Source organism: Engystomops pustulosus, chromosome 6, assembly GCF_040894005.1.
Source record: "Engystomops pustulosus chromosome 6, aEngPut4.maternal, whole genome shotgun sequence".
Lineage (NCBI taxonomy): Eukaryota > Metazoa > Chordata > Amphibia > Anura > Leptodactylidae > Engystomops > Engystomops pustulosus.
In genome coordinates this window covers 158,867,983-159,156,340 of record NC_092416.1, presented here as the reverse complement: position 1 = coordinate 159,156,340, position 288,358 = coordinate 158,867,983, and the positions used below count along the sequence as shown (strand labels likewise).

Here is a 288,358-nt window from a genome sequence, read left to right as displayed (position 1 = left end):
CATTATAAGGCTTGTACACGCTCCTTCTCTATATAATCTACAAAGAATCATTATCAATAAATTACTGCAAAGCAAGTTACTGCGTCCTGTGATGAATCAAACTAGTATTACAGTAGCACTTACCTGAGACAAGTCCAAATATATTTGGCAGCAGAAGTCCCATCACCTCCTCCCCCAGTCCCAGCATCACGGGACCTTCCCAGTTCTCTCTGCTGGACTGCACTGGGAGCCTTAGGTAACAGATGACGTCCATCAGATAGTTACATCTTTCTTCTTCATGTAATACCACACATGACGTGTGGATATGGGATGGACCCTCACTTTATTTTAAAACAGTTTAGACAAGAGAAAAACACGGTGTATGGAAAAAATACACAACCACATAACTTAATGGGTGAAATGGCCACAGCTTTATTTGAATCACAGGAATAAAACAATCAGAGGAGGAGTCAGGTGACACGCTAGGGGTGGGATTCACCAATACCCCAATCTACAGCTGCCTGACATACAGCACCCGGCCAGACAGCAATAAAGGGGGGCGGCATGCTCTGGCTGCCATTCTAGCAGAGCCGGTACACTTTAAGGGCACCAATGACCCTAGTGAAGATCATCCATTGTGTGCTTCACCACCGTGCCCGCCCCTGGCTGCTTTTACCATTACCAGAGCCTTGAGGCTGGCCACTTCCAAAGCTCAGCCTGTTCACCACCAGGAGGTTTTATATCCTCTATAAGTTAAATTAGTCCACCAATAACTTGCCTGCACCTCGCACCTGACTCCTCCACTGCCACCAAGAGGCTATTTGACACCTTAAATGGACTCGACTGCCACCAAACAACAAAAATCCCATCAATGGGAATGCAGTGGGTTAACGAATAAAGTGTTGAGAAAATTACCAATACAATCCACATGCACAAAGTGGTAAAAACATTGTGAAACTCCAAACTTCTACAGATATACCAAACCGTGTACAACAATATAGTGAAGCAGGATACCGGACAACTACTATGGAATAACTGCCCTTGGAGCTGTATATAGGAGGCGTAGATTTATCTCCCGACCGTGTGGGAATATCTCTTACTGTATCTCCAGTAACTTTTTTTTTTTTTTTGCTTCTGGATGCCGGCCTATATATTCCATTGCAAAACATGCATTGCCCTTATCCTAAAACACAAAATATTGTATCTAGTATCTAGAGAACCACTAGTCATACTTCAATATATGTATTATGCACCAATCCTATTGACAGGACAGACATGAAGAGGATAGGTAAATCTCAAGCCGTATAGCAAACCAATTGAAAATGTATTTTGTAGTTGGCCTAGCACTAGCTCCATCTTGCTCCAATACAGAATGCAGCGGAATAGTGGGCAAGTACTTGACAACAGAACAGCAAAGGCTTGTCCGTTTTTGACAACCAACTTAACCCGGTATAATACTAAAGAAATGTAACTTTGCTCAAAAAACACACTCAGCGTGTAGAGAAACCACACCTGCCATATCCACAAGCCGCAACCTCCTGGCAAGTGGTGATATACAATGCACGCACAGCGTACAAAACCAACAATCTAGTGATCCACCAGCCGCTATCCTCTTAGCTAGTGGCGTAACTAGGTGTGGATAACCTAACCAGAACCATCTTCTCAGGGACCGCCCCTTAGAGAAGTGTATATATGTCTCCACATATAATCCACTAGCCGCCAACCTCCAAGCTAGTGGTGTAACCAGGTGTGGAAAACTTGTCTCACATGAACCATAATTACGCACACAGCGCGAGAGAACCACATCCCCAGCTCCACATAGCCACCAACCTCCTAGCTAAGTGGCGAAAAAAGATGTGGCCCTAGACCAGTGGTGGCGAACCTATGGCACGGGTGCCAGAGGCGGCACTCTGAGCCCTTTCTGTGGGCACCCGGGCCATCGCCCCAACACACCAGACTTAATCTTAAGAAGAATCTTAAAGTGATACTTACTTCGTTACTTGGGACTGTAGGAAGAGGGAGAATAAGTAGACTGGGCCAAATTATCTTTGGAGGACCTCCTGCCCCACAATTCTCTGTGTGCAGAGGGACACTTGAAAGAAGCTAGAATAATGCACATTTTCCATCTTTCTACTGTGTCGCTGTCCTTAGGCAGCCAATATGATTGAAAGTTGTTGAAAAACAGGGATCAATAAGTTACTGCTTTAATTTTTTGTGGCACCTCGCAAAAAATAAGGGGGGGTTTGGGTTACAGTTTGGGCACTCGGCCGCTAAAAGGTTCGCCATCACTGCCCTAGACCAACCATTGGAGACAGTAAAATCAACCACCCATAAGACATTATATAAACGTACCAAGGACCTGGATATATAGGATCCATTTATCTTACAGTCTCATTAGCCCCAAATCACATAGAGAAGGGGCTGGGGACTGTAGGGGATTTCCGGTGATGGTACAGAAGGCGGCTAAAAAGGCGATTGGCCCCCTCTTTAGGTGGTCCCAAAAAGGGTCTGGATTGGGCGGGCTGATTGAGGCCTGCCCCGTGGTTTTAAAAGCATTGGGGGCACGTGGAGGGGCATCTTTCCTTCTGCCCTCAGGACCGAGCGGTGTGAAGTCGCCCACCCACCCTTGCCCTCAGGTTAATTTTCGTGTACAGGTGGTTTTCCGGTTTCTGGCTGTTCTTTCTGTCTTCCTTTCAGATGTCACAGCATTGGCAGATTTTGACATGCCCGAAGGCGAGATGAAGGTGCCCACATGACGTCTGACGCCATTCGGGTGAAAGGTTTTTGCTCAAGAAGAAGCGAAGGGCCCAGATGGGCATGATTTTTGTTCCAACTATTTGGCATTTTTTCTATTGGTTATTTAATTAATTAATTGTTTCTCTAAAAATAAATGTTGTGCCCCCCCCCCCCCACATACCCACAACAAGAAACACGGTGTGGTGCCCATTGATGGCTGGTTTAATTTTGGAGGATCAAGAGCCTGAATATTTTGGGCTAAGTTTACAAATCCCTACAGTCTTAGGTGCAGCAGTAACACTGACCATGTGTCAGGCTAATTCTCCAAGACAAAAAGGGGAGAGAAGGCCACAGCATCCAATATGATGAGAAAAGGTTAAACCTTTATTCACACAGGCATAGAAAAAAGTGCAACGTTTCGATTCACAATTAATCTATGTCAAGATGCTTGGCAAAGATTCATTGTGAATCGAAACGTTGCACTTCTCTCCCCTTTTTGTCTTGGACTATGGATCCTGCACACTAGGACCCTGGGCTGCGAGCATCAAACAAACAGCTTTTGCTAAATAGATTGGTTGCTGTCTTTTTTCTTTTTTTGGCTAATTCTCCAGCCATTTCATGGGGATAAATGTAATATAATACTACAATGCAAATTCACCATTATAGTCTGAGGCGGCATGTAACCCCCTTAGTATTGTACCATGTACCACTCATGTAATCTAGAGTATATATATTTATGAGTGCACATAAAGTATACATGGACAGTCCATAATATAGAAGCCACAACTAAAGGCTAGCTAAATATATATAAAGTACTGCCTGGTCCATAACTACAATGAAGCCGTGAGATGGAAGCCATGTACACTGCACCAGGCACATAAGCTTCTGAATGCAGCATTTGGTGGTTATAAAGCAATGACCTGGGATGGCCTACTGTAGCATCCGTATGTACATCAGTGACATGGAGGTTTTATTCAGATAGCTAAGCTTCCTATATCCAGCCACTACAATTACTCAGGTCAATGCTGGGCCATATAGACCAGGAGTGTGGGGGACCTGCACCTATCATGGTCAGTAAATCACAGTAAGGTGTAGGCCACCAAGACTATAGAGAACCGAGATTATAAGAGACTAGTAATAGTGCAGCCTCCATCTTTGATCCTGTACATGTGCTCTCTCTGGGCAGCTCCTCTCTCCCTAGTGTATAATACATGTAACCTCCCCATAACAAGCAGAGTAATGGTGGACATCTGCCATCAGTCTCTATCCATAAGGACAGGACTCCTGAAGAAGCTCCAGTATGGAGCTTGTGATTGCTTTGCCATATCTGTACCACGAGGATTGGTACTAAAATAGCCATGTGTACCTGTGTCATGAAGGTACAAATGTAACATTAAACCGTATACAAGAGGTCATTACCCTCATGTAAATTAGTGATATATGCATACCTCCCAACATCTGTGAAAGGGAAAGAGGGACAAAATGGCGGCACGCATAGCAGCGATCCCCCTAAGCCACACCCCCAATCACTCTCTGGCCACGCCCCAAATTTTAGCCATATTATAATAATAAAAATCATCTCAATTAAAAAATAAAAAAAAATTTCCTCATTGGGATTTGAACCTAGAACCTGCAGTGTCCATGAACAATAATAACACAGCACCCCAACCCACTGAGCTATTAGCTCTGTGATTGTCAAGGATTAGAATTTTGGTAACTAACTCCCGGGCTGCATATTGCAGCAAACCCCCACCGCTAATAACCGCGGTCGTTGCTTGCACCGATCGCGGCTATTAACCGGTCCGTTGCCGCCGCTATCTTTATTCTGATCGCCGCGCCCCCGAACGTCATCGGGGGGCGGCGATCGGTTGCCATGGTAGCCTCGGGTCTTCGTTTGACCAGAAGCTATCTAGCTTCTGCAGATTCGTTACAATGAGCCAGTGGCTCATTGTAATGAATGAGCTGCAAAAATGCCATATATTGCAATACAGAAGTATTGCAATATATAATAGGAACGATCTGACCATCTAGGGTTAATGTACCCTAGATGGTCTAAAAAATAGTGGAAAAAAAAGTTTAAAAAAAGAAAAAAAATTAATAAAATATTAAAAATTCAAATCACCCCCCTTTTCGCTAGAACTGATATAAAACATAATAAACAGTAAAAATCACAGACATATTAGGTATCAAAATATAAAAACGGTTACGGCCGGCGGTGACCTCCGAGGCGGGAAATGGCGCCCAAATGCGACTTTTACACCTTTTTACATCACATAAAAAATGGAATAAAAAATGATCAATATGTCGCACAGACCTCAAAATGGTAGCAATGAAAACGTCGGCTCATTTCGCCAAAAATGAAACCTCATAAAGCTCCGTGCGCTAAAGTATGAAAAAGTTATTAGCTTCAGAAAATGGCAATTTTTTTTTTCTTTTTTGTACACATTTGTTAAATTTTTTTAAATGTATTAAAACACAATAAAACCTGTATAAATTTGATATCACCGCGATCGCACCGAACCAAAGAATAAAGTTGAGGTGTTATTTTGAGTGCACAGTCAAAGTCGTAAAAACTGAGCCCACAAGAACGTGACGCACGTGTGCGTTTTTTTTTCAATTTTTCTACATTTGGAATTTTTTTTCAGCTTCGCAGTACATGGCATGTTAAAATAAATAACATTACGGGAAAGTAAACTTTGTTACGCACAAAATAAGCCCTCACACAGGTCTGTACACGTAAAAATGAAAAAGTTATGGATTTTTGAAGGTGGAGAGCGAGAAATGAGCGAAAAAACCCTGCGTCCTTAAGGGGTTAATGCCTTGGTATATAGGGAGGGATCTTCTCAGAGATTATTGTAATTATTGCAACTATTATTATTATTATTATGGAGATTATTATTATTGAGATGATTATTATTATTTTTTCTATTATTAATAATCGTCTCCATAATAATAAAAATAATAAAATTTATAATAATAATAAAATTTATAATAATAATAGTCTCAATAATGACAATAATAATCTCTGAGAAGATCCCTCTCTATATATCAGTGCATTAGTCTGTGTCACAGTGTAAATGGCAGATAACACTTCTTAGTTACCAGAAATCCTCACCTCTGTATCACTGGGCTTATAGCTCAGTTCAGAGGGTGCAGAGGGTCCCAGGTTCGAATCTCAGCCTGGGCAAAACTTTATTTAATTTAATTAAAGAGCATGTGTCTGGGGAAGCCCTGGAGACCATATATGGACAGATGCTGATCAGACCTGATGACGTGGTCCCTGCTCTCTCTGCCAAGCCGACACTTCTCTGAAAAGGATTCCCTGCCCGATGTCTGCTCTGGGGAACCCTAGGAGATGCAGTGACCATATATGGACAGATGCTGATCTGACTTGATGACGTGGTCCCTGCTCTCTCTGCTAAGCCGACACTTCTCTGAAAAGGATTCCCTGCCCGATGTCTGATCTGGGGAACCCTTGGAGATGCAGTGACCATATATGGACAGATGGTTACCTGACCTGATGACGTGGTCCCTACTCTCCAGCTAAGCCGACACTTCTCTGAAAAGGATTCCCTGCCCGATGTCTGCTCTGGGAACCCTAGGAGATGCAGTGACCATATATGGACAGATGGTGATCTGAAGCTGATGACGTGGTCCCTGCTCTCCGCTAAGCCCGACACTTCTCTGAAAAGGATTCCCTGCCCGATGTCTGATCTGGGGAACCCTTGGAGATGCAGTGACCATATATGGACAGATGGTTACCTGACCTGATGACGTGGTCCCTAGTCTCCAGCTAAGCCGACACTTCTCTGAAAAGGATTCCCTGCCCGATGTCTGCTCTGGGGAACCCTAGGAGATGCAGTGACCATATATGGACAGATGCTGATCTGAAGCTGATGACGTGGTCCCTGCTCTCTGCTAAGCCCGACACTTCTCTGAAAAGGATTCCCTGCCCGATGTCTGTAGAAGCCATTCTGTACTGTGAGTTCAGGCTTTCAAAGTATTTACTATGCGGAGACAGCGGGACCTGGGGGGAAAATCCGTGACAATCTCATAGCTGCCCGTGACGCAGAGGGCAGAGGTAGGAAAAACGGGAAAGTCCCGTCAAAATCGGGACGGTTGGGAGCTATGTATATGCAGTGAGTGAGGTAAGTACACCCTCATCACTCAACCTCATATAAATCAGTGATATGTACAGTGTGTGAGGTAAGTACACCCTCATATAAATTTGTGATATGTACAGTGTGCGAGGTAAGTACACCCTCATATAAATCAGTGATATGTACAGTATGTGAGGTAACTACACCCTCATATATATCAGTGATATGTACAGTGTGTGAGGTAAGTACACCCTCATATAAATCAGTAATATGTATTGTGTGTGAGGTAAGTACACCCCTTATATAAATAAATGATATGTACAGTGTGTGAGGTACGTACACCCTCACATAAATAAATGATATGTACATTGTGTGAGGTAAGTACACCCTCATATAAATTAGTGATATGTACAGTGTGTGAAGTACGTACACCCTCATATAAATAAATGATATGTACATTGTGTGAGGTAAGTACACCCTCATATAAATTAGTGATATGTACAGTGTGTGAAGTACGTACACCCTCATATAAATAAATGATATGTACATTGTGTGAGGTAAGTACACCCTCATATAAATTAGTGATATGTACAGTGTGTGAGGTAAGTACACCCTCATATCGATCAGTGATATGTACAGTGTGTGAGGTAGGTACACCCCCATATAAATCAGTGATATGTACAGTGTTTATGTACCTACCCCTCATATATATTAGTGTAATATGCAGTATGTAAAGCAATAAGATGACATATCAGCCATGTATGTAGTATGTGAGGTGACCTGGAGCAGATATATGGGTAATTATCTCTCCATTATACAGCGCTGTATACACTGAGGTCACCTGCTCCCATATACATAAGTGTCTGTCTGTACTAATCATGGAGCATCACATGTGAGGAGCAGGACCATGAGGACACATGGACTCCCATCCTGCCACAGCTGCCATGTGTAAGATAGCTGGGAGCAGATACATGAGGAAACCTGAACTATCATGTCCACAGTACACTGGTAAATAAATAAAGCTGCCATGTAGGACACATGGCTGAGGAGACATGGTCACTTCTTACCTCCATGTGCACATGACATGAGGTAATGCTGCTCCCCTGTAACATTAACCAGTCATATCCACAGTGTGTGAGGTATAATCTTATAGATATCACAGCCAGAGCGGCCATGTGTAACATATAGTATATATACTAAACTATAGTATATACAGCCATAGCTGCAAGGTATAAGATAGCTGGGAGCAGACTCCTGGCTGAGGAGGACTGCCCAAATAAATTTAAACCATAAACCACCGGGAGCACGGGCCCCTTTAACCTTAAACCAATATTCGCCGATAAAAAACACACCGAGACTTGTATTAAAGTTTGAACATAAGTGGGTTGACGTAAGGGTTGGCCACAGCTTTATATATCATTGTAATAAACATTTCTTATTTTTTTATATTAATTTTTTTGTATTTTTTAAAACATAAATTAACTGGTAAACAAATTTAAATAACAAACAAAGTGCAACAAAAACCCCTCCCACCTGTATGCCTGCCAGCCAATGGGCATGTAGGCCAAATAACCCAAATAACCGCCAAGAAGGAGGTCGCGTACCACCTACACGACCCTTCAACCCCCAGCCAACCAAAACAAAGCCCTCTCAATTCCATCTTGCAACCCGGACAAAACTATATACAGGCCGATGTCCGTAAGATGGACCCCGTCGGCCAACAGCAAACAGCTGTTATCCCCCTCCAATTGCCTGTGGCGAAGAACAACGCCACCTCTGGCTCGAACAAACCTTGACACCCGGGTGTTCAGCAACCTCCGCCCTCTCTCTATAGCCGCCACATCCCGGGCACCTTCCCACACAGCCCTCGGAATAATTTCCGACCACACCAGCACTAGCTGGCCGAAATAGGAAGCAAACCGCTCCAGGTCGGATTGGATGAGGGCGATAAGCTCATCTAAACGGACGTGGCAGAGATCGTTGCCCCTGAGGTGAATTACCAACACTGTCGGGACCGGAGGACGACGGCTGATCTCCACGACCTCTGGGAGAGCTTGCAACCAGCGCAGGCCGCGGAGACCACGCCAGAAGACGTCGACGTCGTAGAAACCCAACGCTCTTCCACCCGGGCAAACCTGGGCCCGATGCTCAGCCCAATACACGTAAGAATGGCCGATCAGCCACACCGCCGGACGAGGATCTGGAAAAGAAAAAACGTTAACAAAAAAGCAAATCAGGACGAACATATCCTGCAAAACAGTTGGAACTCCATCTCCCAATGCGCTGCACATCCCCATCGGACAAACCCAACTCACTAGCCGTGGTCGCCGCCCCAATACGAAAGGAATGGGTCCCATATTCAGCCGAGGGAAGCCCGACCACCTCAAGGGCCTTCTTAAAAACTGAAGCAAATTGAAACCGAGTCAAAGGAGAAGAATCCCTGTGAACCAGGAACTGCTCACCCCCAACTCGGCTATCTAAATACGCAGATACAGCGGACACAGGCCTCGCCTGCAAAGGGACGCAACGATACCCAACAACCCCGCCCCCATATATCAGTTTTAGAGCGACGAAGCCTAAAGCGCAAACCATTATGCGACAAAACCACATCCGCCATAAGCAAACCACCAGGACGTGTAGCACTCGGCGCCACCAACTCTGACACACGCAAAGCACCAAAAAACGCAAGAATAAACGCTGCCCGAAACAACAAAACTTCAAACTCATCCGAGCACACCGAGGGAAGGGAGGCTAACAAGCGAAGCAAAATAAAAAAAAAGGAACCGGGCGACGAGAATCGCACCGCTTGGAACCTTTCTTCCAACCTTTCAAAACCTGCCGAACAAAGAAACATTTAGTCACGTCCTGCCACCCAAACAATTTAAAAAAGAAAGCTAAACCCGTAAGACGACGCTGCGCCACCAACCCCGAAGCCCCTTGCAAGCGCAAGCTATCCAAATACTGCAGCGTCACAGTCAATATCTGGCCAGGATCACCACCAAACACCCGTTCCCCCGCAAACCCACACCAATCCCGCCATGCTTTACCATACGCCGTCCACGTAGAAGGGGCCACCGACGACCTTACGAGCGGGACCAGCTGGCCTCCATCACGGTCCAAAGGGAACCCGGACAAGGAGTCCCCTGCAAGTCCGCCTACGGACACAGATCCCGAAAAAGCTGCCAACGAAAACGAGATAAAGCATCAGCCGCTGTATTCTAACCCCGGGGACATGGCGGGCCCTAAAAGAAATATTGTGCTGAAGGCAGCGGAGCTCCAATCTATGCAACAGCACCAAAACTGGCAGGGAGGAAGAAGAAAGATTGTTAATTGCATGCACAACACTCAAATTATCAGTCCAGAACACGATAGATTTAGCAGACATGGAAGCCCCCCACAATTCGACTGCCACTGTGATAGGGAAGAGTTCGAGAAGGGTGAGATTTCCGCACCAACCTCGATCGCGCCAGGAAGGAGGCCACGAGTCTGCACACCAGGCCGAACCAAAAATAGCACCGAAACCCAGCCCCCCCCGAGGCGTCCGTAAACAACTGAAGATCCGAGCTGGACTCCGGAGTTGACCGCCAGCAAGTGTGCCCAATGTAGTCTGCAAGGAAAAACTCCCACACCCGCATATCATCTTTAATCTGTCTGGTAATGCGGACCCTGTGATGGGGGGAACTGGCCCCTACCGTCGCCAGCGACAACCTCCTCGAAAAAACTCAACCCATAGGCATAATACGACAGGCGAAAACTAACAGGCCTAACAATGATTGCACCTGACGCAGCAGCAATTTTTTGGCACCCAGGCACGCCGAAATAGCATTGCGCAATTTCTGCAATTTATCCTCGGGGAGGCGGAACTCCATAGCCACCGAATCGATTTCTAAACCCAAAAAGGACAAAACCGTACAGGGGCCCACCGTCTTTTCAGCCGAGAGGGGGACCCCAAAGCGCTGCGCCAAAAACTTAAAGTCGCAATGGGAGGAGCCAGCCGAACCAACAAATAAGAAATCGTCCAGGTAATGGGTAACCAATGAGGAGGACGTCTCATGATGAAGAACCCATTCCAAAAAGGTGCTAAAAACCTCAAAATAATAACAGGATATAGAGCACCCCACCGGAAGGCACATGTCGTAATAAAAGGCATCATCCAATTGGCAACCCAATAAGTGGAAGCAATCGGCATGCACTGGCAGCAAGCGAAATGCGGATTCAATATGACTCAATATGACTTGGCCATAAGGGCACCGGAGCCGGCATTGCGAACCAAATCAATAGCCCTGTCAAAGGACACGTAAGATACCGATATCAAATCCTTGGAGATTCCGTCATTAACCGAAGACCCTGCGGGATAAGACAAATGGTGGATCAATCTAAATTTACCAGCCTCCTTCTTGGGAACCACTCCCAAAGGGGAAACTCGCAAATTAGAAAAAGGGAGGACGTGAAAGGGGCCCGCCATGCGGCCCAACTCCACTTCCTTCCTAACTTTGTCCCTAGCCACATCCGGAAATTCCCGAACAGACTTCAAGTTCCTGGAAAATGACAGAAAATCCCGAGGCGCGAACGGGATGAAAAAAACCAAAAGAAAAACCTGTCCTAAGAAGGACGGCTTCCGCCTTCCTGGGATACAGTTCTAGCCACGGCAACATCTCTAGCACGCGCACCGGAATCCTCTGCGCGACTACCACCTTGAGATCGCGAGGGGACTGCCGCCGGACGGGAACAGGAATTTACATGCGCCGTAGAAGCAGCAGTGGCCCTCATTAAACATCCAGCATGTCCCGGACCTGCGAGCCGCCCCCGCCCAGAGGGAAGCCCCAGGAGTGGATGAAGAGGAGGAGGAGGAGGCGGCGGCCCCAAGAAAGGGCCTCGGCGTTGTCATGAGCCTAAGCCAAACATCGGTTGCCTTAGTGTCCCAACCAACATCAGGACGCTGGGCCAACCTCCTCCTGAACTCCTCATCATACTTCCACCATGCGGACCCCCTATGGGTGCGGAAAGCACTAAAAATCGTGTCTAAATACACAAACAACTGCGGAGACCTATCAGGGAACTTCTGTGACAGCACACAACCCAGCACGGCGAAAGCCTGTACCCAATTGTTAAAGGCCACCCTGGGTTTCCTCTCCACCACCCGTTCAAAACGACGCTCCTTGTCCACAGTCCCCGAATCCGTGTACACCAGGGACCAAATATCAATATAATCATTCCGCAAAATCTTATCCCTGGTATCCTCGGACAGGCGAGTGCCGAGAAGAGAGACCCCACAGAAATAGGTATCCCTAAAAACCGGAATAGAGGGAGTAAACGTCGAAGTGGAGGCCTCGGCTACCGCCTTCAATGTTGGAAGCGGCAACACCCCAGCCAAAGCCGAGGGCGCCGCCCCCAAGAGAGACAACGAACAGAAGCCAACAGGGCAGAATCCTCACCGTCCCACCCCAAGCCTGCAAGCAGGCGGACTCACCAGGCGGAGCAACAGACGTAGGCGGAGCCACCTGAACTGCCGGAAATGGATTTGTCAACGGAGCAGGAGCACTAGGAGGCGCAGGAACCGCAGCCACCTGGGAAGAAGCTGGAGAGCCACGATGCGAACGCCGACTCCTCTGACTGCGATGTGCTAAGCGATCCCTGCGGCAGCGAGGCTCCACCGAAGCCATCGAAGAAGCCAAAGCGCCAGAGGACCTGGAATAGATGGAAGAGAAAGAACCCCGCCTGTCCCTTGGGCGATGCCGCTTGCGCCTGACGGACGGGGACCGCGAGGCAGTGTGCCGCCTGGAGGCGCCTGAACTGCCGGTACGCCTAGAGCTGCCGCCGGAGAGGACTGAGGAGGCCCGGGACACATTATCTGGGACCAAGTAGCCGGGGCCAAAGTCCCCGGACAGCATGGGTCCCATCAAGGGGGCGGGAACCACCAACTGCCCCAAGGACAGCGGCTCTAGCTCCGCCCCCAGCGTGGCCTCATCGTGCCTGCTATATTCGTCGTCGGAGGACAATGGCAGGAGTAAGTCATGTTCAGCGGTGCCGCAGGCACCGTCACTAGCCATTTGGGCAGGGGGCCAAATGCAGCAGCAGCCTGACCCCTGCCCAGTGGCACTGTGTGGGGGGGAGGGGCCAGGAGCGCCGGGGCGGGAGGCTGGGGACCAGAAGCAGCTGCAGCCATATTCCCGCCCGGCGCCGACACAAGCAACGGTGCGGGAACGGAGGACGGAGCAGGGGGCTGGTGGTGCTGAGGAGCCACAGCCGAACCCCTGCTCCGAGCGACCACACAGGGAGCCCGATCACCGTGGGGCAGAGCGCGCCGATGGCGGTGGAGGAGGGGGACGACTCGCGCCGGCGCGCGCTACAGATGAGGGGATCACCGCCGACCCGCGAGACGCAGAGGACCGCGACTGGGATGACCGACGCCGTCCCTCAGTATCAACTGACGGCGTCGGCAGCATAGTGGGGAATGAATCTCGGCCCGCTACCTGGACCACAGCCACCACGGACGGGGCCGTGGTGGCAGCCCTACCATCATGGGGGACAGGAGGCGCAGAGCGGTGGCGCGTGGCTGCTGCTTCCGAGGGGGACAACCGGCTAGGGGGGCGCGATAGCCTACCCAAATGGCGCTGCGCTGGAGGAGCAGGCGGAGGCATCGCTGGGGATCCAGGGGAGGCCTCATCCAGGAGGGCCTGAAGCCATGCAGACCCTTAGGCCCGAATTCTCTGCCGGACAGCATCATCAGACATGGTGCCAGGAGAAAACGCAATCCAGAAAGAGGGTGAGTGACGTCTGCAGCCCCTATTTAAGCTATGCTCACTTCCTGTACCACCCACGACACAAGCCCACCCCTAGTCACGTAGCCCCCACCTCCCTGGCATACTCAGGGAGACAGAAAGGAAAGGAAAAACCACCTCAGTTAAAGAGGGCCTATTCCTGTACTTAGAACCCCGCTAACTAAGACCCCTTTGTGCAGTCATTAGCCCAACGGCTATACGCCTCCGGGCTTGCAAAGATGGCGGCTTCTTACATACCTACAGCCATGTGCACATGACATCAGGTAATGCTGCTCCCCTGTAACATTTACCAGTCATATCCACAGTGTGTGGTGTTATAAGCTCACATATATCACAGATAGAGCCGCCATGTGTGAGGTAGCTGGGAGCAGGTACATGAGGAGACATGGAGACCACATCTCCTGTGGTAATGATTAATTCCTGAGGTAAAATCCTCTCATATATGATGTGTAAGCTGAGTCTGCACTAGTACATGCCGTGTGAGGTGTATGAGGTGACAGCAGGGTGATATAACATGGAAACCCCAGTGTTATACCTTCTGAGTCTGTCAGACATGTTTCTTTCTGTTCTTCTAGGGAGAGAAAGAGAGAAATAGGACAGGGAGTGACATCTACTCCTGAGCCGCTCCCCTCTTACATCACTTTACTATACCCCACCCACTCTGTTCTTACATCACTACACTATACCCCACCCACTCTGTTCTTACATCACTACACTATACCCCACCCACTCTGTTCTTACATCACTACACTATACCCCACCCACTCTGTTCTTACATCACTACACTATACCCCACCCACTCTGTTCTTACATCACTACACTATACCCCACCCACTCTGTTCTTACATCACTACACTATACACCACCCACTCTGTTCTTACATCACTACACTATACACCACCCACTCTGTTCTTACATCACTACACTATACACCACCCACTCTGTTCTTACATCACTACACTATACACCTACTCTGTTCTTACATCACTACACTATACACCACTTACTCTGTACTTACATCCCTACACTATACACCACCTACTCTGTTCTTACATCACTACACTATACACCACCTACTCTGTTCTTACATCACTACACTATACACCACCTACTCTGTTCTTACATCACTACACTATACACCACCTACTCTGTTCTTACATCACTACACTATCCCACCTACTCTGTTCTTACATCACTACACTATCCCATCTACTCTGTTCTTACATCACTACACTATACATCACCTACTCTGTTCTTACATCACTACACTATACACCACCTACTCTGTTCTTACATCACTACACACCACCTACTCTGTTCTTACATCACTACACACCACCTACTCTGTTCTTACATTACTACACTATACACCACCTACTCTGTTCTTACATCACTACACTATCCCACCTACTCTGTTCTTACATCACTACACTATCCCACCTACTCTGTTCTTACATCACTACACTATCCCACCTACTCTGTTCTTACATCACTACACTATCCCACCTACTCTGTTCTTACATCACTACACTATCCCACCTACTCTGTTCTTACATCACTACACACCACCTACTCTGTTCTTACATCACTACACACCACCTACTCTGTTCTTACATTACTACACTATACACCACCTACTCTGTTCTTACATCACTACACTATCCCACCTACTCTGTTCTTACATCACTACACTATCCCACCTACTCTGTTCTTACATCACTACACTATCCCACCTACTCTGTTCTTACATCACTACACTATCCCACCCACTCTGTTCTTACATCACTACACTATCCCACCTACTCTGTTCTTACATCACTACACCATCCCACCCACTCTGTTCTTACATCACTACACTATACACCTACTCTGTTCTTACATCACTACACTATCCCATCTACTCTGTTCTTACATCACTACACTATACATCACCTACTCTGTTCTTACATCACTACACTATACATCACCTACTCTGTTCTTACATCACTACACTATACACCACCTACTCTGTTCTTACATCACTACACTATACACCACCTACTCTGTTCTTACATCACTACACACCACCTACTCTGTTCTTACATCACTACACTATCCCACCTACTCTGTTCTTACATCACTACACTATCCCACCCACTCTGTTCTTACATCACTACACTATCCCACCTACTCTGTTCTTACATCACTACACTATCCAACCTACTCTGTTCTTACATCACTACACTATCTCATCTACTCTGTTCTTACATCACTACACTATCCCACCTACTCTGTTCTTACATCACTACACTATCTCATCTACTCTGTTCTTACATCACTACACTATACATCACCTACTCTGTTCTTACATCACTACACTATACATCACCTACTCTGTTCTTACATCACTACACTATCCCACCTACTCTGTTCTTACATCACTACACTATCCCACCCACTCTGTTCTTACATCACTACACTATCCCACCTACTCTGTTCTTACATCACTACACTATCTCATCTACTCTGTTCTTACATCACTACACTATACATCACCTACTCTGTTCTTACATCACTACACTATACATCACCTACTCTGTTCTTACATCACTACACTATACACCACCTACTCTGTTCTTACATCACTACACTATACATCACCTACTCTGTTCTTACATCACTACACTATCCCACCTACTCTGTTCTTACATCACTACACTATACACCACCTACTCTGTTCTTACATCACTACACTATCCCACCCACTCTGTTCTTATATCACTACACCATCCCACCCACTCTGTTCTTATATCACTACACCATCCCACCCACTCTGTTCTTACATCACTACACTATACACCACCTACTCTGTTCTCTTACATCACTACACTATACACCACCTACTCTGTTCTCTTACATCACTACACTATACACCACCTACTCTGTTCTTACATCACTACACTATACCCCACCCACTCTGTTCTTATATCACTACACCATCCCACCTACTCTGTTCTTATATCACTACACCATCCCACCCACTCTGTTCTTACATCACTACACTATACACCTACTCTGTTCTTACATCACTACACTATCCCACCTAGTCTGTTCTTACATTATTACACTATCCCACCTACTCTGTTCTTTTAACAAGGACCATCATCTTACATCAATACTATCACCTAAATTCAGTCGTTATAGGTCCCCCCTATACAAAGGTCTGGCAGGCTATATACTACAGGGGGCAGGCTGGCTATATACTACAGGGGTCTGGCAGGCTATATGCTACAGGGGGCTGGCAGGCTATATGCTACAGGGGGCTGGCAGGCTATATGCTACAGGGGGCTGGCAGGCTATATGCTACAGGGGGCTGGCAGGCTATATGCTACAGGGGGCTGGCAGGGTATATGCTACAGGGGGCTGGCAGGGTATATGCTACAGGGGGCTGGCAGGCTATATGCTACAGGGGGCTGGCAGGCTATATAATCATTTTGGAACAATTAATACTATTTTTTGGAAGTGGTGGATTTTTTTTTTTAATATAAAAATCTAATATTGGATATAATAAGTTTTGTTTTATAAAAACAGCTAGAACAACTGAATGCTGTTCACAAAATGTTTATATGAAAAGTAAAATGTTAAAATTACAAAATGAAACATTTATTTTATTTCTAAACAAAGCTTCTGGGAACTTTCACAATTATTAAAGGGAACCTGTCACCAGGAGAGCCATTTTTAGCACTCCCGCCGTCCCCACAGAGCATAGTACTTACACTGCCAAAGTGTTTTTGTATAAAAAATAGGTTTTACAGAAAAAAAGATATGTTATATTGTACCTTGCTGTGTGACTAGGCATTAGGCACCTGGGAGTGGCTGGAAAGGAGCAGTCCCCCCCCCACCCTTGGGAAACAGCTCCTTCATGTGTTCAAATATATGAAAACGCCCATCACTTGGCTTAGCGACGCCCCCTGCTCCTCTACAGCCAATCCCGAGTGAGGGGAGTTATTCATATATTTGAAAAGGACACATGGAGGAGCAGTTTCCCAAGCTTGGGGGGGAAACTGCTCCTTTCCAGCCACTCCCAGGGGACGAGTGCCTAGTCACACAGCACATTGTATTGAAAGGTACAATATAACATATCTTTCTTTCTGTAAAACCTATTTTTTACACAAAAACACTTTGGCAGTGTATGTACTATGCTCTGTGGGGACTGGGGGAGTTCTAAAAATGGCTCTCCTGGTGACAGGTTCCCTTTAAATTAATCAGAAATCTATAAGGCTGACTGTGCACCTTGCGTACTCCATGTGGATTGTACACACAGATCCATTGCGCAATAGAGTAGCATTGGGGTGAATGTCATATAAAGTCATGTAGACAATGGGGCACATTTACTAAGAATGTGGGAAACTGCACTACAAGTGCTCTGCCCGTGTATAACGCTGGGTGCGCCAGATTCATTAAGATCATGCGCCAGAAATCATGAATCTGGTGCGTTCCTGTACTGGCCCGACAGATTTTGCCAACTTTTTTGTGGTGCACCTTTAACTTCTGTCTGGCTTTGCATGATAAATTTGGCGCACAGACGGAATGAGCCTTGGAGCAATCCCTAATTTGTGTCACATGCGCCAAAAATGTGTCTCAGACACTTCTTAAATACCTGTGCGGGCAGTTTGCACTGAAAAGAACGTGCACAGTTTGACAGAAAACTAGTGCAAGGTTCTTAGTAAATGTGCCCCAATGCGTTTTTCTCCTTTGAGGAAATCGTTGTTCTGTGCAGAAAACAAAATAATGATCATGTTACTTTTCTTGTGTTTCCTCGCATTTTTTACATTGAAGTCAATGAGAGAGTGAAAATCTGCATAAAAACTGCATCAATGTGCATGCGGAAAATCTGCACGAAACACACATATATTGCATTTGCCGATAGCCTAAAACAGGCATTTTTTACCTTATATTTTGAACCAAAAAAAAAGTAAGTTAATTTATCACGTGTCTGATGGCTAAAATTTATGTGCCGCGCCATTTCTGCACTAGCACCATTTGGCCACTTTTTTATGACAAAGTGTCAATAATAAATCTCTCCCATAAACTCTGCTTTATACAGTTCTCAACCAAAAAATTTTTTGAAATGCTTGGACTTCCACTGAGGCCACTGGAACAACCGCAATATCCGGACATATCTGGTCTTTTACTTACCAGCTTCTTTGTGAAGATCAAGGGTTTATATACAGGAACTGGCTGCTGGGTAGTAGTACTATGTGCCACGTGGGGAGGGGTGCCCAGCAATGATGCCGCAGTGTTACTTTGAAAAACGGAATGGTCTGTGCCCATACATCATGCACCGTAATTTCCATTTAGGTCTGCTCAAAAGAAACGGGCCACATTTATTACACAGTTTGTGCCAGAATTCTGGCATAGACAGCATATAGATACATGTACTAACTGGCTGCACATGTATTTATGAAGTGCTTGCGCTAGTATCTTGTCCGCAGCTGCACTATGCACACCGCGACACAATCCAGTGCACAGAATGGGGCGTTCCGGTGCCTATTTGGTGTGTAAAACTTGCCGGATAAAGGTCAACAAGTACTATCGTGCATAGTGCGGCAGATGAAGACTCCCAACATAAATGTGCCGGCTGGTGCAAATACACAACGGAACCCCCTCTTCTGTGTGCAGTATTGTGTTTGCGGTGTGCCTAGTGCAGCTGCGACACGATACTGGCGCAAACACTTCATAAATACATGTGCAACCAGGGGCGTTACTGGCAGATTTCTGCTTGGACCCCCTTCACCATAAAAAAAAATACAGTATATATACACAAATTTATAAAGACACGTTTGTACAATCACACACATGTATGCACTCATTTACACACATTTGTATTATACACACACATAAAGTTTTAAACTCATACACTCATTTTATATATACTCGTATACACTTACGTTATACGCATTTATGCACTCATATATACATTTAAACGCCAATACATAGAGTATAAATATACGCATACAGAATATACACACATACAGTATTTACACATTTACATGGTGGCTTGGTGTAGAGGCACGGGATAGTGACGTCACTGCTCCGCGCCTCTTACACCAAGCCGCGGAGCTACATGGAGGGCCGGAGACCTAACAGCTGGTAGGTGTCAGCCTCCTCGACGCTACACAGGTCACGCAATGATGTCAGTTGCGTGACCTGTGTAGCTGAGTGTATACACAGACGCAGAAGCAGCAGGTTGGTAGCTGCCTTACATAATCTTGGAGGAGCACATCAACGTATTCCGACAGGTTGGAGGTGAGCGAGTTGATACCTGAAATGATTGGGCGGCCGGGTGGATGGATAGGATCCTTATGGATTTTTGGGAGATAGTAGAAAAGTGCTGTTCTTGGATTTCTGGGTAAGATGTACTGGTGTTCTTTTTTTTATTTAGGATGCAAGATCTTTGGGCATCCTTCAGCAGATTTGTAAGTTATTCCAAATGTTCCTGTTTGGGATCCATGTCCAGGGGTTCGTAGTAGTTGGTATCGGAGAGAATTTTTAGTGATTCTGAGATGTAATCTTCAGTGTTTAGGATCACTGTTCCACCACCCTTGTCGGCTGGTTTGATGGTGATTTGTGGATTGGCCATAAGTTCTTTCAAGACTTTTCTTTCTTTTGGATTTCAATTCGGTATATGTTTGTTTGGTCTCTTAAGGGTTCTGAGGTCGGAAGACACTAATGCGTAGAAGGTGTCTACGAATGGGCCCCGACTCTGGGTTGGATTAAATGTGGACTTAGGTTTTAATTGGGTATGGATGAAATTCTCAGTTTCTTCTATGTCGGAATCGGCGTCTTTTTTAATGGGTCGTTTTCTGTTTGACCCTGTTTGATATGGAGCAAATATCGAGAATATTGCTTTTGGGCTTTCGAAACGGGGGATAAGTGGGTCCGTTGTATGGGGTAATGGGGGTTCCTTGGGTGTGGAGAGATGTACTAAAAAAGAGGGGATCATACTGGTACTGAAGTCACCATCGATATTCTGGTTTGTAAATTCTAGAGATTGGATGGTAGCTTCAAGCTGGTTCTCTTGGGAGTTGATTAATTCAAGTGACGTAGTTGAGTGAATTGCAGGGTGGGTATTTTTTGTTGGCATTGCATCGGGTTGCAGGTTTGGAGGTATATTAGAGTGTTCTTGTGAAGTATCAAGATGAACCGTCAGGTTAGTGAGTGAGAAAGAGGAAGAGGAATTGTCATTAGTTGATATCCGCCCTTGTGGCTGAGTTGGAGGAGTGGCTGGGTGATTTTTTTGGGTCTTAGTTTGGGACTTAGTTTTGTTAGATGTCTGTCCTTTGTTTAGTCTAGGGGAGGATTTTTTGGGGGAAATCGTCTTTTTATATTTGTGATTGTGAAACACTTTGCCCTTGATGTTGGGTGAAGGATGGCTTCTCCTGGGATGATTGGTTTGTAGGGAAAGGAGGGATGGGATGGCTGGAGTGGGGGGGGGGGGGTTCTGGTTTTTCTTTGTCCTGTTGGGGCTTGTACTCATCTGTATCTGGATGCCAAATTCTGTGTGATTTGTTGGTGTATTCAACCCTATTTCTCTGTAATTTTTGGACTTTTTTGGATATCAAATTGAGTTCAATATTTCTCAATCTTTGAGAAATAGAATGGTTGAGCTTATGATAATCTGAATGGTTAGAGTAGGTGTCCAGTTCTTGACGTGTAGTGTCTATTGTGTTTGTGATGGAGTCTATAATCTGGTCCTTTTTTGCACAATCATCCATGAATGATTCCCAAAAGGATAGTTTGGGAAGGATGATTGGAAAGGCATGAGGAGGCCTCTCGGGGCTATGTTCTCAGATAGATAGATATTAAGGAAAGATATATCTGTCATATGTTGTATTTCAGATTTGAGTAAATCTTCTAGGTAAAGAAAGAGTTGTGTCATAGTTCTAGTTTCAGTAGGGACTTTTCTAGGTTCTGTAGTGTTGGTTTTGACAGTTGTAGGTTGGGAGAGTTTCCTGATGAGGGATTCTCTCCTTGACCATCTGTCATTGTAATATTCCATAGTGCTGCAAAGGTGTCTACTACTAACCTGTCTTACATCAGGAACTCCTTCCTGCACACCGTTATCTGCAGCAGCTCACATTTAATAAGTCACCAGGGGCACAATTCCGCTTCTATATCCAACCCTCTTACTCAACCCTCCACTCCCATGGTGCGCGGTGTTCCCTTATAACAAATAGTACTATGTGAGCCGGCATCGGCACACAGTATGGTGTCAGCAAGCGTCTGACGTCACGCTCCCTGCGACGGATGGCGCAGGAACAAGGATAAGATACCGGATCACCGGTATAGAAGAGGACCTGTCGGGGAGGGGCTGCCTGGGTGCATTTCCCACCCTCGGCTTATACTCGAGTCAATAGGGTTCCCAGTTTTTTGTGTTAAAATTAGGGGTCTCGGCTATACTTCGGTCGGCTTATACTTGAGTATATACTGTAGTTTAATATTACATAACTTTAGTGGTACATTTCCTTTAATAGATGGTGTGTGTGTGATCATCTAACTTCTTGCCTCAGATGGCAGGAAAGCTAGGCTGACTACTGGCAGATCTAGTCTTTACAGTAACTGGTTCCTAGGGGAATAAAAGGGGTGGACTTTACAAATGAAATACTCTGCCTATATAACATTTGTGTATTAGCCTCTCTTCTAGCCATAGATTGCTATAACCTAAAGAGAATTTTAGAAATGTTAAAAAATTTATGAAAAAGGTGACCTTAAATCCCTTAAAGAGGACTTGTGACCCATAGATTCTGCATTAGGAGCTGCTTACTAAAGGAAGCAGTTCCTAGTGCTACAGCAAACGCAGCAGTGTTACAATGATAGCGTTATCGGAAACCTTGCAAGCCCGGAGGCGTATAGCCGTTGGGCTAATGACTGCACAAAGGGGTCTTAGTTAGCGGGGTTCTATGTACAGGAATAGGCCCTTCTTTAACTAAGGTGGTTTTTCCCTTTCCTTTCTGTCTCCCTGCGTATTCCAGGGAGGTGGGGGATACGTGACTAGGGGCGGGCTTGTGTCGTGGGTGGTACAGGAAGTGAGCATAGCTTAAATAGGGGCTGCAGACGTCACTCACCCTCTTTCTGGATTGCGTTTCCCACCCGCCCTCCCTTGTTTAGGGTATTTACGGCTTTGCTTTTGTCACAGCTGGCGGTTAGTTGGGTTATTTGGCCTACATGCCCATTGGCTGGCAGGCATACAGGTGGGAGGGGTTTGGTTGCTCTTTGTTTGTTTAAATTTGTTACCTGTTAAGTTATGTTTTAAATAATACAAAAAATAATATAAAAAAATAAAAAAAATATACAAGATGTTTATTATAATAATAATATATAAAGCTGTGGCCGACCCTCATGTCAACCCACATATGTTTAACGTTAATACAAGTCTCTGTGTGTTTATTTATCGGCGAATATTGGTTTAAGGTTAAAGGGGCCTGAGCTCCCGGTGGTTTATGGTTTTAATTTTATTTGGGCAGTCTCCGATAACGCTATCTAACACAGCTGCGCTGTACATTACAAACGCTGGACCGTTATTAAAGCGGTCCGGTGTATTCATGCGGTATTGTGGGCGGGATTAGGGGCAGTGACTAACGAGCTATGGAGCGAGCAAGATTTGAGAAGTTTCTGATAACGCTATCATTGTAACACTGCTGCATTTGGTTTAGTCCTAGGAGCTTACTTTAGTAAACAGCATCTAGTGCCGAATTTATGGGTGACAGGTCCTCTTTGAGACACATTCATCTGCATAGGTTTCCCTTTATTCATGTTTTTTCAGAGATTTCACAGACACTACATTGTCTATATAAAGTATTCAATATATTCAGGCAGCTCCTGGGAGGAGCTATAAAGTAATAGCTAAAAGATCACCTACTATAGGTAATGCTGTGTCACCGTGCCTCTTTGTAAGTTAGGAGGGTGGAAAACGCACACCACAAAGGTTTTATCGGGTGCAGTCAAACCCCTGCAAGTCATGCAGGTATATCAGACCCACTAAGAGGTTTTTGGAGTCTGAAAACAATCATACTTTTGGTATCAGAAGCTACCTGAATTGCAATAGAGATTATGTAATATATATTATTAAGCGTACTCAGTGGGGCACATTTACTAATGGTCCGTCGGATGCATTTCCGTCGGGTTTCCCGAATATTTCCAGCCCTGAATTGCACTGGGTTTTTGGTGCACACGATCAGATTTTGGCACATCGGCGGCGGCTTTCATGCGACACAAATCGGGGGCATCGGACAACCCGACTGATTCGGACAAACCACGGAATTTAAAATTCAAATTGTAATGAATCGCGGCAGCTCCGAATCCTTGTCGGGCATTCTGGATTGGTGGACGCAACGGGATGGGTAAGTAAATGTGCCCAAGTGTTCCAAAAAGTACAGTACGTGGGATCAGAAACATAGCAACAAGATAAAAATAAGAGTTTGTCAGGGGCAGCACATCTATTTATTGATCAGCAAATCCACCCACATGCAAAAGGCGGTGATAGGTCCCAAGTTTTGCATGATCGCAAGGCTTATTGGATCTTTAGACTCAAAACCAGGTTTCCAATTGGTATGAATTTTAGACCGTAGGGAGTGCAATCCCAACCGGGGCCGTTTCTAGCAAACTATAGTATGTATAGCACCCATAACTTATTACTGACTACAGCCTCCAAATACATACTCCCCAATTATATAAAAATCTAGCTCCTATAAACTGATCCATTCATTTTCTTATATGCACCCACACAACCCCCTTAGACGATTGGCGTCTAATTTTAATTTTTTTTTTATAATATATGGGTTCCCTTATACCAGAGGTGCTCATCCAAATGATGACTTGCTCCTCCAAATGATGACAATACACCGATACAATCAGGACAGCGACATGGGGTGCATCATTTGGAGTATCTATCTCAAGGACATGTGAACTATTTACCACGCATCAAATGTACACCTCTCTTGGACTCAGTTGGATCTATTAGCAATGCCATATAGCAATAATGGTAACTTGTGTGTCATTTTGTAAATGCTTAGATTCAAATGCGACACAAATCGTGCCCTCTTTTTGCCTACCCTCACTATGGAATCCCTGGAGGTCCAGGTGCTGGAAAGAGAGCAGCAGCAGCAGCAGCAGCACGCTCAGTACCCGGTCCCTCCACCTACAGCAGAGGAGCAGCTGGCTGCAGTGTGACAGGCCAGATCATAGGAGCAGCACTGAAGCAGGCAATGGATTCCTGCACTGCATGGAGCAGCATGGGACAGTCCCCCCCCCCTCCCTCTCCCCCCCTCCCTGTCCCTCCCCCCCCCTCCCTGTCCCTCCCCCCCCCTCCCTGTCCCTCCCCCCCCCTCCCTGTCCCTCCCCCCCCCCGTTTCCCCCCCCCCTCCCTGTCCCTCCCCCCCCCCCGTTTCCCCCCCCCTCCCTGTCCCTCTCCCCCCCCCTCCCTGTCCCTCTCCCCCCCTCCCTGTTTCTCCCCCCCTCCCTGTCCCTCTCCCCCCTCCCTGTCCCCCCCTCCCTGTCTCCCCCCCCTCCCTGTCCTCTCTCCCCCCCCCTCCCTGTCCCCCCCCCCTCCCTGTCCCTCTCCCCCCCCTCCCTGTCCCTCTCCCCCCCCCCTCCCTGTCCCTCTCCCCCCCCCTCCCTGTCCCTCTCCCCCCCCCTCCCTGTCCCTCTCCCCCCCCTTCCTGTCCCCCCCTCCCTGTCCCTCTCCCCCCCCTTCCTGTCCCCCCCCCCTCCCTGTCCCTGTCCCCCCCCTCCCTGTCCCTCTCCCCCCCCTCCCCTGTCCCTCTCCCCCCCCCTCCCCTCTCCCTCTCCCCCCCCCTCCCTCTCCCTCTCCCCCCCTCCCTCTCCCCCCCCTCCCTGTCCCCCTCCCCCCCTCCCTGTCCCTCTCCTCCCCTCCATGTCTCTCCCCCCCTCCATGTCCCTCTCCCCCCCTCCCTGTCCCTCTCCCCCCCTCCCTGTCCCTCTCCCCCCCTCCCTGTCCCTCTCCACCCCCTCCCTGTCCCTCTCCACCCCCTCCCTGTCCCTCTCCCCCCCTCCCTGTCCCTACCCCCCTCCCTGTCCCTCCACCCCCTCCCTGTCCCCCCCTGTCCCTCTCCCCCCCTGTCCCTCTGGCCCAGGTGCTGATAAGAGAGCAGCAGCAGCAGCAGGCTCCGTACACGGTCCCTCCATCCTACCCAGTGCTCCTCACCTGATCAGCAGCCGGCGCAGCGCAGAGGAAGAAGAACAGAGCAGAACAGCGTGGGACAGGACCCGACGCTTCACAGGGTAAGCGGCACAGCGATGCCCCACATGTCCCCCCCCCCTTATGTCCCCAGCAATGCATGAACTTACCCTCTAATGATCCCCAACAGGCCTCGGGCCTATAGCAGGCCTCTGGCCTCCAGCAGTCCTCGGGCCTTGATTAGGCCCCAGACCCCTCTAGCACTCACTCCATGCACAGCATTTGGCAGATGGCAAGACATGTTTCCTAACACTGTGAATGACATGGCCAATGCCCTGTATCGTTCCCAGTTCCAGATATTCTAGAGATCCACGTGCTTATGGAATCTGGTCGGGAATGCCCTAGTTATGGAATCTGGTCGGGAATGCCCATTGTTTTTGCATTTGTCATCCCCATTTAAAGCGTTTTTTTTTCCATAGCCTGTTTCGGTCTCTCCGCACGGATATTATCCCTTTCCAATCCTCGGTAAAGTCCATATCAGATACTTCAGACCCGATGTTTTGGGAAGGTCACCTGTCGGTATGTCCTGCCAACCGTTTTTAACCCAGCCCAGTGTTCCAGGTCCAGTGTCCCATGTCGGTTATGGCGCGCAGCTTCTCCCAGCGGGTAATAATTTCTTCATACATGAGTCAGGCGTCCCTCTTATGCATTTCCAGTTCAATTAAGACCCCTACCTTATTAGGTTCTAATCCACAGGAATTGTAACCCAATCCTTCCGCATCGGTGCAGCGACCACCGCCCACTCTTGCGGTATAAAATCTCCTGTTCAAATGGAAGTCAGATTGTTTAATCTTCCATTAGGCCAGACCTTAACCCCTTAATTTAATTTAGCTTCCCCTCCTTTCCCATAGTTTTACTTTCTAATTTTCCAGGTTTTAAGCATGTTTGGTTAGTTGGGTTTTTTCTTGTTACACTGGGCGTTGCGGTAAAGGTCTGTTCGGCCATACGGACTGAACTTATAACTGTCAATACGCACGGGTGCACTGGCGCGGTATACACATAATAAGATGGTACCAGGTCCTAGCAGAAATAGTGCAGATCAGTCAAATCGGGCAAGAACACTCGTTTGTGATAATTTTGCTGGGGGTAACAACCTCAGTCGGCCAAATAAGGGGGATCTACTCCAAGAAGGAAGTTCTCTCGTTTTACCACATCTGAGGTCAATGTCACATGGTCTGCAGTTTTGGTGAGGAGTCAGAGATCAAAAGGCAATCAGAAGAGCACGTAACATTCTTTATATAAGAATCTCTACACATGGGGCTTCTATGGCAGAGAAAGGCACAACTTTTATCCATTAATGGTGGTTGGAGTTAATATGGACACGATTGGCACAGACATGATTTTGATCGGTTTTCTGGAATGTGGCTGAGGAAGGCATCGTCTTGGGCTGTGTGGGGGGTTGCAGCCGGTGTTAATTTTAAGGGGCTGCTCCGTAGCAGATTTTCACATGCCCGAAGGCGAGATGAAGGTGCCCACATGACGTCTGACGCCATTCGGGTGAAAGGAATTGCTCAAGAAGAAGCGAAGGGCCCGGATGGGCATGAATTTTGTTCCAACTATTTTGCATTTTTTCTATTGGTTATTTAATTAATTTTTTCTCTAAAAATAAATGCTGTGCCCCCCCCCACATACCCACAATAAGAAACACAGTGTGGTGTCCATTGATGGCTGGTTTAATTTTGGAGGATTTAAAATTTCCGGGTCAAGAGCCTGAATATTTTGGGCTAAGTTTACAAGTCCCTACAGTCTCATTAGCCCCAAATCGCATAGAGAAGGGACTGGGGACTGTAGGGGATTTCTGGTGATGGTACAGAAGGCGGCTTAAAAGGCGATTGGCCTCTTCTTTAGGCGGTCCCAAAAAGGGGCTGGATTGGGCGGGCTTATTGGGGCCCGCCCTGTGGTTTAGAAGCATTGGGGGCACGTGACGGGGCCTCTTTCCTTCTGCCCTCAGGACCGAGCGGTGTGAAGTCACCCACCCACCCTTGCCCTTAGGTTAATTTTCGTTTACAGGTGGTTTTCCGGTTTCTGGCTGTTCTCTGTCTTCCTTTCAGATGTCACAGCATTGGCGGATTTTCACATGCCCGAAGGCCAGGGGTGTACCAAGCCTGTCTGCTGCCTGAGGCGAGCCATAGAGAGATGTCCCCCCCCCCCCCCCAATTTATGTAATACATAAGGGAGTGTCAGGACCAGATCCATCATATTGGTTTGGTGTGAAAATAAATCAATGCAAAATACATACAGAGTACCACCATGTAGTATAAAATGCATACAGCATAACACCATGCAGTGCAAGATAGATACAGTGTACAGCCATGTAATATAAAATTCATAGAGTACCCTCATGTAGTAGAAAACATATACAGCCAGGACCCTCATTGAATGTAGTCCAGACAGGGAACAGCAATATACCCCCCAAGCCAGCAATGACTGTATACAGCCGGGCCGGCTTTCACTACTCCAATGAAAGCCGGCCCGGATCAACTGCATTAAGCAGCTATGCTGCATTAACAAACCTAAAGGTTCCTGACTAAACATTAACCGGCTCACTTCACTGAGGCCAGGCACCTCGGTGACACATATCTGCCATTAATAATGGCCCCTTGTACCTTCTCACAATATATACAGCTATTACATGTCATACCTCTATATACACACACATTACCCCTATATATATACAGCTATTACATGTCATACATCTATATACACACAAATACTACACCTATATATATATATACAGCTATTACATGTCATACATCTATATACACACACACACATACACACTACACCTATATATATATATATATATATATAGCTATTACATGTCATACATCTATATACACACACATACACACTACACCTATATATATATATATATACACTCACCGGCCACTTTATTAGGTACACCTGTCCAACTGCTCGTTAACACTTAATTTCTAATCAGCCAATCACATGGCGGCAACTCAGTGCATTTAGGCATGTAGATATGGTCAAGACAATCACCTGCAATTCAAACCTAGCATCAGTATGGGGAAGAAAGGTGATTTGATGCCTTTGAACGTGGCATGGTTGTTGGTGCCAGAAGGGCTGGTCTGAGTATTTCAGAAACTGCTGATCTACTGGGATTTTCACGCACAACCATCTCTAGGGTTTACAGAGAATGGTCCGAAAAAGAAAAAACATCCAGTGAGCGGCAGTTCTGTGGGTGGAAATGCCTTGTTGATGCCAGAGGTCAGAGGAGAATGTGCAGACTGGTTTGAGCTGATAGAAAGGCAACAGTGACTCAAATCGCCACCCGTTACAACCAAGGTAGGCAGAAGAGCATCTCTGAACGCACAGTACGTCGAACTTTGAGGCAGATGGGCTACAGCAGCAGAAGACCACACCGGGTGCCACTCCTTTCAGCTAAGAACAGGAAACTGAGGCTACAATTTGCACAAGCTCATCGAAATTGGACAGTAGAAGATTGGAAAAACGTTGCCTGGTCTGATGAGTCTCGATTTCTGCTGCGACATTCGGATGGTAGGGTGAGAATTTGGCATCAACAATATGAAAGCATGGATCCATCCTGCTTTGTATCAACGGTTCAGGCTGGTGCTGGTGGTGTCATGGTGTGGGGAATATTTTCTTGGCACTCTTTGGGCCCCTTGGTACCAATTGAGCATCGTTGCAACGCCACAGCCTACCTGAGTATTGTTGCTGACCATGTCCATCCCTTTATAACCACAATGTACCCAACATCTGATGGCTACTTTCAGCAGGATAATGCGCCATGTCATAAAGCTGGAATTATCTCAGACTGGTTTCTTGAACATGACAATGAGTTCACTGGACACAAATGGCCTCCACAGTCACCAGATCTCAATCCAATAGAGCATCTTTGGGATGTGGTGGAACGGGAGATTCGCATCATGGATGTGCAGCCGACAAATCTGCGGCAACTGTGTGATGCCATCATGTCAATAAGGACCAAAATCTCCAGCACCTTGTTGAATCTATGCCACAAAGAAATGAGGCAGTTCTGAAGACAAAGGGGGGTCCAACCCGTTACTAGCATGGTGTACCTAATAAAGTGGCCCAGGCTGTAGGACAGCCCTCCGGTTCCCCATACCAAGCACCGTGACACTAGCGTGCCTAGGCCGCAACCGCCAGCCACTCAGGTACTGCGGGCCCCGGCTGACTCCAGGCCCCGAGAGAAGGCTAGGCCCCGGTGGGGGATGTGGCACATCTATATACAACACATACACACTACACCTATATATATATATATATATATATATATATATATAGCTATTACATGTTATACCTCTATATACACACACATGACATTTTTTACACACATATTCACATGACAAAACACATATAAACAGGGAACACACACACACACATATATACACATGACAAGACACACACACATATATATACACACAGGGAAGACGCACACATATACACATGTCACTTACCTGGTATACAGCAGGAGGTCCAGGTCAGGCAGGGGATACATCATGGCAGTGGATGGAGCCGTCTCCTCTGTGCTGCAGGCCCGGGCTGGTGGGCGGGGCTTCTGTCAGCTCTGCCCGGGCTGCACCTCCAGGGAGACCAGCCACATGTTTGAATGTGGCGCTCCCGCTCCTCCTCCCCCTCCAGGCTGCCTCTGCACTAGTGACACAGGAAGCGCTAGCAAGGGCTTCCTGTGTCACAGCAGCGCCGCACAGGACGTCCTGCGCGGTGCTGTCAGCAATAGTACTCGCATCTGAATGATGCAAATACTATTGTTAGTAGTAGTGGAGCAGCATAGCAGCCTGCAAAATGCCGCCCCTCCACCAGCAGGAGGCGTGCCGCCCTGAGGCGAAAGTCTCAACTCGCCTCATGGCTGGTGCACCCCTGCCGAAGGCGAGATGAAGGGGCCCACATGACGTCTGACGCCATTCGGGTGAAAGGTTTTTGCTCAAGAAGAAGCGAAGGGCCCGGATGGGCATGAATTTTGTTCCAACTATTTAGCATTTTTTCTATTGGTTATTTAATTAATTAATTGTTTCTCTAAAAATAAATGCTGTGGCCCCCCCCACATACCCACAATAAGAAACATGGTGCGGTGTCCATTGATGGCTGGTTTAATTTTGGAGGATTTAAAATTTCCGGGTCAAGAGCCTGAATATTTTGGGCTAAGTTTACAAGTCCCTACAGTCCTCTCACTGTCCACGGTCTCACCACCATTTATCCTGTGGTACAGGCGGCTGAGGACAGAGTATCTCATGTACTCCACATTACTCTGTCTCCTGGCAGTACCCAGAATAAACTGCTTGATGCAGTGGCCTAACAACAGCCGTAGCGCTTGCTATGGGGCCCGGGCGCAGGGGGGCCCGTGATGGACGGGGAAATTATACTTTATTAAGTTGCTTCCTGTCTCTGACAGGAAGCCAAAACGGTGATTTAATGAGCGGTAGAATTATACTGTATTAATGACGTGCCTCCGGGCCCATCTGACTACCGCCCCTGACTGCAGGCCTCATATGAGGTAGGGGGAGAGGTAGTGGGATGGATCGCGGTTATTAGCGGTGGGGGTTTTCTGCAAAATGCAAAAACCCCCACCTTTGTATGAAGAGGACTCAGTCCGTGAGCCCTCTTCATACACTCCTTATACCTCTGCGCCGTAGCTCTAAGGGGTTAAAGTTAAGGGGTTAAAGTCACTACACATCATAAACACTTTAGATGTAAAGCAATATGGCATGATACTCTGAAACAACTCCCTTCTATCCTTCCTAGTCTGAGGAGCATATACATTCACAACTCTATAATGTACAGTGTCCAAGGTTAAGTCCAGCATTAGGCAGCGGCCGGGGCAGATCTCCAGGACTCGCTACACCTGAATGTCCATGTCAGTGAAGGGAACTCCGACTCCATCACTCCTTTCTAGACCAAAGGACCAGAAGGATGGCCCATGTCTCCAGTCTCTCTTGGCTGCATACACCTGGGCATTACTCGTTAAGTAAGGCTATTTCTGGATCCAGGAATGAGAAACACTAAAAACATTAATGTTGTAAATGAATTAAGTTTTGGGGCCGGACAAACAATGGTGCAATACCTATTACCTTTACCCACCAATCAGTATCCATCATGTCCTGTGCATAGTTTTTAACATTCCTCTTCTCTTTTTCTTTTTTTGTTTGTACCTGACCTACACTTTTCTCAGCACAAGAGAAGGGCATCCTTATCAATTGATAATGTAACTGAATTGATATGTTGTTTTTTATTGGAACATCTGAATAAAATTTAAATTTTAGCACTCTACAGCCATCTAGTGGTGTTATTCAGTAGGTGCGGTCCAGTGGACAAAATATGGTATAAGTTTTCTGTATTAATGGACATATTCATGTCTGAGTAGAGGACGGTTGTTTGGTGGAATTACTCTTTAGGTAAGTCTCCTGTAAGAAGATGTCAGACCTCTCCTCAGCCAGACGCTGGTAGATGGCCTGCCGCCAGCTACTGGTCCTTACACTGTTCACATTAACCTGTTAGCGCTCAGCGTCCGATATATCGGACGCTGAGCAAAGTGCCTTAACGCTCAGTGCCTTAACGCTACTTCATTTTCGGACGTCACCCTGTCACGAGACAGGGTGACACGTCGGTGGGAGGTGTTGGCATCGCTTGCCGACACCCCACCGATGACATCACAGGACCAATTTGATTGGTCCTGTGACGTCGATCGCCGCCATTGGCCAATCGATTCAGATTGGCCAATGACAGCGATCTCTGACGCTGGGGGGCTGATCTACTCAGCACAACCCTCTCTAACAGCGCCATTTTGGTGTTGGAGTTGTTAGAGAGAGTTGTGCTAGAGAGCTGTCCCTGTACTGTACACTAAAACACAAAATTACCCCCCCCCCCTTGTACGTTTTCCCTATCCCCCACAACCGCACTTTTCAGTGCGATCCGTTAGGAGTTGGAGGAGTAGCGAGTAGGAGTAGCGAGTAGGAGTAGCGTGGAGGAGCAGGCGTTGTGTGGAGGAGCAGGCGTTGTGTGGAGGAGCAGGCGTTGTGTGGAGGAGCAGGCGTTGTGTGGAGGAGCAGGCGTTGTGTGGAGGAGCAGGCGTTGTGTGGAGGAGCAGGCGTTGTGTGGAGGAGCAGGCGTTGTGTGGAGGAGCAGGCGTTGTGTGGAGGAGCAGGCGTTGTGTGGAGGAGCAGGCGTTGTGTGGAGGAGCAGGCGTTGTGTGGAGGAGCAGGCGTTGTGTGGAGGAGCGGGCGTTGTGTGGAGGAGCGGGCGTTGTGTGGAGGAGAGGGCGTTGTGTGGAGGAGAAGGCGTTGTGAGGAGGAGAAGGCGTTGTGAGGAGGAGAAGGCGTTGTGTGGTGGAGCAGGCGTTGTGTGGTGGAGCAGAAGGCGTTGTGTGGTGGAGCAGGCGTTGTATGGTGGAGAAGGCGTTGTGTGGAGGAGAAGGCGTTGTGAGGAGGAGAAGGCGTTGTGAGGAGGAGAAGGCGTTGTGAGGTGGAGCAGAAGGCGTTGTGTGGTGGAGCAGAAGGCGTTGTGTGGTGGAGCAGAAGGCGTTGTGTGGTGGAGCAGAAGGCGTTGTGTGGTGGAGCAGAAGGCGTTGTGTGGTGGAGCAGAAGGCGTTGTGTGGTGGAGCAGAAGGCGTTGTGTGGTGGAGCAGAAGGCGTTGTGTGGTGGAGCAGAAGGCGTTGTGTGGTGGAGCAGAAGGCGTTGTGTGGAGGAGAAGGCGTTGTGAGGAGGAGAAGGCGTTGTGAGGAGGAGAAGGCGTTGTGTGGTGGAGAAGGCGTTGTGAGGAGGGGAAGGCGTTGTGTGGAGGAGAAGGCGTTGTGAGGAGGAGAAGGCGTTGTGAGGAGGAGAAGGCGTTGTGTGGTGTAGTGTAGTAGGTGTAGTGTAGTGTAGGTTCTATACTATCTCCCCCATCATGTCACAAAAATCATATACTGATTTGGAGGTCTATAGTTTTATGGCCTCCGATACGAAGTCAGCTAGTGGGGACGAGTGTCCGTTTTATCTATCTACCTCGTCCTCAGAAAGCGACTTTGAGGAACCCCCGAGAAGGCGCTTACGCAGTAGTGCCAGAGTGCCCGGGACTTCTGCTGGAGTGCCCGGGACTTCTGCTGGAGTGCCCGGGACTTCTGCTGGAGTGCCCGGGACTTCTGCTGGAGTGCCCGGGACTTCTGCTGGAGTGCCCGGGACTTCTGCTGGAGTGCCCGGGACTTCTGCTGGAGTGCCCGGGACTTCTGCTGGAGTGCCCGGGACTTCTGCTGGAGTGCCCGGGACTTCTGCTGGAGTGCCCGGGACTTCTGCTGGAGTGCCCGGGACTTCTGCTGGAGTGCCCGGGACTTCTGACCCCACATGGGTGACCCCCAGTAATTATGCCCCTCAGGTCCCTGATTTTACGGCCAGTCCTGGGATACGCAGAGACACGGCAGGGCTCGGGCCAGTGGACTTTTTTAAGTTCTTTTTTAGTGAGGACCTAGTTGGTCTGATGGTGTCCCAGACTAATCTCTACGCTGCACAATACATTGCCCAAAACCCCACTTCTTTTTATTCACAACCCCACAGGTGGACCCCTGTTAGTGCAGCAGAGATAGAGAAGTTTTGGGGCATAGCGCTTTTTATGGGACTAGTAAAGAAGCCATCTATCAGAGATTATTGGAGCACAGACATTCTGTACCACACCCCGATGTTCCGCATGGCAATGAGTAGGATGCGCTTTGAAGCCATCCATAGGTTTCTGCATTTTGCCGACAATGCACAGTGCCCACCCAGAGATGACCCCAGTTATGATAGGTTGTATAAGATCTGGCCCATATTAGATTATCTAAATGCCCAATTTATGGAAGTGTATACTCCAGAGAGGAATTTATCGATAGACGAGTCCCTGGTACATTTCAAAGGGAGACTTCAGTTCCGCCAGTACCTGCCCAATAAGAGGGCACGGTATGGCGTGAAGATGTATAAGCTGTGTGAGAGTGCATCAGGGTATTCTTATAAGTTCAGGATATATGAAGGCAAGGATTCCAAAATAGTGCCCCCTGAATGCCCCCCCTTCCTGGGAATTGCTGGGAAAGTAGTTAGGGATTTAGTGCACCCACTACTGGACCAGGGCTACCACCTCTACCTGGATAATTTTTATACCAGTGTTACCCTGTTCAAGTGCCTCGCTTCCAGACAAACTGCAGCATGTGGCACTGTTAGAAGGAATACGAGAGGTCTCCCTAAGTCGCTGCTAGGGGAAAAGCTCAGAAGGCATGAGAGCCGAGCACTAAGCAGCGACTCAGTATTGTGTGTTAGGTACAAGGACAAGAGGGATGTCCTTGTACTAACAACAATACATGGGCACACCACCACCTCTGCCCCTGTACGAGGTACCAGTGCAGAAGCCCCCAAGCCAGACTGTATTCTGGATTACAATAAGTACATGGGAGGGGTGGATTTGTCGGACCAGGTACTACAGCCATATAACGCCATGCGGAAATCGAGGGTGTGGTACAAAAAGCTGGCCGTGCACATCATGCAGATGGCATTGTATAATGCTTTCGTGCTACATCGATGTGCCGGCCAGAGGGGAACTTTCCTGGAATTTCAAGAGGTGGTAGTGAAGAAGTTGATTTTTAGAGACCAGGAAGGGGGGAGTGCTAGCACGTCTGGAAGCGAGGCCACATCACGGATTGTACCAGGGCAGCACTTTCCAGGAGAAGTTCCCCAAACAGCCAGCAAGGGAAGGACACAGAAGAGATGCAGGGTGTGCTCAAAAAGGGGCATAAAAAAACAAACCATCTACCAGTGTGACACATGCCCCGAGAAACCAGGGTTATGCATGAAAGATTGTTTCCGCATATACCACACATCCCTGGATATGTAATTTTACCCTGATGCACACAGCTCACACAGCTTATACATCATGCCGCATGCCGCACCTTCCCTGCTGAGCTCTACCGTGTGCCCAGCCTGTAGATTATTGCCACATATGGGGTATTGCCGTACCCGGGAGAACCCACATCATGATTTTTGGGGTGTTTGTCTCCCGTGGCAGGAGCTGGGCACAAGATGACATAATGGATAATTTGTACTATGCTCTATCCATTATGCATCATCCTTGGGGTCCACCTGTGGGGTTAAAATGCTTACTACACTCCTAGATTTATTCATGGAGGGGTGTAGTTTGTAAATAGGGTCAGCTTTTAGGGGTTTCTACTGTACTGATCCCTAAGGGCATCTACAATTGTTTTATGATGTAAAAAAAAAATGAAATGTCTGTGCTCCAAATACCAGTCTCTTCCGAGCCCTGCCGTGTCTCCATCTTGTAGCCTATTGCCACACATGGAATATTGCCATACCCGTAATAACCCGCAGAATGATTTTTGGGGTGTTTATCCACAGTGGCATGAGTTGGGCTGGTTTCATTTGTCACTACAATGGCACATTTGAGAAAACAATGCTATTTCTACACTGACCCATTCAGTGTATTACATTTGGGCCAGCACCTTAGGGGTTAAAAATGCTCATACAACCCTAGAACAATACTTTGAGGGGTGCCCTTTCCTAAAATGGGGTCACTACTCGGGGGCTTCTAATGCACTGGTACCTCAGGGGCACCCCAACACCAGTCTAGTGAATAGGGTGCTCCAAAAGCTAAATTTTGCTTGTCCCTTCTCAACCCTGCCATTTCCCTAGCCTGTAGACTATTGCCACACATGTGGTATTGCCATACCCATAACCCACAGAATGATTTTTGGGGTGTTTATACACAGTGGCATGAGTTGGGCTGATGTCATTTGTCACTACAATGACACATTTGAAAAAAACAATGCAATTTTTACACTGACCCATTCACTTTGTATTACATTTGGGCCAGCATCTTAGGGGTTAAAATGCTCATACAACCCTAGAACAATACTTTGAGGGGTACCCTTTCCTAAAATGGGGTCACTACTCGGGGGCTTCTAATGCACTGATACCTCAGGGGCACCCCAACACCAGTCTAGTGAAAAGGGTGCTCCAAAAGCTAAATATTGCTTGTCCCTTCTCAGCCCTGCTGTGTGCCCAGCCTGTCAATTATTGGCACATGTGTTATATTGCCGTACTCAGGACAACCCGCAGAATGATTTTTGGGGTGTTTGTCTAAATTGCAATGGGTTGGGCACAGTATATTAGGCACTAAAATGACATTTTTGCAAGAAAAACGCAATTTTTACTATGCACCATTTACTTTGCATTCAATTTTGACCTGCATGTCGGGGGTTAAAATTCTCACCACAACCCCAGATGAATTCTTTGAGGGGTCTAGTTTCCAAAATGGTATGATTTATCGGGGGTTTCTATTACACTGGAACCTCACGGGCCCTGCAAACATGACATGGCACTCCAAATCCAAACGTGTGAAAACGGAGCTGAAAAATCAAAATGTCACTCCTTCCCTTCTCAGGCCTGCCGTGTGCCCAGCCTGTCAATTATTGGCACAAGTGTGATATTGCTGTACTCAGGACAACCCGCAGAATGATTTTTGGGGTGTTTGTCTAAATTGCCATGGGTTGGGCACAGTATATTAGGCACTAAAATGACATTTTTGCAAGAAAAACGCAATTTTTACTATGCACCATTTACTTTGCATTCAATTTTGACCTGCATGTTGGGGGTTAAAATTCTCACCACAACCCCAGATGAATTCTTTGAGGGGTCTAGTTTCCAAAATGGTATGATTTATCGGGGGTTTCTATTACACTGGCACCTCACGGGCCTAGGGGTCTAGTCTCCGAAATGGTGACATCTTTGTGGGTTTTTTACTGTACTGTTTCTTCAGGGGCTCTTCAAGTACACTGTGGCACCACAAAATATTTGAAGCCAAACTGGCCTTCCAAAAACCCAATAGAACTAACTCTGTTCTGGACATCGCTGTGCGACGAAACAGCAATTGACATCCACATATCTGGTATTGTCGTACTCGGAAGAAGCAGGGCAAAAATTTTGGGATGTATATTTGCCACAACTTCCTTCTGAATGTGTCCATTTTAGGGCTAAATGAGAAAAATCGTAATCAAAAATTTAAATTTTGAATCCATTTTCGTATGCTTCCAGAAAAATATTTAAAGTCCAGAAAAATATTTAAAGGGTTAATAGACTTCTCAAATGCTGATTTGAATAGGTTGAGATGTTAGGTTCATAAAATGGTGTTACTTGTGGGGGTATATAGTACAAAAGTCTCTATAGAGCACTTCCAAACTGAATTGGTCACCAAACATTTAGCATTTTTCAAATTTCAAAAAAATCTGAGAATTTGCTACTAAAACTTGAAACCTTCTCACATCCGTAAAAAAAATGGAAAAGTAAAACAAATAATGGATATAAAAAGAAGACCAATGGCAAAAGGTTTCTACCCAAAAAAAATTGTGGTGTGACTTTTTGTCTAAAAAGTAGAACATTTTAAATTTTGAAAATTGTAATTTTTTTCAAATTTTTCCTAAATTTTTGAATTTTTACCCCCCAAAAAAGGAACGGATCACCGAAATGATACTACTAACATAAACTACAATGTCTCACGAGAAAATAATATCAAAATCACAGGGATATCTTAAAGCGTTAAAAAGTTATTACCACAGGAAGAGACACTGGTCAAATTTCTAAAAAAAGGACCGAGCCTTAACCTACAAATAGGCTGCGTCCTTAAGGGGTTAATAGAGCTGATCCTCAGCCGCATCACTCACGTCACTTAGGTGTTTTTTTTAGCTTTTTCTTCCTCCCACTGCTGTGACCATTAGTTCCCCATCTTTTGGTGGAAATTAGGGGATCAGGCTCATCTTCCTGAAGTTCCTCATCGGAGATGAATGGAGGGGTTTGATCAATCGCTGTGGTCTGCTTTTCCTCTCCCAGTGCACTATAACGCCCGGATGTTATGGCCAGCACTGGGGCCTCTTCTGGTTTATCCAGCGTGGTGACTTTCCTAGAGGGATGGGCAATGGCATTCTTCCTCTTCACAGACTGGAAGCCTTCCTCATCCACACTGGTTCCTGCCCCAGGATCAGCGGTCTTAGTAGAGGTGCTGGGCAAGTGCTTGGATACCTCGCGGACAGAGGACTTCGATGTTTTAGTTGTGGTAGCAGCAGACGTTCCAGTGATTGCCGGTACCTGTGGTGCAGCCTCTACAGATGAGACATCAGTCTCTATTGCAAGCTTTCTGGGCATTTTGGTCTTAGCACTGGATGTAATCTCTGTGATTGCTGATACTTGTATTGCCGCCTCCACCAATGGTACTTTACTCTTTACAGCAGGAGTTTTGGACACTTTCCGATTGGCACAATTAATCTCTTCAGTGGCTGGTGAGACTTGTGGTGCAGTAATTATAGATGATACATCAGTCTCTTGGCTGGGACCTGCACTGGTGTCACTGGTTCTTGGTTCAGCCTTTGCCGCCTCACTGGTCTCTGAAGACTCATTTTTGTGTTGAGCCTGTGAACACTGAGGGCGCTATCACACGTTGCGTTTGCAAACGCAGACGCAGACCAAACCGCGCCCACCGGGGCGGTCCGCGGTCCAATCGCATCGGCGTTTCTCTATGTTTCTATGGAAATCACCGATGCGATCGGACCGCGGACCGCCAAAGTGGGCGTGGTTTGGTCTGCGTCTGCAAACGCAACGTGGGACAGCGCCCTCACGGAACGTGTGCCCAGACTGGGAGCACAGGTTACAGACAACCTCTCCGGTACATTCCTCCTTCACATGTCCCAGTTGTCCACATAAGGAGCACGTCATACGGGAACAGTTTATAACGAGGTGTCTGCCCCCACATCTATGGCTGCCCAAAGTAGAAGCATATCCCTCTCTCTGACCCCAGATAGAAAGAATCAGGCAGATGTCTAGTAACACCATTGTGGCGCAGCAGGGTGATCCTCACAGTGTAGCCTCCATTCCAGAGATCCTCCTCATCATAGATCTTGACTGGGTTACTCCTCACCATGCACTGTCTAGAGCCAGAGCTCTAGAACCACCAGAGCCACCATCTCAGACTGGAATAAGATGGTGGCCGTTATCACCTCTGGTTTGGACAGTGGGATCACCTGCAGATGTTCCCAGATCTCTTTATTTTTGGTGTCATTATAGACGCCCCAGAACAAGTCCAGATTGTACTGAAGTTTGAAGCTGATATCAAATATCCTTCTGGAGGGAACATGGATCAGGGCATGGATCCTCTGTTAGCCGGCCTGGTGACATTGGAGAAGAGTCTCCTCTGCTGGGGCTGCTCAGCTGATGGTTCAGTGCTGGGCCTCTCCTCAAATGATTGCTCTGCAGAGACACCTGATGCAGGTCATGGCTGCTGTGCAGCCTGCTCCCCACTCGTTGACGCTGTGTACAGCTGAGGGTTCTGTACAGTGTCCACTCCTGACTGCTGTGCATCCTGCTCTCCACTCACTGCAGCTGTGCACAGCTGAGGGTTTGGTACAGTGTCCACTCCCGACTGCTGTGCCACCTGTTCTCCACTTACTGGAGCTGTGCACAGCTGACGGTTTGGTACAGTGTTCGCTGCAGTCTGTAAAGATGGCTGCTGTGATAATGGTGTTTCACTCACAGCACTGAGCGAGATCTCACTAACAAAGTCTGTACTAGGGGAACTCTGAGGGCGCGTTCACACGTTGCGTTTTGACCTGCGTTTTCATTGCATTTGAAACGCATATACAACAGCTGAGGAGGGGTGATTTGCCTAATTACATCACTGTTAACATTTATGTTTTCAAAACGCATCATAAACGCGATGTTAACACATGCGTTAACGCATGCGGTAACATTGCGTTTACAAACGTAAACGGTAATGTAATTAGGCAAATCACCTCTCATCAGCTGTTGTATATGCGTTTCAAGCGCAATGAAAACGCGACCAAAACGCAACGTGTGAACGCGCCCTCACGGTCACACATAGGAGAGCAATTCCCCTCATCCATAGTGCACACAGAGTCTGCTGGAGTTAACCCTGCATTACCAGGATCACATGCAATGTCCATCTTTAGCGACTTCACCCTACATGATACACATAGAGGGTTTCCCTGCTCCACAATGTTGTACACAGTCTTACAATTTCTTAATATCATCTCTTAATCTGCTTATTTGCATCTCCATCTTAAATACAACCTTCTTAGAAACACTTGAGCTCAATCCAGAAACAACACAAACTTTACTTGACTCACCAGCCACCATTACATCTCCTCCAAGATCTCCATGCTGCAGGCCGCACTCCAGGCTCTGGGCTTTCCCAGGATCCTTTGCTCAGCTGCCCTCTCCTCCTCCTGGGTCAGAGGCCTCCACCCTGCAGGGAGCTCGCACAGACACGTCTATCCTCTCCTATGGACAAGGATGTGTCAGGGCGCGTTCACACGTTGCGTTTTGGTCGCGTTTTCATTGCGTTCGAAACGCATATACAACAGCTGATGATAGGTGATTTGCCTAATTACATTACCGTTTACGTTTGTAAACGCAATGTTACTGCATGCGTTAACAAAATGCATGTGTTAACGCATGCGTTAACATTGTGTTTACGATGCGTTTTGTAAACTGAAATGTTAACAGTGATGTAATTAGGCAAATCCCTCTCCTCAGCTGTTGTATATGCGTTTCAAACGCAATGAAAACGCAGGTCAAAACGCAACGTGTGAACGCGCCCTGAGGATGTAGAAGCTGGAAAAATCATATATAGCGGATATCTATTATCTGCAGGGGATTTAGGGTTAAAATACTTGAATTGAAATTGGCGGTGCGACCCCCAATCATCAAGGGGTGGGCAACTAGCCCAAGGGCCCTCCCAGGGCATATAAAATTAGTGAGGACACGTAGGGGGGCCTCTTACCTTCTGCCCTTAAGGACCGAAGGTGTGAAGTCTGAGTCCCCCCCTACGTGTGCAGTCTCTTACCTGCCATGGAGAACACATACCTCCCAACATTTGTGAAAAGGAAAGAGGGACAAAATGGCGGCACGCCATTAAAAAAAAAAAAAATTATCCTCATTGGGATTTGAACCTAGAACCTGCAGTGTCCATGTACAATAACACAGCGCCTCAACCCACTGAGCTATAACCTCTGTGGTTAACAAGGTGGAGAATTTTGGTAACTAAGAACTATGACTATATACTGCCCTGGTATATAGGGAGGGATCTTCTCAGATTATTGTAATTATTGAGACTATTATTATTATTATGGAGATTATTATTATTATTATTATTTTTACCATTATTAATAATCATCTCCATAATAATAAAAATAATAACATTTATAATAATAATAGTCATAGTATAGCTCAGTTAGTTAAGCTCCTGTCTATGGTGCAGAGGGTCCCAGGTTCGAATCTCAGCCTGGCCAAAACTTTATTTAATTATATAAATAGCTTGTGTCTGGGGAAGCCCTGGAGACCATATATGGACAGATACTGATCTGACCTGATGACGTGGTCCGATGTCTGCTCTGGGGAAGCCCTGGAGACCATATATGGACAGATGCTGATCTGACCTGATGACGTGGTCCCTGCTCTCTCCGCTAAGCCGACACTTCTCTGAAAAGGATTCCCTCCTGATGTCTGCTCTGGGGAACCCTAGGAGATGCAGTGACCATATATGGACAGATGCTGATCTGAAGCTGATGACGTGGTCCCTGCTCTCTCACCTAAGCCTGACACTTCTCTGAAAAGGATTCCCTCCCGATGTCTGTGGAAGCCATTCTGTACTGTGAGTTCTGGCTTTCAAAGTATTTACTATGCGGACACAGCGCCGGGACACAGCGGGACCTGGGGGAGAATCCGTGACAATCTCATAGCTGCCCGTGACGCGGGGCAGAGGTACGAAAAATGGGAAAGTCCCGTCAAAATCGGGACGGTTGGGAGCTATGGAGAACATCCTGGAAGCCCAAGTCTTGGAGAGGGTGAAGAAGGATGGAAGTGCCTGGCTGGATGCCCTCCTGCTCCGCAGCGCTGCTGCTGCAGACCGGGCACAGCCGCTCCTTCCAGCCACTGCCTCGGCCTCCGGAGCTTCGGGCCTCGGCCTTCAGCAGGTCGCAATGAAGGAGAAACACCGAGCCGCCCACACCGGTATGTCGGGCACCCATCAGGCCGCCTCCCCTCCCCGGCGCCAGGCCGCATCCCCTCCCCTGGTAGTATTATAGTAGTTATAATTAGGGGTTTATAATTAAGCAGCTCCTTGGGTTATTTCTTTGCCCATGGAGCCCTGCTCCCCATCATTTGTATTGATGTGGTGCTGGCCTTCCAATGAATCTCTCTGCAGTGACTGGGACGTTTTTTAAAATGAGCACAAAATAATCACAAGATGAGTGAAATAATCGTAAGCACATATTCCAGGAGCGGAGTGACTATTTTTTTGTGTGTTTTTTTTAGGAAATCGCAAGTCATAAATCTGGACTTACATAGCGTTGCACTAGCAGTGGTTCTACAGTAAGTCACTATTTCTGGTGAAAATGACCATCACGATTTTATGGCAATTAATAATCACATAAAACCCCAGTGCGATTTTTTTTTTTTTGCACCTTTTTTTTTACACCAAAAGGTCGAGAAAATCCTATGATAGACAAAACTATAAAGAAGGGAATTATAGCCAACTCTGTGAAGAGAAGAAAGATTTAGAAAATCCACAAATCCATATGTGGACTACTAGATGATAGAAATACTTCCAAAGGTTCTTCAACTAAGTAAAGTGTCTGAATAACTTTTTTTTTTTTCTAATTCCCCTATTAAACAAATTACGAAACACTTCTAAAATTCTGTATTCACTTTTCATTATGAAGTTCTATGATGCTTTACGTACATTTTACAAGGGTTTTTAATCTGTGCTTTTGCCAATAATTTTTGTTTTTTAATGTGTATTGAAACATCTCCAAATTTTTTTTTTACATTTAAGTATTGGAATTCAGCCAAGGGGAGGACTGGCAGAGAGGTGATTGTCCCCTCCGAAACTGTCCATTTGTTCTAATAGCTTGAACAGAGTAAACATTTTGAAGTGAGTCCTTCAGATTTATTATTTGCCCTTGCAAACTTGACTGGTGTATTTTAATCTAACACGGACAATGATTTATAAAATAGCAAATAAACTATTCCCCGAGAACTTTCCATCATCGTCCCAGATACAAGTAATTTGGATAGAAAAACGAATGTACTCCACTGGATGATGGATATATAAAGGGGAGACTCCGGTCATCAAGCTACTAATTCCATTGTCCGAAAAATAGATTCCAGGCATATATACATCTATTTCATTTTTACGGTAGAATATTTTGTAGAATTATTATTATCATTGCAATATAGTCTTCCAAAATATAATATTTACTTAAAGGAGTTTTATCTCTAGATATTTTTTGATATTGGGACTTCAGGAATTTCTACTTAACCCCTTAAGGACGCAGGGTTTTTCCGCTCATTTCTCGTTCTCCAACTTCAAAAATCCATGACTTTTTCATTTTTCCGTGTACAGACCTGTGTGAGGGCTTATTTTGTGCGTAACTAATTTTACTTTCCTGTAATGTTATTTATTTTAACATCTCGTGTACTGCGAAGCTGAAAAAAAATTCCAAATGTGGGCTCAGTTTTTACGACTTTCACTCTTTGCTCCAAAAAACATGCCTACCTTATTCTTTGGTTCGGTGCGATCGCGGTGATACCTAATTTATACAGGTTTTATTGTGTTTTAATACATTTTCAAAAAATAAAAGAATGTGTACAAAAAAGAAAAAAAATTTTTTGTCATCTTCTGAAGCTAATAACTTTTTCATACTTTGGCGCACGGAGCTGTGTGAGGGGTCATTTTTTGAGAAATGAGCTGACGTTTTCATTGCTACCATTTTGAGGTCTGTGCAACATATTGATCATTTTTTATTCCATGTTTTATGTGATGTAAAAAGGTGTAAAAGTCGCATTTCCGACATTTGGGCGCCATTTCCCGTCTCGGAGGTCACTGCTGGCCGTAACCGTTTTTATATTTTGATAGATCGGGCATTTTGGAACGCGGCGATACCTAATGTGTCTGTGATTTTTACTGTTTATTATGTTTTATATCAGTTCTAGGGAAAGGGGGGTGATTTGAATTTTTAATATTTTATTAATTTTTTTAATTTTTTAAAATTTTTTTAAAATTTTTTTTTTTCACTATTTTTTAGACCATCTAGGGTACATTAACCCTAGATGGTCAGATCGCTGCTACCATATACTGCAATACTTCTGTATTGCAATATATGGCATTTTTGCAGCACATTCATTACAATGAGCCACTGGCTCATTGTAAAGAATCTGCAGAAGCCAGATAGCTTCGGGTCAAACGAAGACCCGAGGCTACCATAAGCACCGACCGCGGTTATTAGTGGTGGGGGTTTTCTGCAATATGCAAAAAACCCCACCTTTGTATGAAGAGGACTCAGCCCGTGAGCCCTCTTCATACACTCCTTGTACCTCTGCGCCGTAGAGCTACGGCGCAGAGCGTTAAGGGGTTAAGGATAGTGCAACATCGCGGCCAGCGTCGTCCTGAGGATTGTGCCGTTGTGTTTCACTCTGACATTGCTAATGTTGTAACTGCTGGCTAACTTGATTGTTTTTGCATCACACTCATCTGTCTCTTGAAAACTCTGATCTGGTTCTCATGGGGGGTCATTTACTAAGGGCCCGAATTGCATTTTTACGTTGGGTTACCCGAATTTTTCCATTTTGCGCCGATTTTCCATGAATTGTCCCGGGATTGTGGCGCACACGATTGGATTGTGGCGCATTGGCGACGGCATGCACGCAACGGAAATCGGGCGCCGTGGCCATTGGAAAACCGCCGGATTCGGAGAAACCGCCGTATTTAAGAAAAAAAAAGTGTCCCTTGACGCGCGCTTACCTGCACCGAGCAACGGATCGTGAACTCCGACGGACTTCAGCGCAGCAGTGACACCTGGTGGTCATCGGGGGAACTACTTTAGTGAATCGCCGGAAGACCCGAATCCCCCACAGAGAACGCGCCGCTGGATCGCGACACGACCGGGTAAGTAAATCTACCCCTTTCAGTTGACGAACTTTGATTGACACAATTCCTCTCCAATCACGTTTGCTGTCAAGTTCCGCACCCTAGCCTCCGAGCTCTCCTGAAATGATGCGGCCTTGTCAGCAACCTTCAACTAAGAACTGTCTACCCTGGTGAAAGATGCGCTGGCTGCCCGTGATCTGCCGACTACTCTGAGTGGTCTCATCACCCTGGTCACCCGGATAGGCGTGCAGTTTACAGAATGTGATGGAGAATTGTGTCACGAGCACCCTCAAGTCCGGCTTCCACGTCAGCCACGCTTTGGTTTTCAAAGAACCGCCCCAGCCTCCAGCCGCGCAGTCTGAACAGGAGCCAATGCAAGTCGACAGAGTTTGTCTCACTGTCGAGGAATGTTCCAGACGTCTTAGGGAGAGACTTTGCCTCTACTGCACTAGCTCCAAACACTCTATTGGGGCTTGTCTTGTCCACTCTCCCACGTCCAGCAAACCCCAACACCGTGAACTTCTGGGAGATACTTCTCTAGGTGTGAATGCTGTGTCTCCACGTCTGTCGGTTCCTGTGCTCCTCGATGTCGGTGCTCGCTCTTCTGTACAAGTCTCAGCATTCCTGGACTGTGGTTCTGTGGGGAATTTTGTGGATGCCGCTCTGGTCTCTTGGCATCCCATTCCGTGCCCGCTGCCACTGTCCCGCTTACTGGCCCGGACTCACCTCTCCACGCTGCTGGCTGTACTCCAATTAGGCCACGTGCTCACACTCCCTACCATTCCTATGACCTGCTGTGCCTTCCAGGGTTCCTGTCTTGCTGTGCCTTCCTGGGTTCCTGTCCAGCGTTCCTGTGCAAGTCCGACAGAAGACTGCTGCAAGGGCTTTAGTAATTCTAGGCTTATGTGCGATCTGCTTAGCTCCTCCTGCTCTATAACATGCAGCCTTATTGGAGACTATGTACAGTAATGGAAGCTCCTCTTGCTCTATAACATGCTGCCTGTTGATACGACACTGGCCCACATTTATAAATATAACAGAATCTTGGCGTAGATTGCATATAAATACGTGTGCAAAGTGCTTGCACATGTATGTATGAAGTGTCTGCTCTAGTATTGTGCTGTGACTGCACAGAAAGGGGTGTTCTGGTGCACATACGCAGAAGTCCAACAGAAATGTGGTGTCCACCCTTTAAACTGAGTTCACCAGAAGAAAACTGATGCCCTAAGTTCAGCATTTTGCTGCAGCCTTTCATGAATCTGGCACACTCTGCACATTACTGAGGTGTCCTCACATGTTGCGTTCTTGATGCGCGTTAAACGGACTAAAAACGCACAAGTTTTTGCATGTTTATGTACAGTAAGGCTAAAACATCCAATAATTGACCCTGACACTATAGGGGACGGCATGCAGAGGCAGCGGCAGCAGCGGCAGGCTAGAGAGTGGCATGGCGACATACCCTAAATGGACTCAGGCTTCCAACCAATGGGTGGCAGAGAGGAACCAAAGGAGGTGAGCAAGAAGCGCTCAAATAATATCGGTACATGATAAAAGTTTGCCAGTATATTTTGTGGATTACACAGCAGGGTGGCGACAAAGTTAACAAGTTTGATGTGGAAGCCATGAAAACAACCCAAAATTCTGCCTGACACAGCTCGTTTGATAAGGGGACCATGTATGGAGGCAGTGAACTAGTAGTAGATTAAAGGTGCTGCAGTTAAAACTATGTTAGTTGGATCTTGGCATGGAGCTGGCGCTCCGCTGCCAGGCGAGCTTTCGCCAATCCAAGCCCCTGTCTCTAGGCTACTCCCCAAACAGCACTTCTAAGAACCTTTTGTATAAGATCAAGTGTAGTAGCGTTCTTATAAGTTTGGGATATGGCGGGTGAGGGGAATGTAAACAGATGCGCAAGAAGCGCTGAAATAATATCCGTAAATGAAAAAAGTTTGCCAGTATATTTTGTGGCTTACACAGCACGGTGGCGACAAAGTTAACAAGTTTGATGTGGAATGCCCTGTAATAGCTCTTGGGCGGTGTGCCTTTTATCACCTAGGCTCAGCAGTTTGAGCACCGCCTGCTGTCGCTTAGCGACGGCATTGCTGCTGTGCCTAGAGCTACCGACTGATGGCGCCATGCCCACGGATGGTAATTCGGAGGAGGAGGAGGTGGAGGAGGGGTGGGAGGAGGAGGAGGCATAGTAGGCCTGAAACACCTGGACCGAGGTAGGCCCCGCAATCCTCTGCGTCGGCAGTATATGACCAGCCCCAGGGTCAGACTCGGTCCCAGCCTGCACCAAGTTAAGTGTAGTAGCGTTCTTATAAGTTGGGAATATGGCGGGTGAGGGGAATGTAAACAGATGCGCAAGAAGCGCTGAAATAATATCCGTAAATGGTAAAAGTTTGCCAGTATATTTTGAGGATTACACAGCAGGGTGGCGACAAAGTTAACATGGAAGCCATGAAAACAATCCAAAATTCTGCCTGACACAGCTCGTTTGATAAGGGGACCATGTATGGAGGCAGTGAACTAGTAGTAGATTAAAGGTGCTGCAGTTAAAACTATGTTAGTTGGATCTTGGCATGGAGCTGGCGCTCCGCTGCCAGGCGAGCTTTCGCCAATCCAAGCCCCTGTCTCTAGGCTACTCCCCAAACAGCACTTCTAAGAACCTTTTGTATAAGATCAAGTGTAGTAGCGTTCTTATAAGTTTAGGATATGGCGGGTGAGGGGAATGTAAACAGATGCGCAAGAAGCGCTGAAATAATATCCGTAAATGGTAAAAGTTTGCCAGTGTATTTTGTGGATAACATAGCAGGGTGGCGACAAAGTTAACAACTTTGATGTGGAATCCATGAAAACAACCCAAATTTCGGCCTGACACACCTCGTTTGATAAAGGGACGATGTATGGAGGCAGCTATATGGACGACTTTTGGAGGTAGCAATGGAGACAACGCGTGGAGGCTGCTATGGAGACAATTCAATTTGGATAGTGCCTGTATGTGGCAGTCCAAAAAAGTTTTCAAACCAGAGGAGCAGGTAGGTGGCCCTCCATAAAAATGGAATAGATTGAGTGCCTGTATGTGGCAGTCCAAAAAAGTTTTCAAACCAGAGGAGGAGGTAGGTGGCCCTCCATAAAAATGGAATAGATTGAGTGCCTGTATGTGGCACTCCCAAAAATTGTTTAAAACAGAGGACCGGGTCGGTGGGCCTCCATAAAAATTAAATGCATAAAGTACTATAGCTAGAGCCAGTGGGCCCTGTCAAAAAATAGCCAGTTTCCTCTGCTTTACTGTACAAAGAGGAGGAGAAGGAGGAAAATGAGGAGGAGGAGGAGTGGATAAATTATTCAGGTTGAGCTTCCTTCACCTGGTGGAGATTGGAAATTAGGAGAAATCCAGGCTTTATTCATCTTGATAAGCGTCAGCCTGTCAGCGCTGTCAGTCGACAGGCGTGTACGCTTATCGGTGATGATGCCACCAGCTGCACTGAAAACCCGCTCGGACAAGACGCTAGCGGCAGGGCAGGCAAGAACCTCCAAGGCGTACAGCGCCAGTTCGTGCCACATGTCCAGCTTTGAAACCCAGTAGTTGTAGGGAGCTGTGATCATTTAGGACGATGGTATGGTCAGCTACGTACTCCCTCACCATCTTTCTGTAAAGATCAGCGCTACTCTGCCGAGACTGGGGACAGGTGACAGTGTCTTGCTGGGGTGACATAAAGCTGGCAAAAGCCTTGTAAAGCGTACCCTTGCCAGTGCTGGACAAGCTGCCTGCTCGCCTACTCTCCCTCGCTACTTGTCCCGCAGAACTACGCACTCTGCCGCTAGCGCTGTCAGAAGGGAAATACTGTTTCAGCTTGTGCACCAGGGCCTGCTGGTATTCATGCATTCTCACACTCCTTTCCTCTCCAGGGATGAGAGTGGAAAGATTTTGCTTGTACCGTGGGTCCAGGAGAGTGAACACCCAGTAATCGGTGCTGGAATAAATTCTTTGAACGCGAGGGTCACGGGATAGGCAGCCTAGCATGAAATCTGCCATATGCGCCAGAGTACCAACGCGTAAGAATTCACTCCCCTCACTGGCCTGACTGTCCATTTCCTCCTCCTCCAACTCCTCCAACTCCTCTTCTTCTGCCCATACACGCTCAACAGTGAAGGACTCAACAATGGTCCCCTCTTGTGTCTCGCCAACATTCTCCTCCTCTTCCTCCTCATCCTCCTCTACCTCCTCCGATATGCGCTGAGAAACAGACCTAAGGGTGCTTTGGCTATCAACAAGGGAATCTTCTTCCCCCGTCTCTTGTGAGGAGCGCAAAGCTTCCGACTTCATGCTGACCAGAGAGTTTTTCAACAGGCCAAGCAGCGGGATGGTGAGGCTGATGATGGCGGCATCGCCACTGACCATCTGTGTTGACTCCTCAAAGTTACTCAGCACCTGACAGATATCAGACATCCACGTCCACTCCTCATTGTAGACTTGAGGAAGCTGACTGACCTGACTACCAGTTCTGGTGGAAGTTGACATCTGGCAGTCTACAATCGCTCGGCGCTGCTGGTAAACTCTGGATAACATGGTCAGTGTTGAATTCCACCTCGTGGGCACGTCGCACAACAGTCGGTGAGCGGGCAGTTGGAGGCGGCGCTGCGCTGCCCTGAGAGTGGCAGCATCTGTGCTGGACTTCCTGAAATGCGCACAGATGCGGCGCACCTTCGTGAGCAAATCAGACAGATTGGGGTATGTCTTGAGGAAACGCTGAACTATCAGATTTAACACATGGGCCAGGCATGGCACATGTGTCAGTCTGCCGAGTTGCAGAGCCGCCACCAGGTTACGGCCGTTGTCACACACAACCATGCCTGGCTTCAGGTTCAGCGGTGCCAGCCACAGATCAGTCTGCGCCGTGATGCCCTGTAATAGTTCTTGGGCGGTGTGCCTTTTATCGCCTAGGCTCAGCAGTTTCAGCACCGCCTGCTGTCGCTTAGCGACGGCACTGCTGCTGTGCCTAGAGCTACCAACTGATGGCGCCATGCCCACGGATGGTCGTTCGGAGGAGGAGGTGGAGGAGGGGTGGGAGGAGGAGGCATAGTAGGCCTGAAACACCTGGACCGAGGTAGGCCCCGCAATCCTCGGCGTCGGCAGTATATGACCAGCCGCAGGGTCAGACTCGGTCCCAGCCTCCACCAAGTTAACCCAATGTGCCGTCAGCGATATATAGTGGCCCTGCCCGGCAGCACTCGTCCACGTGTCCGTGGTCAGGTGGACCTTGTCAGAAACGGCGTTGGTCAGGGCACGGATTATGTTGTCTGACACGTGCTGGTGCAGGGCTGGGACGGCACATCGGGAAAAGTAGTGGCGGCTGGGGACCGAATACCGAGGGGCGGCCGCCGCCATGAGGCTGCGAAAGGCCTCGGTCTCTACTAGCCTATAGGGCAGCATCTCCAGGCTTAGCAATCTGGAGATGTGCACATTAAGGGCTTGGGCGTGCGGGTGGGTTGCACTATATTTGCGTTTCCGCTCCAGCGTCTGGGGTATGGAGAGCTGAACGCTGGTGGATGCTGTGGAGGATCGTGGAGGCGACGATGGGGTTTTTGTGGCAGGGTCCTGGGCAGGGGGCTGACTATCAGCTGACACAGGGGAAGGAGCAGTGGTGTGCACGGCTGGAGGTGAACGCGCTTGTTGCCACTGAGTGGGGTGTTTAGCATTCATATGCCTGCGCATACTGGTGGTAGTTAAGCTAGTAGTGGTGGAACCCCTGCTGATCCTGGTTTGGCAAATGTGGCACACCACAGTCCGTCGGTCATCCGGTGTTTCCTTAAAGAACCTCCAGACTTCTGAAAATCTAGCACTCGCCGCAGGAGCCCTCGCCACGGGAGCTTCACTAGTTGACACATTTGGCGCTGATGCACCAGCTCTGGCCCTGCCTCTCCGTCTGGCCCCACCACTGCCTCTTCCAACCTGTTCTGGTCGAGGACTCTCCTCCGTCTCAGAAGCACTGTGTTCACCCGGCCTCTCAACCCAGCTTGGGTCTGTCACCTCATCATCCTCCGATCCCTCAGTCTTCTCCCCCCTCGGACTTCCTGCCCTGACAACAACTTCCCCACTGTCTGACAACCGTGTCTCCTCATCGTCGGACACCTCTTTACACACTTCCAGTACGTCAACAAGGTCATCATCACCCACAGACTGCGACTGGTGGAAAACCTGGGCATCGGAAAATTGCTCATCAGCAACCGGACAAGTGGTTTGTGACTGTGGGAAGGGTCCAGAAAACAGTTCCTCAGAGTATGCCGGTTCAAATGGCAAATTTTGCTGGGAGGGGGCAGACTGGGGGGGAGGAGGCTGAGGTGCAGGAGCTGGAGGAGTGCCGATTTCGGTGACATGAGTTGACTGCGTGGAAGACTGACTGGTGGACAAATTGCTCGAAGCATTGTCGGCAATCCACGACATCACCTGTTCGCACTGTTCTGGCCTCAACAGTGCTCTACCACGAGTCCCAGTAACTTCAGACATGAACCTAGGGAGTGTAGCTCTGCGGCGTTCCCCTGCTCCCTCATAAGCAGGTGGTGTCTCACCCCGCCCAGGACCACGGCCTCTGACCCCTGCAGTAGTTGGACGCCCACGTCCCCGCCCTCGTCCTCTACCCCTAGCCCTCGGGTTAAACATTTTGAAAATGAGAGTTATAACTTTAATTTTTTTTTTAACTTTTTTTTGTGTTTTTTTTTTGTGTGTGTTTTTTAGTTTTTAAAACCAAACGATGCTATCCTATTGCTATGGCTATTTTCTAGCCAAGTATGAAAGCACACTACTATGCCAGATGAGATGACGCTGAGTTATGAAAAAAATAAACGTAAAATACAAAAGGAAATGGCAGACTGTGCCTAATTGAAATACAACCCCGGGCCCTAATAAATTTTCCCACTTCGGTCTTTGCGATGGATATGTGCGTCACTAAGCGCAAAACACAGTGGTCGCAAGTCTCACTCCAAATTGCTCACAATTTGCTAGTAGATGCACTGCAACAACTACAGCCACCAGCAGATCAACCAGAAATCAAATATATATAACGCTACTGTAGGCGTAAGTAAGACGTTTGGATTCTCCTATGGCTATTTTCTAGCCAAGTATGAAAGCACACTACTATGCCAGATGAGATGACACTGAGTTATTAAAAAAATAAACGTAAAATAAAAAGAAACTGGCAGACTGTGCCTAATTGAAATCAAACCCCTAATAAATTGTCCCACTTTGGTGTTTGAGGTGGATATGTGTGTCACTATAAAAGCTAAACACAACGGTAGCAAGTCTCCCTGCTAATTCCTCACAATATGGTACTAGCTGCACTACTAGTGCCAGCAAGCCCAGCCACAAGCAAATAAAAAAAAAAAGTATAACGTTATTGTAGCCCTAAGAAGGGCTGTTGGGTTCTTGTAGAATCACTCCTGCCTAACACTATTCTAATAGAACACCCTAACGCTTTCCCTGACCAGCAGCAGCTCTCTCCCTAGCGGCATCCAGACAGAGAATGATCCGAGCAGCGCGGGCAGCGGCTAGTCTATCCCAGGGTCACCTGATCTGGCCAGCCAACCACTGCTATCTACGTGTAAGGGTACCACGTCATGCTGGGTGGAGTGCAGAGTCTCCTGGCTTGTGATTGGCTCTGTTTCTGGCCGCCAAAAAGCAAAACGGCGGGAGCTGCCATTTTCTCGAGCGGGCGAAATACTCGTCCGAGCAAAGAGCAGTTACGAGTACGCTAATGCTCGATCGAGCATCAAGCTCGGACGAGTATGTTCGCTCATCTCTAGTAAGGTTGTATTACAATGATCTGTAGCAATCAACTTTTGTCAGTAGGTGGCAGCAAAGTACAGAACATAGTATTATGCAATGCTGAGGGTGCACCCCAACCAGGGACTGATCCAGAGAAGACGTGTTCTTAAAGGATTTGTACTTATCATCACTTCAAATAATTGCAGGAACTAGGGGGATAGTATTGTTGGTTGTAATACTCTGTACAATATTTCGCTGTAATTCCTTTCTGTTATACATTGTTGCACATTTCCTTAGGTCTCACTTCTTTTTGTTACTCGGTAAACATTATTCTGGGCATTTTAAAGTGCTGTTTATCTGTGCGGCATCGTGTACCCGCTAAACATGTGCAATAAAATAGGAAAAAATGGCTTCATAAAAGGTATCAACGAAATATCAACTGCATTTATTAGATATCATAAACAACTTTACACTTCCCAAAAAGTTGACCTTAAGGGAAACTAATTTTGAACAAGATAATGCTGCCCAAATTTACCAAGGAGCAGATAACCAAACTTAACTCTCCCATAACAGATCTGGAAATAGAGCAAGTTATTCAGAAAAAGGGCCAATGGAAAAGCAGCAGGTGAAGAAGGTTTCACCACTGGTTTCTTTATAGAACAAAGAAGCCTTTAAAAAGATTAATTAATCAACCGGCAATATTCTCCCAAAAGGAAAATTTTCCCTTTTAAAAATCTTTCATAAACAGCCACTATTACCTTCCTCTTACAGACCACTAGCTATGATAAAGCAGGACCTAAAATACCTAACAAAAATTTTGGACGACCGAATGGCAGAGATTGCACCTGACTTAATCTCCCAGAACAAGACAGGCTGCATTAAGGGGAGAAGTTGAGCTACTAATATACGTAGGCTACTGATAGAGATTGTGCCAATGCCAACCTGAGTACAGGCGGTCCCCTACTTATGAACACCCGACTTACAGACGACCCCTATTTACAAACGGACCTCTGAATGTTGGTAATTTCCTGTACTTTAGCTTTAGGCTACAATAATCAGCTATAACAGTTATCAAAGGTCCGTAATTAAGCTTTATTGTTAATCCTGGTTCTGATGACAATCCAACATTTTTAAAATCCAATAGTCACAGAGACCAAAAAAAAATTGTCTGGATCTACAGTTATAAAATATACAGTTCCAACTTACATACAAATTAAACTTAAAGGAAACCTACCACTTGTAGTGGCAGGTTTCCGATGGAAATACCGGGCACCAGCTCAGGGTGAGCTGGTGCCGGAGCTTATTTTAGTTAGTGTTTTAAACCGCGGTATCGCGGTTTAAAACGCTTTTTAAACTTTATAGCCGGCGCATGGAGGTACGCACTCGGCGCTTACCGTGCGCGCGGCTCTCATTCACTTCCTATGTAGCCGCGCGCACGGTAAGCGCCGAGCGCGTACCTGCCTGCGCCGGCTATAAAGTTTAAAAAGTGTTTTAAACCGCGATACCGCGGTTTAAAACACTAACTAAAATAAGCTCCGGCACCAGCTCACCCTGAGCTGGTGCCCGGTATTGCCATCGGAAACCTGCCACTACAAGTGGTAGGTTTCCTTTAAGAACAAACCTACAGAACCTATCTTGTACGTAACCTGGGGACTGCCTGTACTGCAAAAGACTGTGGAATTGATTCAATTGATGCCGAGAAGGTGTTTGACAATCTCGAGTGGGACTGGCTCTTTCTGGTACTATCCCAGATGGGTTTTGGGGCCACTTTATTGAAATTTTGTAAGGTTTATACCTTGGTGCCAAAATGCTAGTCACATTATCGGGTGAGCTGGCAGAGCCATTCAACCTAGAAAAAGGTATTAAGGTGGGGCCAATGGAACACCGAATCTATAGTTTTGTTGATGATATCTTTGTAGTCCGAAAAAAAAAACCCTCTGAAGACTCTATGGGATTCTATAGGAATTGTTAGATTCATTTGGTTCCTTTTTCCGGATATAAAATCAATAAGGAAAAAAGTAATATGCTAATGTTGAACACTAATTATGAAATAAGCGAGGATGTGAGAAATAAGGCACAATTAGCAGAGTCATCTAATTTATATCTTGGCATTAACATAGCTCGATCGCAATCGGTCATCTACGGTTTAATCTTCTCTTTCTCATTCCTAAAGTAAAAAAGATGTGCAGATCTCCCACTCTCTCTCTGGCTGGGAGATGCTGTCTGCTAAAATCGAATATGCTCCCTAAAGTATTAAATCCAATGCAAAATTTAACCATTAAATTGACCATAAATGACTTAAAAGGCTTAAAATATAGCATAAACAAGTTTTTATGAAGGGGAAAACAACCAGAATTTCATTAAGAAAAATGCAAACCTACAAGTGAAGGAGGCCTTGATGTGTCCAATCTTAAAATGCATTACCTGGCTTGTAGCTGTAGATATGTTAAGGAGAAAAGGGAAAAAGAACATTTTTACCATAAAAGGTGAAGCAGAGATCTACAAGTTATACACTGTTAGAAGTCTGCTCCATAATATTAAAACAAAGAGAGGAAAGGACAGTGGCGTAACAACAGCCGTAGCGCTTGCTACGGGGCCCGAGCGGCACAGGGGCCCAGGATGAACAGCCAAGACAAAACTTATAAATGCGTACTGGGGCGATGGGACCACCCTTGGACAGTAATACGGCCCCTGTGCCGTCCCACTGTCCGCCCACCTCATCTGTGGGCTGACCGACTTGGCCTCTTCATTTGTGGCCACTCAGTCCACCCACTTCTTTTTGCGCGACCGCCCCGACGGCTCCAGCAGGGGCCGCATGGCATGGCCACTGCTTCTAGGGCTGGCCCAGCCTGTTCTATCCACAGCCGCCCGCTGACCTAGTTCATCCGCGCTCGCCTGCCCCAGTCTGTGTGCGGCCGCCCGGCCAGCCTACTCCTTACTCGGCCTAGTGTCTTCACGGCCCCCGGCTGGTCCACTTCTTCTGCGGCTGCAGGGCCTAGTCCATTCACAGCTGCTTGACCGGCCGGCTTTCCGCGGTCGCACAGCTGGCCTACTTCTGCAGCTTCCCGAAGACACAGCCTCCCACTGCATAGCAGCCTGTCTACAGGAAATGTAAGTCCCTATACATATATGTATAGATTACTGTATGTGCTGTATGTATGTGCTGTATGTATGTGTATGTGCTATATGTATATGCTGTATGTATGTGTGTATATGCTATATGTATATGCTGTATGTATGTGTGTATGTGCTATATGTATATGCTGTATGTATGTGTGTATGTGCTATATGTATATGCTGTATGTATGTGCTGTATGTAAGTGTGTATGTGCTATATGTATGTGTGTATGTGCTATATGTATGTGCTGTATGTATGTGTGTATGTGCTGTATGTATGTATGTGCTGTATGTATGTGTATGTGCTATATGTATATGCTGTATGTATGTGTGTATGTGCTATATGTATATGCTGTATGTATGTGTGTATATGCTGTATGTATGTGTGTATATGCTATATGTATATGCTGTATGTATGTGTGTATGTGCTATATGTATATGCTGTATGTATGTGTGTATGTGCTATATATATATGCTGTATGTATGTGCTGTGTGTATGTGTGTATGTGCTATATGTATGTGCTATATGTATGTGCTGTGTGTATGTGTGTATGTGCTGTATGTATAAATGTGTGTATGTGCTATATGTATGTGCTGTATGTATGTGTGTATGTGCTGTGTGTATGTGCTGTATGTATGTGTACCGTATGTATTTGTGTATATATTGCATCTATACGCAGTATGTGTGTATGTGTATACTGTGTGTATGTTTATATACTGTATGTATACAGTATATACAGTTTGAGTTTGTGTATACTGTATATATCAGTGTATAAATGTATAAAGGAGTACATCAACATGTGCATATGAGTGTATACGTACGTATGTGTGTATGAGTATATAAAAGTGAGTGTAGAATGTTATGTGTGTGGTGTATTTAAGTGTATAAACGTATGTGTATGCATGAATATTTTTTTAGAGGGAGGGGGGCCCCATGCAGAAATCTGCTATGGGGCCCTGCCTCTCCTAGTTACGCCACTGGGAAAGGACCTAAAAAAAATCAAATACTACTAAATGATACCATCAACCATCAAAGATTCTCAAGATAGATGGTACCATAGCAAAATGTCAGGGTCCTGGGTCTGTGGACCCTTTGGACCACCACGGGAGATGGTACTAACCGAAACCTAAGAACAGCGTTTAGGTGCCACCAGGTCTTTACCAGGTGCAACTAGCCCGCGGTGGCAGCCAAATTAGAAATGCAGGACACAGTCCGAGCCCGGGGTGACAGCGGGAGAACAGGGCAGGAAGGAACACTGGAACTCACAGCAGGAACACGGGAGCAGGAACACGGAACACAAGAGCAGGAACTGGAACACAGGAGCAGGAACAGACTGAAACACGGGAACAGGATCACAGGAACACAGGAACTGGAACAAATGAACACTGGAACCCAGAGGGGCTTTCACTTCACAGGAATGGCTTGAAGATCCGGGGGGAATGATGGGAGCCGCCAGGTTATATAGCAGACACGCAAGTTGTAAGTTTTGCAAAGAAAATGTTGTGAAACGATATTAAGTAGGGCAAAAGTAGGGCTGCAGAGTGAAGCAACTAAATTGTGTAACTAAATTACACAAAAAGAAAGGAATAGCAGTGAAATCATTGTGCAATTCCAATGTCACAGGTGTGCATTTTGCAATTTGACATTAGTATACAGTTTTCCTTTATCATAGCTACTAAATAGGCTTGTATTACAAAATATGGTGAACACTGTTTGCACATCCATACCTTAGATTAAAAGGTAAAATGTGCCAGTGGCCAGAAATTGCCAGTTACCGTACCTGTATATTCTGAGAATGCATTTTCATTGTGTGTAAAAGGCACAACAAATACATGAGACAAAACGCATCCCAAAACACATCAGTATTAATCATGTATTTTGAGGTGCGCTTTTCCCCATGTATTTGCAAGGTGTTTAAAAATGCAATGCAATCACATAGGGGCTCATATACAAAGGGTCGCGATGCACTTTTGTTAGACTGTGCAACTTTTTCGGTGCTAAAATGTCTTGCACAAGTATTTAACCGGTTAAGGACCGGGCCCTTTCCTGTTTTTTCATGTCCATTTTTCACTCCCCACCTTCAAAAATCTATAACTTTTTTATTTTTACACGTAAAGAGCTGTGTGATGGCTTGTTTTCTGCGTAACAAATTGCACTTCATAATGATGGTATTAAATATTCTATGCCATGTACTCGGAAGCAGGAAAAAAATTCCAAATGCAATGAAAATGGTGAAAAAACGCATTTGCGCCATTTTCTTGTGGGCTTGGATATTACGTCTTTCACTGAGCGCCCCAAATGACATGTCAACTTTATTATTTGGGTCGGTACGATTAAGGGGATACCAAATTTGTATAGGTTTTATAATGTCTTCATACATTTACAAAAATTAAAACCTCCTCTACAAAAATAATTTTTTTGATTTTGCCAAATTCTGGCGCTAATAACTTTTTTATACTTTGGTGTACGGAGCTGTGGGTGGTGTCATTTTTTGCGAAATTTGATAATATTTTCAATGATATCATTTTTAGGACTGTGCAACCTTTTGATCACTTTTTATAGATTTTTTTAGATTTTTCAAAATGGCAAAAAAGTGCCATTTTCGACTTTGGGCACTATTTTCCGTTACGGGGTTAAACACATTGAAAAACCGTTATCATATTTTGATAGATCGGCCATTTTCGGACGCGTTGATACCTGATGTGTTTATGATTTTTACTGTTTATTTATATTTGTGTCAGTTCTAGGGAAAGGGGGGTGATTTGAAATTTTAGGTTTTTTTATTATAATTTTTTTTTTTTTCACTTTTTTTTATTTTTATTTATACTATTTTTCAGACTCCCTAGGGTACTTTAACCCTAGGTTGTCTGATCGATCCTATCATATACTGCCATACTACAGTATGGCAGTATATGGGGATTTTCTTCCTCATTCATTACAATGTGCTATCAGCACATTGTAATGAAGGGGTTAAAACGAAATAGCCTCGGGTCTTTGGACGGCGGGCGGTCGCGAACCGGTTAATAAGTGTGTGCGCTGGGATTGAGGCACACACGACACTTTTTGTGGCACAGCTGTGCTGGCTTCCATGCATCACAAATTAGGGGGCCAGGTGATCCAACAGCTACGGACTGAGCGCGATATTTAACTTTTAAATTGTGTCGCACGCCCCTTCATATTGTGTTGACCCTCTCATCACCTTCTATTGTGGCCTCTCATCTCCTCCTCATATCATGGTCTCTCTCATCTTCCCTCATATTGTTGCCTCTCATTGCCCCCTCATAGTATGCCACTCTGATCTCCACCACATATTGTGACCCCTCTCATCTCCTCCTCATATTGGGTCCCCCTCTCATCTCCTCCCCATATTGGTGCCATCTCTTATCCTCCTATATTGTGGCCTGATCCGATATCTCCCCCTCATATTGTGACCCCATTCATATCCTCCTCATATTGGGTCCCCCTCTCATCTCCTCCCCATATTGGTGCCATCTCTTATCCTCCTATATTGAGGCCTGATCCGATATCTCCCCCTCATATTGTGACCCCATTCATATCCTCCTCATTTTGTGGCCCCTCTAATCTTCTAATCATATTGTGGCCTGTCTAGTCTCACCAATATATTGTGGCCCTTCTAATCTCATCCACATATTGTAGCCCCTCTAATCTCATCCTCATATTGTGGCCCCTGTAATCTCCCCCTCATATTTTGGCTTCTCTGATATCCTCCTCATATTATGGGCCATCTCATTTCCCCCTCATATAATACCCTTTCATCTCCCCTTAATATTGTCGCATCTCATCTTCTAATATTGTAGCCCATTATCTCCCTCTCATATTGTGGCCCCTCTCATTTCCTCCTCGTATTGTGGAACATCTTATCTACCCCTCATATTGTGTACCCTCTCAACTACCCCTCATAGTGTGGCCTCTCATCTTCTCCTCATACTGTAGCTTCCCACATACCTTCTCCAAATTATGGCCCCTCTAATCTCCCCCTCTTATTATGGCCTTTCATCTCCCCCTCATATTGTGGGCCTTCCCATCTCCCCCTTATGTTGTGGCTTCTCTCATATCCCCCTCATATTGTGGCCACTTATCTTCCCCTCAGGCTTTGGCCCCTCTCATCTCCTCCCCATATTGTGGACCCTCTCACCTACCCCTCATGTTGTGGCCTCTCATCTCCTTCTCATATTGTGGCCCCTCTCATCCTCATCTCCCCCTCATATAGTGGCCTCTCTCATCTCCACCTCATATTTTGGCTTCTCTCATATCCTCCTCATATTATGGCCCATCTCATCTCCCCCTCATATTGTGGCCCCTCTTATCTCCACAACATATGTGGCCCATCTCATCTCCTCCTCGTATTGTGGAACATCTACCCCTCATATTGTGTACCTTCTCACCTACCACTCATATTGTGGCCTCTCATCTCCTCGTCTCTCTCATCTTCCCTCATATTGTTGCCTCTCACTGACACCTCATAGTATGCCACACTAATCTCCTCCGCATATTGTGACCACTCTCATATACTCCTCATATTGTTCTCCCTCTTATCTTCCCTCATATTATGACCTCTCATCTTCAACTCATAGGGGCAGATTTATCAAGCTGTCTGAAAGTCAGAATATTTCTAGTTGCCCATGGCAACCAATCACAGCTCCTCTTTAAAATATTCATGAGCACTGCTAAAAAGAAAGCTGAGCTGTGAATCTGCCCCATAGTGTGCCCCTCTAATGTACTCCTCAAATTGTAACCCCTCTCATCTTCTCCACATATTGTTGCCCCTCTCATCTACACCTCAAATTGTGGCCCCTCTTATCTCATGTTGTGGCCCCTCATCTTATCCTCATATTGTTGTTCCTCTTAGCTTACCTCATATTGTAGCCTCTTATCTCCTTATCATATTGTGACCCTTCTCATCTCATACTGTGGTCCCTTTTATTTCCTCCCCATATTGGTGCCCCTCTCAACTCCTCTTCATATTGTGGTCCAATATCTCCCCTTCATATTGTGACCTCACACATCTCCTCTTCATATTGTGGCCCCTCTAATCTTCTCCTCGTTGTTAGGATCAGTGGATCCTCTGGACCACCGCGGGAGATGTAACTAGCCAACACCCGGAACCGGAGCCTAGCGGCACCTGGTTTTCACCAGAGCCCGCCGCAAAGCGGGTTGGACTTGCTGCGGCAGGATACCACTAGGTCGTTCCCAGGTGTGACTAGCCCACGGTGGCAGCCGAGGTCGAGGTACCTTAACGGATGACAAACTCGTAGTCGGGTCCAGGCACAGGGTCAGGGCAGGCGGCAGAGATGCAACGTCAGGTTCAAGTCCGGGGTCAGCAACAGGAGGTCCAGGCAGGAGGGAACGGGAACACAGGCACACAGCAACAGGGAGGAACACAGGTAACACGGCAACACAGGACTCAGGAACGGGAACACACAGGAATACACTGGAACGCAGGAATACAGGAATACGCAGGAACACAGCAATACTCGCTAGGAAGCTTTCTCTAATCTAAGGCTAAGAGGCACAAAGATCCGGCAGGGAATGATGGGAAACAAAGGGTTATATACAAAACAGGAAATGACCAATACTAATCACCAGTGCGCTGGCCCTTTAAATCTTGAGGCAGTGCCGCGCGCGCGCCCTAGGGAGCGGGGCCGCGCGCGAGACCCAGTCCGGACGGGAGCGGGAGCCAGGAGAGGTGAGTGCACCGGAGCAGCACAGGGGCAGCGGAGGGAGGCACGGGTGCACCCGCGATCCGCGATATGGATCGCGGGGGTGCCCGCAACGGAGGCACGGGTGCACCCGCGATCCGTGGTATGGATCGCGGGGGTGCCCGTGACAGTAGCCCCCCCCCCTTCGGCCTCCCCCTCTTCTTCTTGGTCCCAAGAAACCTCTGGAGGAGAGTCCGATCAAAAATATTCTCTTCAGGCTCCCAGGATCTCTCCTCAGGCCCGAACCCCTTCCAATCTACAAGGAAGAACCGCTTACCCCTTACGAACTTCATGTCCAGAACCTCCTTGACTTCATATACATCTGGAGAATCAGCCTCAGGAGCCGGAGGAGGGGATTGCTGGGTGAAGCGGTTCAAGACGACTGGCTTCAGGAGGGATACATGAAAGGAGTTCGGGATGCGCATAGATGGAGGAAGGCGGAGCTTATATGCCACTTGATTAATGCGCTTGATTACCTCAAAGGGGCCAAGGAACCGGGGCCCAAGTTTATACCTGGGTATCTTAAGCCGGACGTATCTGGAGGATAGCCATACTTTGTCACCAGGAGAGAAGACAGGAGGAGCTCAACGTCTTTTATCAGCCTGGGTCTTGGTACGGTCTGAAGCTCGTAGAAGGGACTGGCGGGTCTGGTCCCAAACAGCCTTGAGATCCTGCACCAGATCCTCCACTGCAGGGACAACAGAGGGAGTAGACAGCGGGAGAGGTGGGCGAGGAATACGTCCATAGACCACGAAGAACGGAGCCGAACCAGTAGATCCCGAGTCCAGAGAATTGTAAGAGAACTCAGCCCAAGGTAGAAGGTCAGTCCAATTGTCTTGACGGGCTGAGACGAAGTGGCGCAAGTAGCAGCCCAAAGTCTGGTTCACCCTCTCTACTTGACCATTCGACTGAGGGTGGTAAGCAGAAGAAAAGTCAAGGATGACCTGCAGTTGGTTACATAAAGAACGCCAGAATTTAGAGACAAACTGGACTCCTCGATCAGACACAATGTGAAGCGGAAGGCCATGCAGACGGAAGATATGTTTGAAGAACAAACTGGCAAGCTGTGGAGAAGACGGAAGACCTGGAAGGGGAACAAAATGGGACATTTTGGAAAACCGGTCCGTCACCACCCAGATGACAGTATTGCCCGAGGAGACAGGCAAATCAGTAACAAAGTCCATTGCCACGTGAGACCACGGGCGACTGGGTATCGGCAACGGGAGTAACAGTCCAGCCGGTTTGAGACGAGAGGCTTTATTGCGGGCACAGGAGGAGCAGGATCCCACAAACTCCCGAACATCTTTGACCAGGTCTGGCCACCAGTAATAGCGGGAGATGAGGGCCAAGGAGCGCTGCACCCCAGGGTGCCCAGCCAGACGAGAAGAATGTCCCCAAGACAGAATCCTCTTCCTGAGAGCAGGTCTAACATACATCTTGCCAGGAGGCAGCTGCCGAAGGTCCACCGGAGCTGCAACAACAAGCTGAACAGGAGAAATGATGTGCCGAGGAACTGGTTCATCTCCAACAACATCTGACGAACGGGACAGAGCATCAGCCTTGACATTCTTGTCTGCCGGACGAAAATGAATCAGCAAGTCAAAGCGGGAGAAGAACAAAGACCACCGGGCTTGCCTGGGATTCAGGCGCTGGGCTGTCTGGAGGTACAGAAGATTCTTGTGGTCAGTGTACACACAAACAGGATGGAGAGCTCCCTCCAGAAGATATCGCCATTCTTCAAGAGCAAGTTTAATGGCTAATAGTTCTCTGTCTCCAATGGAATAATTTCTCTCAGCTGGAGAAAAAGTCTTGGAAAAGAAACTGCAAGTCAAAGTTCGGCCCTTGGGCCCTTTCTGAGTGAGCACCGCTCCAGCTCCTATGGAGGATGCGTCCACCTCCAGAAGAAAGGGTTTGTCCGTATCTGGCCTAGAGAGTACGGGAGCCGAGGAGAAAGCAGACTTTAACTTGGAGAAGGCCATTTCAGCAGCTGGAGACCAGGCACGTGGATTGGCACCCTTCTTGGTGAGCGCCACGATGGGGGACACCAGAGTGGAGAAATGGGGAATAAACTGACGATAATAGTTCGCAAACCCCAGGAACCTCTGTATGGCTCGGAGACCCTCTGGACGTGGCCACTGAAGAACTGCAGACAGCTTCGCGGGGTCCATCTGGAGGCCTCTGTTGGAAATTATGTAACCAAGGAAGGGAAGGCAGTGCTGGTGAAACAGGCATTTTTCTAACTTGGCATAGAGGTGATTGGCACGAAGTCGACCTAGAACTTGTCGTACATGTGCCTGGTGGGACTCAAGGTCTGGAGAGTACACCAAGATGTCATCGAGGTAGACCACGACACAAGTATAAAGAAGGTCCCGAAAAATGTCGTTCACAAACTCCTGAAAAACAGCAGGGGCATTACACAGTCCAAAGGGCATCAATAGGTACTCAAAGTGCCCGTCACGGGTTTTAAACGCTGTCTTCCACTCATCACCTTTGCGGATCCGGATGAGATTGTAAGCACCACGGAGGTCCAGCTTGGAGAACACCTTGGAACCACGTAGGCGATCAAAGAGTTCTGTAATCAACGGCAGGGGGTAACGGTTTTTTACCGTGATCTTATTCAGCCCACGATAGTCTATACAGGGACGTAGGGAGCCGTCCTTCTTGGTAACGAAGAAAAAACCTGCACCAGCCGGAGAGGAGGACTTGCGTATAAAACCCCTCTGCAGATTCTCCTTGATGTAGTCGGACATGGCTAGAGACTCAGGTACAGAAAGAGGGTAGACACGACCTCTGGGAGGAGTGGCGCCAGGAAGAAGATCCACAGGGCAATCATAGGGACGATGTGGTGGTAGAATCTCCGCCTGCTTCTTGGAGAAAACGTCCGAAAAGTCCCGATAACAAGCTGGCAGACCCTCCAGAGACTTGGGAGCCAGAGTCGAGGTCCTCACAGGTAGCGGACGGGGAATCTGCATACAACGTGAAGCACAGTTCGGACCCCAACGGAGGATATGCCCGGAGGACCAGTCCAGTACAGGGGCATGAAGCTGCAACCAGGGGAGACCCAGCAGTAGAGCAGATGTGCTCTGGGGCAGCACAAAAAATGAAAGTCTCTCTTGATGTAGGGCACCAACTTGCAGAAGCAGGGGCTCCGTGCGAAACCAGATGGGTACGGAGAGAATCTGACCATTGACCGAGGCAATAGACAATGGCTTCTTGAGACGAACCACCCGGAAGTGATGCCGAGAGACCAAGGCTGCATCCACGAAGTTCGCTGTAGAGCCCGAGTCCAGGAAGGCAGTAACCTGGATCTGGGTACCGGTGCCAACGCTGAGGAGCACGCGAAGAGTCAGACGTGGAGAAGCTGTATTTACACCTAGGGACGCTTCTCCCAAGAAGCCTAGGTGCTGGCGTTTCCCGGACGTTGAGGACGGACAGGACAGGAACCGATGAAATGCTCAGGGCTGGCACAGTACAGACAGAGGTTCTCCTGTCGGCGTCTTGAACGCTCTCGTAGAGTGAGCCGGGTTCGGTCAACCTGCATGGGTTCCTCAGCAGAAGATTCAGGCGGGCCCTGGAGCGGCCTTTGGAAGACTGGCGCCAGGCGAGGAATGCGTCTAACACGGCCTTGGGGATACTCGGAGCGTAGTTCCTCAGCTCACTCCTTAAACCGAACATCAATTCGAGTGGCCAAGGTGATGAGGTCACTCAGAGTAGATGGAAGATCCCGAGCTGCCAGTGCGTCCTTGACCTGCGCAGAGAGCCCTTTCTTAAATGTAGCGATGAGGGCTGCATCGTTCCACGCAAGTTCAGAAGCCAGGGTGCAGAATTGAACTGCGTACTCTCCCACCGATGAGTTGCCCTGACGCAAGTTCAACAATGCAGACTCCGCAGAGGAGGCTCGTGCTGGTTCCTCGAAGACTGACCGGAACTCTGACAGAAACGCAGTGAGGTTAGACACAACCGGGTCATCTCTGTCCCAAAGCGGAGTAGCCCAGGCCAGGGCTTTCCCGGAAAGAAGGCTGAGGACAAATGCCACCTTGGACCGCTCTGTGGCAAATTGCGACGGCATCAGTTCTATGTGCAAGGAGCACTGGGTTATGAAGCCCCTGCACATCTTTGGATCTCCATCATACTTGCCGGGCAAAGAGAGGCGTAGCCTGGGTTCAGCAGCAGGAAGATAAGCCGGGGCAGCAGGGGTCACAGCGGCCGCTTCAGGAGACTGTTGCTGATGTTGGGTAGCAAGTAGTTGTTGGAGCATGGCGGTGACTTGCTCTAGCTGATTCCGCTGTGCTGCAATCTGCCGGGACTGGTGGATCACGATGGTGGCGAGATCAGGCTGACTGGGAGAAGGAGCCTCGGCGGGATCCATGGCCAGATCTTACTGTTAGGATCAGTGGATCCTCTGGACCACCGCGGGAGATGTAACTAGCCAACACCCGGAACCGGAGCCTAGCGGCACCTGGTTTTCACCAGAGCCCGCCGCAAAGCGGGTTGGACTTGCTGCGGCAGGATACCACTAGGTCGTTCCCAGGTGTGACTAGCCCACGGTGGCAGCCGAGGTCGAGGTACCTTAACGGATGACAAACTCGTAGTCGGGTCCAGGCACAGGGTCAGGGCAGGCGGCAGAGATGCAACGTCAGGTTCAAGTCCGTGGTCAGCAACAGGAGGTCCAGGCAGGAGGGAACGGGAACACAGGCACACAGCAACAGGGAGGAACACAGGTAACACGGCAACACAGGACTCAGGAACGGGAACACACAGGAATACACTGGAACGCAGGAATACAGGAATACGCAGGAACACAGCAATACTCGCTAGGAAGCTTTCTCTAAGGCTTTTAGGCACAGGGAATGATGGGAAACAAAGGGTTATATACAAAACAGGAAATGACCAATACTAATCACCTGTGCGCTGGCCCTTTAAATCTTGAGGCAGTGCCGCGCGCGCGCCCTAGGGAGCGGGGCCGCGCGCGAGACCCAGTCCGGACGGGAGCGGGAGCCAGGAGAGGTGAGTGCACCGGAGCAGCACTGGGGCAGCGGAGGGAGGCACGGGTGGATCACGGGGGTGCCCGCAACGGAGGCACGGGTGCACCCGCGATCCGTGGTATGGATCGTGGGGGTGCCCGTGACACTCGTATTGTGACTCGTATAATCCCCTTCTCATATTGTGGCCCCTCTCATTTCCCCCTTATACTGTGGACCCTCTCATCTCATCCACATATTGGGGGTCATTTACTAAGGGCCCGATTCGCGTTTTCCCGACGTGTTACCCGAATATTTCCGATTTGCGCCGATTGTACCTGAATTGCCCCGGGATTTTGGCGCACGCGATCGGATTGTGGCGCATCGGCGCCGGCATGCGCGCGACGGAAATCGGGGGGCGTGGCCAAACCAAAACCCGACGTATTCGGAAAAACCGCCGCATTTAAGAACCGAAAATGTGTCGCTCGGGAACCGCTTACCTTCACTCAGACGGCCTCGGTGAATTCCGGCGCGTTAAAATGCTTTTCAGCGCAGCAGCGCCACCTGGTGGACGGCGGAGGAACTACCTTATTAAATCCCGGCTCGACCCGAATCCAGTGCAGAGAACCCGCCGCTGGATCGCGACTGGACCGGGTAAGTAAATGTGCCCCATTGTGTCTTAAGTGTGACTTAGGTTTAAGGGAAGGAGTACTTTTTGGATCCAGCAACAAATAGATAAGTGCATCTACATTTTTATTACCTGATATTCATTGCGTGATTTTTATTGCAACCAAGTAGATCTGAAGGTATTTTACTTGCATAATCTGTACATTGTGTGGGGGGTATAGGGAGGCATTCACCTTGCTTATCTAGACAGTATAGTCACAGGTGCTGCCTAATTAATAGTGGGGTGTGGCTATCTAATTAGCAGCCTTTATATACTTCTGTGGTCAGTTTGTTTGGTGGTTTGCAGCCAGATCTTGTTGCAGTGAGCTCTGCAGATTTTTGTGGCACATTACCTTTAAAAAAAGCATCAGAAAAGCGAGTGTGTGAGCTTGGTGGTGAGTGTGCATTGATCCTTAGTGTGTGCAGTGTCTTAAGTGTGACTTAGGTTTAAGGGACTTAAGTTTGAGGGGCCTTAGCAGGTAACTGCTGTGTTTTGTGTTACTTAGACTGTAAATTCTTCTTTCTGTGCATATTTCTATTGTAATCCCCATTAGAATTATGGACTCCATAAGTGGCATTGCTACACAGTGTACATCCTGTGCCATGTATGCTTTCCTTGAACAGCCGTTCAAGGGGGAATACTGCTGTGTGGGATGTGTGAAAATTGCTCATCTGGAAGCCCAGATTCTGGATCTAAATGAGCAAGTTTCAAGGCTGCGGGCAATTGATAATATGGAACGAAGTTTGCTGCTCCTGGAGCACAAACTCTCTGGTGAAGATGGGTGTGGGGAGGGAAGTATGGAGGTGCAGAGTGAGGGGGCAGCTAGTTGGGTAACATGTAGAGGGAAGAGTTGTAGGGAGTCTAGTCCTGATCTGGTACACCCCAATAAGTTTGCCAGGCTGGCGGATGAGGGGGATATCAGCTCTGGGGTAGCAATGCTGCAGAAAGACGTGGCCGCTAGCAACCAGGGGAATGTCTGCTGCGGTAAGAAGGGTAATGGGAGCACAGGCAAGGTCAGACAGGTGCTGGTAGTGGGAGATTCGATTATTAGGGGAACACACAGGGCAAGGACCTCAAAGGTTATTTTCTCCGAAATACTGCCTGTACCACGTGCCACACCAGAAAGGCAGCGGGAGATCAGGGAGGTAAATAAGTGGCTCAAAAGTTGGTGTAGGAAGGAGGGTTTTGGGTTCATGGAGAACTGGACTGACTTTTCTGTCGGCTACAGGCTCTACAGTAGGGATGGGCTGCACCTTAATGGGGAGGAGGCCGCTGTTTTAGGGGAAAAAATGGCTAGAAGGTTGGAGGAGTGTTTAAACCAGAGACCTGGGGGGAGGGCAACTACACTTGTTCAGGGCAAATAGACCGTGTACATAGAGAGCTGGGAAGAGTCATAGTCCATTGGGGAGGAAGGGGGGATGGAATGAGATTGGGGAATAAGGACAAAAGGAATACGGACAGGGAAAACCATATAAAGTGTATGTACACAAATGCCAGAAGCCTCACAAACAAAATGGAGGAACTGGAGCTCTTGATGTTGAAGCGGAAATATGATATAGTGGGTATCAGCGAGACATGGCTGGACAGTAGCTATGACTGGGCTGTTACTATAGATGGTTATAGTCTTTTTAGAAAGGATCGTATAAATAAAAAAGGTGGAGGGGTTTGTTTATATGTGAATTCTTGCCTCAAGCCCGTCCTGCGAGATGACATCAGTAACGCAAATGGAAATGTGGAGTCCCTATGGGTGGAGATAAGAGGAGGGAAAAAGAATAATAAAATATTACTAGGGGTTTGTTATAAGGCTCCAAATATAATGGAGGCAGCAGAGGAAATGCTGATAAGTGAAATGGATGCGGCTTCAAAGAATGGTGAAGTACTTATCATGGGAGACTTCAATTACCCAGATATTGACTGGGGGGCAGAAACCTGCAGGTCCTTCAAAGGTAGCAGGTTCTTGTCAACAACAAAAGACAATTACCTGTCGCAACTAGTCCTGGAGCCAACAAGAGGGGGGGCACTGCTGGACCTTATCCTTACCAACAGACCTGATAGGGTATCAAAACTACAGGTTGGGGGGAACCTGGGGAATAGTGATCATAATATCATTGATTTTGTATTACGCTTTACTAAGAGCGTTAGTGAAGGGGCAACCAACACTCTAAACTTCAGGAGGGCAAATTTTCAGCAACTAAGGGAAGACCTTAAAGGCATAGACTGGGATAATGTTCTCAAAGACAAAAGCCCCCCCCCAAAAATGGGACTTTTTCTCATATATTCTGAAAAAGTCCTGTGAGAAACACATACCTTATGGGAAAAAGCATAAAAGGAACAAAAAAAACCTTATGTGGCTAACTAATCTTGTAAGGAAAGCAATAAGCAAGAAAGATAAAGCGTTTAAGGTGCTAAAACGTGAAGGTAGCGATGAGGCATTACAGGATTATAGAGAGAAAAATAAATCCTGTAAAAAGCAGATAAAGGCCGCAAAAATAGAGACTGAGAGAAATATTGCCAGGGAGAGCAAAAATAATCCCAAATTATTTTTCAAGTATATAAATGATAAGAAACTAAAAACAGAGAGTGTGCGTCCCCTTAGAAATACCATGGGGGTCATGGTGGAAGGAGATGAGGAAAGGGCCAATCTACTGAATGTCGCCTTCTCAACTGTCTTTACCCAGGAAAATCCCCTGGTGGAAGACACAATGAGGAATAATGTTAATTCTTTTTATAATGTCAACAGTTTAACCCAGGAAGAGGTACGGCGCCGCCTCGCAACCACTAAGATAGATAAATCACCTGGGCCAGATGGCATACACCCCCGGGTTCTGCATGAATTATGTACGGTGATAGACAAACTGTTATTTTTAATATTTAAAGATTCACTGAGGACTGGTTATGTTCCACAGGAATGGCGCATAGCAAATGTGGTACCAATATACAAAAAAGGATCAAATAGCGATCCTGGAAACTACAGACCCGTGAGTCTAACTGCTGTGGTGGGGAAAATATTTGAGGGGTTTATTAGAGATGCTATCCTGGAGTATCTCACTGTGCACAACCTTATAACCCAGCGTCAGCATGGGTTTATGAGAGATCGGTCCTGTCAGACTAATCTGATTGGTTTCTACGAGGAGGTAAGTTCCAGACTGGATCTGGGGGACGCTGTAGATGTTGTATATCTGGACTTTTCAAAGGCATTTGACACCGTGCCACATAAAAGTTTGGTATATAAAATGAGACTGCTGGGAAGCGGAGGAAATCTGTGTATTTGGGTAAGTAATTGGCTTAGTGATAGAAAACAGAGGGTGGTCATTAATTGCACATTCTCAGATTGGGTTGATGTTACCAGTGGAGTGCCACAGGGGTCAGTATTGGGGCCACTTCTTTTTAATATTTTTTATTAATGACCTTGTAGTGGGTTTACACAGTCAAGTTTCAATATTTGCAGATGATACTAAGCTGTGTAAAGTAATAAATACTGAGGTCGATAGTTTAGCATTACAGAGGGATTTGTGGAAGCTTGAGGAGTGGGCAGAGAAATGGTTGATGAGGTTTAATGTAGATAAATGTAAAGTTATGCACTTGGGCCATGGAAACAAAAAGTATAATTATGTTCTAAACGGTCAATTACTTAGTAAAATTGAAGCTGAAAAGGACTTGGGGGTATTGGTGGATGGTAAACTTAATTTTAGTGACCAGAGCCAGGCAGCTGCTGCTAAAGTAAATAAAATAATGGGATGTATCAAGAGAGGAATAGATTCTCATGATAAAGACATAGTTTTGCCCTTATACAAATCCCTGGTCAGACCACACATGGAATATTGTGTACAGTTTTGGGCACCAGTGTATAAAAAGGATATAGTAGAGCTGGAACGGGTGCAGAGGATAGCAACCAGGATTATTAGGGGAATGGGGGAACTAGAATACACTGACAGATTAAAAAAATTGGGATTATTCAGTTTAGAAAAAAGACGACTTCATTACAATGTACAAATACCTGAACGGACAGTACAAGGATCTCTCCAAAGATCTTTTTATACCTCGGCCTGTGACCAGGACAAGGGGGCATCCTCTACGCCTAGAGGAGAGGCGATTTTACCGTCACCATAGACAAAGGTTCTTTACTGTAAGAGCAGTGAGACTGTGGAACTCTCTGCCGCAGGAGGTTGTTATGGCGGACTCTATGTACATGTTCAAGAGAGGCCTGGATGACTTTCTGGAGAGAAAAAATATCACGGGTTATGGGGATAAAACATTTATTTAATTCTTAAAGGATGGACTTGCGTCTCCTTCCAGCCTTATATACTATGATACTATGATACTCTCCTCTCATCCTCACTGTTAGGGTTGTGTAACACAGAAGACAGGGGATAGTGTGCCCTGAGCTTGCCCCAACCTCTGTCCCTTCCTATAGCCCCCCCCCACGCTAAACCGTGGGGCGACTACTTGAAGACTCGAAATACACTGGATAAGTGAGGGAAGGGAAACACAAACAGACTGACAAACATAAAACACAAAAGAATGGTAAACTAGCCGGGGTCACAACGAGAGGGTACGTCAAGAACAAAGTCAGAAGGCAAAATGTCAAAAACTAGCCGAGGTCACAACAATTCAGATACAGATACTGAGCAAGACAACCTAATGCAGCAAGCGAGTGATGAAGGGATTTCAAACACTGGCACAGGTGACTAGTGAGGCTGCAATTTATTCAGCCAGAACTCCACCTCCAGAACCTGATAGGAGCTGGACAGCTTCTGGGAATTAACCCCTCATGGTGCAGAAACCAGGCAGCATGCAGAGGTACCACAAGTCCCAGCAGTTTCGAACACAACTCCTAGACAGCGCGAGATCTTAGCAGCCGCTGCCCGGGACAAGAGGTGGAGTCTGCATGGATACGTGCCGGGGTCGGAGAACGCTGCTGGCACGACCAGAAGAACCAGAAGTCCCAGCATTCTCCCTAGCAAACCTGACACTCACATTGTGTCCCCTCTAATTTATTATCTTATATTGTGGCCCTTCTAATCTCCCCATTCCATTGTGCAGACTCTCATCTCATCCACATATTGTGACCTCTCTCATCTCATCCTCCTATTGTGGCCCCTCTCATCTCCCCGTCTTATAGTGGACTCTCTAATCTCCTCCTCATAATGTGGCTTTCCTCATACCTTCTCCAAATGATGGCCCCTCTAATCTCCCCCTTGAATTATCGCCCCTCATATTGTGGCCCTTCTCATCTCCCCCTTATGTTGTGGCTTCTCTCATATCCCCCTCATAATGTGGCCGCTTATCTTCCCCTCATGCTGTGGCCCCCCTCATCTGCTCCTCATATTGTGGCCCCTCTCATCTCCTCCCCATATTGTGTACCCTCTCACCTAACCCTCATATTGTGGCCTCTCATCTCCTCCTTATATTATGGTCTCTCTCATCTCCTCTCATATTGTGGCCTCACATCTTTCCATCATAGTGCACCTCTCTCATATCCTCCTCAGATTGTTGCCCCTCTCATCTCCTTCTCTTATTGTGGCACCACTCATCTAATCCTCATCTCCCCCTCATATAGTGGCCTCTCTAATCTTTTCCTCATATTGTGGCTTCCCTCATATCCTCTCCAAATTATGGCCCCTTTAATCTCCCTCTCATATTATCGCCTTTCATCTCCCCCTCATATTGTGGCATCTCATCTCCCTCTCATATTGTGGCTTCTCTCTTATCCCCCTCATATTGTAGCCCCTTATCTTCCCCTCATGCTGTGGCCCAATTCATCTGCTCCTCATATTGTGGCCCCTCTCATTTTCTCCCCATATTGTGTACCCTCTTATCTACCCCTCATATTCTGTACCCTCTTACCTAACCAATATGTTGTGTCCTCTGATATTCTCATATTATGTGATTAGTGTTTCTGTGTCCTCTATTTTTTTCTTTTGGTGTTGTGTGCACTACCTCTGCATTCAATGTGACTAAGGGTTAAAGATATGTTCATCTAAGGCATATTCTTACCTGGGCATTCACATTTATTTTCATTCATCTGTCATATATATATTTCTGCAATTGCATGTTGTTAAAATATGTGCCTACTAGAAGATAATTCCCTAAATATGAAGGCATGTTAGAAATGAGATTTCTGTACTTGGATATGACCACCACTGTGCTATTCAAGCAGTGGCCAGACATGCACTAATGAGCCCTGCCTGACGTGGATTCAAGGTTCACAAGCACAGGATGGCCATGGGAAATGCAGTAACTACTGACCATTTCATTTGCAAAAACTATTTGTTTCTTGGCCCAATTCCCCCAGAAGTGGTGGTCATGTCTAAGGACAGCTGTCGTTCCTTTCTAAGGGACATTATCTTCATATATGTACATTTTTATTTAATAACATCCAATTGAAGAAATATATGTATATGGAAGATGAAATGAAATAAAATGTGAATGCCCACATGAGAATACCCTTTTAATGACAAAAATCTCCCTATTGAAAGTGGCCTCATTTACTGGCTTTTGTTACATACAGGCAGATGAATAGAGTCAAAGTAAATAGAGGAAGTAGGGTCAATCCAGGACCAATTATAAAGTCATGAATATCCTGAAGCGCATTGTCATCTGGATTAAACATAAACCTGGATGAGCTCCACAGAGAAACAATGAATCTGTTCTACTGGCAAGAACTTTGAAGAAAAGAACAATTGCATTTACAGTACTGAAGAAGAAAATTCTTCTAAAGAGGTTGAAACAAGACTATGAAAACGTCGGCAAAAAATGACCCCTCACACAGCTCCGTGCACCAAAGTATGAAAAAGTTATTAGCGTCAGAAGATGGCAAAACATTTTTTTTCTTTTTTGTACACATTCGTTTAATTTTTGAAAATGTATTAAAACACAATAAAACCTATATAAATTTGGTATCACCGCGATCGCACCGAACCAAAGAATAAAGCTGAGGTGTTATTTGGAGCGCACAGTTAAAGTCGAAAAAACTGAGAAAGAGTTAAGGAAGAGGAAGGAGGAGATGACGTGCTGACGCAATGTAGGCACGCACCACGAGGCTGGCTGAGGTGGAGGAGGATGATGGTTGAGACGGGGAGAAGCCGAGAGTGACGTCAGTGAGGACAGGCCCCCGGGGTAGCGAGTGGCCGGCATCGTGTATAGCTGGCATCACGCAGTAGAGACCACGCAGCAGAATCCAGGCAGCTCACAGCCGACAGCCGAGCAGCTGACAGCGGTACGCTGAAGAAAACGCTGCTCTGAACGCCGCACAGCTGGGACTGCCGTGGGGCTACGAACCCGGCGAGGTGACCGGGGTGGAGTTCGTGAGAAGACCCACACTCCAGCACGCAGCAGGGGGAGTTTGGACGAGACTGGAGCGGCACAGACCAAAACAGTGAACCGGTTTGCAGACCGGGTAACATGTAGGAGAACTACACTTGTTTTTGGGCAGCACACAGTGTCCTTCGGGAAGAGAGAACGGAGGATTTATTATTTAATCAAGTCTGACCCGGAGAGGTGTGAGTTCGGTGAGGTCTGGAAGCTGGTAAGAGCTGTGATCAGCTAACCTCGTTACTAAAATCAGCATAACAACAAACACTAACTGTCTGTAGATCGGTGAGGTCTGGAAGCTGGTAAGAGCTGTGATCAACTAATATCGTTACTAAAACCAGCATAATAACAAATACTAACGGCCTGTAGATCGGTGAGGTCTGGAAGCTGGTAACAGTTGTGATCAGCTAAAATCGTTACTAAAACCAGCACAATAACAAATACTGGCTGTTTGTAGATCGGTGAGGTCTGGAAGCTGGTAACAGTTGTGATCAGCTAAAATCGTTACTAAAACCAGCACAATAACAAATACTGACTGTTTGTAGATCGGTGAGGTCTGGAAGCTGGTAACAGTTGTGATCAGCTAAAATCGTTACTAAAACCAGCACAATAACAAATACTGACTGTTTGTAGATCGGTGAGGTCTGGAAGCTGGTAAGAGCTGTGATCAACCAATATTGTTAACAAAATCAGTACAATAACAAATACTAACTGTCTGTAGATCGGTGAGGTCTGGAAGCTGGTAAGAGCTGTGATCAACCAATATTGTTACTAAAACCAGCACAATAACAAATACTAACTGTCTGTAGATCTTTGAGGTCTGGAAGTTGGTAAGAGCTGTGATCAACCAATATTGTCACTAAAACCAGCACAATAACAAATACTAACTGTCTGTAGATCGGTGAGGTCTGGAAGCTGGTACAGTTGTGATCAACCAATATTGTCACTAAAACCAGCACAATAACAAATACTAACTGTCTGTAGATCGGTGAGGTCTGGAAGCTGGTAATCAACTAATATTGTCACTAAAATCAGCACAACAACAAATACTAGCTGTTTGTAGATCGAGGAGGTCTGGAAGCCGGTAAGAGCTGTGATTAGCTATTATTAATATTAAAATCAGCATAATAACAAATTCCAACTGTCTGACTATGTTAGCTGAATCAAACGTATAATATTAACCATCCACTAACTGCCATCACCTTATATGTTTGCAACACTCACATGACAATAGGAAGAGGATTGTGATATCTGACGCTAGGACTGGAACTGTAATAGTCAATAAAGTCTTAGTTGTGCGGTGGGGTAATAGCGTATAACCGACATAGTGATTTGTGGATACATATTAAAACAAGAAGGTGTTAAATTGTATACCTAGGGAAGGGAGGTGGTTTTTTTTCCTTTTATGGGTGATGGGTCCAAGACGTAAGCCTGAGAAGCCGAAAATAGGCTCCCCATTTTTTTCACCAAGGACTAATAAACAACAATCGGAAATGGATCCGAGTAAAAAAATAAAAGATACTAATGATCACTCACGAAGAGAGTCTATGGATGAGTCCAAAGACCAGCTTAGCGACGAAAGCGCGACTCTAAATGCCTCAGCTACAGTACAGACCACACCTTCTCACACCGAATGGATGACGGAAGAGGCCATGGAAAAAATTTTAAATAGACACCATTTAAAAATTCAATCCGAATTTAGATCCCTATCTCATGAAATAAGACAAGAGATTTCTGTACTAGGTGATCGAACAGTCCACCTGGAAGGTGCGGTAACTGAAATCTCGGAGACGTGCAACGCGTTAATCGATGTAGTAGCAACATGTAGAGAGACCATACAACAACAAGAAAAAAAAATCATGGAGCTAGAAGACCGTTCAAGACGGAACAACATAAGAATTCGAGGTATTCAAGAATCAGTGACAGACGCAGATCTGCTGAATTTTATATGGGACTTTATGTCCTCACTACTTCCGGAAACCGCTGACTCAGATCTAAAAATTGATAGAGCGCACAGATTGCGGAAGCCAACAAACGCACCATCAGGAGCCCCAAGAGATGTAATTGTGAGGATCCACTACTTTCATATTAAAGAAGAAATTATGAAGACAAGCAGGCAAAGTGACAAACGTATGGAGAGATTTAAGGAGTTAATAGTCTTCAATGACATTTCATCAGCAACATTAAATAAAAGAAGAGAATTTGGAAGATCTACTACTATCCTGCGAGGAAAAAACATACGTTATAGCTGGGGCTTCCCCCTTTCACTTATTTTTACCAAAGAAGACCAGAAGTACATCTGTAACTCTGCAAGGAAAGCTGAAGACCTCATGATAAGATGGGGATGGATGCAGGAACAGGACCGGTCTCACAGAAACGATTCTGATATCCCAGAAAAAATTAAAGTGGACTGGAAATCGGTCCCAAAGCCAACGGGTTGATTCACCGTAAACTTTGTAATTGACAATGTTTAATCGCAAGGTTTATTTTGTGACAAAAGACAATAGATTTAAATATGTCCATAATGGTTGTTGATACCAAACCATATTGTTGAGTTCAAGTTGGTATGTATTATACTCTGGGAACATAACTATGGGCGCACCCGGGGGGTAGTATGAAAGTAGATAGGTTGGGGACTCAATGAAAAGGAAAAAAAAAAAAAAAAAAAAAAAATCACTCAAAAGGCTGTATAGTTGTAAATAAACTCATCCAAGCCCTTCCACCGAAAACAGCCTGGCGAACATTGGCTGGCGCTCGATGAAAACCCGAAGAATCTTTCTTTGGATTCTCATCTCCTCTTTTAACTCCACTTCCATCGGCCGAGATAGTTCTAGGCCAAAACAGTATGACAAAAATTTTAGCTATACGGTGCAGTCGACATCTTCTGAGAAAAGTGAACATAAGACCTCCCTAAACAGTCTGACTTTACTGATACACCGCCCCCTAAAACTGTATAAAGATACCCTTCCCTTTATAACTACCTCAACACAGAGTTGTTTCAGGCACCGTTGGTTTGGTATAGAAGTATGCTTGGGTGCTTACCTCTTTAGCTTTAGGACGGATAAAAAACTCCCTGTAAAATGGTTTATGTGGATGTATTCAGCTTAAATGTGCGGGGTCTAAACTCAGCTTCACCTGAGATATTCCTTCTTAACGTAATGCAGAAAAATGTATATTTGGCTGGTGACGTTAAGGGTATCCTTTTCAGGCTATGTTCTATAGCTAGGTTAGAGATCCATAATAACTGGAAAACAAATCGCCCACCAGAAATAGAAAGAGTAATTTTGGGGATGCTCAACCTAAGAAACTATGAATTATTTATGTATGAGGGGGGAATTATAAGTAAAAAACGTTTTTTTACTGGATGGGACTTATGGGTACGCATATAAAGAGCTAGAGTCAGAAGGAAATTGGTTATATAACGAAAACAGGATCCAGAAATTAAAATTAGGGAGGTAAAGGGGGAAAGAAAGAAAACAGGTATTATATTATATAATTAAAGGAAACCTATAATATTGACATTGTATAAATAATAATTGTATAGCTAATTTTTGTATAGATTGATTGTTGATTCATACAAAAAGTTGCAAATTGTTGTTTTATTTTTTTTTGCAAAATAAAGAACGTGACGCATGTGCAGTTTTTTTTTCAATTTTTCCACATTTGGAATTTTTTTTCAGCTTCGCAGTACCTGGCATGTTAAAATAAATAACATCACGGGAAAGTAAAATTTGTTTCACACAAAATAAGCCCTCACAAAGGTCTGTACACGTAAAAATGAAAAAGTTATGGATTTTTGAAGTTGGAGAGCGAGAAATGAGCGGAAAAACCCTGCGTCCTTAAGAGGTTGTACATGCAGCTCCCCATCTTGACAGAAAAAAACATAAATGTAGATGTTTTTGCTAATTTATTAGCACTCTGGAAGAGGTTTTCATCCAGGATATCCCTGTACTTGGGTATATACTCGAGTATAAGCCAAAGCCCCTTATTTTACGACAAAATACTGGGAAAACTTATTGACTCGAGTAAAGACCTAGGGTGGGAAATGAATTGTTCCCACCCTCTCAAGTAATGAAATTCCCCATGCAGCCTCCCCTAGTATTAAAATGCTCTGCTGTAGCCCCCCCCATTAATGAATTGCCTTGCAGCAGACCCCCCTAAGTAATGAAATGCCCTATAGCAGCCCCACCAAGCAATGAAATGCCCAGCAGCAACCCCCCCCCCCCAGGTAATATCTTTGATTTTTCATTTGGAAATACCAGATCTTGAAATGTTGTATTTATCATACCAGAAATACCTTGAACAGGACATGCAATTGTTTTACTATTATTATTTTTATGACCATTTAAACTTCTTGAGCAAATTTGTTTGTGTGCACATAGAAGAATTTTCTTACGTATATTAATAGCCCAGACAAAGTAACATGTCTCATTGCCTCAATGAACTGGAGTATCATTTCTATAAAACCATTTTATCTATTATATAAACCCATGTGTCTTACCAATAAAACTAGTTTTATCTCTCCCTCATACTTGCATTATTGTTGAAGTTCAATCATTTTATAAAGGAGTTAGAAGGCTTACTAATAAAAACTAAATTTTCCATATATTCAATAAACTTTCAATAATCTATTTTTTATCTACCATTCAGTAGTGGACACTGCCCCAACACAACCTGATATTTCAGCTAGTCCCCACTTTTTGTGAATTAACTTGGCTTCTTAAGGATCATTCTTTCTTCTGCCACTGACATAATCTACCAATGCTGGCTGGCTCTTCTTACTTTCAAGTAAGTGTAACACTAATCTATCCTTCCCTTAATAGCACTTATGATTCATAGTATTATAGTAAAATAGGTTATAAAAAGATATTAATCCATCAAGTCCAACTTACACATTATATTGGGGCTTATTCACTAAGGGTCCCTCAGATTTATGTCGCATGATAAAGCACTTACATGCACCGGGAAGAAGGTGAACTCTGGCGGACTTGAGCGGGGAAGCAGGACATCAGGTCCACAATCTTAGTGAATCGCGGCAGCTGTGCATTGGAGTCAGGGAGCGCAACTCGGGGATCGCGCAGGGACTGGTAAGGAAATCTGCCCATTGCGTTGGGAAGAAGGCAAAAACCTTACAAAGCTGATGCCAATTGGCTAACAGCAAATTCCTTCACAACCCCTAATATGGTGGTCAGAATAACTCCCTGGATCAACAGAAATTACTAACAAAAAGTTGTATTCCCATATGATATTATTGCTCAGAAAGGCATCCAGGTCTCTCTTGAACATTTTCAAATTATCAGCCATCTTGTGACAGAGAGCTCCATAGTCTCACTGCTCTTACAGTAAAGAACCTTTGTGTATGGGGGATGGTGGAACCATCTCTTCTCTAGGTGTAGAGGATGCCCCCTGTCTATGGTGATGGTAGAACTGCCTCTCCTCTAGGTGTAGAGGATGCCCCCTGTCTATGGTGATGGTAGAGCCACCTCTCCTCTAGGTGTAGAGGATGCCCCCTGTCTATGGTGATGGTAGAACTGCCTCTCCTCTAGGTGTAGAGGATGCCCCCTGTCTATGGTGATGGTAGAACCTCCTCTTCTCTAGGTGTAGAGGATGCCCCCTGTCTATGGTGATGGTAGAACCGCCTCCTCTCTAGGTGTAGAGGATGCCCCCTGTCTATGGTGATGGTAGAACCTCCTCTCCTCTAGGTGTAGAGGATGCCCCCTGTCTATAGTGATGGTAGAACCTCCTCTCCTCTAGGTGTAGAGGATGCCCCTGTCTATGGTGATGGTAGAACCTCCTCTCCTCTAGGTGTAGAGGATGCCCCTGTCTATGGTGATGGTAGAACTGCCTCTCCTCTAGGTGTAGAGGATGTCCCCTGTCTATGGTGATGGTAGAACCTCCTCTCCTCTAGGTGTAGAGGATGCCCCCTGTCTATGGTGATGGTAGAACCGCCTCCTCTCTAGGTGTAGAGGATGTCCCCTGTCTATGGTGATGGTAGAACTGCCTCTCCTCTAGGTGTAGAGGTTTCCCCCCGTCTATGGTGATGGTAGAACCTCCTCTCCTCTAGGTGTAGAGGATGCCCCCTGTCTATGGTGATGGTAGAACCTCCTCTCCTCTAGGTGTAGAGGATGTCCCCTGTCTATGGTGATGGTAGAACTGCCTCTCCTCTAGGTGTAGAGGTTTCCCCCCGTCTATGGTGATGGTAGAACCTCCTCTCCTCTAGGTGTAGAGGATGCCCCTGTCTATGGTGATGGTAGAACCGCCTCCTCTCTAGGTGTAGAGGTTTCCCCCCGTCTATGGTGATGATAAAATCTTTGGAGATATCCTTGTACTGCCCATTCAGGTATTTGTACATTGTAATGAGGTTTCCCCACAGTCATTTTTATTCTGAACTGAATAATCCCAAATTTTGTAATCCCTTGTATTCTAGTTTCCCCTCTATTCCTCTATTAATCTTTGTTGCTCTCCTCTGCACCTGTTCCAGTTCTATTATACCCTTTTATATACTAGTTCTCAAAACTGCACACAATACTCCATGTGTGGTCTAACCAGTGATTTGTATAAAGGTATAACTATGTATTTATCATGAGGGTCAATGCCTCTCTTGATACATCCCATCATTTCATTTGTTTGAGTAGCAGCCGCCTGGCTCTGGTCACTAAAATTGAGTTTACCATCCACCACTGATTGAACTCCAATTTAATCCAAGCAATACTGCCGTGGTTACCTCAGCTACTACTATTCCTAAGTAGTCATATCTACATATCACGTCCCAAACTCTATACTTCTATTGACAGATAATTCTTACAGTATTTTTATTATTAACAATAGGAATGATTGATTGGTTTCAGTGCCCACCGTTCAGCAGCTCCACCTAAACCGGACATGGTGCTACAGGGCAACCAAAAAGGCAGGTTTACGCCCCCTACAGGGATTGTTCTAGCCTTTTTGCTGCCTAAGGAGAAAATTCAAATGGCGCCCCCACCCCAACGCAGTATACACATGCCTATTTAGATGGTTATTTCCACACTCTTTGTATGTAGACAATCACTCACACACATGCCCATATGTATCAATTGTTTACCTCCTGAGATCAGTATTTTCTCCCTCTCCGGGAGGTGGAGGATACAGCTCACTCCAAGACCCAAGGAGCAGCACAGCCACCATCACCCTGCTCCCCCTTCTTCTCTGACCTGTAGTAATATCCTGCATTTACATGGAGGGGGAGGAGGGCTCTGAACAGAGTATGAACAGGGGCAGAATAAGTGGCAGATATTTATCCTCACTTTTTCTCTAGTGGCCTGCTCTATAGAGTATAAATAAGCCCCTGCCTGGCTCCTGCTATCACATAGGGCTAGATACCGCTAAAAGCTCTTCTCTTTCACTCTGGACAGGAGAAGGCTTCATGACCTCCTATTGCCAGTTAACCCCTTAAGGACTAAGCCTATTTTGACCTTATGGACAGATTTTTCTAATCTGACATGTGTCAATTTAAATTGTAATAGCATTGGAACACTTTAATATACCTAGTTGAGATAGTTTGAGATAGTTTTTTTTGTGACACGTGTTATTTGAAACATTTGAGTGATATATTTTGAATTTATTTATGAAAAAACTGAAAAATAGCAAAAAGTTGTAAAAATTTGCTCTTTTATAAACTTTTGAACTCTTAAAAAATAGTTATAACACAAAAATGACTTAATGAATAACATTCACCTTATGTCTGCTTTGTGTTGGCAACAATTTTTAAAATTCTTTTGTATCGATAGGATGGTAGAAGGCTTAGTAGTTTAGTAGATATTTTTAAGAAAATTTCCAAATTCATTTTAATAAGGGCAATTTCATTTCTCAAGTGATTTTAATGGACCTAAACAACAGAAAACACAGAAATTACACAATTTAAGAAACGACACCCCTTAAATTAATCAAAATGTCTTAAAAGAGCTTTATTCACCCTTCAGGTTTTCTTCAAAGTTAAATCAAAATGTAAAGGAGATCACAGATGGGAAAGGTGTGCAGCTGGGCAGTGAAGGGGTTAATAGTGTGTGGTGTGCAGGTGATTTATGGTGTGGAGGGTCACTGAAGGCATCTGATCTTCTTCCTCTGTGAAGGAAAATGAGGAGATAGGATGCTGATAAGGTGAGCTCAGCCAGGGAATGCCTGCTTTCTTCTGGGATTTGTCTGTCTGTACTAAGGGTGCAGTCACACGTTGCAGTTAAAACTGCATTGCAATTAGTTTGGGGGTGGTTTTAGCTGGTATTACTTATTTTAACAAGTGAAAGACATCAAATCAACAGGTGAATGACATTTGGGGAACAGCTTTCTCCTTCAAAATTAAATTCACCCATTGAGTTCATGTCTTTCATCTGTGAAATTGCACCTAAAACCGCCTCAAAACTAATTGCGATGAAGTTTAACTGCAACATGTGAACGCACCCTCAATAACCAGTCCCAGCAATCTCTTGGAGGGGGGAGGGGTTGGACTTCAACTCCTCCCCTGACACGGAGCTTAGAGCCTTGGCTCTCAGAAACTACAGGATCTATCCTGTTACCCTGCGTTTTGTCAGAGTGACAGACAGAAGTCATGACATTCCACAACGTCATGGTGGCTTTATGCACTGCTGCCCATAATGTTGGGTAACGTCATAGTGCCTTGAGGGGTTAATTGGCTGATAGCTAAAAAGATCCTAACTAGAGATTAGCGAACATACTCGTCCGAGCTTGATGCTCGTTCGAGCATTAGCGTACTCGAAACTGCTCGTTGCTCGGACGAATACTTCGCCCGCTCGAGAAAATGGCATCTCCCGCCGTTTATTTTTGGCGGCCAGAAACAGAGCCAATCACAAGCCAGGAGACTCTGCACTCCACCCAGCATGACGTGGTACCCTTACACGTCGATAGCAGTGGTTGGCTGGCCAGATCAGGTGACCCTGGAATAGACTAGCCCCTGCCCGCGCTGCTCTGATCATTCTCTGTCTGGATGCCGCTAGGGAGAGAGCTGCTGCTGCTCAGGGAAAGCGTTAGGGTGTTCTATTAGAATAGTGTTAGGCAGGAGTGATTCTACAAGAATCTTGTAGATTCTTAGCCCTTCTTAGGGCTACAATAGCGTTATATTTTACTTTTTTTTATTTGCTTGTGGCTGGGCTTGCTGGCATTAGTAGTGCAGCTAGTACCATATTGTGAGAAATTTGCTGGGAGACTTGCGACCGTTGTGTTTAGCTCTTAGTGACACACATATCCACCTCCAACACCGAAGTGGGACAATTTATTAGGGGTTTGAGTAGAATTAGGCAGAGTCTGCTGATTTATTTTTTTTTACGTTTATTTCTTTTTATAACTCAAAGTCATCAGGCACAGCACAAAATCCAGTTGTGTGCTGTCAGTGTAGGTTAGAAACTAGCCATAGCAATAGGATAGCATCGTTTTGTTTAAAAAAAATAAAAAATAAAAAAATAAACACAAAAAAAAAAAAAAAAAAAAGTTTACACTTTAATTTGGAAAATGTTTAAACCCGAGGGCTAGGGGTAGAGGACGAGGGCGTGGACGTGGGCGTCCAACTACTGCAGGGGTCAGAGGCCGTGGTCCTGGGCGGGGTGAGACACCACCTGCTGATGAGGGAGCAGGGGAACGCCGCAGAGCTACACTCCCTAGGTTCATCATGTCTCAAGTTACTGGGACTCGTGGTAGAGCACTGTTGAGGCCAGAACAGTGCGAAGAGGTGATGTCGTGGATTGCGGACAATGCTTCTAGCCATTTGTCCACCAGTCAGTCATCCACGCAGTCCACCCATGTCATCGAAATCAGCACTCCTCCAGCTCCTCCACCTCAGCCTCCTTCCCCCCAGTCTGCCCCCTTCCAGCAAAATTTGGCATTTGAACCGGCATACTCTGAGGAACTGTTTTCTGGACCCTTCCCACAGTCACAAACCACTTGTCCGGTTGCTGCTGAGCTATTTTCTGATGTCCAGGTTTTCCACCAGTCGCAGTCTGTGGGTGATGATGACATTATTTGCGTAGTGGAAGAAGTGTGTAAAGAGGTGTCGGACGATGAGGAGACACAGTTGTCAGACAGTGGTGAAGTTGTTGTCAGGGCAGGAAGTCCGAGGGGGGAGCAGACTGAGGGATCGGAGGATGATGAGGTGACAGACCCAAGCTGGGTTGATAGGCCGGGTGAACACAGTGCTTCTGAGACAGAGGCGAGTCGTATAACAGAACAGGTTGGAAGAGGCAGTGGTGGGGCCAGATGGAGCGGAAGGGCCAGAGCTGGTGCATCAGCGCCAAATGTTTCCCGTAGTAAAGCTCCCGTGGCGAGGGCTAGATTTTCAGAAGTCTGGAGGTTCTTTAAAGAAACACCGGATGACCGACGGACTGTGGTGTGCAACCTGTGCCAAACCAGGATCAGCAGGGGTTCCACAACTACTACCTTAACTACCACCAGTTTGCGCAGGCATATGAATGCTAAACACCCCACTCAATGGCACCAAGCCCGTTCACCTCCAGCCGGGCACACCACTGCTCCTTCCCCTGTGTCATCTGCTAGTCAGCCCCTGCTCAGGACCCCGACCCAAACACCTCCCGTGCGAAAACCCCATCTTCGCCTCCACGATCCTCCACAGCATCCACCAGCGTTCAGCTCTCCATACCCCAGACGCTGGAGCGCAAAAGGAAGTATAGTGCAACCCACCCACACGCCCAAGCCCTCAACGTCCACATCTCCAAACTGCTTAGCCTGGAGATGCTGCCCTATAGGCTGGTAGAGACCGAGGCCTTTCGAAACCTCATGGCGGCGGCCGCCCCTCGTTATTCGGTCCCCAGCCGCCACTACTTTTCCCAATGTGCCGTCCCAGCCCTGCACAAGCACGTGTCAGAGAACATCATCCGTGCCCTGACCAACGCCGTTTCTGACAAGGTCCCAGGTTCTGGAGGCTGGGACCGAGTCTGACCCTGTGGCTGGTCATATACTGCCGACGCCGAGGATTGCGGGGCCTACCTCGGTCCAGGTCTCAAAAGCCTACTATGCCTCCTCCTCCTCCCACCCCTCCTCCACCTCCTCCTCCGAATTACCATCTGTGGGCAAGGCACCATCAGTCGGTAACTCTAGGCACAGCAGCAGTGCCGTCGCTAAGCGACAGCAGGCGGTGCTCAAACTGCTGAGCCTAGGCGATAAAAGGCACACCGCCCAAGAGCTATTACAGGGCATCACGGCGCAGACTGATCTGTGGCTGGCACCGCTGAACCTGAAGCCAGGCATGGTTGTATGTGACAACGGCCGTAACCTGGTGGCGGCTCTGCAACTCGGCAGACTGACACATGTGCCATGCCTGGCCCATGTGTTAAATCTGATAGTTCAGCGTTTCATCAAGACATACCCCAATCTGTCTGATTTGCTCACGAAGGTGCGCCGCATCTGTGCGCATTTCAGGAAGTCCAGCACAGATGCTGCCACTCTCAGGGCAGCGCAGCGCCGCCTCCAACTGCCCGCTCACCGACTGTTGTGCGACGTGCCCACGAGGTGGAATTCAACATTAACCATGCTATCCAGAGTTTACCAGCAGCGCAGAGCGATTGTAGGCTGCCAGATGTCAACTTCCACCAGAACTGGTAGTCAGGTCAGTAAGCTTCCTCAAGTCTACAATGAGGAGTGGACGTGGATGTCTGATATCTGTCAGGTGCTGAGTAACTTTGAGGAGTCAACACAGATGGTCAGTGGCGATGCCGCTATCATCAGCCTCACCATCCTGCTGCTTGGCCTGTTGAAAAACTCTCTGGTCAGCATGAAGTCGGAAGCTTTGCGCTCGTCACAAGAGACGGGGGAAGAAGATTCCCTTGTTGATAGCCAAAGCACCCTTAGGTCTGTTTCTCAGCGCATATCGGAGGAGGTGGAGGAGGATGAGGAGGAAGAGGAGGGGAATGTTGGCGAGACAGAAGAGAGGACCATTGTTCAGTCCTTCACTGTTCAGCGTGTATGGGCAGAAGTAGAGGAGTTGGAGAAGTTGGGGGAGGAGGAAATGGGCAGTCAGGCCAGTGAGGGGAGCGAATTCTTGCGCGTTGGGACTCTGGCGCATATGGCAAATTTCATGCTAGGCTGCCTATCCCGTGACCCTCGCGTTCAAAGAATTTATTCCAGCACCGATTACTGGGTATTCACTCTCCTGGACCCACGGTACAAGCAAAATCTTTCCACTCTCATCCCTGGAGAGGAAAGGAGTGTGAGAATGCATGAATACCAGCAGGCCCTGGTGCACAAGCTGAAACAGTATTTCCCTTCTGACAGCGCTAGCGGCAGAGGACGTACTTCTGCGGGACAAGTAGCGAGGGAGAGTAGGCGAGCAGGCAGCTTGTCCAGCACTGGCAGGGGTACGCTTTACAAGGCCTTTCCCAGTTTTATTTAACCCAGCAAGACACTGTCACTTTTCCCCAGTCTCGGCAGAGTAGGGCTGATCTTTACACAAAGATGGTGAGGGAGGACGTAGCTGATCATACCATCGTCCTAAATGATCACACAGCTTCCTACCACCTACCCGGTCCTCTGTTTTAAGCAATTTTTGGGAGTGCCACATACAGGCACTCAATCTATTTAATTTTTCTGGAGGACCACCTACCTGCTCCTCTGGTTTGAAAATTTTTTTGGACTGCCACATACAGGCACTCAATTTATTTAATTTTTCTGGAGGACCACCTACCTGCTCCTCTGGTTTGAAAACTTTTTTGGACTGCCACATCTGTATGTGGCACTATCCAAATTAAATTGTCTCCATAGCAGCCTCCACATGTCGTCTTTTTAGCTGCCTCCACACGTTGTCTCCATTGCTACCTCCACACGTCATCGCCATAGCTGCCTCCAAAAGTCGTCCATATAGCTGCCTCCATACATGGTCCCCTTATCAAACGAGCTGTGTCAGGCAGAATTTTGGGTTGTTTTCATGGCTTCCACATCAAACTTGTTAACTTTGTCGCCACCCTGCTGTGTAATCCACAAAATATACTGGCAAACTTTTATCATTTACCGATATTATTTCAGCGCTTCTTGCGCATCTGTTTACATTCCCCTCACCCGCTATAACCCAAACTTATAAGAACACTACTACACTTGATCTTATACAAAAGGTTCTTAGAAGTGCTGTTTGGGGAGTAGCCTAGAGACAGGGGCTTGGATTGGTGAAAGCTCGCCTGGCAGCGGAGCGCCAGCTCCATCCCAAGATCCAACTAACATAGTTTTAACTGCAGCACCTTTAATCTACTACTAGTTCACTGCCTCCATACATGGTCCCCTTATTAAACGAGCTGTGTCAGGCAGAATTTTGGGTTGTTTTCATGGCTTCTACATCAAACTTGTTAACTTTGTCGCCACCCTGCTGTGTAATCCACAAAATATACTGGCAAACTTTTATAATTTACCGATATTATTTCAGCGCTTCTTGCGCATCTGTTTACATTCTCCTCACCCGCTATAACCCAAACTTATAAGAACGCTACTACACTTTATCTTATACAAAAGGTTCTTAGAAGTGCTGTTTGGGGAGTAGCCGAGAGACAGGGGCTTGGATAGGCGAAAGCTCGCCTGGCAGCGGAGCGCCAGCTCCATCCCAAGATCCAACTAACATAGTTTTAACTGCAGCACCTTTAATCTACTACTAGTTCACTGCCTCCATACATCGCCCCCTTATCAAACGAGCTGTGTCAGGCAGAATTTTCAGGTGTTTCACCAGATACATAGTGGAACTCGGCACATCTGTCGCCGCCATGCTGAAGACCTGAAGTTGCAATCATAGCAGCGCAATATGGATGCCCCATACTGTCGCTCTTAATTATGGAACCATTTCCGTAAAAACAATGAAAAATAGAACCACTATGCTATTCCATTATTCCTAGGTGAAATATTCAAACGACCCGGCCTGCTTTGAAAATTATAATTTTTTCAAAGTAAGCGCTTCTGGCCCCCAGGCCTATTTTGGGTGGGGAGGAGCCGAGAGACAGGGGCTTGGACAGGCGAAAGCTCGCCTGGCAGTGGACCGCCAGCTCCATCCCAAGATTAGGCAGCCTCAGAGGCATCCATGCATGCTGCCCCTGCTGTTTCTTGTCCATTTTGCCTCCACGATCCTCCACAGCGTCCACCAATGTCTCATTTCAACTCTCTATACCCCAGACGCTGGAGCACGAGAGGATATGCAGCACATCATCCCCTTATCAAACGAGCTGTGTCAGGCAGAATTTTCAGGTGTTTCACCATATGCATAGTGGAACACGGCCCATCTGTCGCCGCCATGCTGGGGACCTGAAGTTGCAATCATAGCAGCGCTATATGAATGTCCCATACTGTCGCTCTTAATCATGGAAGTCGTCTCCAGGGCTGCCTCCACATGTCGTCCCCTTATCAAAAGAGCTGTGTCAGGCTCATTTTTCGGGTGTTTCACCAGATACGTTATGGAACTTGGTCACTATGTCGCCACCATGCTGTGTTATCGACTAAATATACCGTCAACTTTTTGTTCACATAGGAAATCATTTCAGCGCTTCTTGCTGCTGAGTCCATTTAGGGTATGTCCCCATGCCACTCTCTAGCCTGCCACTGCTGCCGCTGCCTCTGCATGCCGTCCCCTATAGTGTCAGGGTCAATTATTGGATGTTTTAGATGCTATCTAGCCTCATTCGGTCACTCTGTCATGGCCATGCTGTTGCCCATAATTTTGGCATAATGGTGCGATTAAGCAGCCTCAGAGGCATCCATGCATGCTGCCCCTGCTGTTTCCTGTCCATTTCCTTGGTGTTTCCATCCTTTTCTGAGGTTCCCAGATGTTTGGCCAAGCTTCCCTGTGCCTTGGTCCCCTTGAAAAATGCTCGAGTCTCCCATTGACTTCAATGGGTCTCGTTATTCGAGACGAGCACTCGAGCATCGGGAAAAGTTCGTCTCAAATAACGAGTACCCGAGCATTTTAGTGCTCGCTCATCTCTAATCCTAACTAAATAGTATATGACCTGTGCAGTGGGAGCAGAGAGCAGCCAGCAGGAACTTCTGCTGGGTGATAGATCAGGTCACGGGTTGCCTCCTAAATTATCCAGACTGCCATTCTGCCCCCTCTGATATCCGCCGCCTGAAACAAGATTTTCATCCTGCCTCTGAACAGATGTGTCCCTGGCCCCCTAACAACTAGGCATGGCTGTGATTGGAAACGTTCAAATGTCTGAACTGCTGCTTTTTTTCCATACAGCCACCTATTAAAATGTGAATTAAAAGTGATTCATAGTTCGTATACTTCTCAAAATGGTATCAATGAAAATGTCAACTCCCACAAACAGCAGAGTATAAAAGCTCCGGTTAACAGAAAGTGGAAATACATAGACGTTATTGCACAGAATATTAAATACTGATTCTAGGAGCTATTTGTTTCACAAAAAGCAGCGGTGTAATTGGAAAGTTAATGAAGTTGAGGCTTTTGAAAGGTGGGAAGCAAAAACATTAAATCAGAAAAAGGTAAAGGATAAATTGTTACAAAAGGTAGATACAATAATACTACAGACAAGACTACTTCCATGAAGTCTATTTAAAAAAAGGATTATATACACAGACATTTAATAAGAAGTAATTGTCGTAATACCATATAATGAATGTGTACAGTCATAAAAATATACTTCACTAGATTTTCTACTCCACAAACATTGTCTTCCTTAGCAAACACAAATTAACATCTTCGCGCCCCAGAACGAACTATATTGTCCTCGCACTGCGAAGAGTGTGTGGAGAGAGCTCAGGAGCTTAGCTCTATCCATACACAGTAAGTGACAGCTGTATAATACAGCTGACGCTCACCTGTTACTGCCGCGGTCGGTGCTGGCACCAATTGCGGCAGTTAACCTTTTAAGTGCCACGGTCGAACCCAACCACATCATCTAACTTACCATTACATGGGCGCCGCCATTTTGGATGGCTGATTGCCGCCCTCATCGGAGGGCGGTGATCGGTTGCCATGAGACTCGTAGGCTTGCCATGTGTAATTGTTTCTAATAGCCAGCAGATGGCAGGCCATTAGAAATCATCAGTAATATTGCTATATTCTGCAAAACAGTAGTATTGCAGTATATAGTATTAGCAATCAGATCCTGCAGTGTTAAATTACCCTGGAGGATCTGAAATATTGGTAAAAATTTAAAAAAAATAAAAAAAATGTAAATATGTAAAAATATTACAAAAAGCAAAAGTTTAAATCACCCCCTTTCCCTAGATCACATATAAAAGTAAATAGACAGTAAGAATCATAAACACATTAGGTATTGCCATGTCCCAAAATTTCCGATCTATCAAAATATAATAATGATTTTTCTCGGCTTTTAACCCTGTAACGGAAAATAGCTCCCCAAAGTCTAAAGTACCACGTGATCAAAAGGCCATACAGTCTTCAAAATGGTAGCATTAAAAATGTGATCAAAAGTCACAAAAAGTGAAGTTGTCAGGAGCGGATCGCCGAGGCAGCGACTATCAGCAGGAGGCGGGTCCAGCTTCAGGTGGCCCTGATCGTCGAGAGCGGGAATGGTCATGCCGATGCACGCTACGCCTGCAGGAGCGGCTGCGCGGTCAGGTGAGGTTACCACCGGTACATCCACGGATTCAGTGGGAGGGGTGGGGCAGCTGACACTGGAAAGGGTTAATAGTTTGTTGATAAGTCTGCAGCAGTTTTTGGGTGCGGGGCAGGTAGGGGGAGTGGGTTACCAGTTACAGTGTGGCAGCAAGGGGACAGGCAGGTGGATCAGGGCATAGGTGTGGATTAGTCTGGGTGCAGGGAGGCAGGTTGAGTGGGGGGTCAGGAGTTACGGCAGCAGCATTGGCGCCGCCAGCAGCACCGGCGGTGCCAGAGCAGGTGCCAGCACCGGCGGTTGTGGGGAAGCTGGTGCATGATGTCCGTATGGCAGATGGGGCCAAAGGGAGAGGTTTATGTGTGCAATGGGGGGCCACTGGTGGAGGTGAAGGAACGCATTTGAAAAGGGGAACACGTGGTGGAGATCTTCTCGCTTCTTCCATTGGAGAAGTTTAACCTAGAGCGTCTAAAGCCTGAGGAGAGTAAGAAGGAGGAGGAGGAACAAGGGCGGTATCGTTTGATACCGCAGACTTTCTCAAACTGGCAACAGGCTTTTTCGATTCTGGTGGCAGTGATTGGGGGAAAAGTGCATGAAAATTGTAAGGCTTATTCTGTTACCAAGATTGCATAGGGGAGGCGCACCGGGTCTATGGGGGTAATGCGTGGCGACGATATGACGAACAGTTTCGTCAGCGCAAGCAGTGCCCCCTGAATTAAAATAGGAGCACAAGGACATCAATCTGTGGATGCAGTTGATTTCTGCACCACGGTTGTGGCAGTCTTTTCGGGAATCCCCAGGGGGGGTTTAGCCCACCACCCGCCAGAAGTACCCCATCTGGAAGAGGATGTTGCTGGCAATTTAATGAGGGGATATGTCAGTTTGGGGCAGACTGTCAGTACTGTCACAATTGCTCAGGGTGCGGAGGAGCACATAGTCTCTCCTGTTTTAAGAAGGGGCGTAACAAACCTGGGGAGGTTGAGCAGAAGAGGGGAGACACCAGTGAAACTACTAAGGATGCTTCCGTATCTAGGGGAGTACCCAAACAAGGAAGCACTCGCGTGTTTCCGGTAGGGGTTTAATGTCGGTTTCCCTATTCCGTGTGAGTTGAAGGGGGGAGTGCGGGAGCCAAGGAATTTAGTTTCTGCTCTGGCTCATCCAGAGGTGGTGGGGGAGAAGTTGGGGAAAGAGGTTGCATTGGGGCGGATGGCGGGCCCCTTTGAAGTTTCTCCTATTCCAGGGTTGAGGGTTTCACCTTTAGGGGTGGTTCCGAAGAAGGAGCCGAACAAATTTCGGCTCATTCATCACCTATCATAACTGGCTGGGTTGTCAGAGAATGATGGGATAGCGGGAGAGTTATGTTCAGTTTTGTACATTTCATTTGATGCTGCGTTGCAATGGGTCAGGGGGTATAGAAAGGGGGGCGTTAATGGCAAAAACGGATGTGGAGGCGGCTTTTCGGCTACTTCCTGTTCATCCGGACAGTTTTAGGTTTTTAGGTTGCAAGAGGGAGGGGCAATATTTTGTAGATTTCTGTCTCCCCATGGGATGCTCTATTTCCCCAGTGCATGTTCCGGGTGTGCACAATGTGATAGCGATACCATTTCTCGTTTTCAGTGGAAGTGGTTTCGGGAGGCGGCTCCAGAAGCAGACGTGGAAGGGAAGTTGTGCCCGGAGCATCTATGGGAGCTGGTTTGACAGCTGGGTGGGCTCTTATACAGAGGTCGCTGTGCGCAGCAACTTGGGAGGCATACCTGGCGGTGTGGAGCGAATCGGAGTCTTGGGTTCAGTCCCTGGGTGAGATGAAGGTGGCCGGAGATTGAGAGTCTTGTCTGCTAATGTGGGTGGGGATGGCATTTAATGACGGTAGGTCAGCAGCGACGGTTGCGTGCCGCTTGTCAGCGGTTGTTTTTTGGTTCAAGTTTCGGGGATTTTACTAAATAGTTCACGGTAAGACAGGCATTGCGGGGCTTTAGAAGGCTTCGGGTGGTAAGAGATGCATGAAAACCGGTGTCCTTCCCGTTATTGCTGGAAATGGTGAATGTGTTGGGTTCACTTTGTTGGTCAGCCCGTTGTACTCAAATTAGATTCATACCTACGGGAATCCATGCATTTGATCGAACAACTGCACTCGGTACCAGTGGACCAAGAAACATACATAGTGGTCATGGATGTTGAATCGCTGTATACAAATACAGTCCACGATCTGGGAATACAGGCGGTTTCATACTATCTCGAGAAGCAATCAACCTCAGAACATAAGCAAGACTCTTTCATCTTGGAGCTCTTACATTTTGTATTACATCATAACTATTTTGTCTTCAACAAGGTATTTTACAGACAAGTCTCAGGAACCGCAATGGGTGCGCGTTGTGCCCCCTCCTACGCGAACCTATTCTTAGGTTGGTGGGAGGAGACACACGTGCACCCATTGGCCGCATTCCAAACCAGGATCATCAAATGGTTTAGATACATTGATGATATTGTATTCTTATGGCAGGGGTCCAAGGAAGACTGCACACAATTCATAGAGGAACTCAAGACTAACAACATCAACGTCAAGTTGGTTCCCAACATTTCAAACACCATTGCAGAATTTCTGGACCTAAAACTTATAAAAGATCAGAATAGGATCATTACATCTTTATTCCGTAAAGAGACCAAAAACATCTTACACTTTGAAAGCTTTCATCCCCAGCATCTGAAGAAAGGCATTCCATACAGCCAATTTTTAAGGCTCAAAAGGAACTGTATAGAGATGAGCGAACATACTCGTCCGAGCTTGATGCTCGATCGAGCATTAGTGTACTCGTAACTGCTCGTTGCTCGGACGAGTATTTCGCCCGCTCGAGAAAATGGCAGCTCCCGCCGTTTTGCTTTTTGGCGGCCAGAAACAGAGCCAATCACAAGCCAGGAGACTCTGCACTCCACCCAGCATGACGTGGTACCCTTACACGTAGATAGCAGTGGTTGGCTGGCCAGATCAGGTGACCCTGGGATAGACTAGCCGCTGCCCGCGCTGCTCGGATCATTCTCTGTCTGGATGCCGCTAGGGAGAGAGCTGCTGCTGGTCAGGGAAAGCGTTAGGGTGTTCTATTAGCTTACTGTTAGGCAGGAGTGATTCTAAAAGAACCCAACAGCCCTTCTTAGGGCTACAATAACGTTATAATTTTTTTTTTTTTTATTTCCAGCTAGTACCATATTGTGAGGAATTAGCAGGGGGACTTGCTACCGTTGTGTTTAGCTCTTAGTGACACACATATCCACCTCAAACACCAAAGTGGGAAAATTTATTAGGGGTTTGAGTAGAATTAGGCACAGTCTGCCAGTTTCTTTTTATTTTACGTTTATTGTTTTAATAACTCAGTGTCATCTCATCTTGCATAGTAGTGTGCTGTAATACTTGGCTAGAAAATAGCCATAGGAGAATACAAACGGCTTAATTACGCCTACAGTAGCGTTATATATATTTGATTTCTGGTTGATCTGCTGGTGGCTGTAGTTGTTGCAGTGCATCTACTAGTAAATTGTGAGCAATTTGGAGTCAGACTTGCGACCACTGTGTTTTAGTGACGCACATATCCATCGCAAAGACCGAAGTGGGAAAATTTATTAGGGCCCGGGGTTGTATTTCAATTAGGCACAGTCTGCCATTTCCTTTTTTATTTTACGTTTATTTTTTTCATAACTCAGCGTCATCTCATCTGGCATAGTAGTGTGCTGTAATACTTGGCTAGAAAATAGCCATAGGAGAATACAAACGGCTTAATTACGCCTACAGTAGCGTTATATATATTTGATTTCTGGTTGATCTGCTGGTGGCTGTAGTTGTTGCAGTGCATCTACTAGTAAATTGTGAGCAATTTGGAGTCAGACTTGCGACCACTGTGTTTTAGTGACGCACATATCCATCGCAAAGACCGAAGTGGGAAAATTTATTAGGGCCCGGGGTTGTATTTCAATTAGGCACAGTCTGCCATTTCCTTTTTTATTTTACGTTTATTTTTTTCATAACTCAGCGTCATCTCATCTGGCATAGTAGTGTGCTGTAATACTTGGCTAGAAAATAGCCATAGGAGAATACAAACGGCTTAATTACGCCTACAGTAGCGTTATATATATTTGATTTCTGGTTGATCTGCTGGTGGCTGTAGTTGTTGCAGTGCATCTACTAGTAAATTGTGAGCAATTTGGAGTCAGACTTGCGACCACTGTGTTTTAGTGACGCACATATCCATCGCAAAGACCGAAGTGGGAAAATTTATTAGGGCCCGGGGTTGTATTTCAATTAGGCACAGTCTGCCATTTCCTTTTTTATTTTACGTTTATTTTTTTCATAACTCAGCGTCATCTCATCTGGCATAGTAGTGTGCTGTAATACTTGGCTAGAAAATAGCCATAGGAGAATACAAACGGCTTAATTACGCCTACAGTAGCGTTATATATATTTGATTTCTGGTTGATCTGCTGGTGGCTGTAGTTGTTGCAGTGCATCTACTAGTAAATTGTGAGCAATTTGGAGTCAGACTTGCGACCACTGTGTTTTAGTGACGCACATATCCATCGCAAAGACCGAAGTGGGAAAATTTATTAGGGCCCGGGGTTGTATTTCAATTAGGCACAGTCTGCCATTTCCTTTTTTATTTTACGTTTATTTTTTTCATAACTCAGCGTCATCTCATCTGGCATAGTAGTGTGCTGTAATACTTGGCTAGAAAATAGCCATAGGAGAATACAAACGGCTTAATTACGCCTACAGTAGCGTTATATATATTTGATTTCTGGTTGATCTGCTGGTGGCTGTAGTTGTTGCAGTGCATCTACTAGCAAATTGTGAGCAATTTGGAGTCAGACTTGCGACCACTGTGTTTTGCGCTTAGTGACGCACATATCCATCGCAAAGACCGAAGTGGGAAAATTTATTAGGGGCCGGGGTTGTATTTCAATTAGGCACAGTCTGCCATTTCTTTTTTTATTTTACGTTTATTTTTTTCATAACTCAGCGTCATCTCATCTGGCATAGCAGTGTGCTTTCATACTTGGCTATAAAATAGCCATAGCAATAGGATAGCATCGTTTGGTTTTAAAAACTAAAAAACACAAAAAAAAGTTAAAAAAAAAATTCAAGTTATAACTCTCATTTTCAAAATGTTTAACCCGAGGGCTAGGGGTAGAGGACGAGGGCGGGGATGTGGGCGTCCAACTACTGCAGGGGTCAGAGGCCGTGGTCCTGGGCGGGGTGAGACACCACCTGCTTATGAGGGAGCAGGGGAACGCCGCAGAGCTACACTCCCTATGTTCATGTCTGAAGTTACTGGGACTCGTGGTAGAGCACTGTTGAGGCCAGAACAGTGCGAACAGGTGATGTCGTGGATTGCCGACAATGCTTCGAGCAATTTGTCCACCAGTCAGTCTTCCACGCAGTCCACCCATGTCACCGAAATCGGCACTCCTCCAGCTCCTGCACCTCAGCCTCCTCCCCCCCAGTCTGCCCCCTCCCAGCAAAATTTGCCATTTGAACCGGCATACTCTGAGGAACTGTTTTCTGGACCATTCCCACAGTCACAAACCACTTGTCCGGTTGCTGATGAGCAATTTTCCGATGCCCAGGTTTTCCACCAGTCGCAGTCTGTGGGTGATGATGACCTTGTTGACGTACTGGAAGAAGTGTGTAAAGAGGTGTCCAACGATGAGGAGACACGGTTGTCAGACAGTGGGGAAGTTGTTGTCAGGGCAGGAAGTCCGAGGGGGGAGCAGACTGAGGGATCGGAGGATGATGAGGTGACAGACCCAAGCTGGGTTGAGAGGCCGGGTGAACACAGTGCTTCTGAGACGGAGGAGAGTCCTCGACCAGAACAGGTTGGAAGAGGCAGTGGTGGGACTAGACGGAGAGGCAGGGCCAGAGCTGGTGCATCAGCGCCAAATGTGTCAACTAGTGAAGCTCCCGTGACGAGGGCTCCTGCGGCGAGGGCTAGATTTTCAGAAGTCTGGAGGTTCTTTAAGGAAACACCGGATGACCGACGGACTGTGGTGTGCCACATTTGCCAAACCAGAATCAGCAGGGGTTCCACCACTACTAGCTTAACTACCACCAGTATGCGCAGGCATATGAATGCTAAACACCCCACTCAGTGGCAACAAGCGCGTTCACCTCCGGCCGTGCACACCACTGCTCCTTCCCCTGTGTCAGCTGATAGTCAGCCCCCTGCCCAGGACCCTGCCACAAAAACCCCATCGTCGCCTCCACGATCCTCCACAGCATCCACCAGCGTTCAGCTCTCCATACCACAGACGCTGGAGCGGAAACGCAAATATAGTGCAACCCACCCGCACGCCCAAGCCCTTAATGTGCACATCTCCAGATTCCTAAGCCTGGAGATGCTGCCCTATAGGCTAGTAGAGACTGAGGCCTTTCGCAGCCTCATGGCGGCGGCCGCCCCTCGGTATTCGGTCCCCAGCCGCCACTACTTTTCCCGATGTGCCGTCCCAGCCCTGCACCAGCACGTGTCAGACAACATAATCCGTGCCCTGACCAACGCCGTTTCTGACAAGGTCCACCTGACCACGGACAGTTCAGCTGATAGTTCAGCGTTTCCTCAAGACATACCCCAAACTGTCTGATTTGCTCACGAAGGTGCGCCGCATCTGTGCGCATTTCAGGAAGTCCAGCACAGATGCTGCCACTCTCAGGGCAGCGCAGCGCCGCCTCCAACTGCCCGCTCACCGACTGTTGTGCGACGTGCCCACGAGGTGGAATTCAACACTGACCATGTTATCCAGAGTTTACCAGCAGCGCCGAGCGATTGTAGACTGCCAGATGTCAACTTGCACCAGAACTGGTAGTCAGGTCAGTCAGCTTCCTCAAGTCTACAATGAGGAGTGGACGTGGATGTCTGATATCTGTCAGGTGCTGAGTAACTTTGAGGAGTCAACACAGATGGTCAGTGGCGATGCTGCCATCATCAGCCTCACCATCCCGCTGCTTGGCCTGTTGAAAAACTCTCTGGTCAGCATGAAGTCGGAAGCTTTGCGCTCCTCACAAGAGACGGGGGAAGAAGATTCCCTTGTTGATAGCCAAAGTACCCTTAGGTCTGTTTCTCAGCGCATATCGGAGGAGGTGGAGGTGGAGGAGGATGAGGAGGAAGAGGAGGAGAATGTTGGCGAGACACAAGAGGGGACCATTGTTGAGTCCTTCACTGTTGAGCGTGTATGGGCAGAAGAAGAGGAATTGGAGGAGTTGGAGGAGGAGGAAATGGACAGTCAGGCCAGTGAGGGGAGCGAATTCTTACGCGTTGGTACTCTGGCGCATATGGCAGATTTCATGCTAGGCTGCCTATCCCGTGACCCTCGCGTTCAAAGAATTTATTCCAGCACCGATTACTGGGTGTTCACTCTCCTGGACCCACGGTACAAGCAAAATCTTTCCACTCTCATCCCTGGAGAGGAAAGGAGTGTGAGAATGCATGAATACCAGCAGGCCCTGGTGCACAAGCTGAAACAGTATTTCCCTTCTGACAGCGCTAGCGGCAGAGTGCGTAGTTCTGCGGGACAAGTAGCGAGGGAGAGTAGGCGAGCAGGCAGCTTGTCCAGCACTGGCAAGGGTACGCTTTACAAGGCTTTTGCCAGCTTTATGTCACCCCAGCAAGACACTGTCACCTGTCCCCAGTCTCGGCAGAGTAGGGCTGATCTTTACAGAAAGATGGTGAGGGAGTACGTAGCTGACCATACCATCGTCCTAAATGATCACACAGCTCCCTACAACTATTGGGTTTCAAAGCTGGACATGTGGCACGAACTGGCGCTGTACGCCTTGGAGGTTCTTGCCTGCCCTGCCGCTAGCGTCTTGTCCGAGCGGGTTTTCAGTGCAGCTGGTGGCATCATCACCGATAAGCGTACACGCCTGTCGACTGACAGCGCTGACAGGCTGACGCTTATCAAGATGAATAAAGCATGGATTTCTCCTAATTTCCAATCTCCAGCAGGTGAAGGAAGCTCAACCTGAATAATTTATCCACTCCTCCTCCTCCTCCTCATTTTCCTCCTTCTCCTGCTCTTTGTACAGTAAAGCAGAGGAAACTGGCTATTTTTTGACAGGGCCCACTGGCTCTACCTATAGTACTTTATGCATTTAATTTTTCTGGAGGGCCACCGACCCGGTCCTCTGTTTTAAACAATTTTTGGGAGTGCCACATACAGGCACTCAATCTATTCAATTTTTCTGGAGCTCCACCTACCTGCTCCTCTGGTTTGAAAAATTTTTTGGACTGCCACATACAGGCACTCAATCTATTCCATTTTTCTGGAGGGCCACCTACCTGCTCCTCTGGTTTGAAAACTTTTTTGGACTGCCACATACAGGCACTCAATCTATTCCATTTTTCTGGAGGGCCACCTACCTGCTCCTCTGGTTTAAAAACTTTTTTGGACTGCCACATACAGGCACTCAATCTATTCCATTTTTCTGGAGGGCCACCTACCTGCTCCTCTGGTTTGAAAACCTTTTTGGACTGCCACATACAGGCACTCAATCTATTCCATTTTTCTGGAGGGCCACCTACCTGCTCCTCTGGTTTAAAAACTTTTTTGGACTGCCACATACAGGCACTCAATCTATTCCATTTTTCTGGAGGGCCACCTACCTGCTCCTCTGGTTTAAAAACTTTTTTGGACTGCCACATACAGGCACTCAATCTATTCCATTTTTCTGGAGGGCCACCTACCTGCTCCTCTGGTTTAAAAACTTTTTTGGACTGCCACATACAGGCACTCAATCTATTCCATTTTTCTGGAGGGCCACCTACCTGCTCCTCTGGTTTAAAAACTTTTTTGGACTGCCACATACAGGCACTCAATCTATTCCATTTTTCTGGAGGGCCACCTACCTGTTCCTCTGGTTTGAAAACTTTTTTGGACTGCCACATACAGGCACTATCCAAATTGAATTGTCTCCATAGCAGCCTCCACACGTTGTCTCCATTGCTACCTCCAAAAGTCGTCCATATAGCTGCCTCCATACATCGTCCCTTTATCAAACGAGGTTTGTCAGGCCGAAATTTGGGTTGTTTTCATGGATTCCACATCAAAGTTGTTAACTTTGTCGCCACCCTGCTGTGTTATCCACAAAATACACTGGCAAACTTTTACCATTTACGGATATTATTTCAGCGCTTCTTGCGCATCTGTTTACATTCCCCTCACCCGCCATATCCCAAACTCATAAGAACGCTACTACACTTGATCTTATACAAAAGGTTCTTAGAAGTGCTGTTTGGGGAGTAGCCTAGAGACACGGGCTTGGATTGGCGAAAGCTCGCCTGGCAGCGGAGCGGCAGCTCCATGCCAAGAACCAACTAACATAGTTTTAACTGCAGCACCTTTAATCTACTACTAGTTCACTGCCTCCATACATGCCCGCCTTATCAAACGTGCTGTGTCAGGCAGAATTTTGGGTTGTTTTCATGGCTTCCACAACAAACTTGTTAACTTTGTCGCCACCCTGCTGTGTAATCCACAAAATATACTGGCAAACTTTTACCATTTACGGATATTATTTCAGCGCTTCTTGCGCATCTGTTTACATCCCCCTCACCCGCCATATCCCAAACTTATAAGAACGCTACTACACTTAACTTGGTGCAGGCTGGGACCGAGTCTGACCCTGGGGCTGGTCATATACTGCCGACGCAGAGGATTGCGGGGCCTACCTCGGTCCAGGTCTCAAAGGCCTACTATACCTCCAAATCCTCCCACCCCTCCTCCACCTCCTCCTCCTCCGAATTACCATCCGTGGGCATGGCGCCATCAGTCGGTAGCTCTAGGCACAGCAGCAGTGCCGTCGCTAAGCGACAGCAGGCGGTGCTCAAACTGCTGAGCCTAGGTGATAAAAGGCACACCGCCCAAGAGCTATTGCAGGGCATTCCACATCAAACTTGTTAACTTTGTCGCCACCCTGCTGTGTAAGCCACAAAATATACTGGAAAACTTTCTTCATTTACGGATATTATTTCAGCGCTTCTTGCGCAGATGTTTACATTCCCCTCACCCGCCATATCCCAAACTTATAAGAACGCTACTACACTTGATCTTATCCGAAAGGTTCTTAGAAGTGCTGTTTGGGGAGTAGCCTAGAGAAAAGGGCTTGGATTGGCGAAAGCTCGCCTGGCAGCGGAGCGCCAGCTCCATGCCAAGAAACAACTAACATAGTTTTAACTGCAGCACCTTTAATCTACTACTAGTTCACTGCCTCCATACATCGTCCCCTTATCAAACGAGCTGTGTCAGGCAGAATTTTGGATTGTTTTCATGGCTTCCATGTTAACTTTGTCGCCACCCTGCTGTGTAATCCACAAAATATACTGGCAAACTTTTATCATGTACCGATATTATTTGAGCGCTTCTTGCTCACCTCCTTTGGTTCCTCTCTGCTACCCATTGGTTTGAAGCATGAGTCCATTTAGGGTATGTCGCCATGCCACTCTCTAGCCTTCCGCTGCTGCCGCTGCCTCTGCATGCCGTCCCCTATAGTGTCAGGGTCAATTATTGGATGTTTTAGATGCTATCTAGCTTCATTCTGTCACTCTGTCATGGCCATGCTGTTGCCCATAATTTTGGCATAATGGTGCATTTAAGCAGCCTCAGAGGCATCCATGCATGCTGCCCCTGCTGTTTCCTGTCCATTTCCGTGGTGTTTCCATCCTTTTCTGAGGTTCCCAGGTGTTTGGCCAAGCTTCCCTGTGCAGAGCCTTGGTCCCCTTGAAAAATGCTCGAGTCTCCCATTGACTTCAATGGGGCTCGTTACTCGAAACGAGCACTCGAGCATCGGGAAAAGTTCGTCTCGAATAACGAGTACCCGAGCATTTTAGTGCTCGCTCATCTCTAGAACTGTACCAACTTCAAACAACATGCCAGACAACTAACTGAGAGACTCAGAGCAAGGGGCTACCCCAAGAGAATCATATCCAGAGCCTATATGCGAGCCAAGGTCATAGAAAGAGAGGAACTTCTTACCCCAAAGGCAACCAACAACCAGGTCAGATTAATCACAACCTACAACAATCAGTGGCAGGACCTCTATCGTATCCTAGGTAACAACTGGAATATACTCCACAGCGAACCTAAACTACAGGAGTTTATCAGCACAAAGCCTGCACTTACAGCGAGAAGAGCAAAAAATCTCAAATATTGTCTTACGAGAAGCCACTTTGTTCAGCCTGCTATCAGCACAATAGGGGGTCACCCGATTAAGGGTACTTTTGCATGTGGAGAATGCAACATATGCCAATACATGGCAAACACAGAAACATTTGTTAATTCAAGTACTGGCAAACAATATAAAGCAAAATTGTAAAACAAAAAATGTTATCTATGCCATTAAATGGTCATACCCCAAAATTTATGTAGGGCAGACATCCCAACCCCTGAAGAAGCGGATACAGCAGCATTTCTCCACCATCAATATGGCAAAAAGAAACTTTAAACAGGACAAGAACTTGACGTCGGTGGCCATGCCCGTTCTAGAACATCACAACAGCCTCTACAAAAATGTCAAGATCTATGGCATGGAAAAAATTGGGATGAACATTAGAGGTGGGAATGTCACACCCACCTTGTTACAAAAAGAATCTAGGTGGATCTATGATTTGAAAACATTGACACCTCAAGGACTCAATGAAGAATGGCTCTTTACGGGATACTATAAGCAGGTATAGTGTAAATATTTAGATGCAGGTAGTATGCATAACCTATGTTGCCTGACATATGACTAACTTCTTTAGAAAAAATCACAACACAGTGATATATGATACCATAAATTAATATAGACAGATATCCACGGAATCTGACTTTTTTTTATGAATCTGATATTTCATGCAATGTACTTCAAGTTGACATATACATCACAATTGGTTGAAATATGCACAGTTTTTCACGTTTTGTTGATTTTTTTAGATTGTATAATTCATCCTTACTGCATCACCACTTACCTCAGGCTGCTGAATTGTTGGAGTGGACCTCAGTCCTATGAGATCACCACCAAACTGATATTCACCCATTGCACAGATGAAGCACAGGGCACTTCAAGATATCGACACTCAAGTATAATGCTATATCTGCACTTCACATGAATACCTCTAAGGGGGATACAAAAGAAAAATGAGAGAAAAAGAAAAAAAGAAAAAAAAAAGGAAAAGAGAAAAATGAACATTCACTAATATGGACTTGTTTAGATTAAGCTGCACTTTTCCTTTAATTTAATTACCGTTAATTTGTGATCACTATGTTTCAGCATGGTGTTAGATCTTTTTTCCCTCATATGCAATATTCTAACAATATAAGTAATATTATAATAATTTTTTTTTAAAAGTTCATATTGTCTCATGATCCATCTATATACTTACCACCATACCACTATAGCTTCCATTAGTCCATTCATAGTTTGCATAGGTTTAACATCATATTGCTCTCCACTGCATGGCAGATTAGATCACTACCTGCTCGACTCACTAAACAGAGTGGGGCGTGCACAGCTAGAGTATATACTGGTCCGCACACAAATAGGAGACTATATATACTGAGAAGAAAAGACATGTGCTACACTGGACCAAAATTCATTTTTTAATACAATCCAATCTTTATTCCAAAATATCAAAAATACACAACAATTTGATAAAACCAATTAAAAATGTCAGAAAGAACACAGGGTGGAGTGGGCCAATGGCTCTACTCCATCCACCCCTGAGGAAGTCGCTTCACAGCGACGATACGCGTGGGGAGCCTCCCACCCCTACCACCTGTTCAGTGTATGGTGCGCATGGTGGCTTAGGTTTGTGTATGGGTATACCTGTGTGCTTGGCCAGGCCCAGTTGTACCCGGTTTATTTATACATTGGATTATATTGCACATGTCTAAATACTTTGTATGTTTTGTTGGCAGGTGATTCCATGTCAATTGTATTTTCAGCTATGTACTAGTGGGATGTTTACATCTTTTGTACTTGTTCATTCTAGCCACTGATACGCATTGAATTGTATACCGTGACATCTACTTGACTTCTTGTATTTTGCCCATACACTCGTGGATAGGGGTGGTGGATGGAGTAGAGCCATTGGCCCACTCCACCCTGTGTTCTTTCTGACATTTTTAATTGGTTTTATCAAATTGTTGTGTATTTTTGATATTTTGGAATAAAGATTGGATTGTATTAAAAATTGAATTTTGGTCCAGTGTAGCACACGTTTTTTCTTCTCAGTATATATTACCTGCTCGACTATTACAACTTGATTCGAGCACCATATGTGCTACAACTAAATTTTCTTAATGCTTTGTGCACTCTTGTACATCTTACGTCACGATTAGAGATGAGCGAGCACTAAAATGCTCGAGTACTCGTTATTCAAGACAAACTTTTCCAGATGCTCGAGTGCTCGTCTCGAATAACGAGACCCATTGAAGTCAATGGGAGACTCGAGCATTTTTCAAGGGGACCAAGGCTCTGCACAGGGAAGCTTGGCCAAACACCTGGGAACCTCAGAAAAGGATGGAAACACCACGGAAATGGACAGGAAACAGCAGGGGCAGCATGCATGGATGCCTCTGAGGCTGCTTAATCGTACCATTATGCCAAAATTATGGGCAACAGCATGGCCATGACAGAGTGACCGAATGAGGCTAGATAGCATCTAAAACATACAATAATAGACCCTGACACTATAGGGGACGGCATGCAGCGGCAGCAGTGGCAGGCTAGAGAATGTCATGGCGACATACCCTAAATGGACTCAGGCTTCACCAAAGGAGGTGAGCAAGAAGCGCTGAAATGATTTCCTATATATACAAAAGGTTGACGGTATATTTAGTCGATAACACAGCATGGTGGCGACATAGTGACCAAGTTCCATAACGTATCTGGTGAAACACCCGAAAAATGAGCCTGACACAGCTCTTTTGATGAGGGGACAACATGTGGAGGCAGCCATGGAGACGACTTCCATGATTAAGAGCGACAGTATGGGGCATCCATATTGCGGTGCTATGATTGCAACTTCAGGTCTCCAGCATGGCGCCGACAGATGGGCCGAGTTCCACTATGTATCTGGTGAAACACCTGAAAATTCTGCCCGACACATCTCGTTTGATAAGGGGATGATGTGCTGCATATCCTCTCGTGCTCCAGCGTCTGGGGTATAGAGAGTTGAAATGAGACAATGGTGGACGCTGTGGAGGATCGTGGAGGCAAAATGGACAGGAAACAGCAGGCGCAGCATGCATGGATGCCTCTGAGGCTGCCTAATCTTGGGATGGAGCTGGCGGTCCACTGCCAGGCGAGCTTTCGCCTGTCAAAGCCCCTGTCTCTCGGCTCCACCACACCCAAAATGGGCCTGGGGGCCAGAAGCGTTTACTTTGAAAAAATTATAATTTTCAAAGCAGGGTCGTTTGAATATTTCACCTAGGAATAATGGAATAGCATAGTGGTTCTATTTTTAATTGTTTTTACGGAAATGGTTCCATGATTAAGAGCGACAGTATGGGGCATCCATATTGCGCTGCTATGATTGCAACTTCAGGTCTTCAGCATGGCGGCGACAGATGGGCCGAGTTCCACTATGTATCTGGTGAAACACCTGAAAATTCTGCCTGACACAGCTCGTTTGATAAGGGGGCGATGTATGGAGGCAGTGAACTAGTAGTAGATTAAAGGTGCTGCAGTTAAAACTATGTTAGTTGGATCTTGGGATGGAGCTGGCGCTCCGCTGCCAGGCGAGCTTTCGCCTATCCAAGCCCCTGTCTCTCGGCTACTCCCCAAACAGCACTTCTAAGAAACTTTTGTATAAGATAAAGTGTAGTAGCGTTCTTATAAGTTTGGGTTATGGCGGGTGAGGGGAATGTAAACAGATGCGCAAGAAGCGCTGAATTAATATTGGTAAATGATAAAAGTTTGCCAGTATATTTTGTGGATTACACAGCAGGGTGGCGACAAAGTTAACAAGTTTGATGTGGAAGCCATGAAAACAACCCAAAATTCTGCCTGACACAGTTCGTTTGATAAGGAGACCATGTATGGAGGCAGCTATATGGACGACTTTTGGAGGCAGCTATGGTGATGACGTGTGGAGGTAGCAATGGAGACAACGTGTGGAGGCAGCTAAAAAGACGACATGTGGAGGCTGCTATGGAGACAATTTAATTTGGAGAGTGCCACATACAGATGTGGCAGTCCAAAAAAGTTTTCAAACCAGAGGAGCAGGTAGGTGGTCCTCCAGAAAAATTAAATAAATTGAGTGCCTGTATGTGGCAGTCCAAAAAAGTTTTCAAACCAGAGGAGCAGGTAGGTGGTCCTCCAGAAAAATTAAATAGATTGAGTGCCTGTATGTGGCACTCCCAAAAATTGCTTAAAACAGAGGACCGGGTAGGTGGTAGGAAGCTGTGTGATCATTTAGGACAATGGTATGATCAGCTACGTCCTCCCTCACCATCTTTGTGTAAAGATCAGCCCTACTCTGCCGAGACTGGGGAAAAGTGACAGTGTCTTGCTGGGGTGACATAAAACTGGGAAAGGCCTTGTAAAGCGTACCCCTGCCAGTGCTGGACAAGCTGCCTGCTCGCCTACTCTCCCTCGCTACTTGTCCCGCAGAAGTACGTCCTCTGCCGCTAGCACTGTCAGAAGGGAAATACTGTTTCAGCTTGTGCACCAGGGCCTGCTGGTATTCATGCATTCTCACACTCCTTTCCTCTCCAGGGATGAGAGTGGAAAGATTTTGCTTGTACCGTGGGTCCAGGAGAGTGAATACCCAGTAATCGGTGCTGGAATAAATTCTTTGAACGCGATGGTCACGGGATAGGCAGCCTAGCATGAAATTTGCCATATGCGCCAGAGTCCCAATGCGCAAGAATTCACTCCCCTCACTGGCCTGACTGCCCATTTCCTCCTCCTCCAACTCCTCTTCTTCTGCCCATACACGCTGAACAGTGAAGGACTGAACAATGGTCCTCTCTTCTGTCTCGCCAACATTCCCCTCCTCTTCCTCCTCATCCTCCTCCACCTCCTTCGATATGCGCTGAGAAACAGACCGAAGGGTGCTTTGGCTATCAACAAGGGAATCTTCTTCCCCCGTCTCTTGTGACGAGCACAAAGCTTCCGACTTCATGCTGACCAGAGAGTTTTTCAACAGGCCAAGCAGCGGGATGGTGAGGCTGATGATGGCGGCATCGCCACTGACCATCTGTGTTGACTCCTCAAAGTTACTCAGCACCTGACAGATATCAGACATCCACGTCCACTCCTCATTGTAGACTTGAGGAAGCTGACTGACCTGACTACCAGTTCTGGTGGAAGTTGACATCTGCCAGTCTACAATCGCTCTGCGCTGCTGGTAAACTCTGGATAACATGGTTAATGTTGAATTCCACCTCGTGAGCACGTCGCACAACAGTCGGTGAGCGGGCAGTTGGAGGCGGCGCTGCGCTGCCCTGAGAGTGGCAGCATCTGTGCTGGACTTCCTGAAATGCGCACAGATGCGGCGCACCTTCGTGAGCAAATCAGACAGATTGGGGTATGTCTTGAGGAAACGCTGAACTATGAGATTTAACACATGGTCCAGGCATGGCACATGTGTCAGTCTGCCAAGTTGCAGAGCCGCCACCAGGTTACGGCCGTTGTCACACACAACCATGCCTGGCTTCAGGTTCAGCGGTGCCAGCCACAGATCAGTCTGCGCCGTGTTGCCCTGTAATAGCTCTTGGGCGGTGTGCCTTTTATCGCCTAGACTCAGCAGTTTGAGCACCGCCTGCTTTCGCTTAGCGATGGCACTGCTGCTGTGCCTAGAGCTACCGACTGATGGCGCCATGCCCACGGATGGTAATTCGGAGGAGGAGGTGAAGGAGGGGAGGGAGGAGGAGGAGGCATATTAGGCCTTTGAGACCTGGACCGAGGTAGGCCCCGCAATCCTTGGCGTCGGCAGTACATGACCAGCCCCAGGGTCAGACTCGGTCCCAGCCTCCACCAAGTTAACCCAATGTGCCGTCAGCGATACATAGTGGCCCTGCCCGGCAGCACTCGTCCACGTGTCCGTGGTCAGGTGGACCTTGTCAGAAACAGCGTTGGTCAGGGCACGGATGATGTTATCTGACACGTGCTTGTGCAGGGCTGGGACGGCACATCGGGAAAAGTAGTGGTGGCTGGGGACCGAATACCGAGGGGCGGCCGCCGCCATGAGGTTTCGAAAGGCCTCGGTCTCTACCAGCCTATAGGGCAGCATCTCCAGGCTAAGCAGTTTGGAGATGTGGACGTTGAGGGCTTGGGCGTGTGGGTGGGTTGCACTATATTTCCGTTTCCGCTCCAGCGTCTGGGGTATGGAGAGCTGAACGCTGGTGGATGCTGTGGAGGATCGTGGAGGCGAAGATGGGGTTTTCGCACGGGAGGTGTTTGGGCTGGGGTCCTGGGCAGGGGGCTGACTAGCAGATGACACAGGGGAAGGAGCAGTGGTGTGCCCGGCCGGAGGTGAACGGGCTTGGTGCCATTGAGTGGGGTGTTTAGCATTCATATGCCTGCGCATACTGGTGGTAGTTAAGCTAGTAGTGGTGGAACCCCTGCTGATCCTGGTTTGGCACAGGTTGCACACCACAGTCCGTCGGTCATCCGGTGTTTCTTTAAAGAACCTCCAGACTTCTGAAAGTCAATAATGTCATCATCACCCATAGACTGCGACCGTTGGAAAACCTGGGCATCGGAAAATAGCTCAGCAGCAACCGGAGTGGTTTGTGACTGTGGGAAGGCTCCAGAAAACAGTTCCTCAGAGTATGCCGGTTCAAATACCAAATTTTGCTGGGAGAGGGCAGACTGGGGGGAAGGAGGCTATGGTGGAGGAGCTGGAGGAGTGCTGATTTCGGTGACATGGGTGGACTGCGTGGAAGACTGACTGGTGGACAAATGGCTAGAAGCATTGTCCGCAATCCACGACATCACCTCTTCGCACTGTTCTGGCCTCAACAGTGCTCTACCACGAGTCCCAGTAAATTGAGACATGATGAAACTAGGGAGTGTAGCTCTGCGGCGTTCCCCTGCTCCCTCATCAGCAGGTGGTGTCTCACCCCGCCCAGGACCACGGCCTCTGACTCCTGCAGTAGTTGGACGCCCACGTCCACGCCCTCGTCCTCTACCCCTAGCCCTCGGGTTAAACATTTTCCAAATTAAAGTGTAAACTTTTAATTTTTTTTTTGTGTTTATTTATTTTATTTTTTTTAAACAAAACGATGCTATCCTATTGCTATGGCTAGTTTCTAACCTACACTGACAGCACACAACTGGATTTTGTGCTGTGCCTGATGACTTTGAGTTATAAAAAGAAATAAACGTAAAAAAAAATAAATCAGAAGACTGTGCCTAATTCAAATCAAACCCCTAATAAATTGTCCCACTTCGGTGTTTGAGCTAAGAGCTAAACACAACGGTCGCAAGTCTCCCAGCAAATTTCTCACAATATGGTACTAGCTGCACTACTAATGCCAGCAAGCCCAGCCACAAGCAAACAAAAAAAAGTAAAATATAACGCTATTGTAGGCCTAAGTAAGCCATTGGGGTTCTCCTATGGCTATTTTCTAGCCTACACTGAAAGCACACTGCTATGCCAGATTACTTTGAGTTATAAAAAAAAATAAACGTAAAAAAAAATAAATCAGCAGGCTGTGCCTAATTCAAATCAAACCCCTAATAAATTGTCCCACTTCGGTGTTTGAGGTGGATATGTGTGTCACTAAGAGCTAAACACAACGGTCGCAAGTCTCCCTGCAAATTCCTCACAATATGGTACTAGCTGCACTACTAATGGCAGCAAGCCCAGCCACAGGCAAACCAAAAAAAAGTAAAATAAAACGTTATTGTAGCCCTAAGAAGGGCTGGTGGGTTCTTGTAGAATCACTCCTGCCTAACACTATTCTAATAGAACACCCTAACGCTTTCCCTGACCAGCAGCAGCTCTCTCCCTAGCGGCATCCAGACAGAGAATAATCCGAGCAGCGCTGGCAGGGGCTAGTCTATTCCAGGGTCACCTGATCAGGCCAGCCAACCACTGCTGGGTACGGGTACCACGTCATGCTGGGTGGAGTGCAGAGCCTCCTGGCTTGTGATTGGCTCTGTTTCTGGCCGCCAAAAATCACAACGGTGGGATATGCCATTTTCTCGAGCGGGCGAAGTATTCGTCCGAGCAACGAGCAGTTTCGAGTACGCTAATGCTGGAACGAGCATCAAGCTCGGATGAGTATGTTCGCTCATCTCTAGTCACGATGTTTCCCCCTGCATATATCATTTCCTTACATTGATCACCACCTAGATTACTTTGAGCAGTACAGTTGCCATGGACACGCGTCATGTCGAGGAATCTGTGATGGGGCGGTCTGGAGACGCAAGACAGATACAAGCAGGAGGTGGAGGATTGTGTCTGTCTCGCGAGACTTGGCCCGGCGCATGCGCAGACCTCCGGAGACGCTCGACACTTACAATGGCGAGTGTTTCCACGCACACAGGTGAGACCCATTTACATTACATTGAATATTGTATATAATATACACAAGGCAGCGGAACGCGTGGGGCGTTTGGGTGCCAGGCTCCTACCCCTTACAACATTGGTGATATCTTTTCTTATTATTCTTGTGGACACTTGTCCTTTATCAATTGTTGCTGGATCTGTACTGCAGGCATTACATACTTTGGTTTCTAATTTGTACTCATTTGCACTGTACAGGCACTTTAGTAATCAGATTTCAGACACTTATTTAGGGGTAAACAGCTGTTAGCATGAAACATGACCTCTCTGAGGAATGCTTCCAGCACCTATGCCACTAAGAATTGAGGCAGCTCTGAATGCAAAAGGGGGTCCAACCCGTTACTAGCATGGTGTGCCTAATAAAGTGGCCGGTGAGTGTACTTAAGGGAGTTGTGGCTATAATAGTCTCCCACACACTATATCATCTGTTGGTCAGCTTTCCTAGCAGTGGTCAGCTTTCCTGATGGTGTCGAATGTGGTGAAGGTGGGGGGTATTTTGGAATGTTGCATACGGCATTCCAAAACGGATCAGTTGGGACAGGGTAAATTGTTATGTTTGGCCGCTTGCTCGGAGATGTCGGTGTGTTCTGTACAATGTTTTAAGGAATTTATGGCAGTTCGATCAGGGGAAGGGGGTCCGCTGCTGGTCCACAGCGATGGTGACTATCTGTCATGGTTCCAGTTTGTGCAGGTTTTTTCGGAAGGTGATGGGGAAAGTGGGTTTGGTGGCCAGTGAATACTCATCCCATTCTTTTCGGATTGGAGCAGCTACGGAGGCAGTGCGTTTGGGGGCTGAGGGATCATATATATTCGCCCGCACTTGTTGGACAGAGTCGAGTCGGCTCATGGGTGGTGGCCAGGTGGTATGAAGCAATACAAGTTGAGTGGTATGGGGAGGATTTATAATTGGACACGTTAACTTGTTATCTGTTTCTTTGGTTTAGGTGCCCCTTCGTGCCTGATTTGGATCGTCGGCCACTCCTATGTGTACTTGGGAGCCCAGCGAGCGGATGTACGACCAGCCGGCCACCAGCTAGGTTTTTCCAGGTTTGAGGCGCATAGGTGTTCGCGGGATGGTATGGTCAAAATTGTTTCCCGATACTCACTACCACGCGGGAATGGATAGACCTCCGGATGTGGTAGTCATTCACGCGAGAGGAAATGACATGGGATTGAGAGCTTAATGGTCATTGATGCGAGATATCAAGTTGGGTATTTTGCGGCTGTTGGTTTCCTTTCCCGGTTTCTTGGTGGTCTGGTCTCCGATATTGGCGAGGGCAAAGTGGCGGCAGGCTCGGTCGGTGAGGAATTTAAATAGAGCAAGGGTTAAGGTTAACAAAACGATAGGCCGGTTTATAGTATGAAACGGGGGCATTGTGATATGGCACACGGAGTTGGAAGGAGGGCAAGGGTTGTATTTACGAGAGGATGAGGTACACCTGACCGATGTGGGCCTGGATTTATGGTTACTGGGTATACAGAAAGGAGCGGAGAAGGCATTGAGGGTGTGGCGGGACAGCCGTGTGTGAGGTCATCCCACACGGTGTCATGGCTGATATAGGAGGGGCTCTTGGGGGCAAAAAGGAGGTGTTGATATGGGGGAACTTGCACCATGGGGTTTGTGCAATCCCCCGAATAGTTAGATTAACAGAGAGATGGGAATTCCTGGGAACAATGATCTCAGGAGGTGGGGAAGTCTACATGTTGGGTCCTGGTCAGGCGCATATACAGCTGGGGGCAAGTGAGCTGGTAGTAGAGATATGGCTTAATATTAATAATTAGAGTAAATTGTGTTTTTTTTTTTTTTACCTCTATTGTAATTGCACAAAATCTTGTCAACAATTTAGTACACATTTGTTAAGAGGTTCTATGGGTTTCTTAACCCCTTAAGGACCAGGCCCTTTTTCGTTTTTGCGTCTTTATTTTTCACTCCCCACCTTCAAAAATCTATAACTTTTTTATTTTTCCATTTAAAGAGCTGTGTACAGGTTTTCTGTGTAACAAATTACACTTCATAGTGACGGTATTTAATAATCTATGCCGTATACTGGAAAGCATGAAAAAAATTCTGAATGCAGTGCAAATGATGAAAAAACGCATTTGCGACATTTCTTGTGGGCTTGGATTTTACGGCTTACACTGTGCGCCCCATATGACATGTCTACTTTATTACAGGCGGTCCCCTACTTAAGGACACCCCATAGTTACAGATGGACCCCTCTGCCCACTGTGACCTTTGGTGAAGCTCTCTGGATGCTTTACCATAGTCCCAGACTGTAATAATCAGCTGTAAAGTGTCATTAATGAAGCTTTATTGATCATTCTTGGTCCATTTACAGCAAAAATTTTGAAACTCCAATTGTCACTGTGGCAAAAGAGAAAAATTTGTCTAGAACTTGTCTATAAACTATACAGTTTCGACTTGCATACAAATTCAACTTAAGAACAAACCTCCGGACCCTATCTTGTATGTAACCCGGGGACTACCTGTAATTGGGTCGGTACAATCACTGAGATAACAAATTTGTATAGGTTTTATAATGTTTTCATGTACAAAAATTAAAACCTCCTGTACAAAAAAAATTCTTCATTTTGTCGTCTTCTGGTGCTAATAACTTTTTCATACTTCGGTGTATGGAGCTGTGGGGGGTGTCATTTTTTGCGACTTTTGATTAGGTTTTTAATGCTTCCATAGTTAGGACTGTGCAACCTTTTGATCACTTTTTATTGAACTTTGTATATTGTTCAAAATGGCAAAAAAGGTCCATTTGCAAATTTGGGTGCTATTTTCCATTACAAAGTTAAAGGGGTATTCTCGTCTGGGCACTCACATTCAGTTTGATTAATTTGCCGTATGTAAACATTTCTTCAATTAGATGTTATTAAAAAAAAATGTTCCTGTGTGAAGATAATTTCCCATAAATGTAGAAATAGCTTCCTCGGATATGACTACCTCTGCTGGAGGGATTGCACAAATAAACAAAAAGTTTTTGTATATGAAATGTCCGGGAGTTACTGTATGTCCCAGCCGGCGTGTGGTAATGATCGCTTAATCCAGGAGGTCAGGCAGGACTCAATGTCGCATGTCTGGCCACTGCTGCCAAAATGTCAGGTGGTCGTATCCGAGGAAGCCATCTCGTTTCTGAGGGTCAACATGGCTACATTTATGAGAAATTCACACAGGAAATTTTTTTTAATAACATCCAATTGAAGAAATGTTTATACAGGGAAGATTAATGAAACTGAATGTGAATGTCCAGACGAGAATACCCCTTTAAATGCAGTGAAAAACAGTTATTATATTTTGATAGATCGGGCATTTTCGGAGGCGGAAATACCTAGTGGGGCAGATTTACTTACCCAGTCCTGCCACGATCCCGCGGCGCGTTGTCCGGCGAGGATTCGGGTCCGGTGCAATTCATGAAGAACCCACCGAGGTCCACTGGAGTTCACCTTCTTCTTCCTGGTGCATGTGAGTGCTTAATCTTGCGACACAATCGCGTTTTTAAATTCCGCGGTTTGTCGGGTTGTACGCCGGTCCGCCAGTGCGATGCACCAAAATCTGGTTGCATGCGCCAAAATCGGTGAAAAAACGAATATCGCTGGGAAACCCAGCGAGAGTGCGTCCAACGGACCATTAGTAAATAAGCCCCAATGTGTTTATGATTTTTACTGTTTATTTATATGACTTCTAGGGAAAGGGGGGGGGGGGATTTGAATCTTTAGGTTTTTTAATATAATTTTTTTTTTTACTATTTTTCAGACTCCCTATGGTACTTTAACCCTAGGTTGTCTGATTGATCATACCATATATTGCCATACTACATTATGGCAGTATATGGGGATTTTGCACATCATCTATTACAATGTGCACACTGTAATAGCCTAAAACTTGATAAACTCATGTCACGTCATGGCAACGGATCACCACTCCATGATGACGTCATGGGGAGCGATGATCGGAGCCAAGATGGCAGCACCCACGCGAATACGCGATCAAAGGGTTAACACCCGCGGTCGGTGCTAGCAATGGGTTTTTGCTTTATTGTAAAGCAAACACCCGGTGAGTGTGAAGAGGGCTCAGCCCTACATCCCCCTAAGCAACAAGACGTACAGGTTCACTTCATGCATAGGTATGCTCTATGGAGACTTGGAATTGTATGAATGCCAGCTGTTAAGATCATGAAAATAAATGTGAGAATAAGACACTTTGTCATCTGATTATTTTGGTTCCAAGTTAAATAAGTCTGAATTTTTTTCCCACTGCTTATATAACTCGTGTGTCTAGAGATGGGCCGGCCCTGGAAAAGGTGAGGCAATTATATAGCAAAGGCAAATATTTCTTCTACAAAGCAAACACCATAACGGTGCATCACAGTTCTGACTTACCTCTTGATGGTGCATCCAAAACTATTATTGACACACAAGCTCTCTGCAGAGAAACGAATGAAGCTCTGGCTGTTACTAACAATTGTTAGGTGCATGCCGGATCTACCACTTGTACTTATGTAACAAATCTTCATTATTCTTTTTACTCTTTTGCCTTATTTTTAGTGTTTTTGACACTAATGTGAGTTACTATTCGGCATCTATAAAGAATGACACATCTGAATGTGTAAATTAAAGGAAATCTGCCAGTTAGAACGTAAAAACAGATGAACATACTTTTACCTACTCTCCTCTTCATCACAATCCCAACGCTGGTCTTCTCTATTCTTGACACCCCAGGATCACCTAAAAAAGAAATTCATAATTAGCAGCACGGAGCGTTGTGACAAGATGTCTGGTGCTCTGGGCTTCTAACTATGCGCGCCCCCGCAGCATGGGAGAGAGAGGTAGAGGGAGATGGTGAGGGCATGATTATAATTTTCTTTTTTAGCAGATCCTGTGTCAGGATTATGCTCTTATGCTCTGCTCCCAGTGATGATGTAACAGACTGTCCTGCTCTCTTCATAGTTTCATAGTTTATACGGTTGAAAAAAGACACTTGTCCATCAAGTTCAACCAAGGAAGGGTAGGGATTGGATGAGGAAGGGATTTAGGGGAAACAATCCTATATAGCATAACAATCAATGTTATTTAGGTGTAAAAAGGCATCTAGACCCTTCTTGAAGCTCTCTGCTGTCCCTACTGTGACCAGCTCCTGAGGCAGGCTATTCCACAGATTGACAGTTCTCATAGTAAAAAAGCCCTGTCGCCTCCGGTGATTAAACCTTGGTTTCTCTAAACGGAGACAGTGCCCCCTCGTCTTTTGATTTGATTTAATCTGGAACAATTTACCACCATATTTTTTGTATGGACCATTCATATATTTATATAAATTAATCATGTCCCTTGTAGTCGTCTCTTTTCCAGACTAAATAAATCTAGTTGTTTTAATCTTTCCTCATAACTAAGACTCTCCATACCCCTTATCAGTTTTGTGGCTCTACGTTGAACCCTTTCCAGCTCCAGGGCATCCTTTTTATGGACCGGTGCCCAGAACTGGACAGCATATTCCAGGTGTGGCCGAACCAGTGCCTTGTATAGTGGTAATATTACATCCCTATCACGAGAGTCCATACCACTTTTGATACATGACATGATCCTACTAGCTTTAGAGGCAAATACAAGTCGTGATTTAAAACTTAGCTTTTACTGAAATGGTAAAAAATAAACAAACAGTAATGTGGCTTCAAGAAGAGTTGTGTGAACGCATGGTACCCATCTGAAAAAGAGAGACAATACAGGTGTGAACCTGGTGGCCCCTTTTGTGAAGTTCAAAAATCTGTATAAATCAGAAAGTGAAAGGGGAGCTCACCTTAGTGGGCTACACATCTTGTAAAGTCGATGATCAAAATCTACACTCTGAACTCCGGATGCTCGTCCGTTGTGATGCCAATCAAGTCTCAGTGAGATGGTTACGGGCACCTTATGTCCATATAGAGTGCAGAAGTAAAGAAAAGAATGAGGGTGACGTGACTGTTGGCGTTAGAGGCAAGGGTCAGAATGGCTTCCACTCTCCCTGTTATTGCCCTATGTCCAAGGTCTAGAACACCCTGATTGACCTAACCTCGGGGTTGTGGCCCTAGATGGCCTCAGCCCCGACTGGAACCTTACCCTAGGTAACTGGCCCTATTGTCGGACCTAGTCTAAAGGTGTGATCCCAGTCAAAGTGCAAGTTTAGTGCAACAGTTGTAATAGATAGTTTTGTAGATATAGTGCGGAGTATGTCAACGGGCTTATGCGCAACCAAATCCCGACAGGGCCTGTTTCACCTTTTTGGGCTCATCAGGGGATAGTTAGGTTCGCCTTTTAGAAAACCCTTGCACTAATGAATGGTGCAGGGATTATGAAGATTTCCTTTGGTAGGTAAAGGAGTTGGTCTTCGGGAGAGATGGTTAGGTAATGTGGTGTTGCGGGGGTGCAGATAAACTAAGCCCCGTTCGCAGCTGGCAACCAGTGCACTGGTTGCCAGCTGCGAACGGGGCTTAGTTTATCTGCACCCCCGCAACACCACATTACCTAACCATCTCTCCCGAAGACCAACTCCTTTACCTACCAAAGGAAATCTTCATAATCCCTGCACCATTCATTAGTGCAAGGGTTTTCTAAAAGGCGAACCTAACTATCCCCTGATGAGCCCAAAAAGGTGAAACAGGCCCTGTCGGGATTTGGTTGCGCATAAGCCCGTTGACATACTCCGCACTATATCTACAAAACTATCTATTACAACTGTTGCACTAAACTTGCACTTTGACTGGGATCACACCTTTAGACTAGGTCCGACAATAGGGCCAGTTACCTAGGGTAAGGTTCCAGTCGGGGCTGAGGCCATCTAGGGCCACAACCCCGAGGTTAGGTCAATCAGGGTGTTCTAGACCTTGGACATAGGGCAATAACAGGGAGAGTGGAAGCCATTCTGACCCTTGCCTCTAACGCCAACAGTCACGTCACCCTCATTCTTTTCTTTACTTCTGCACTCTATATGGACATAAGGTGCCCGTAACCATCTCACTGAGACTTGATTGGCATCACAACGGACGAGCATCCGGAGTTCAGAGTGTAGATTTTGATCATCGACTTTACAAGATGTGTAGCCCACTAAGGTGAGCTCCCCTTTCACTTTCTGATTTATACAGATTTTTGAACTTCACAAAAGGGGCCACCAGGTTCACACCTGTATTGTCTCTCTTTTTCAGATGGGTACCATGCGTTCACACAACTCTTCTTGAAGCCACATTACTGTTTGTTTATTTTTTACCATTTCAGTAAAAGCTAAGTTTTAAATCACGACTTGTATTTTCCTTATATAGTTTAGAGTGGTTTAGGCTTCCCATACCTTGTACCATTGATGCCATCTTTGTAGATTAGCTTTAGAGGCAGCTGATTGACATTGCATGCTGTTATTGAATTTATGATCTACTAGTACCCCCAGGTCCTTCTCAACAAGTGACTCCCCCAGATTTACTCCCCCAAGGACATATTTTGCCTTTGGATTATTGGCCCCCAGGTGCATAACATTACATTTATCCACATTAAACCTCATTTGCCAAGTGGATGACCAAACATTCAGTTTGTCCAAGTCACCCTGCAGCCTATGAACATCCTCCATAGACTGTATTACACTACACAGTTTGGTGTCATCTGCAAAAATAGACACAGTGCTATTAATTCCTACCTCTATATCATTAATAAATATATTAAATAGTAGAGGGCCAAACACAGAACCCTGAGGTACACCACTCATAACTGGTGACCATTCCGAGTAGGAATCATTGACCACAACTCTCTGGATACGATCCTTCAGCCAGTTTTCAATCCAATTGCAAATGATTTCTGCCAAACCAACAGCCCTAATTTTACCCATCAGGCGTCTATGAGGGACAGTGTCAAATGCCTTTGCAAAGTCCAAGAACACAATATCCACAGCTGCTCCTCCATCCAGACACCTGCTCACCTCTTCATAAAAGCAGATAAGGTTAGTTTGACAACTTCTATTCTTAGTAAACCCATGCTGGCTATCACTTATTATACTATTTGATGTCACATACTCCAGTATATAGTCTTTTACTAACCCTTCCAACACTTTCCCCACAATGGAAGTTAAGCTTACAGGCCTGTAATTGCCTGGCGAAGTTCTAGAGCCCTTTTTATATATTGGCACCACATTTGCCTTGCGCCAGTCACTTGGCACCACACCAGACATTACGGAATCCCTGAAGATTTTAGACAGTGGTACAGCAATAACAGAACTGAGTTCTTTAAGAACTCTGGGGTGTAACCCATCTGGTCCAGGAGCTTTGTACACATCGATTTTATTTAGCTTAGATTGGATAATGCCTACATTCAGCCAGTCTACTATATTACAGGGTGCATGACTCGCACTGGCACCACCCAAGTCAGAAGTTCTCTCTTCTATTGTATAAACGGAGCTAAAAAACCTATTAAGTATCTCCGCCTTCTCCTGGTCTCCAGTCACCGATGCCCCATTTTCAGAATAAAGGGGTCCAACCTGTTGTGACCCATTTTTTTTTTGCATTGATATACCTTACCATAGTAATGTTGTGTAACTGCCATCACTGCACATTGGGGCTCATTTACTAAGGGTCCGTCGACTGCACTATCGCCGGATATTCAGATGATTTCCTATTTGCGCCACATTTAGCAGAGAATTTTTAGCACGTGATCCGATTTTGGCGCATCGCCACCGGCTTTCATGTGACACAAATCGGGGGGGAGGGCGTGATAGGCAGTGGGACGATCCGACTGATTCAGACTGAGCGGAGGATTTAACATTTTAACTGTGTCGCAAGACATGCACCAAGAAGAAGAAGGTGAACTCTGCCGGACGTGAGCAGGGAAGCGACACATGCAGGATATCGGGCGCACAATGTAAGTGTAAGGGTAAGTAAATGTGCCCCATTATGTCACTGCAGGACATACTAGGGTTGTAACAGATCCTGGGCACGGGGCCCATTGCATATATATAGCACTTTCGGTAATGCCCACTCCTGTACATAACCCTCTCACATTTGGTTGTGCCAATAACAACTTTACAGAAAACAAGAAGAAATCCCTACTTGCTACATCCAGTGACTGCAAGTGACGTGTCCTCTATATTCTCCATTAGGCTCTGCATCCCCATGTCTCCTCTTCAGCCAGGTTTCCTTCCTGTGGAGCTCACCAAACAGACATCTTCTGTTCATTATGGTCCCGACATCTTGGTTCTCTAAGGCTGTATTGTTCACATGTTGCAGTTAAAACTGCATAATATTTAGTTTTAAAGGGCACCTACCACCACAAATCTACCTATAAAGGTAGATCGGGTGGTAGGTGGAACAATGGGACGTGAGGATAGCCCTTTTAAGGGCTAATCCTCACGTCCCCACACATTTTTGTTAACCGCATCTGAGTAGCCGCATCTGAGGTTACACGAGGCGGCTACTCCACGCCCGGTAGCCTCTTTTCCCCTCCTACTCACCCATCTTCGGCGCGCAGCTCCGCGTAGCTGCGCACCCTCGCCGGCAGTCCTGCCGTCTGCGCATGCGCAGAAGAGCAGGCCCGCGCCTGCGCGGTCACTGCTCCGAAACAGGCATGGGCCTGCTCTTCTGCGCCGAAGATGGGTGAGTGGGAGGGGAAAAGAGGCTACCGGGGCGTTTAGTAGCCGCCTCGTGTAACCTCAGATGCGGCTACTCCACGCCCCAGTAGCCGCATAAGTAAATTTGCATAAATGTCTAATAAAAGTTAACAAAAAAGTGTGGGGACGTGAGGATTAGCCCTTAAAAGGGCTATCCTCACGTCCCATTGTTCCACCTACCACCTGATCTACCTTTATAGGTAGATTTGTGGTGGTAGGTTCCCTTTAAGGTGGTGCAGTTTATTTTTTTAATAGGTGAACGACATGACTTGAACAGATGTATCCAATTTATTCAACAGGTGTCCCCTTTAAAATCAAATTCAATTACTGAGTTCATGTCTTTCAGCTCTTACATTAACAAAACTGTGCCTAAAACAACATCACAACTTATTACAATGCAGATAAGGGTGCAGTCACACGAGGCAGTTAAAACTGTATCGCTTTGACAATACAATGTGCTCATTACAGATCACATGCTTTTCACTAGAAACGCATATGAGATCAAACGGAGCCTAGTGCTACATGGGAACACGCCCAGTAATGTGCCCACACAGCCCCCCAATAATGTGCCAAAACAGCCCCCCAGTAATGTGCTCACACAGTCCTCAGTAATGTGCTTACACAGCCCCCAGTGATGTCCTCACACAGCCCCCACAATAGTGTCTCCTGTACAGCACACCAGTAATGTCCTCACACAGCTCTCCAATAATGTGCCCACACAGCCCCCTAGTAATGTCCCACACACAGCCCCCTAGAAATGCACATCCCCACACTAATGTCCTTCACACAGCCCCTCAGTAATGTCCCCACATATCCCCCCCAGTAATGTCCCCCACACATCCCCCAGTAATACCCCCCAAACAACCCCCCATTAATGTTCCCAAGTATCCCCCCAGTAATGTACTCCACACAGATCCCCAGTAATGCCCCTGACACAGCCCCTCAGTAATGTCCCTCACATAGCCCCCTAGTAATGTCCCCACGCATCCCCCAGTAATGTCCCCCACACAACTCCCAGTAATGTCCTCACATAGCCTCCCTTTAATCTCTACACACAGCTCCCTAATTTGTGCCCCCCCGAGTATTGTCCCACACACAGCTCCCCAGTAACATCCCCCACACAGCCCCCAGTAATTTCCCTCACACAGCCCCCAGTAATTTCCCTCACACAGCCCCCAGTAATTTCCCTCACACAGCCCCCCAGTAATGTCCCTCACCCCCCCCCAGTAATGTCCCCCACACTGCCTCCCAGTAATGTCCCCACACATACCCCCAGTAATGTGCCCATCCAGCCCCCAGTAATGTGCTCACACAGCACCCCAGTAAAGTCCTCACACAGCTCACCAATAATTTGCTCACACATCCCCTCAGTAATGTCCCCCACACATCTCCCAGTAATGCCTCCAAACAAACCCTCAGTAATGTTCTCCACAGAGCTTCCCAGTAATGTCCCTCACACAGACACCCAGTAATGTCCTTCACATAGCTCTCCAGCAATGTCCCTCACACAACCCCCAGTAATGTCCCCCACACAACACCCCAGTAATGTCCTCATACAGCCCCCCGTAATGTTTTCACACAGCTCCCTAATGTTGTGCCCACACATCCCCCCAGTATTGTTCCACACACAACCCCCAGTAATTTCCCTCACAGAGGCCCCCAGTAATGTCAGTCACACAGCCCCTCCAGTAGTGTCCACACACATCCTCCAGTAATGTCCCCCACACTGCCCTCCAGTAACGCCCCCCACACATCCCCCCAGTATTGACCCTTAGCTCACCAATAATGTGCCCACACAGCCCCCTAGTAATGTCCCACACACAGCCCCCTATAAATGCACAGACCCCCAGTAATGTCCTTCACACAGCCCCTGAATAATGTCCCCACATATCCCCCCAGTAATGTCCCCCACACATCCCCCAGTAATGCCCCCCAAACAACCCCCCATTAATGTTCCCATGCATCCCCCCCAGTAATGTCCTCCACACAGCTCCCCAGTAATGTCCCTGACACAGCCCCTCAGTAATGTCCCTCACATAGCCCCCTGGTAATGTCCACACGCATCCCCCAGTAATGTCCCCAACACGGCTCTCCAGTAATATCCCTGACACAACTACCAGTAATGTCCTCACACAGCCTCCCTTTAATCTCTTCACACAGCTCCCTAAGTTGTGCCCACCCCCCAGTATTGTCCCACACACAGCTCCCCAGTAACATCCCCCACACAGCCCCCCAGTAATATCCACACACATTCCCCAGTAATGTCCCCCACACTGCCTCCCAGTGATGTCCCCCACACATCCCCCCAGTAGTGTCCCTCACACGGCCCTCCAGTAATGTCCCAAACACATACCCCCAGTAATGTAGTAATGTCCCCACACAGCCCCCCAGTAAAGTGCCCACACAGCCCCCCAGTAAAGTGCCCACACAGCCCCCCAGTAAAGTGCCCACACAGCCCCCCAGTAATGTGTCCATCCAGCCCCCAGTTACATGCTCACACAGCACCCCAGTAAAGTGCTCACACAGCTCACCAATAATTTGCCCACACAGCCCCCCAGTAATGTCCCCCACACATCCCCCAGTAATGCCCCCCAAACAACCCCCCAGTAATGCCCCCAATCATCTCCCCAGTAATGTCCTCCACACAGCTTCCCAGTAATGTCCCTCACACAGACACTGAGTAATGTCCCTCACACAGCTCTCCAGCAATGTCCCTCACACAACCCCCAGTAATGTCCTCACACATCCCCCCCAGTATTGTTCCACACACAACCCCCAGTATTTTCCCTCACACAGCTCTCCAGCAATGTCCCTCACACAACCCCCAGTAACGCCCCCCACACATCCCGCCCAGTAGTGTCCCTCACACGCCCTCCAGTAATGTCCGTCACACAGCCCCCCAGTAAGGTTTCCCAAAGAGCCCCCGAGTAATGTCCCCCACAGCCTCTGGCCAGTAATGTCCCTCACACAGCTCCAGAATGATGTCCCTCACAGCTTCTCCCCAGTAATGTCCCCCACAAAGCCCCCCAGTAATGTACCCCACAGCCTCTCCCAGTAATGTCTCTCATATTGCCCCCAAGTAATGTCCCCTACACATCCCCCTAGTAATGTCACCCACAGCCTCTTTTCAGTAATGTCCCCCACAAATTCCCCTTGCTTTGTCCTCCACAGCCGCTCTCCAGTAATGTGCCCCACAAATCCCTCGGTAATGTCACTCACAGAGCCCCCAGTAATATCCCTCACACATCACCACCAGTAATGTCCTTCACACATCACCCCCAGTAATGCCCTTCACACATCTCCCCAATAATGTTCCCCACACATCCCCCCAATAATGTTCCTCACACATCCCCAAATATTGTCCCTCACACATTCCCCGAGTGATGTGCCCCACACAGTTACCCCCCATGTTCACCCCCATCCCTTAGCTACTATTATGTCTCCCCCTCAACTCACTGGTGCAGATTTCTGCACAGCAGGTCATGTGATGGCATCATAACATGGCATCATAACAGGTCCTGCAGCCTCCCAGAGGCTACAGGACCTGCAGGGGAAAGCAGTAATGCACACTTTTTCATCACGATCTATGTCTTGAGGACACAAGATTGTGATGAGAGTGGTTAGGAATGCCCAGGAAAAATATCCTGCTGACACGAGTGCCAGATTTTTTGACCTAGCGATGTCCCTGTCTCACTCAGATGACGTCTTACCACAACCCTGGCCATACTGGATGCACTGTATGAAACCTACTACAGCCAAACATAGTGATGATCACATGACCTGCCCAGGCAGGTGCAGGACATGTGATGTGAATATTTGACTAGCAGCCATCTTCTGTCCTGTGTCTCCTCCACAGGGACAAAATCAATAGACAGATTAAAGGTCTAGTAGCATTTTAATTCTCCATCATAGTGTATGTCCACAACATTTTTCTGCTAAGCGGTACAAAATTATTCCTTGAATACCCCTTTTTGTTCATGTTTAAGTCCCGCTAGGCACCCGAATTTCCACACAATAGATGATATTACAGCTTATACCCTCCCCCTCCCTGTACAATGACCTCTATATAGATAACACTGACCCATCATTACATCACTACTGACAATAGATGATGTCACAGCTTATCCCCCCTCCCTGTACAATGACCTCTATATAGATACCACTGACCCATCATTACATCACTACTGACAATAGATGATGTCACAGCTTATCACCTCCCCCTCCCTGTACAATGTCCTCTATATAGATAACACTGACCCATCATTACATCACTACTGACAATAGAGGATGTCACAGCTTATCTCCTCCCCCTCCCTGTACAATGACCACTATATAGATAACACTGACCCATCATTACATCACTACTGACAATAGATGATGTCACAGCTTATCTCCTCCCCCTCCCTGTACAATGACCTCTATATAGATAACACTGACCCATCATTACATCACTACTGACAATAGATGATGTCACAGCTTATCTCCTCCCCCCTCCCTGCACTATGACCTCTATATAGATAACACTGACCCATCATTACATCACTACTGACAATAGATGATGTCACAGCTTATCTCCTCCCCTTCCCTGTACAATGACCACTATATAGATAACACTGACTCATCATTACATCACTACTGACAATACACGATGTCACAGCTTATCTCCTCCTCCCTGTACAATGACCTCTATATAGATAACACTGACCCATCATTACATCACTACTGACAATAGATGATGTCACAGCTTATCCCCTCCCCCTCCCTGTACAATGACCTCTATATAGATAACACTGACCCATCATTACATCATTACTGACAATATTTGATGTCACAGCTTATCTCCTCCTCCTCCCTGTACAATGACCACAGTATAGCCTTCTAGGAAGTACTTTTGCAAAGATTTTAGCATATGTGTTGATAAGTGAAATGGGTCTATAGGACCCCATATCAGGCAGATCTTTCATCTTTTGGGGGATAAGAATTATACTTGCTTCTGCCATTGAATCAGACACTTTCCCCTTCTTATAGATTTCCTCCCGCATACTAAACACCATATGCAAAAGCTCTTCCCTGTTCTCTAATACAGCTCTTTCCTGTTCTCTGTGTCTCTAATACATGTATCATGGATACAAGTATTATACAAGGGTAATTGGTGCTTCCAACATCTCTACCTGACTGTTAGATAAACGTGGAAAATAAAAATCCTTTAACCTATTAAGGACACAGCTCATTTTCTCCCTTAGGACATCCTTTTTCTAATCATCCTGTGTCACGTTATGCAGTTATAATTTTGGAACAGTTTATCTTAGGCTATATTCACAACAACATATAGGGGGCGTATATACGTCCCCCATACACAGCAATGGCCTCACAGCGGCGTACGGGAGCAGTACCGTTCTGTAGCCCTTAGAAAGATAGGACATGTTACTTTATAGAGAGGGGCGGGGGTGAGCGGCGCTCTCCCCTCCTCCTACGTACTATGGTACGGCAAGCATACATCATGTGAATGTACAGGGTTTATTTTTAGACTGTTTTTAATTATATGTTGCACTACACATTAATACCATAGTTTAGTTGAAATATATTGCACTTATTTGTAAAAAAAAAAATGGAAATTTGTTGACATTTTTTTAAAGTCCTGTTTTTCTGAGTTCTAAATGTTATACTCGCCCTGCAGTTGGTTGCTTCTCAACATTAACCATATGTCTGCTCCTTGCTGACATAATTATTAATGTTAATTTATTTTATTAGGATGTTAGGAGGTTTACAATTCAAACAGTGATCTTCCAAATTTTTAAGTAAACTTCAGATTCCGTATTATAGGGGATAATTCATCTTCATAAGGGTTTTAAAAGTTCTATTTATCAGAAACTCCCATAAATCTCCCCATTTTTAAAACTGCAATCCTCAAACTATTCAGTAAAAAGCCTGCAGCCCCTGCCCCGACTACATAGCCATTGAGCCTCTGTATATAGCCTGCAGCCCTAATCCCCACTATATATACATTCAGCCCAAGTATATAGCCTGCAGCCAATGCCCCCAATATATAAGCCATTCAACCCCAGTATATAGTGTGCAGCTCTTGCTTCCACTCTATAGACATTCAGCCGTAATATATAGCCTGCAGCCCTTTTCCCCAATATATAAGTCATTCAGCCCCAGTATATTGCCTGCAGCCCTTGCCCCCTCTATTTAGACATTCAGCCCCAGTATATAGCTTGAAACCCTTGCCCCCACTATATAGACATTCAGCCCCAATATATAGGCTTCCAGCTCGCTGCCCGAGCCTATAAGAAAAAAGCAAACACTGTACTCCGACGACCCAACCACCCCCTGCAGGTCTTCTTCTTTCTCCGGCAATTCTCTGGTTCTGTGTTCCTCCGTGCGGCCGTCAAAGAGACCATGACGTCAGCAGCGGCTCCAGCCTGCATAAAACTAGTAGCAAAAAGCATAAAAGTTGCACATATTACTCATACACCAAGCGACTGGAATGGATCACAGTCCTCACCAGGTTAGTGCTTCTATCTGCAAGTGGTGTCAAGTGTCATTTGACTATAAAAAGCTGCGAAAATACAACAAATAGATACAATAGATATAACAAATTTATTCCCTGTAACAAATGCTGAGGTTACAAAGTCATTTGCAGACAGCAGGAGCTATGATGTGTTTGTGAATATTAAACATCCTGGAGATAATTCCATCCAAGTCAAATAAATCAGTTCCTACTTCAATGGAAAATAAAATTAATCTGTATATACATTGGGCGCTGCAGAAGGAGCTGAAGCATTTATGTCAAAAAGGTAAATATTCTGTGTACACAGCAAATTTCGTCATGCAACTTCTCAGAAATGGAAACTTATTTATCCTCATTTAAACTGAACCTCAACTTTTGACAAGCTTTGCAGCCATCAGTTTGTCACTGTGTGGGCAGAGAAATATCACAGTTTTGGGCATTATGTGACTTGTAACCATCAATTTCTAAAGGATTTCCGCCTGTATCTGTAGTTTCTGGTCCTCTCTGAGGTGGATGGTTGAGAGCCAGCTGCATTCTCCTTCCCCTAGAGCTGCCGTGTATTCTTTGGGGCACATTTACTTACCCGGTCCAGTCGCGATCCCGCGGCCCGTTGTCCGACGCTGATTCGGGTCCGGCCGGGATTCACTAGGGTCGTGCGCCCGATATCCACCAGGTGTCGCTGCTGTGCCGAGGTCCGCCGGAGTTCACCTTCCTCGTCCCGGTGCATGTAAGTGAGCGTCTTAGGACACAAACTCTTTTTTAAATTCCACGTTTTTTCGAATCCGTCTGGTTGTCCGACGGCTGCGCCAACCCAGTTTCTATTGCGTGCAAGCTGGCGCCGATGCGCCAAAATCCGATCGCATGAACGCTATGCTCACCCATCTCCGTCAGCTCCATAGAGATTAATGGAACAAAACAGTCATGAGTGGCCGTCTGCAGCAGGGGTGAACCTAGCCTCTCTGCTGCCTGAGGCGAACTATAAAAAAACGCCCCCTCCTGCGGCCAGCCAAATAGCTAGTTACTATGATTAGTGCAAACAATCAATTGGAACCCCCACGGATCACAAGAAGGAGGGTCCTTGTATTGCAAATTGAAAGAGCAGCTGTTCGCACATGCTCCCTGCTACTTTTCTCATCTCAATGGCACTGTTGTAAATATCCGAGTGCCGTACCCAGCCCTCTCCATCAGTGCCATAGACAATGAACAGAGCGTCAGAGGGCATGTCCTTTCTGGTGTTCCGTTCATTTGTTGTACTACAACCACCGTTCTCGTGGTCCTTGACCCCCACTGATCAACAAGTTATTCCCATATTGTGTGGGGAATCCATTAAAGGGGTTTTCCCACGAAGAAAAGTTAGGGCCTAACTTGCTGATCAGTGGAGTTTTAGAGCTGAGACCCCCACAGATCACGAAAACGAGGGGTCCAACGGGGTCCCATAGACCTCCGTCGGACCACTTGTTGCTCCGTCAGATTAATGGAGAAGCCGAATGGGCATGACGATTCTGCTCCATTAATCTCTATGGAGCTGACGGAGATCGCCGAGCAATGCGCTCACCGATCTCCGCCAGCTCCATAGAGATTAATGGAGCAGAACGGTCATGCGCAGCCGTCTTCTCCATTATCAATGTAGGAACCGACGGAGGTCTATGGGACCCCATTGGATCCCTCATTTTCGGGATCTGTTACTCACACAAGCTCTATGTATACATTACAGACACAAGCACTACATACATGTTACGTACACAAGCTCTATGTATACATTACAGACACAAGCTCTACTTATTACAGCTCTACATACAAACAATATTGTACACTTACCTCTCCTGCAGATAGTTAGAGGTGGTCAGGCAGCCAGTAAGGGACATTGTCTCTCCCACACTAGCATAAGAGTGCAGGCTGCAGCAGTAGGGGGGAGCACAGGACAGAGAAGACACTCAGAGCACTTCCTGCTCTTCTCTCTTTTCTGTCCCCTGACTCCCTCCTCCCCTCACCTCTGTTCCGTCTCCTCCAGCAGATAGTGTCATGCAGCAAAAGCTTCCTCTGTGAGAGGAGCTGCTTCCTCTGCACCTGAGGTGGTAGGGGACCCCTAGGAGCCACTGTCAGCGCTTCCCTGGTACACAGAGGCACGGGAATTGTGGGCGGGGCCTCATCAATGAGTGAAGGAAGCGGAGTACCCTGATTGTACTGAGCTGTGCAGCAGCTTTTACTCCACCTGCAGCGCTGCACAGCACAGTTGACAGTTGACAATCTGTGGCTCCACACTAATGTTGCTCTCTATTGAGCCTGCTACCTCCTACTGACTAATGCCTAGCCAGGACATCCCATGGTCATGATTATTTTATCATGACACGTCCTGGCTCAGACTGGCTGCTCTTTGCCGACATCAGTGACCTGCATGATGCCGCCCTCATTGACCACCAGAGGGCGCCGCCTGAGACGAAAGTCTCAACTCGCCTCATGGGTGGTGCGCCCCTGGTCTGCAGCATTACTCTGACGGAGCGGCGAGCGGACTGACGGAGGTTCTTGGAACCCCATCAGACCCCTTGTTTTCATGATCTGTGGGGGTCTCCTCATTGAGACCCCCCCTCCCCCCGCTGATCAGCAAGCTTTGCCCTATCCTGTGGATAGGGCCTAACTTTTGTCCAAGGGAAAACCCCTTTAAGTGCTGCGATTTTAAAATAGAAAATGCTTCAACGGTAAGGGGTTATCCAAATCAATTTCATTTTATAAACAGGCACATTTTACATAACATATCTCTACAAACCTCCTTAAAGGGTTTGCAACTTTATAACATGTTTTTTGCAATGTGTAAGCGTTGGGGGCGGCATATTGGGAAGTTTAGCAATAAACATCTAGAATAAGTTATACATCACATCTTTTTTCTAGAAATGTAAAGTAAAGCCCCTGGTTCAGAAATGTCTTTTACCTCATCAGCTGCCATTCCTGTCCAAAAAATGGCCACAAGTGGAGGGTCATGTACTTGGTCATGTACTTGGGACAAGTATTTAGAAGGGGATTGTGTTGCGCAAGCTGGCTTTTTCATGCAACAGATCGGGGGGGGGGGGGCGGCCATCAGACGATCCGACTGATTGGGACTGAGCGCGGGATTTAAGTTTCGATTTGTGTCGCAAGAACAAGCACTTACATGCATCAGGAAGAAGAAGGTGAACTCCGGCGGACCTGATCGGGGAAGCGACACATGCAGGATATCGGGCGCACAATCTTCTTGAATTGGGGCAGATGTGCATTCCGGTCAGACACTCCGGAGCGGGGAATGCGCATGGTCGGGTAAGTAAATGTGCCCCATTATGTTAGTATTCATGAATATAAACTTAAGGACCTCAAAGGTAGATTGTTCATGGGCATTTAGGACCATACGACCCTCCATCTGCGGCCATTTTATGGGCAGGAATGCCTGGCAGAGGGACTTTACTTTTCATCTAAAAAAGCGGCACAGTACTATTAATAGATGTATATCGCTAAATTACCTAATATCCTGCCCCCCACATCTACAAAAATTACAAAAAGCAAGAGGCCAACCATTCTAATTCCTGGCACTGCAGTAATATTCTAATACTTATCACAACCTTAAAAAAACAGGTCACATAACTATTTGATAAAATGCCATCCTGCAAGGCAAAACATAAACCCAAAAAGAAAAAGAATGGATGCATAAGTTGTCATAGATGTATATAGATATCGATGTTAAAAACAATTAAAAAGCACAAATCTGTGCACATGAAAAAGGTTCCCCCTTCCCTTTTTCATAAACAAATAGTGAAGAAATATAACCCATATGCACATGTATACATAGATACATGTAAACCTTTCTTTAAATATTAAGGTATATCTGAACAGTAGTAAATAAGTAAGCAGGGGTAAAGCCGATCCTAAAATACATGTTGCCAACATAGTTGCCAAGTTGGGGCACATTTACTAAGGGTCCGCACACCACATTTTTGTCAGGTTTTTTGGCGCACACGATCGAATTTTGGCCCAATCGCACCACTTTTCATGCGACACAAATCGGGGGACGTGGCCGTCGGACAACCGGACTGATTCAGACTAAGCACGGGATTTAAAATTCAAATTGTGTCATAAGACAATGCACTCACATACACCGGGAAGAAGAAGGTGAACTCCGGCGGACCTCAGCGGGGAAGCGACACATGCAGGATATCAGATGCACAATCTTAGTGAATCGCGCCGGACTTCAACCTTGTCAGACAACTCACCTCGGGGATCGCGATAGGACCCGGTAAGTAAATGTGCCCCAATATCACTAATACTGCATAATAAACAAGATTCAAGTGAGATGCATAATACCTACAAAAGTCACAGCTGGTTAACACGACAAGGGAATAGAGATGAAGGGGACCGCAAATTCCCCACGCGTATCGCCTGTCCTGGCACAAGTGATGTATATACCGCTGACTAACCCCTGGATTGGGTGCAAAACAAGCAAAACAAGCATGGTGTGCGTGTCACCGGTCAACATGCAGATATGTCCAGAATGCTAGGCGTGCGTTCCAAGCAGTCGGAAACATGAAAGTATGCGCATGCGCGCAGAGGTTACAATCTATAGATCAGTTATATCAGGGAACGCCGGAGTACTGCTTAGGTATTTGTGACGACGGCAAAGTTTTATGTGCATGGTGTTCCCAATCCAGCGATAGCACTAATGAGCAGCCTCAACAAGACACTTAAAACAAATCCCTACGAGCCCCCCCCCACCCCAACATGTTTCCCTGGAACACTGTCGTCATCAGGGGGATCCCCTGGTGTTTCACGAAACATGTCATGGGGGGCTTGTAGGGATTGTGTTTTAAGTGTCTTGTTGAGGCGTCTCATTAGTGCTATCGCTGCAGAGATACACTAGTAGAATTCAGTAGAGGAGAGATCTGTCTCAAGTATACATTAACTTTTTGTCTTCATACCAATAAGGGTTAAGTTTTAGGCCTGACCAATAAGACTCTTAGGACAGTTTGGAATCAAGGTGTAAAGTTGCCTTGGCAGTCCTATAAGGGTTTATTATGCTTGGTGTTAATGGTAGATTTCCTTTCCAACATCATAATCTGCGCACCGCCATCGGCACACAATGGGGGTCATTTACTAAGGGCCCGTCGGTTTTCACGAATTTTTCAGTTTTGCGCCAAATTGCCCCGGGACTTTGGCGCACACGATCGGATTGTGGCGCCGACTTCCACGCAAAAATAGCACTCACATACACCGAGACAGAGAAGGTGAAGGACTTCAGCGCAGCAGCGACACCTAGTGGACATGGGGCGCACGACCTTAGTGAATCCTGGCAGAACCCGAATCAGCGTCGGAGAACACGCCGCTGGATTGCGACTGGACCGGGTAAGTAAATCTGCCCCAATATGATGTCAGCAAGTGGCTGACATCATGGAATATGCAACGGCAGAGTGTGGGGACTGGAAGATGGAGCCTGAGCTGAAGACAGAAGATGACCTGCGGGGGGAGTCGGAAAGGTGAATACATAGTTTTTTGGGTTTTATTAGGCTGGCCAGGGGGCTGCTGGCTATATACTGGGGAGTAGGCACTGGCTATATACAAGGGGGCTGCTGGCTATATACTGGAGAAAATAGGCTGCTGTCTATATACTGGGGGCAGGGGCCTACTGGCTATATACTAGGGGGCAGAAGCTGGTTATATTCTAGGAAACAGGGGCTGGCTATATACTGGGGGGCTGCTGGATATATACACGGGGGCATGTGCTTGCTGGCTATATACTGGGGAGGCTGTGACCAATGCATTTCCCCCCTAGGCTAATACTAGAGTCAATAGTTTTTCCCAGTTTTATGTGTTAAAATGAGGTGCCTCGGCTTTTATTTGGATCTGCTTATACTCACATACATACGGTAATAAGATAAAAATGATAATAACCACCCCCTCTGTCTTTAAATCCCTAACCATTTTATACAACTTTGCTTGCGGTCAATGTGTGTGTGATTTTTTTTACCTGGTTTATTATTTGCCTCTTTCTGGACATGGCCCCTTTTAATCTAACCGGAACAATGAGGTATATAATATAAACAAAATGTTCCAAAGTAACTGGCTCCAAGGAACTTTCCACCATTGCCTTCGGCTATGTAACTTGGGCGCCGTACAAAAAAGGATGTACTCGTTAAAAAATCTAGGCACTTCCTTGAGCGAGACCAGATACAAAGTGGAGACCCTGCACATCCAAGCCATTAGCTGCATTGCACCAATCCAGGTAATACCATTTATCACATATTGGTCTCAGCTTCTTCATATTTATGGCAGAATGCTTACCAATAATTGTTATTATTATCACTATATAGTCTGCTGGAATATAATCTTTCTTTATTTACATTTTTTTAATTACTATTATTGTTCTTACTTTGTACATTTAGGCTGATTTCACATCTTCTTTTAGGATTTTGACAGAATCTACAACCATTGCTCCTCAGTTAGAGCAGATCTGTACAGTGCTGTAGAATATGATGGTTGTATATAAATGAATCTGTATTATTATTATTATTATTATTTACAGAGCCATAGGTGGTAGTGAAAAACTTTTCTTGTGATGTGATGTTGGTGGAGTTATTAGATTTTTACTAGTTTACTAGATTGCCTCAAAAAGTGGAAACCCGCACAGCAAATGTATACTTAGAGTATGCCTCAAGAGGCCATCACACTCTGATTGGCAATATGTAACCAGAAAAAAGAGACAAAGGGGAGTGTGTATAGGCCAAAAATATCTATATACAAATCTTTATTTATGTCACAAATGATAAACACTACAAAACATGCATATATATTGTTAAAAACACCTAAAACGTACAAATGTACATGCAGTTTGACTAGATTAGTATTTTATAGATGGTCTAAATCAAGATGTGCAGCACAGAGAAAGAAACTCAAACTACCTCCCCTTTAAGAACACAACTTAACACTGCCTCATATATACACAAAAACTACTATAATACCTTCTCCGATAAACTAGAATATACAGTAACTACTATAATACTGTCCCCTATGTACAAGAATATAATTACTATAATACTGTCCCCTATGTACAAGAATATAGCTACTATAATACTGTCCCCTATGTACAAGAATATAATTACTATAATACTGTCCCCTATGTACAAGAATATAGCTACTATGATACTGCCCCCTATGTACAAGAATATAGCTACTATAATACTGCCCCCTATGTATAAGAATATAACTACTATAATACTGTCCCCTATGTACAATAATATAACTACTATAATACAGCCCCCTATGTACAAGAATATAACTACTATAATACTGCCCCCTATGTACAAGAATATAACTACTATAATACTGCCCCCTATGTACAAGAATATAATTACTATAATACTACCCCCTATGTATAAGAATATAACTACTATAATACTGCCCTCTATGTACAAGAATATAACTACTATAATACTGCCCCCTATGTACAAGAATATAACTACTATAATACTGCCCCCTATGTACAAGAATATAACTACTATAATACTGCCCCCTATGTACAAGAATATAACTACTATAATACTACTACCCCCTATGTATAAGAATATAACTACTATAATACTGCCCCCTATGTATAAGAATATAACTACTATAATACTGCCCCCTATGTACAAGAATATAACTACTATAATACTGCCCTCTATGTACAAGAATATAACTACTATAATACTGCCCCCTATGTACAAGAATATAGCTACTATAATACTGCCCTCTATGTACAAGAATATAACTACTATAATACTGCCCCCTATGTACAAGAATATAGCTACTATAATACTGCCCTCTATGTACAAGAATATAACTACTATAATACTACCCCCTATGTATAAGAATATAAGTACTATAATACTGCCCTCTATGTACAAGAATATAACTACTATAATACTGCCCCCTATGTACAAGAATATAACTACTATAATACTGCCCCCTATGTACAAGAATATAACTACTATAATACTGCCCCCTATGTACAAGAATATAACTACTATAATACTACTACCCCCTATGTATAAGAATATAACTACTATAATACTGCCCCCTATGTATAAGAATATAACTACTATAATACTGCCCCCTATGTACAAGAATATAACTACTATAATACTGCCCCCTATGTACAAGAATATAGCTACTATAATACTGCCCCCTATGTATAAGAATATAACTACTATAATACTGACCCTATGTACAAGAATATAACTACTATAATACTGCCCTCTATGTACAAGAATATAACTACTATAATACTGCCCCCTATGTACAAGAATATAACTACTATAATACTGCTCCTATGTACAAGAATAAAACTACTATGATAATGCCCCTTATGTACAAGAATATAACTACTATAATACTGCCCCCCATGTACAAGAATATAACTAACTTAATACTGCTCCCTATGTACAAGAATATAACTACTATAATACTGCTCCCTATGTACAATAATATAACTAATTTAATACTGCTCCCTATGTACAAGAATATAACTACTATAATACTTCCCCCTATGTACAAGAATATACCTACTATAATACTGCCCTTATGTACAAGAATATAACTACTATAATACTGCCCCCTATGTACAGGAATATAACTACTATAACACTGCTCCCTATGTACAAGAATATAACTAATTTAATACTGCCCACTATGTTCAAGAATATAACTACTATAATAATGTCCCCTATGTACAAGGATATAACTACTATAATACTGCCCCCTATGTACAAAAATATAACTACTATAATACTGCCAAATATGAACAAAAATATAACTACTATAATACTGCCCCCTATGTACAGGAATATAGCTACTATAATACTGCCCCCTATGTACAAGAATATAACTACTATAATACTGCCCCCTATGTACAAGAATATAACTACTATAATACTGCCCCCTATGTACAAAAATATAACCTCTATAATACTGCCCCTATTTGCAAAAATATAACTACTATAAAACTGCCCCCTATGTACGGGAATATAACTACTATAAAACTGCCCCCTATGTACAAGAATATAACTACCATAATACTGCATTTTATGTATAAGAATATAACTACTATAATACTGCCCCCTATGTACAAGAATATAACTACTATAATACTGCCCCCTATGTACAAGAATATAACTACTATAATACTGCCCCCTATGTACAAGAATATAACTACTATAATACTGCCCCCTATGTACAAGAATATAACTACTATAATACTGCTCCCTATGTACAAGAATAGAATTACTATAATACTGCCCCCTATGTACAATAATATAACTAATTTAACCCCTTAAGGACGCAGCCATTTTGCAGGTTAAGGCTCAGCCCGATTTTTTGGATTCTGACCTGCGTCGCTTTATATGGTTATAACTTTTGAACACTGTTACTTATCAAAACGATTCTGAGATTGTTTTTTCCCCACATGTTGTACTTCATTTTAGTGGTAAATTTTGGCTGATAAGTTTTGCGTTTATTTGCAAAAAAAAAGAAAATATGATAAATTTTTTGAAAAATTTGCCATTTTCGAAATTCAAAATCATTGCGTTTCCAGGCAGATAGATTTACCACCTAAATAAGTTGCTGAATAACATTCCCCATTTGTCTACTTTACATTTTCATAATTTTTGATATGTCTGGATAATTTATTTTGATGTCACGCGGCTTACAAAAAGAATATCGCTTTTCCGGATTTTCAGAATTGACTATTTTGGGGATAAATACAGTTTGGAATGAAATTTTACATATTTAGCATCAAAACCCCCCTATATAATCAACCCAATTTCAAATCTGCACCCCTCAAGCTATCAGAAACCGCTTTTACGAAGATTGTTAACCCCTTGAGATCTTCATAGTAATTGAATCAAAATGGAGGTGAAATTTAGAATGGTCAAATTGTTCCCTTATACGTTCATTTAGCACTAAAATTTACACATTTCCAAAATATAAAAAGAGAAAACCCACCATACAATTTGTTCTGCAATTTCTCCTGAGTACAAAGACCCCCCACATGTGGCCGTTACTTGTTTTATGGGCGCACAGCGAGACGCAGAAGGGAAGGAGCGCCCTGCAGCTGCCAGGATTTTAGTTTCCTCATTGGCCCCTTTTGAAGGCTATAAAATTTTCGCTTTTGCGCTATTAGGGCCATGTGATGCCATTTTTTTTGCGGGATGAGATGCTTTTTCCATTGTTACCATTTTGGGGTTGGTATCACCTATTGTTGAAAATTTAGGAACTTTTTTTGAGGGCAGGAGTAGAAAAGCATCAATTCTGTACTGGATTTTTTACTCTTTTTTTTTTTGGTGTTCACCGTATAGACTAATAATCATGTTATCTTTATTCTATGGGTCGATACAATTACGGGGATACCAGACTTGAATATATTTTCTTACGTTTTACTAAATTTGTCAAACAAAACCCTAATGTGGGGAAAAATCTATCATTTATGTATTGCCGTCTTCCAAGTGACATAACATTGTTACTTTTTTGGCTACGGAGCTGGTTGATGGCTTGTTTTTTGCGGGACATGTTGTACTTTGCACCAGTATCATGTCGGAGTACACATGGTTTTTTGATCGCATTTTATAGCATTTTTTGTGGGATTGAATAGCTAAAAATCATAATTTTTGGAAGGTTTATAGCAGTTTTTTTTTACGGCGTTTATCGTGGGGGTTCAATAATGATTTACTTTTATTCTACGGGTTGTTACGGACGCGGTGATACTATATATGTGGGGTTTGTGTTATGATTTAGACTTTTTTTTTAGTTATATGTCTCTTTATATGTTTTGGGGGTTTTGGGCATTTTTAGTGATTTATTACTTTATTTTTTTATTGAATAACATTTTTTTTTTTACTTTTTCACTTTTATACCATGGGACATGAAGAAGCAATCTTCTGATTGCTTCTTCATGATAATATTCTGCAATACTCATGTATTGCAGGGTATTATCAGTGTCAGCCTATACACTTGCATAGGCTGGCACTGTGCCAGTAAGATGACGTCACAGACGCCATCTTACTGGCAATTCTTGCAGGTAACTCTGGGGTCCAGATCGGACCCCAGAGTTACTATAGCAACGATCGGCGCACCCCGAAAACGGTTCGGGGGGGCCGATCGTGGGGGAAAGACCCCCCAGATACATGTTAGATGCCGCGGTCGCGCTGACCGCGGCATTTAACGGGTTAAGCACCCGCGATCGGAGACAACTCCGATCGCGGGTGTTACACTGGGGTGCCGGCTATCAGTCACAGCCGGCACCCCGTCTTTCCCGATGCCGGTTCGGCTCAGATCTTGAGCCAAACCGGCATCAGCTCAGCGTACGATATATCGGACGCTGAGCGCTAAGTCACTGAGCTCAGCGTCCGATATATCGGACGCTGAGCGGGAAGAGGTTAATACTGCTCTCTATGTACAATAATATAACTACTATAATACTGCCCCAATGTACAGGAATATAACTGCTATTACTACTACTATTATGCCATATAACACCGCCAACAAGTCCCCTGTATATTGCCAGCCAGTCCTTCCAGTATACAGCCAACCAGTCCCATCAGTATACAGCCAGCCTACCCCCTTGATATAGCCAGTTCCCCATGGGTATAGCCACCCCTTCCCCATATAACCAACCAGCCCCCCAGTATATAGCCAGCCAGCCTCCCCAGTATATAGCCAGCCAGTTCCCCCCAGTATACAGCCAGCCTGACCGCTGTATATAGCCATCCCCCATATACATAGCTATCGAGCCCCCCCCACTATATAGGCAGCCTCCCAGTAGATAACCAGCCAAGCCCTAGTACATAGCCAGCCCCCCAGTATACAGCCAGCCAGTCCCCTCAGTATACAGCCAGCATGCCCCCTGAATACAGCTAGCCCCCCTGGATATAGCCAGCCCCCCCTGGATATAGCCAGTCAGCTCCCATAGTATATAGCCAGCTATTCCCTTTATGTAGCCACCCAGTATAAAGCCATCCCCCCTGTATATAGCCAGCCCCTGTTTACAGCCAGCCCCGCAGTATATAGCCAGCCAGTACCTCCCCAGTATAAAATTAGCCTGCCCCCCCAATATATAGCCAGCCATACACCCCACATATAGTCAGCCCCCAGTATATAGACAGCCAGTCCCCCCAGTATATAGGTAGCCCCCCATTATATAGACAGCCAGTCCCCCCATTATATAGACAGCCCTTCCCCCCAGTATAAAGCCAGCCAGTCCCCCCGGTATATATCTAGCCCCCCCCCATATAGCCAGCCAGTTCCCTGGTATACAGCAAGATAGTCCCCCCAGTATACAGCCTGCCTGCCCCCTGTATATAGCCAGCCCCCTGTATACAGCTAGCTAGTCCCCTGAATATAGCCAGTCAGCCCCTGTAATAGCCAGCCAGTCTTCCCAGTTTATAGCAAGCCATTCCCGGAATAAATAACCAGCCTGCCCCCTTGACATAACCAATCCCCTCATATAGCCAGCCCCCCAGTATATAGCCCACCAGTCCCTCCACTATACAGCCAGTCTCCCAGTATACAGCCATCCCCCCTATATATAGCCAGCCCCTGTATATAGCCAGCTAGCCCCTCGCTAGTATATTTCCAGCCTGCCCCCAATATATAGCCAGCCTGCCCCCCAGTATATAGTCAGTCCCCCCATATAAGCAGCCAGTCCCCTAGAATATAGCCACCCACCATATATATTCAGCCCCTGTATATAGCCATCCCCCAGTATATAGCCAGCCTGCCTCCCCAGTATATAGCCAACCAGTCTCCCCAGTATTTAGCCAGCCAGTCCCCCTGGATATAGTCAGCTTCCCCACATAACCATCCCCCAGTATACAGCCAGTCTGCAAGTATACAGCCAGCCTGCCCCCAGTATATAGCCAGCTCCCCTGGATATAACCAGCCACCCCAGTATACAGCTAGCCTGCCCCTTGTATATAGACAGCCAGCCCCCCTCCCCAGTATATAGGCAGCCAGTCCTGCCCTGCCCAGCACATAAAAATAATAAACCGTGTACTCACCATGTACTCACCTCCGACACTCCCCCTCCTTTATATCCCCAGCCCCCCCCCCCCATATAGCCATCCAGCCCCCCAGTATATAGCTAGTAGTTGGGTCACGCGATAAGCAGTCTGACCACTATTAATGCATGACACCAGACCCGCAACTTGGAATTTTGGGGCCCCTGATTGGAATATTTTTGTGAGCCCCCCAACTGGCATCCATTCCCACATTGATACATGATATTGTATACACACTTTTTTTTAACAAAGCATTTTTAAACCGTGACAAGCTAGACAGGACCCATGTGCCCACCCAGTATATAGATAGCCCTAGCACATGCCCACTCAGTATATAGATAGCCCCTGCATGTGTCCTCTCAGTATATAGATAGCCATAGTACATGCCCACTCAGTGTATAGATAGCCCCTGCACTTTCCCACTCAGTGTATAGATAGCCCCTGCACTTTCCCACTCAGTGTATAGATAGCCCCTGCACTTGTCCACTCAGTGTATAGATAGCCCCTGCACTTGCCCACTCAGTGTATAGATAGCCCCTGCACTTGCCCACTCAGTGTATAGATAGCCCCTGCACTTGCCCACTCAGTGTATAGACAGCCCCACCGGTTCACATATAGCTCCTTTCCAGTTCACAGCAGATGTCCAAGTTTAATGAAATGTCCTGCCTGATGCCCCCTTTAATGAAATGTCCTGCCAAGCAGTGGCGTACCGACCGCGGTACTGGCAGTCGGGCAGGAGCCTCCGTCCGTCTGGACAGGAAGCACCTGCTCGTCACTGTATAGTGCTCGATGCGGCCGCTTGAGCTCTATAACCGGAGCAATGTGGCCGAAAGACAACCCCGCCGCACATCGATCCATGAACTGGGCTGCGCGGCCACGTGATGACGTCAGGCCGCGCACCCTTTCCTGTCCAGACGTGTGCGGAAGACAGAAGATGCGGGACCCGCTGCCTGAGGGGAGTACAGGGTTTTTTTTTTTAAATCTGAGGTAAAAGGGGCTTATTGTATAAATGTATATGATATGCTAATTAATTGTGGGGGGGCCAGAATATGAAATAATTCATTGTGGGGGTACAGAATATGTAATAATTCATTGTGAGGGGACAGAATATGAAATAATTCATTATGGGGGGACAGAATATGTAATAATTCATTGTGAGGGGACAGAATATGAAATAATTCATTGTGGGGGGAGAGAATATTAAATAATTAATTGTGGGGGGCAGAATATGTAATAATCACTGAAATGCCGCTTAGCAGAAAGGGTTTTGAGAGTTTTTTTAGGTATAATTTGGGGGGGGCCCCATTAGGAATTTTGTCCTGGGGCCCAGTGGAGTCTAGTTACGCCACTGCTGCCAAGGTTTTTTTTCCTCATTTAAGGCCAGGGAATTTGGGGGCTAGTAGGTACTATGACCCCCTTGGGCCCTCCTTTTGATTTAAAAGGGGGGGGGGCCTTGAACACATTCCCACTAGACCCCCTATGATAGCGGCCCTGCATGACACTACAATCTCTGTAAAGTAACAGTCAGCAGATTACTCACAGGGCTCCCGGGATCATAACAGTCCAAGACAAGGACCAGGCTACTGCTGCAAGAAAATAGTATTTTAGAAATTTGCAAATAAGTGTTAGATAGTACCTACCTGTAGGTAGTACCTGTAGCTGCATAGTGGTGAGCCCCAAGAACAGTTATATTAATGGGGGGCCTTAGGCATGTTAGCCGTATACTATCCAGCTCCACCCCCAGTGTTGCCTTGCATGTCCAACCAGTTTGCTTGAAAATACTATTTTTCAATAAAGCAGATACTGGCCGAAATGTGCCAGTATCATCCTTAAAATGACTCTGTTTCTTTATATGTTTTCTATAAAACAAACAAGAATTAGTTAAAATGGAATAAAAATGTTCTTATTGACAAAGACTTTGCATTTCTTTATTAAAGGGGTTGTCCATGTACAGCACACACTTACTGCTCTCATTCGGCCATTAGACAGGCCGCTACCACCAGTTACTGTTTGTATCCAAAGTCCGGTGGAGACTCAGCATCAGCATTGCATAAATCCGCTACAGCAGCAGTTGAAGGCCGTAGCAGGTGTGTGCAATGTCGACGTTTCATCAACCCCGACCTAGAGGCCATCAGTCACGAGCAGTGCCGCAGCTAAAGGGGAGCACCAGAAAGTCTGAGTATTCGCCTAGAGCCATATGTCCAGCGTTTATTGAATTCGGACAGCCCCTTTAAAGGAAACCTACCACTTGTAGTGGCAGGTTTCCGATGGCAATATCGGGCACCAGCTCAGGGTGAGCTGGTGCCGGAGCTTATTTTAGTTAGTGTTTTAAACCGCGGTATCGCGGTTTAAAACACTTTTTAAACGTTGTAGCCGGCGCAGGCAGGTACGCGCTCGGCGCTTACCGTGCACGCGGCTCTCATTCACTTCCTATGTAGCCGCGTGCACGGTAAGCGCCGAGCGCGTACCTGCCTGCACCGGCTACAACGTTTAAAAAGTGTTTTAAACCGCGATACCGCGGTTTAAAACACTAACTAAAATAAGCTCCGGCACCAGCTCACCCTGAGCTGGTGCCCGATATTGCCATCGGAAACCTGCCACTACAAGTGGTAGGTTTCCTTTAAATATAAATGTTTCACATCATTGTGTATATTCCTACATCGTTTTGTTTTGGCAATTTTTTATTTATTTATTTTTTTACTTTTTCCAGTGCCGCTGACCCCTACTGAAACGAAATGAAATTCCTGTGGGCCTTCCTGTTGTTGGCATTTACTATAGACTCAGTCTATTCATATGCAAGCAGATCTCCAGCAGACTACAGACAAGGTAAGCCAAAGAGTGATGAATGGTTTGTCAGGGTTATAACTACAATCACAGAGGTGTCCTGGAAATAACCTCCATGACCTACCCACAGTATAACATTATATCTGATCCATGGAGGACTAACAACCATCCCATCCATTGTTTTAATCTTGCATTCACAGAGAGGCTTAATAATAATAATTCCTTAACATATATACTGCACACAGATTACGCAGCGCTGCACAGAACTTGCCAAATGGGTCCCTAATGGGGTTCACAATCTATCATTAACCTACCAGTATGTTAAGGAGTGTGGGAGGACACCGGAGGACCCAGAGGAAACGGAGAGAACATACAAACTCTTTGCAGATGTTGACCCTGCTCCCTGGGACTTGAATCCAGGTCCCTAGTGCTGCAAGGCTGTAATGGATAGACCATCCATTATAAATCATTGAAACCTCTTTAACCTTTGGACAGACACACTTTTTGAGACTTTAAATAATAACCTAAAAGGGTTTGTCCAATTTGAACAAATTTGTTTATGATCACTTTGCCCAGACTAAGGAAGTAAGCAATGAACAGCAAACAGAGATCTAGTATACATTGCATATAGAAAATGTATGGAAAATCACATTATGTAAACAATAATATTTATATGTTGGAACTAGACAAACCCCTTTCCGGCTTGTCATGAGAACTATATGAATCAAATGTAAACTTAGCCTGCATGTAACAGTATTAAACTTCAATGTAAACTATACCTGAATGTATAAATGGATCCTTACAGACACTGTGATTCTGAGATCAGACCCCCCTATTAATTTCCAGAATAAGTGGAGCATCAGTTCTTAGACTCTATTTCAGCCACTCATGAACAATCTCTAAGTGATACAGTGGGTTTGGGTTATCTAGTCTAAAGGCAATCTACCGACAGGATGAAGGATTGTAAACCAAGCACACTGACATACTGGTGCGTGCCCCCTCTTGCAGGATTCACTTTTCTTTAAGCTGCCCTTGTTTTTAGAATAAAAGGCTTTAAAATAATAAGGGGCTCCAGGTTCCATTAAAATCTCTGGAGCCTGGAGCCTCTCAGGCTCATTTGCATAATTTTCAAATGCTTTTTTGTAAAAATGAAGAAATAAGAATCTAAAAAAGATTGGATCCAGCAAGAGGGGGAGCACACCAGTATGTCAGTGTGCTTGGTTTACAATCCTTCCTCCTAGTGGTAGAATTCCTCTAAGTTTAAGAACTTGTGCTAAGTTAAGAATCCCTTGTGCACAATATAAAACATTGATCATTGGGTCCAACTGCTAGAAATTCGTGTTTTCTTAAAGGGTCTGGGGCCACATTGGTTCCTTAGAACTGTATATATGCTATCTTGTATGCTTTATGTAATCTGAGAAGAACCAATACAATTAACTTTACATTTCCTTTGCAGTTATTGGACGGGCATTTCAAGCTGCATCTGCTGGGCTGAAGGGAGTAAAGTTTCCACCAATGCCCAGTAGTGGTATCCTAACATCAGGTTTAGGTTCAGCAACTTCTCTCACAAAGTAAGTTATTTACTAATTAGAACATAAAATAATGCAGACAACATCTTACGTTTTGATGACAACTATAAAAAAGACTTTTCAAAGATGATGATATACAGATGAGTGGTATTAGGTCAGATCGGTGGGGGGCCATCACCCATCAGCTGTCGGAGAAGACCCCTGTGATGAGACCTTGTGTAGCGGATGTGGCTGGTATTGTACTGTGTTTCCATTCATGTTATGTCACAGTCGAGGGAAGAGAACACAGTGGATTAGATGCTATGGCCCCTAAAAATAGCTGATCAGTGGGGTTCAAGGGTTGTTGACCTCCACCAAACAACATGTTGCTTTACTATAGCCTGCTGCGAAAAAAAAAAATGTTACACACACTGGGGCACATTTAATGAGGGTCCACAGACCGCATTTTCGTCGGGTTTCCTGACTTTTTCCATTTTGCACCGCATTTAACTGGGATTTTTGGCGTACCCGAATGGATTTTGGCGCAATCACGCCGACTTTAATGCGACATAAATCGAGGGGCGTGGCCGTTGGACAACCTGACTGATTAGGACTAAGCGCGGGATTTAACATTCAAAACTGTGAGGCAACCAAGCACTTACATGCACCGGGAAGTAGAAGGTGAACTCTGGCGGACCTGAGCAGGGAAGCGACACATGTAGGAAATTAGACTCCGAATCCTCGTCAGACAACGCACCTCAAGGATTGCGACGGGACGGGTAAGTAAAAGTGCCCCATTGTTTTTGGATAGTTCCAATCACAGTCGGATTATCATTGGCTGTGTGTTGCAGTTTGGAACGGATAATTTGGATCATTGTTTGGAATATTGGTCTTATGGTATAGTGATAAAAGGACACAGATGACGGCACCAACCTTGTAGTGTAACAATTTTCCAGCGTTCCTTCGGTCACTCATAGCTCCACGATCTTACCAACTTATTAACCCGCTCATTCCCGGGGTGCACACAGAATGCCAAGGCACAATAATCGTGTAGAGAGTAGGAAAGCGGAGTAAAAGCGGAAAACTTTATCGGCTAGGCGACGGGCCGTTTCGCGGACTAGGCGCTTTCTCAAGCCTCGGACAAGCCTTGTCCGAGGCTTGAGAAAGTGCCTAGTGCACGAAACGGCCTGTCGCCTAGCCGTGGCGTGCACTTTGCTTTCCTACTCTCTACACGATTATTGGTCTTATGGTAGTTTTAATTGGCAACAGTGCAGTGGTGTTATTATTTGGTAATGGTACTGTGGTATTATGATTTGGTAATATTATAGTGGTCTCATTATGAAATAATAGTATGATGGGATTATTTTATAGTTGTCATGGACCAAAATTGGAATTGGTTCAGTAACCAATAGGTAGGAATTTATGAAACAATCCTAAACTAAAGAAACCAATGTTTCTTATAACTCTAGAGCTTAGGCTGATATTTGAAACAGTCAAACTATGTGGTATCTTTTTACATTTATTGTTGCAGTTGGGGGCACTGCAGTTGGGACTCTTAATCTGACCCTTGTTCCAGCCAATAGAGTGGAAGGAAAGGAAGTAAACTCCATCCCATAATAGTTCATCAATATTAAGCCCATAACACCAAGGGCAGTTTTCGCTGTGTGGACAGCGCCCAATTTTTCTAATATGACATCTCTCTACAGGGCAATAACTTTAAAATGCTTTAATAGACCCAGGTGATTTAGGGACAGTTTTGTGACCCTTCATACTTCATTTTATTTGGAACATTTTGGTGATAAGATTTTCATTTGTTCATTGAGGAAAGTTCATTGAGGAAAACATACCATTTTCAAAATTCTTAATAATTTACTTTTTTGAGCAGATCCTACTCCCCAAATGTCTTAACCCCTCAAAGACGTGGCTCTTTTTTTGTTTTTTGGGTTTCCATTTTTGCTCCCCACCTTCAAAAATCAATAAATTCTTTATTTTTCCATGTACAGAGCTCCATGTGGGCGTGTTTTCTGTGAAACAAATTGTACTTTCCAGTGATCGTATCTAATATTCCATGCTGTGCACTGGGAAGCGGGAAAAAAATCCAAATGTGGTGAAATTGGCAAAAAAACACATTTGCGCCACTTTCTTGTAAGCTCTGCATTTATGCCTTTCAATTTCCATTCCAATTGACACCTCCACTTTATTCCTTGGGTTGGTACAATCACTGGGATACTGCATTTAAATAGAGTTTAATATGTTTTATCAGATCTTAAAAAAAATGAAAACCTTTAGTATCAAAAAAATGTTTTAATCTTCTGGCGCTAATAACTTTTGCATACTACAGCTTACAGATATGTGTATGGTCTCATTTCTTGCAGAATAATATGACGTTTTCATTGCTACTATTTTAGGGACTGTATAACCTTTTGATCACTTTTTATTACATTTTTTATGAGTTGCGAAATGGCAAAAAAGTGGCGATTCATTCATTTGGGCCCTATTTTCCTTTAAAATATTCAAAACCATGAATAACCGTTTTTATATTTTGACAGAATGGGCATTTTGGGATGCGGTTATGCCTAACATGTTCTAGGGAAGAAGGGGGGTTCTTTTTTCTATTTTTTTCTTACAGGGGCAGATTTATCAAGCTATCTGAAAGTCAGAATATTCTCATGGCAACCAATCACAGCTCCCCTTTAAAATATTCACGAGCACTGGTAAAATGAAAGCTGAGCTGTAATTGGTTGACATGGGCAACTAGGAATATTCTGACTTTCAGACAGGTTGATAAATCTGCCCCCCTATTTTTTAAACCCCTTAGGGTACTTTAACCCTTGGGTGCCTAATCGCTTCTACCACATACTGCAATATTACAGCAGACGCTTACAGATCAGGCTAAATGACAGGCCTGGGATCTATTTTAGACTTCTGCCTCTTATAGTACCTGATCATAAATGACGAAAAATAAAGTCTTGTTATGGCATCTATAATGTGAAAGGAGCCTAAATATGTAAATAGTAGTAAGTGTTTGGCCAAGGAAACCCTATCCCTCGTTGTAATTATGATAATTAAGGTCTTATTTCCTAATTTAATGTTTTTTTTTTTTCACTTTTACAGTGTTGCTCTTTCTGACTCAAAACTTCTTGACCTCAATGTGGTAGTTACAGGACGTGGTTTATCTATAACAACTAAAGTAATCCTTGATGTGAGCAGCAACGAGTAAGTTAAAATTTTAAAGCATTTATTATAAAGGTTTTTTTTCTTTCTTAACTGAAAATGTTCAGCAAGAGAATTGCAGCAGGAAACACCTGTATATTGTACAATATAATATACAATTAGTAATACAGAACGCTGACTTTTCAGGACCATTCTCTGGTAATGGCACATAATACACATACAGGGGGAGGTATCACTGTAGTTACACTGCAGGAAGGGAAATCCTAACTAGCGGGCGTATAGCAAGGCACTTTGGACAATAAAAAACAGATCAATAACAGATAAAAAGATACAAACAGAATATATTAATATAATATATAATAAACAGACTATGCAGCTCATTGTTGGGTGGGAGTCACAGCTTTTATAGTGAATTAATTACTTTTTTAGCAAGGCACCTAAAATTAAATGTTCAGTCGGACCCCCAGCTGACAAGTCGGCCATCCGGGCTGGGCATCCCTCATTACATTCTACCTTCCGCTAGCTATATACAATATACAACACAACAAAACGGGAGGGTGGGTAAGACAGATTTAAGACAGTGGTGAGAAAGAGGAAAAGGTGGGGGAGAGACCAGCGTTATATATCCCTGGGATCATGTGGAAGCGGGAATTATGGGCCAATCAAAGCTATATCTCCCATTCAGTGCCTCAGCAAAAAATCTCATACAAAACAAGCCACCCCACCCTTCCTGAAAAAATTGTGAGGCATCTTGGAGACAGAAAGGTGACATGGAGGGTACCCACAATCGGGTACCCTCCATGTCACCTTTCTGTCTCCAGGATGCCTCACAAATTTTTCATACGCTGATTTGTACTTAATTTGGGACTGTCTTGCATATTTTGCCAACCAAATCCACTTTTGACTTCAGGCAACTAATTCCAGAAAAAAAAAATCATCTGTAAATCTCCTTCGGTCCCCCCATAGTGACTTTTGTGGGACTTTTAAACTAAAAAGTTGCACATCCACTGCACACATGACGACTGCGTGTACCACATTTATCAAGTCATCCAAGCCATTTTACTCGTATATTGTTTGCATTATTTCCATAGGCCATTTCACTTCTAAAATAAAGTTGATCCACAATTTATCTTCCAACAAAAAGCCATATTTTCATGTAATTATTTTGGAAAAATGAGCAGACTGCATATGATTTCATACAGCTTCAAAAATTATATTTATCTATATATGTTTATATTTAGTGACTCCCCTAAAGGTGGCTGCATGAAGTCCTTTACCTGGCAGAAATTGTTGCTCCCCTGACACACAGGGATAAATAGTAAGGGTGTGGTCATTCGTACAATGCAGTGCTAGCAAAAGGGGGCAGACTTCGGCCCGCTGGCATATGCTTTTCCATGGAAATGCATGTGATTGGACCAATGCAAGACACTGTGTTCTGGTAACCGATCTCTGGTGTTTCCATTTGTAAATGCAGAGCTAGCGGTACATGTGACCACACCCTGAGAGTCCACCTACTCACAGTGCTTTACAGTGAGACTCCTGATTATCCTGACCACACATATTGATTTACAGAGAGAGTCCTAATTACTCAGCCCACACACAGTGATTGACAGTGAGAGTCCTGATTACTCTACCCACACACAGTGATTGACAGTAATACTCCTGATTACCCCGCCCACACATAGTGATTTACAGGGAGAGTTCTAATTACCCCGCCCACACACAGTGAATGACAGTGAGAGTCCTGATTACTCTGCCCACACACAGTGATTGACAGTCCTGATTAATCCAAAGTAACGGAAAAAGGCGGCACTTCATTAAAACGACCTTATCCTTTTTTTCTTCATTTTGAAACATCAAGGAATTAGGCAGAAGTTAAGCCTAAGCGTTTCAAGCACTATGTGCTCTTAATCATGGCATAAACTCTGAGTAACAAAGTAAAATATTTAAAACATCAGCTAATCCCTATGTGGGGGGTATGTACTGCTGAAATGGTGATTCGCTTAAGGGTAAAACACCCTACATAGCACGTCACCAAGAACAGCAGACAACTTCCCATATCAGGTAATTCTTACATATGTAGTAACATTATTTACATATAAATTTGCCCTCATCCAGAAATGTATAAACAATCCTTTTAAATATATTAACAATGTATAAATACAAACAAATATCAAGGAAAATAGCTATCGGACTTCTAGTACTACGTAATCTTAGCCTGAACAGCATTCTAATCCTACATCAGACATGTCATATATTTCCTGCATGGCCACAGAAAAATTTCTATTATTAAAAATATTAAACTAAATGCAGGTTAAAATGCAGGTTCATATTGTTCTCATTCAGGTAGGACACATTGCCTGGTACAGACGATATACCACCCGACCAAACGATCGTTATATCGTCAATGTACCAGGCAATGTCTCCTACCTGAATGTATGTTTCATTTTCATCTGGCTTGCTAGAGACCTGATTACCCCACACCCACACAGTGATAGCCCTGATTATTCTGTTCACACAAAGTGTATGACAGTGAGAGCCCTGATTACTATACCCACACACAGTGATTGACAGTGAGAGTCCTGATTACTTCACACACACACAGTGATTGACAATGAGAATCCTGATTACTCCTTCCACACACAGTGATTGACAGTGAGAGTCCTGATTACTCCTTCCACACACAGTGATTGACAGTGAGAGTCCTGATTACTCAGCCCACACACAGTGATTGACAGTGAGAGTCCTGATTACTTCACCCACACACAGTGATTGACAATGAGAGTCCTGATTACTCCTTCCACACACAGTGATTGACAGTGAGAGTCCTGATTACTCCACCCACACACAGTGATTGACAGTGAGAGTCCTGATTACTCCACCCACACACAGTGATTGACAGTGAGAGTCCTGATTACTCCACCCACACACAGTGATTGACAATGAGAGTCCTGATTACTCCTTCCACACACAATGATTGACAGTGAGAGTCCTGATTACTCCTCCCACACACACAGTGATTATCATTGAGAGTCCTTAATACCCCGCCCATACAGTGATTGACAGTGAGAGTCCTGATTACTCCACCCACATAAGGCAGCTCTCTTTGTATCTTGTGTGTACAGAGAAGCCTGTAAATCCTATGATATGAAAGGGATATAAAATGTTTCATTTATACATTGTGGGTTGTGAAACCATTTAAGTTATACAATGTCTTAGTAACAACATGCAAGACAATATTTAAATCCTTAATTTTTTTGTTTTTGCCAGTCTAAGGTTTGCCAATGCAGCTCCATCCATTAATGCTGACATTAACTTTGACATGCAACTTGATATGGACGAGAATTATGGCTGCCTTTCATACACCATCGACAAAGATTCAGTAGACATGTCATTCACAATAGATGAGTAAGTATACAGAGAAATGGGTCTAGTAGTTGCAGACGTTTCAGACTTAACCCGAACCCAAAATACAAAATGCCAATTAATGTTTTATTGATAATCACTGTATCTTATGGCTGAACATTTGCTGCTGCTGCTGCTGCTGTACGATGACCATTCTGATACAAGGCCCGGCATTACCTGAGGTGTTCAAAAACGCAATCCAAATGCAACGTAAGGTCTAAAGCACGTGAACATGTGCTCATCCGGACCAGAAACTGGGAGAGCACAGGGCTGGGGGTAGGAGGGTTGAGCGCTCCTCATCCCTCCCCTCTCCATAGAAAGCCGAGCTTAAAGAGCTAGACACCAGGCCACATTTATTAAACTAGCTGTGCCAATTGTTTGCCATACAGTGCGCATAAATACATGTGCAAATTGCTTACTCAAGTATTAATCATGTGTTTGCCCCACTCCCAAATTCACATGTGTTAAGATCTAAGCGTTTGCAACACATTCTTTGCCTTGTTAATTTTCCAAAAACAAGGGATCCTAGTTCCCAAACCATATCCTGTAATCATTGTAGTAATGGATAACACATTTCTAAAATGACTTTTACTTGTGGAGAGTCATTACCAGTAATAATTTTCATTTCTGATTCTTTGTACAGTGAGTCAGGTGACATAGACACAGACATACTCGGTGTGCTTTTGAGATGGATTACAGGGACACTAAAGCCTCTTGTAAGTGTGACTTCTTCTTTAAAATAAATTACGGTAATAAAATGATGAAGGTCAGGAGAAGAATCACAACCCCCAGGCAGTGCGATGTATTATGGCCAAAAGAGGTTTTACCGAAACCAATAGGAGAAAATAAATAAATAAAAAAAAACATGATACTGGGGAGAAAGGGTGGACACTTCTATTAAATGGTGGAGGACATGGAAACTACAACAATGGGGCACATTTACTAAGGGCCGTGTGCCAGTTTTCTGTTGGACTTTGTACATTCTTTTTAGTGTAAACTGCTTGCACAGGTATTTTACAGCGCCACATTTGTGTTGAATGTGACCCTTTTGTGGTGCGGCTGCACTAGACATAAATGAGGGGGTGTTCCGGTGCTCAGTTGGAACATGCGACAGATCATGCAAAATCTGAAGTGTATCACACGCCCCATGTTAAAGGTGCACCAAAAAAAAGTGGTGCACTCTGTCGGAGCAGCGCAGGGGACACCAGATTCACAAAGAACGGGAGCCAGGTTCACATTCAGGTGAATCTGGCGCCTGTTCTTCATGAATCTGGTGCCTCCTGAATTGCTCTGCACACTACACAGGCAAACTGCATAAAGTGCAGTTTGCACTATTCTTAGTAAATGTGCCCCTATGTGTGTCATTCCCTTTTAAATACCTGGTACCATGTTGAAACAACGGCTATCACATGGCCAAAGTGCATGTCATGCATCATAAGCGCTTTTTTTTATTATATTATACATTTTTCTGTTTAACCCCTTATCTCCGCACCTGTTTTCCACGTTACTGTCTTTATTTCCGCGTTATTATCTTTTGAAGAATTTTGGCAAAATTATGTGTGAAAGCCTTTTCTTACTGAAAAGATCAGCAGATTTTGCTTGTACACACTAGGAGTTTTTTATTGCGATTAATATAACTTTTTGTGTGATGAAGATAAAATATCAATTTTGGGATGAATACCATTTATGGTTTTGTAGCCTAGGTTGGTACGGGTGCGGAGGTACCAAATGAGCATGTTTTTTATTCGTTTTTATTGGAGTTTTTCACAAAACAGTATGTAAAAACAACATATGCATTACATATTACATGTTTAACCACAATCGTGAGCTGGATTTAGCTTAACATATACACCTTTAGTTTGCATGGAGGTATGGTTACACCTAGTCTCGTTTCCAAATGTTGAAAACGGTATAAATAATTATTATCAAACAAACAATATAATAGTATACAAACTAACGGGTCTCACGTGCATCTTTTTAAGCATTGGGTTTTTGCTCCATGGCACCTACAAGGGACAGGGCAATATGAACCGCTGTGCCTTTGTATCAATGTTTCATTGTATGCTTAGGGGGGGACTAGACCAAGGAGTTGACGGAGTGGTTGGGACTTGAGCCATCCATGTGCCAAAATCTTTTCCAAGCCATATATTTTATTAACCTCCCCTACAAACTCTGTCAACAAGGGAGGACTCAGATCCTTCCAGTGTCTAGTTCTTAAGTTCCTATCCATCATCAAGAACTTAAATATGAGGGTCCTGTTTACTGGTGATAGATGGGATAGCTCAAGTGTAGCAGGGCTTGTGCCAGGTTTCTGCGGAGAGAATGAATGAGTACCCAATTATACCATAGACCTGGGTCCAGAAGGACTGAATAGATGGGTAGTCCCACAGTATGTAAAAAAGTGTGCCCCGCTTCTCGCATCCTCTCCAGCATTGAAGGGATGCCCCAGGGTAAGCCTTTTTGTATACAATCTGTGGAGTAGGGTTGTTTTGAGAGCATTCTCCATGTGGGCACTGCACTTCAGGGATTTGTGTGTCAATAATATAGCATTACACCATTCTGCATCTGAAAAGACCCTTCCTAGTGTTTGCTTTTATCCTGATGGAGGTAATTTCGCAAAATCCCAGGCACCAGTCAGAAGACAGTAGAAAGGACCTAGACCAGTGATGGTGAACCTTTTAGCGACTGAGTGCCCAAACTGCAACCTCCACCCCCCTCATTTATCGCGAGGTGCCAACCAAAAATTAAAGCAGTAACTTATTGCGCCCTGTTCTTCAACAACGTTCAATCATATTGACCCCCAGGGACACCGACACAGTAGAAAGAAGGAGGGAAAATTTGCATAATTGTAGCTTCTTTCCAGTGTCATTCTGTATAGAGAGAATCATGGGGCCAGCAGAAGGTCCTCCAAAGATAATTCATCCCTGTCTACACATTCTCCCTCTTCCTACAGTCCCAAGTAGCCAAGTTAGTATCATTTAAATATATGACTGGAAGCAGCATCTTTTAAGTTGCTTGGAACTGCAGGAAGATTCTTTGAGTCCTGTCTGGTGTGCTGGGGTGATGGCCCGGGTGCCCAAAGAGCGGGCTCAGAGTGCCACCTCTGGCACCTGTGCCATAGGTTCGCCACCACTGACCTAGACCTTTCTTCATAGCTGTTAAAAGTGGAGGAGTCTAGTGTCAAATCTACATTTACTCGTTGTGATAAGATGCTTCACTCTAAAATATAAAAAGATGTCACGCTTTTCAAATGAGAGTATATTCAGATTTTTATACAACTGTGCAAAGTTAACTATCCCCTATTTCATACCTATCAATCCTCGAATATGAATTAGTAACAGGCGACTAAAACGAATTTGCAACTATGATGTGCCCTCAACACTTCATATAGATCATTTTTTAGAATTATGTGAACAATACATATATGAGGAAAAGAGGCATTTCTGATCCTAAATGTGTTGCATTACTACAATCGGCATAGCTGTCGCTATCTGTAACCTTGCAGGGGCCACATTGTCTAGCTGTGAGCAAGGGCCTATGAGGCATGTAAGACTAAATAGAGAAAGATAACAAAACTGTTTAGGGTACCTTGACATAAACACTAAGAGTAGCATTAGTTCAGTCTACTCTAGTTGTAGGGGGATAATGGAAGTTCTGTTCATCGGACAGGCTGATCCAGGATCAGCGGGTACCTATTGTAGAGTAGGAAGTACAGTGGGCGAGCCCATGCATGGAAACCTGTGTGCAGCAGAATCAAGTGTCTCTGCTCTTCCTTGTTGGAAGTGTGCACCATTCGTCTTCCACTCAAGGTTGGCGGTCTTGAGAAGAGATAGGGGGTCCTGGCATTGGTATCCCCCAGGCGCTAAGGGGTTTACGGGCATTGTCCGCGCAGTTGATGACATTGACTTTTCCATTCTGGATGACTAAAAGTCTAGTAGTGAAACCCCAAATTGGGATTCGGTGATCACTCAATATAGCAGTGATAGCTGCTACTTGCCTTTGAGCTTGCAGGGTAGGAGCCATCAAATCTATGTATAGAGTTACCTCTCGGAATGGAGGTGCGCCAACCTCATCACTTTTTCCTTGGTCTTGAAAAAGTGAATCCTGGCGAGGACATCTCACGGGACAGTCTCATCCAAGTATTTGGGTCTATGCAGTCTATTTGCCCTGTCTATTTAGAACTCTTGCATAGTACAGCAACAGGACACGCACCAGGTCTGGTAGATATTTCGACAGGTCGTTTGGAGAGACCAGCTCTGAACTTGATGATGTTTTGGCACCATCTGTCCTCTAGGTCCGCCATTTTGGATTGCATATGGTGAACCTCTGCTACCAGCTCATAGTGGGCATCGCAAAATCACCCACCTTAGTTTATACTTGATGTATTCTGTCCCCTATTCGAGAGAGAAAATGGGCGCAGTAAAGTAGTCTTGTCACTTTGAAATGAGAAACGTAGAGCCCCTAGCATTTGCTTCATCGCTGCCTCGGTCAAGATTTTATCTGAGGCAGGCATGTCCTGTTCTTCCTAGTTGCCACTGCCCTGGCCCCTCTGCCCGTGAGGGGTTCTTGTTCTGTGCTCAGGCGTGGGCGCTGTTTCACAGGGCTGTGTGAAGGGGAACAGTCACCCGTTTCCTCCCCATTCTGTGACCCTGTACGGTGTGACGTGTCATAAGGCCCGGGCAATAAAGTCGGGGACCCACGGGACTCACCCCAGTATCTCAGGCTGTCAGCTTTGCCGGGCGGCAAAGTCAGACCTAAGGAGGATCGCCTCAGATGGCACGCTGTGTCTCCGGCCCTTTGTGCTGTGAGTGTGGCACGCCGAGAGGAAGGGAGCTTCTCCTTGTGAAGGCTGTCACCATCTTGGATTTGCTCCGGGACTGGGGTAAGGTAGAAGTTCATCAGTTTATGCAGTCAGATATTGTTTTTTCGCCTCTTTGTCATCCTCAGGTGTGTGGGGTGCTAGTTTTTGCAGAAAAGGAGTGATGGCTTGCTGTTATTTGTTGTTGAATAGAGGGCTTAGCACGGGAGCTCTCTCCTAACACGTCCATGCATCTCGGCTGTCTGGCCACGCCCTCAAATGAGCTTGATTTAACTTTTTGTGTGGTGTTGGGTTTTTATTTTACATTTTTCTAGACTTTTTTTTTTTATTTAACCTTATTTTTTACTTTACATTTTACTTTGTCCCACAAGGGGACACTGTCATGATATCACTTGATCTCATATATACTGCACTGAACTACTTATGTCGTGCAGCATCTTTTTCGAATGCAGTGTCTAAGGGATGAAGCACCCAGGATTCGAGCACCTCCAATCCCTGGAGTTATCGCCAGGACTGGGTTGTGATGACACAGCCCAGCCCTGGCACCAGTCGAACCCGATGTCCTGAAATCTTTGTTTTAACGGCTATCATTATTGTAATTTCTGATGCGCCACCTTTCTACTACACCGCACCAGAAATGCCAATAATGATAGCCGAAAAAACGCAATAAGGTGGTCATAAAGGGGTTAAGCAAGACCAGAAAGAAGGTGCAGTGTAAGGGTGAAGTCACAGGCTGCGCTAGCACTGCAGGGGAAGCGCCGGGGGCCTTGCCTCAGCCTGATCTCATTAGGGTTTCCAGTGAAACACATGCAATTGTTTACTGATCGCATGCGTTTCACTGCAAATGCGTGCATGCCCCCATTGTGTTAGCGCATTGTGAGACTTTACCCTGAGGGCGCATTCACACGTTGCGTTTTGGTTGCGTTTTCATTGCGTTTGAAACGCATATACAACAGCTGATGTGAGGTAATTTGCCTAATTACATTACCGTTTACGTTTGTAAACACAATGTTAACGCATGTGCGTTAACGCGTTGTTAACGCATGAGTTAACATCGCGTTTGCGATGCGTTTTGTATACGGAAATGTTAACAGTGATGTAATTAGGCAAATCCCCCATCCTCAGCTGTTGTATATGTGTTTCAAACGCGATGAAAACGCAGGTCAAAACGCAACGTGTGAACGCGCCCTGAGGGCTCTTTCACACTGGCATTGTTTTTCACATCCGTAGTTCAGTGTTTTTCACAGGTGCCTTACGGAACCATTATTTTCAATCGGTGTTTTCACATTGTCTTTTTTCTTCCAAGGATCCATTTTGCATTGAAACTAAATTTGAAAGCTGTCCATTGATTTTCACTGATGCGGATTTCTCTGAGGGCAAAAGAAGTCTATGGGGGTCATTTATCTCTGAATTTTCTTTTTTTTTCTTTTTATTTTGTGACTTTTTTGTCCAAATTAAATTCATTTAAGCCTAAAATTTTCAACTTTTTTACTCACCTAGCAAAGTTAGCGGCGCACAAATTTTTCAGTGTTGTGCCCGACGTATCTTTAAAATCCAGATGTGAATGTAATTCACATCTGGATTTTGGCAACAATTGGCAACAATTTTGGCAACAATTGTGGCTGAAAAGTCACAAATAAACTCTAGTCCTAACCATGCGTAGGAAAAACTTGCAGAAGAAGTTGCAGAAGAGTGTGAGGGTGCGTTCATAAGTTCGCTTTTTCATATGCAGCTTTTGAAGCCAAAATCAGGTGTGGATCATAATGATTGAGAACATATCATTGGAAGAAGCTGCACCTTTTCTCTTTTCATTCCACTCCTGGTTTGGACATCAAAACCTGTATGCGCTGCGTCACGTTTTTTGATGCATTTTTGAGGCATTCCAAAGGCTTCAGCCTTGATCACATACTTAGGTTACTTTTCATTGCATTTCCTAAAATGCAGTGTAACCCCAGTATTTGATTAAGGCTGACGCCTTTGGAATGCGACAAAAACACAAAAAAAAGCAATGCATCATGCGAATGCGCCTTGAGGGTGATGCCACACATGCCGTTTTTGGTCCATTTTTAAGCATGCGTTTTCATTCCGTTTAAAAACGCGTACGGTTTTAAGACACATTTGTTATATACTGTTTAAGATAAAGGTTAAGATAAACAGGTTCAAAGCAGCCAAACGCATGATAAATGGTATAAATTCACGCGTTTTAAAAATGCTTGCGTCTCCTTGTGAATGCTGTCGCCATCTTGGATTTGCTCCGGTACTGGGGTAAGGTAGAAGTTCATCAGTTTATGCAGTCAGATATTGTTTTTTCGCCTCTTTGTCTTCCTCAGGTGTGTGGGGTGCTAGTTTTTGCAGAAAAGGAGTGATGGATTGCTGTTATTTGTTGTTGAATAGAGGGCTTAGCACGGGAGCTCTCTCTTAACACATCCATGCATCTCGGCTGTCTGGCCACGCCCTCAAATGAGCTTGATTTAACTTTTTGTGTGGTGTTGGGTTTTTATTTTACATTTTTCTAGACTTTTTTTTTTTATTTAACCTTATTTTTTACTTTACATTTTACTTTGTCCCACAAGGGGACACTGTCATGAGATCACTTGATCTCATATATACTGCACTGAACTACTTATGTCGTGCAGCACATTATATGCTTCTGGCCTAATAGACAACCATCACAGGCAGCCCTGGGTTTGCAGGCTGGGAGTATGCTCCTCCTGCAGCCGCTAAGACACCATGATTCTTTTTCGAATGCAGTGTCTAAGGGATGAAGCACCCAGGATTCGAGCACCTCCAATCCCTGGAGTTATCGCCAGGACTGGGTTGTGATGACACAGCCCAGCCCTGGCACCAGTCGAACCCGATGTCCTGAAATCTTTGTTTTAACGGCTATCATTATTGTCATTTCTGATGCGCCACCTTTCTACTACACCGCACCAGAAATGCCAATAATGATAGCCGTAAAAACGCAATAAGGTGGTCATAAAGGGGTTAAGCAAGACCAGAAAGAAGGTGCAGTATAAGGGTGAAGTCACAGGCTGCGCTAGCACTGCAGGGGAAGCGCCGGGGGCCTTACCTCAGCCTGATCTCATTAGGGTTTCCAGTGAAACACATGCAATTGTTTACCGATCGCATGCATTTCACTGCAAATGCCTGCATGCCCCCATTGTGTTAGCGCATTGTGAGACTTTACCCTGAGGGCTCTTTCACACTGGCATTGTTTTTCACATCCGTGGTTCAGTGTTTTTCACAGGTGTCTTACCAGGGGCGTAACTAGGAGAGGCTGGGCCCCATAGCAGATTTCTACATGGGGCCCCCCTTTCCCCCTAAAAATATTTACATATTCAGGCTGCATTCACATAAACGTGTGCGCGCCCGGCTATAGCATGGCAGGCACATCTCAGCCCTCCCCTCTCCATAGAGAATAGAGCCACATGGTCGTTCTTACAGCCATAGATACGCTCTCTCTCTTTTGCGGCCACGGCTCGAAACAGTGAGTACTCGTTGTGCTCACCGTACCGAGCCCAGTCGCTATAGACGCCTATGGGGGAAGTATATCCGGCAGCAAATTTGCAGTCAGATATACGTCCCTCACACGTTCTTGTGAATGTACTCTTATACAGACATGTTTATACAATTAGACATTTCTACACTCATATATATATACATTTATATACTTACACAAATTTCTACACTCATATACTCGTACCTATATACATACAAGTATACACTTATACACACACATTTATGCACTCTGTATATACTTTATGAGTTATATACAGTGTAACACACATACTGTATATAAAAATCACACATACTGCATACACATTATATACTGTATACTATATATATATATTTTAAACACACATACAGTATACACTGACCATATATACACATTCATGCAGTATAAAAACGCCATATACACACATGCGACATATACATACAGAATATACACACATACAGCGTATACAGACGCATACGGGAAATACACACACACACACACATTCAGTATATAGAGCATATACATACATACCATATACACAGCATATGCAAAAACACACATACATCATATATGTGCATATATTTAAATGTGCACATATATATGCTTATATAAATATGTGTGTGTAGAAATACAGTAGATGCATATATACACATATACACAGTATTTACTCAAGGGAAATACAAACAGCACACACAATATATAATCACGAATATAGGCAGCACTCCAAGACGTCCAGCATTAGGTGAAAAAAATGTTCTTTATTCCATGTTTGAAAAAGGCTCCTAGCGAGCCGAAATGTCGCTGTACTTTGTTGAACTTTTTAAACATGGAATAAAGAAGAACATTTTTTTTCACCTAACACTGGACGTCTTGCTGCCTATATTGGTGATTATACACAGTGGGGCACATTTACTTACCCGGTCCAGTCGCGATCCAGCGGCGGGTACTCTGACGCTGATTCGGGTTCTGCCGGGATTCACTAAGGTCCGTGCGCCGATATTCACCAGGTGTCGCTGCTGCGCCGAGGTCCGCTGGAGTTCACCTGCTTTTTTCTGGTGTATGTGAGTGCTTGATCTTGCGACACAAATGGCTTTTTAAATTCTGCGATTTTTCTGAATCCTTCGGGTTGTCCGGTGGCCACGCCCCCGATTTCTGTCGCGCGAAAGTCGGCGCGATTGCGCCAAAAATCGATCGCGTGCGCCACAATTCCGTGAAATACAGCGCAAAGCGGAAATATTCAGGAAAAACCCGACGGATTCGCGGCTGCGGACTCTTAGTAAATGTGCCCCAGTATATACACATATACACAGTATATGCATATATCCAATAATACACAGTATATACAAATATACACATATACACAGTATATGCATGTATCCAATAATACACAATATATACACAGATATACATATATACACAGTATATACATAAATACAATAATACACAATATATGCATATATAAAATAATACACAGTATATGCATATATCCAATAATACACAATATATGCATATATCCAATAATACACAATATATGCATATATACAATACACAATATATACACATATACACAGTATATACAATAATACACAATATATGCATATATACAATAATACACAATATATACACATATACACAGTATATACATATATACAATAATACACAATATATGCATATATACAATAATACACAATATATACACATATACACACATATACACAGTATATACATATATACACATATACACAGTATATACATATATACACAGTGCATACATACATACATACATACATATGCATACATACAATAATACACTACATATACACAGATATACATATATACACAGATATACATATATACACTCACAGATAAATACATATGTATATACTTACCTTTTCAGATGTTTTGGGCCTGTATGGGGGGGGGTTTGGTCGTCGGAGTCAGGCGGGAGCCAGTTCTGTCTTTGCTTGTTTGGTCGGGCCCGGGGGTGGGGGGGCGGTTGCGTGAGTGAAAGTTGGGAGTCGGGCGACAGCTTGTTCGGTCCCCGGGGGGGGGGGGGGGGGTTGGGGTTCGGTGGATGGGTGGTACGGTGCTTGTTCGCCCTGGGGGGGGGGGGGGGGGCGATCGGTGGAGTCAGGCGGGAGCCAGTTCTGCCGCGCAGGGGGTCTTTGCTTGTTCGGTCGGGCCGGGGGGAGGGGGGGGCGGTTGCGTGAGTGAAGGTTGGGAGTCGGACGGCAGCTTGTTCTGTCCCCGGGGGGGGGGGGGGGTTGGGGTTCGGTGGATGGGTGGTACGGTGCTTGTTCGCCCTGGGGGGGGGGGCGGGCGATCAGTGGAGTCAGGCGGGAGCCAGTTCTGCCGCGCAGGGGGTCTTTGCTTGTTCGGTCGGGCCGTGGGGTGGGGGGGCGGTTGCGTGAGTGAAGGTTGGGAGTCAGGCGGCAGCTTGTTTGGCCGCGCGGGGGATTGTGCGCGCGTGGGATTGTTCGGCTGCCGGGGCGGGTGTTTGCTTACTCGGACGGTTGCTTGTGTTGCCCTGGGGGGGGGGGGGCGCGTTGTACACTGGGATGTAGAGTGCGGAGGAGGGGCATCTGTCCACAATGACAGCGGCCGGCTCCAGCATGCAGGGGGATGGCCGGGAGGTCACTTGTGCCGGGAGGCGGGCGGTCACCTGTGCCGGGGGGCGGGCGGTCACCTGTGCCGGGGGGCGGGCGGCCGGCTCACAGAGGGAGGGGGCGGGCGGCTCACGGAGGGGGCGGGCAGTTCACGGAGGGGGCAGATTTAGGAGTGGACACAGAGGTAGGGGCCCGGGGGCACAATCCGGCAGACACCAACACTGCAGGGACACACGGAGTCCGTGCATCTCCGGGCCCTTAACCTCACGGGCCCCGTAGCAACCGCTACGGCGGTTGTTACGCCACTGTGCCTTACGGAACCATTATTTTCAATAGGTGTTTTCACATTGGCTTTTTTCTTCCAAGGATCCATTTTGCATTAAAAAAAAATTTGAAAGCTGTCCATTGATTTTCACTGATGCGGATTTCTCTGAAGGCAAAAGAAGTCTATGGGGGTCATTTATCTCAGAATTTTCTTTTTTTTTCTTTTTATTTTGTGACTTTTTTTGTCCAAATTAAATTCATTTAAGCCTAAATATTCAACTTTTTTACTCACCTAGCAAAGTTAGCGGCGCACAAATTTTTCAGTGTTGTGCCCGACGTATCTTTAAAATCCAGATGTGAATGTAAGAAAAAGTCATATTTTGGCACCAATTGTGGTTGAAAAGTCACAAATAAACTCTAGTCCTAACCATGCGTAGGAAAAACTTGCAGAAGAAGTTGCAGAAGAGTTTGAGGGTGCGTTCATACGTTCGCTTTTTTCATATGCAGCTTTTGAAGCCAAAATCAGGTGTGGATCATAATGATTGAGAACATATCATTGGAAGAATTTTCTCTTTTCATTCCACTCCTGGTTTGGACATCAAAACCTGTATCTGAAAAAGCGAACGTGTAAACGTACCCTCAGGGCGCTTTAACACGATGCGCTGCGTCACGTTTTTTGATGCATTTTTGAGGCATTCCAAAGGCTTCAGCCTTGATCACATACTTAGGTTACTTTTCATTGCATTTCCTAAAATGCAGTGTAACCCCAGTATTTGATTAAGGCTGACGCCTTTGGAATGCGACAAAAACACAAAAAAAAGCAATGCATCATGCGAATGCGCCTTGAGGGTGATGCCACACATGCCGTTTTTGGTCCATTTTTAAGCATGCGTTTTCATTCCGTTTAAAAACGCGTACAGTTTTAAGACAAATTTGTTATATATAGAGATGAGCGAACATGCTCGTCCGAGCTTGATGCTCGGTCGAGCATTAGGGTACTCGAAACTGCTCGTTACTCGGACGAATACTTCGCCCGCTCGAGAAAATGGCAGCTCCCGCCGTTTTGCTTTTTGGCGGCCAGAAACAGAGCCAATCACAAGCCAGGAGACTCTGCACTCCACCCAGCATGACGTGGTACCCTTACACGTCGATAGCAGTGGTTGGCTGGCCAGATCAGGTGACCCTGGGATAGACTAGCCGCTGGCCGCGCTGCTCGGATCATTCTGTCTCTGGATGCCGCTAGGGAGAGAGCTGCTGCTGCTCAGGGAAAGCGTTAGGGTGTTCTATTAGCTTACTGTTAGGCAGGAGTGATTCTCAAAGAACCCAACAGCCCTTCTTAGGGCTACAATAACGTTCTACTTTTTTTATTTTAATTTGCATATTTTACCATTTTGTGAGGAATTAGCAGGGGGACTTGCTACCGTTGTGTTTAGCTCTTAGTGGCACACATATCCATAGCAAAGACCGAAGTGGGAAAATTCAGTAGGGGTTGGATTTCTATTAGGCAATAACTCAGTGTCATCTCATCTGGCATAGTACTGTGCTTCCTTTGATACTTGGCTAGAAAATAGCCATAGGAGAATACAAACAGCTTCTTGAAGCCTACAGTAGCGTTCTATATATTTGATTTCTGGTTGATCTGCTGGTGGCTGTAGTTTCTGCAGTGCATGTACTTGCCAATTCTGAGCAATTTGTAGTGAGACTTGCGACCGCTGTGTTCTGCGCTTAGTGGCGCACATATCCATAGCAAAGGCTGAAGTGGCAAAATTCAGTAGGGGTTGGATTTCTATTAGGCAATAACTCAGTGTCATCTCATCTGGCATAGTACTGTGCTTCCTTTGATACTTGGCTAGAAAATAGCCATAGGAGAATACAAACAGCTTCTTGAAGCCTACAGTAGCGTTCTATATATTTGATTTCTGGTTGATCTGCTGGTGGCTGTAGTTTCTGCAGTGCATGTACTTGCCAATTCTGAGCAATTTGTAGTGAGACTTGCGACCGCTGTGTTCTGCGCTTAGTGGCGCACATATCCATAGCAAAGGCTGAAGTGGCAAAATTCAGTAGGGGTTGGATTTCTATTAGGCAATAACTCAGTGTCATCTCATCCGGCATAGTACTGTGCTTCCTTTGATACTTGGCTAGAAAATAGCCATAGGAGAATACAAACAGCTTCTTGAAGCCTACAGTAGCGTTCTATATATTTGATTTCTGGTTGATCTGCTGGTGGCTGTAGTTTCTGCAGTGCATGTACTTGCCAATTCTGAGCAATTTGTAGTGGGACTTGCGACCGCTGTGTTCTGCGCTTAGTGGCGCACATATCCATAGCAAAGGCCGAAGTGGCAAAATTCAGTAGGGGTTGGATTTCTATTAGGCAATAACTCAGTGTCATCTCATCCGGCATAGTACTGTGCTTCCTTTGATACTTGGCTAGAAAATAGCCATAGCAATAGGATAGCATTGTTTGGTTTTAAAAACTCAAAAAAAAACAAAAAACACAAAAAAAAAAAAAAACACAAAAAAAAAAAAAAAAAGTAAAAAAAAAAATAAAGTTATAACTCTCATTTTAAAAATGTTTAACCCGAGGGCTAGGGGTAGAGGACGAGGGCGGGGACGTGGGCGTCCAACTACTGCAGGGGTCAGAGGCCGTGGTCCTGGGCGGGGTGAGACACCACCTGCTGATGAGGGAGCAGGGGAACGCCGCAGAGCTACACTCCCTAGGTTCATGTCTGAAGTTACTGGGACTCGTGGTAGAGCACTGTTGAGGCCAGAACAGTGCGAACAGGTGATGTCGTGGATTGCTGACAATGCTTCGAGCAATTTGTCCACCACCAGTCAGTCTTCCACGCAGTCCACCCATGTCACCGAAATCGCCACTCCTCCAGCTCCTGCACCTCAGCCTCCTCCCCCCCAGTCTGCCCCCTCCCAGGAAAATTTGGCATTTGAACCGGCATACTCTGAGGAACTGTTTTCTGGACCCTTCCCACAGTCACAAACCACTTGTCCGGTTGCTGCTGAGCAATTTTCCGATGCCCAGGTTTTCCACCAGTCACAGTCTGTGGGTGATGATGACCTTCTTGACGTAGTGGAAGTGTGTAAAGAGGTGTCCGACGATGAGGAGACACGGTTGTCAGACAGTGGGGAAGTTGTTGTCAGGGCAGGAAGTCCGAGGGGGGAGCAGACTGAGGGATCGGAGGATGATGAGGTGACAGACCCAAGCTGGGTTGAGAGGCCGGGTGAACACAGTGCTTCTGAGACGGAGGAGAGTCCTCGACCTGAACAGGTTGGAAGAGGCAGTGGTGGGGCCAGACGGAGAGGCAGGGCCAGAGCTGGTGCATCAGCGCCACTGTCAACTAGTGAAGCTCCCGTGGTGAGGGCTCTTGCGGCGAGGGCTAGATCTTCAGAAGTGTGGAGGTTCTTTAAGGAAACACCGGATGACCGACGGACTGTGGTGTGCAACATTTGCCAAACCAGGCTCAGCAGGGGTTCCACCACTACTAGCTTAACTACCACCAGTATGCGCAGGCATATGAATGCTAAGCACCCCACTCAGTGGCAACAAGCCCGTTCACCTCCGGCCGTGCACACCACTGCTCCTTCCCCTGTGTCAGCTGCTAGTCAGCCCCCTGCCCAGGACCCTGGCACAAAAACCCCATCGTCGCCTCCACGATCCTCCACAGCATCCACCAGCGTTCAGCTCTCCATACCCCAGACGCTGGAGCGGAAACGCAAATATAGTGCAACCCACCCGCACGCCCAAGCCCTTAATGTGCACATCTCCAGATTGCTTAGCCTGGAGATGCTGCCCTATAGGCTAGTAGAGACCGAGGCCTTTCGCAACCTCATGGCGGCGGCCGCCCCTCGGTATTCGGTCCCCAGCCGCCACTACTTTTCCCGATGTGCCGTCCCAGCCCTGCACCAGCACGTGTCAGACAACATCATCCGTGCCCTGACCAACGCCGTTTCTGACAAGGTCCACCTGACCACGGACACGTGGACGAGTGCTGCCGGGCAGGGCCACTATATATCGCTGACGGCACATTGGGTTAACTTGGTGGAGGCTGGGACCGAGTCTGACCCTGGGGCTGCTCATATACTGCCGACGCCGAGGATTGCGGGGCCTACCTCGGTCCAGGTGTTTCAGGCCTACTATGCCTCCTCCTCCTCCCACCCCTCCTCCACCTCCTCCTCCGAACTACCATCCGTGGGCACGGCGCCATCAGTCGGTAGCTCTAGGCACAGCAGCAGTGCCGTCGCTAAGCGACAGCAGGCGGTGCTCAAACTGCTGAGCCTAGGCGACAAAAGGCACACCGCCCAAGAGCTATTACAGGGCATCACGGCGCAGACTGATCTGTGGCTGGCACCGCTGAACCTCAAGCCGGGAATGGTTGTGTGTGACAACGGCCGTAACCTGGTGGCGGCTCTGCAACTCGGCAGACTGACACATGTGCCATGCCTGGCCCATGTGTTAAATCTGATAGTGCAGCGTTTCCTCAAGACATACCCCAATCTGTCTGATTTGCTCACGAAGGTGCGCCGCATCTGTGCGCATTTCAGGAAGTCCAGCCCAGATGCTGCCACTCTCAGGGCAGCGCAGCGCCGCCTCCAACTGCCCGCTCACCGACTGTTGTGCGACGTGCCCACGAGGTGGAATTCAACACTGACCATGTTATCCAGAGTTTACCAGCAGCGCAGAGCGATTGTAGACTGCCAGATGTCAACTTCCACCAGAACTGGTAGTCAGGTCAGTCAGCTTCCTCAAGTCTACAATGAGGAGTGGACGTGGATGTCTGATATCTGTCAGGTGCTGAGTAACTTTGAGGAGTCAACACAGATGGTCAGTGGCGATGCCGCCATCATCAGCCTCACCATCCCGCTGCTTGGCCTGTTGAAAAACTCTCTGGTCAGCATGAAGTCGGAAGCTTTGCGCTCGTCACAAGAGACGGGGGAAGAATATTCCCTTGTTGATAGCCAAAGCACCCTGAGGTCTGTTTCTCAGCGCATATCGGAGGAGGTGGAGGTGGAGGAGGATGAGGAGGAAGAGGAGGAGAATGTTGGCGAGACACAAGAGGGGACCATTGTTGAGTCCTTCACTGTTCAGCGTGTATGGGCAGAAGAAGAGGAGTTGGAGGAGTTGGAGGAGGAGGAAATGGACAGTCAGGCCAGTGAGGGGAGTGAATTCTTACGCGTTGGTACTCTGGCGCATATGGCAGATTTCATGCTAGGCTGCCTATCCCGTGACCCTCGCGTTCAAAGAATTTATTCCAGCACCGATTACTGGGTGTTCACTCTCCTGGACCCACGGTACAAGCAAAATCTTCCCACTCTCATCCCTGGAGAGGAAAGGAGTGTGAGAATGCATGAATACCAGCAGGCCCTGGTGCACAAGCTGAAACAGTATTTCCCTTCTGACAGCGCTAGCGGCAGAGTGCGTAGTTCTGCGGGACAAGTAGCGAGGGAGAGTAGGCGAGCAGGCAGCTTGTCCAGCACTGGCAAGGGTACGCTTTACAAGGCTTTTGCCAGCTTTATGTCACCCCAGCAAGACACTGTCACCTGTCCCCAGTCTCGGCAGAGTAGGGCTGATCTTTACCGAAAGATGGTGAGGGAGTACGTAGCTGACCATACCATCGTCCTAAATGATCACACAGCTCCCTACAACTACTGGGTTTCAAAGCTGGACATGTGGCACGAACTGGCGCTGTACGCCTTGGAGGTTCTTGCCTGCCCTGCCGCTAGCGTCTTGTCCGAGCGGGTTTTCAGTGCAGCTGGTGGCATCATCACCGATAAGCGTACACGCCTGTCGACTGACAGCGCTGACAGGCTGACGCTTATTAAAATGAATAAAGGCTGGATTTCTCAGAATTTCCAATCTCCACCAGGTGAAGGAAGCTCAACCTGAATAATTGATCCACTCCTCCTCCTCCTCCTCATTTTCCTCCTTCTCCTCCTCTTTGTACAGTAAAGCAGAGGAAAATGGCTATTTTTTGACAGGGCCCACTGGCTCTTGCTATAGTACTTCATGCATTTAATTTTTCTGGAGGGCCACCTACCCGGTCCTCTGTTTGAAACAATTTTTGTGAGTGCCACATACAGGCACTCAATCTATTCCATTTTTCTGGAGGGCCACCTACCCGGTCCTCTGTTTTAAAAAATTTTTGGGACTGCCACATACAGGCACTCAATCTATTCCATTTTACTGCAGGGCCACCTACCTGCTCCTCTGGTTTGAACAATTTTTGGGACTGCCACATACAGGCACTCAATCTATTCCATTTTACTGCAGGGCCACCTACCTGCTCCTCTGGTTTGAACAATTTTTGGGACTGCCACATACAGGCACTCAATCTATTCCATTTTACTGCAGGGCCACCTACCTGCTCCTCTGGTTTGAAACATTTTTGGGACTGCCACATACAGGCACTCAATCTATTCCATTTTACTGCAGGGCCACCTACCTGCTCCTCTGGTTTGAACAATTTTTGGGACTGCCACATACAGGCACTCAATCTATTCCATTTTACTGGAGGGCCACCTACCTGCTCCTCTGGTTTGAAACATTTTTGGGACTGCCACATACAGGCACTCAATCTATTCCATTTTACTGCAGGGCCACCTACCTGCTCCTCTGGTTTGAACAATTTTTGGGACTGCCACATACAGGCACTCAATCTATTCCATTTTACTGCAGGGCCACCTACCTGCTCCTCTGGTTTGAACAATTTTTGGGACTGCCACATACAGGCACTCAATCTATTCCATTTTACTGCAGGGCCACCTACCTGCTCCTCTGGTTTGAACAATTTTTGGGACTGCCACATACAGGCACTCAATCTATTCCATTTTACTGCAGGGCCACCTACCTGCTCCTCTGGTTTGAACAATTTTTGGGACTGCCACATACAGGCACTCAATCTATTCCATTTTACTGGAGGGCCACCTACCTGCTCCTCTGGTTTGAAACATTTTTGGGACTGCCACATACAGGCACTCAATCTATCCCATTTTACTGGAGGGCCACCTACCTGCTCCTCTGGTTTGAAAAATGTTTTGGACTGCCACATACAGGCACTATCCAAATTAAATTGTCTCCATAGCAGCCTCCACACGTTGTCTCCATTGCTACCTCCAAAAGTCGTCCATATAGCTGCCTCCATACATCGTCCCTTTATCAAACGAGGTGTGTCAGGCAGAAATTTGGGTTGTTTTCATGGATTCCACATCAAAGTTGTTAACTTTGTCACCACCCTGCTGTGTAATCCCCAAAATATACTGGCAAACTTTTACCATTTAGGGATATTATTTCAGCGCTTCTTGCGCATCTGTTTACATTCCCCTCACCCGCCATATCCTAAACTTATAAGAACGCTACTACACTTGATCTTATACAAAAGGTTCTTAGAAGTGCTGTTTGGGGAGTAGCCTAGAGACAGGGGCTTGGATTGGCGAAAGCTCGCCTGGCAGCGGAACGCCAGCTCCATGCGCATCATGCGCTTCTTGCGCATCTGTTTACATTCCCCTCACCCGCCATATCCCAAACTTATAAGAACGCTACTACACTTAACTTGGTGCAGGCTGGGACCGAGTCTGACCCTGGGGCTGGTCATATACTGCCGACGCAGAGAATTGCGGGGCCTACCTCGGTCCAGGTCTCAAAGGCCTACTATACCTCCTCCCACCCCTCCTCCACCTCCTCCTCCTCCGAATTACCATCCGTGGGCATGGCGCCATCAGTCGGTAGCTCTAGGCACAGCAGCAGTGCCGTCGCTAAGCGACAGCAGGCGGTGCTGAAACTGCTGAGCCTAGGCGATAAAAGGCACACCGCCCAAGAGCTATTACAGGGCATTCCACATCAAAGTTGTTAACTTTGTCGCCACCCTGCTGTGTAATCCCCAAAATATACTTGCAAACTTTTACCATTTAGGGATATTATTTCAGCGCTTCTTGCGCATCTGTTTACATTCCCCTCACCCGGCATATCCTAAACTTATAAGAACGCTACTACACTTGATCTTATACAAAAGGTTCTTAGAAGTGCTGTTTGGGGAGTAGCCTAGAGACAGGGGCTTGGATTGGCGAAAGCTCGCCTGGCAGCGGAGCGCCAGCTCCATGCCAAGATCCAACTAACATAGTTTTAACTGCAGCACCTTTAATCTACTACTAGTTCACTGCCTCCATACATGGTCCCCTTATCAAACGAGCTGTGTCAGGCAGAATTTTGGGTTGTTTTCATGGCTTCCATGTTAACTTTGTCGCCACCCTGCTGTGTAATCCACAAAATATACTGGCAAACTTTTATCATGTACCGATATTATTTGAGCGCTTCTTGCTCACCTCCTTTGGTTCCTCTCTGCCACCCATTGGTTTGAAGCCTGAGTCCATTTAGGGTATGTCGCCATGCCACTCTCTAGCCTGCTGCCGCTGCCTCTGCATGCCGTCCCCTATAGTGTCAGGGTCAATTATTGGATGTTTTAGATGCTATCTAGCTTCATTCTGTCACTCTGTCATGGCCATGCTGTTGCCCATAATTTTGGCATAATGGTGCGATTATGCAGCCTCAGAGGCATCCATGCATGCTGCCCCTGCTGTTTCCTGTCCATTTCCGTGGTGTTTCCATCCTTTTCTGAGGTTCCCAGGTGTTTGGCCAAGCTTCCCTGTGCAGAGCCTTGGTCCCCTTGAAAAATGCTCGAGTCTCCCATTGACTTCAATGGGGTTCGTTATTCGAGACGAGCACTCGAGCATCGGGAAAAGTTCGTCTCGAATAACGAGTACCCGAGCATTTTAGTGTTCGCTCATCTCTAGTTATATACTGTTTAAGATAAAGGTTAAGATAAACAGGTTCAAAGCAGCCAAACGCATGATAAATGGTATAAATTCACGCGTTTTAAAAATGCTTGCGTTTTTACAGGGACCAAAAACGCCACGTATGACATCACCCTGAGGGCGCTTTCACACAATGCGTTGCGTTTTTTAATGCGTTTTTGACCCATTCAAAAACCTTCAGCCTTTATCACATGCTGAGGTTACATTGCGTTTTATCAGATGCAGTGGAAAGTAACCTCAGCATGTGATCAAGGCTGAAGCCTTTGGAATGCTTCATAAAGGCATAAAAAAATGTGACGCAGCGCATCATGTGAATGCGCCAGTTTCTCAAGTACCGTTTTTGACACGTTTTTAAATGCATCCAAAATGCAAGAGTTTAAGATATAAATGAAAGTTTCCAGAGGTCATCAGAGGTCAACCAGCCCCCCCACACTGCGCAAATCGAACAAAACTGGTGCCGAACAATTCTCCTACGTTTGTGCTGCTCAAACTTTTGTTTGTGCTGCTTTTGTTTTGAATATATGAACCAAAAAGTAAAGGTCAAAAGTTCAACCAGCCCACCCACATTAACCGAATCAAACAAAACTGGTGTCAAACGTTAGTGCTAAGCAAAGGCTTGCCAGCACCGATCGCGGGTGTTTGCACGTTGATCGCCGCTAGGCTTGCTTAGGATCGTCCCTCCCCTTGACGTCAATGGGGAGTGCTGATCCATTGCCATGCCAGTCTCGGGTCTCACGAAGGCCTGAAGCTGTCTCATTTTAACCCATTCATTACAATGTGCTAATTGCACATTGTAATGAATGAGGAGGAAATCCCCATATACTGCCATACTGCAGTATGTGATCAGGGGATACCACTCCCTGCTACACTTGGGTTTCTAAACACAATTCAAACACAGTGGGGATCATTTACTAAGGGCCCGATTCGCGTTTTTACAGCGGGTTACCCAAATTTTTCCGTTTTGCACCGATTTTCCCTGTATTGCCCCGGGATTTTGGCGGACGCGATCGGATTGTGTCGCATCGGCGCCGGCATGCATGCGACGGAAATCGGGGGGGGGGGGCATGGCCGTACGAAAACACGATGGATTCAGAAAAACCGCCGCATTTAAAAAAAAAGTGTCGCTGGACACTCGCTTACCTTCACTCGGCCCGGCTTGGTGTACTTCAGTGCATTCAGCACAGCAGCAACACCTGGTGGACGTCGGAGGAACTACCTTAGTGAATCACAGCCGGACCCGAATCCACCGCAGAGAACGCGCCGCTGGATGGTGAATGGACCGGGTAAGTAAATCTGCCCCAATGTGTGAACTTGGTCTGAATACAAAGTTTTATGCTCAGTTTTATGAACTTGGTCTAAAGGCCTCTACTTGAATCCTCTAAACAGTTTACTAAATTCCATAATTAAAACTGACAGAAAAACATAATTAACTTTTTGTCCTTACACCTCTAAAGCCACATTCAATGTTCTGTTAGTTCCTAGATACTAATGTTATAAATAGTAAACATTTTACCAATTTTTTTATTATGCATTTAAACCATTTATCTCTCCACTTCAGATTGGAAGTGTTTTGGATACAGTGCCCATTATACTAAATGAGGAAAACAGAGCCATATCTAATAGTAAGTAATATTTTTTTAACCTATAGGGACTGATGTATTACCTGTTTTTTTTTTTTTTTTGCGACTCTTCATATTGTCACAGTGTTTTTTCTCCAGTTTTGCCGTCAAAACCATGTTTTCCTCATTAATCCCATCAATCCAGATGTTTTGCTGCGCCTACTAATGATTCATCATTATCAACCTTTTCATTTAGGCTCAATTTTGACACAAAACTGGGAAGCAAGACCCTGAGCTCTTGTGCAGAGCAGTGTATTCCCAGTATATTACAGCAGCAGAGCTCATCCAGTGTTTATACTACATGTGGCCTCTGTTTATAATTCATGAGCTTTTATTTACAAATAATCTTCAAAAGCAGCAGCTTAGAGTAGAATAGAAAAGAAGTGTGTGGGGCAGAGACAGTACAGAGAAGTGTCCTTTTGTTTCAAGGTAGAAAAGCAGGGACAGGGGGAGAGACAATACAGAGAAGTGTCCCGTGTAGCAGGATAGAAAAGCAGGGAGAGGAGGAGAGACAGTACAGAGAAGTGTCCCGTGTAGCAGGATAGAAAAGCAGGGAGAGGAGGAGAGACAGTACAGAGAAGTGTAATAATATAATAATAATAATAATTCTTATATAGCGCACACAGATTACGCAGCGCTGCACATATCATGTCAAATTAGTCCCTGTCCCCATGGGGCTCACAATCTAAGCAGCCTAACAGTATGTTTTGGAGTGTGGGAGGAAACCGGAGTACCCGGAGGAAACCCACACAAACACGGAGAGAACATACAAACTCTTTTTGCAGATGTTGACCTGGATGGGATTCGAACCCAGGACCCCAGTGCTGCAAGGCAGAAGTGCTACTCACTCAGCCACTGTGCCGCCCAAGTGTAGCAATGTCTGAGGAGGAATACTGGCCAGAATTACAGGAGGGCAACATAATATCAGTGCCATTTTCATGTTGGGGTGTGCCTAAAGTACAGTGCAGTTGCAAAATCATGATGAGACTCGTGATTAATAAGAGAATTGAACTCAACTCAGTGCACAAACTAAACTAGAGCGCCTCAATTCTCAACTATGATACACCTGGACCACAGCTTCTTTCTAAAGTCCATCCTGAATATTTTGAATATATCAGTTCCTTATCATAGTGAAAGTTAGTTGCCAAGTGTCTAGAAACATTCTAAAAGAATTGAAAAATGTGGCGCAATGCAGGAATTAGAAGTTTAGTGCAAGTAGATTGATAAATCTCCCCCTCATGTGCAGACAGCATGCTGTAGAGCAGGAGGAGAGGAGCAGATTGTATATAGTGTCATATTGAAAGGCAGCATATTATAGAGCAGGAGGAGCTTCCCATATTGTACTGGGTGCAAAATCTGGTGGAGGCCCCAATGAATTTAGCATACATTCGTGTCCTTCTGCTCACCATTTACTATCCAACCAATAATATATATCCATACAGCCGCCAACCCCCAAGTAATACATCTTTATACACCAACCCCCAAGTAATACATCTACATACAGCTGTCAACTCTCCAGTAATACACCTACCCCCTGCCCAGTGCAATCATGCCCCCAACCAGTACAATCACCCCTGCTGAGTAACATCACCCCCCCCACGAGTAACTCCCACCCGCCTTGTAACATCACCCTCCCCCTGACCAGTAACCTCACCTTCCCTGCCCAGCAGTAACATCCCTCTTTCACCGGCCCGACAGCAGCAACATCACCCCCAACCCCGCCAGTAACATCACCCCGCTGCACAGGAGTATATATATATACAGTACTTATAAAAGTAATAACATTGTACCCCCCCACTTCAGCATTCCCCCGACAAGCGGCAGCCTCTTCCCCTTCTCCCCCAGTGCTGGAGTAGCGCAAGGGACATTGGCATCCTGACACATGCGGTGCAGTGACGTTACACACTGCGCTGCATGCAGTAGGACTCTTACGTACTGCACGCTACTGTGGGCTACGGCAGAGCAGGGAATGTACTGTTCCCTCATCTGCCTCAGACAAAAGCATCCAGGATAGCCGGATTGCACACTTAAAGGCAAAGTGTTTGGGCCCACCCTTTTATCCAGCCCTGAGCATGTTATAGAGCAGTGATGGGCAACCTTTTGAGCTTGGTGTGTCAAAATTCGCCAAAAAACGGAGCATAACTCGGGTGGTGTGTCACCTTGACAAAAAAACATAATTTTGTGATATTTATAGTTTAAATAAGAAATATGTATACTATTTAACTTCTAGGGTACTTTAACCGTAGGTTGTCTGATTGATCCTACCATGTACTGCCATACTACATTATGGCAGTATATGGGGATTTTCCCAATCATCTATTACTATGTGCAAATCGCACATTGTAATAGATCGGTTACAATCAGACAGGTGTGGAAATGCTTAGTAACCTGTGAACTTTCTGTCATGAAAGTTCACAGGTTATAGCGAGGGCGCAGGCGCCGCTGTCTGCATCTCCCTCATGCCCTCTTGGCATGGAGAAGGTGTGAGGAGCAAAATAATCGCAATGTCTGGGCTTGTACATCACAAAACTGACACACAAGCCCTGATGACTATCTTCTATCATACAGTGCACTGACCTTACTTACTATATGATGAGAGTGGTTGTCCTCCCTTGCCCCTGCTGTGGAGATGGTCAGTGTAGAGGTGGCAGCAGCGATATGACCTCTGACTGTGATGCCATCTTCCCCCCACCACAACTATCAGGAGCTGCAGAGGAGCCTCCTGGGTGTATGGCCAGGACACCTCTCCTGCTGTGCCCCATGCAGATACCTGTGCTGACTGGAGACACTAGGCACAGCTCACACATGGGGAGGGGCCGGCCCGGGGGAGGAGGAGGGGGGAGTGCCGGAAGCTCAGTGCAATCTCTCAGCCTCCCGGCTACTGCACCTGGTCATGTAGGATGAAACTTAACTCTCAGGCAGCCGTGTGTCAGTGAAAATGACTACGCGTGTCAGCACTGACACGCGTGTCATAGGTTAGCCATCACTGTTATAGAGCAAGAGGAGTTAGATATATATTATCATAAAGTTTTGTAGATGGAGATGCAATGTAACTTGTAACTTACTCATCTTTTCTCAATGAATTAGACTCAGATAGGTGGTCCTACTCCAGGACTGACATCCTTCACTGTATTCCATTGCAGAAAGAGATGGCAACCAAATGTAGAGCCGCCCACTGGACTCTTAAAGAGCAACAATAAAAATAGAATAGAGATAAATACATGACAAGTTATACTGAATCCTTTCCCACTCAAGTGATATGTCAGTACCTGTCCAGCAAACCACGCAACCACAACCAGACTTGGCGCTAGCTGTCAGACTAGGTAAGTGGTGGCGAACTCACCCTGCGATGTCCCTGCGGGCTAAGGCCCTGCCTAAAGCAGATAAACCGCCCTGATAAGGGCAAACCCACTATCAGGAACCTAACTGACAGTCCCTGAGTGACCCTACAACATGACAGGAAAACTTACTTTGTCTGGCAGCTGCTGGATGCTGGAGCGGACAGGTAACCGGGATACAGGGATAGACCAGTGTTCACACTGGCGCACAGAAACCAACACAGGACTGGGACAGGGGCAAAACAACAGTTATAGACAGGTCTTCAGGCAGATAAACAGGTCAGATCCAGATACAGGCGGGATATACAGGTCAGGTCAAGATCAAACGGGTTATATACAGGCCAGGATCAAACGGATTATATACAAGTCAGGTCAAGATCAAGGTCAAGCGGGTAATATACAGACGAGGTACAGATACAGGCAGACAAACAGAGACATGTAAAACTGAACTAGAAACACAGGGAAGACAAGACTCAAAGTAACCAGCAAGGTAAGATGGGAATGGGCAGGTAAATAAGGCCTATCCCGGACACGCCTCCAGCAGCACACTGGGGGAAATGTCCATCAGGCTAGTAACCCTTGCTGGGCAGGACAGAAATGCAAGGAGCAGGGGGTGGCTCAGTTAATCCAAACACAAGAATTAAGCCACAGTTCACACACAAATAAACGCCGCCATGTATTCCGTCAACTGCGGATAGAGCGACGTTCAGGCATGGACGTTACATGATATCAATATTCTCAGCCACAGGCAAACACAGGTATCAAGAATCCCCATCTCGTAGAAATGCTCCTAATTCCCCAAATACACAGAAAATTTGTATAAATGCCCTGATAAATCTCCCCCATGATACAAGGGACGACACAAGCCCCACAGCGGTCCCCTGGTCCACCTGCAGGGTATGCTCATCGCTGTTCTCAGCTCCTCCTGCTCTGTAACCTGCCAATCACAGGTGAGAGTTTAGAAATGAAGATGGAACGGTCATGTGAATAAGGACCTAGGAGAGCTAGCATTTTTTTTCATTGGACTATATTCACACCTTTGTTTTCTGTCCTGTCCTTTTTGGTGTCATCTATGCCTCTCCATTCTCTTTCTAATGACATCTGTCACCCAGTAAACAGGGGTTCGGCCCCCAAATGTCTGTCCCATATGTTGTAAAATCCTGCACTTCATGAACACAACAAAATAATCGTATTTTACCTTTTATTGTTATTTTGCAGCTGTTTTTATGCTTGGTGATACAGTGTGTTATTATAAAGTGTCTGGAATCCAGTATAGCAATGGCAACCACTATGGCACGTTCTGTGTAAGTCCATTTCCATTTCCATATTATTAAGCTAAAGGATAACCGTCATTCTGAGCAAAGAAAACAATTCTGCTCCAGGTGTCCCTGGGAATCATTCCTCAAAGTATTTTGCCCCTCAGACCCCATTTAGTAATTTTTTGGCCCATAGCACCCATGGTTTCCAGTTCTAAAAAGAACTACAATCAGCAAGATGGAGGGGCGGGACCTGCTTCATCACAAGAGCCTGCTGCTGACCAATGAGAACACAGCCTGTGCATCTTAGACACACCCACCCAGGCGAGTGTGGAGCTTGTAGCTGAGAGGTGGAATAATATACATAAGTGAAAATGTGAAGGTTTTAGAAGTATTATGCCCGATCTATCAATATATCAAAACGGTTACTGCCAGCGGTCACCCCATAACAGAAAATGTCGCCCAAATCTCGCCGAAACGCTACTTTTACACTATTTTACATGTAATAATGTAATAAATAAAATGTAATAAAAAGTGATCAAAAGCTCCTCAAAATGGTATCAATGAAAACATCGGCTCATCTCGAAAAAAAATGACACCTCCCACAGCTCCACACACCATAGTATGAAAAGGTTATAAGCGTCATAACATGGCGACATTTATTTTTTGAGTGCAATTTTGAAATTTTAATTTTTTTGGCTTTATGAATGTGTTTTTCAAAATATTTACACATTCTCAGGATAAAAATCAAAATGCTCCAAAAAGTTTGATACCCAATTTCTCCTGAGTATAACAACCCCCCATATGTGGTGGTAACCTGCTGTACAGGCACACGCCATGGCACTGAAGGGAAGCTGCGCCATTCAGAGCAGATTATACATCGTCCCTTTTTAACCGCTATACAATCTTTATTTGTTTTGGCAATTTGGACATATAAGGGCTTATTTTCTGCGACATGAGATGCACTTTACAAATACTTCATTTTAGTGGCTCTTTATCTTATTGATGAGATATAATTAACTCTTGAATTTATGGAGAAAAAGAAAATAATCAATCCTGATTTCCTTTTTTTTTCATTTTTTTTAAGGGGCGTTCACCGTACCATAAAAATAACATGTTTTCTTTTTTGTATAGATCACTATGATTACGGTGATACTTTATTTATATATATATTTACAATTTTATTGATGGAAAAACTAAAATAGAGAAAATCTCATTTGTTTTTCGTATCACCTTCTTTTTGGAGACAACTTAAATGTTTTTTATTTTTTACATGTTGAGTTGTTCTTTCAGTGGTACCATTTTGGTTTGTTTATTTTTTTTTCATTTTTTTGGAACAATTTTGTGAAGGGATTTTATGAAAAATTTGAATTTTTGGCAAGTTTTTCTTTTTTTTTAATGGCTTTCACTAAGTGGGTCCAAAAATTTTAGCGATTTATCATACAGATTGTTACAGACGCAGCAATACCAAATATGTCTGTTCTTTTTTTGTGAGTTTTGTGTTTTTTGTTAGATGTGTTCTCTTTTAGATGTGTATTGCCAGCAATTTTTATTGTCTGTTGATTTTTTTTGTGCTGCTCTCGATTCTTTACTATAATTATATATATATTATACAGTATTTTGTCTGTATTTGTGAGTTATCCTCTTCCTTCTGGGCCTCATTTGTGTCATGTGACCAATAATCGGCCTACAGACTTGGCATCTTGCTTGTGGATAGAAAGTTTGTTTCTCTATTAAATTCAATAGGAACGAGGCTTTGAAAGGAACAAACAGAGAAACATGGGGGGGATTTATCATGACTGTGTGCATTGGGGGCCAGTCATGATTTACCCTTTTCAGTGCCTCGGATCTCTGTCCTCCGGATTAAGCTTACATCCGGTCCAGCCTGGCATAGAATTGCGCAGTAACCCAGAGCATGCTATAGTAAATACGCTGACCTGTCCCTTGCCCCAACCCATTACCCTCAGGTCCGGTGTTAGGGGGTGGCAAACTGCTTGACAAAGATGCATGGTGAATCAAAACGTTGTTGCTTTTTTCATGCCCGTGTGAATATAGGCGTACAGCCTTCTATAAACTGCATCGGATGCTGTGGCCTTTCCTTATTTTTTGGGGTGGCAAACTGGGCATTTGCCAGGGCCCACTGTCCTATAGGGGCCCCCTGCATCTGGACTTCTGGGGCAGAGGATGTATTGCTTATTAATTAACCCTTGATTGAATGCCCGAGTGAAGATGCTTATCATATCTCCTGTGTATATATCAATCTCTCTAGTAATTTATCTCCTATAACTTTTTTGTTCCCTATCTGTCTATCTAACCATTTATCTATCTAGCTCATGGGTCAGGAACCTTTCTGGCTAAGAGAGCCATGAACGACACATATTTTAAAATGTTATTCTGTAAGAGCCCTATAATATGCACATGCCTCCCAGTAGATAGGTAACCCCAGCACATACCCCCAGTAGATCGATAGCCACAGCACATGCCGCCAAGTAGATCGGTAGCCACAGTACATGTCCCCAAGTAGATCAGTAGCCACAGCACCCCCCCCAGTATATAGGTAGCCACAGCACATGCTTCCCAGAACATAAAAAAATTGAATATTCACCTACCTGCGCTGCCTGCAGCCAGCTCCTCATCACTCCCACGCTCTTCTCTTTGACCCAGGTTTAGACAATGTTGCCTTGGCCGCAAAAAGGACACAGGCTAAGACACACACAGCAGCCATCACTATTTATCAAACATCTGTCTGAGAGCCAGATGCAGCCAATAAAAGAGCCACATCTGGCTCCCGAGCCATAGGTTCCCTACCCCTGATTTAGCTTTTTGTCTATTTATCTATATATATAGATAAATATCCACCTATCCATCTCCTATATAGTATCTATACCCTATCTATCTTCTATCTCTCTTGTACTGTATCAATCCCTCTCTCATATCTATCTTGTATCATCTATCCAGTATTACAGATACTCACCTACTTCTGCGTGTAACTACAATGTGTTATTATTGTGCAGGGGTAAAGGAGCCTCTTACCGACTCTGACTGTTCATAAAATAATTTTATTTTGGGGCCTCAGTTTGAATTTTTGCCCAGGGCCCCACTTTGTCTAAAAGCAGCCCTGATCACGCTCAATTGCGGTGAGGGGTGTAGAGGCAAAAACTGGTGCTCCAGACATGTTAAATGCCCTTCAATGACTTCTTGTTTGCATTTACAAATTTTGGCGCCGCCTGCACTGCTCCGGCAGAGGGCTTTTGATGGATTTTGGTGTGTGTTTTTGGCGCTCAAATCCTGCTATTTTCACTGATGATGTTAGATTGTGGCGCAAGGGGTTACTGAAGTGGCGCTGGACCAACATACGCTAGTTTTCCATTTGAGAGTTAATGATAAATGCCCCCTGCGTCGCTGGGTGATGGACTGGTTGTTGGTCACAGGACACAGCTAAGGAGCAGACGGCAGTGCGTGTCTCACATATAAAGCCGGCCTATAGATATTTACCTGTATTATATCAGGCAGGTCAGAGAATAACAGTTTTTGTACAGTCCATAGGGTGAGTGGAGTTACCCAAATAAGTGACTTCCCCATGACCAGCTTTAGAAGAATAACAGGCTGTTTGCTTCTTCCCTTCACTGATCTCCTGAGATAAATGTATAAAGTTTGGTTTCTGAACAATAAAGGTTTTATATTTCTGTTCTAGTTAATATGCGATGGAGGGGAAATCTGCCCATCAGGACCTATTACACCCATCAGACCCGAACCACATGAAGGCTACGTTATGGTATTCTCACCTGAACTGGTTTCAGCTGCTGCAGAACTTTCACTAATAGATTTGTCTGTCCAGGTAATATAATATGGATTATACAGAACAATATTGTGCAGGAAATCTTCATGTATATAAGAACAGTAATATCTGTGCGCTGCCTGTGCTGCTCTGTATTATCCTCACATCCCCTCATGTATTGCTTATTTCAGAAGAGGTGGGGCTGTGGGGATGTTGGAATTACTACATTATATTATTGAATCCACTGTTTTTGCCGGCTGATTCACATCCTCGCCATCATTCTTACCACGATTGGTATAACATGAGCATAGCTCCCACCCGTCCCGGTTTGGCCGGGACAGTCCCGTTTTTCTTACCTCTGCCCCACGTCACGGGCAGCAGTAAGATTGTTATGGATTTTCTCTCGAGGTCCCGCACTTGCTGGGATTGTCCAAGCAAAAGGGAATCCTTTTGAGAGAAGTGTCGGGTTAGCGGAGAGCATGGACCACGTCATCAGGTTCAGATCTCTATCCATATATGGTCACTACATCTCCTAGGGTTCCCCAGAGCAGACATCGGGCAGGGAATCCTTTTGGGCAGAGCAGGGACCACATCAGATCACCATCTGTCCATATATGGTGTCTACCTAGGGCTTCCCCAGACACAAGGTTCAATTAAATAAATTTTTGCCCAGCCTGGGATTCAAACCCCAGACTCTCTGCCATAGAGACACAGGGGGTCATTTACTAAGGGCCCGATTCGCGTTTTCCCGACGTGTTACCTGAATATTTCCGATTTGCTCCGATTTTCCCTGTATTGCCCCGGGATTTTGGCGCACGCGATCGGATTGTGGCGCATTGGCGCTGGCATGCACGCGACGGAAATCGGGGGGCGTGGCCGAGCAAAAACCCGACGGATTCGGAAAAACCGCCGCATTTAAAGCACTAAAAGTGTCGCTTGGGATGCGCTTACCTTCACTTGGTCCGGCTCGGTGTAATCCAGTGCGTTCAGATGCTTTTCAGCGCAGCAGCGCCACCTGGTGGACGGCGGAGGAACTACCTTGATGAATCCCGGCCGGACCCGAATCCACCTCAGAGAACGCGCCGCTGGATCGCGAACGGACTGGGTAAGTAAATCTGCCCAGTCTGCACAGTCTTTATCCACTGAGCTATGAGCCCAGTGATTATCCAGCTGAGGATTTTTGGTAACTAAGACATGTTATCTGCCACTGTTACACTGTGTATTATAGAGAGGGATCTTCTCAGAGATTATTATTGTAATTATTGAGACAATTATTATTATTATAAATTTAATTATTTTTATTATTATGGAGACGATTATTAATAATAGTAAAAAAAATAATAATTGTCTCAATAATTACAATAATCTCTGAGAAGATCCCTCTGTGCATTAAATCTGTCACAGTGTAACAGTAGCAGTTACCAGCTCTTAGTTACCAAAAATCCTCAGCTATTTAATCACTGAGATCATAGCTCAGTGGGTTGAGGCTCTGCAGGTTTTAGGTTAAAATCCCAAACAGGTTAAAAAGTTTTTTATTACTGAGAAGATGATTTTTATTATTATAATATGGTAAAAATTTGGGATTGTGGCCAGGGAGTGATTGGGAGTAGGAAGAGGAGATTCTGTGGATCCAGCACTCGTAGTGATTGGGGGTGGCTTAGGCGGATTGCCGCTACGCGTGCCGCCATTTTGAACCTCTTTCCCTTCCACAAATGTTGGGAGGTATGCATGAGTGTAACTATAGACTCCGGGGGCCAAAAGCTAAGCTCAGCTCCCTGAGGCAAATTTTCCTAATAGCAGAACCTTTCACAAGCTTACACAACCCTTCAGTGCAGCACTAGCAGCCTGGTTCATGGTCAGTCTTAATAAGTTAGGGGCATAGGCTCAAAGATGTCTTACCCTGTTGTACTGAGGCCTAAGGGCTTCACTGTGAAGTAGGGACCCAGTCCCAACCTCTATAGTGATGCCGATGGGTAATCTCATCTTTCAGATCACATCAGATTTCTGGTTCTCTGATCTACAGAACAAGAGAAACAGTCACTTTAAGACATAATAGGAAATGTGAACAATGAAATTCATTCCTGTCTGATTCAACTGTCCCTATATTTAGTTCTGTAGCCCATAGATCTAAATATGAGATTCTTATCTTTTATATGACATCAAAAGCATGTTTCTACCTTTAATATAACCAAAGATAGAGGCGTCTGAAGTGACACTCCCCATGCAGCCTCATCTCGGGCAAAGTAGCCAAAGGGTGATATCACATAAAAGAGGGGACTCTAGAAGGACTTTCATACCCTACTTGATAGGTCACAGTTTCATGGGGTAAAGTCTGCTGATAGTCTCCCTATAATAGCATAAAAGTATAAGGGAAGGGGATCAGATGTATTGGCTAAAGGGAGACGTGACAGGAACATAATCGCTGGGGGCACCTCTCTAAGGCCAAAGATTACAGAAAAGTGACCACCAGGAAGACTTTGTGGCACCTCTAGAAGTGTTTGTCATGTGAAAGTATAAAGAGGTAAAATGTGGCCCATAGGAACTTTCACAAACCTTTTTAGAACATGTATACAAAGTCCTCAATGCAAAGTCCTCTTTAGGACGTCTCCGTATCTGCGACCTCCAGTCCTTACCATGATACGGGGTCTCACCAATACAAATATGAACAATTTGTACTAAACCAATAACTGCTGAAAATATAGTGAAACCAGGATATGAAAAAGTGCTATAACATGTAACAGGTGCAGATGATATGTATCAGAATAATTACTGGCAACTGATTTATCACAATCTCATGAATCCGCGATACCATTATTGGTGTTTACCACTCTGATAACATAACATTTCTTTGGTTTACAGATTGGTTTAGACGTTGCTCAGTTGGACGGAGTTGGTTTAACTGATTCAGTAAGTAACTTTCATGTTGTTTGCAATACACTGCATAACTTGTGTCATATAAACATACCATATGTGTCAGTCATTGAAGAGAACCTGTCAGCACAAACTAAACTAATGAACCCTAATATACCGCTACCAGCATGTTTTCAAGCGGCTTAACACCTTCCACTTTCTTTCATTGTCCAGTGTGGTGACAGCATCCAGAAAATCAACTTTGAAGTGAGATGTAGTAAACTGATTGTATAAAGTCAAAGAGGTGGAGAGTTTAGCACTGAAGTCAAGCTCTCCCCACCTCAGAACCTCTCTGCTGCATTTGATGCCCTTAGGTACAGGATTACTACTATCTAGCTCTCCTGTCAGCCAGAGCAGAGAGGAATTTCTGAAATGAGGAGAGCTTGACTTCAGTATTGAGCTCTCTACCTCTGTGACTCTTTAATACTAATTTGCATCTCACTTTAAAGTAGATTTTCTGAATGATACCACAACACTGAGCCATGCAAGAAACATGATCAGGAAGGTGTTAATCTTCAGTGGTTTATTAAAGGAAACCTGTCACCACATTTTTACAAATACAGTTGTTGATAGATTCTTATAGAGCCCAATTAACTGACACCATTTTTTTAGCTAAAAATTGTTCTTTACATCCCCATAAATGAACTTTATGTTATATTCCCTGGAATCAGAGTGGGCCAGACCTTTCCATCTACTCCTCCCCATGTCCCATGCCTCTTCTCAGCATGCCATGTGACCAGAGTGACAACATTCCCTTTAGCCTCCTTACCTTAGCAAAATAAACACCATGCATACATCTGATCACATGAAATCACAGCAACCTCCATGGACTTGTATTCCTCCTCCATGGATTTTTTTTTTAACTCCTCCCCATCCTCCATGTAGGCTGCTATGATTTCATGTGATCAGATACATACATGGGTTCAGAGGTATCAGGAACTTTGATGATGTCATCCTGGTCACATTGGACATCAAGTGTCCAATGCTGTAATAGAGCTCTCCTTACAGTAGAATATCATAGCCAGTGTGAATGACTCACGTCAATTGTGAGCCTAGAATTGTTTTCCTTTTCTCTCACTAACAATGAGGTTTTTCTTGTATCCCCAATACACTGGTCATTCATAAAGGAATATCATTTTATATGTTTGTCAAATAAAAACTAAAAGTGCTAAAACTTTTACATTTCCTTTTTCTGTACAGCATCCTGATAATGCTGACTTCAGTGTTCAGATGAAAGTCTCTGACGTCACTAATCTTGTACTAAAAGATGAAGCTGGGTCTATGGACGTCTTGTTGGGTATTGATCTGTTCAAGTCGGATAAAGTCATCGCCAGTGGTAGATCTGTAAGTACAAAGAACATCAAGTTAAAAGCTATGGCTTTGGGGATACAAGAACACTATGACCACTTATGATAAATTGGGGTATCAAAAACCAAAAATGTAAATATCACAAATAATAATATAAACTGGCAGTGCAATAGATGGAGGTAACAAATATATTTAATATCAGTCTAAGGCTACATTCACACGATGTAGTACGGCGGGTATACATCGACACCGGGGAGTGAAGCAGGGGATGAGCACTGCTCACCCCCGCCCCTCTCCATCGATTAATATGGCACCCGGTGACGTATTCCATAGAAAGATAGGACATGTCCTATCTTTCTACTAGCTACAGTACAGTACCGCTCCCATACGGCGGTGTTAGGCCATAGAAGTGTATGGGGGACATATATAAGGCCGACATATATACGGCGTATACAAGACCCCCATACGTTCGTGTGAATGTAGTCTAATACATATAGTCTAAAAATAGACATAAAATGCATAGACACAATGGGGCACATTTACTTATCCGGTCTGGAGGATTTCCCAACGACAATGCACTGTGCCGCGATTCAATAAGATCGTGCACCAAATTTCCTGAATGTGTCGCTTCCCCGCTCAGGTCCGCCGGAGTTCACCATCTTCCTCCGGGTGTAAGTAATTTTAAAGTTAAATCCTGCGGTGTGTCCGAATCAGGCGGCCCTCCGATTTCTGACGCATGAAAGACAGTGTCGCTGCGCCAAAATCCTGAACCTGAAAACGTCGGAATAGCCACTAAAGTGCAATCCCCGGGACCCTTACTAAATAATCCCCAATGCATTAGTACATGCATTTTATGTATATTCTAGGCTATATGTATTAGACTAATATTAAATATATTTGTTACCTCCATCTATTTTGTGTCTATGCATTTAATGTATATTTTTATACTACAGGCAGTCCCCGGGTTACGTACAAGATAGGTTCTGTAGGTTTGTTCTGAAGTAGAATAAGTATGTAAGTCAGAAGTGAATATTTTATAATTGTAACCCCAGCCAAAACCCCGTTTGTAACTAGGGGTCGTCTGTAAGTCGGGTGTTCTTAAGTAGGGAACTGCCTGTATAAGACTGATATTAAATATATTTGTGACCTCCATCTATTGCACTGCCAGTTTATATTTTTATTTGTTAGATAGATTCTTTAGTCTTATAAATATAACTGTGTGCACGTAGGTCACGGTGTAAGTATTAGGATACACCAGGCCACATGCCAAACACGTGGCTGGCAGCAGCTTAACCACAATCAAACATTCCATGTGATCTCTAACTGTACATGAGCAATCACCCTGCCAGGACTTTATGATAGTATTCATATATATAAGATCATGGTTCTGGCAGGGCGTTTGTTCGTGGACAGATAGAGATCACATGACCCTCCATCTGCGGCCATTTTATGGACAGGAATCTCTGGCTAATGAGGTAAAACACAGGAGGCTTCACTTTACATATCAAGAAAGCGAAACAGAACTATTAATACATGTATTTTAGTAAATGAAATTGGTTATATCCTGCCCTTCCACACTTACTTACACATTATAAAAACATGAGATAAAGTCGCCAACCCCTTTAAGTTGCACAACTCTCGGGATGACGCTTCTGTGATACTTATTGTTAGAAGTGCCAAATATCAGAAGCTCCTGTTGTATCAGCACTTCAGTGGTCATTACACAGAAGGTCAAAGTTTAATGTTTTATAGGATTTTTCCACATTTTAATTTAAAAAAATGTGAAATGGAGTCAATGCTCCAAATTTTTTTTTTCCCCTGCAGGATGTGAATATGGCCTTAAGCACTGGTTTCCGAGCAGGGTTTATGTTACTAAAGTACAAGTTCAAGTAAGTTTCTACAATTTATAGCTGCTACGTGAAACTAGACATATAAGTTTAAAGGAAATGTCCTACTTATTTAGTGGTAGATTCTACTTTAACACTGTTGGGCAGATCCCAGCAGCATGATTATAATCATATGTGCAACACCCCTGCCAACGTGTAGGTAAGGGGGTAGTTGCAAATAGGGCCCTCTACCTGTCAGAATCCATATAGTTAGTATGATCAACTCACCCAAGGGATAATGCAGGGAGATCTCAGGTAATCTGCAGCTGTAGCCTCAGCCTGGACAGGCAATAGTTAGATGGTGTGTAAGATGTTATCCCAGTATGCGGCTGTACTGTAAACTGGAGTGTGATTGGAGAGCTGCTACCACCTGACTAGGGGGAGTATAAAACCCCTGATTCCAGTCTTGGTGGTCTGAGCACAAGCTCTAGGCCCCATGGTCTTTCTACAGATCAGCAGTCCAATCTAAGCTAATTCCAGGACCACAGTCTAGAGACTAACCAGAGCTGCAGCTTCCAGAGTTTGGACACAGCTCTATCCAAATTCTTCTAGTCTGCATCTACTACCAGGCTGGTGCACTCTTCCTGAGGACTCTCTCCATGAACATTCCAGTAGCAGAATCTGCCGTGAGTTGATTTACACAACGTTGCCTCTGTCTGATCCCTGGATACGGCTGTTACCACCACGGCTCCCCATCCATTACCCTGGGACCTATATTACAGACACTCAGGGGTTGCCCCAGGGAGAACCAGTACTTCAGCCTCTACCTCCATATTTCTTGCACACACCACCTGCTGGAGACCTGCCAGGCTGTAGGACAACCCTCCAGTCTCAACACCAAGCACCATGACATCAGTGCGCCCAAGCCGCAACTGCCAGCCACTCCGGTAATCTGGGCCCTGGCTGCCTCCAAGTCTCAAGATTTATACAAATGTGCAAGGGCTCCAGGGTGTCACCATACCTCCCAACCATCCCAGATCCAGTGGGAAAGTCCTGTTTTTTTAGCACTGTCCCGCCCACAGCGCTGACCACTGCCATAGCCACTTACAGTAAAATACAAAGAGCCAGCAGCTCCCTGCATCATCCCTGTGACTGTAGCAGAACCGGCATAAGAGCATCAAACATGAATATTCCCCAAGACATACAGACAATCATGAAAGAGCCCATAGTCATGTAATTTATGCCTCTTAGCACATGTAAAACAGAACCTAGGACTAATCAAACAGTTCTGATGTTATATATTCCAACACTCATACACAATGCTACACAAATACTCCTCAGAGATGGCAGCAAAAAGTACCCAACAGCTTTCCTGTAATATATTAATATGGTCTTAAAAGAGGTCTTCCAGCATTTATACATAGTAGCTGGACTTAGTACAATGTGGTGCAGTCTGTACAATTGCTCCATACACCCGTCCCTCGATTGTGTAAAAGCAGTAGCATGCATCTGGTTACATAATAAAGATGGACAGCACCAGGATAGCAAAACAAAATACAAAGTATCAAAGTACCAATGGGTACATGCAGCCTAAAAATCCTGGTCCCATGGATCCTGAATATATAATTCCAGACGAAAAAAGTAGCAGCACTCCAAGAATTTGGTGAACAAAATGTTTTTTTATTCACCCGACACAGAACAACATTTCAACATCTTTGACTTTTTCGTGCTTGAAAAAACATTGTGGAAACATTGCTGTGTGCCGGGTCACTTTTTTCACCAAATACTTGGAGTTCTGCTATTTTTTCTTTTTACTATGTTTACTCAGAGAAGATTGATTGCAGAAATTAAAGTAAACAGCAGATGTCTCCCGAGCTCCAATACTTTTTTTTCTAATAACCATTTTATTAATATTGTAAACATACAGATACACATATACACAAAATTATGAAAAATGTTGGCATATATGTTGAATCTTTCCAGAGTGAAAGTGTTGTTGGTTCAAGTTCGTATTCTTTTGCTGTTGTTAGTTAAATTCGCCTTGTAGAAATCTGGGTATCCAGTATAGATTACCAAACCGACTTGACTAATCCAAGCGAAAAAAGAAAATCATCAAAGACAGTTCAAACAATGACCTAAGAGTATCTTGGATATAGCTGATGCCATCCTTGGTAGTTAGGGCTCTTGATCCATTTTTCCCAAGCTGGAGTATATTTATGGTGTTTGTTCTCTTGAATAGAGATGTGTCTCTCGTATACACAATTTGGGGCCATATTTATCAGGACCTCTGCGCACCGCCAGTGGCGCAGAGGCCCTGAAATAATCGCAAATGCTAGCTTATTGCTAGCTTTTGCGATTATTTTCCCCAATCCGCCACCTTCACGCCAGTGGGGCGTGAAGGGGGGGGGGCGCGGCCGGCCGAGCGGGGGGCGCGGCCGGACGGGAGTGGGCCGGCGCGGGGCGTTACTGTCCCCACGCCTGCGCACTTGCTGCTGCCGGCGACTTTTCATACGTGAAAAGTCGCCGGCTCCGTTTTTTTTTTCTACGCCAGGCCCTGTCTGGCGTAGGATAAACGCTGCGCTGCTGGCAGCCCGATACATCAAGAGGCAGATGCCTTGTGCGCCAGCGTATGATAAATATCCCCCTTTGTGTTCACCTTCCTAATTACTTCATTTATACTGGGACAGTAGATTTCTTTGTGGCCATTAACACGTGTGTGATGATTGTTCTGTTGGATACAGGAAATTTTTCTATTCCTATTAAAAGTAATGCTGTAGCTGGTGAAGATTGAATGGAATGATTGAGTGTGTTTGAAATAATATGGAATGTTTCTTTCCATAATGGTCTGATTTTTGGGCATGACCATAGTATATGCAATAGTGTTCCTCTTTCTCCACAATTCCTCCAACATAATGGTGATGTTGAGGGATATATTTTACTCAGACGGGAGGGGGTAAAGTACCATCTCATACGTGTTTAAGTTAAAGCCTCCTGGTGGGAGGTATTTCTAGTTAGTGTGTTTGCTGCTTGGATAGCCTTGGTCCACCGATCTTCTGAAAAAGTTGAGTTAAGGTCTAATTCCCATTTACTCATGTAGGGAAGTTTAGAGAAGGTATTTTTGTTATAGTCAAATCAAGTGGTATCATAGTGGTTGACAATGTATGATTAGTACTACGACATGAGATGCAGATGGGAAAAAAAGCGACATTTCCATTATTCTGGGTAGAGTTGAGGCAGTTGCTGCACAGAATATACAGGAGATGGACAGGAGATTTTGACATTAGACCCAGTTTCTGTAGTGGTAAATCCAGGATAAATACTGCTATGTGAACTGAGCCTGAAACACAGGAGATAGATGTGTGTTACTAATCCAGATGCACATCTTCTTTTTCATTATAGCTTTGAGATTCAAATAAAAATAACGTTTGTGGATAAGGATTATGACAAAACATCTGTAAGTATATATACCACCCCTGGTTTATTATTTAAAGTAAACCTACCACCACGGATCTACCTATTAAGGTATATCCGGTGGTAGGTGCATCTAACATTTGCAAGAGTAGTGTCACAGGTGCCCCCGCGATCCATGTCATGGATCGCAGGCACACCCGTGCCCCTCTCCACGGCACTATCCCCACTGCCCATTCTTCATGCCCAGGCTTACCTTTCCACGAGCCTGCTTCCCGACGGCCTAGGCCTCGCGTGCGTCCCCGTTCCTTAGGACGCACACGCACCTTTTTTAGTTTTTTCACTTCCATTTTTCACTCACCACCTTCAAAAATCTATAACTTTATTATTTTTCCACATAAAGAGCTGTGTGACGGCTGCATAACATTTTCTGCATAACAAATTGCACATTGTGATGGTATTTAATATTCCATGCCGTGTACTGGGAAACAGGAAAAAAATTCCATATGCAGTGAAAATGGTGAAAAAACACATTTGCGACGTATTCTTTACAGCTTTCACTGTACGCACCAAATGACAAGTCTACTTTATTTTTGGGTCGCTAGGATTACATGGATACCAAATTTATATAGGTTTTATAATGGTTTCGTACATTGAAAAAAATTTAAACCTCCTGTACAAAAATTTTTGGGGGGGTTTTTGCCATCTTCCGGCGCCAATAACTTTTTCTTATTTTGTTTACGGAGCTGTGGTTGGTGTAATTTTTTGCGACTTTTGATGGCGTTTTCATTGCTATAAATTTTAGAACCTTTTGATCACTTTTTATAAATTTTTTTAAAATCTTTTTCAAAATGGCAAAAAATGCCATTTTCGACTTTGGACGCTATTTTCCGTTACGGGCTTAAACGCAGTGAAAAACCGTTATTATATTTTGATAGATCGGGCATTTTTGGATGCGGCTATACCTTATGTGTTTATGATTTTTACTGTTTATTAATATTTATATCAGTTCTAGGGAAAGGGGGGTGATTTGAATTTTTAGTTTTTTTTATTATAATTTTTTTTTTTACTTTTTTTTATTTTTACTATTTTTCAGACTCCCTAGGGTACTTTAACCCTAGGTTGTCTGATCGATCCTACCATATACTACCATAATGCAATATGGCAGTATATGGGGATTTTACTTCTCATTCATTACAATGTGCTGATAGCACATTGTAATGAATGGGTTAAAACGAGACAGCTTCAGGCCTTCGTGAGAAACGAAGCTGTCATGGCAACGGATCGCCGCTCCCTGTGACGTCATCGGGGAGCGATGATCCGCGTCAAGATAGCGACGTTTAAAGAAATAATCAGGCCAAAGGTAAGATGATTAAGGGTAAAGTTGCGACTGTGCAATGAAACATATAATGAGAAGGACCGGAGGTACCTTCCGGCGTTAAAATATACATATATCTGCAGCACACTAACCCGAAAGCATGGTGAAGGGCAGACACAGGGCAAGCAAAGTGAGGCCATATAGTACACCCCGACGCGCTTTTCGCACTGTTGCTTCGTCAGGAGTTATCCTTTACTCCACTGTATCTTTTATTGGGGTAATATGCAAATTTTCTAAAGAGGCTACTGGGGCGTGGAGTAGCCGGAGGCTACACGGCACGGCTACTCCACGCCCCAGTATCCTCTTTGATCCTCCTACTCAGATATCTTCAGCACGCAGCTACGAGCACTCGGCCACAAAGGCGGAGTTCTGCACAATCTAGACTCCAAAGCCGGCGCTACTGGTACCACTCCATGGAGTGGAGTAAAGGATTAGCCCTTGCAAACGTTAGATACACCTACCATCGGATCTACCATAATACCTTAATAGGTAGATCTGTGGTGGTAGGTTTCCTTTAAGGAAATATTTAATTGTTAATGTATATATATATATACACAAAAGTGTGCATGTTAAACGAGGAAATTTTTTCTGTGATTACCATAATTATTTTCTGCCAGGAAGCCAATGGCTTTCTGCAAGTCACTGCCTAACATTTTTGTAATTTATAGGCTGGAACTTTCTTGAAAAAAATGATGAATTCCCATGCTAACGTCTTGGTGGATAAAATGAACTGTAAGTATGAAGGGGAGGTGGTGAGAATGGCGCGAGCCGCATCTGCTCTATGGTCCGAATGATGTGGAATAAGGGGCCACATGTCAGTGGCTGCTGCTTATATGTCCCCAGTGATCGCCCTCACAGGGTCAGAAATATTCACCCGATTCTGTTACCAATTGTGTCAGAGCCCCAGCACCTTACAATGAAATCTGCGGAGCTGTCATTGTTCATTGTGACGGGTTAAATATAATTTCCTGCAAAGGGATTGGATTGATACTTTTCTCTCCTTACAGACTAATGTTTATAGGGATAAAATAATCTCATATATTGGATTTCTGAAGATTCTTGTTTCCCTGAAAGCTCCATGTCAGAGGAATGTGGCTCCGGGATAATACACTGATCATTTTATATGTCTTGTTAAAATAACATGAATCCTTCATATCTAACTAATCATATATTTTATGGTGTTTTCTGTAGGCAAAATGGAAAGATGCTTCCCAGTGTTGCCAGTTTTTGGACCAGGTTACCCAGCAATGCCACTACCAGCATCCCCTCCAACACAGGGATCATACCACCCACAAACTCCAGCACCAGGACAATGTCATTTCAGACATGTAAGTCCTCCTGTAGTTTCTTACAAAGAACAGCCCTGCGTCACCACTATACAGTGTACTGACAATATACAATAACAGGCGAGAAAGCTTCTAGTGATAGCGTCCTGCATATATGTGTATATATGTATATACTTTACTGCCTTCCCTTGTAACTATATGTCAGGGATCCTCCTGCTTTATACTTACAAAGGAGGGAAACATCTAAGTGGTGTAAATGTAGATGGACTCAATATCAACATTCAATCACAGGAATCAATAGAGAAGCTTCACCTTCTCACTGCACATCAGATGGAGACATGTAACGTGATAATAGCTGCTGTTACTATATGTACATACAGTTGTCTTATCATTTTATGTTGTTTTATTACAGGGTTCCTGCGAATGTTCAGTTCCTTAATAATAAGGATTCTGACTCAACTTCCAGGAGGATGAAACAAGGAATAATCCGGCTCATGTTCCCAATGTCATTTCTATAATTATATAATCTATATAATCTACAAAGAATCATTATCAATAAATTACTGCAAAGCAAGTTACTGCGTCCTGTGGTGAATCAAACTAGTATTACAGTAGCACTTACCTGAGACAAGTCCAAATATATTTGGTAGCAGAAGTCCCATCACCTCCTCCCCCAGTCCCAGCATCACGGGACCTACCCAGTTCTCTCTGCTGGACTGCACTGGGAATCTTTGGTAACAGATGACGTCCATCAGATAGTTACATCTTTCTTCTTCATGTAATACCACACATATTAATGTTAAGGAGAAGATTGAGAAGTATAAATTTGATGTAACCGAAAAATAAATCAACAGAAACACATTCATGTCTAAACTGCTGGCAACAACATTGAGAAGACCCCTAAGTGACAGTGACACAATTGTGCCCAATGTGTCGCTATCTGGTGTGGCCACCATCATTTTCCAGCTCTGCCTTTCCTCTCTTGGGCCTGGACTTCTCTAGAGGTTCACACATTACAGCCACTGATATCCTCTTTTACTTCTCCTTGACGACATCACGGAGCTGCTGGATATTTGAGACCTTTCACTCCTCCATCTTCCTTTTTCAGATGCCCCCAAGATACTCAACGCTCAGAGCGCACTTCTTGGGTTGCTTTCATAAAAGGTTAAATTGCACCCCACACATGGGGCAGACAGTAGCCCCCACATGTGCCCCATCCATATATAGGTATCATCAACACATGCTCCATCAGTATATAGTAGCCCCACACATGCCCCAGCAGTATATGGTTATCACCACACATGCCCTAGCAGTATATGGTTATCACCACACATGCCCCCGCAGTATATGGTTATCACCACACATGCCCCAGCAGTATATGGTTATCACCACACATGCCCCAGCAGTATATGGTTATCAACACACATGCCCCAGCAGTATATGGTTATCACCACACATGCCCCAGCAGTATATGGTTATCACCACACATGCCCCAGCAGTATATAGGTATCATCTTACATACCCCAGCAGTATATGGTTATCACCACACATGCCCCAGCAGTATATGGTTATCACCACACATGCCCCAGCAGTATATGGTTATCACCACACATGCCCCAGCAGTATATGGTTATCACCACACATACCCCAGCAGTATATGGTTATCACCACACATACCCCAGCAGTATATAGGTATCACCACACATACCCCAGCAGTATATAGGTATCATCACACATGCCCCAGCAGTATATGGTTATCACCACACATGCCCCAGCAGTATATGGTTATCACCACACATGCCCCAGCAGTATATGGTTATCACCACACATGCCCCAGCAGTATATGGTTATCACTAGGGATGAGCGAACATACTCGTCCGAGCTTGATGCTCGTTCGAGCATTAGCGTACTCGAAACTGCTCGTTGCTCGGACGAATACTTCGCCCGCTCGAGAAAATGGCATCTCCCGCCGTTTTGCTTTTTGGCGGCCAGAAACAGAGCCAATCACAAGCCAGGAGACTCTGCACTCCACCCAGCATGACGTGGTACCCTTACACGTCGATAGCAGTGGTTGGCTGGCCAGATCAGGTGACCCTGGGATAGACTAGCTGCTGCCCGCGCTGCTCGGATCATTCTGTGTCTGGATGCCGCTAGGGAGAGAGCTGCTGCTGGTCAGGGAAAGCGTTAGGGTGTTCTATTAGAATAGTGTTAGGCAGGAGTGATTCTACAAGAACCCAACAGCCCTTCTTAGGGCTACAATAACGTTATACATTTTTTTTTTTATTTGCAGCTAGTACCATATTGTGAGGAATTTGCAGGGGGACTTGCTACCGTTGTGTTTAGCTCTTAGTGACACACATATCCACCTCAAACACCAAAGTGGGACAATTTATTAGGGGTTTGATTTCAATTAGGCACAGTCTGCCAGTTTCTTTTTATTTTACGTTTATTTTTTCATAACTCAGCGTCATCTCATCTGGCATAGCAGTGTGCTTTCATACTTGGCTAGAAAATAGCCATAGGAGAATCCAAACGGCTTACTTACGCCTACAGTAGCGTTATATATATTTGATTTCTGTTTGATCTGCTGGTGGCTGTCCTTGCTGCAGTGCATCTACTACCATATTGTGAGGAATTTGCAGTGAGACTTGCGACTGTTGTGTTTAGCGCTTAGTGACGCACATATCCATCGCAAAGACCGAAGTGGGACAATTTATTAGGGGTTGGATTTCAATTAGGCACAGTCTGCCATTTACTTTTTATTTTACGTTTATTTTTTCATAACTCAGTGTCATCTCATCTGGCATAGCAGTGTGCTTTCATACTTGGCTAGAAAATAGCCATAGCAATAGGATAGCATCGTTTGGTTTTAAAAACTAAAAAACACAAAAAAAAAAAAAAAAAGTTAAAAAAAAAATTCAAGTTATAACTTTCATTTTCAAAATGTTTAACCCGAGGGCTAGGGGTAGAGGACGAGGGCGGGGACGTGGGCGTCCAACTACTGCAGGGGTCAGAGGCCGTGGTCCTGGGCGGGGTGAGACACCACCTGCTGATGAGGGAGCAGGGGAACGCCGCAGAGCTACACTCCCTAGGTTCATGTCTGAAGTTACTGGGACTCGTGGTAGAGCACTGTTGAGGCCAGAACAGTGCGAACAGGTGATGTCGTGGATTGCCGACAATGCTTCGAGCAATTTGTCCACCAGTCAGTCTTCCACGCAGTCCACCCATGTCACCGAAATCGGCACTCCTCCAGCTCCTGCACCTCAGCCTCCTCCCCCCCCAGTCTGCCCCCTCCCAGGAAAATTTGGCATTTGAACCGGCATACTCTGAGGAACTGTTTTCTGGACCCTTCCCACAGTCACAAACCACTTGTCCGGTTGCTGCTGAGCAATTTTCCGATGCCCAGGTTTTCCACCAGTCGCAGTCTGTGGGTGATGATGACATTATTCACGTAGTGGAAGAAGTGTGTAAAGAGGTGTCCGACGATGAGGAGACACGGTTGTCAGACAGTGGGGAAGTTGTTGTCAGGGCAGGAAGTCCGAGGGGGGAGCAGACTGAGGGATCGGAGGATGATGAGGTGACAGACCCAAGCTGGGTTGAGAGGCCGGGTGAACACAGTGCTTCTGAGACGGAGGAGAGTCCTCGACCAGAACAGGTTGGAAGAGGCAGTGGTGGGGCCAGACGGAGAGGCAGGGCCAGAGCTGGTGCATCAGCGCCAAATGTGTCACGTAGTGAAGTTCCTGTGGCGAGGGCTCCCGCGGCGAGGGCTAGATTTTCAGAAGTCTGGAGGTTCTTTAAGGAAACACTGGATGACCGACGGACTGTGGTGTGCAACCTTTGCCAAACCAGGATCAGCAGGGGTTCCACCACTACTAGCTTAACTACCACCAGTATGCGCAGGCATATGAATGCTAAACACCCCACTCAGTGGCACCAAGCCCATTCACCTCCGGCCGTGCACACCACTGCTCCTTCCCCTGTGTCAGCTGATAGTCAGCCCCCTGCCCAGGACCCTGGCACAAAAACCCCATCGTCGCCTCCACGATCCTCCACAGCATCCACCAGCGTTCAGCTCTCCATACCCCAGACGCTGAAGCGGAAAAGGAAATATAGTGCACGCACGCCCAAGCCCTTAATGTCCACATCTCCAGATTGCTTAGCCTGGAGATGCTGCCCTATAGGCTAGTAGAGACCGAGGCCTTTCGCAACCTCATGACGGCGACCGCCCCTCGGTATTCGGTCCCCAGCCGCCACTACTTTTCCCGATGTGCCGTCCCAGCCCTGCACAAGCACGTGTCAGACAACATCATCCATGCCCTGACCAACGCCGTTTCTGACAAGGTCCACCTGACCACGGACACGTGGACGAGTGCTGCCGGGCAGGGCCACTATATATCGCTGAGGCACATTGGGTTAACTTGGTGGAGGCTGGGACCGAGTCTGACCCCACGGCTGGTCATATACTGCCGACGCCGAAGATTGCGGGGCCTACCTCGGTCCAGGTCTTTCAGGCCTACTATGCCTCCTCCTCCTCCCACCCCTCCTCCACCTCCTCCTCCGAACTACCATCCGTGGGCATGGCGCCATCAGTCGCTAGCTCTAGGCACAGCAGCAGTGCCGTCGCTAAGCGACAGCAGGCGTTGCTCAAACTGCTGAGCCTAGGCGATAAAAGGCACACCGCCCAAGAACTATTACAGGGCATCACGGCGCAGACTGATCTGTGGCTGGCACCGCTGAACCTGAAGCCAGGCATGGTTGTGTGTGACAACAGCCGTAACCTGGTGGCGGCTCTGCAACTCGGCAGACTGACACATGTGCCATGCCTGGCCCATGTGTTAAATCTCATAGTTCAGCGTTTCCTCAAGACATACCCCAATCTGTCTGATTTGCTCACGAAGGTGCGCCACATCTGTGCGCATTTCAGGAAGTCCAGCACAGATGCTGCCACTCTCAGGGCAGCGCAGCGCCGCCTCCAACTGCCCGCTCACCGACTGTTGTGCGACGTGCCCACGAGGTGGAATTCAACATTAACCATGTTATCCAGAGTTTACCAGCAGCGCAGAGCGATTGTAGACTGCCAGATGTCAACTTCCACCAGAACTGGTAGTCAGGTCAGTCAGCTTCCTCAAGTCTACAATGAGGAGTGGACGTGGATGTCTGATATCTGTCAGGTGCTGAGTAACTTCGAGGAGTCAACACAGATGGTCAGTGGCGATGCCGCCATCATCAGCCTCACCATCCCACTGCTTGGCCTGTTGAAAAACTCTCTGATCAGCATGAAGTCGGAAGCTTTGCGCTCGTCACAAGAGACGGGGGAAGAAGATTCCCTTGTTGATAGCCAAAGCACCCTCAGGTCTGTTTCTCAGCGCATATCGGAGGAGGTGGAGGAGGATGAGGAGGAGAATGTTGGCGAGACACAAGAGGGGACCATTGTTCAGTCCTTCACTGTTCAGCGTGTATGGGCAGAAGAAGAGGAGTTGGAGGAGTTGGAGGAGGAGGAAATGGGCAGTCAGGCCAGTGAGGGGAGTGAATTCATGCGCGTTGGGACTCTGGCGCGTATGGCAGATTTCATGCTAGGCTGCCTATCCCGTGACCCTCGCGTTCAAAGAATTTATTCAAGCACCGATTACTGGGTATTCACTCTCCTGTACCCACGGTACAAGCAAAATCTTTCCACTCTCATCCCTGGAGAGGAAAGGAGTGTGAGAATGCATGAATACCAGCAGGCCCTGGTGCACAAGCTGAAACAGTATTTCCCTTCTGACAGCGCTAGCGGCAGAGGGCGTACTTCTGTGGGACAAGTAGCGAAGGAGAGTAGGCGAGCAGGCAGCTTGTCCAGCACTGGCAGGGGTACGCTTTACAAGGCTTTTGCCAGCTTTATGTCACCCCAGCAAGACACTGTCACCTGTCCCCAGTCTCGGCAGAGTAGGGCTGATCTTTACAGAAAGATGGTGAGGGAGTACGTAGCTGACCATACCATCGTCTTAAATGATCACACAGCTCCCTACAACTACTGGGTTTCAAAGCTGGACATGTGGCACGAACTGGCGCTGTACGCCTTGGAGGTTCTTGCCTGCCCTGCCGCTAGCGTGTTGTCCGAGCGGGTTTTCAGTGCAGCTGGTGGCATCATCACCGATAAGCGTACACGCCTGTCGACTGACAGCGCTGACAGGCTGACGCTTATCAAGATGAATAAAGCCTGGATTTCTCCGCATTTCCATTCTCCACCAGGTGAAAGAAGCTGAACCTGAATAATGTATGCACTCCTCCTCCTCATTGTCCTCCTTCTCCTCCTCTTTGTACACTAAAGCAGAGGAAACTGGCTATTTTTTTGCCAGGGCCAACTGGCTCTGGCTATAGTACTCTATGTATTTAATTTTTCTGGAGGGCCAACTACCCGGTCCTCTGTTTTAAACAATTTTTGGGAGTGCCACACACAGGCACTCAATCTATGTAATTTTTCTGGAGGACCAGATACCTGCTCCTCTGGTTTGAAAACTTTTTTGGACTGCCACATACAGGCACTCAATTTATTTAATCTTTTTGGGGGACCAGCTACCTGCTCCTCTGGTTTGAAAACTTTTTTGGACTGCCACATACAGGCACTCAATCTATGTAATTTTTCTGGAGGACCAGCTACCTGCTCCTCTGGTTTGAAAACTTTTTTGGACTGCCACATACAGGCACTATCCAAATTAAATTGTCTCCATAGCAGCCTCCACACGTCGTCTTTTTAGCTGCCTTCACACGTTGTCTCCATTGCTACCTCCACACGTCATCGCCATAGCTGCCTCCAAAAGTAGTCCATATAGCTGCCTCCATACATGGTCCCCTTATCAAACGAGCTGTGTCAGGCAGAATTTTGGGTTGTTTTCATGGCTTCCATGTTAACTTTGTCGCCACCCTGCTGTGTAATCCACAAAATATACTGGCAAACTTTTATCATTTACCAATATTATTTCAGCGCTTCTTGCGCATCTGTTTACATTCCTCTCACCCGCCAGAACCCAAACTTATAAGAACGCTACTATACTTGATCTTATACAAAAGGTTCTTAGAAGTGCTGTTTGGGGAGTAGCCTAGGGACAGGGGCTTGGATTGGCGAAAGCTCGCCTGGCAGCGGAGCGCCAGCTCCATCCCAAGATCCTACTAACATAGTTTTAACTGCAGCACCTTTAATCTACTACCAGTTCACTGCCTCCATACATGGTCCCCTTATCAAACGAGCTGTCAGGCAGAATTTTGGGTTGTTTTCTTGGCTTCCTCATCAAACTTGTTAACTTTGTCGCCACCCTGCTGTGTAATCCACAAAATATACTGGCAAACTTTTATCATTTACCGATATTATTTGAGCGCTTCTTGCTCACCTCCTTTGGTTCCTCTCTGCCACCCATTGGTTTTAAGCCTGAGTCCATTTGGGGTATGTTGCCAAGACACTCTCTAGCCTGCCGCTGCTGCCGCTGCCTCTGCATAGTCCCCTATAGTGTCAGGGTCAATTATTGGATGTTTTAGATGCTATCTTGCCTCATTCGGTCACTCTGTCATTGCCATGCTGTTGCCCATAGTTTTGGCATAATGGTGCCATTAAGCAGCCTCAGAGGCATCTATGCATGCTGCCCCTGCTGTTTCCTGTCCATTTCCGTGGTGTTTCCATCCTTTTCTGAGGTTCCCAGGTGTTTGGCCAAGCTTCCCTGTGCAGATCCTTGGTCCCCTTGAAAAATGCTCGAGTCTCCCATTGACTTCAATGGGGCTCGTTATTCGAGACGAGCACTCGAGCATCGGGAAAAGTTCGTCTCGAATAACGAGTACCCGAGCATTTTAGTGCTCGCTCATCTCTATTCACTATATTTGTGATTTGTGCTGTGTGCTATTTGTTTTTGTATATAAGCTGTAGAGACATCCAGGCCCAAGAAAAGAAAGGCAGATCTGGAATATGATGGTGGCCACACCAAATAGTGACACGTTGGGCACAATTTTGCTACTGTCACTTGGAAGGGGTCTCAATGTTGTTGCCAGCAGTTTAGACATGAATGGGTTTCTGTTGAGTTAGTTTTTGGTTACATCAAATTTATACTGTTCTAACTACTATACTGTACTAACTGCTTTTTTTCACATTGTCATATCGTCATTGTTACCCATAAAAATAGGAGTATTGTGAGATATTGGGGCACATTTACTTACCCAGTCCATGCGCGTTCCAGCGGCGGCTTCTCCGACGAGCGCTCGGGTCTTCCGGCGATTGATGAAGGTCCTGCGCCCGATGTCCACCAGGTGTCGCTGCTTCGCCAAAGTCCGCCGAGGTGCCCCGGAGTTCATAGTCTTCATCGTGGTGCATGTGAGTATGGCCCGTGTAACCAATTTTTTTTTTTTTAATGCGGCGGTTTTTCCGAATCCGTCGGGTTTTCGTTCGGCCACGCCCCCCCCCCGATTTCCGTCACGTGCATGCCAGCGCCGATGCGCCACAAATTGATTGCCGGGGCAATTCAGGGAAAATCGGTGCAAATCGGAAATCTTCGGGTAACACGTCGGGAAAACGCGAATTGGGCCCTTAGTAAATGACCCCCAGTGTCTCCTTTCTCAATCTTCTCCTTAACATTAATATGTGTGGTATTACATGAAGAAGAAAGATGTAAATATCTGATGGTCGTCACTGTCCCAGTGCAGTCCAGCAGAGAGAACTGGGAAGGTCCCGTGATGCTGGGACTGGGGGAGGAGGTGATGGGACTTCTGCTGCCAAATATATTTGGACTTGTCTCAGGTAAGTGCTACTGTAATACTAGTTTGATTCACCACAGGACGCAGTAACTTGCTTTGCAGTAATTTATTGATAATGATTCTTTGCAGATTATATAGAGAAGGAGCGTGTACAAGCCTTATAATGATTAGTTACTGAGAAATGTCTGTGCGCGCGAGAAAGAGAAAGGAGCATTAGGAGGATTATAGAAATGACACTTGGAACATGAGCCGGATTATTCCTTGTTTCATCCTCCTGGAAGTTGAGTTAGTAGTAGAAGATTGGAAGAGGAGGGACAAAACATCTGCAGTAATTCTATAATAAAAAACATAAAATGATAAGACAACTGTATGTGCATATAGTAACAGCAGCTATTATCACGTTACATGTCTCCATCTGATGTGCAGTGAGAAGGTGAAGCTTCTCTATTGATTCCTGTGATTGAATGTTGATATTGAGTCCATCTACATTTACACCACTTAGATGTTTCCTTCCTTTGTAAGTATAAAGCAGGAGGATCCCTGACATATAGTTACAAGGGAAGGCAGTAAAGTATATACATATATACACATATATGCAGGACGCTATCACTAGAAGCTTTCTCGCCTGTTATTGTATATTGTCAGTACACTGTATAGTGGTGACGCAGGGCTGTTCTTTTAAAGAAATTACAGAAGGACTTACATGTCCAAAATGACATTGTCCTGGTGATAGCACAGATGATGGTGAGTGGTATGATCCCTGTGTTGGAGGGTATGCGGGTGGTAGTGGCATTGCTGGGTAACGTGGTCCAAAAACTGGCAACACTGGGAAGCATCTTTCCATTTTGCCTACAGAAAACACCAAAAAATATATGATTAGTTAAATATGAAGGATTCATGTTAGTTTAATAAGACATATAAAATGATCAGTGTATTATCCCGGAGCCACATTCCTCTGACATGGAGCTTATTCAGGGAAACAAGAATCTTCAGAAATCCAATATATGAGATGATTTTATCCCTATAAACATTAGTCTGTAAGGAGAGAAAGGTATCAATCCAATCCGTGTGCAGGAAATCATATTTAACTTGTACTTGTTTTTGTTTTTTTGTTTTTTAAACTCAAACCCGTCACAATGAACAATGACAGCTCCGCAGATTTCATTGTAAGGCGCTGGGGCTCTGACACAATTGGTAACAGAATCGTGTGAATATTTCTGACCCTGTGAGGGCGATCACTGGGGTCATATAAGCAGCACCCACTGATATGTGGCCCCTTATTCCACATCATTCGGACCATAGAGCAGATGCGGCTCGCGCCATTCTCACCACCTCCCCTTCATACTTACAGTTCATTTTATCCACCAAGACGTTAACATGGGAATTCAACATTTTTTTCAAAAAAGTTCCAGCCTATAAATTAAAAAAGTGTTAGTAATAAAACTAATGGCTTCCTACTACTCACTTCACTAACTATGATTCCCTTCATCAGTTGAATATTTCCTTAAAAGGGTTTTCCCAAAAAGACAAGTTTCTTATATGTACTCAGGATAACAAAATAACACCTTCTCTAGTTATTAACAATAAAACAGCATTTCAGATATAATTCCAACCTGTCTATCAGTCCTGTTGTACACAATTTTAGTTGCCCCTAGACACGACCCTGTAAGTTCTAACTTAGGGTCGGGGAAGCCATCTTGCTCTCCTGTCTGACGGCCATGGAGCTACTCCTTACCTCTAGCCTCCCACCCCTTATATTCCACAAGAAGCTCAAAGAAATTCACTTCCTGCCTGCAAACACATCACAGCAGATTGTGAGGAGAGGAGAGCTGCAAGCTACAAGCAGATAAGTGCTTTCTTCTGGGGTAAGGGAGAGAGATCTCATATCACAGATCTGATGGTGTGAGAGCAGATATGTAGCAGTGCTGACAGAGTGTCATTGTGTCTAATATGTATCTCATTGACCTCAATATCGCTGATCTGTCTCTTCTCTCACTTTCTATTTGTCAGATTCTAGTTCAATGTTCAGAAGCTAAATGAAAGTGTATATAAACCTGTGCCCTGATCACCTAACCACGTTTTCAGCTCACAGAACTAGAGGAATCATGAAGTGTCTGCTTATAGAGTCCCCACCCACACCCTGGAATCTTACACTGACCACCACTGAGAGATAGAAGCTAAAACAGCAAAAAATATATAGTAACTTTGTAAAGTAAGGGGTTAATCTTTATTGTGTAAACATCACTATGGGATTGAGATGTGAGAATTTCTGTCATGGGAAAACCCCTTTAAATAATAAACCGGGGGTGGTCTGCATACTTACAGAAGGTCCACTATTCCCATCGTCACCCCTGATAGTTACTTCTGTGTCAACATTAACGTCAGCAATAACGCTATAATGAAAAAGAACATGTGCATCTGGATTAGTAATACACATACACATGCACAGAGCATATCGGCATATTAAACATAAATTGTGAACCACTATAATTTATCAGTGCAGCCAGCCTGTTTCTAGCACTTGTTTTGACCATACAAACCAGCAGACAATGTAAAGTAGCAGACAATACCATTGTGTGTGTTGTAAGTAGCAGCAGGACAGTGAAAATTGGATTTATATTCCAGTATTGTAGCTGGACTTGGTGTGTGGGAGAGTTTATTTTTATTTTTATTTCTGCATTCAAACACAGTAAAAAAAAAAAAAAATAGCAGCACTCTAAGAATTTGGTGACGAAAGTGTTCTTTTATTCACCCAACACACAGCAATATATAACACTGGTGCTTTCTATCTTTCTCTGTTGTGTAAAAGCAGTAGAATGCTTCTGGTCAGAAAATAGGACAGGTGTATGGAGAATTTGTACCGAGTGCACCACATTGCACAAAATCCAGCTGCAATCCTTGAATATAAATTTTGTAATCTTGCTGCAGGTCGAAATTTGTATGGTCAACACTACTGGCAGACCTCCATTACGACCATACTAATATATTACAGGAAAACCTTTTGCTGCCATCTCTGATGAGTATATGTGTGCCATTGTGTATGAGTGTTGGAATATACAGCATCAGAACAGTTTTTTTAGTCCCGGGTTCTGTTTTACATTTGCTAAGAGGCATAAAATACATGACTAGGGGCTCTTTCATGATTGATTGTATGTCTAGGGGAATATTCATGTTTGATGCTCTTATGCCGGTTCTGCTACAGTCACAGGGATGATGCAGGGAGCTGCTGGCTCTTTGTATTTTACTGTAAGTGGCTCTGGCAGCGGTCAGCGCTGTGGGCGGGACAGTGCTAAAAAAACAGGACTTTCCCACTCAATCTGGGATGGTTGGGAGGTATGGTGACACCCCTCGAGCCCTTGTGCTTAAATTACATAAACAAAGATTTTTTTTAAGAAAAATATCAGATCACAGCACTTGCTAAACATATGATTTTAATCACACTGCTGGGATGTACCCAAATCTACCACTACAAAAGTAGGACATTTCCTTTAAACTTACATTAATAGTTTCACGTAGCAGCTATAAATTGTAGAAACTTACCTTGAACTGAAGTCTAGTGACATAAACCCTCCTTGGAAACCAGCTCTTAAGCCCATATTCACATCCTGCAGGGGTAAAAAAAAAAGATTTTGGAGCATTATCTCCATTTCACATTTTTGATTACTGAAGTGTTTTTTCCCCTATAAAACATTAAACTTTGACCTTCTGTGTAATGACCACTGAAGTTCTGATACAACAGGAGCTTCTAATATTTGGCACTTCTAACAATAAGTATCGTGGAAGTGTCATCCCGAGAGTTGTACAAATTAAAGGGGTTGGTCACTTTGCCTCATGTTTTTGTAATGTCTGTGTGGGTGGGTACCAATATACATCTATTACAAGTTCTACACAACTTTATTGATATCTAACATGAAGCTTCCTGTCTTTTACCTCAGACACCCTTGACCATAAAATGGCAGCAGATGGAGGGTCATGTGATCTCTAACTATCCATGAAAAATCGCCCTGCCAGGACCTTATGATAGTATTCATGAATACAAGTTCAAGTTCCTGGCAGGGCGATTGTTCATGGTCAGTTAAAGATCACATGACCCTCCATCTGCGGCCATTTTATGGACAGGGATGTTTGGCTGATGAGGTTAAAGACCGGAGGCTTCACTTTACATATCAAGAAAGCGGAGCAGAACTATTACTAGATGTATATTGGTAAATTACTGAATATCCTTCCGCTTCGTACTCACACACACATTACAAAAATAATAGATATTGAGGCAGATTTACTTACCCGCGGTGTGTTGAGGATTCGGAGCTGCCGCGATTCATTAAGATTGTGTGCCAAATTCCTGCATCCATTGCTTCTGCGCCGTGGTCCGCCGGAGTTCACCTTCTTCTTCCCGGTGCTTGTAAGTGAGTGTCTTGAAACACAATTCTAAATGTTAAATCCTGCGCGTTGTCCGAATCCGTCGGGTTTGATCTACAGCCCGACCCCGATTTCTGTCGTGTGCAAGCCGGCGCCGATGCGGCAAAATCCTGTGGCAATTTGGCGCAAAACGGAAATCCCCGGGAAACCCGACGAAAATGCATCCGACTAACCCTTGGTAAATGAGCCCCAATGTGTCCAACCCCTCTATGTTGCTGTCAGTGACATATGCTCTGGCCTATCCTAATACTTATGTGCATTAGATTCTTTAGTCCATGTTAAAATATATTTATTTGTTGACTTCATTTTATACTTACAGAACTACCTCTGGCTATGACTGTATCTGACGCATGAAGTTCAATTGCCACTGAGAGGTCGAGAGAACCAGCTCCTTCTTCTAGGACCAAATTGTTGATGGCAGAGACTCGTATTCGAAAATTAAAGTTAGCATTAGGATACTGTAAAAAAAAAGAAACAATGGGAATTAAAGTGTTTTGTTCTCACTTTTACTTTTTATTTAAAGGACATATAAAATAATATTTCTTAATGAAGGACCAGTGTATGGGGGATACATGGAAAAACCTCTTTATTGTAGTATTATAGTGCGCTAAAAATTGTAAGATGCTCAGAAGTCCTGTTATGCAGATTTTTTTCCTGTAGAATTATTTTTTCAGGGTAAGAAAACTTTATAAAGCTTCTGAATGGGGCACAGAACAATTATAGCTCCATAGTACAGACTACAGGGAGCAGTATGTAAGTGCACACAGTGAGATATGCTGCAGATATTCTGCCATTGGAATGAGGTGACGATGGGGAAAAGACTGCAGGGTATACAGCAACAGCAAAATGGCTGAGACTTAAAGGGAACCTGTCAGCAGAAATTTGCTTAAAGAGAACCTGTCATGCAAATTAAACCACCCAAAATAAAGGCTAAATTAAAAACTATCTCTAATTGGTTCCTTTCCATGGCTGCAATGTTACAAAAATTACTTTGTAAACATATATGCAAATCATCTAATGTGAGTCATTCATACTAATCGGGTCATGCATATTAAAATTTACCTTACTTGGGCATTGCCCAGCCTCCTTATTCCTGATAGAAAGGCTATGATATTCTACTGTATGGAGAGCTCTGTTACATTGTTGGGTACTTAAAGTAATGTTAGATGGCTAAAGGACCGGGATGTTGTCACTCTGGTCACATGACATGCTGAGAAGAGGCATGGGACATGGGGAGGAGTAGATGGAAGGGTCCTTCCCACTCTAATGCCAGGGAACACGACATAAAGTTAATTTATGGGGATGTGAGGAACAATTTGTACCTAGAAAAAAGGGTGTCAATTAATAGGGCTCTATAGGAACCTGTCACTGGCTATATTTTTTTAAATGTGGTGACAGATTCCCTTTAACCCCTTAACGCTTTGCGCCGTAGCTCTATGGCACAGAGGTATAAGGGATGTATGAAGAGGGCTCACGGGCTGAGTCCTCTTCATACAAAGGTGGGGGTTTTTGCATTTTGCAGAAAACCCCCACCGCTAATAACTGCTGTCAGTGCTTGCACTGATCACGGCTATTAACCCTGTCATTGCCGCCGGCAAAGTCGTCGTCGGCGTTTAAAAGACGGCGGCGCGCGGGTGCCGACATCTTTTTTACGATCGCCGCGCCCCCGAACGTCATCGGGGGTCGGCGATCGGTTGCCATGGTAGCCTCGGGTCTTCTTTTGACACGAGGCTACATGGCTTCTGGAGATTCGTTACAATGAGCCAGTGGCTCATTGTAATGAATGTGCTGCAAAAATGCCATATATTGCAATACAGATGTATTGCAGTATATGGTAGGAGCGATCTGACCATCTAGGGTTAATATACCCTAGATCAGTGATGGCGAACCTTTTACAGACAGAGTGCCCAAGCTACGACTAAAATCCACTTATTTACCGTGAAGTGCCAACATGGCATTTTAAGGAATAACTTATTGTTACCTGTTCTTCCTCAATTTTCAATCGTATCAACCCCCTGAGGCCACCAATACAGTTGAAAGAAGGGCAAATGCAGACTCTCATTGTAGCTTCTCTCTGGGATCTCTCTGTAGAAGGAGAATGGTGGGTCCAGCAGGAGGACCTCCAAAGACATTGCAGTTCTGTCAACAGCCTCTCACTTTTCCCACAGTTACAAACAGTGAATGAAATGTCGCTTTAAAACAGTGGGGCAGATTTATCAAGCTGTCTGAAAGTCAGAATATTTCTAGTTGCCCATGGCAACCAATCACAGCTCCCCTTTAAAATATTCATGAGCACTGGTAAGATGAAAGCTGAGCTGTGATTGGTTGCCATGGGCAACTGGAAATATTCTGACTTTCAGACACTTGATAAATCTGCCCCAGTATCTCTTAAACTGCCTGGGATTGCAGGATTTGGTTCTACATGGTGAACTCTGCCCTGAAGTGATAGTCTGAGTGCCCACAGAAATGGATCTGAGTGCCACCTCTGGCACCCGTGCCATAGGTTCGCCACCACTGCCCTAGATGGTCTAAGAAATAGTGAAAATAAAAAGAAAAAAAAAAGTTTAAAAAATAAAAAATGAATAAAATATTAAAAATTCAAATCACCCCCCTTTCCCTAGAACGGATATAAAACATAATAAACAGTAAAAATCACAAACATATTAGGTATCGCCGCGTCCCAAAATGCCCGATCTATCAAAATATAAAAACCGTTACGGCCGGCGGTGACCTCCGAGGCAGGAAATAGCGCCCAAATGTCCAAAATGCGCCTTTTACACCTTTTTACATCACATAAAAAATGAAATAAAAAATTATCAAAATGTCGCACAGACCTCAAAATGGTAGCAATGAAAACGTCGCCTAATTTCGCAAAAAATGACCCCTCACACATCTCCGTGCACCAAAGTATGAAAAAGTTATTAGCGTCAAAGTAGCAAAAATTTTTTTTTCTTTTTTGCACACATTCGTTTAATTTTTGAAAATGCATTAAAACACAATAAAACCTATATAAATTTGGTATCACCGCGATCGCACCGAACCAAAGAATAAAGCTGAGGTGTTATTTTGAGTGCACAGTCAAAGTCGAAAAAACTGAGCCCACAAGAACGTGACGTTTTTTTCCATTTTTCCACATTTGGAATTTTTTTTCAGCTTCGCAGTACACGGCATGTTAAAATAAATAACATTACGGGGAAGTAAAATTTGCTACACACAAAATAAGCCCTCACACAGGTCTGTACACGTAAAAATGAAAAAGTTATGGATTTTTGAAGTTGGAGAGCGAGAAATGAGCGGATAAACCCTGCGTCCTTAAGGGGTTAATAAACCCCTAGAAGCATGTTGTCAAGCAGATTAACACTTTCCTGATCAGGTTTCAGTGTGGTAGGATTATCCAGAAAATCAACATTGAAGATGTATGTTAGTAGTTAAAAGTCAGACGGAGAGCTCAATGCTGAAGTCAAGCTCTCCTCACTTCAGAAATTCCTCTCTGCTCTGGCTGACAGGAGAGCTAGATAGTAGTGACCCTGTACCTAAGGGCATCAAATACAGCAGAGAGGTTCTGAGGTAGGGAGAGCTTGACTTCAGTGCTAAACTCTCCACCTCCTTGACTTTATACAATCAGTTCACTTCATCTCACTTCAAAGTTGATTTTCTGGATGATGTCACCACACTGGACAAAAAAGGAAATCGGAAGGTGTTAAAGGGGTTTCCCACAAATCAAAGTTAGGCCCTATCCACAGTGATCTCTCGGCGATCTCCGTCAGCTCCGTAGAGATGGATGGAGCAGAAAGGTCATGCGCAGCCGTCTGCTACATTACTCTCCTGGAGCGACAAGGGGTCCGACTGAGGTACCTAGCACCACTTTGGACCCCTCATTTTCATGATATGTGGGTGTATCATCACTGAGACCCCCACTGTTTAGAAATTTAGGCCCTTTCCTGTGGACAGGGCCTAACTCTCAGGAAAACCCCTTTACGCTGCTTGAAAACATGCCGGTAGAGGTTAATTAATGTTCATTAGTTTAGTTTCTGCTGACAGGTTCTCTTCAATGACTGACACATATGGTATGTTTATAACAACATGAAAGTCACTTACTGAGCCAGGTGATACAGCTCCGTCCAACTGAGCAGCGTCTAAACCAATCTGTAAACCAAAGAAATGTTATGTTTTTAGAGTTGTAAACACCAATAATGGTATATTTTCAGCAGTTATTGGTTTAGTACAATTTGTTCATATTTGTATTGGTGAGACCACGTATAATGGTAAGGACTGGAGGTCGCAGATACGGAGACGTCCTAAAGAGGACTTTATATCGGAGGACTTTGTGTACATGTACTAAAAAGGTTTGTGAAAGTTCCTATGGGTCTGATTTCTCACCCCTGGGAGATTACTGCACATTTTACCTCTTTATACTTTTACATGACAAACATGAACAAGTCAAAGCTTCTAGAGGTGCCACAAAGTCTTCCTGGTGGTCACTTTTCTGTAATCTTTGGCCTTAGAGAGGTGCCCCCAGCGATTATGTTCCTGTCACGTCTCCCTTTAGCCAATACATCCGATTCCCTTCCCTTATACTTTTATGCTATTATAGGGAGACTATCAGCAGACTTTACCCCATGAAACTGTGACCTATCAAGTAGGGTATGAAAGTCCTTCTAGAATTCCCTCTTTTATGTGATATCACCCTTTTGCCTACTTTGCCCCAGATGCGGCTGCAGGGGGAGTGTCACTTCAGACGCCTCTATCTTTGGTTATATTAAAGGTAGAAACATGCTTTTTAATCTCATATTCAGATCTGTGGGCTACAGAATTGAAGATAGTGACAGTTGAATAAGGCGGGAATGAATTTCATTGCTCGCATCTCCTATTATGTCTTTAAGTGACTGTTTCTCTCGTTCTGTACATCAAAGAACCAGAAATGTGATGTGATCTGAAAGATCAGATTACCCATCGGCATCACTATAGAGGTCACAGTTGGGACTGGGTCCCTACTTCACAGTTAAGCCCACAGACATGTCCCCTCTCTAAAGATCATTATTCTCAAAAGTCAGAAATAGCAGTAGGCAGATATATAGTCGTGTAATTGATGAATTACTGATATTCTATAGTTACACTCATGGTTATACCAATCGTGGTAAGAATGATGGCTAGGATGTGAATAAGCCAACCAAAAAAAATTCCAACTTCCCCGTGTAGTTTACAGCCTCACATCATCTGAAATAAGCAATGCATGAGGGAATGTGAGGATAATACAGAGCAGCACAGATATTACTGTACTTATATACAGTATACAGTCGGTCCTCTACTTAAGGACACACGACTTACAGACGACCCATAGTTAAAGACGGACCTCTCTGCCCTCTGTGACCTCTGGTGAAGCTCTCTGGATGCTTTCCTTTAGTCCCAGGCTGCAACGATCAGCTGTAAAGTGTCTGTAGTGAAGCCTTATTGATAATCCTTGGTCCAATTAAAGCACAAAAATTTGAAACTCCAATTGTCACTGGGGCAAAAAAAAAAATGGCTGGATCTACAATTATAAAATATACAGTTTTTACGTGCATACAAATTCTTAAGAACAACCTATGGACCCTAACTATCTTGTATGTAACCCGGGGACTGCCTGTACATGAAGATTTCCTGCACCATATTGTTCTGTATAATCCATATTATAATACCTGGACAGACAAATCTATTAGTGAAAGTTCTGCAGCTCTTGTAACCAGTTCAGGTGAGAATACCATAACGTAGCCTTCATGTGGTTCGGGTGTGATGGGTGTAATAGGTCCTGATGGGCAGATTTCCCCTCCATCACATATTAACTAGAACAGAAATATAAAACCTTTATTGTTCAGAAACCAAACTTTATACATTTTATCTCAGGAGATCAGTGAAGGGAAGAAGCAAACAGCCTGTTATTCTTCTAAAGCTGGAAATGGGGAAGTCACTTATTTGGGTAACTCCTCTCACCCTATGGACTATACAAACACTGCTATTCTCTCACCTGCCTGATATAATACTAGTAAATTTATAATTGACTTTCAAACAGAAAACTAGCGTATATTACTTTAAACTTTTGTCAACCTGTGATTGATTTAATCACTTGTGCACCAGCGCATATTTTGCATTCGTCGCTGTTATTTTTTATATTTTAGGGCTGTATGTTCGTATGTGATGTGCGCTTGCGCTGGGTCTTTGATTCTACTTTAACTATTCTGTGACAAGCACCTTTGTACTTGAGCATGGGCATATTCGTTATATTAGTTGTTTTCATTCACTGCATCATAGTGCTCTAGTACGTAAGCGCTGGCAGTAACGCGATTCCATGGTACTAGCACCTTGTAATGATCCTGCGCTGTGCGCAGGCGCTGAGCTTTGCTTTTTGGAAGTATTGTGAGGCCTTAATACATGTACTTGGCGCGATGCGCCATTTGATCTGTTACTTCCGGTGACGGAGTAAATGCACGATTAAATGCCTTTTTTATTAAATAGTACCCGCCAAACGCAAATGTCAACCTCTACAGTGAAGAGGCAACTCCAGGATGCTGGCCTTCAGGCAGGGTGGCAAAGAAAAAGCGATAACCGAGACTGGCTAGTAAAAGGAAAAATATTAATATGGCCAAAATAACACATTGGACAGAGGAAGATTGGCAAAAGTGTTGGACAAACAAATATAAGTTTTAGGTGTTTGGATCACACAAAAGAACAATTGTAAGACACAGAACAACTGAAAAGATGCTGGAAGATGCCTGACGCCATGGTGGAGGTCATGTGATGGTCTGGGGTTGCTTTAGTGCTGTTAAAGATTTGGGAGATTTGTACAAAGAGATTTTGCAATGTCATGCTATGGACAGTGCTTGATTGGAGCCAATTTTATATTTCAACTGGACAATGACCTAAAGCACCATCAAATTATGCATGAACTATTTAGAGAAGAAGCAGTCAGCTGGTATCTATCTCTAATGGAGTAGCCAGCCCACTCCCCAGATCTCAACCCCATTGAGCTTTTGTGGGAGCAGCTTTACCGTATGGTATGCAAAAAAATGCCCATCAAGACGATCCTTCTTGTGGGAGGGGCTCCTGGAAGCGTGGGGTGAAATGTCTTCATATTACCTATGCAAATTAACAGCTAGAATGCCAAAGGTCTGCAATGCTGTAGGAGCATTGATGAAAGCAAAGTGTGAAGGAGATTATTATTTCAAATGAAGAAAAAAAAATTCATCCCTTGTCCATGTCTAGACTATATTTTCTATTAATTTTGAAACTCATTAGTGGTATTAGATCATTTAGATTCTGCAAGAGGTAGTAACATGGATGAAGTATTCATGACATAAAATCACTGACTACTGCATTGCAAATTGTCTACGAGAAGATACCCGGAGGTGTTCATTAAGGGAAAGAGCCATTGCTAAATATGTGAGATTGGGGTCTATAGGGGACATTTATTATCGACTTTCACTTGGAAAACTGGCAGATTTTTTCCCCCCTTGCTGCACCTGTTGCGCCTTATTTATGAAGTGTCGGTGCCACAATATTGGTGGTTTTCCGACACCTTTTTTGGGCAGAAAATTTTGGCATCCAACACTTTTCCAGTGCCCTTAATTTTATGATTCGTTTTTTGGCGCACAATTAGACCTGCTAAAAGCTGGTCTAGGTTATTCTATTAAACCTCCTTGACCGGGGAAACAGTTCTAAACCTGTTTGTGCACCAATTCATTAATCACTTGCGCTACAAACTTATATCCCGCTGAAATTTATAGCGCACTTCCACCGCCACAATTGAAAAATGCCTGCCAATGTTTCCCAGATAGGAAATTCAGAGTTTGGAGAGTTCAAAGGCAGTTAGAGAAGTTGTAGACATGATGCTCTATGAATAAAAAAATGTTGCTGTTTTGTTGTGCATGAAAAGAGATGGAAAGATGATCTTGACGGAATTTAGATGTTTATACCGAATTTGTGTTCAACAATAAATGTAAATTCTTGTTCATGGAAAAATAAAACATAAGAGCATGTGCAGCTTTAGGAGCAAACATGAATATAAGACACTGACCCAGATGTATAAAACTATTTGCGCCAGACGTTCCGGTGCGGATTCGCACTGGGAGCCACATTTATGTCAAGCGTCTGACACAACTGTGGCGCATGCCCATTAAACTGAGTGCTTAAAAAAAACGGATGCAATCAGTTTAAGGCTACATTCACACGAACGTATGGGGGACGTATATACATCCAACGTATGTACGGCGTATATATGTCCCCCCTACACTTCTATGGCCTCACGGTCGGCGTACGAGAGCGTTACTGTGCAGCACGTGTCCAATCTTTCTATGTAATACAGGGCCGTGCACTGTATATTCCTATGGAGAGGGGCGGGGGGAGCTGCGCTTATATTTCCCTCTATCTAACATTCTCCTCCTCTAACCTCCAGCCCTATCAATGCCGGTCATATAAAAAAAGAGTGTATGGAAATATAATAATTTTATGAGAAACAGGTTTATGAAAAGATTTAATTTAATAATAGAAATAGACTTACACAGCACCTGCCGTGGGGGATGCCATTGATATGTTGTACTTCAGACACTCTATACCTACACAGTGTATTACCAAGCGTAAAAGGAGCTGCAAAATAACAATTAAAGGTTAAATAAGATACGAACAGGGCAGACATTTGGGGGCCAACCCCATTTGTTGGGTGACAGATCTCAGTACAACTCTCATATGTGATTTGCAGGTTACAGAGCAGGAGGAGCTGAGCTGAGTGTTTGATGGGTTTCCTCTGGGTCCTCCAGTTTCCTCCCAAACTCCAAAACATATTGGTCAGTTGATTAGATTGTGAACCCCATGGGGACAGGAACCGATTTGTCACGCTTTTGGAGCTATATAAATAAAGGAATTATTATTATTATTATCATTTATGTGCATACCCTGCAGGCGGACCAGGGGACTGCTGTGGGGCGTGCGGGGGCAGGATTGTGCCGCCCCTTGTATCATGGGGGAGAGTTATCAGGGCATTTATACCAGTTTTCTGTGTATTTGGGGAATTAGGAGCATTTCTACAAGATGGGAATTCTTGTTACCTGTATTTGCCTGGGGCTGAGAATATTGATATCGATCGAGTGGGAAAGGATTCAGTATAACTTGTCATGTATTTTTCTCTATTCTATTTTTATTGTTTCTCTTTAAGAGTCCAGTGGGTGGCTCTACATTTGGTTGCCAGCTCTTTCTGCAATGGAATACAGTGAAGGATGTCAGTCCTGGAGTAGGACCAGCTATCTGAGTCTTAAAGTGGTTTGCCCATGAAAGAAAATTCTCAAATTTCAATTCACTAGTGATGATAACACAATAAAGGTAATTTTTAACCATTTAATTTACAATTTTACACAGATTTATTGCTGTTTTAGCTCCTATCACTCAGTGATGGTCCATTATGATCCATTTAGTACTGTGTGTTGACAATGTGCTCAGATTATCAGGGTACAGGGTTATATACACTTTTATTTAGCTTCTGAACATTTTACTAGTAGCTGGCACATAAAAAGAGAGATGAGACAGTGATGAGTAAATCCATGAGATGCATATTACGTTCTCACCTCTGCTGCATCTCTGTTCTGCCTCACACACTGTTAGATCTGATGTGCCTCCCCCTCCCTGGATAAAGAATTTATCTACCTGTAGCTTAAAACACTCCCTTGCACCACATTTTTCAAGTCTTTAAGACAGTTTCTTGACATTTTCCCAACTAACTCTTTCTATGATAAGTAACTGATATCAGAATATGCAGGATGGACGTCATATAGATGCTATATGGTCTCACGCACTGCTAGCTCCTCGATTAGGGGTTCCTATGGAAAAGCGATTGGTTATCCAGAACCTAGTGTCTTGCATTGTTTTAAGGTGCCCCTTCCCCCATTTGTAAACACAGTGCTCGTGGTACCAGTGACAACACCCTAAAAAAATGACTTACTATTAGATGTGGCTCTGCTAGCATCATTGAACAAAGCCGTGGCTGTTTGCATAACACCTCCCATCTGAAGTGTAAAGATAAATGGGTTAAATATATAGTAAAAAAAAAAAAGCTGGTAAAATGTGGACTATTTATAACATAAGTAACTAGGAAATAACAGAACCTTGAATGTGGCTTTACAGATGTAAGGACAAAAAGTTAATTACCGTATAAACTCGAGTATAAGTCAATCCGAGTCTAAGCCGAGGTACCTTATTTTATCAAAAGAAACTGGGAAAACCTATTGAATTGAGTATAAACTTAGGGTGGGAAATACATTGGTCACAGCGTCCACCAATTATATAGCCAGCAAGCCCAGATCCCACAGTATATAGCCAATCCCTGCTGCCAGTATTTAGTCTGCGAGCCCCTGCCCCCCAATATATAGCTAGCAGCCCCCAGTATATAGCCTGCCAGCTCCTGCCTCTCCCGTATATGGCCAGCCCATCCCCCCAGTATATAGCCGGCCAGCCACTGTCCGCCAGGATATAGTCTTCCAGCCCTGCAGTATATAGTCAGCCCATCCCCCCAGTATATAGCCGGCCAGCCCCTGCCCCGACTACGCCTAGCCTTTAATAAAAAAAAATTAACACGGAACTCACCTTTCCAACGACCCTCGCAGGTCCTTTGGGTCCTTCAGGTCCTCTGTCTCCTCTTTGGGTCCCCGTTTGCCGACGTCATTGTTTGTGCACCATCGGCATCGCACAGGGAAAAACATACGGGAGTTGAAGGACCTGAAGGGGCACAAACCAAGTAGAGGACCTGCAGACCTACGGGGGCATTGGAAAGGTGAGTACAGTGTTAATTTTTTACAGACTCAAGTATACGCCGAGTTATTTTTTTTTCAGCTCAATTTTTGTGCTGAAAAACTCAGTTTATACTCAAATATATACGGTTTGTTTTTTTTGTCACTTTTAATTATGGAATTTATTAGGATGTTTAGAGGATTCAAGAAGAGACCCTTACACCAAGTTCACACACTACGTTTGAATCGTGTTTAGAAACCCAATTTAAGTGCAGCGGGGAGTGGTATCGCCTGATCGCATACGTGATTAGGTCTAAGCGCTTGTGATCTTGAACAACACCACATGTTTTGAATTGTTTACAATCCCAATCACAAGCATTTAGGTGTGAACACCTCTGCAATCAGGATAAACTACTCCCTGTTGCGCTTAAAATAGGTTTCTAATTATGAGGGAAAAAAAACAGTCGAGAACAGTTTAGACAGTTAAACGGTTCAAACAATTAAACATTTCAAACAACTCAAACGAAGACCTGAGATTAAGGTACGTCTATGATTACTGAAGTAGATGACTGTAGCCTGAGGCTGCTTTTACACAAGTGGGCTCATTTACTTACCCGGTCCTGACGCGATCCAGCGGTGCATTCTCCAATGAGGAGATTCACTAAGGTCGTGCGCCCGATATCCACCAGGTGTTGCTGCTGCGCCAAGGTCCGCTGGAGTTCACCATCTTCTCCTTGATGCATGTAAGTGCTTAATTTTGCGACACACTTGGTTTTTTAAAGGAAACCTACCATTTCAAATGGTAGGTTTAAGCTGTAAACACCGAGCACCAGCTCAGGGTGAGCTGGTGCCGGTGCTTAGTTTCGTTTTTTAAACTTTATAGCATAAACTGCTTCGGTGCGCGCGCCTACATAGGAAATGCCGCAGGCATTGCGCGCGCACGGTCGCGCGCAGCGCCGAAGCGGCTTCTGCTATAAAGTTTAAAAAGTGTTAAAACCGCGATACCGTGGTTTTAACACTAACGAAACTAAGCACCGGCACCAGCTCACCCTGAGCTGGAGCTCGGTGTTTACAGCTTAAACCTACCATTTGAAATGGTAGGTTTCCTTTAAATACCGCGGTTTTCCGAATCCGTTGGGTTTTTCTGACGGGCACGGGCTACTCTGGAAGCGTTTTTCTTCATCTCTGTAAGTGTAAGCAGCTGTGTAAACTTTTTACATCTGCTTACACTTCCCGCAATGAAGAAAAACACCTCCAGAGTAGCCAAATGCATTGTAACATGTAAAAACGCATGTGCTTTGACGCATCTAAAATGCCATGTGTGAATGTATCCTGAGGGTGCGATCAAACTGCATTCTTGGTCCGTTTTCAAACACATTGGGGGTCATTTACTAAGGGCCCGATTCGCGTTTTCCCGACGTGTTACCCCGAATATTTCCGATTTGCGCCGATTTTCTCTGAATTGCCCCGGGATTTTGGCGCACGTGATCGGATTGTGGCGCATCGGCGCTGGCATGCACGCAACGGAAATCGGGGGCGTGGCCGAATGAAAACCCGACGGATTCGGAAAAACCGCCACATTTAAAAAAATATATATCTGTCGCGGAGCCCATTGACATTGGCTGGTTTAAATCCATTGGCTGGTTTAAAACCTCAGATGCGGCTACTCCACGCCCCAGTAGCCGCATAATAAAATTACCATAAAAGTCAAATAAAAGTTACTAAAGAAGTGCGGGGACAGGAGGATTAGCCCTTAAAAGGGCTATCCTCACGTCCCATTGATCCACCTACCACCCGATCTACCTTTATAGGTAGATTTGTGGTGGTAGGTGCCCTTTAAGCTTCACTTAGGGCACGTTCACACGTTGTGTTTTGACCTGCGTTTTCATTGTACTTGAAACGCATATACAACAGCTGAGGAGAGGTGATTTGCCTAATTACATCACTGTTAACATTTCCGTCTATAAAACGCATTGTAAACGCGATGTTAACTCATGCTTTAACATCGCATTAACACATGCGTTTTGTTAACGTATGTGTTAACGTTGCGTTAACAAACGTTAACGGTAATGTAATTAGGCAAATTACCTCTCATCAGCTGTTGTAATGCATTTCAAACGAAATGAAAACGCAACCAAAACGCAACGTGTGAACGCGCCCTTAAGCTGGTGCCACACGCACCGCTTTGTCTGCATTTGAAAACGCCGATCGCATCGTGGCGTTTTTAGGCCGTTTTTAGTTCAGATCGTAAAAAAGTTTTTGACAGGTTTGAACAATTATCTTAATTCAAACTGGTCCGGTCTGAAAATGCTCTCAAATTGCTCTTAAATTAACGTAAAACACCGGCAGCTCATTCCCGATCGCAGGCGTTTCCATAGAAACGCTGATGCAATCGGGCCGCGGCTCGCCTCGGTGGCTTTGTGTTTTCAAACACAGACAAAGCGGTGCGTGTGGCACTAGCCTTAGGCCCCTTCCACACTTGCGTTGCAGATCACGTCAGAGTCTGATCAGGGAGCGATCAGGGTTTGGTCAGTGAAAAACGCACATTTTGCATCAGAATGCAATCAGTTTTCAGTCAGAGTTTGTTCAGTGTCTCAGTTTTTCACGCGCGTTTTTAAAGCAATTTCAATGCGTTTTTCACGCGCATTTTCTGAGCTCAGGACTGAGCTCTATCTTTTCTATGGCAATTGATGCGTGAAAAACGCATTGCACTTGCAAGTGTCTCAGAGCGCAATGCGTTTTTGATGCATCTCCATAGACTTGTATGGTGCGTTTTTCACACGCGTGACTTGCAAAAGTAGAGCATGTCGAGATTTAAACACGCGTTAAAAAAACCGCGCGTGTGTGCATGAAAAAAAATGCAAGTCTGAAAAGACCCATTGGTTACAATGGGTCAGAGTGCAATGCAAGTTCTGCATTGTGTGAAAGGGGCCTTAGAAGCGACATGTGACTACACCCTTAGTTTCTGATGCAGGTTATGGCCCCTTCCACACTAGCGTTTTTCACGCGCGAGTTCTGCGCGTGCTTTTGACGCGCAGAACTTGCATTGCACTCTGTCCCATTGTTTCCAATGGGTCTTTCCTCATTTGCGTTGTTTTTCACGCGCGTGCTTGCATTTGTTTTGACGCGCGTCAAAATCGCAGCATGCTCTACTTTTGCGTTTCACGCGCGTTTTTCCCGCCCCATTCAAGTCTATGGAGACGCATCAAAAACGTATTGCACTCGCAAGCAATGCAAGTGCAATGCGAGTGCAATGCATTTTAAACGGATGGGTTGCTAGGTGACATGAATAATTCCCCTGCTCGAGATCGAGCATTTAATTAAAAAAACACAGTGAAGAACAGTGAAGAATAGAATAAAAACAGTGAACACAGTGAACACTGGATCATTTAAGTGAAAAACACAGTGAAGAACACAGTGAAGAATAAATTACAGATGTTCGGCACATCTGCTTATTTGTCGGGAGATACGCGCGGAACGGTGCAAACAAAATAGTATGTGAAGAACAATATATATGTGTGTGAAGAACACATGTCTCCAGATGTCTCCATACATATATAGTGTTCTTCACATGCTATTTTGTTTGCACCGTTCCGCGCGTATCTCCCGACAAGTAAGCAGATGTGCCGAACATCTGTAATTTATTCTTCACTGTGTTCTGCACTGTGTTTTTCACTTAAATGATCCTGTGTTCACTGTGTTCACTGTTTTTATTCTATTCTTCACTGTTCTTCACATCTGCTAACTTGTCGGGAGATAATATACACGGGGAACAGTGAAGAATAGATTGTAGATGTTTGCATACATCTGCTAACTTATCAGAAGACATTCTTTTTCAATTAAATAAAACATTTTATTCCCGAACCATGGTCCCTTTGAAAAATGCCCGAGTCTCCCATTGACTTAAAAAACGTGCGTGAAAAACGCATCGAAAACGCAAAAAAACTGTGAACAACACGCGCGTGAAAAACGCAAAAACGCTAATGACTCCAAGGAAAAATGGAACAAAAACGCAGCCAAAAACGTCAGTTTTTCACGCATTGCACCCTGACATGAAATGCAACGCTAGTGTGGAAGGGGCCTATCAGTTCTTTATTGCGGATTCATAGGCCCACAGTTAATAAAGTGTTTGCGACAGTTTGCTGTCTGACTTTGCATGTATTTATGAAGTGACCGCGCCAGCTTTGTGTTGCGACAAGACAGAAAAAATGTGCACCTAACGGGGCAGTCATTATTGCTATTTCTCATTCACCACTGTTCTACTACACCATGTTAGAAGAAGATTTCAGGACATCAGGTCCTGCCGGTTCCGATCACAGCCAAGGCTTGGCATAACACCCAGGATGGTGGTGCTCTGGTCTAGGGTGTTTAACCCCTTTGACACCGTGGTCAAACATGGAGCATGGTGTCTAAGTGGCTACATAGCATGTTCAAACAATGCATTGTGTCACATTTTTGTTGTGTTTTTGACACATTCCAAACCCAGGACTTCCTGGGATAGTTATCTACAGTGTCAGGCCAGAAGCATATAATGCACTGCACTAAATACCGTATTTTTCGGACTATAAGGCACACTAAAAATCCTTTGATTTTCTCAGAAATTAAAGGTGCGCCTTATAGTCCAGTGCGCCTTATATATGAACTACAGACAACAGCTGCCTTGAACTGTGCACAGGTCTGCCACCTGCTGGTCATTCACCCTTATAATCAGGTGCGCCTTATAATCCAGTGCACCTTATATATGAACCTAGACATTTTAGCAGGCATTTATTGATGGTATGCCTTATACTCCGGTGCGCCTTATAGTCCGAAAAATACTGTAAGTAGTTCAGAGAATTATATAAGAGATCGAATGATCTCACGACAGCGTCCCCTTGTGGTACAAAGTAAAATGTAAAAAAAAATAAAGTTTAATTAAGAAAAAAAAAAACAGTCTAGAAAAATATCATAAAACCACACAAAAATCACCCGCTAAAAAAGTAAAATCGACCCCATTTTGTACCTACACACCTGTACCAACCCAGGTTTCAAAATTATAATGCTATTTATCCATAAATTGACTTTTTAAATTTATCCTGCACCCAAAAAAATTCATATTAATATCAATTAAAATACTTTATGAGCTCATAGTGTATGCAAACAAAACCTGCAGGTCTTTTGCGCAAAAAATAAGTTTCAAAAGTTATGGCAATTGGAAGGTGGCAACACGAAAAAAAAGGTTTTTTTTCTCCCCCAAAAATATTTCAATATGCAAAGGAAGGCAATTAAAAAAAAAACATATACGGTACATTTGTTATCGCTGTATGCATATTGGCGCAGAGACTTATTTTTGTTATTTAAGTTTGATAACAAATGCAGAACATTTTTATTAAAAAAACAATGTCAGAATTACATTCTTTTTTTAATTTGGTGCACAGAAAGGGTTAATAAAAGGCTCACCAGTAGGATACCATGAAACTCAAAACTGCATTTTTCCAGGAAAACACCACACAACTATAGTGGTTAGGCTACATTCACACACATGTATGGGGGACTTATATACGGCCGACATATGTACGGCCGATATACGTCCCCCATACACTTCTATGGGCTCACGGCCCTGTACGGGAGCGGTACGGTGCAGCACACATAGAGCACCGTACCTCTCCGTAGCCCAGGAAAAGATAGGACATGTCCTATCTTTTCCCGTATTACAGAGCCGTGCACTGTATCTTCCTATGGAGAGGGGTGGGGGTGAGCAGCGCTCATCCCCTGCTCCTCTCCGCAGCACCGATGTATGCCCGCCGTACTACGGTACGGCGGGCATACATCGTGTGAATGTAGCCTTAGTTTGTAAAAACATTGACATAAAAAAAACTGAAAAATAACCTGGGCTTTAACGGGGAAGACAGGTTCAGAGATGAAGGGGTTAAACAGAAAAATCTATATAATGGAAGAAAAAAAAACGTGCTAATGATACATGCCGTTGTTTCTACAGGTGATACCATGGATTTGGAAGGGGCTCACTCACATTGGGGCACATTTACTAAGGGGTTTGCATCACACTTTTGCCAGACTGTGCACATTCTTCATGGCTAAAGCAGCTTGCACAGGTATTTAAGAAGTGTCTGCGCTGTGAATGTGTCGCATGTGACCCTTTTGTGGACCCTCCATGCCACACAAATTAGGGTGCGTACCGTCGGACAGTCCGACTGATTCAGACCGTGCACTGTATTTAACTTTCAAATTTTGTTGCAAGCCCTATGTTAAAGGTGCACCACAAAAAAGATGGTGAACTCTGTCGAATCTGAGCGGGGAAGCGACACATTCATGATTTCTGGCGCACGATCTTAGTGAATCGCCGCACGCAGCATTATAGAGAAGAAATGCATTTTCTGTAAACTCCAGTGAGTGTTAGTAAATGTGCCCTAATGTTGTAGTTTTTACAGCTTCGGGTTTGAGCCGACTGCCCGGGCTGCAGGTTTTGGAGCAAGTCCTATTCTTGTCCGTGTTTTCAGCTCCACCACTACTGTCATAGGTGCATGAGTGGCTAGCAGTTAACAAACTTATAAGTCTCTGCATGATTTAATGGAACTTTCTACACTCCATATTTTGGTTTCTTTAAAACCTTCCTGGGGGTTGTGATTCTTCTCCTGATCTTAATCATTTTATTAATTTATTTTAAAGAAGACGTGATACTTACAAGAATCTCCAATGGTGTGAAATCCCCTTCGAGGACGTCTAAGGAAAGTATTAATAAGATTCTGTGTAAAGAATCAATAATGAAATTATTACTGGTAATGACTCTCCACAAGTAAAAGACATTTCAGAAATGTGTTATCCATTACTACAATGATTACAGGATATCACCCTGGAATCACGGATTTATAGACTATTTATGACCCTGAGGCGGCAATCAAACATTTTACTCATTTTGAAACTCAAGCGCTTCCTTTAAGTTGGTTTAGATAGGGTTCAGATCGAGTTTATAGCGCAACATTTGCATTTGGGAACAAGGATCCGTGTTTATGGAGGTTAACAAAGCAAAGTATGTGTTGAAAGCGTTTAGATTTTGACACATCTGTGTCCGGGAGTTGTCGATGCACAAGAGCAAAGTGTGACTGCAGCCTGACCGTATGGGGCCGGTGACATGACTGTGGCCGTCTATGGCACCTGGTCACGGTGCGGTTACCACACAGTGGGACAGATTTAACAATAGTGATGCAAACGTAGTGCAATTTGCCTCATTAACATGCAGACGGCACCAGATTATTGTAGACTGATGGACTTTCGACATAAATGCACATGTTCAGATGCATTAGCCCTTACGTCGCATTTAGATTGCGTTTTTAAACACCTCAGGTAATGCCGGCCCTTGAATCAGAATGGTCATCATACAGCAGCAGCAGCAGTAAAAGTTCAGCCATAAGATACAGTGATTATCAATAAAATATTAATTGTCATTTTGTATGTCGGGTTAAGTCTTGTAGCCTGAAACGTCTGCAACTACTAGGCCCATTTCTCTGTATACTTACTCATTTTCATTTGTCACGCTCTGTGTAGCGCTGCGTGCACTATATAAATAAAGGAATTATTATTATTTATTCTAAATGAAATGTCAGAAACAACTAGACCCATTTCTCTGTGTACTTACTCATCCATTGTTAATGATGTTTTTAGTGAATCTTTGTTGAAGACGTATTTACTGTAGCCATAAACTGTGTCCATATCAAGGTTCAAGTTTGTTTTAACTTGAGCCTTAAGGGATGGAAGTACACCGTTAAACCTGAGAAGCAAAGCATTAAGGATTTAAGAGTCATCTTGCATGTTGTGACAAAGACATTTTATAGTAAATAGTATAACAAAATGCAACATTTTATATTAAAAGAAAAGTATCACATCCTAGGTCTGACCTTCCAAATCATTTGATTTACAGCCTTTTCTGTATACAAAAGATACAGGAAGAGCTGCCTTGTGTGTATGAAGTAGTTAGGACTCTCGCTGTCAATCACTGTGTGTGGGCGGGGTAATCAGGACTATCACTGCCAATCACTGTGTATGGGGGAAGTAAACAGGACTCTCACTGCCAATCACTGTGTGTGGGAGGAGTAATCCGGACTCTTGCTGTTAATCACTGTGTATGATCGAAATTATAAGGACTATCACTGCCAATCACTGTGTGTGGGAGGAGTAATCAGGGCTCTTACTGTCAATCACTGTGTGTGGGCAGAGTAATCAGGACTCTCACTGTCAATCACTGTGTGTGGGAGGAGTAATCAAGACTCTCACTGTCAATCTCTGTGTGTTGGTGGAGTAATCAGCACAAGTTGTTTTATAAGTTCCTCCATTTTTTTATTGCAAACAAGTCTCTGTCTCTTGCCCGCATCCAAGACACCAAATGTAGGGGTTCAGCTCACTGGTGAGAGCCAAGACGGTTCACGATGATGCAGAGTCAGACTCGTAGTTACAAAATTGATTCATCTTCTAGTCGCTATTATTAGTTGGAGTCACATACTCAACATGTACAGGCTTATATCAAGTAATTAAAACAAAATACAAGCAAAAGACCTGCGTCTGGGCACTAGCTAACACTGAAGATTTCCCTCTCTAGCTACTAGACACAGAAAATAAAGCAATGGCCGTCTCCTGCAAGCTCCCTAGCACAGCAGTGGAGCCCTTCCCCTCCATGAGCATCTCCTCATGGGGAGAAACAGCCCATTAAACACTAACTGAAGCAGCGTCAACCCGGGGAGATCGAGAATTAAAATGGCGCCAGCTGCAGCCCAGACAAGAAGTAACCCCGCTGGTCTGAAACTCAGATGGAGAGCAGCACCTGGGGCTTGTGGGAGTAGGAGAGTCTGATTCCCTGCAGGAGTTTCACCTCTTCAGATAAACGAGCTTCAGAAATTTTCATGAAACAATTGATGCTTGCCCTTAGGGTCTCTATTAGAGATGAGCGAACATACTCGTCCGAGCTTGATGCTCGATCGAGCATTAGTGTACTCGTAAATGCTCGTTGCTCGGACGAGTATTTCGCCCGCTCGAGAAAATGGCAGCTCCCGCCGTTTTGCTTTTTGGCGGCCAGAAACAGAGCCAATCACAAGCCAGGAGACTCTGCACTCCACCCAGCATGACGTGGTACCCTTACACGTAGATAGCAGTGGTTGGCTGGCCAGATCAGGTGACCCTGGGATAGACTAGCCGCTGCCCGCGCTGCTCGGATCATTCTCTGTCTGGATGCCGCTAGGGAGAGAGCTGCTGCTGGTCAGGGAAAGCGTTAGGGTGTTCTATTAGCTTACTGTTAGGCAGGAGTGATTCTAAAAGAACCCAACAGCCCTTCTTAGGGCTACAATAACGTTATAATTTTTTTTTTTTTTTATTTGCAGCTAGTACCATATTGTGAGGAATTAGCAGGGGGACTTGCTACCGTTGTGTTTAGCTCTTAGTGACACACATATCCACCTCAAACACCAAAGTGGGAAAATTTATTAGGGGTTTGAGTAGAATTAGGCACAGTCTGCCAGTTTCTTTTTATTTTACGTTTATTGTTTTAATAACTCAGTGTCATCTCATCTTGCATAGTAGTGTGCTGTAATACTTGGCTAGAAAATAGCCATAGGAGAATACAAACGGCTTAATTACGCCTACAGTAGCGTTATATATATTTGATTTCTGGTTGATCTGCTGGTGGCTGTAGTTGTTGCAGTGCATCTACTAGTAAATTGTGAGCAATTTGGAGTCAGACTTGCGACCACTGTGTTTTAGTGACGCACATATCCATCGCAAAGACCGAAGTGGGAAAATTTATTAGGGCCCGGGGTTGTATTTCAATTAGGCACAGTCTGCCATTTCCTTTTTTATTTTACGTTTATTTTTTTCATAACTCAGCGTCATCTCATCTGGCATAGTAGTGTGCTGTAATACTTGGCTAGAAAATAGCCATAGGAGAATACAAACGGCTTAATTACGCCTACAGTAGCGTTATATATATTTGATTTCTGGTTGATCTGCTGGTGGCTGTAGTTGTTGCAGTGCATCTACTAGTAAATTGTGAGCAATTTGGAGTCAGACTTGCGACCACTGTGTTTTAGTGACGCACATATCCATCGCAAAGACCGAAGTGGGAAAATTTATTAGGGCCCGGGGTTGTATTTCAATTAGGCACAGTCTGCCATTTCCTTTTTTATTTTACGTTTATTTTTTTCATAACTCAGCGTCATCTCATCTGGCATAGTAGTGTGCTGTAATACTTGGCTAGAAAATAGCCATAGGAGAATACAAACGGCTTAATTACGCCTACAGTAGCGTTATATATATTTGATTTCTGGTTGATCTGCTGGTGGCTGTAGTTGTTGCAGTGCATCTACTAGTAAATTGTGAGCAATTTGGAGTCAGACTTGCGACCACTGTGTTTTAGTGACGCACATATCCATCGCAAAGACCGAAGTGGGAAAATTTATTAGGGCCCGGGGTTGTATTTCAATTAGGCACAGTCTGCCATTTCCTTTTTTATTTTACGTTTATTTTTTTCATAACTCAGCGTCATCTCATCTGGCATAGTAGTGTGCTGTAATACTTGGCTAGAAAATAGCCATAGGAGAATACAAACGGCTTAATTACGCCTACAGTAGCGTTATATATATTTGATTTCTGGTTGATCTGCTGGTGGCTGTAGTTGTTGCAGTGCATCTACTAGCAAATTGTGAGCAATTTGGAGTCAGACTTGCGACCACTGTGTTTTGCGCTTAGTGACGCACATATCCATCGCAAAGACCGAAGTGGGAAAATTTATTAGGGGCCGGGGTTGTATTTCAATTAGGCACAGTCTGCCATTTCCTTTTTTATTTTACGTTTATTTTTTTCATAACTCAGCGTCATCTCATCTGGCATAGTAGTGTGCTGTAATACTTGGCTAGAAAATAGCCATAGGAGAATACAAACGGCTTAATTACGCCTACAGTACCGTTATATATATTTGATTTCTGGTTGATCTGCTGGTGGCTGTAGTTGTTGCAGTGCATCTACTAGCAAATTGTGAGCAATTTGGAGTCAGACTTGCGACCACTGTGCTTTGCGCTTAGTGACGCACATATCCATCGCAAAGACCGAAGTGGGAAAATTTATTAGGGGCCGGGGTTGTATTTCAATTAGGCACAGTCTGCCATTTCCTTTTTTATTTTACGTTTATTTTTTTCATAACTCAGCGTCATCTCATCTGGCATAGTAGTGTGCTGTAATACTTGGCTAGAAAATAGCCATAGGAGAATACAAACGGCTTAATTACGCCTACAGTACCGTTATATATATTTGATTTCTGGTTGATCTGCTGGTGGCTGTAGTTGTTGCAGTGCATTTACTAGCAAATTGTGAGCAATTTGGAGTCAGACTTGCGACCACTGTGTTTTGCGCTTAGTGACGCACATATCCATCGCAAAGACCGAAGTGGGAAAATTTATTAGGGGCCGGGGTTGTATTTCAATTAGGCACAGTCTGCCATTTCCTTTTTTATTTTACGTTTATTTTTTTCATAACTCAGCGTCATCTCATCTGGCATAGTAGTGTGCTGTAATACTTGGCTAGAAAATAGCCATAGGAGAATACAAACGGCTTAATTACGCCTACAGTACCGTTATATATATTTGATTTCTGGTTGATCTGCTGGTGGCTGTAGTTGTTGCAGTGCATCTACTAGCAAATTGTGAGCAATTTGGAGTCAGACTTGCGACCACTGTGTTTTGCGCTTAGTGACGCACATATCCATCGCAAAGACCGAAGTGGGAAAATTTATTAGGGCCCGGGGTTGTATTTCAATTAGGCACAGTCTGCCATTTCCTTTTTTATTTTACGTTTATTTTTTTCATAACTCAGCGTCATCTCATCTGGCATAGCAGTGTGCTTTCATACTTGGCTATAAAATAGCCATAGCAATAGGATAGCATCGTTTGGTTTTAAAAACTAAAAAACACAAAAAAAAAAAAAAAAAAAAAAAAAGTTAAAAAAAAAATTCAAGTTATAACTTTCATTTTCAAAATGTTTAACCCGAGGGCTAGGGGTAGAGGACGAGGGCGGGGACGTGGGCGTCCAACTACTGCAGGGGTCAGAGGCCGTGGTCCTGGGCGGGGTGAGACACCACCTGCTTATGAGGGAGCAGGGGAACGCCGCAGAGCTACACTCCCTAGGTTCATGTCTGAAGTTACTGGGACTCGTGGTAGAGCACTGTTGAGGCCAGAACAGTGCGAACAGGTGATGTCGTGGATTGCCGACAATGCTTCGAGCAATTTGTCCACCAGTCAGTCTTCCACGCAGTCCACCCATGTCACCGAAATCGGCACTCCTCCAGCTCCTGCACCTCAGCCTCCTCCCCCCCAGTCTGCCCCCTCCCAGCAAAATTTGCCATTTGAACCGGCATACTCTGAGGAACTGTTTTCTGGACCATTCCCACAGTCACAAACCACTTGTCCGGTTGCTGATGAGCAATTTTCCGATGCCCAGGTTTTCCACCAGTCGCAGTCTGTGGGTGATGATGACCTTGTTGACGTACTGGAAGAAGTGTGTAAAGAGGTGTCCGACGATGAGGAGACATGGTTGTCAGACAGTGGGGAAGTTGTTGTCAGGGCAGGAAGTCCGAGGGGGGAGCAGACTTAGGGATCGGAGGATGATGAGGTGACAGACCCAAGCTGGGTTGAGAGGCCGGGTGAACACAGTGCTTCTGAGACGGAGGAGAGTCCTCGACCAGAACAGGTTGGAAGAGGCAGTGGTGGGGCTAGACGGAGAGGCAGGGCCAGAGCTGGTGCATCAGCGCCAAATGTGTCAACTAGTGAAGCTCCCGTGGCGAGGGCTCCTGCGGCGAGGGCTAGATTTTCAGAAGTCTGGAGGTTCTTTAAGGAAACACCGGATGACCGACGGACTGTGGTGTGCCACATTTGCCAAACCAGGATCAGCAGGGGTTCCACCACTACTAGCTTAACTACCACCAGTATGCGCAGGCATATGAATGCTAAACACCCCACTCAGTGGCAACAAGCGCGTTCACCTCCGGCCGTGCACACCACTGCTCCTTCCCCTGTGTCAGCTGATAGTCAGCCCCCTGCCCAGGACCCTGCCACAAAAACCCCATCGTCGCCTCCACGATCCTCCACAGCATCCACCAGCGTTCAGCTCTCCATACCCCAGACGCTGGAGCGGAAACGCAAATATAGTGCAACCCACCCGCACGCCCAAGCCCTTAATGTGCACATCTCCAGATTGCTAAGCCTGGAGATGCTGCCCTATAGGCTAGTAGAGACCGAGGCCTTTCGCAGCCTCATGGCGGCGGCCGCCCCTCAGTATTCGGTCCCCAGCCGCCACTACTTTTCCCGATGTGCCGTCCCAGCCCTGCACCAGCACGTGTCAGACAACATAATCCGTGCCCTGACCAACGCCGTTTCTGACAAGGTCCACCTGACCACGGACACGTGGACGAGTGCTGCCGGGCAGGGCCACTATATATCGCTGACGGCACATTGGGTTAACTTGGTGGAGGCTGGGACCGAGTCTGACCCTGCGGCTGGTCATATACTGCCGACGCCGAGGATTGCGGGGCCTACCTCGGTCCAGGTGTTTCACGCCTACTATGCCTCCTCCTCCTCCCACCCCTCCTCCACCTCCTCCTCCGAACGACCATCCGTGGGCATGGCGCCATCAGTCGGTAGCTCTAGGCACAGCAGCAGTGCCGTCGCTAAGCGACAGCAGGCGGTGCTGAAACTGCTGAGCCTAGGCGATAAAAGGCACACCGCCCAAGAACTATTACAGGGCATCACGGCGCAGACTGATCTGTGGCTGGCACCGCTGAACCTGAAGCCAGGCATGGTTGTGTGTGACAACGGCCGTAACCTGGTGGCGGCTCTGCAACTCGGCAGACTGACACATGTACCATGCCTGGCCCATGTGTTAAATCTGATAGTTCAGCGTTTCCTCAAGACATACCCCAATCTGTCTGATTTGCTCACGAAGGTGCGCCGCATCTGTGCGCATTTCAGGAAGTCCAGCACAGATGCTGCCACTCTCAGGGCAGCGCAGCGCCGCCTCCAACTGCCCGCTCACCGACTGTTGTGCGACGTGCCCACGAGGTGGAATTCAACACTGACCATGTTATCCAGAGTTTACCAGCAGCGCCGAGCGATTGTAGACTGCCAGATGTCAACTTCCACCAGAACTGGTAGTCAGGTCAGTCAGCTTCCTCAAGTCTACAATGAGGAGTGGACGTGGATGTCTGATATCTGTCAGGTGCTGAGTAACTTTGAGGAGTCAACACAGATGGTCAGTGGCGATGCCGCCATCATCAGCCTCACCATCCCGCTGCTTGGCCTGTTGAAAAACTCTCTGGTCAGCATGAAGTCGGAAGCTTTGCGCTCCTCACAAGAGACGGGGGAAGAAGATTCCCTTGTTGATAGCCAAAGCACCCTTAGGTCTGTTTCTCAGCGCATATCGGAGGAGGTGGAGGTGGAGGAGGATGAGGAGGAAGAGGAGGAGAATGTTGGCGAGACACAAGAGGGGACCATTGTTGAGTCCTTCACTGTTGAGCGTGTATGGGCAGAAGAAGAGGAATTGGAGGAGTTGGAGGAGGAGGAAATGGACAGTCAGGCCAGTGAGGGGAGCGAATTCTTATGCGTTGGTACTCTGGCGCATATGGCAGATTTCATGCTAGGCTGCCTATCCCGTGACCCTCGCGTTCAAAGAATTTATTCCAGCACCGACTACTGGGTGTTCACTCTCCTGGACCCACGGTACAAGCAAAATCTTTCCACTCTCATCCCTGGAGAGGAAAGGAGTGTGAGAATGCATGAATACCAGCAGGCCCTGGTGCACAAGCTGAAACAGTATTTCCCTTCTGACAGCGCTAGCGGCAGAGTGCGTAGTTCTGCGGGACAAGTAGCGAGGGAGAGTAGGCGAGCAGGCAGCTTGTCCAGCACTGGCAAGGGTTTTGCCAGCTTTATGTCACCCCAGCAAGACACTGTCACCTGTCCCCAGTCTCGGCAGAGTAGGGCTGATCTTTACAGAAAGATGGTGAGGGAGTACGTAGCTGACCATACCATCGTCCTAAATGATCACACAGCTCCCTACAACTACTGGGTTTCAAAGCTGGACATGTGGCACGAACTGGCGCTGTACGCCTTGGAGGTTCTTGCCTGCCCTGCCGCTAGCGTCTTGTCCGAGCGGGTTTTCAGTGCAGCTGGTGGCATCATCACCGATAAGCGTACACGCCTGTCGACTGACAGCGCTGACAGGCTGACGCTTATCAAGATGAATAAAGCATGGATTTCTCCTAATTTCCAATCTCCAGCAGGTGAAGGAAGCTCAACCTGAATAATTTATCCACTCCTCCTCCTCCTCCTCATTTTCCTCCTTCTCCTGCTCTTTGTACAGTAAAGCAGAGGAAACTGGCTATTTTTTGACAGGGCCCACTGGCTCTACCTATAGTACTTTATGCATTTAATTTTTCTGGAGGGCCACCGACCCGGTCCTCTGTTTTAAACAATTTTTGGGAGTGCCACATACAGGCACTCAATCTATTCAATTTTTCTGGAGCTCCACCTACCTGCTCCTCTGGTTTGAAAATTTTTTTGGACTGCCACATACAGGCACTCAATCTATTCCATTTTTCTGGAGGGCCACCTACCTGCTCCTCTGGTTTGAAAACTTTTTTGGACTGCCACATACAGGCACTCAATCTATTCAATTTTTCTGGAGGGCCACCTACCTGCTCCTCTGGTTTAAAAACTTTTTTGGACTGCCACATACAGGCACTCAATCTATTCCATTTTTCTGGAGGGCCACCTACCTGCTCCTCTGGTTTAAAAACTTTTTTGGACTGCCACATACAGGCACTCAATCTATTCCATTTTTCTGGAGGGCCACCTACCTGCTCCTCTGGTTTGAAAAATTTTTTGGACTGCCACATACAGGCACTATCCATATTGAATTGTCTCCATAGCAGCCTCCACACGTTGTCTCCATTGCTACCTCCAAAAGTCGTCCATATAGCTGCCTCCATACATCGTCCCTTTATCAAACGAGGTTTGTCAGGCCGAAATTTGGGTTGTTTTCATGGATTCCACATCAAAGTTGTTAACTTTGTCGCCACCCTGCTGTGTTATCCACAAAATACACTGGCAAACTTTTACCATTTACGGATATTATTTCAGCGCTTCTTGCGCATCTGTTTACATTCCCCTCACCCGCCATATCCCAAACTTATAAGAACGCTACTACACTTGATCTTATACAAAAGGTTCTTAGAAGTGCTGTTTGGGGAGTAGCCTAGAGACAGGGGCTTGGATTGGCGAAAGCTCGCCTGGCAGCGGAGCGGCAGCTCCATGCCAAGAACCAACTAACATAGTTTTAACTGCAGCACCTTTAATCTACTACTAGTTCACTGCCTCCATACATCGTCCCCTTATCAAACGAGCTGTGTCAGGCTGAATTTTGGATTGTTTTCATGGCTTCCATGTTAACTTTGTCGCCACCCTGCTGTGTAATCCACAAAATATACTGGCAAACTTTTATCATGTACCGATATTATTTGAGCGCTTCTTGCTCACCTCCTTTGGTTCCTCTCTGCTACCCATTGGTTTGAAGCCTGAGTCCATTTAGGGTATGTCGCCATGCCACTCTCTAGCCTTCCGCTGCTGCCGCTGCCTCTGCATGCCGTCCCCTATAGTGTCAGGGTCAATTATTGGATGTTTTAGATGCTATCTAGCTTCATTCTGTCACTCTGTCATGGCCATGCTGTTGCCCATAATTTTGGCATAATGGTGCATTTAAGCAGCCTCAGAGGCATCCATGCATGCTGCCCCTGCTGTTTCCTGTCCATTTCCGTGGTGTTTCCATCCTTTTCTGAGGTTCCCAGGTGTTTGGCCAAGCTTCCCTGTGCAGAGCCTTGGCCCCTTGAAAAATGCTTGAGTCTCCCATTGACTTCAATGGGGCTCGTTACTCGAAACGAGCACTCGAGCATCGGGAAAAGTTCGTCTCGAATAACGAGTACCCGAGCATTTTAGTGCTCGCTCATCTCTAGTCTCTATTCATAAAGACTTTATGACTATGCCAATCAGACCAAGATTACAATCAATGAGCTGACCACCTCAAAGACAAAATATGGGAAGTTACTTGCTCTCATAACGAGCTTATTGAGGCTCATTGTTTGCTAGACGAGGAGTTGGCAGCTATGAAATTCAAAATGGCTGACTTGAATGACAGATGGAGACGGAATAATGTAAAATTCGGAATCTGTCTCGCCTTCTGAACTAAAAGAATTCCTCACTGCCCTCCTGCATTCTACGTTGCCATCTGTACCTCTAGGGGAGGTCTGTCTTATCAACAGGGCACGGGTCAGCAGGGGGATCCAAGGCCCCACCAGTGAAATTGATTCTCGGGCCACCTACTGCGACATGGAAATATTACCTGTATATTCTAAGGCCACGTTTATTGAATGCGTTTTCATTACATTTTAAAAGGCCCAGCAAATGCATCTCAAAACACATCAGTATTAATGATAGTAAAAACATGAATGTATTTTGAGATGTGTTTTCCAATGTGCAAACACATAATTTGAAGACCATGTACACAAGATGTGATTGAAATGTGTTTTAAAATGCTTTTTAGGTACATCTGGAGAATCTCTGCATTCAGACGTATGAGAAGAGATTCCCCAGATGCACCAAAAATGTAATTTAATCTTGTGAACATGGATAAAAAGTCCAGAATTAGGTAGGATCTGTTGAAGCAATAGGTCCCTCTACCAGCTTCTATTGTGGCCCCTCACCTCCCCCTCATATTGTGGCCCCTCATCTCCCCCTGATATTGTAACCTGTCATCACCTCTTATATTATTGCTCCTCTCATCTCCTCCTGAAATTGCGGGGTCCTCTAATCCCCCCTTCATATTGTGACCCCTCATCTCCCCCTTATAATGAGGCACCTCATCTCCCGCTCATATTGAGACCTCTCACCTTCCACTTATATTGTAGCCCCTCATCTCCCCCTCACATTGTGACCTTTCACCTCCCACTTAGATTGTGGACCCTCATCTCCCCTTCATATTGTGTTTCTCCTTATCTCCCCCTCATATTGTGACCTCTCACCTCCCATTTAGATTGTGGCCCCTCATCTCCTCCTCATGTTGTGTACGATCATCTCCCCCTCACATTGTGACCCCTCATCTCCCTCTCACACTGTGGCCCCTCATCTACCCCTGATATTGTGGCCTCTCATCTCTCTCCCTACTTTACAGGCGAGGAAGAAATGTCTACCTATCACCTCGACCCTACGTAAGACTGATACATTATACAAGTGGGTTCCCCCACCAAGTTGATTATACGATGAGATGACACAACATTCGTGCTGCCGAAACCAGAAGACGGCATTCACCTACTGAACAAATGCAGATGTTCCACCGAAGCGGCTAACAGAGGTCACAAAGAACTGGCAGGTAGCATAGGTGTAATTTCTAGGTTTATAAATATTTCTTTTAGGCCAGGAAGGACTTAAAGGTAAAGTCTTATCCCCAATTATGATACAGGTAACTTATATTCCTGCACTGATATGTATAGTCCTCTTGGATACATCTGATGTTTGTAATTTGTTGTCCGGGCGGAGGCGGCAGGATACAATATTCCCAGCCTTCACTACACTCTTTTCTGTGTTTTTTTCGTTTGTCTTTACAGGTCGCTTCACTTCATGCCATGGAGAAGGAATGAAGGGCCGATAGTGTTCTCCACTTAGGTTTGTAATGGCTGTAAGAACAATGAACCTTAATGCAAAAGCTCTAAACTCTTCGTGTCAGTGTGGAAAGATGCCACAAAGTGTAATGCTGATATCTTGTCTCCAGGAAGGGAAGGTTCCATACTTTGTAAATAAGACGTATCCACATACTTTTTGGGCAAAGTCGCTGGCTAAAAAAGCTGGGGTCCTGATTGCTGTCATGTCTGCCCCCGTGATCCACAACCTGTGCCCCTCTCCTTGGAACGTCGCCCCCCGACCCGCACTTACTTCTCCAGACTCCTGCTTCCATCCTGGCTAGGCTGCGCGTGCATCCCCGCTCCCTAGGGCGCGCGCTGGCACTCAGAGAAGGGCCAGCGCACCACTGATTGGTGCTGGCCACTTCTGGGTTTTCCTTAAAGGCCGGCCGTCCCCATTATTCCCCGCAGGATTTTTGCACTCACTAGCCTCCGAGAAAGCTTCCTATTTCTGGCGATTGTTCCCTGTTACATTCTGCCTAGAATTCCTGTTATGACCTTGGACTTGACCTGTGACCTTGCATCTCAGCCGCCAGCCCTGACTCCTAACTACGTGTCTGTACCTGACTTTGAGCATGAACACTGATTCTGTACCGCGACCGCGAGCCACTTAGTCTCCGGTCCCAGGTGTCGGCTAGTAGCATCTCCCGCGGTGGTCCATGGGGTTTACTGACCCTGAACCCTGACAATTGCATTAAGAGAGGATGTAAGAGATGTAATGGTCACAGAAGTGCTATGTGATGGTATGTTGTCCTTGTGTGTTCTATCAATAATATTCCTTTCACACTAATAAATATCTATGCTCCTAATTCTTCCCAAGTAGGTTATTGAATAAAGTACTCAAGAAAGTTTGGAAAATTCAAAAGGGTAAGCTAATGTTATTTGGAGACGTTAACATCACTCCTGATCCTAAAATGGACTCGACAGGCAGGGGCAGGTTACCTTCTCCATCCCAAATGTCTTGGCTCCACTAAAAAAGAGTATACACGTTTCTATGCATAAACTCTTCCGCAAAAGACTATACATTTTACTCACATAGTCATAGGACATTCCCAAGGATAGATCTCTGCCTACTCTCTCTTATTCTTCTCTCATTTGATCCCTAACCAGCATAAATGGAGTAACAAACAATTTCTTAATACACTTCCATTATACAAAAGGAGAATATCTTAAGCCATTTTAGATTATTTACACATAATGTGGAACTAGAAATAGACCTATTCAATCTAGCGCAATCCCAAAGTGGCAGTGAGGGGCAAACTAATACAAATAGAGAACTAACTACAGAATATGTATTTATAGAAAAAGTAGTATCAGAACTACTTGGAAAGACAAAACAACGAAACAGAAGCTAAAAAGTCTAATGCAATCAGCATTCATATGCATATTTTAGAGATTAGACAGACGTTGAGAGACACTCTCTTGCCAGATTATGTTAAGACCAAGACCTCAATTGTAAAAACCATTTGTTTTTTATGCATTGTGAACCAAACATACCTTGAGAATGCTGTAGTTACACTGATGCAGAAACATATCTTGTTTAATCCCTGTTTCGAGTGGTTTTGCTCAAAAAACTATTATAACATTTGGGTTTAGCCTGCTTTCCATACATAAAAGAGCTGCCTGAACTGTGCAGTCAGGACTAATCAACCTGAGCTTGATGACTCATACACAGCAGCTAGGGGTTGGTGCAGCTATTGATTACTTATGCCGGTCAGTGACAACACAGTGAAGATGTATTCTCCGCTTATGCTGGGCGGGACAAGGCTGGGGCAGTGCATAATTAGGTTGAGGAGAAGTGCTGTGGCAGTCACAGAAGCGACAGACCCTCATGATCATATTAATTTTGTTACAGCATTCTCAAGGTATGTTTGGTTCATAATGCATAAAATCAAATAGTAGATTTCCTTTAAAGCTTTTTACTAATCAGTGAATAACAAACCCAGCAGAATTATGGCCAATAGGGTTAAGCCGACTAAACTAACTCTGCTTTCCCTCTAGCCAGCACAACTAGAGAGTCTAAATAAACCCATTTCTCTAGAGGAAATAACGTCTATTGCTGGGGCGTAAGTACAGGGGTAAGAGCCATAGCAGCCGCTACGGGGCCCACAGTGTCAGGGGGCCCCAGCATCCCACCTGACACTAAAAATGGAAGATGTGCACCATTGTATACATATTGGGGCTTATTTACTAAGGGTCGGGTATCACACTTTGACAGGTATTTTGCAGGGGTTTGCGCTGGGATTGTGTCGCATGCGATCGGATTGTGGCGCAGGATTTAAGATTCAAATTGTGTCGCAAGATCAAGCACTTACATGCACCAGGAAGAAAAAGGTGAACTCTGTCGTACCTGAGCGGGGAAGCGACACATGCAGGATATCGGGCGCACGATCTTAGTGAATCGCGGCACAGTGCATTATCATCGGACAATACACTTTCGTGAACTCCAAGGGAGTAAGTAAATGTGCCCCAATATGCTACATATTGTACAGCGTAATATGTATATAACATAAATGTGATGTATAAACGCTGTGCAAATATGTATGTTTTTATGCAGTTGGGGGACCCCATTCAGAACTCTGCTATCAGGCCCTGCCTTTCCTAGTTACGCCTCTGGTCTATTATTAAGAAACTAAAGAAAAATAAAGCACCCGGCCCTGATGGATTCTCAATATTCTCAGTATTATATAATGCTCTCCCCTTATGTTATCTATATTTATTAAAGCAACAAAATTCAACGCCCCAGGAAATGTTAGAAGCCACCATTACCACCCTTCCAGAGCCAGGCAGGGACCCAACCTCAACCCCAAATTTCAGGCCAATTTCCCTGTTAAATAGCGACATCAAGTTATATGCCAAAATTATTGCCTGTAGATTATTAGATATTCTTCCTGATCTAAAAGATAATAACCTTTTCCTCTTTCTCACCCACCCGCCCATTTTGTACTGTTGTATATTGGCGTTATGTGGTTTTTACATTGTTCTCTCTCTTGCTAGTTTCAAGTCAAAGCTAGCGGAAGGTGGAATGTAATGAGGGATGCCCAACCCGGATGGCCAACTTGTCAGTTGGGAGTCGGACTAGACATACAGTCCATAACATCTGATCTAATTTTAGGTGCCTTGTTTTAGATGTGATGAATTCCCACCCAACCATTTGCCTCATAGGGGGATATTTATCATACGCTGGCGTTCGTGCGCCAGCGTTCGTGCGCCGCTGCAGATTTGCAGCCCGTCTGCCTCTTGATGTATCGGGCTGCCAGCTGCGCAGCGTTTATCCTACGCTAGGCAGGGCCTGGCGTAGAAAAAACCGCAACGGCCGACTTTTCACGTATGGCCGGCCGTGCCCCCCCTTCCTGCCCCTTCACGCCCCACTGGCGTGAAGGTGGCAGATTGGGGAAAATAATCGCAAAAGCTAGCAATCAGCTAGCATTTGCGATTATTCCAGGGCCTCTGCGCCACTGGCGGTGCGCAGAGGTCCTGATAAATATCCCCCCATAGTCTGTTTATACTTGGCATGTTAACTTTTTACCAGTTATTTTACTGGTTATTTATTAAGATATTTAGGGTAGTTATTTATTATCCAAAGTGCCTTACTCAATCTACCTAGTTAGGATTTCCCTTCCTGTAGTGTAACTACAGTAATACTTCCCCCTGTATGTGTATTATGTGCCGTTACTAGAGGAATACGCGCTCCTCCTGGAAAGTCAGCGTTCTGTATTACTTGGAAATGTATATTCTATTGTCTGGTGTTTCCATCTGCAATTCACTTGCTGAACATTTCCAGTTAAGAAAGAAAAAAAATTATAATAAATGTTATAAATTTTAACTTACTGGTCACTGTCCAAATCAACTTTTATCTCAATTTTTACAGCTAAACAGTTTTCAGTGATGTTAACATTGATGTCAAGAAGATGTGCGTCAGAAAGCACAACACTGTAAAAATTAAAAAAAAACCATTAAATTAGGGAAGAAGACATTTATTATCATAATTACAATTATGGATATAGTTTCATATGTCATACACTTACTACTATTTATACATATTTAGGCTCTTTTCTCATTATAGACGCCTCAATGAGGCTTTCGTTTTTCTTCCCGGTGTATGTAAGTGCATTGTCTTGCTACACAATTTTAAAGTTAAATCCCACGATCGTCTGACGGCCCGCCACCCAATTTCTGTCGCATGGAAGATTGCTATCACAGAAACCCTATTCTTATGACCAGAACCACAAAAGTGTTTCCGAAGGAACTGTACCTGACACCTATTAAATTCAATATAATACAAAAGGTGATTACTGTATAAAACTTAACATTTAATTCAAAATTCATAAAAACCACTATTGTCATAAATGGCAATGCACCAAACCTATTAGCCACTGTATGATGTCAGCAGGACATACAGGGCCCATGCAAATATACCATCTTGGCCTCTAATAGCACAGCAATCATAAAAATATGTGGGATTGTACACGACAGTACAAAGGGTGTATATAGTCAATAAACAGTCACATCTGCAATTATAGCAGCTATACTGTAAAGCAAATAAAGGACAATAAATGTATACTACACCGATGATAGCACCAAATGACAGTATATAGAGGTTGAAAAAAGGAATGTTCTTACCAGTCCTGGGTTAGAAAGGTACGGACCATCGGATTCTTGTGATCCAGGAAAATCTCAATATCCCTCGCATACTCAAATATCACCTGAATATCGTCCAATAACTCCCGTCCTAACAAGGACGGTCCACAACTGTCCCTGACGTGTAGCTGTCCCTTACTGTAGACACTTGGCGTTCTCAGATGGTCTCAACAATGAAAAAAATGATCCCAACGCGTTTCTTCCGCAGTCCCACGGATTCATCAGGGGATACATATGTCACAGGTATAGGTGACTAAGAAGAGTCATAGTGGTGGAGACCAGGCAGTGGCTCGAGGAGGTCTCCAGGTCGTCCAGCTTAGTGAAGCATGAACCGACTGGCGATCACAAGAATCCGATGGTCCGTACCTTTCTAACCCAGGATTGGTAAGAACATTCCTTTTTTCAACCTCTATATACTGTCATTTGGTGCTATCATCGGTGTAGTATACATTTATTGTCCTTTATTTGCTTTACAGTATAGCTGCTATAATTGCAGATGTGACTGTTTATTGACTATATACACCCTTTGTACTGTCGTGTACAATCCCACATATTTTTATGATTGCTGTGCTATTAGAGGCCAAGATGGTATATTTGCATGGGCCCTGTATGTCCTGCTGACATCATACAGTGGCTAATAGGTTTGGTGCATTGCCATTTATGACAATAGTGGTTTTTATGAATTTTGAATTAAATGTTAAGTTTTATACAGTAATCGCATGGAAGATTGCGCCAAAATCCGATCACGTGCACCACAATCCCCTTCAACATGGCTGTCACAGCTGCGCAAATCCCAAAAATTTCTAAAATCTGACGAAAGTGATGAAAGTAAGCCCCTATATTCCCACACATCACAATATTATAATTTATAGAGTTATAATAAAACAAGTCCTCAGAAACTCCATATTAGGACACATCTGCCATCAGTAAAACCGATACAGATGTTCTTTAAGAAATTTGGGGGGTAGTATCTGTCTAAAAAAAAATTTTAACAAACAAATGTTCCATATAAAATGAAGTATGAAGGGTCCCCAAAACTGTCCCAAAATCACCTGGTTCTATTAAAGCATTTTAAAATGATTGCCCTTTAATGAGATGTCATAGGGCGTTGCCCTTGGTGTTATGGGCTTAATATTGATAATATTGATATTCCTTCCTCTCTTTTTGGAACTGTCCAAATGCCACCATTTGTTTTTTGCGACAGGCTATAGCAAAGCAACAAGTCGTATAGTGGAGGTCAACAACCCTTGAACCCCACTGATCAGCTATTTTAAAGGGGTATAGCATCTAATCCACTGTGTTCTCTTCCCACGAATGTGATATAACATCAATGGAAAGACAGTACAAGACCAGCACATGTGTAAAGGGTAAGAAGTTGCATTTCTATATGTTCTAATTAGTAAATTACTTACTTTGTGAGAGAAGTTGCTGAACCTGAACCTGGCATTATACCATCAATGGCCAATTTTGGAAAGTTTACTCCATTCAGCACAGCACATGCAGTTTGAAATGCTTGTCCAAAAGCTGAAAAAGAACAGTACAGTTTGTTGTATTGATTCTCCTTAGATGACATGAAGTATACAAGATAGAATGTATACACTTCTAAGGAACCAATGTGACCCCAGACCCTATAAGAATTAAGTTCAGCAGTTGGACCCCCAATGATGAGTATTTTATATTGTGAACAAGGGATGACAATAAAGCATGGGCCAACCCTTTAAATACTATAAAGACATGTCCATAGATCACATCATGGGGTCTGTAAGAATATGACTATCTTGGCTTCTTAAACTTGAAGGAAATCTACACCCAGGATGAAGGATTGTAAACCAAGCACACTGACATACCAGTGTGCACCCGCTATAGCAAGATCTGCTCTTCTTTTAGCTTTTTATCCCCTTGTTTTTACAAACAAGGATTTGTAAATTATGCTAATGAGTCTGAGGGACTCATAAGTTTTAATGGAGCCTGGAGCCCCGCAGGCTTATTTTCATAATTTTAAAGCCTTTCATTCTGAAAACAAGTGCATGAGAAGTAAAAAGAAAAGCGGATCCTGCCAGAGGGGGCACACACCAGTATGTCAGTGTGCTTGGTTTACAATCCTTCATCCTGGTGGTAGATGTCCTTTAAACTGGATGACCCAAACCCACTGCATAACTTAGACATTGTGATTGATGTGATTGTCCATTTCTCTAAAATGTTATAGTAGTGGTTAAAGATCTAACAACTGCTGCGGCTCCAGGGGTCTGATCTTAGAATCACAGTGTCTGCAATGATCCATTTACACATTCACTCAATCACATTGAATAGTTGTACATTTTAGTTATGTCCAAGATAAACATCTCTGAGCAGTGATCTCTGTTTGCTGTTCATTGCTTACTTCCTTAGTCTCGGCACAGTGATCATAAACATATTTGTTCAAATTGGACAAACCCTTTAAGGTATGTTTAGTTATTATTGCTTACTTTAACACTTACTACATGTGTGTCTGTCTGTAAGGTTAAATGGTGTTCAAGTTATTATGATGGATGGTCTGTCTGTACAAATTAGCTGTTTAGTCCTGTGTAAAGGACTCTGTTGATATCAGATTAAAACACTGATGGGTGGACGGGATGGTTGTTAGTCCTCCATGGATCAGATATAATGTTATACTGTGGGTAGGTCATGGAGGTTATTTCCAGGACACCTCTGTGATTGTAGTTATAACCCTGACAAACTATTCATCACTCTTTGGCTTACCTTGTCTGTAGTCTGCTGGAGATCTGCATCCATTTGAATAGACTGAGTCTATAGTAAATGCCAACAACAGGAAGGCCCACAGGAATTTCATTTGGTTTCAGTAGGGGTCAGCGGCACTAGAAAAAGTTAAAAAAAATAAATTCAAAATTGTACACAATTACTTGATATTTCAAAAAAAGAGAAAAAGGGAGGGGGGAAATATAGGAGAAGGAAAGTTGTGAGTGTAATAAGATTTAACTTTTATTAATTTCTTTAAAATCCTGAGTGTATTCTCACACTATGAAATAAAATGTAGATTAAGCAACTAGTAAGGCATTATTGTGCTTTGGTATACTGGAGGTCATTTTCTAAGGGCCCAATTCGCGTTTTCCCAACGTGTTACCTGAATATTTCCGATTTGCGCTGATTTACCCTCAATTGCACCTGGATTTTGGCGCACGAGGTCAGATTGTGTCGCATCGGTGCCGGCATGCACGCGACAGAAATTGGGGGCGTGGCCGAATGAAAACCCAACAGATTCGGAGAAATCGCCGCATTTTTTTTAAAAAAAGTGTCGCTGGACACGCACTTACCTTCACCAGGAATAGAATCGTGAACTCCGGCGGGCCTCGGCAGACTTCAGCGCAGCAGCGACACCTGCTGGACGTCGGAGGAACTACCTTAGTGAATCGCCGGAAGACCCGAATCCACCGCAGAGACTGCGCCGCTGGATCGCGAAGGGACCGGGTAAGTAAATCTGCCCCACTGTGTCCTTGCCACATAGGTAATAATTTTGCACCTCGGGATATAAGTTAAGGTGGGAGTCACCTTGTATTTTATTTCATCCCTCCTGTAATTGAAATTGAAGCCCACCGATAATTCCTTGTGGGGATCAAAGACAGTGTAGGATAATAATAATATATTGTAGAGATCACAGAGAGCGACAGTGTAACTGTCTTTTTGCGGCACTGTGCTTCTGCCAGCTGCTATCGTGCAGGGAGATCTATTGCAGCAATAGGAGACGCGGCGCATAGACTATCTCACCGCGTCTCCTATTGCTGCAATAGTATAAATGACTTGGTCTCTCGGAGCATGCATGCACGCGGCTGAGACCACAGTCACTGTTATTGCCGGTGTGGTCCGCTTAGCGATCGTCTGCGGGTGAGTACCGCAGCTACAACTGTCCCTTATGAAATTCTGTCCCTGAGTTGTGGCTACAGACGCGAAAGAGAAGTCCCGACACGTGTTTCGCTGGGTCTCCCCGGCTTCTTCAAGGGGGCTTCTTCTAGGCCCCTTTAATTAAAGCAGATGAACAGGACCTCCTTTCTACACTGGAAAGCATTAATATAACTAATGGTCAGACTGGTTATCACATGACCCAACTACTCAAATCTAAATGTTAAGCCTTCTAGGACAGCGTTCTCCTTCTACTTTTTCTTGTTCAATGTAGCTTTGTATTTTTTGTACGTCCATTTGTTCTCATCTTAAGCCTTTTTCACAGCCGGTCATATAAACAGGGGCTAGCATATGGTCGCCATAGAAGTGAATTGTGCATGGGTGCAGTATGATGTGTGTCACCATACCCTGCCATAGCCAAAAAAATATATAAAGAATGCTCTATATTTTGCCGTATGTACGGCACGGCTGAACGGCTTACTGTGAGTGCTTCCCCTTATCCAATTGGCCATATGATACGCTTGGGTTACAACCTGGGCGAGCATAAGTTAGTCTAAAAGGGTCTTTAATGTAATGCTATGAACCACTTATTGAATGTATAGCACCATGGAATTAATCTTTCTCTATAAATATATAATAAAATAATCTATAAAATTTTGCTACTACAGTTGTATGTGGACTCTCATTATAAAACCCATTTAATTGTAATATTTACATGGTTGTTCTGTAACTTAATGTCACAATTTTCTGTGAAGTTTTTTATGTTTATGGTCTCAAAAATTTGAGGCAGTGCTACACAATGATGACAATGACAATGATGTGTTAGTAAATGTTAGGCTGGGTTCACATCTCGTTTTTTTGCCACAACATATGGTACAGTACAGACGTATCCCTCTGCATCATAGTATCATAGTTTATACGGTTGAAAAAAGACACTTGCCCATCAAGTTCAACCAAGGAAGGGAATGCTAATTCTGTATGCTAATACAGTGGGATATATGTCACCCGGTGATTGGCTGCTGCTGATGTTAGGTGTGTTTCCCCAGTGATGTCACTGTCCTTATATGGACCGTGCTATCAACAAAGTATCAGCTGAGTGTATACCAAAGAGCCACATGTGAAGCCAGCCTATGTAATCTCAGTCCTGTGCTGCAAAGTTAACATCTGAGATACAGAAATCAAAAGGCATCAGCTCTAGCTACACCTTTATCTATATAGCAGCATCATATTCTACAGCACAGTACAGATCTGCTCATATCTGACTCCAACTGAGGAGCAATGGTTGTAGATACTGGCAAAATCTCAGAAGCAGATGTGAAATCAGCCTAAATGTACAAAGCAATACTTTAAAAATTAAGTACTATAAGAATAACAAATATAGAGAGATTATATTGTAGATATATTGCAATAATAATAATTATTGGTAAGCATTCTGCCATAAATATGAAGAAGCTGAGACCAATATGTGATAAATGGTATTACCTGGATTGGTGCAATGCAGCTAATGGCTTGGAAGTGCAGGGTCTCCACTTTACAACCGGTCTCGAGCAAGGAAGTGCCTAGATTTTTTAACGAGTACATCCTTTTTTGTACGGCGCCCAAGTTACATAGCCGAAGGCAATGGTGGAAAGTTCCTTGGAGCCAGTTACTTTGAAACATTTTGCTCATATTTTATACCTCATTGATCCTGTTACATTAAAAGGGGCCATGTCCAGAAAGAGGCAAAAAATAAACAAGACAGGTAGCAAAGATGTAAAACATGGTTAGGGATCTAAACACAAAGGGGGGTGGTTATTATCAATTTTATATATTATGTATTTAAATTATATGAATCATCATATAAAATGTACAAGTACTGAAAATTATGATGACATTTTTCTTAAGGACTTGGGCGTTCATAAAAAAAAAATCACCATGTCAACACCGCTAGCTGTGGTTAAAGGGCCATACAACTAATAATAATTATAGATTTACTCACATTCCTCCTACTCATTGGTCAAAGTACTCATATGCTATGTAACGGTGACACAGACCCTAGAAGGTACCTGGGAGTACCAGGTAGGAAAGTCTCTGTGGGTAGAGCCCAGAAGGAGGAGTCTGTGGACCGGTGGACCCTCTGGACTACCACGGGAGATGATGATGGTACTAGCCGCAACCCCGGTCTAAGAGCCTGCCGCAAAGTGGGATGGGCGGGGTGCCACCAGGTCGTTCCACGGGTGCAACTAGGCCCGCGGTGCCGGCCAAGGTAGGAGATGCAGGACACAGTAGCGTAGCGGTGCTGGAAACACCAGAGGAGCTTAGGAATGCTGGAGAAACCGCTGGACAGGAATCCTGGAAGGTACAGCAGGAGGCACGGAGGCAGACTGAAGACACAGGAGCATATGGGAACACTGGAGACAGGAACACGGAGGAACACGGGAGACACAGGAGCGTAGGGGAACACTGGAGACAGGACCACAGGAGCGTATGGGAACACTGCAGACAGGAACACAGAAGCATATGGGAACGCTGGAGCATATGGGAACGCTGGATGGCTATCTCTTCCACAGGAACTGCTTAGGGAAGCCTGGCATGGAAACCATAGAAGATCCTAAGAGAAGATTCGGCGGGGAGTGAAGGGAAGTGCCGGATTATAAGGTGGAGCTGGATTAGCCAGCGCCAATAGCATAGTGAGCGGGGACGTGTGCGATCTAGTCAAGCAGCCGGAGCACGGCCTATAGGGGGAACGAAATACAGCCAGGAGCCAGGAGAGGCAAGTCCGGGCCGGGGGGACACCGCGCCACATAGGAGGGCTTGGGTGTACATGCGATCCTTACCGAGGATACGGCCGTGACACTATGCTACTAGCATCCATTTTCCATTGATGGGATGATGGTACCATTATGACACCAGTGTTGGATTTTGATGGCAATAGCATTAATTGGGGATTATTTTTAACTTGTGGGTTCATTCTTTTAATTCCTTAAACTAAAAACACATACCAATTGTTCTAACATAACTAAACAGTTTTGAATATATATATATAATTTTATTGATTCATACAGAAGAAATTTATCAGGTTATTTTTTTTAGTAGTTGTGCTCTCCATGCAGTCTCACACCCATGCTTACATCAGATGCAAAGAGACACTATCTTTAGGTCCTGATTATAGCAAGTGACTGCACCCCTCATGCTGCCCCCCATCTTGCTGCAGATGGTGCTGCCTGAGGCAAGGGGCTCAACCCTGAAATCAATCCTTCTGCACAAATACATGAATAGGTCAAAAGAAAACAGACCCTGGGCCTGGCCTGGATGAGCTTTAGGACGGATGAACGGTGCTGAGCCCAAACTAGCAACAAATTTAGCAGTATGAGCATCGGCAGAGGATCCAGGGCGGTTCAGAACAGAATCTGAACTATGATGACTAGAAAGGTCACCTAAAAGCGGTCTACGGTGGCTGACAGACTGCTTTTTAGCCCGCGCTATGAGGTCGGAGGGCTTAAAAGATGGCGCCGCAGGAGAGCAGCACAAGCGTCACTGAAAGACATGGGTGAGAGGGAAGATCACCTGAAGCGCAAAATGCGAGAGGGCACTAAATCTCACACTGAGCTTATAGAGACCCATTATGCAAGATAGGGTCCAGAGGTTTGTTCTTAAGTTGAATTTGTATGTAAGTCGAAACTGTATATTTTATAATTGTAGAGCCAGACAAAAATTTTTTGCCCCAGTGACAATTGGAGTTTAAACATTTTTTGCTGTAATGGGACCAAGGATTATGAATAAAGCCTCATTACAGACACCTTACAGCTGATTATTGCAGCCTGGGACTATAGTAACATCCAGAGAGGTCACCAGAGGTCAGAGGGGTCTGTCTGTAACTATGGGTTGTCTGTAAGTCGGGTGTCCTTAAGCAGGGGACCGCCTGTATATGTGTCTGACTTCATTATGTTCCACATATCTGATGATTATATTGTAGCTGTAGACTCGATATTGACCTGTACTAGTGTTATGTCAAGCGTACTTATTATTCATGTATAGCCAATGGCTTGGCAGGATACCTTAGGGGCCACATATCATGAGGTAGCATGTCCCAGGGCCCTTGTGTTTCATATGTGGGGGCTAGAGCAAAGCCCTTGATGCACCACAAAACCCAATACATTGGAATGTCATAAAAATACAGTAATTATATGAAATCTACCATCAAAATCCATGATAAACCAGGGACACTTATTCATAGATCCAGGCACCATGTCTGTGGTAAACTTCCTCTGCTGCAGAGAATAAGAGAGGGGGGAACCGCAGAGGGAACAGGGGGTGAGGGGGAGACAATGTAACAACCTATGCAGCAGAGCACAGAATGTTTTTAGTAACTCCCCAGAGCGCCTCTTGCTCATTAGCATAATTTTAGAAGTTGATTTTAGAAGGAAGGAGACCATGAATAACAAATATAAGAATATAACCATAGTCACAGTACCATAGTTTGATTATCGATTTCTTTTTAAAAACATTTTAGCTTTTATTTTCCCACAGGTGTTTATAAAATGAAAGCTGAGCTCTGATTGGTTTCCATGGGCAACTAGAACAGTTTTGCATTAGCCACTTATGATAAATCTCCCCTAATATGTTAGTAGTTTCACAATCTCATGTGTAGTGGTAGACTCCTTTTTGAATGACCACTAACTTTGCTCACTAACTTTTTAACCTCAAACTCTACTTAATCCTTCCTTCGGCATCTAATGACCTCATTTCCTTTTAATCTTCTCTTTACTGAAATCTATATCAATTCTATTTTGCTAAACAAGACTGACACAAGTTCACTGTAGGGGCAGAGGTAAGTAAATGTGCCCCAGAGTGTGCAACACAATTCTGATGGACTTTGCGTGTTAAATGGCCACACAGTGAACTACTGATGGCTGCAAAGCTTGTCAAAGCTTAAGGTTCAATTTAAATGGGGATAAATACGTTTCCATTTCTGCGAAGTCGCATGATGAAACCATTATGTGATGTTCTGCGCTGATATTTGCTGTGTACACAGAATATTTACCTTTAAGACATAATTGCTTCAGCTTCTCAGCAGCGCCCAATGTCTGTACAGACAAATTTTATTTTCCTTTGAAGAAGGAACTGGTTTTTATTTGACTTGGATTGAATTTTCTCCAGGATGTTAAAATTAAAAAAAAAACTCATCATAATTCCTGCTGCCTGCAAATGACTTTGTAACTTCAGTATTTGTCCCAAAAAGTCCCATTGTATTTTTGCAAGTTTTTATTGTCAAAAAGTTGCACCGGACAATTAACTGCACTTATAGATAGTAGCAGTAACCTAATGAGGCTTAATTTATTAACTGTGAGTTACCCCAGTCACCTGGTGTATGAGTAGTATGTGCGACTTTAAACCTTTTGCCACTTTTTGTGAGTTTTTTTTTTTTAAAGTAAAGCAGGACTCCACTTCCCACAGATTTATTAAAGGGCCAAAGACACTGCAATAAATCTGATAGACACCAGAGCTCCAAAGAACTGTCTACTGTATCTGAGCCTAATGTTAAATGTCCCCTATTGTAGATCTGAAGAAGGTCCTGGCAGATCTCCCAACAGGACTGTATTAAGTGTGGACTCTGGCAATCTGGACAATTCTGCTCAATAATGCCTCTTTCCCAGGTCTCGCAAAAATTAGGTTAAGGTATAAAAAATATAGTAAAGACCTGTGATACAATTAGCTAAGCAGTTAAACAAACTTAAAACTTCTTTTCACCTTGGAAGTCTAACAAAGTGAAGCTGCCTTGATGCAATTTTGTGAGTTGCAATTACAGAGTAATGTCACAATATAGAGGAAGAGAAAGAATAATCTAGAATTCTTGGACAATGCAAGTAAAATGGGACAGTTAGATGTGAAGGTTCGAGTCTCTTCAACTCACAGTAACCACTCTGGCTCAACATCAATTCTTTTTATAGTCCTCTGTGATGACAAGGATAAATTTGTGACAACCTTGTATGCAAAGCCGTCAGATAAGAATAACATGTCGAGCTAGTTAGATATGTCGAGATAGTAGTCATCATGCTCCCCAAACATTTAAAGGGATCCCAAAAGGACAATTTGAATGAAGAATATTTGGCACATATGGAAAGAGCGGTAAAAAAAATTCTGTCAAAGAGGAGGAAAATATAGGATGGGAAGTGTTAATGATTCCAATAGCTGAAGAAAAAATAGCTGAAAAAAAGAAATTGAAAAAGTAGGAAGAACAAGTACGGTACTTTTTTTTGTAAAGGTATGATCAACACACATTGATGACTAAAAAAGTGCTTTTAAAGAATTAGGGGGTATCAGGACATGAACCCATGTTTCTTAAATTGTTCAGGGAGAAAACAAATTTTATCTGCAAGAAAAGGAAAGCATTAGCTAATAAATTTGTGAAAATACAGGCGCTCCCCTACTTAAGAACACCCGACTTACAGACAAACCCTAATTAAAGACAGACCCATCTGCCCACTATGATCTCTGGTGAAGCTCTCTGGATATTTAACTCTAGTCCCAGGCTGTAATGATCAGCTGTAAGGTGTCTGTAATGAAGCTTTATTGATAATCCTTGGTCCCATTATGACAAAAAAAAAATTGAAACTTCAATTGTCACTGGGGCAAAAAAAATTTTTGTCTGGAGCCACAATTATAAAACTTACAGTTTCGACTTACATACAAATTCAGCTTAAGTAAAAACCTATGGAACCTATCTTGTATGTAACCCGGGGACTGACTGTATATACACTGGCCACTGCCTGCTGTTTGTCAGTCATCCACTGTTTTCTGCCGCACTAGTATGTCATAGCTAGTTGACATATCGCAAATCGTGACTTGAAACATGCAAGAACTGTTGCACCAAATGATTAATCCCATGTGCCATACAGTGAGATTGTATCATTTGGCACTATTTTGCTACCATTGCCAATCACAACTTTGCCATCTTCAAGCTGTCGTGGCTTCATGTGCTTCATGCTCATTAGTATGGACGCTGTTGTGAAAGCAGACCAATTCCAGCACCACATGATGGCACTTATCCTGGCACATGCCATAGGACATAGAAGGAAAGGCTGTGACCTAATGCTGTTGGAAACTGCAGGCTATCCATTGAGGTGACAGAGGAGAAGGTGCATAAGTGTAGTATGACCTGGGATCCAGGTTGAATGGTGTGCATGGGTGGAAAAAGGACTGTGCCATGTTGCTGGAGCCGTAAAGTACATGTATTCAACCTAGCTATAAGAGCTGCTCCAGAGTGCTGAAGAAGACAGCTGCAGTTAGAGGCTTATGCTGTCCACCATGTGCGAGTAAAAGGCATGGTTGACTTTTTGGTGAACCTACAAATCTAGCAGTGCGACTGAGAACAAGCCATCAGCTCCCTAAAGGCAACAAAATCTACTAAATTATAAGTTGATGATGCATAAATTTGTTTCCTGCCGATACTTTCTAAAACTGATGCCTCACAAGTGTGACCAAGAGGAGAGTTTAGAACTTGAGATAAACATATGGATGACAAAGGTGCATAAGACCTAGTACTGCACCTCAATGCGGGCCAGGGGAAGGACACAACTCTTCTTGATGTAGCTGGCAGCCACCTTGGTCTGACAATTGCACGGCATGATGGTGCTTCAAGTGGTTCCACAAACCGGTGGTGTGTATTTTTGAGGTGTTGGACCCAAGGCTCAATTTTTTCTTTCACAGCTTGCAGGTGGCAGTGCTGCTGTCTCCTAGTTGAGTTGTTAAATTTTTTTACACAAAAGATTTTCTCCCTCTTCCACTAGAGGTGGCCAAGCTCATCTCAGGCTTTGCAAACTGAAGCCCTTCTGCTTTACTTGATTCCCCAGCACTACCAGCAACTTGTTGCGGCGTGGTACCTCCAGGTCGTTCCACAGGTGCGACTTTGTCAGCGGTGGCAGCCAAGGCAAGGTACACAGACATTGAGTGGAATCATAGTTGGGGATAGGTAGGAAGTCAGGGCGGGCAGCACGGGTTCAGAGTCGGGGACGTAGCAATAGGTTAAGGCAGGCAGAACAGGATCAAAGTCAATAACAGAACTAAGGTCACAATGTGAATACAATAGCACGAGACATTCAACAAGCTTTTTCTAAGGCTGTGAGGCACAAAGATCCGACGGGGTGAGCAAGGAGAGGCTGGGTTATAAAGAATTCTGGGAAGAGCCAGCACCAATCAGCAGAGCGCTGGCCCTTTAAATCTTTGCGAGCCGGCACACGCGTGCCCTAGGACTTGAGGCACCGATCGCGGGTGTTACCGGTAAGCCTTTGCTGCAATATGCAGCAAAGACTTACCGGCTATGGAGAGGGCTCGGCCCGCCAGCCCTCTCCGTGTACCGGGACACGACATGTGACGTACTATTACGTCACATGTCGGTAAGGGGTTAAATAATAGCATGCAATGTCAATCTGCTGCCTCTAAAGCCAGCAAGATCTTGTCTTTTATCTGAAGTTATCTGGGCACTTGGGATCGGGATGTAATATTACCACTGTACAAGACATTGGTTCAGCCTCATCTGGAATATGCTGTTTAGTTCGGGGCAACGGTCCATAAAAAGGAGGCCCTGGAGCTGGAGAGGGTTCAACGAAGAGCCACATAAATGATTAGGAGTAATGAGGGTCTCAGTTATGAGGAAATTTCCATTGGCTCCATTGAGATGTATGGAGCAGATGTATAGTCATGGCTGTCTGCTCCATTACTCTCCCGGAGCGACGAGGGGTCTGACTGAGGTAACTGGGACCCGATCCGACCCCTTGTTTATGTGATCTGTGGAGGTCTCACCACTGAGACCCCCACCGATCAACAAGTTAGGCCCTATCCTGTCCTATCGCGTTTCGAATTCTGTAGCAACACTCATGCAGAAACATATCTTGTTTAATCCCTGAACTGAGTGGTTCTGTTAAAAAAACAATTATAAAATTAAGAAAGTTGGGTGCCCTGGCTGCTGTACATAAACACACTTTCACATACACCGGAGCTGCCCAGACAGGACTAATCAACTAGAGTTGGATGACTCATACACAAAAACTGCGGGAAGATGCAGCAATTGATTACTTCTGCCTGTCGGACAACACAGTGATGACGTATTCTCGGCTTATGCTGGGTGGTACTAGGCTGGAGCAGTGCATAATTAGGGGAAAGAGGAGAAGCGCTGGGCTGCTCATTATCATAATTTTATAATAGTTTTTTTCAGCAAAACCACTCAGCAGGGATTAAACAAGATATGTTTCTGCATCAGTGTAGCTACAGCATTCTCAACGTATGTTTTATTCATAATGCATAGAAGCAAAGGGTAGATTAATTAATATATATTCCCCCAAATTCATAAAGTAAATTGAGAGTTTTAGTTTACATCTTTTTCCAGGTTTTCCATTTTCACACACCTCCTCCTTCCACAAGCTACAGCTTTTTGATTTTACTGTTTGCAAGCAGTAAAGCCATAACCTACCCACTGCATTCCAGATATCCTGCTGCTTCCTTTTCTCCCACACTTTGTTGCCTGTTTCTCCTTCTCCTGACAAGGATCTATTGTCATCAGGGATGTTATTTCCACATCTAATGTCACTAAATTATTTATTGTTATCCATCCAATTAGTTACTGCTCAGAGGAAGCCAAACACACAACCTCGCCATTGCCAGGCAATAGTACTGCAGCGAGCTGTAACCACTAAGTTATAGACTCAGCTTGGGGTAAGCAAAAGCCTCCTACATACAACAACATAACCATTATAATTCCAAGATACAAATATACCGGCATCCAAAATCAATAATATCCTATCTTCTATATTTCATATACATCATATAAACAAGGTCCCCAGCAAAGCCAATGGCTGTAAACCATTATAATTCTGCATCCTATGTGCACAAATATGGTTATTATGTATAATACTGCTCTGAAGTATAGGATAATACTGCCTCCTACAGATGTAGCACTGAATAACACACCTGGCTTAACCTGATAACTCATAAGTCTGTAGTGTAAGTGAATACAAGGAACCGCACATTTTCTGTGATAACTAATTTAACTCACTTTAAGCCATGTTAACCAGCGCTACATCAGTATTCACAAGATATAACTAATATAATACCGCCCCTAGGAGAATTTAATAAAAGCATGACAATGCATGAAAACAATACAACCACAAAGCAGATTTTGTGACTTTGGATGGTAAGAAACAAAATGATGTGATCTGATAAAGTCAAAATTGAACTTGACCTTTATTCTTAGTGTCATTTCTGGAGGAAACAAGAGATTGCTTCTCACCTGCCCAATACCAAACCTACAGTACTGGTGGCGGCAGGTGTGTTCCAGCTGCAGGGACAAGGAAGAGATTTGTTTGGTCTAGGACAGTGATGGCGAACCTATGGCACGGGTGCCAGAGGTGGCACTCAGAGCCCTCTCTATGGGCATCCGAGCCATCAACCCAGAACAGCATTCGCCAGACAGGACTCAAGGGCTCTTGCAGTCCCAGAGAGCCCAGGACCCCAGAAGCAAGCTACAATGATAATCCAAACGTCTTCTTCTTTATACTGTATTGGTGTCCTCAGGTGCCTATATACTTTAAACCGGTGAAAGAGCAGGAGTAAATTACTGCTTAAATTGACACATTGGCACCTTGTGAAAAATATGTGGGTTTTGGTTGTAGTTTGGGCACTCTGTGTCTAAAAGGTTTGCCATCACTGGTCTAGGATAAAGCTTAAAGGGGTATTCCAGGAATCAGCATAATTCATATACAAATGGGTACTCAAAATATAAGCTAATGTGTAATTAGTTGTTATTTAAAATTTTGCTCCCCTTAGCAGAAAATGCTGGTGACATAGACTGTAATGAAGAATTAAAATGCTACTGGCCCTTTAATCAGTCCGTTAATTTCCTCTGCGCGGTCCGTTGCAGGACAGAAGATGGCCGCTGGTCACATGTCCACATCACATGTCCTCCCCCTGCCTGGGCAGGTCATGTGATCACCACTAGGTTTGGCTGTAGTCGGTTGGTTGCAGTGCATTCAGTATGTCCAGTGTTGTGGTGATGGCAGTTACACATCATTACTATGGTAACAGAGCAAGAAAACCTGTTATATCATCACTGGGAGCAGAGCATAAGAGGGAGGAGGAGTTACTGAGAACTATGGATCATGGAACTTGTAGTTTCCAGTGGCGGCCATCTTAGTGATAACTCCACCTACTTTAGAGAGGCCATAAATTTTGTAAATCATAAAATCAAATTATTTAATCTCCGTTTTGTGCCTAATGACATTGAGTATTGTTGTATTCATTTATTTATATCATCCTGGGTTTTTATGTCAGACGTTCATATCCCCGGAATACCCCTTTAATGTAGAAAAAAAAATGATATTCATAATGAAAAGCCCAACAGGTTTCCCTTCCGGTAAGACAAAGGGGGTTGTTTATGATGCTTCTTGTCACAAGTCCATGACAGCCTATGGAGCTCTGCAGCTTATCAGATTTATTAAATTTGTATTTTTTGTCATTTGTAATTTTTTCACCTTCCTGACATGGCCCATTTTTTAAAATCTGCCCCGTGTCACTATAAATGGTTAAACTTTGGAACGCTTTAACAAATCCAAGTGATTTTGAGTGTTTTCTTGTGACACTTGTGCTCCATGTAAGTGGAAACATTTGGATGATATGTTTTGCATTCAGTTGTGAAACATTCTCAATTTTCGAAATTGAAAATTTTCTACTTTTTCAACACAAAAGTGTTTTTTTTTGTGATTTTGTGTCTTTTTTACTTTATTAGATGTGTATAGGGAATGTTGGTGTTTAGGGGATTTTACTTTATTTAATCAATTAATTATTTTTATTAAAAAGATTTATTTATTTATTTTTTTGCTTACAGGTTAGCTTGAACAAGCGATGCCCTGATTGCTTGTTCAAGCTCTTATTCATCTAACACAGTGCAATAAAGATGTATTGCACTGTTATGTAACACATGGAGCATGCTGTACCCGGATTCTGGAAGACATTGGCCAGCCCCGGGGTCTGTCAGGGCTGTCATCGGAGCAGTGGATCCCCCCCCCTCCCCCGGTAACCACAGCAGGGGGTCCAAATCACTCCAGATGCTCCTTTAAGGGGTTAACACATACAATGACACCCGCAGCTTCTGTTGCCGGCTCCATTCTACAACTGGTACCAGAAGCTGGACGTAGTAGTACCTCACGATGCAGGAAGTCACTGCCATCCGTGATGTACTACTATGTGCAAAGTTGTTAAAGGGTTAATAAATTGTAAAGCAGTGACTGAGATTTTTTTTCCCAACCACCCACTAATGATGCAGATTTTTTTCTACTTCCACACACAGCCGGAAACCCTAGGGAGAAGGCAGAAGTGGTTTATCACAGCTTCTGCCTTTTCCCCTTCTTCAATGCATAGAGCCAAAGTAATGTTATGCAGTGTATATAGACCTGATGATCAACTGATCTGTAGGGGTTAATCAGAGCTACTGGGACCCTGTAAAGCTCTGACCAGACATTTTCCCCCATAGAGATGCCCGAGTTATAGGTGAATTTGAAAGAAAGAAATGTAAAAATGGGGAGAAATATCCCCCAGGGGTCTTTTATAACCTCATGGGGGAAATATAATGTTTAAAATACACAAAAACACACAATGATAAAATAATACTTAAAAAGGAACATCAATATTTCCCAATAAAATAAAACAAATCCCTCTTTACACTATGAAAAACATCGCCGTGGTCACCTTGTTTGACATTCATTTTTGTTTTTAATGTCTATTGAGACATCTCCCAAAAAATGTTATTTTTATTCTAATTATTGAAATTCAGCCATGGGGACGGCTGGCAGAGAGGTGATTGTCCCCTCTGAAACCGTCCATTTGTTCCAATTGCATGATCAGAGTAAACATTTAAAAGGTTGTCCTTCAAATTTATTATTTTACTCTGTAAACTGGACTGGGGTGTTCTAACCGAACATGGACAATGATTTATAAAATAGCAAATAAACGATCCCCGCAGAACTTTCCCCCATCGCCCACAGCCATGTAATTTGGACACTGTACAAAAAAGGATGTACTTCTCGATGTTTCTTTGTTTAAGATAGGACGATGGGTATATAAAGGAGAGACTCCGGGCACCAAGCTACCAGCCACACTGTACCCATCCAGGTAAGTTCACTACGACAAAAATAGGTTCCTGACATATATACAGCTACTTCATATAGAGGGTAGAATATATTGGTAGAATTCTTATTATTGCAATATTGTCTGCAAAAATATAATATTTTGTTGGTTTTATAGTTTTAAATTATATTATTGTTTTATATTGTGCTATGTGCATTTATAGTGACTAGGGGGAGGTGACATCTGGTTTCTGGCATTTTGTCAGAATCTGGAATAGATGTTCCTAAAGGAATCCCCGCCCCTCACCATAGCGATACATGGAGCACGGCGCCGTATTTTACAGGGAAAGATAGGACATGTTTCCCGGCTACGGAACGGTGCGGTGCCGTACGCATGCTTTTGTTCTCAAAGGGTTAACCAGAATTCCTCTCCAATTATCTACCAGAGGGGTCTGTGGTTTCTCATATAAGTTCCTCCTGTTCTGTACTCTATAGTACTCTATAGTACTGTACTCTATAGTACTCTACTTCTTAGAAAGCTTCTGATTCTATTGTTATTCTTCTTCCTGTATCCTGTTATTTTGACCCTTTTTCTCAAGTTCAGATTATCCTTTTTGCCTTTTGATTTTGTACTGTGCTTGCCAAAATTCTACAGATTTTGTTACTATAAAGCTACCTAACTAGTATTATTCTAATTCTGTAAGTATGAGTAAGACAAAGGTCAGATTTGGGGACGAGGGCACCCATTAATATGCTGTAAATAACAGGGTTAGGAGTTGCTATGAATGTCTAAGCAGTTTAAGGCTACATTCACACTGCCGTATGGAGGACGTATATACGGCCGATATACATCCTCCATAGACAGCAATGGGCTCAAGGCCCATTGCCGTCCTATCTTTTCCCGTAATACGGCGCCATGTATCTCTATGGAGAGGGGCGGGGGTGAGCTGCACTCACCTCCTCCTCCTCTCCCCGTGCAGTGCCGTTGCCCGCTACGGTACGGTATGGGCGGGCAACGGCAGTGTGAATGTAGCCTAAGGCTGAAAGGTGAATTTAGTTTAGCATCTCCCTGGGAAAAAGAAATCCGTCTAGGAGACCATAAATTGAGTGGGATGTGTTATGGGCAAATTCAACCCCTGTGCAAGGAGTACACATTACATTCACTATATCCTGCCTGTTCTCAATCAGTAGGCCAGCACATCTAGTTTAGGCTTAGACATAACGGGCAGATTTTGCATACCCCATAATGCACAAATCCAATCACATTAACAGTGTAGAGAGACTTTTTATCCTTACTCCGCTAAAGCTACAAACTGTATTGGCATCCTGAAGACACTGATACAATTTGAAGCCCGTGAAGGGGACATGGTGTTACTTTATATGTCCATCCAGTTCTGTTGAAGATACAATTTATGTACTTTACTGAATATAGTTGTCTGAAATCACGATATACAATGCACTGGCAATGTATTTGGCTTTTCTAGTACTGCTGGCACCCCCAGAATCAAAATGAAATTCCTGTGGACGTCCCTCTTGTTGGCATTTGCCATAGATTCGGTCTATTCTAACGGATGCAGACGTGTACAAGACCACACACCCGGTAAGCACAATAGTCACGGAGGGTTTATGCATTTTGTGCAATACATTATATTATAATATTATAATACTGGGGTTGCCATATATCACACTGATGTCACCACTTAGTTCACAGACATTATTTACCAATGTAGTATTAACTCATCTTCATATATGAGAGGATTATTACCTCAAAAATCATAAGAGTTCCTGTAGTGGCCATTGCTCCTATTTACCTCACATATACCTGCAGACATGGCTGATGGATAAGCTTATCGCTTCACACATTGTCCTCATAGTGTTGTGTTCCCAGTTATTTCACATACTGAAGACATGTCTGATATATAGTACATTGGGGAATGAATACCACAGGATTTCATGTAGTCCACATGTCGCCTACTGCATCTGCTCCTAGTTACTTTACTTATGTCAGACATGTCTGACTATATGAGTGAGCTTCTAAACCTCACATTGCAGATATGGCTGATGTATATGGGAGCATTGTTACTACAGATATAGCTGCCAAATTTTACATGGAAGCACTATTACCTCGGGAACGCTAACAGTCACCATCTTTCCTCATATATCTGCTCAGTTTACCTTACATGTGCCACATCCTTACATGGGGGTGACAGTCCCCAGTGTATTGAGGCAGCTGATAACTAGTAACGTAGTGGTTGGCTTGATGGCGGCTTAGCCACAGGTGACATGGTAGATCAGTACTAGTGTAGGCCTTATCCAAATCCGTCAAGGAGGAAGGAAGTAGAGGTGGAGGCCATGACAGGCTGTGACAGGATAATAGTGGAGCAGAAGTCAGCTAGGCTGGATTAATCAGTGTGTTCTCAGTACAAGTCTCAGAACAGAGACCCTGAACCCCAGAGCTGACCTTATATTTATAGACTTTTGCTCTGTCTAGAAGTTTATGGGAATGCCATCCAATCACAGGCTGCTATACCTCAGGAAAGTTACAAAAGTCACATTTATAACACAAATACAAATTTAACACTTTGGTATTGGTACTGAATAAAATACTTGAACAAACACTCTTTCTAGACAGTAGATGGCAGAAACATAACTGATCTGGTAAATATTGGGGACAATGGCACTTAAATGGGTGACCCAGCCTGCAATGAGCTTGCAGGTAACTCAGGAGTAAGATATAGGCTGGAACTGCTCTGCTGGAAAATACATCTTCAAAAGTTTGAACAATTAAATAATATTAAAATAATTTATTGTAGCTAATAACATGTTTCAGGCCTCATGCCCTTTTTCAAAATATACAGCAATGTGCAATGTAAAGGGAAGATGGCATGCAAAGGTCCAGCCAGACACTCTCCAGCCAACCAGGAAGTTATATGGGTACAGAATTTAGTAAAGACCCGTCTTGCAGGACATTACACATGAGGTGGATAATCCTTTCGTGTGCACTTACTAATTTATCACCTACTACTAAGATACTGCAACTTCTGGTTGGTCTGGAGTTGTGTTGGTTAATAAGAACTTCATGCTTTTTGAGGGTCTTGGTTTTTTACGTCTATGTATTTTTTTCTATTGGTTCCCAATAACTTTATTTTTTTTGGTAAACTTTATAATATCTTGAGGGTCTTGGATTATATTGCCACCAAACTCTTACTAGCTACTTTTACTGGCATGAGGTGTGGAGTAGGTAGAAGTATCACGAACTGATGGGCGGCTTCCCTAAGGTTAATTATAGGGAAGAAAAGTGACCAGATACATATTCCATGATTACTTCCCCTCCACTTTGGTGGTTACCTTTACATGTAATCTGAGAAAATTCAATGCAATAAATTGTACTTTTCTTTTTCAGTTGTTAAAGAAACACTAACACATGCATGTGGTCCACTGAATGGATTAACAATTGCAAACCTACAAATCGACAGTATTCCACTTGGGGGTCTTTTACAAGGTGTAATAAGTGTTGTCAATAAGTAAGTAACTTATTGCTAAGTTTATATTAGAAATGCAGTGAAAATTTACCCTTTAGATGACTCTTTAGAGAACATTTGTTGAAAGGGCTTTTCATTTATGATAATATTGTTGGCAGGGCATTAGGTCATCAATATCAGATTGCTAAAGGACCAACATCCGAAGTTCCAAAGATCAGCAGTTCAGAAATGCACACACAATGCCAGGGAGAGCTCCATTCAATGTATAGCATAGGTACCTGGCATGGAGATGATGTTCCATTTTAATTTCCATGAAAATTTTGTGACACATACGGTATTTGGACATCTCCAGCCAAAACAAAAGATAAGGAAGGATCCCTCTGCATACCATAAATTACCACAAATTACCGGCATTTTCATCACTAAATTTGCAACACTAAAAGGAGGGGATATATACGGTAATATCCATTAAGTCATCCCTTTTTTGAAAATCCCCTATTTTCCTGCAAAAAAATTCTGAAAAACAAATTACTTTTTTTCCTCTGATGGATTTCACTGAAGGGAAAGATCAGAATGAAGCAGGAAGGGGTGCCATCTTGATTCTGATGTCATTTTAAAGATAAAAATCTGATAAATTAAGATTGTTATTCTTCACCTTGTTAATAAACATGTCCATGAACATGTGCATAAATACCTTAAAGGGGTATTCTTGTCTGGGCATTAACATTCAGTTTGATTAATCTGCCATTAATAAACATTTCTTCAATTAGATGTTATTAAAAAAAAATTTCCTGTGTGAAGATAATTTTCCTTAAATGTAGTCATGTGGTCCCCTAGAAACGAGATAGCTTCCTCGGATACGGCCACCTCTACTGGAGAGATTGCACAAAAAAACAAAAGGTTTTGGTATATAAAATGTCCGGGAGTTACTGCAGGTCCTACAGCCGTCCTGTGGTAATGATTGCTGAATCCTGGTGGTCCGGCAGGAGCCTATAGTGCAAGTCTGGCCACCGCTGCCAGAGTGTGACGTGGTCGTATCCGAGGAAGCCATCTTGTTTCTAAGGGATAACATGACTACATTTATGAGAAATTATCTTCACACAGGAACATTTTTTTTTAATAACATCCAATTGAAGAAATGTTTATATATGGCAAATTAATGAAACTGAATGTGAATGCCGAGACGAGAATACCCCTTTAAGTATTTATGAATATAAGATCAAGGCCCTGGTAGGTCGATTGTTCGTGGTCAGATAAAGATCACATGACCCTCCATCTAGAGCCATTTTATGGACAGGAATGTCTGGCTGATGAGATAAAAGACAGGAGGCTTCACTTTACATATTAATCAAGAAGTGCAACATTTTTAATAGATGTATATTGGTGAATGACCTAATACACTTACACACACATTACAAAAAAACACATGAGTTACAAAGAGCAAACCCCTTTAAGGTCTGTGGAACTTTTTATAATAACTCTTATTTTATACGCTTTAAAACTGCAGCCTGCAAATCTAATTAAGTATATCCTTAACTTTTTATTCTGAGTTTTAGAAATTCATCACAACAATCCTTAGATTGGCAGTATCTATATTGACCTATCTTGCTATTATGATTAAGTCCTTTCTACTACTGCTGTTCCATTGCCACTAAAGGAGGTTGATAGAGATTGCCTATTAGGATCTAATAGCCCTAAATGGTTGACAGTCCCATTTCATTTGCCTCAAGTAAAACAGAGGCTTGCCAAGCATGATAGTTTCTGCCATCAGCTCTTGTTACTCTTTCTGTAACAGAATTATATTGGGTCAGAAGCAAATTCAGGTAGCATATATATAGCAGAGACATGGATGTCTGGATTTGTGGAACAGGATATATCTGTGGATCTGTGGAGTATAAGCTGACCCAAGCATAAGCCTAGACCCCTAATTTTACCACCAAAAACTGGGAAAACCTATTGACTCGAGTATAAGCTGAGGGTGGGAAATGCACTGGTCACAGTCTCCCAGTATATAGCCAGCCATCCCCCTGTAGTATAAAGCCAGCCCCCAGTAGTATATCGCCAGCCCCCAGTAGTATATCGCCACCCAGCCCCCAGTAGTATATAGCCTGCCAGCTCCTGTAGTATATAGCCAGCCCCAGTAGTATATAGTCAGCTAGCCCCCAGTAGTATACAGCTAGCCAGCCCCCAGTAGTATACAGCTAGCCAGCCCCAGTAGTGTACAGCCAGCCAGCCCCCATGTAGTATACATCCAACCAACCCCCAGTAGTATACAGCCAGCAAGCCCCCTGTAGTATACAGCCAGCCCCCAGTAGTATTCAGCCAGCCCCCATGTAGTATACAGCCAGCCAGCCCCATGTAGTATACAGCCAGCCAGCCCCATGTAGTATACAGCCAGCCAGCCCTGATCCTCAGTGCAGTTCCTGGTGGCTCCTCTTTGGTCTTCTCTCTGATGTATTAGTTGGCAGAGACGCGTCCATCATAGTGTGAATAATAGATGTATGTCTTGATGCCTACAGTATTTTTACTTTGTTCTTTCATTCTTACAGTGTCCTGATTTCTAATGTGAATATTTTAGAAGTCAGAGTTAGTGATACTCCGAAAGGTTTGGGTATACATGCTCAAATAAACCTACATCTTGGCTGTGACAGGTAAGTCAAAATTTAAGAGATTTTAGAGATTTTATAAACCTTAAAACTTACTTTTGCTATTCCAAGTGATAAAGAACATTGATGTTCCACCAAGTGTCTCAGTCTGATTCCACCCACTCTAGCTCTGCTAAATTTATACGGTACACACAGGGGTGAACCTAAACTCTCTGCTGCCTGAGGCAAGCTACATAATGGCACCCCACTCCACCCCATCCAATAGAAATATGTGAGTTATCTTTAGTAGTGGGTTCTCCATGTAGTGCTTTACACCCCATTAACATTGGGTGGGAAGAGACACTATTTTTAAGTGTCGAAACCTTCTTTGTGGCAGGTAACTGTACCCCTGATTCAGCCCCCCAACCTTAATGCAGGTGGTGCTGCCTGAGGTGAGAGGCTCAACTCGTCTTATGGCTGGTGCAACACTGGGTACACATCAGGGGAAATTTAACAATGTACCACACATTAGACTAGTGCAGACTTAGACTAGACAGTTCTCTGCTGCACCAGATTTACCCCCGTGTCTGATGCTGGATGATAAATCTGGTGTAGTTTAAAATGGTCAACTAGTATTTTGCACCTTCCATTAGTTGGTCGAGTTTAATACGCCAAATACATATTTTTGACGCACCAACTTTTTGCTGTGAAGCCATGCCCTATTTTCCATCAGTTACACCCCCTTCGTAGAAGTTAAAATGGTCTAAAACCCTTAAAAATGTGGGACAGGTTTTTGTGGTACAAATTACTCCTGAATTCTGCCACAGACAGCTAGCTATATCTATCCCATCACTTTATCTCTGCAATTGTTATAAGCAAAGATGGTGCCATGCAGATACTAATAAGTGCTCTGTTAGGCCTCTTGCCCACTAGCGAGTGCAGTCAGTGAAAATTGCTCCTCGCGCTGAAGGGATCAGGGATCAGATTATAGTATTGAACTCAGTATATCACAAGAAGAATGAAGAGTAAACAACCGGGCGTCGGTGCATAACGGCTGTATAACACACCAATTGCGGCAGTCAATTTGTTAAATGCCGGGTCTAACTGGACACCTAACAGAGCTGCCTATGTGCACCACCATTTTGGAAGGCCGAACACTGCACCCCTGTGATGTCATCAGAGGGTGGCGATTGCTTGCCATGGAAGCCTACAGTCTCATAGAAACTTGTAGACCTGACATGTGTAACGAACTCCAATATCCTCATGATGATCATCAGTAAAATTGCTATATACCACAATACAGTAGTACTGCAGTATATAGTATGAGCAATCAGACCCCACATAGTTAAAGAGCCCTATGGGTAAAAGTTTAAATCACCCCCTTTCCCTAGAACACATATAAAAATAAATAAACAGTAAAAATCATAAAAATGTTAGGTTTCGCCACGTGCCCAAATGTCTGAATCAACACTTTTTTGTTATTTTTCCATCCATGAATATTTGAATAAAAAATGATCAGACAATAAGTATAAATTACAACTCCAGCACGTACTGCAAAGAATGACACCTTGCAAAGGTACGTACACCAAAGTGTGAAACATTTATTGGCCTCAGAATTTGCCAATGCTTTTTTTTTTAAGTGTCCCGCAGAAAACAAATAAGGGTGCGGTCACACGTTGCTTTTACTGCGTGCGTTTAAAAACGCATTGCTACAACCGAAGGGAGATTTGCCTAATTAAACAGCTGTTAACACCTGCGTTTACAAAAGCATGAGGTGACTGCTTGGGCTGCAAAAGACAGAGAAGGTCCTATTCCTGCTCAAATTTACAAACAGTTACAAAGATAATACGGTTGAAAAAAGACACATGTCCATCAAGTTCAACCAAAGGAAGGGAAGGGATTGGATGAGGAATGCATTATAACATAACCGTCAATGTGATTTTGATGTAGAAAAGTATCAAGGCCTTTCTTGAAGCTCTCTGCTGTCCCTGCTGTGACCAGCGCTGGAGCCAGGCTATTCTACAGATTCCCAGTTCTTATAGTAAAGAAATCTTATCTATAGCTCCCTATACAGTGTAAATAGTAAAATGTACTGCATATTAATTCATACAACTACTAAAGAACTTGATGAGCTGTTAACAAAAATCTTAAATAGTTAGGAGTGGAGACCTTTGACCGGACTTAGGAGTGGAGACCATTGCCAAGACTTGGGAAGCAGATGATGTTCTTCAACATTACATTGTCTTTCTATTTAAAATGTATTATTACAGCATTACAAAATTGTTGAATTGTATGAAAAAACATGGAAAACATGCTAAATGTATTCTTCTCTTGCTTCTAAGGTTCAAAGATGTGAGCCTGACAGTTACCATAGATGCCAACTTGGACCTTGACTTACAAAATGGCGCCATTGTATACAAGGTGGCAAAAGACCTTCTAAAAATTGAGATCACGTTAAATGAGTAAGTACACAGAGGAAGGGGTCTAGTAGTTACTAAGATTGTAACTACTTTATGAGGTGTCATCACCACTTAAAATCTTGTTCTTGATTCTTTCTGCAGGCAGACACTGAGCGTTAGCAAACTCTTAGTCAATGCTGTTTTGAAACCAGTTACAGTAATATTGAAGTCTCTTGTAAGTATGACTTCATTAAATAAATTAATAAAACGATTAAAGGGGTTTTAGCAATATCTACAACGTATTGGATAAGATTCTGATCAGTGGGGGCAGGGTCGGCTCCAGGTTTTAGTAGGCCCCTGGGTGACAGAGCCTCGGTGGGCCCCTTTGCAGCGAACTCACGTACTGGCATTAGAAAGTCAGAAACTAAAACAGACTCTTGTTCCCTAAAATATTTTTTTGTGTATTATACCGCCCCCTCATGGTTATTTTATGTGAAGCCCCCCTCACGCCTTATGGATTCATCAGATACAATCCCCCTTACCCCTATAGAGGCCTTATGTGGGCCTGACTGCCGGGTCTCCCCCCTAACATGTGAATAGTCTCACACTATTCACAAGAACGGGGGTCTTGTTTTTACTTATTGAATAAAATGGCAGGTTGTTTAGGGGTCCTATCTATCCCTTTAAAAATAAAGTGGTGCCAGATATTACCCAGCACAGTGCTCATAAGTCTCCGCCACTCATACAGACAGTGAATAGGAACTCTGGTATTACCTGAGCGCTGCGCTTGGCAATTACAGGCACTTCTGTAGTATTGAATGAAGCTGCAGGAGTCATGCTGGACTTTTTCAATTCAGTTTAAGATAACAAGACCTCTGTTCCCGTAAAATGTGAGGGAAAGAATAGCAGATCCTGCTGGAGGGGACACACACCAGTATGTCAGTGTGTTCGGTTTACAATCCTTCATCTTGGTGGTAGATTTCCATAAAAATCACATACAATAATTGTTTGAAAAATGACCCTGAAGAAATAACACACCTTTTTTTTTACATTTAAGTTGGCAATTATCGTGGATACAGTATGTCTTGTGTTGAACAATGGAAACAGGATCATAGTTGATAGTAAGTTATACTTTTTGACATACTGTATAGCTTTTATCAAGAGGGTATGAGCAAATTGTACACAGTGTCCTATCTGCTGGCAGCATCTTATAGAGCAGGAGGAGCTGAGCAGATTGTACACAGTGTCCTATCTGCTGGCAGCATGTTATAGAGCAGGAGGAGCTGAGCATATTGTACATAGTGTCCTATCTGCAGGCAGCATGTTATAGAGCAGAATGAGCTGTGCAGATTGTACACCGTGTCCTATCTGCTGGCAGCATGTTATAGAGCAGGAGGAGCTGGGCATATTGTACATAGTGTCCTATCTGCAGGCAGAATGTTATAGAGCAGGAGGAGCTGAGGAGATTGTACATAGTGTCCTGTCTGCAGGCAGCAAGTTATAGAGCCAGAGAAGCTGAGCAGATTGCACATAATGTACTATCTGCAGGCAGCACGATATAGAGCAGGAGCAGCTAAGCTGATAGTAGATAGTGTCCTGTCTGCAGACAGCCAACTGCTGGACCATGAAAGAAACATGAATTCAAATGTGTTAAGCTGCCTTACAACAAACTGGCCAATTTTTGATGACAGGTTCCCTTTAAATCCAGTGAGTCCAGTGGGTGGTGACTTCATGACTGACATCATGGAGAGAGGTCAACCAATACCAACTGGACTACTAAAAACTAATGATAAAAGTCATATAAATAGCAAGATAGGAGAAGTTCACACACAATTGAAACTATCAAAGGATACACAGAAATGTAAGGGGAATAGAAAATTAACTGGTCCCATCCACCACCACATACCCCATGTATTTATGACAAAAACTTCCTACATAAAAAACATAATTTAACCCTTTGTCACTGTTTTACAGGAGCTTTTCTTGTTGGAAAGACGCTGCTAAGCTTTGAACTAACTGAAGCAAAAATGATTGACGGCAACCCTAATGCCAAGTTCTGTGTAAGTCCATTTCTGTTTCCATCTATATAGCCATTAAAGCATCCCTTTAAATCCATGGTCTGGTGCCATCTGCATGCACGTACTGTATGGGAGTTTTTGCTTATTATCATTATAGGAAGTTATTTCTATAAAGTATTAAAATACTAGACATTTTATTGGTCTCAACATCAATGTGTTTCAATGTACAGTGAGTATGTTTGTATATATATATATTTTAGAGAAATTTTAATTCATATTTGTTCATAATGATTTCATATAACATGGACTGATATAAATAACAAAATGGAAGTCCCTGGTCTGTGTCAAGTGTTTCAATGCACTGGTATCAAATATAAGAAGGGAGAAAGTGTGAGGTGAAAGAGTGCCCAATCCGTGACCCTGTAGTTGCCTAACCCAGCGGGATGGGATCCATATAGTTTATCAATTTATAGGCGCCGAACTTTGACACATTTGAGATAGGCCTACCAGGACTACTTTTAGCTGTAGATGGCCCTTCTGTGTGGACGGCCAGATAGATCTAGGAGTGGGTAAGTAGGGCCATCTAGTTCCTCAACTCCTTTTAATCCCATCCTTCCTCTTTGGAGGAGGATTCACCTCTTGGTAGAAGCTGGTAACATTTTGAGGAGCTTTTTCCAATGTGACCATTGTGGGCCTTTTTCCTTAGAGGGTTTGGTCAGTTTTCCATAGGAACATAAGAGACTCAAGTCAGACATTGATTTATAGGGAGATGCAATCTAAAAGATGGAATTTCAAGCTAAATTTGAAATACCTGGAAAATACAAGCATTTTTAATGTTCTTGCTTTTAGGAAAAAAAGTCCATGATGTAAATTGTTAGAGGTAACATTATATTTTTGTCGGTATTGGTGAGTTATCTGTGTCAGCTCTGTCCTTTGACCCACAATCAGACTCTTCGGTAGACTTGGTATCAGTGATATAAATGTACGCTAGTGCAGCTGCCCAGCCAAATACATCAGGAGGTTGGATCCTAAGGGCCAGGGACTTCATCATGCGACGACGTATGAGAAATGTCCCCCATTTCGTTCATTGAGGACACAAACAATGGTAGGGTGTAGTTGTATAGTAACCAATTTACGGCACATCATGTAGATTACACAATCTGTTGGTGGAATGGAATTACTTAAACAGGCCAGGTTCCCCCTTTCATGTCAACACAAAATGTTGCTGTATTCCCATAACAAGGTGATCTCCTATGATGAATGGATGTGTATTGGTTCTTGAATTATAATGGTTTCATATTTCTTTTTTTAGATAAAATCTAAAGACGAGAAAGTATGTCCACAGACACTGGAGCCCATCACACCTAAAGATGATGAAGGTATTGTTATGGAATTTCCAACAAATATCATGAAGAAACTTGTGGAACTATCACTAGAGACCGTGGTTGTTGAGGTAATATATGTGCAGGAAATCATCATGTATATAAGTACAGTAATATCTGTGCGCCGCCTGCGCTGCTCCGTATTGTTCTCACATTCCCTCTTGCATTGCTTATTTCAGATAATGTGAATTTTTAACCTTCAGAGCAATTTGTGGGTATCAAGTTTATGTTATTGAATCCACTCAGGACCATATGTTTCACACACTGCACATTATTCTTCCTCCAATTATTATTACAGGTTTTTCTCCTTGCATAACAATGTACTATGAGCTACCCATGTGTTCTTCCTTACTATTTCTTCCTGGCTGAATTTGCTTGTCACATGATGAGTAGTTTTCATGGGATATATAGCCAGCAAGCAGTTGTGATGAGGGTTGCAGACTGTAAAGAGATGCCTGCTACCATATTAAAACACCACTGACCTATCACGAAACCCACTACTGACAAAAGATGATATCCTCCATCCTTGTACATTGACTTTTATAAAGATAACATCACTGACCCATCATTACATCACTACTGACAATAGATGTCACAGCTTATCTCCTCCCCTCCCTGTACAATGACCTCTATATAGATAACACTGACCCATCATTACATCACTACTGACAATAGATGATGTCACAGCTTATCTCCTCCCCTCTCTGTACAATGTCCTCTATATAGATAACACTGACCCATCATTACATCATTACTGACAATAGATGATGTCACAGCTTATCTCCTCCCCCTCCTTGTACAATGTCCTCTATATAGATAACACTGACCCATCATTACATCACTACTGACAATAGATGATGTCACAGCTTATCTCCTCCCCCTCCCTGTACTATGCCCTCTATATAGATAACACTGACCCATCATTACATCACTACTGACAATAGATGATGTCACAGCTTATCTACTCTCAGTATCTGATAGCATATACAGGCAGTCCCCGGGTTACATACAAGATAGGGTCTGGAGGTTTGTTCTTAAGTTGAATTTGTATGTAAGTCGAAACTGTATATTTTATAATGGAAGTTCTAGACAATTTTTTTTCTTTTGCCCCAGTGACAATTGGAGTTTCAAAATTTTTGGTGTAATTGGACCAAGAATTATCAATAAAGCTTCATTACAGACACCTTACAGCTGATCATTGCAGTCTGGGACTATAGTAAAGCATCAAGAGAGCTTCACCAGAGGTCACAGTGGGCAGAGGGGTCCGTCTGTAACTATGGGTTGTCTGTAAGTCGGGTGTCCTTAAGTAGGGGACCGCCTGTACAAACAAAACTCCTCCTATAAGCCTCAATGATTTAGCTCCAGTCTCTCGCTGTATATGGCCTTAAAACTTACTCCTGTTACCAGAAGTGACACAAAATGACCTTTTCCCATAATAATGGACAGAAATAAACTGATTGGAAAAAGTTATGTGTTTCGCCATCTGGTTTTGAAAAGTAAATTTGTGAAGCTTTCCCTTTAAACCAATTCCAGACATCTTGTTTGTACAGTGAGCAAACACCCGGATGGTCTCAGGGCCAGGAGCAATCAATATAAATAAGGCAATGTTCAGCCTCTGTTTTGAAAGACAAACACAGCGATATTTCATCAAATCTGATGTTCAGAACAAATAAATCCATGGAGGTCACTTTTGGGCTCTGAAACAAAAAAGTTGTTTTTTTTAGGTGTTTTTTGTACTGAATTATTAACTGAAATCCATTTTGTTGATTTTTTTTTTTTCTTAAATGTTGCCTTACTGTTGTAAGTCAAAGGATCTGTCTGTGCAGCGCAATTATTGTTGTGCATCCAGTACAGGTTCCAATCATTGATGAATATGTCATGACTAAGGTCCATAAATTACCTGAGATATTGTAATACTACAGGCAGTCCCCAGGTTAAGTACAAGAGAGGTTCTGCAGGTTTGTTCTTAAGTTGAATTTGGATGTAAGTCAGGTCAGGTGTTCTTAAGTAGGGGACCGCCTGTACTGTCTACTTATCTAAAACTATGTTTTTTATTGGTTTACAGATTTACTTAGATCCAATACTCATCTCCAAGGAGGAATGGTATAGCAAAGTGAGTACTTTCTATCGTATTTGCATCGTATCTTGTATCGTATCTTGTTGCATTACTGCTATTTCATTAATATGCTGTCATGTGACCAACCTGACTCCAGTAAAAGATAAAAATGATAAAATATGACCAAGGTATAATACAGAGAACAAAAGGAATTATTTGACACCAATTTATGAGTAAATGAATGAATTATACGATAAAATTTTACACAAATTTTTATCTTTAATGAAAAGTAAACTTAACAGTAAACCTAATTTATTGTGTTTTTTTACAGTATCCAAATACTAAGTTCAGTATTCGTCTGAGTATCTCTGGTCTCAAGAACTTGCAACTCAAAGAAGAAGAATCTGATCTGGGAGTCGTTGTACATATTGAACTTGTTGCATCCGGCAAAGTCATAGTAGATGGAACAGCTGTAAGTACAAAATGCCATCCAGGGTCGGATTAAGACCACCATGGGTCCTGGGCTGTATTAATATTGTAGCCCCTACAAGTCTGGAATCACTTCCTATATTTGGTACTAGAACCATTTTCTCAGGGATGTGTCCCTTCTGCCAGCTTTCAATCTGGGATTTCAGGACCTTTGGAGGACCTTCAAAGATCCTGAAATTGCCCTTGTGTACATGTGTATTGAGAGCAGGAACAGATGTACCAGAATTTCATGAGTGAAGGTCCTTCTTAGTATAAAATATGGTGGGTGGTTTGGTTTGCCATGGGCCCCCTAGAAGCCCTTGGACCCTGGCCACTGTCCAAATCCCTTATATTATTATAATCGACTACTGATGCCATTTTAATTACTGTGCAATCTTTAGATATTTGAACCCTTGAGAGTCTGATCGCTCAAACATATACTGCAAATTATAGAAGCAGCCTGTTACAGATCATCTCTGGAGATATGCCTGGGAGTTTCACAGAGACCAACATAGTCTCACAGAGACTCCTAGCTGTCATGACAACATATCATTCCCTCCCGATTACCTCGTGGTGTTAGCTGAGGGTGTTTTATGTATTATGCAGCAAACACCTATTATGTATTCAGAGGGAGCCCTCTTCATACATCCTTAACAATACCATGAAATACTATTCAGTCATATGTCTTAAGGTAAAAATTTCACCCCTTGGTGACCATCCTATTATGGGCGTTAATGGCCAAACCATTTTTTGTAATCTTTTTGCAAGAGTGATAACTTTTTTTTCCATCAATGTAGCCAAATTAGGGCAGATTTATTTTACTTTTATTTTTACACCAATGGAACTGTGTAAAGGCTTTTTCGTACAAAACAAGTAATGAAACAGTTTGTTGGGTTGTTACAGAAGCAGTGATACCTGAGGTTTTTTTTTTCATTAATATTTTTCCCAATACTTCAATATTGCAGTGTATTATGCATTGACAGGCAACCTATGAGAAAACTAATAAGAATGGGCTTGCCTACACAGCAGATGAGGGGCAATAGCAAGACCTCTGGTTGCCATATGCACATATTACCGGTAATGGTCACTTCAAGGAAATATACCTGTCAGCATGTAAGTGGGCTTGGTGTACAATTTAAGTAAAAAGTCACTGACTTCAAGTTTTGCCCCAGCCACTGAATGGCGGTTGTACTTACACTCATATACTTATTTTTAGTATTCACTATTATTTTCAGCATAAATAAAGATTTGGAAAATAATTCTATATGTTTTACAGTAAAACAAACCCTACAAAACTAAGAAGTACGAGTAACATGAAACCAAAATAATGCACAATATTATTTGTTTCCACACAGGAAGTAAATCTGAAAACAAGGGCTGGTTTCGCTGAAGAGCACTTGTCTTTAGCCATCGGTATAGGGTAAGTTCATCTCCTTTTTAGCTGAAATGCTAAAATGTGAAGATAAAAGAGCAGAGGGTTTAAAGTAAATCAACCACCAGGATGAAGTATTGTAAACCAGGCACACCAATATACAGGTGTGTACCCCCTCCGGTAGGATTCACTCTTCTTTAAGCTTTCAATGCCCTTTTTTTAAGAATAAAAGGCTCTGAAAATTATGCAAATGATCCTGAGGGGGCCTAGGCCTCCTGACAGAGGGGACACACACCAGTATGTCAGTGTGCTGGGTTTATAATCCTTTCTCCTGGTGGTAGATTTGCTTTAAGGATAAATAAGAAGCTGTCTCTATCAGACACTATTAAAATAAGTGACTGGGTGTTTTTCATAGCAGATTTTTTTATGTGTGTTGGGATTTCATTTGTCACATTGCTCAAAGGCCCATTATGTACACAAACGTATAATAACACAGATCTCCATGACCTATAACTAACAATTTTAATAATCAAAACTTCTGCTGAATTCCCTTTTTTGATTCTACAAACTTGCATCTTATCAAAACTAGAGTTAAACGCAGGAGGATATCCAGATGATGAATGGAAATGTATGTGTTACTAAACCCAGTTCACAATTTTTCTTATAGCGGTGATATAAAAGCAGATGTAAAAGTCGGCAATGATGATGGTCAGTGTGCCTGCAAATCCGTAGTAAGTATACACACTATCTATGGTCTGTCATTTAACTCCTTAAGGACGCAGCCAGATTGTACGTAAAAGGGATTTTCCCACTGAAGAAAATTCTCACTTTTCTATCCCCTAGTGATGTTACACAATTAAAATCATTTTAACCCTTTAATTTACAACTTTACTCAGTTTCATTGCTGTTTTAGCTCCTATCTCTCACTCGGTTGATCAATGCATAATCCCAGGGTGTGGTGGGGCCTCTCTAAGCATACACATTGGGGCAGATTTACTTACCTGTCCCTGCGCGATCCCCGAGGTGCGTACCCCGACTCCAATGCACAGCTGCCGCGATACACTAAGATCGTGCGCTCGATATCCTGCATCTATCGCTTTTCTGCTCAGGTCTGCCGGAGTTCACCTTCTTCCCGGTGCATATAAGTGCTTGATCTTGCGACACAAATTAAAAGTTAAATTCTGCGGTTTGTCGGAATCCATTGGATCGTCTGACGGCCCATGACCCAATTTCTGTCGCTTTAAAGCCGGCGCCAATGCGGCAAAATGCGCATGTGGCACAATCCCCGACGTAGTCCCCGAAAAGTTGGACACCCCGACGAAAATGTGGCCGCGGGACCCTTAGTCAATAAGCCCCATTATGACCCATCTAGTTTTGTGGGCTGACAATTTGGTTACATTATCAGGGTACAGGTGTAAATACACTTTCCTCTGGCTTCTGACATTGTACTAACACACTGACACATAGAGAGATGAGACAGATCAGAGATGCATGAGATTACACAGAGGCCGATAGACCATTATACTGTGAGCGCTGCTACATCTCACAGACATGTGTCTGCCCCTACCCCCTGATAACTTATCTCCATGTAGCTTGTAGTTTGCAGCCTCTCTCTCTGCTCACCATCTCCTGGCAGGATGGGATCAGTGTCCCTGGGGTAAAAATTCAACAGTTTAGGAAAAATGTGAAAAAATTCAAATTTTCTTACGTTCAAATGTTCTATTTTTTAGACAAAAAGTCAAACCACAATTTTTTTTTTTTAGAAAACTTTTGCCATTTGTCTTCTATTTCCATATTTTTTTTAATGTTTGCTTATTTTTTACAAACTTTAGAAGGTTTATAGTTTTAGTAGCAAGTAGCACCACTACATCCTCCGCATACGGCGTGTAGTACTACATCCTCTGCATAGGGCATGCACCACTACCGTCTCCAAACACCACGAACTAGTACCTCCTCCACACATGGCATGCACTACTACATCTTCCACACACGGCATGCACTACTACCTCCTCCACACAGGACGTGTACTACTACATCTTCTGCACACCTCGTGCACTATTACATCCTCTGCATGACACGATCTGTCATGACTGAGGTCACTGGCCAGTCTGTATTAACTGGCCAGCTTCAGCAATCCTGTGATGTCAATGGATCCCCCCGTGCCACATATACTCGCGACAGGGTGACATCACAGAACCAGGAAACGCTTGCGTCTGATATATCGGACGCTGAGTGCTAGGTCACTGTGCTCAGCGTACTATATATCGGACACAGAACACGAACCTGTTCCTTAAAAACAAGATAGATGTCCTTGGATGGGACCACCCCTGGACTGGTGGAGACAACATGGTTACATGTATGGTAAATGATTTTCACAAAGGTAACTGTCTTTTTAACAACATCCAATTGAAGAAATGTATATATATAAGGCAGATGAATGCGACCTGAGTATTAGTATCCTGAGTAGATAAGTATCTATTTTTAACACAAAAAACTGGAAAAACCTATTGACTCGAGTATAAGCCTAGGGTGGGAGATGGTCACAGCCAGCCAGCCCCCCCCGTATATAGTAAGAAGACTCTACCCCTAAGTATATTGCCAGCAGCCAATGTCCCCCAGTATGTAGCGAGCCCTGCCGCCTAGTATATAGCCAACAGCCCCCCTAGTATATAGCCAGCAGCCTCCTAGTATACAGCCAGCAACCCCCTAATATGTAGCCAGTAGCCCCTAGTATATACCCAGCCCCTGCCCCCTAGTATATAGCCACCAGCCCCTTGTATATGGCCAGCCCCTGCCTCCTAGTATATAGCCAGCAGCCCCTTGTATATAACCAGCCCCTGCCTCCTAGTATATAGTCAGCCCCTGCAACCCTAGTATATTGCCAGTGCATGCCCCTAGTATATAGCCAGCAGCCCCTTGTATATAGCCAGCCCCTGCCTCCCAGTATATCGCCAGCAGCCCCCTAGTATATAGCCAGCCCCTGCAACCCTAGTATATTGCCAGTGCATGCCCCTAGTATATAGCCAGCCCCTGCCTCCTAGTATATAGCCAGTAGCCCCCTAGTATATAGCCAGCCCCTGCAACCCTAGTATATTGCCAGTGCATGCCCCTAGTATATAGCCAGCCCCTGCCTCCTAGTATATAGCCAGTAGCCCCTAGTATATAGCCAGCCCCTGTCCCCTAGTATACTGCCAGTAGCCCTGAGTATGCCCAGCATATAAAAAAACCAAACGCTGTACTCACGTGCTGCTGTCACATATGCCACGACGTCAGCTGAAGTGTCATCATGTGTGCTGAAGATGGAGGAGGAGCATCAAAAGACAGAAGAGGACCTGCAGGGGGCATTGGAAAACTAAGTAAGAGTTTAAGAGTATAAGCTGAGGTAGACGTATTTGTGCTGAAAAACTTGGCTTATACTCTTGTTGTAAGCACCCATAATCAATACCAGAGCCCAACCAAAACATAAAATATAAGATATATAAAAATCACAATAAATGATGATACCGATGAGTAGAATAAAACTAAAGTGACAAAAGGAAGTTATAATAATACAACTAATAAAATTCTTTTTTATTCTTAGATTAAAGGCTTGTTGGAAAAACTGTTGAATTTGCATCTAAGCGTCTTGGTTAGTGAAATGAACTGTGAGTATACATTTTTTGGCTAGGGGAGGTATGGAATTGAACATTCGCATCTACAGCTGAAAAAGTTGTCTGGCTTCATTGGTGCTATAGTCCCAGGATCCATATTAGGACTGCTTCACACTTACATGTATAAATGGAGAGAAAAAAGAAGAACAACAGGAGGACGATGCCTCGTGTAATACCGTCACGTTAGGGGTGTCTAGAGTAAGCAATAATGCTCACCTGTTTACCACTTGGTGGTATGCAGTGTATAATCCAGAAGAGTGGTCCTCAAAGTCCAATACGATCCTGCAGCTCTACAGCTCCCGTGATAGCCAGTACCATCAAAGATGGACCGGTAGTGGAAATATGCTAAAAAAGTAAAATTCGGGGCTGAAGGTATGGGTCGCTGGATGGCCTTAAACGGTGGAGTGTCTACACCAGCAGTGAATTGAACTGATTCTACTCACACCAGTATATTTTAGGCAATGGACATTTTATTTGAGGATAAAACTAAAATAAAACTAAAATGAAATAAAATAAATAGCTTGAGAGACTATAGAAATGGATGCTTAAAATACAATACAATATGATGTAAATACTTTTGTCCAGAAAAGTGACGCGTTTCGGGAAAAGGTTCAAATCTTCTGACTAAAAAATTGGACATATGACAGCATTCACAGATCACAAAATATATAGGACCAAGCTCATTAGGTAATAAGGGGAATGGTTAAGAGGACACCCAATCACATTTGAAGAGGTTCTGTACATACAGAAGATATACTATTACAGTTGTTAGTCAGGAATATTCACTTACAGAGGACGCCCTCAGGAGCCAACACGCGTCCTCTGTAAGTGAATATTCCTGACTATTCCCTGCAAAACAGCAGCAGTACTCAATAGAGGTTTATAATACACAGGTGGTAGCCCGGGGACCAAACCTTCTAGAGGGACCACCCACCAAATTTTATACCTATGAAATTCTTGTACCTTCATGCTCTCAATACACGTGTACACAACAGCCCTTTCAGGACCTTTAAAGGTCCTCTAATGGTCCTGAAAGCACAGAGTGAAAGCAGGCAGAATGGACACATACTCTATTCCCCAAGAATCTTGATTCTAGTCCCATATTTAAGAAGTAATTCCAGACTTGTTTGGGCAATAATATTCATACAGCCCAGGGCCCCTGGCAGCGCTATACACTATTTATGATTACGTTTCTGCTGTTGTCCGGAGAAGAAAGGACTCCTTGTATTATATATCACTATGTTGCTCAAGGTCCCATCCTCTGCATTGTGTCGGTCTGGTATATGGCTTAAAGGACAGGCATCCTTAGGATAATATGTTATAAACGGGGACTTCTTTTCGACACTTTACTTCCCTTACAGCCCAAGGCGTATGGGGGACGCATATAAGTCCCCCACAGCCGGCAATGGGCATGCGGCACCATACGGGAGCAATACGGTGCTGCACATGTGCGGCACCGCACTGTTCCTTTGCCGGGAGAAAGAAAGGTAGTATATGTCATATATCCCCGTAGGACAGCGCCGTGCGCCATATATCGCTATGAAGAGGGGCGGGGGTGAGCAATGCTAACCCCCTCCTCCTCTCCCTGAGTGCCGACGTACTATGGTATGGTGGTCATACGTCCATCTTTATGTCAGTGTGAATGTAGCCTCAAGTTCATCAGAACAACGGTGAAATAAAAGTCAAGTATGTTGGATTTCTAAAGACTTTTCTTTTCATTTAGAAGCTCTAGATTAAAATAATATGGTATCTGCTAATTCTTGTATGTGCAAACTGCTTGCACATTTGTGTCGCACGTGACCCTTTAGTGTCGTGACAGAATTGTGATGCACGCCCCATGATAAAGGTGCACCAAAAAAAATTGGGTGCACTCTGTCAGTGCAGTGCAGGCGGGACCAGATATCCTGAATCTGGCGCCCCCTGCAGACTACCCAAGCACGTGCACATAGTACACACTGCACTGTTGTTAGTAAATGTGCTCCACTCTTTATTGTGGTCATTTGAACATGAACAGACCTCACATATGAAAGGCAAGCTACATTTTTAGCCATCTTCAAATGGAAAGTTTTGTATATTTTTTAATCTTCCATATCAATGTAGTTGAGCGGACCCAAATCACAAAGTTTGGATTCCTACTACAATTTGCAGGTTGGCCAGCAACCCCCCCCCCCCACTAACCTTTTGATCACTCTTTAAACTGCGCTTGCAAAATCGGCAGCGCTGGCATTCCGGCGGTGGAAAGCGCCGCTATATTGAAGAGAACCACTTTATTAATAAGTAAAGTGAAGCCTCCTGTCTTTTACCTCATCATTCAGACATTCCTGACCATAAATGACTGATAAATGACCTAATATACTGCCCCCACACTTGTGGCTAACCCCTTTAACCTGGTGTTAGCCAAACAGGCGTTTTCTATTCCGGTTTTTCAATTTGGGTTCAGCCCAATTAAGACAAACTTGCAGATTCTCCTCTAGCAGATCCTCTTATCACTGTGATGACATATTCTCAAACCCTAATAATAAACCTCTAATATATTATATATTTTTTTTCCTAGGTAACACGAAAAAACTTGTCCCAGTACTTCCAGTTAGTGGACCACCCCCACATCTGCACGAAGAACCAACTCCTACACTACCTCCAGTACTTCCTGGTGCTCCAGCTCCCACACCACCAAAAGTGCTACCTAAAGGGAAATGTGCATTTCATACAGTAAGTTCCTTACACCTGTTATAGATTGTGATAACAATGTTGTGTGACCACTGTACTGTATGTTCAGAACTTCTGACAATAGAACTCAGCATATCGGAGTTGGTAATGCATAATGAAGTACTCAGTAAGTATCATCATAGGTTTCCCTACCTCTATCACTGTAAGGTTCCTACCTGCATTCAACAGGTTCCATTCTCTTTTTTAGTTTTTAAAAGATAAAAAACATCCGTCAAGCCGGCATCTTTTTTCCACTAAGAATAGTACATTAAACTGTACATTATGGAAATTATTATGTGGAACAGTAGGCAGATGGGCAAACTCCATTCAACTTTTAATGTACTAAACCGAGAGTGTAATAGAAAGACCCAACACAATTGTAAACTGAGTCCAAGACTGCCGTAAGAGACCAAGTTACAAGCAAAGCCTGGCGTTTTACATGGAGACCTGTTGCTACTAGGTCTGTGGTGGGTCTAAGACCACTAAGGGGACATTCACATGGCCGTGTGCTGCTCAGGCCGGGTCCTGGACTAGCACAGGGCCAGGAGGAGGAAGGGTGAGCGTTCTTCACCCCTTCTAAGGGGACATTCACATGGCTGTGTGCTGCTCGGGCCGGGTCCTGGACTAGCACAGGGCCAGGGGGAGGAGGGGTGAGCGTTCTTCACCCCTTCTAAGGGGACATTCACATGGCTGTGTGCTGCTCGGGCCTGGTCCTGGACTAGCACAGGGCCAGGGGGAGGAGGGGTGAGCGTTCTTCACCCCTTCTAAGGGGACATTCACATGGCTGTGTGCTGCTCGGGCCGGGTCCTGGACTAGCACAGGGCCAGGGGGAGGAGGGGTGAGCGTTCTTCACCCCTTCTAAGGGGACATTCACATGGCTGTGTGCTGCTCGGGCCGGGTCCTGGACTAGCACAGGGCCAGGAGGGGTGAGCGTTCTTCACCCCTTCTAACAGGACATTCACATAGCTGTGTGCTGCTCGGGCCGGGTCCTGGACTAGCACAGGGCCAGGAGGAGGAGGGGTGAGCGTTCTTCACCCCTTCTAAGGGGACATTCACATGGCTGTGTGCTGCTCGGGCCGGGTCCTGGACTAGCACAGGGCCAGGGGGAGGAGGGGTGAGCGTTCTTCACCCCTTCTAAGGGGACATTCACATGGCTGTGTGCTGCTCGGGCCGGGTCCTGGACTAGCACAGGGCCAGGAGGAGGAGGAGGGGTGAGCGTTCTTCACCCCTTCTCCCTCCTGACTTGATGACAGTGACAGATGACACACCATGTGCTTACCGCACCATCGCCATGAACCACAGAAGCCTATCAAAACTTAATGCAATTATTTGCAACACATGAATGCAAACTTAGGGCTCATTCAGAGGGACGTTATGGGGGGCCGTGATCTGTTCGTAAGTGTTCTGACTAGATCACGACCCCTAAGTTTGCATTCATGTGTTGCAAATAATTGCATTAAGTTTTGAAGTGGACTTTTTGTGATGAATTTCCATGTGTAACAAAGGCTCAGTAGAAAGGTTCAATGAGCAGCATCCCAGCAGTCATGTGATCTGTCACGTGATCACAGGAACCAATAGAAGTAACAGTACACCTTCCCATTGTGCATCCTGAAGACAGAATATGGCAAATCTATGATGTGATGTGTAATTGTAATGTGTAAAACTTGCTGTTTTGACTTAAAGCACACAAGGCTATTTTGTAATTGTACCTTTTTTATCTTTATTATAGGACAAATGCACATGTTCACGTCCTCCGACAAAATAATCCAAACTCAACTACCTGGACCAAAATAGAGAGACCCAGTTCATCTATATGTCATCTACACAACAGTCCATTCTCGCGCGCACAAACATTCCTCAGTAACGAATCATTATAAGGCTTGTACTCGCTCCTTCTCCTTATAATTTACAAAGAATCATAATAAATGACTAACACAAATTATGTGTTTAAAGGGTCAAACACAAATATGCCAGAAGAACCGCTTACTGTGGATGAAGCTGTATGGTCTGTTATTTACAGCCTGTATTTCATTAGGAATTTTTAAAAAAAATATTTTTATTACTTTATTTTATTACTTATTTTTTTTTTATTTATAATGTTTTTTTTGTTTTTTGTTTTTTTTACTGTCCCACTCTGGGAATTGATGTAAGGCAGTGTATTAAAAATGTCAGCCTAAGAACATGCACAGGCCGACATGCACACTGACAGATCCTGTCTCTGACAGGATCTGTCATTGTGCTGCTGAAGGCCATCCGCACCCCCCTAATCCCGGCTGTTACTGTGGGAGCCCGACTGTCACATACAGCTGTCAGCGGTGACAGCAGTTAAGAATTAAAATGCACGACCAGGGAAGCAAAGTGCTGAACGTACATTTTTGTCCTATGTCATTAAGGGATTTAAGGGGCTGGTGATAATAATTTGGTGATAATAATTTAATTGGTAGGGATCCAACTACAGGGAAACCCAAAAATCATGAGGGTGAGGGTTTCATTCTCAGTAAATGAATGAAGCAGCAGGTCAGCATGTATCTATTCAACAGCGAGAGCTGTGCTTGCTAATGTCCAATGCTCCCACAGTATTGAAAGAAGTGGAAGGGCCCAAGCTTTACCTTTGCTTCATTCCTTTAATGAGAACAGGACCCCCATTCCAATGATCGTGGGGACACCAGCAGATTGTTATTCTTTTTTTTTTTGAAAATTTTTTATTTTATTTCTGCAAATTTACAAACAGGGATATCCAAAAATATACATTTGATATAAAAGCTTGTGCGTATCATTACATCAATTATCTTAAGCATAGATTGGATGGAGGGGGGGGGGAGGGGGTTGGGTAATAGTGGTGGTGAAGAATAGTCCTCTGCGGTCCTTAGCCTCGATCTTGACTTGCTTCTGTGAGGATCTTGAAGGATTGGGTAAAAGGTTTGGAGGGGTTGGGAAAGGGAAATATCAGATAACAAACACGGAAATAACTTTCCAACTCTTATAACACTAACTTCACCGGTTGTGACTGTCTTGGTATGTTTTCTGTTAATACTTGACTCAGGGAAGATGATCACTCTTATATAAATTTTTAATTTGTCCTAATGCTTGTTGCATTTCGGGCATCTCATCAGGAATTTTACCACCACTTAGCCCCCTTAGTTTTGAGCGATAGTGGGGGTCAACAGTGGGTCCCCACTAGCGATTCCTTTGTCTCTAAATTTGGACCAAGGTTCCCAAATTTTTGAGAATTTGTGGTGAGTTCTGGCTTCCCAATGGGCCAATTCTTCCATTCTAAATAGGTTGTCTACTCTAGTCAACCATTCGGCTATTGTTGGTGGGTCAGGGTTGAGCCACCTAGGGGGTATCGTCAGTTTGGCTGCTTGAACTAGGAGGGTCTCTAAGTGGTTTTTTTTCGGACACCAAGATTTATTGGGTAGCCACAGCAGTACTGATTCTGGAGATAGGGATATTGTGGTGTTTGTAATGTTGCGGACCAGGTTCTGGACCTCCTTCCAGTATGATTGGAGAATTGGGCAAGTCCAATATATATGTAAAAGGGATGCTTTGGGATAATTGCATCTCCAGCAAGAGTCTGAGTGAGTTAGCCCAATTTCTTTGAGTTTAGCTGGGGTGTTGTACCACCTGGTCATTAATTTAAAGGAATTTTCCTGAATTCTGACACATCTGGAAAAACCGTGAGAGTTATTGTGTATTGTCCGAATTTGCTTATCACTTATAGCCATCCCTAGGTCTTTTTCCCAATAACCTATGTACGCTGGTTTGACTTCTTTGTCTTTGGACACCAAGATGTCATAGAAAGATGAGATTAATTTGGGTTGAGTAGTATGCTTCAGTAGCCATTTTTCAAGCCATGTGGGATCCCTCAATGTTACATGTTTTTTATGAAGTTCTTTTTTGTACATGTTGAGTTCTGCTACATGTAAAAAATTGTTTGGCAAACTGGTGTGCGCGGTGTTATGTAAGAGATCGGAGACCTCATTTTTATGAAAGATGCGGAGTGGAGTCTTCCTGAATTGCTTCCATAAACTCTCCGTGGGGTTTGCTTGGGGGTTTAAGTAAAACGGTAATAGGTTACTGGGTAATAGGGTGGGGGGGTTTCGGATGGCTGCCAGGTGTTCACTCACCCATTTTATTACTTTGATGGTCCCTTTAGTTAGGGGATTTGCACAACTGCCTGGAGTATCAATGTTCCATAATTTAGCTAGCGATTGATTGTTAATTGTTGCTACCTCCAATTCCGTGCCTAGAGTTGCATATGCAGGATTAAATAACTGCACCCACCTTCTTATTTGTATTGCTCTGTAATACGATACCGGGTCTGGGAGTCCAAATCCACCTAAACTCCTTTTTTTAGTGAGTCTGTCGTATTTTATTCGCGATTTTTTATTTTGCCACAGGAATTTGAGAAAGAGTGATTTTATCGTGTTAAAGAATGACCTAGGGAGGTCTATGGGCACCATCTGCATAACATATAATAGGGTAGGCATTATGAATGATTTTAAGAGGTTCTTGCGTCCCATCCATGATACGTATGGTATGTCTAACGATCTGAGTTGCGTTGTGATTTGTCTTATCAATTTAGTGTAATTGGCCTGAAATAAATCTTTCTCAGAATTTGTAATCTGGATGCCTAAATATGTAAGCTTATTGTTTTGCCACTGAAATTGTGTTGTTTCTTTTAACGTTTTTATTACCGAAGGGGCGGCCGAAATATTCATCGCTTCGGACTTAGTATAGTTTATTTTGAAGTTGGAAACTTCGCCAAAGGCTTCAAAGACTTCTATTACATGTTTAACAGACGTAAGTGGGTCTGTAAGCATCAATAATAAATCATCCGCGAAAGCGGCGTTCAAATGAGAAGTTCCTTCTATGTCAAGTCCTTTTATATTTGGGTGCTGTCTAAGTGCCTGTAGCAGGGTCTCCATTACCAAAATAAATAAAGTTGGGGATAGAGGGCATCCCTGACTAGTGCCATTTTTTATTAGGAATCTGCCAGATAGGGTTCCATTAATTCTAAGACGTGCACTTGGGTTTCCGTACAATGACATTATCGCTTGCACGAATTGGCAAGGAAAGCCAAATTTGCGAAGGGTTGTTGTCATGTAGCTCCAGCTTATCCTATCAAAGGCCTTCTCAGCATCTGTGCCGAGAAGGACCATAGGAATCTTGGATTTTTGTGCGTAGTGGATGGCATTAATCACTCTCACTGAATTGTGATTCCCCTCTCTCCCTGGCACAAACCCGGTTTGCTCTTTTTGAATGAGGCCTGGTAGGAGTTTCCCTACTCTGTTGGCGAGTATTTTGGCCCAGATTTTCAGGTCAACATTTAGTAACGATATTGGCCTGTAACTTCCACATAGCTCTGGATTTTTACCTGGCTTGGGTATGACTGTTATTATAGCTTCCAGTGCTTGTGAGGGAAGCTGTTGGCCACCCATGAGGGCGTTACACCAATTTGTTATCTGGGGTAGGAGAACATCTTTCATCTTTTTATAATAGCTAATGGGTAGCCCATCAGGTCCCGGGCTTTTTCCTAGAGGCATGGAGGTTATGATGTCTCCTACTTCTTTTTGAGTGATCGGTGAGATTAAGGAGCTTTGTTGGTCGGTGGATAATACTGGGAGGTTAAGGGGGTCTAGGAAGGCAGTAGTTTGGTTGGGTCTATCTGGCACTATTAAAGCGTCTTTATTAGGAAGGTTATAGAGATGGTGGTAAAACTTTCTCATTTCTTCGGCTATCTTCCCTGTTTCTGAGACTTTCACTCCCTCTTGTGTGCTGATTGCTTGTATGTATTGTTTTTCTCTTTCTTTGTGTACTAGATGGGCCATTAGTTTATTAGCCTTATCCCCAAGGGCATAGTACTTATATTTAGGAGGTCAATGACCTTTTTCCTAAGCAGTTCAAGCTTATCACGATCCTCATTGGTGTTTGTATGTTTGTTATCATTTTCTAATTTAGCAATTTTATCTAACAATTTATTCAGTTCTTTCATTCTTTCTTTTTTGGTCCAAGCCCCTAATGACATGAGTTCCCCGCGTATGAATACTTTGTGAGCTTCCCAAAGGGTTGTTTGGGGTGAGCCTTTTAAGTTTGGATCTTCAAAGTAGTTCTTTAATTTGTTTTTTATGTTAGTTATGTTGCTTTCCTTATCTAAAAGTGTCTCATTAAGTCTCCAGACATTTGTTCTAACCGGTAGATTTTGGAAATTTAGAGTGGTCGTGACTGGTGAGTGGTCCGAAATTGAGATGGGGCCTATATGTGAGCTTTTAAGCATAGATGTCATTTGTTTACCTATTAGAATGTGATCTAGTCTCTGGTAAGATTTATGAGTTTTGGAAAAATATGTGAAATCTTTGTTAGATGCATTACATATGCGCCATGTGTCTATCCAGCCTACTTGGGCCAGGTGTTTGCGGAAGGCTTTCAAGACTTTCTTAGAGTGCACAGATTTCCCAGTGGATCCATCTAGCTGCGGATCTAGAATTATATTGAGGTCACCTCCTATAATTTTTAAACCATTTGCAATAGAGTCCACTTTGGCTAGTGCTTCTTTTAGCCAACTTATCTGGCTGTTGTTGGGAGCGTAGAGTGCGACTAGGGACACTGCTACTGAACCTATTTTGCCATTTACTAACAAAAACCTGCCCTCTGGGTCAGTATATGTCAGGGTGTGAGAAAAGGGAACCTGTTTAGCTATTAGGATGCTCACACCTCTAGCTGCCTTCATGTAGGTGCTGTGGTATATATGAGGAAAGTGTGTAGTAGGGAATTTTGGAATTTTGCCCGATTTCAAGTGGGTTTCTTGTATCATACATATGTCTGATTTTTCTCTCTTGAGAAGGGCAAAGATCTGTGATCTTTTTTGGGGCGTGTTCATGCCCCTCACGTTAAAAGTTGTTACTCTAATATCTGTCATGTTTGTTTAATTGTGAGTGAAATGCATGTCTTCCCAGACTGTTTATGTAGTGACTTATCACACCGGTGGGTAACTTTTAGAACCGAATACAACTGTGCCACAGGGACTGTCTGCAGCTCTAACCAAACTTTGATTACAAATGTAATTGAGACCTTGGTCTCTGTAGGTTGGGATGAGAACCAGGGTGCTGATCCCGCAGGCACAAGCGCGTCCGCGGGAGCAGGGGCCCTGGGGGGGGTCCAGCACATTTTGGAATGTGCCTGATCGGGGTCTACAACTCTAAACACTTTAAACAAGTAACATAGCTTATTAAAGTTTGGAGGCCTCAACCTCTAACAACATAAAGCAAACATGTTATTAATTTCCACAGCTAATGAAATTAAGCACTACAAGAAAATCGTGACAGATCTTCTTACGTGCGCCCAATGGGGGACAGGGAGCTTCAATGAAGTTTTTCAGGTTGCTTGAATGTCACCAGCTTGTTTCTTCTTTTGTCTGGGCGACTTTCCTTTACCAGCTGGGGTCCATTTTTCAAGTCGAGGTAAAGCAGGCATATCCATGTGCTTCTCTGCGACTGGTAGCCAGGACTGGATATCAAGAGGTTGTATATCAAGTATGTCCCATGCTTTGTGGAGATCTTTGGGGCTCTTGATGGTGCATCTGCGTCCTGCAGATTGGAATGTTAAGCCAAAAGGAAAAAGCCACTTGAACAATATTTTCTTGCTTTTTAGGTGGTCAGTGAGGGGTTTGAGGAGCCTGCGCTTATATAGTGTTGAGGGAGCTATATCTTGGAATATAATAATTTGTTGGCCCTCAGCAATCACCTCTTTTTTCTCTCTTGCAGCCCGCAAAATATCAGCGGTATCTCGGTAACTGAGGAGACCGCAGACCACGTCTCTGGGAGGCTCAGTGTCTTTAGGCGCTGGTCTTAGTGAACGATGTATGCGTTCAATTGTGACAGAATTTGCCCTGTCTGTGTTTAACAGCCCTCCAAAGATCTTTTTAGCAGCTGCTGGAAGTTGTTCGTGCGAGATTGTCTCAGGCAGACCACGTATTCTCACATTTTTACGTCTGCTGCGATTCTCCTGATCCTCAATTAAGAGGAAGGCGTTGTTGAGTGCCTCCGCCTGTTGGGATAGATTGCGGGTGACCGCCTCACTGTGATCTATAATGGCGGCCTGTGTATCTTCTAATAGCTCCACCCTCTGCCCAATGGCGCGTACCTCTTTGTGGATTGCGCTGAGTTCATCCATTATCGGTGAGAGCGCTTGAGCTAGCAGTTTTTTCAGAGCCGGACCAGTCAGTGGCGCCGTCTCCAGGATAGATGTTTCTCCCTGTGTGCTCTCATCTTCTGATTCATCCGGCTGGTCTGTCTCCTCAGCAAGTGCGGCAGCCATCTTGCGAAGTTTCGCGGGCGGCGTGGTGAGTTTTTTGCGGAGGAATTTCTCCATTTCTCCTTGCCC

General features: G+C 44.7%; 3 protein-coding genes across 7 annotated transcripts; 2 read left to right on the top strand and 1 right to left on the bottom strand.

The window, feature by feature from the left end:
- Positions 1–75,530: 75,530 nt before the first annotated feature.
- Positions 75,531–194,170, top strand: LOC140066147 (uncharacterized). 3 transcript variants are annotated; one of them, XM_072113685.1, is made up of 16 exons: positions 75,531–75,554; positions 143,327–143,442; positions 144,857–144,971; positions 148,023–148,124; positions 151,353–151,490; positions 152,131–152,203; positions 173,048–173,111; positions 177,665–177,750; positions 181,397–181,540; positions 184,340–184,387; positions 185,591–185,734; positions 187,523–187,587; positions 190,924–190,978; positions 192,979–193,042; positions 193,502–193,638; positions 194,009–194,170. In XM_072113685.1, exons 2-16 carry the CDS (start codon positions 143,352–143,354, stop codon positions 194,033–194,035), a joined length of 1,353 nt encoding a protein of 450 aa, XP_071969786.1. In that variant the 5' UTR covers positions 75,531–75,554; positions 143,327–143,351; the 3' UTR covers positions 194,036–194,170. The 3 variants fall into 3 exon arrangements, with proteins under 3 accessions (XP_071969786.1, XP_071969785.1, XP_071969787.1); XM_072113684.1 differs by lacking the exon at positions 75,531–75,554 and adding an exon at positions 133,680–133,811; XM_072113686.1 differs by lacking the exons at positions 75,531–75,554; positions 173,048–173,111; positions 177,665–177,750 and adding an exon at positions 133,680–133,811.
- Positions 194,171–202,402: 8,232 nt separating this feature from the next.
- On the bottom strand, positions 202,403–246,352 carry LOC140064821 (uncharacterized). Of its 3 annotated transcripts, XM_072112066.1 has the most exons (17): positions 246,247–246,352; positions 243,610–243,725; positions 242,283–242,394; positions 240,061–240,162; positions 225,112–225,243; positions 224,993–225,031; positions 224,161–224,221; positions 216,695–216,758; positions 215,264–215,349; positions 212,409–212,552; positions 210,829–210,876; positions 207,048–207,188; positions 205,852–205,916; positions 204,635–204,704; positions 203,661–203,724; positions 203,015–203,160; positions 202,403–202,645 (listed from the first exon to the last, which is right to left on the bottom strand). In XM_072112066.1, exons 2-17 carry the CDS (start codon positions 243,698–243,700, stop codon positions 202,598–202,600), a joined length of 1,413 nt encoding a protein of 470 aa, XP_071968167.1. In that variant the 5' UTR covers positions 243,701–243,725; positions 246,247–246,352; the 3' UTR covers positions 202,403–202,597. The 3 variants fall into 3 exon arrangements, with proteins under 3 accessions (XP_071968167.1, XP_071968168.1, XP_071968169.1); XM_072112067.1 differs by lacking the exon at positions 224,993–225,031; XM_072112068.1 differs by lacking the exons at positions 240,061–240,162; positions 242,283–242,394; positions 243,610–243,725; positions 246,247–246,352 and adding an exon at positions 236,483–236,617.
- An 11,419-nt stretch (positions 246,353–257,771) lies between these two features.
- On the top strand, positions 257,772–281,915 carry LOC140064822 (uncharacterized). Its single transcript, XM_072112069.1, has 16 exons — positions 257,772–257,904; positions 259,343–259,458; positions 261,262–261,382; positions 263,890–263,991; positions 266,268–266,387; positions 266,487–266,559; positions 267,382–267,445; positions 268,299–268,384; positions 269,655–269,795; positions 271,790–271,837; positions 272,112–272,252; positions 273,604–273,668; positions 274,288–274,351; positions 277,201–277,264; positions 279,825–279,979; positions 281,706–281,915. Exons 2-16 carry the CDS (start codon positions 259,368–259,370, stop codon positions 281,739–281,741), a joined length of 1,371 nt encoding a protein of 456 aa, XP_071968170.1. The 5' UTR covers positions 257,772–257,904; positions 259,343–259,367; the 3' UTR covers positions 281,742–281,915.
- Positions 281,916–288,358: the final 6,443 nt, after the last annotated feature.

Coding starts and splice junctions, on each gene's coding strand:
- LOC140066147 (XM_072113685.1), top strand. CDS start 143,352: ATGAAATTCCTGTGGGCCTTCCTGTTGTTGGCATTTACTATAGACTCA. Junction 143,443..144,856: donor TCCAGCAGACTACAGACAAG/GTAAGCCAAAGA, acceptor TTTCCTTTGCAG/TTATTGGACGGGCATTTCAA. Junction 152,204..173,047: donor CAGGGACACTAAAGCCTCTT/GTAAGTGTGACT, acceptor TCTCCACTTCAG/ATTGGAAGTGTTTTGGATAC.
- LOC140064821 (XM_072112066.1), bottom strand. CDS start 243,700: ATGAAATTCCTGTGGGCCTTCCTGTTGTTGGCATTTACTATAGACTCA. Junction 240,163..242,282: donor TCAGCAACTTCTCTCACAAA/GTAAGTAATTTA, acceptor TAATTTTTACAG/TGTTGTGCTTTCTGACGCAC. Junction 207,189..210,828: donor GAGCTGTATCACCTGGCTCA/GTAAGTGACTTT, acceptor TTTTTTTTACAG/TATCCTAATGCTAACTTTAA.
- LOC140064822 (XM_072112069.1), top strand. CDS start 259,368: ATGAAATTCCTGTGGACGTCCCTCTTGTTGGCATTTGCCATAGATTCG. Junction 267,446..268,298: donor AAACAGGATCATAGTTGATA/GTAAGTTATACT, acceptor ACTGTTTTACAG/GAGCTTTTCTTGTTGGAAAG. Junction 268,385..269,654: donor ACCCTAATGCCAAGTTCTGT/GTAAGTCCATTT, acceptor TTCTTTTTTTAG/ATAAAATCTAAAGACGAGAA.